We start from the raw sequence: 243,793 nt of genomic DNA on the forward strand, positions 1-243,793 counted from the left end.
CCGTTAACTTCCTGTTGAGGAGCACTGTTTACGCTACTGCTACTAGCACTACAGTCTTCAACACAATTAATTTTTTATCGTCTATAAAGTCGTTTTCTTAATCCACTATCCTATTCAAAATGGTTCAAATGGCTCTAAGCACTATGGGACTTAACATCTGAGGTCATCAGTCCCGTAGACTTAGAGAACTACTTAAACCTAACTAACCTAAGGACATCACACACATCCATACCCGAGGCAGGATTCGAACCTGCGACCGTAGTAGCAGCGCGGTTCCGGACTGAAGTGCCTAGAACCGCTCGGCCACAAAGGGCCGGCTCGCTGTGCTATTCCTGAATAAGTAGACCCGCCAGAAACGTGGCATCATCCTGTCGTATAACATCCTCCGTTGGATAGCGCCTTCTTAAGTTTGATGCCACAACATTTATAACGTTCCAAACACTAACAGTTTCGTTCATTCTTTTTTCTTTGTATGTATGACAGTATTGACACACGTGTACTAAACCTCCCCCAAGACGGCAAGCGCTGTTGAGTACAAACCAAGAGTAACACACACGCACGCCGTCGCAGACGAGGTTAGAAGTGTGAGATGGCCTAGGTTTTTTTTTTTTTTTTAAAAAAAAAGTCTTCTCACTGGTTTGATGCGGCCCGCCACGAATCACGAATTACTCTCCTGTGCTTAGCTCTTCATCTCAGAGTAGCACTTGCAACCTATGTTCTATATTATTTGCTGGATGTATTTCAAACTCTGTCTTCATCTGCTGTTTTTGCCCTCTACAGCTCCCTCTAGCATCATGGAAGTCATTCCCTCATGTCTGAACAGATGTCCTATCATCATTATCAGCGTTTTCCACATATTCCTTTCCTCTCCGTCTAGGCGCTGCAGTCTGGAACCGAACGACCGCTACGGTCGCAGGTTCGAATCCTGCCTCGGGCATGGATGTGTGCGATGTCCTTAGGTTAGTTAGGTTTATTTAGTTCTAAGTTCTAGGCGACTGATGACCTCAGCCGTTAAGTCGCATAGTGTTCAGAGCCATTTGAACCATTTTTTTCCTCTCCGATTCTGCACAGAATCTCCTCATTCCTTACCTTATCAGTCCACCTAATTTTCAACATTTGTCTGTAGCACCACATCTCAAATGCTTCGACTCTATTCTGTTCCGGTTTTCCCACAGTCCATGTTTCACTACCATACAATGCTGTACTCCAGACGTACATTCTCATAAATTTATTTCTCAAATTAAGGCTGATATTTGATATTAGTAGACTTCTCTTGGGCAGGAATGCCCTTTTTGCCATTGCTAGTCTGCTTTTGATATCCTCCTTACTCCGTCCGTGATTGGTTGTCGTACTGCCTAGGTAGCAGAACTCTTTAACTTCATCTACTTCGTGACTATCAATCCTGATGTCTAGTTTCTTGCTGTTCTCATTTCTACTACTTCTCATTACCTTCGTATTTCTTCGATTTACTCTCAATCCATACTCTGTGCTCATTAGATTGTTCATTCCGTTCAGCAGATCATATAATTCTTCTTCCCTTTCACTCTGGATAGCAATGTCATCAGCGAATCGTATCATTGATATCCTTTCACCTTGAATTTTAATTCCACTCCTGAACTTTTATTTTACTTCTATCATTGCTTCCCCAATGTACAGATTGAACAGTAGGGACGAAAGGCTACATCCTTGTCTTACACCCTTTGTAATACGAGCACTACGTTCTTGGTCGTCCACTCTTATTATTCGCTCTTAGCTGTTGTCCGTATTGTATATGGCCCGTCTCTCCCTATAGCTTACCCCTTCTTTTCTCAGAATTTCGAACATCTTGCACCATTTTACATTGTCGAACGCTTTTTCAAGGTCGACAAATCCTATGAACGTGTCTTGATTTTTCTTTAGTCTTGCTTCCGTTATTAACCGCAACGTCAGGATTGCGTCTCTGGTGCCTTTACCTTTTCTAAAGCCAAACTGATTCGTCAGCAAGTGCATCCTCAATTTTCTTTTCCATTCTTCTGTATATTGTGCTTGTAAGCAACTTGCATACGTGAGCTGTGAAGCTTATTGTGGTGTAATTCTCGCACTTGTCAGCTCTTGCTGCCTTCGGAACTGTGTGGATGATGCTTTTCCGAAAGTCAGATGGTATGTCGCCAGACTCATACATTCTACACACCAACGTGATTAGTCGTTTTGTTGCCACTTCCCTCAATGATTTTAGAAATTCTGATGGAATGTTATCTATCCCTTCTGCCTTATTTGATCTTAAGTCCTCCAAAGCTGTTTTAAATTCTGATTCTAATACTGGATCCCCTATCTCTTCTAAATCGACTCCTGTTTCTTCTTCTATCACATCAGACAGATCTTCCCCCTCATAGAGGCTTTAAATGTATTGTTTCCACCTATCCGCTCTCTCCTCTGCGTTTAGCGGTGTAATTCCCGTTACACTCTTAATGTTCTCACCCTTGCTTTTAATGTCACCGAAGGTTGTTTTGACTTTCCTGTACGCTGAGTTAGTCCCTCCGACAATTATTTCTTTTTCAGTGTCTTCACATTTTTCCTGCAGCCATTTCGTCCTAGCTTTCCTGCATTTCCTATTTATTTCATTCCTCAGCAACTTGTATTTCTCTATTCGTGAGTTTACCAGAACATTTTTGTACTCCCTCCTTTCGCCATCAATCGAAGTATTTCTTCTGTTACCCACGGTTTCTTCGCAGTTACCTTCTTTGTACCTATGTTTTCCTACCCAACTTCTGTGATGGCCCTTTTTAGAGATGTCAATTCCTCTTCAACTGTACTGCCTACTGAGCTATTCCTTATTGCTGTATCTATAGCATTAGAGAACTTCAACTCTATCTCGTCATTTCTTAGTGCTTCCATATCCCACTTCTTTGCGTATTGATTCTTCCTGACTAATGTCTTAAACTTCAACCTACTCTTCATCACTACCATATTGTGATCTGACTCTATGTCTGCTCCAGGGTACGCCTTACGATTCAGTATCTGATTTCTGAATCTCTGTCCGACCATGATGTAATCTAACTGAAATCTTCTCGTATCACCCGGCCTTTTCCAAGTATACCTCCTCCTCTTGTGATTCTTGAACAGGGCATTCGCTATTACTAGCTGAAACTTGTTACAGAACTCAATTAGTCTTTCTCCTCTCTCATTCGTTGTCCGAAACCTATACTCTACTGTAACCTTTTCTTCTTCTTCTCCTTCCCCTACGACTGCATTCCAGTCTCCCATGATTATTAGATTTTCATCTCCCTTTACATAGTGTATTACCCTTTCGGTATCCTCATATACTTTCTCTGTCTCTTCACCTTCAGCTTGCGACCTCGGCATGTATACCTGAACTATCGTGGTCGGTGTTGGTTTGCTGTCGATTCTGATAAGAACAACCCTATCACTGAACTGTTCACATTAACACTCTCTCTGCCCTACCTTCCTATTCATAACGAATCCTACTCCCGTTATACCATTTGCTGCTGCCGTTGATATTATCCTGCACTCATCTGACCAGAAATCTTTGTCTTCTTTCCACTTCACTTGACTGACCCCTACTATATCTATATTGAGCCTTTGCATTTCCCTTTTCAGATTTTCTAGTTTCCCTGCCACGTTCAAGCTTCTGACATTCCACACCCCGACTCGTAGAACGTTATCCTTCCTTTGATTATTCAGTCTTTTTCTCATGGCACCTTGGCAGTCCCCTCCCGGAGATCCGAATGGGGGACTATTCCGGAATCTTTTGCCAATGGAGAGATCATCATGACGCTTCTTCAATTACAGGCCACATGTCTGTAATGCAGTGGATTGCAATGCCTTCTGCATCCTCATGCCGTTGACCACTGCTGATTCTTCCGTCTTTAGGGGCAGTTTCCCACCTCCAGGATAAGAGAGTGACCTGACCTCTGTTCGCTCAAAAATGTTCAAAATGTTTAAATTGAAATCTTATGGGACGTAACTGCTAAGGTCATCAGTCCCTAAGCTTACACACTACTTAACCTAAATTATCCTAAGTACAAACACACACACCCATGCCCGAGGGAGGACTCGAACCTCCGCCGGGATCAGCCACTCAGTCCATGACTGCAGCGCCTTAGACCGCTCGGCTTCTGTCCGCTCCTCCGCTCTCTTTGACAAGGCCGTTTGCAGAATGAGGGGTGACTTCTTATGCCGGAAGTTCAAAAATGGCACTGAGCACTATGGGATTTAACATCTATGGTCATCAGTCCCCTAGAACTTAGAACTACTTAAACCTAACTAACCTAAGAACAGCACACAACACCCAGTCATTATGCCGGAAGTCTTCGGTCGCCAACGCTGATCGTAAATCAATGTTTAAGCAGCGGCGGGATTCGAACCCGGGACCGAATACGTTTTGATTATGAATCAAAGACGATACCCCTAGACCACGGGTCTATGTTCAAATGCTTAAACACAAATTCCTATTTGAGATGAGAAACGATCCTTGTGAGTTCGAAACTGACTGAAGTTTAGTTACGTGAATACGTGTTTCGAGAAGGTTAGTCAATTGAGGGTCTTCGTGGACGATTTCTAGTTGGTTCCTTGAGCAGCCTGACGTCCAGAAAAAAATATTCTCTAGGATTTGCTTTTAATTTATTATCTAAGATCACCATCAGCTATGCAAACCGAATACTTCATCAGATTCATACACACACACATAAAGCGCGCGCGCGCGCGCGCGCGCGCGTGCGCGCCTGTTTAGTGCAGGTAGCAAATAACCCGAAAAGTGAGCTCTAATGCGAAACGAGAGAAAGGAACACAAATTTGTATCCTAAAAATAATGATTAATTTCATTAAACAGCACTCACGCAAAACAAACAACAATCAGTCCGCAAAAATAACCACAAATTAACAAAATTTGAGGTACTTCCTGCCTGGTACAACCAACTGTGTAAAGATGCCCACGGACAGTTCACGCATACCTCACGCTGCGTCAGCATACCGGAAAACGTCTGGACCAGCATGTGCTGAAAACAAGAAAATGATAAAGCAGTGTTCATCTGCGTGTGCGATGTCTCAGTTACTAGAAGCGTGCAAGAACATTTGGTGGGACACTTTTATGTTGCATAAACTAAAAGAATAAAGAAATTCTAGCGCTCATTGGATCATATGAGCGTATCAGTCCAGTACTTTACCGAGCCTGACAGAACACCTTTCTGAAAAGAGATCGCTCGCAGTCTCACGCTAAGGTAAGGTGACGACTTGCTGCCGTTAACGCCCGACATTTACAAGCATTTTAATAGCTAGCAGCCGAAAAGTACCCGCAGGTCGCCATCTGAGACCTTTTGCTGGAATAATCCGTTACACTTTGACATTAAAATGTCAGGAAGGCTATTAGTTAGGGAGTCTATAGAGTTGCAAAGTGTATCCAGTGTTAAAAGGTTATGGAGGTCGCAGTCTGCACGTCGCCATTAACTCAATTTATAGCCGGAGAAGAAAGAAAATCCAAGCTGGACTGAAAGGAACAAAATTAAAGGGCGACTATTTTTACGCCACGTCACTCGGTACGTCAGTTATCCCAGTGTCGAAGGACTGTTGTTGAGAAAGAATATAAAATGGTGCACGTTTATTCAAATTATTTATTAGCGGCGCCATTTCATGATGCATGCAACCTTTCTTTAACAAGCCACGTGACGAAAAGCTGTAGATAGGGGAGCTCTTGCCACGCCCTAATTTAGCATGCACAAGATCCTTCTGGCGGTAAGACCGAGAAAGACACTGAAATTATCATCTCCTAAATATGTAGGCGTTCCTTTCATCACATTGTTTTGATGTGCAGAGGGTTGCGGACAAGCTGTGCTACACACTTACGTTGGTAAAAGTTTGAATACCGAACAAGAATAGTTCAAATCAATCTAAATCCCGAAGGCATATGCACAGAACCAGATAATGTAGTGGTAAGACACTGGTGTTGTATTCGGGAGGACAGCGGTTTGGGTCACAATCTGACTACTCAGATTTATGTTTTCCGTGATTTCCCTAAATCTCTTAAAGCGAATATCGGGATGGTTCCTTTGAAAGGAAACGACCGATTTCCTCCTCTACCCTTCCGCAATTCGAAATTGTACTAATGATCACGTCGTCGACTGGACATGAAACCATGATCTTCCCTCTTTCAGAGGGTATTTATTTATTTATTCTTCATAATTACAGCCTATGAACTGGGAAGCTAACGTAGGCCATACAACATAAATTTTTGTGGAGAATAAAAAACTGCAAACACCTTTCAGAGTGTATGTAAAACAGTGTACCACTAGTATGTGGGACCGAGCGAGGTGGCGCAGTGGTTAGACACTGGACTCGCATTCGGGAGGACGACGGTTCAATCCCGCGTCCGGCCATCCTGATTTAGGTTTTCCGTGATTTCCCTAAATCGCTCCAGGCAAATGCCGGGATGGTTCCTTTCAAAGGGCACGGCCGACTTCCTTCCCCGTCATTCCCTAATCCGATGAGACCGATGACCTCGCTGTCTGGTCTCCTTCCCCCAAAACCAACCAACCAACTAGTATGTGGTAAAGACTACACACAGACGGCGTACGCGTAGCTCACTCTTGTGTGACCGGATGAGTCAGTGTTATACTAAGATTAGTCATTGAAGAGCCAATAGACGAAGTCTAATCATGAAGCAAGTACCATTATGTACCGTCAAATGTAGCAGTATCAACACATGAGCGATTTCAAAGGGGCAGGTGGTGACAGGAAACTGACAGTCGGCATTGTTGAAAGGCATAGCGGACAGTACCCAGTGTAATGGTTTGAGCTAATATTGAATAGGAGGTGAGATCTTGATTCATTCCCGAGGACTTTCTGCATGTCCTATTTTAGCAGGGCAGTGCCTACTGCCTAATTATTTGTGTCCGGGGATGATAAGACTTCTCTGGAGGCCTGCACATTTGTCTGAAATATCATCTGTTGGTCGCCAACTTGTTCGTCTTCTAGGGGGAGGGGGGGGGGGGGGGTTGGGTTGTTTGGGGGAGTAGACCAGACAGCGAGTTCATCGATCCGTCCTCTAGGAACCAGGTATGATTCTTCTTAGAGGAGTCGCCTACAGATCATGTAGAGGTAGATTCCACAGGGACAAGTCTACACCATCTTCAATGCTTAGAGACGTTGTGAGGTGATGATGACTTCACTTGGCCTGTTTTCCTTTAATGATCGGCTTTCTGGACACTCCGGCTGTAGTTGAAAGGTGCCTCAACTTCGCCTTTCAGAAGCAGGGGTGGACATATTCTGCAGCGTCAGTGCTGTGAATAACTGTTCCAACTGTTCCTCTGTCCAACTTATACTTTCTTACTTCACCTCGCGTGGTCCACCCAATGACGGCATCTTCCTCTCTCTATGATGTCATTCTGTTGCACAGGCGCTTTGGATAGCTATCTCTTACGGTGCGTAGCAATCAACTCTATCTCATGACCCTGTAGTCTGTAAAATCAACAGTCCTTTCTTGTTGTCATTCTGCCCGGTCGTTGCCTACTGATCTACTTTGGTTTCCTCTCGCATTACCATGGGAAGACTTCAAAGATTCTGCACAATTCCCAAACCTTCTATTTCAGGGTGCTTCAGCTCATACAAATTGCATAATTAATATTTGGTTGTGAGGAGTCATGTCTGAATAATTTTGAAAGTCATCCCCGAAACTCCATAAATTATTTATTTCTAACTATAGATATCAGTGGTCACAAACACACGTTTAGTATTTATAGGGAGACTAGCACCACAGACATTGCAATACCTCCCAATTTTCAACATCCAGTAATCCCGTAACACATTTCTTCACATTCGGTGATACATCGCCTAGTATCCATTCCATGAATCATGATAACTTCCAAATTGAATTAAATATCTGTATACTCAAACAAATAGCATCAAACAATGGCTACACTCCTGCCTTGGTGGACTCCACAATGCATAAAAAACATAAACAAAAGGCCACCTCTGTTCTTTATCCTGTGCTCGACCGATCACCTTAAGACCTCAATAAATAGTGCACATTCCATATGTAGGAAAAGTCTCCCTGATGTAGCCAGAAAGAGCAAATCTAGGAATTTTAAAACATCATTTTATGTGCACAACACTACTGCATTCTTTTTCCCAGTATCAAAGGCAGTACTTCAGCTTTGGAAATGAGTGGAATGCTTTATAAAAGAGTGGAATATCCTAAATCACTTGTAATTGTGGAAAGTTCTATACAAGTCAGTCTGGCAGGACAATAAGAACGTACTTGAAGGAACATAACAGAAGTTGGAAACTTAGAAAATGAGAATCTACTTTGTAGACCACCCGCTTAAAGAAGGCCGCGTTACAACGTACAAAATGAAGTCTTACATCACATCTGTTAGGATGAACTACCTTGAAATAAGGGCGAGTAATAAATATGTACCCATTTGCCCAAGCTTAGCACTGAATGGTCCTGTTCCCCTACTTTTCACATCTAACTGCGATTATTACTCATAGTCCCATCTGGATCACGTTGTAAATTACTCCTCCTACTCACATGCCCCCCTTTTTCCTTTGTTTCAGTTACTGTAGTTTCACATGCCCTTTAAAAAAATTACTTTGTATAGTCAAAAGTGCTTCACTTAACTGCTTAATCTCATTTATGTATGTTAACTGTTTGTAATACTTGATCTGTTAAAGACAAGATTATCTTGTTCAGCCACTCACTCGGAACATGCCACCAAAGTATATTGTTCAGCTCATTTTTTATTAGAACAAAGGTTGTATTTTGTTGTATAGTTCAATATTTAATGTGTCATATAATTTATCTAAGTTAAATAGTTTCACATCAAATTCTCATTGAAATAATTCCTCTCGTTTTAGTACTATATCAAATATTAACAATTGTCACCTTTGGAAACAGACTGAGATACTCTGTTGATGCACTAGTTAAAATCTTTGATCCTACAAAAAGTTTCACAGCCATGCATATTTACACTACTGGCCATTAAAATTGCTACACCACGAAAATGACGTGCAACAGACACGAAATTTAATCGACAGGAAGAAGATGCTGTGATATGCAAATGATAAGCTTTTCAAAGCATTCACACAAGGTTGGCGCCGGTGGCCACACCTACAACGTGCTGACATGAGGAAAGTTTCCAACCGATTTCTCATACACAAACAGCAGTTGACCGGCGTTGCCTGGTGAAACGTTGTTGTGATGCCTCGTGTAAGGAGGAGAAATGCGTACCGTCACGTTTCCGACTTTGATAAAGATCGGATTGTAGCCCATCGCGATTGCGGTTTATCGTATCGCGACATTGCTGCTCTCGTTGGCCGAGGTCCAATGACTGTTAGCAGAATAGGGAATCGGTGGGTTCAGGAGGGTAATACGGAACGCCGTGATGTATCCCAACGGCCTCATATCACTAACAGTCGAGATGACAGGCATCTTATCCGCATGGCTGTAACGGATCGTGCAGCCACGTCTCGATCCCTCAGTCAACAGATGGGGACGTTTGCAAGACGACAACCATCTGCACGAACAGTTCGACGAAGTTTGCAGCAGCATGGACTATCAGCTCGGAGACCATGGCTGCGGTTACCCTTGACGCTGCATCACAGACAGGAGCGCCTGCGATGGTGTACTCAACGACGAACCTGGGTGCTCGAATGGCAAAACGTCATTTTTTCGGATGAATCCAGGTTCTGTTTACAGCATCATGATGGTCGCATCCGTGTTTGGCGACATCGCGGTGAACGCACATTGGAAGCGTGTATTCGTCATCGCCATACTGGCGTTATCACCCGGCGTGATGGTAGGGGCTGCCATTGGTTACACGTCTCGGTCACCTCTTCTTCGCATTGACGGAACTTTGAACAGTGGTCGTTACATGTCAGATGTGTTACGACCCGTGGCTCTATCCTTCACTCGATCCCTGCGAAACCCTACATTTCAGCAGGATAATGCACGACCGCTTGTTGCAGGTCATGTACGGGCCTTTCTGGATACAGAAAATGTTCGACTGCTGCCCTGGCCAGCACATTCTCCAAATCTCTCACCAATTGAAAACGTCTGGTCAATGGTGGCCGAGCAACTGGCTCGTCACAATACGCCAGTCACTACTCTTGATGAACTGTGGTATCGTGTTGAAGCTGCATGGGCAGCTGTACCTGTACACGCCATCTGTTTGACTCAACGCTCAGGCGTATCAAGGCCATTATTACGGCCAGAGGTAGTTGTTCTGGGTACTGATTTCTCAGGATCTATGCACCCAAATTACGTGAAAATGTAATCACATGTCAGTTCTAGTATAATATATTTGTCCAATGAATACCCGTTTATCATCTGCATTTCTTCTTGGTGCAGCAATTTTAATGGCCAGTAGTGTATTTTCGTACCTGACTATGGTGTAACAGTCGAAGACAGGTTTGTAAAATAAAATAAAAAAATATTTTAAAATATTACACCAGTTCAGTGTGTGTTTTGATTCACAAAATACAGGAAACAGTTATAAAAAGCAATCTATTTTGTCCAGCAAGTTGGACTAAGTCATTCCGTGGGTAGTGGCTCCACGTCACTTTGAAGTTAGGAGAAAAACGAAAAGAAAAAACTTTTCTCTTATCATTCTAACATTTTTTCTTCTTTAATTATTCTTGGGCGTTTCTTTAGTCTGTTATGGCACTAAAACACTCTATACCGACTTTCCAGACTTTTATCTTATTCTAAGACGTAGAGTTGACCTGATGATAGTATGATTTTGCTCTTGGCTATTTACATTTGTTATGGTGACTGCCACAATAAAGACTAAGCATATGTACTTAACATGTTGAGGATTCTCCGTGTTTTTTTCAGAACTGTGTGCCAGGCAACCTATAGCTTGCAGTCGTTGCTTGGTAAAGCAAACAGATCCATCATTTGTGTCCTATGCTGGAGATGGGACCATTCTCAGAGGGCACATATGTTTCTGAAGTCTACGCTCTGCCAGTAACTTCTCTCAATGTCACGCTACGGTTGAATTTATTACTATTTGGAGCGTGTGCCCTTTCTTCTTTCTTGAATCGAGCGATATATCTATCACGCATACCTTTTACTACAGGCATCACTTCCCTCGAAAACACCTGCAGTCTGGAAATAGGCTGCCATGTCTTTGATAACTCTTTGGGATTCTTTGGTTTCTTATATGTAAGAAAGATAGAAAGATTAAAGTACATTTTAAGAAATACAGATCTCATGCCGGTATTTTGTAATATTAACCTAACATCATCTGTCGCAACTCTATAATATAGAAACTGGCTTGGTTCAAATGGCTCTGAGTACTATGGGACTTAACTGCTGAGGTCATCAGTCTCCTAGAACTTAGAACTACTTAAACCTAACTAACCTAAGGGCATCACACACATCCATGCCCGAGGCAGGATTCGAACCTGCGACCGTAGCGGTCTCGCGGTTCCAGGCTAGCCGCTCGACTACTCCGGCCGGCAGAAGCTGGCTTATTGAAAACTTTTTTCTCCTTTATAACCAGTAACATTGTCTTTGCTTCCACGTATAAATGTCTACTCTGTTGTTGTTGTTTTTGTTGTTGTAGTAGTAATAAAATGAAAATCACGGGCAAAGGAAAAAATAGAACATTTCCCAAAGTTGTCTTTGTCACTTATAACGATGGTCCCACTAGAATGAGTTTTGATGTTCGCTGCTTCTTTATAAGGTCGATGGTACGAACTTCTATGGAAGCATCCGTAATCTAAGGTTTCCAAGCAGTGGTATGTCCTAATTACTCTCGAGACTTACCGTGAAGATTACGTTTAGAAAGGGCTAATTTTGGTTAACATCTTGATGGTCAACTTGAAGTTTTTAGATGGAGACCTTTTTAACTCGTACACTTTACGATTTTTTTATGGTGACTCTGGTAGCGTTTCTCCAAACGAATCGTAGGCGATATAAAACTTTTAAATGTATATTTCGAGATTTTAATTTTCAAAGTGTGCAAGAAATACATCTCCAATAAAGATGGTAGTGGAACAATTAATGTAGCAGAACAGTGATTGTAGCATCACATGACAGAAGAGACAGTTTATCTTTCAACTTCATATAGAGAAATGACGTGAATGTTTGATGAAACCCCAGATATCCACCGTAAGCATATTCTCTAAAACATAAATATTTATTAGTATGCACACCATTTCGTTATCTTATTACAACGAATGAAAAAACTCGATAACAATTGTGTCGAAATGTGAAATCTTATTAGTGAAAATATTTATAGCTCTGGCCACATAGATAATTATTTTACTATAAAACTTCGAGGTTTGCCGATGGCGTGGTAATTCTGCCAAAGACAGAAAAGATCTTCGGATTAATACCAGCAAAAGTAAAACAAAAGCAATGGAATGTAGTCGAATTAAATCAGATGAAGCTGAAAGAAAAGTAGCAGATGAGTTTTGCTATTGGTGGAAGTAGAGAAGATGCATTAGGAGGGAATTATCCAAGTGGGACGGAAACTGGAAGATGTGATGTACATGTAGAGAAAAAAAGTGATTACAATTTCAAAAAAAATGGATGATTATGCAGGAGAAAGAGCTTCACAAATTGAGTAATCCAGTAACGCCCACCGCTGGCTCTTATGCAAGCAGTTACTCGGCTTGGCATTCATTGATGGAGTTGTTGGATGTCCTGAGGGATATCGTACCAAATTCTATCGAGTTGTAGCGTTAGATCGTCAAAATCCCAAGATGGTTGGAGAGCCCTGCTCTGAATTGGGGATAGCCGACATAGAAACTGTCTCCATGTGCGGGCGGGCATTATCTTGTTGAAATGTGAGCCAAGGATAGCTTGCAACAAAACGAGGCGTAGAATATCGTCGACGTACTGCTGTGCTGTAAGAGGACCGCGGATGACAACCAAAGGGGGTCCTGCTATGAAGAGAAATGATACCCCAGAACATCACTCCTGGTTGTCAGGCTTTATGGCGGCGACAGTCAGATTGGCATCCCACCGCTGTCCCGAGAGTCTCCAGACACGTCCTCGCTGGTCATCATGGCTCAGTTCGAGCGAGACTCATCACTGAAGACAATTCTACTCCAGTCAATTTGATTCCAGGCCGAAGTTATGTCTGGAGACACCCCAGACAGCAATGGTATACCAACCCGACTTTCAGCCGACATACGTCCGGGCAACCAGGAGTGATGGTCTGAGGTGCCATTTCTTTTTATAGCAGGATCCCTTTGGTTATCTTTAGCGGCACCCTTACAGCACAGTGGTATATTAACAATATTCAACTCCTCTTTTTGTTTCCCTTCATGGCAAGCCATCCTGGGCTTACATTTCGGCAAGATAATGTCTACCCACACGCCGAGAGAATTTCTAGTGCTTCTCTTCGTGCTTGCCAAACTCTACCTTGGGCATCAAGGTCGCCGGATCTCTCCCCAGTTAAGATCGTTTACAACAGTATGGGCAGGGCCCTCCAACCAGCTTCGGATTTTGACTATCTAATGCACTAATTGGACATAATTTGGTACGATATCCCTCACGAGGACATTCAACAACTCCTTCAAGCCGAAAAACTGCTTGCATAACGGCCAGAGGCGGACTAACGCGTTGCTGACTTTCTCAGAGTGGGAAGCTCTTGCTTCTGAATAAATCACATGATTTTTCTGAAACTGCTTTCATTTGTTTGTCTGTACATGTACATCACTTCTACCGATTTCCGTTCTATTCGTATAATTCCTTCGTGGTGCGTCACTTTTTTGGATTTGAGTGTACATTGCAGACTAGCAGTAGCAAGAAATGTGTTTCTGAAAAAGAGGAATTTGTCTCCAATGTTAATAAGTCTTTTCTGAAGCCGGCCGGTGTGGCCGAGCGGTTCTAGGTACTTCAGTCTGGAACCGCGCGACCGCTAGGGTCGCAGGTTCGAATCCTGCCTCGGGCATGGATGTGTGTGAAGTCCTTAGGTTAGTTAGGTTTAAGTATTTCTAAGTTCTAGGGGACTGATGACCTCAGATGTTAAGTCCCATAGTGCTCAGAGCCATATTTTCTTTTCTGAAAGTCTTTGTCTGTAGTGTAACTTTGCACAGAAGTGAAACAAAGACAATAGAGAGTCCAGAAAAGAAGAAAACAGAAACTTTTGCAATGGGGTGCTAGAGAGGAATGCTAAGGATTAGATGAGTATATCAAATAATTAATGAGGAAGTACTGAATCGAAGTGGTAAGAAAAGAAATTTTTGTCAAAATGTGGCTAAAAGAAGGAGCATGTTGACAGAATACATCCATAGGCAGTAAGGAATTACCAATTTAGTAATGGAATAAATTGTTACTCGGAATACAGAGCTATTACAGATGTATCACTCTGTGATATTATTACTAATTTCAGAGATCACATGACATAATCCTAACGAGTAGATTCCCTCAGTACTTTACTGACTTGAAAAGAGTACACATCATGATTTAATTCATTTTTCGTGTGTTTTCTGGCCACTGAAGTGCATGATAATGTTTATAAACATAAATCAAACTTTTTTCAAAAATGGTTCAAATGGCTCTGAGCACTATGGGACTTAACTTCTGAGGTCATCAGTCCCCTAGAACTTAGAACTACTTAAATCTAACTAACCTAAGGACATCACACACATCCATGCCCGAGGCAGGATTCGAACCTGCGACCGTAGCGGTCACGCGGTTCCAGACCGTAGCGCCTAGAACCGCTCGGCCACTCCGGCCGGCGCAAACATTTTTCAATTACAGTTTACAACGCTATTAAATGCGGGTGTAGTACGGCGGACCGAGCGAGGTGGCGAGGGGGTTGGCACACTGGACTCGCATTCGGGAGGATGACGGTTCAAACCTTCGTCCAGCCATCCTGATTTATGGTTTCCGTGATTTCTCTAAATTGCTTCAGGTAAATACCGGGATGGTTCCTGTGAAAGGGCACAGCTGATTTCCTTCCCCATTCTTCTCCAATCCGATGGGACCGATGACCTCGCTGTTTGGTCTCCTCCCCCGAATCAATCAATCAAGTATGGCGAGTAATTATTGAGTTCAGTCATTTAACTGAATTATTTTAGAAATATATTATTAGAATTTTAGTTTATTTTAGAACTTACAGTGCCTTTTAGCATCATGGTATTCGTTAAGCAGGCTGGTCACGACATCTAAGGTGCAATCTCCCAACAAAGGGCGGAGACGATGTAGATGACATTTGTTATCAAGCAAATTTCTGGATTGTTAGGATGTTGGCAGAACTGTGAATTATTTGCAGGACACTCACCGGCACGTCCAAGTTGAAAGTAAACCGGAAATGTCTCGATAGCGCTCTGCTCCTCTATTTGATGCACCATCTTCATCATGTAACATAATATTGACATATTTCCCATAAAACTTCATAGAATAAATAGTTTAGAATGTTCTCAAGAGAAGTAGGAGTATATTAGATGTGTTGACCGCAAACTGACATCTTTCATTTCCGTAGAACAATTCATTTCAGTTGATTTATTTCAATTCATATACACTTATGAGCCAAAGAAACTGGTACACCTGCCTAATATCATGTAGGGCCCCCGCGAGCACGCAGAAGTGCCGCAACACGACGTGGTATGGACTCGACTAATGTCTGAATTAGTGCTGGAGGGAATTGACACTATGAATCCTGCTGGGCTGTCCATAAACCGTAAGAGCACGAGGGGATGGAGATCTCATCTGAACAGCACGTTGCAAGGCATCCCAGATATGCTCCATAATGTTCATGTCCGGAGAGTCTGGTGGCCAGCGGAAGCGTTTAAACTCAGAAGTGTGTTCCTGGAGCCACTCTGCAGCAATTCTGCATGTGAGGGATGTCGCATTGTCCTGCTGGCATTGTCCAAGTCTGTCGGAATAAACAACGGTCATGACTGTATGCAGGTGATCAGACAGGATGCTTACGTAGGTGTCACCTGTCAGAGTCGAATCAAGACGTATCAGGGGTCACATATCACTCCAACTGTACACGCCTCACACCATTACAGAGCCTCTACCAGCTTGAACAGTCCCCTGCTGGCACGCAGGGTCCATGGGTTCATGAGGTTGACTCAGTGCCCGTTCACATGCATCCACTCGATACAATTTGAAACGAGACTCGTCCGACGAGGTAACATGTTTCCAGTCATCAACAGTACAATGTCGGTGTTGACGGGCCCAAGCGAGGCGTAAAGATTTGTGACACTTGTTGATGGCTCAGTATTGAAATCTGCAGCAAATTTTGGAAGGTTTGCACATCTGTCACGTTGAACGATCGATTCTTTTGTCATCGTTGGTCCCGTTGTTGCAGGATATTTTTCCGGCCGCAGCGATGTCGGAGCTTTGATGTTTTACCGGAATCCTGATATTCACGGTACACTCGTGAAATGGTCGTACGAGAGAATCCCCACTTCATCGCTATCTCGGAGATGCTGTGTCCCATTGCTCGTGCGCCGACTATAACACCACGTTCAAACTAACTTAAATCTTAATAACCTGCCATTGTAGCAGCAGTAACCGATCTAACAACTGTGCCAGACATTTGTTGTCTTATATAGGCGTTTCCGACCGCAGCGCCGTATTCTGCCTGTTTACATATCTCTGTATTAGAATAGGCATGCCTATACCAGTTTCTTTGGCGCTTCAGGGGATATTCCTTGTGGATAGTAGCTTAGCGCCGCTGCTTCGCTGGCATAGGCTGTATGGTCTGCACAGATTATTTGTTTTGTTTTCCTTTAATCGATTTTTTAAGTTGTTCACAAATTGCGCAACGTCCTAAACTTTTCGCGGTAATTGCCGGCCGGAGTGGCCGAGCGGTTCTAGGCGCTACAGTCTGGAACCGTGCGACTGCCACGGTCGCAGGCTCGAATCCTGCCTTGGGTATGGGTGTGTGTGATGTCCTTAGGTTAGTTAGGTTTAAGTAGTTCTAAGTTCTAAGCGACTGATGACCTCAGAAGTTAAGTCCCATGGTGCTCAGAGCCATTTGAACCATTTTTTGAGACCTTTGGAGAAAAGAGAACCACTTGTATGAATATCAAGAGCTCAGATGGAAACCCAGTTCTAAGCACAGAAGGGAAAGCAGAAAGGTGGAAAGAGTATATAGAGGATCTACACAAGGGCGATGTACTTGAGGACAATATTATGGCAATGGAAGAGGATGCAGATGAAGATGAGATGGGAGATATGATACTGCGCAAAGAGTTTGACAGAGCGCTGAAAGACCTAAGTCGAAACAAGGCCCCGGGATTAGACAACATTCTATTAGAAATACTGATAGCCTTGGGAGAGCCAGCCATGAAAAATCTCTACCATCTGGTAAGCAAGATGTATGAGACAGGTGAAATACCCTCAGACTTCAAGATGAATATAATAATTCCAATCCCAACGAAAGCAGGTGTTGACAGGTGTGAAAATTACCGAACTATCAGTTTAATAAGTCACGCTGCAAAATACTAACACGATTTTTTACAGACGAATGGAAAATCTGGCAGAATCCGACCTCGGGGAAGATCGGTTTTAATTCCGTAGAAATGTTGGATCACGTGAGGCAATACTGACCCTACGAATTATCTTAGAATATTGATTAAGGAAAGTCAAAGCTACGTTTCTAACATTTGTAGACTTAGAGAAAGCTTTTGACAATGTTGACTGGAATATTCTCTTTCAAATTCTGAAGGTGGCAGAGGTAAAACATAGGGAGCAAAAGGCTATTTACAATTTGTACAGAAACCAGGTGGCAGTTATATGAGTCGAGGGGCATGAAAGGGAAGCAGTGGAACAGTGGTTGGGAAGGGAGAGAGACAGGGCTGTAGCCTATCCCCGATGTTGTTCAATCTGTGTATTGAGCTAGCAGTAAACGAAACAAAAGAAAAATTTGGAGTTCAATTAAAATCCATGGAAAAGAAAAAAAAATCAGTATCTCTTCTGTTACCCAAGGGTTTCTACTAGTCCTCGTCTTTTTACCTACTTGATCCTCTGCTGCCTTCACTATTTCATCTCTCAAAGGTACCCATTCTTCTTCTACTGTAGTTCTTTCCCTAATGCTCTCTCTGAAACTCTCTACAATCTCTGGTTCTTTCAGTTTATCTAAATCCCATCTCCTTATATTCCCACCTTTTTGCAGTTTATTCAGTTTTAATCTACAGTTCATAACCAATAGATTGTGGTCAGAGTCCACATCTGCTCTTGGAAATGTCTTATAATTTAAAACCTGGTTCCTAAATATCTGTCTTACCATTATATAATCTATCTGAAACCTTCCAGTGTCTCCAGGCCTCTTCCACATATACAACCCTCTTTCATGATTCTTAAAGCAAGCTATGATTAAGTTATGCTCTGTGCAAAATTCTACCAGGCGGTTTCCTCTTTCATTACTTACCCCCATTCCTTATTCACCTACTACTTTTCCTTCTCATCCTTTTCCTACTATCGATTTCCATTCCCCATGACTATTAAATTTTCGTCTTACTTCACTATCTCAATAATTTCTTTTATCTCATCATACATTTCTTCAATCTCTTCGTCATTTGCGGAGCTAGTTGGCATATAAACTTGTACTACTGTGGTAGGCGTGGGCTCACTAATTCCCACTATAGCTAACTTTAACTTATCCATTTCCCTTTTTAAATTTTCTAACCTACCTACTGGATAGAAATGGAAGTGCGCGAGGTCCGTGCCGTGGTGTTGCTGATAGGGTTGGCCGTGGCGCGATGCAGATGGCGCTAACCAACACGCGTCCCGAAATTCGTCATGCGAAAAACTGGGAACATCTGCCTAGAAACAGGATGTAAGATGTCCTTCCAATGGCACAGGACGATTTAACACTGGTGCTGCTGAAGAGGGAGAAGGCTTTACGGCTGATGCAGGCTCTACATCCATGACGGCCGTTGTAGCGAACAATGGGCGTGTCGGCTGCTGCAGTGGATATGAAGGCAGCACTGTCTACGGAGGCGTCGGAAGGCCCACGCAGCCAGGCGTTTACACCAGCATGGACTGCTCGGGGGCTGCAGGATGGATTGCAGGCAGCGTGCCACAAACACAAACAATTTACGGCAAGATCACTCTAATCATGGAAACAGGTCTGGTTTTGGCGCTGCCAGTGGGTGTAAGATGCACCGTGAATGGAAAAATGAGAACGGACAGACGTCTGAGCGACGACGCCGGCTTCGTAGTTACGAGGCTTGTTACAGGCGCGATGAAAAACTTTGTCCTGCGCGCAGAACTTCGTTGCGAAGTTAGCATCGGAAAAAGAGTGGCGAGGGTGAAAGAAATGCAGCAGAAGGCCAAGGCGGTGACCATGTAACAGTTCCTCTGGCGAATCGTCGTGAGCAAGCATAGTGCGACAGATGCTCAGAAACAACAACGACGTGTTTTTCCTCGAATGCGAATCATGAAGTTTGGAGGTCTGAGCCTTGAAAGTGCGAACAAAATGTTCGGCTTCACCGTTCCATTGAGGAGATAACGGTATCGTTCGGATATGTTGATTTTCATTTTTTCGGCAAAGACAGAGCTTTATAGTCGTAACGCTAGTAGTCGTATGTATGGGAATAACAAGAGGATAATTGCTGTATACATCGACGATAACGAGTCATCTTGTGTTCAACAAAGACCAGCAACATCAGTATGAATGCGTTGTCAAGGACCGTCAGGTCGAGGCCAATTGAAAAATTCTTGGTGCCGTGCTGCCTGATTATTCGCACATGCGCGACAAAGGGCAGTCAAATCTTCTTCTTTTTTATTTATGTACAATGTTGGCGCGGTAGCTGCTTTGTTCTAAGGATTTCCCAATCCGCTCTTTGTAACAGTTTAACACACGTTGCTGCAAAGATGGGGCAATCAGTACTCATGTTCGTTCTTTAGGAGAACAAATAAAATTCACCATTCTGGAGAGAAAACTTGTTGCGTTGTGCAGCGTATTTACGAACTACTGCATCTCAGATTGATTTCGGATTACGTCGTCAACCAGTAGGGATTGATCGTATTGACTAGCCTGGGCGATCCGCCGAGAATCAACGGGAAAAGCTTGCAGTGCTTGCGAATCAGAATGATCAATTTGAAGACAAGAAACTCCTGATGCATCGAAATCCAGATCATTTCCCATAGGTAAGCGAGACAGAGTGGATGATGGTTGGTTGGTTGTTTCGGGGAAGGAGACCCGACAGCGAGGTCATCGGTCTCATTGGATTAGGGAAGGACGGGGAAGGAAGTCGGCCGTGCCCTTTGAAAGGAACCATCCCGGCATTTGCAGAGTGGATGAGTTGCTTGCTGTGCGTAGGGCGAATTTCATATCGATAGTTGGAAAGAAGTGGTGACCAACGTTGCACCTTCTGTACAGTACGATCAGGTAAGTCATTCACCGGATGAAAAAGAGCAGTCAGTGTATTATGATCAGTCAAAAGAAAAAAATGTTCTACCATACAGAGATAGATGAAATTTTGTGACGCCGTGAATTATGGCTAACGCTTCCTTTTCCACCTGAGTGTATTTGGCTTGGGCATCGTTGAACGCCTCTGAAGCAAATGCTATAAGGCGTTCTGCGTTGCCAACCTTGTGAGATAAAATTGCCTCTGTTCCATGTGATGATACATCAGCTACAAGTACTACTGGCTTTTGCGGATCGAATTGCATGAGACATGGGCGACTAAGCAACGCGTGTTTCAATTTCTGAGAAGATTGTTCGCATTCTCCAGTCCATTTACAAGGCCATTTTTAAGTCATAGCCGATGCAGAGGAGCAGTAGTTTGCGCTGAGTTTGGAGTATTATGTTAGTCTGCCAAGGACAGCTTGGAGGTCTCGTACATTTGTAGGAGAAGGTAATCTCTGCATGGCCTCTAAATGCTTAGTCGAGGGACAAGCACATTGGGCGTACACTAGAGCTTTGGTTCAAAATGGTTCAAATGGCTCTGAGGACTATGGGACTCAACATCTTAGGTCATAAGTCCCCTAGAACTTAGAACTACTTAAACCTAACTAACCTAAGGACATCACACACACCCATGCCCGAGGCGGGATTCGAACCCGCGACCGTAGCAGTCCCGCGGCTCCGGACTGCAGCGCCAGAACCGCTAGACCACCGCGGCCGGCACTAGAGCTTTGCATCAGGTAAAACTTGAAAAGAGACTCCAAATTTTTGAGATGCTGTTCCGGTGCTTGTCCGAGGTCAATGGTGTTATTTAACTAATTTGAACAGAATGGAACATAGGATGTCACTTGTTCAAGAAAGCGTCGAAATAACGCAGGAGCAGACGCGCTTCCGAAGGGAAGACACTGGTATTGATGCAAGCTGATGTGCGTGTAAATTAGCCTAAATTTATTTATTTCCTGTCCAGGGAAAGCTGAAGATAAACACAGGCCAAATCACTTTTTGAAAAAAAAATTGTTCATCTGTTAGGCGATCCATAAGCTCGTCAATATGACGAAGCGGAAAGGACTCAGTTACTGTTTGAATGTTAACTGTGACTTTAAAGTCGGCAAAAGTCTAATCCTCCCGCTAGCTTTTCTTGTGATCACAGGTGGAGGCGCCAGCTGATTTGCAGAAACGAGTTTCAAAACTCCGATTTGTTCTAATCTGCTGAGTTCAGAACCAACTTCATTGCTAATGGCGTGCAGCACCGGACGGGCGTGGTAAATCTTGGTTTTACATTATCCTTGACCGTAATATGTGCATAAAAATTCATCGCAAGTCATCAAATGTCCATACTTTTTACACATCTGCTGAATACTAGCATGAGAAAGTAAGCCAAATAAATCAAAAGCATTCAGGCCAAAAATTTTTGGGGCTAGAACATGACTGAACTACTATGAAAGGTAAAATTGTAACCATTCTATCGTGTCAGTTTTTTACAACAACCGATTTAAAAGTGTTTCACAACAAAAACAGTCTCCGTTGCGAAATTATTTAATATCAATGACGCGTTTCGCCCGTTTGGAGCATCATCAGATTGTGTAAAAGTTTGTGTGCGCGCCAATACGGAGAGTCACGTATGCGGCTTGTACCGCGGTTTTGTAGGCGTGGCCCTATCTTGTATTGCCACGGCGGAGCCGGCTGGTGTGCTCAAGGTCCACTTCAAAGTTTAGATGTTTCATGACGGATGGATTATGTTCAAATGGCTCTGAGCACTATGGGACCTAACATCTGAGGTCATCAGTCCCCTAGAACTTAGAACTACTTAAACCTAACTAACCTAAGGACATCACACACATCCTTTCCCGAGGCAGGATTCGAGCTGTCCGCCGTCAGCGTTGCAAGAACACGCACCTTAAAGTCAAGTTGCGCGAAGTCTTTAACTTCGTGAGCTTAGATTAATTTGAGCACGTCCTTGAGATCAAGGCTGTGATGGTTTAGAATCCCAGCCCATATTCTGTTACCACCAAGATTTTGTATAATCATATCGTGAAACATTTTGTCTCGAAATGAGGCTCCACAAGAGCAGTTAAATTTACAGTTCCTAGTCATGCCCCTCAGTTCAGCGACCCGTCCTTGTAAGACTGATTATGATGACGAGGCGTATGAAAACATGTGAAGCAAACAGTAGTTACATGGCTCTCTGCTTCGAAGAAGTCGTCTAATGCTCGAATAATGTCTTCATTGGATAGGGTTTGGGGCTCACACTGAGGGAACAACTTACGATACGAGCTGAAAATATGCATACCGACCCACTAAAATAAGAAAGACCGTCGTGATTCGCCTAATATGTTGTAGGCTTGAAAATGCTCCTCTAGCTGCAGGCGGTGCTTCGTCCATTCCTCATGTTGTGCATCAAAAGAGCGACAAGGTGGAGGAGGTGGCATCTGGTCGCTGACATTCTGTGCATCAGTCGTTACCGTTTGCAAAGCCTGTTGTCCATCCATCAATCTCCAAATAGCAGAGAGCAACGAGGTAACTTGTTGATTCTGAAATTGAATAACTGCAGTGAGGGACTGCTCTCTAGAAGTTCCCACTGCATACGCTAATTAAGGCCACTTGAAATATATAAGTTTCACCCAAACTTATGAAAAATGTTACTGATAAGTTGTCGATTAGTGCCACAAAACCACCAGACTTGTCGACAGTTGTTGTCTGTGGTATCGATAGTGAAGGTGACAAATAAATCCAAGTAGACATCTACAAAAAAGTAACATATTAATACGTTAATGACGGCCACTGTGGCCGAGCGGTTCTAGGTGCTTCAGTCCGGAACCGCGCTGCTGCTACGGTCGCAGGATCGAATCCTGCCTCGGGCATGGATGTGTGTGATGTCCTTAGGTTAGTTAGGTTTAAGTAGTTCTAAGTCTAGGGGACTGATGACCTCAGATGTCCCATAGTGCTTAGAGCCATTAGATTTCAATACGTTTATGTAAACAATATGCACTTAATAACTGATTATATGTAACTTTGAATGCTGTAGAGTCTTCTGTGGTGCTGAGTTATATGTAGGATGTTTGGAAATTCCGTTGCAAACTTTTAGAACTTGAAGAGGGGAGAAAGTAAATAATATTCTGACTAGCAACCCATGTCCAGAAACGAACCGTTTCCGTTATACGATGGTTTCAATTTACACTCCTGGAAATGGAAAAAAGAACACATTGACACCGGTGTGTCAGACCCACCATACTTGCTCCGGACACTGCGAGAGGGCTGTACAAGCAATGATCACACGCACGGCACAGCGGACACACCAGGAACCGCGGTGTTGGCCGTCGAATGGCGCTAGCTGCGCAGCATTTGTGCACCGCCGCCGTCAGTGTCAGCCAGTTTGCCGTGGCATACGGAGCTCCATCGCAGTCTTTAACACTGGTAGCATGCCGCGACAGCGTGGACGTGAACCGTATGTGCAGTTGACGGACTTTGAGCGAGGGCGTATAGTGGGCATGCGGGAGGCCGGGTGGACGTACCGCCGAATTGCTCAACACGTGGGGCGTGAGGTCTCCACAGTACATCGATGTTGTCGCCAGTGGTCGGCGGAAGGTGCACGTGCCCGTCGACCTGGGACCGGACCGCAGCGACGCACGGATGCACGCCAAGACCGTAGGATCCTACGCAGTGCCGTAGGGGACCGCACCGCCACTTCCCAGCAAATTAGGGACACTGTTGCTCCTGGGGTATCGGCGAGGACCATTCGCAACCGTCTCCATGAAGCTGGGCTACGGTCCCGCACACCGTTAGGCCGTCTTCCGCTCACGCCCCAACATCGTGCAGCCCGCCTCCAGTGGTGTCGCGACAGGCGTGAATGGAGGGACGAATGGAGACGTGTCGTCAGCGATGAGAGTCGCTTCTGCCTTGGTGCCAATGATGGTCGTTTGCGTGTTTGGCGCCGTGCAGGTGAGCGCCACAATCAGGACTGCATACGACCGAGGCACACAGGGCCAACACCCGGCATCATGGTGTGGGGAGCGATCTCCTACACTGGCCGTACACCACTGGTGATCGTCGAGGGGACACTGAATAGTGCACGGTACATCCAAACCGTCATCGAACCCATCGTTCTACCATTCCTAGACCGGCAAGGGAACTTGCTGTTCCAACAGGACAATGCACGTCCGCATGTATCCTGTGCCACCCAACGTGCTCTAGAAGGTGTAAGTCAACTACCCTGGCCAGCAAGATCTCCGGATCTGTCCCCCATTGAGCATGTTTGGGAGTGGATGAAGCGTCGTCTCACGCGGTCTGCACGTCCAGCACGAACGCTGGTCCAACTGAGGCGCCAGGTGGAAATGGCATGGCAAGCCGTTCCACAGGACTACATCCAGCATCTCTACGATCGTCTCCATGGGAGAATAGCAGCCTGCATTGCTGCGAAAGGTGGATATACACTGTACTAGTGCCGACATTGTGCATGCTCTGTTGCCTGTGTCTATGTGCCTGTGGTTCTGTCAGTGTGATCATGTGATGTATCTGACCCCAGGAATGTGTCAATAAAGTTTCCCCTTCCTGGGACAATGAATTCACGGTGTTCTTATTTCAATTTCCAGGAGTGTATATGTGTAACACGTCCACGTCTGCTACGGAAAAAAAACGTCAAATACAAAACGTGTTCGACCCGTTCTCGGAACCTCTGGCACTGGTTTCAGCATGATGGTGCACCACCTCATTTCTCACGTGCGGTTAGGAGACATCTCAACAAGCGATATGGTGAAAGATGGATAGGCCGAGGTAGTCCAGCCACGTGGCCGTCGCGAACTCTGGATTTAACTCCCATGTACTACTTCGTGTGGTGTCCCGTGCAAAGTTTAATTTACGAGACTCCTATAGAGACAGAGGAAGACCTGCTGGCACGAGTTCTGGCCACTGCACTAAAAACTGGAGACACCGGTGACGTGGAGCGTGTGTTCCAGAACGGGCTCCGTAGATACAATGTATGTAACAACGTTGGTGGTCGTTACATTGAGCCGCTGTTGAAATGCAGCAGCACTGTTCTGTAAGTACAGTATGCTGGGTTCTTGTTTGTTTTGAAATAATGTAAAAATATAATGTTTAAGTGTTAAGATAAACGAATGTGCTTAAGTCATAAATGGATGTTTCGTTATATGAAGAAACAAGCAGTCCCGGTTCCGATGTCAACATTTTTTTATTGTTTCCCATTGACACGTTTCACCTTTATTTAGCCACCTTCGTATTGCCCTACGAAAGAAATACAAAACTTCATAACAGTGGCGCGACCCCATTTAGTAAGGCTGGATCTCCAAGAAAATATTAAACAACTTAGTGATAACTGGTACCGATGGGTACATGGAATACGACTCATATAACATCCCAGCAGGTAAATGTTCGTTCTCAAAGCTTTAAAAGCACTGCACGGTGTCCTATAAAATACATTACTGGCCATTAAAATTGCTACACCAAGAAGATGACGTGCTACAGACGCGAAATTTAACCGACAGGTAGAAGATGCTGTGATATGCAAATGATTAGCTTTTCAGAGCATTCACACAAGGTTGGCGCCGGTGGCCACACCTACAACGTGCTGGCATGAGGAAAGTTTCCAACCGATTTCTCATACAAAAACAGCCGTTGACCGGCGTTTCCTGGTGAAACGTTGTTGTGATGCCTCGTGTTAGGAGGAGAAATGCGTACCATCACGTTTCCGACTTTGATAAAGATCGGATTGTAGCCTATCGCGATTGCGGTTTATCGTATCGCGACATTGATGCTCGCGTTGGTGGAGATCCAATGACTGTTAGCAGAATATGGAATCAGTGGGTTCAGGAGGGTAATACGGAACGCCGTGCTGGATCCCAACGGCCTCGTATCACTAGCAGTCGAGATGACAGGCATCTTATCCGCTTGGCTGTAGCGGATCGTGCAGCCACATCTCGATCCCTGAGTCAACAGATGGGGACGTTTGCAAGACAACAACCATCTGCACGAACAGTTCGACGACGTTTGCAGCAGCATGGACTATCAGCTCGGAGACCATGGCTGCGGTTACCCTTGACGCTGCATCACAGACAGGAGCGCCTGCGATGGTGTACTCAACGACGAACCTGGGTGCACGAATGGCAAAACGTCATTTTTTCGGATGAATCGAGGTTCTGTTTACAGCATCATGATGGTCGCATCCGTGTTTGGCGACATCGCGGTGAACGCACATTGGAAGCGTGTATTCGTCATCGCCATACTGGCGTATCACCCGGCGTGATGGTATGGGGTGTCATTGGTTACACGTCTCGGTCACCTCTTGTTCGCATTGACGGAACTTTGAACAGTGGACGTTACATTTCAGATGTGTTACGACCCCTGGCTCTACCCTTCATTCGATCCCAGCGAAACCCTACATTTCAGCAGGATAATGCACGACCGCATGTTGATGGTCCTGTACAGGCCTTTCTGGATACAGAAAATGTTCGATCGCTGCCCTGGCCTGCACATTCTCCAGATCTCTCACCAATTGAAAACGTCTGGTCAATCGTGGCTGATGAACTGGTGGCCAGCACATTCTCCAGATCTCTCACCAATTGAAAACGTCTATCGAAGCTCTGTTTGACTCAATGCCCAGGCGTACCAAGGTCGTTATTATGGCCAGAGGTGGTTGTTCTGGGTACTAATTTCTCAGGATCTATGCACCCAAATTGCGTGAAAATGTAATCACATGTCAGTTCTAGTATAATATATTTGTCCAATGAATACCCGTTTATCATCTGCATTTCTTCTTGGTGTAGCAATTTTAATGGCCATTAATGTAGAATAAAACAGAAGATCACCGAAAGGTATTTTCAAATAATATATGTAACTTGCTTTGTCCCTAATGGAATGTTCCTCCCTGCAGTCGTCCACACTAATGTTCGTAAGTTGTTATATGCACTAGACCTCGGGGCGGGCTGTCCATTGCGACTGCTTACAAGGATATGCGGGCCAATCAGAGTCTGGAGAAGTGAGGCCATGTGGATTTACGTCCTCTGTTGGTGTGTACGCATGGTGCCCCTCATCGGAGACAGCGGGCGATGGAAGGGTGTCCTCGCCCGGCGGCTCCCTGGCGGAATATTTAAAACTGCTGTCTCACGTAGCTGTCAACGGAGCGCGGCCCTCCGGGTGTGGTTGAGGCAGATGGCGTCAATACCGGAAGATCTAACGAAGAGCGGCACGTTTCGTCAATGGGTCGTTCAGCCGGTGCGAGGACGTTACGGAGGTGCTCAACAAATTCCTGTGGAAGACGCTACAAGAGAGGCGTTGTGCAAAACGGAGAGGTTTACTATTTAAATTCTGAGAGAATACGTTCCGGGAAGAGTTGGGAAACATAATACTTCCTCCCACACACGTCTCGCGAAATGACCACAGCGAGAAGATCCGAGACATTAGAGCTAATAAGAAGATTTACAGACAGTCTTTCTTTCCACGCACTGTTAGCGAATTGAACGGGAAAGGGGGATCAGATAATGGTACTATAAGTACCCTCCGCCGCACATAGTAATGCAGCTTGCAGAGCACAGATGCAGATGTAGATCACAACAAGCTTGGTGGGGAGGGGGGGGGGGGGGGAGGGAGAGCAAACGGTTCCTGACAGGGATTGTTTTGGAGGGGGCTTCCACTTCGTCTCAGAAACAAGTCTTGGTAGAAATACTGGGGTGGAAACAATTTTTAATTTATTTCTGGGACGATCAGATGTATTACCGAATTTGTAAAGTGATACGTAGTATAAACCCTACATTTACGATCTCTGTGCTTTTAGATTAAGGGAGAGTCCGAAAGCGAGGAGGCGTCCTGTGACAGTGGAAGGTCTTAGCAGTCCTTCAGAAGCCAAAAATGAGTTTAATATTCTAGTCCTGTGATGCAGGACGTGACAGATAAGAAAAGATTTTTTTTACCTGATGAAAGAATACTTAGGGGGAATATAACTAATGCCATAGTCTTGTACAGGATTTGCACAACAAGTAACGATACTTCAGCGATGTGAAAACAGACAAAAATAAAATGGTGTGTGTGTGGGGTGGAGGAGGAGGGGGCTGTGTTGGGTGTGTGTGGACACAATTTAGACGGAAAACAATTTTCAATTTTCTACCTCTTGATTAATGTACGAGACGAATGATTTTTTCGCCACTCCGCAGCTAGTTAATAAAAGAAAGTTCCCACTTCCAACATATGCACAATGTATAGATACAGGATGGTGGCGACCAGTAGAATGTATAGCGCTGCTAATTTCACTTCCTCAAATGTTACAACTCTCCAAAGCATATATTAACATGGATCATCTATTCGCACCGACTGCTTGGAGCGTTTAATACCGTACTTTCTGTAAAGTGCGTAAATTTCGGCAACCGTATAATAGACGTTCATCACAAATAACTTATCTTACGTGATCTAAGTCCACATTAGCTTCCATATAAACATCATGCCTATAATTAAAACCTTCTACGCGTAAGAGTAGGCATGTTTACAGGGCAAATGGACAAAATCCAAGGTTTTTCTGTGAGAAAGGAAGAAAGTTACTTTAACTTCCGTCGATGTCGAGGTCATCAGAGAAGCACAAGCTCAAAAACGGATGAGCCTGGTGAAGTCGAGGTAGACTTGTCTTATGGACCACCCGTGAATTCACCTGAGGCTATTTAGTGAAACGGCGAGAAGTCTATATCAGTATTGCCAGACGGCTATCTGAACATCGTTCAACCTAAATTTGAGCCTATGACCTCTGCAAATGCGTCATTTTTCGGGAAGAAGGTTTCGAGAACGAGCAGGGTGCCTAACAACATAAAAGGCAATTTACTCTTGCTTCATTATCTATAGAATTAGAGTAGTTCTTTTACGTCAAAAACGTACTTATTATAACTATACTGACTGAATATTTGTGAGACCTCCGGAATGAAAACTTTTCCCCAAACAGAAAGACTAGCATCGCTGCTTAGCCAGTTTGCTGCCCCACGGCGAAAAGTCTCCTCTCCATTTCCAGAAACCCTTAAGTCACCTAATCGTAGTCGCTAGTATGCCTTTAAGAAGGGAAGGTCTATAAAAAAATTAGAAGTTGTGTGAAACTCTCATTAAAATCGACTACCCTTGTTAAATATATAAACGAACTTTCTAAAATTTAACTTATCTGCGCTCGAGTTTTCTGCGTGGTAATGTTTTCAGCTATATTAGTCAGGAATGACCGAACCACAGAATTTACAGAATTCAGTGAACTGGGACTCATTATTTGCTGGACGCTTAGGCCGCACTCAAGCACATGTTCGTTATGTTTGTCAGTACGAAATATCACGGTTGAACTGTGTTCACGAAAGCTGAAACCGGCAGATAATGACCGTGAAATTAAACTCATAAGGCTGTAACTCGATCATATACAAACCAAGCAGGCATCATAATTGGATTTGTTGCATGACTGTGGATTAATGGAAACATGCATAAAAGGGGAGCTTAATATGGACCGCGTGGCGCAGACTCTCACCTGGATGCATTCCACATCCGCAATTGCCGTTGGCATTCTGCTTCATGTTGTTGATTTTTATTGATGTCTCTTATTTCCGATCAGTGTTCTTTGATGTAAATAGTACATTTAGTTCATTACATGTTCCGTAGATAATCTGTTCGATTTCTGTCGAAATGATGTGGGACGAGTCAGTTTATATGTTATGCAGCCATGACTTGTTGGTTTGTGTGGTTGCATAGCATACTGGCAATTTAAAAATTACTAAAAAGCATCATGATTCGAATATAATAAACCATGACATGCTATTCTTTGTCACTACTCACGTTACAAATAAAATGTAACAAGAAAATAAAAATACATGCATACGATACTAGAGATTCTGAGAGTGTATAGTTAAATATTCGTCTGTGGAATAAAAGAGGGTTGGCCGGAAGAAATTACTTCTCATTAGATTTATCATTCTCTTTTGTTACCTGTCGGATAGTTTGTGTTACAGAACAAATGATTAAAGATTTAGGTGGGTGCATATTGTACTCAGGAATGGCGGTCGAAGACTTCCAGTATAAGGAGTCATCCTCATTCTGCCAACGACCTTGTCAAAGAGGGCGCAGGAGCAGAGACAGGTTGAGGACACCCTCTAGTCCTTGGGTTGGGAAACCCCTCCTTATACTGGGATAATTAGCAGTATTCAACTGCGTGAGGATGCAGAAGATAATGTAACTACCGCATTAAAGACAAGTAATGTGTAGCCACAGGTAATGTCACTTATTACCGGTCATCGACGGCAACATCAAGCCGGTCAGAAGATAAGTGGGGAAAAAAAGATTTTTTAACTCGTTTGTGAGCCACTGGCAGCTTCAGAAAAGAGTGATGTACGACATCTTTTTGTCTAATGTTGTGGGTTTGGACATCACTATTTTCAAATTGTGATGGACTCTGTGTGACAGACTTCATTTAGTGTAAGACTTTTGGGGGATTCTCGCTTATTCTTTGACTCCAACGCACGTTCTTTGTTAGTATTATACTACATGCTGTACAGAATTGAATATACGGTGTTTTAATGAAATTAAATGGAAGTCCATTTACCCTCACTAATGCTTTGGAAAACAATTTTAACAGTTTCATGGATTATATGAGAATGCAAGCTTTCTCGGCGAACCTTAATTATTAAATCTTCTCGGGTTGACAGCCGATTCAATGCGTTGTTCTCCGGCAACGTTTCAGCAAGTTTCTTACTTGACATCTTCATGCGAAGACCTGGCTGTCAACCCGAGAAGATTTTATCATAGTTTCTTAGGTTGCTGTATCTCTAACTGGATTAATTGTAACAAATGTATCATGTGCAAAAACAACTAAATCTGCTTGATGAAAATCAATCACGTATAAACAGAACACGTGTGGAGTCACAGTTGTACCCTGTGAGACTACATTCTTAATTTCTCCCGGTCACTAAGTTTTTTTCTTTCCAGTATTGTTTGAATTACTGAGGACCACTTGTTAATTCTTTTTTACGTGTTATTGAAACCAGTTGTCTGAGACAGCATGATTCTATACAACCTAAGCTTTTATAAACGAGCGTCATAACTAAGCGCATATTTGTTGTCGAGTTATTCTTGCTTATACCTGAAGCGTTAGTGGGTAAAATAATATTTTCTTATCTATAATCTTAATTAAAATTCAGTTTCATATTCACCTTGTTCCTTTGGTTGTATAACTTAATGTTCAGTTTATCTCTGTCGGTACAGAAATAAACAATGCGTAATTGCACGCTAAGAGAGCAGTTATTGTACCAGCGATCTGTGCTAGGGTTTGTTTCCTTTCTCTGCCAGCTAGAGGTCCTACTACGTTCATGTCGACTGGCTGCACGAACTCCCGTGGGTCGCACGCACTTCTCGTGGAAATAGCAAGATGTATAATTGGATATACTTCTTCTAAAATAAGATTTAGCACAAAGATAAGATATCCTCGCTTGCTAAGGCTTTGTTTAATAATCAAAATTCCAGAACACAGAATACCAAGAAAAAGTGGATGCCTCGTACAGAGTACTTTCAAAGATCTTTTGGTTCACTATTTTGCTGTTTCATAGTGTGGGCTGGGCGTATTGTTTCCTAAGGAGGTAAACAAGGTTAATGTAATTCAACGTTTTATACTTTTCGTGTTAGATTTAAATAGAAAACTTGTGCTGGTTCAAATGGCTCTGAGCACTATGGGACTTAACACCTGTGGTCATCAGTCCCCTAGAACTTAGAACTACTTAAACCTAACTAACCTAAGGACATCACACACATCCATGCCCGAGGCAGGATTCGAACCTGCGACCGTAGCAGTCGCGCGGTTCCGGACTGCGCGCCTAGAACCGCTAGACCACCGCGACCGGCACTTGTGCTGGTGTTCTTAGTTTGTGAGAAGGAACCAGACAAACTGAAACAGGATTCAGAAACCCAGGCAAAGCAATTCAGTCCGTCTCAATACCGATTTCGAACATGAATAATGGATATTATTACTTTCCTCTCTTGTACTGCCTCTGCAAAACAGCGCGGCCGTATTATAGCTGAGAGAGAGATGGCTTTCCCATTAATCATCGTTCTGCATATTAGAATTGGTGAGAGAGTTCGGAGGCTCTGGTGTTGGATAACGATCTTTTCTTCTAGTTAACTGACCCTTTACTGAAGTAATAACCGCGATTTTTGGAAAACTGTGGAATAGTTTTCACTAAACTGAAATTTTTGCGTCGATATTAAAACTCTCTATAATACAAATGCATATGGAAATAAGAGTAAATAATAAAAATGACCAGAAAATGTTTGCAAAAATGAATTTAATTATCATATCACCGCTTCTTCCATAGTAACTGTAAAACTGTTTTAGGGTTCATTACTTGGATAATATTTCTACGGGAGATTCTATCGGATTCTAAGTAAACTCTGCTCGAACAGGCGTCGTAAGGCCCAACGGTTCCGACCGAACGCTGTGCCATTCTCAGCCGATGGGCGTCACTGAATGTGAGTATGGAGTGGCCTGTGGTCAGCACATCGCTCTCCCGGCCGTTCTCAGTTTTCGTGACCGGAGCCGCTACTTCTCAGTTGAGTAGCTCAATTGAGCTCACAAGGGCTGAGTGCATCCCGTTTACCAAAACCGCTCGGCAGACCAAGTCGGTCATCCATCCAAGTGCTAGCCAAGCTCGACAGCGCTTGACTTCGGCGATCTGACAGTGACCTGTGTTTCCACTGCGGAGAGTGGTGGTAACAGGTAGCAGGATTTTCTAGGTTTACATGGTCCGTCCACAAAGTTTCGAGACTGAATTTATTCCGGGCGTATAAGCGACGTCAGCGTTGTAACTATGGTGGCAGCTTGACCTAACAACTGTAAATAAAAGATGTGTAATCGACCAGTCAGTTGGGATCAGGCGCCGGCCTGGGTGGCCGAGCGGTTCTAGGCGCTACAGTCTGGAACCGCGCGACCGCAACAGTCGCAGGTTTGAATCCTGCCTCGGGCATGGATGTGTGTGATGTTCCTAGGTTAGTTAGGTTAAAGTAGTTCTAAGTTCTAGGGGACTGATGACCGCAGAAGTTAAGTCCCATAGTGCTCAGAGCCATTTGAACCTTTTTTGGGATCAGGTAGTGTTCAGTAGTGGGCGTGTGACCATAGTGTGCCAGCGTTGTTGTCTCACAAACCGTAATCCCGCAACACCGGTAAATCAAGTGTTCAATACATTTTTCTAAATTTTTTGAAGAAGAGAAAAGTCTGTGCAAAGTTTGTCACCATGACTCCGGAGCAAAAACAACGATGGGTGGACGCCTGCCGCGATTTGATTGAAATGCGAAACGCGGGCAATTCTTTTCTGGAAATAATCGTCACGGGTGACAAGATTTGGTGTTATCAGTACGAACCCACCACAATACGACTAAGTGCAGAAATTTACATGAGGGGCCACGGATCTGCCGTAATAATCGACATTCAAGCCAATGTGACGTCAGAGTCGGACCGCACCCCAAAGGCGGAAAATGCATATGGCTGTATGAAAGTTCTGTGGGTTGAACGCAAGTGAGAGGAGACTATGAAGAACACCTGAAGCATGAAAACCACGATTTCAATTTTACTCTGTTTTGTTTTTAATCAAATCTTGAAACTTTTTCAACTGACGGAGATATGCCAATTCATATAGCAATAGGTTGAGAAAATTGACACGGAGCTGTTTGAAGTAATGCCATTATTTTTACTAGGAGTCATTTAAATTATTACTGTAAGGGCTAAAGGCATACATTCAGCAACTCATGCGCACGTCACGCTCGTACCCACCACCATATCGGGAACGCTGACTAACTGCTTCCATCAGTACATGTGGACCTCCCCGTAGAATCCCTCCACAGCAGAGTCACTGGCCGCCAGCACATGATAAACTGTCAGCAGAAAAACTATTTAAATAGCGTTGGATCGAACGAAGTGTCAGTCTTTCTCGACTCACACTGATGAGTCTCTATAAACATTGGACTCGCATTCGGGAGAACGACGGTTCAATCCCGCGTCTGGCCATCCTGATTTAGGTTTTCCGTGATTTCCCTAAATCGCTCCAGGCAAATGCCGGTATGGTTCCTTTGAAAGGGCACGGCCGACTTCCTTCCCCATCCTTCCCTAATCCGATGAGACCGATGACCTCGCTGTCTGGTCTCCTTCCCCAAAATAACCCAGAACTCTATAAACTTGTCATTATTCTGGCAATGGTGATGGCTTGTGTAGCGTTCGTGTTATTGCAACCTGTATTTGGGAATACTTACTCGGTGTTCACGTATTTCTGCTCCTCAAGGACCCAATGTCTACATTGTCTAATCACCAGTACGTGGTGTCCTCAACTGAGGATAATCTACTGTAGTGTTAAAATAAAATATCATTTATTCTTTGACGTATTGCCTATTGGCTTCTGTCTCGGGGAGGCCGAAGATCACGAAATCGAAGCTAATAGGCAATATGTCAACAAGTGTCCATGAAAGCCTCAACAGTTTTGTACATTTATTATTTATTCAGCTAAAGGCCCTAATTCGGAAAACGAAGATCTTAATTAAATAACGAGCATATATTCCCAACGTAGCCCGCATCTCGTGGTCGTGCGGTAGCGTTCTCGTTTCCCACGCCCGGGTTCCCGGGTTCGATTCCCGGCGGGGTCAGGGATTTTCTCTGCCTCGTGATGGCTGGGTGTTGTGTGATGTCCTTAGGTTAGTTAGGTTTAAGTAGTTCTAAGTTCTAGGGGACTGATGACCATAGATGTTAAGTCCCATAGTGCTCAGAGCCATTTCAGCCATTCCCAACGTAGAAACATATCAAATTCCATTTTTTTTACTTCTGCTCTTAACATTTATTAGTTATTGACCTAAACTTTTCATGAACAAGTTCCTAGTTTTGTCATAGTTTCATCTTAGTTTTGAGTATTTTTACTATTATTCATATTTCATTTTCGGTAGTAATCGTAGTTTAGAAAATCATAACCCAGTCTCAGTCTCATTATTATGCATTTTTCGGACGTTGTATTTCTTCCTTCTTCTGCTGTCTGCATCGTAACGTTAGTTAAATTAGAGAAACCGGTTTTCCTAGTCATTTTATCAGTTAGTTCGAGTCAAGTCATCTGTTCATTTTATTAGTAAAATCCAGTTTGGCACTTTGTGCAGTTTATTAGTCACTTGAAGTTTGTCAAGTAATTCTGATGGCCGATAGTAATCAGCCTAACTGTTCATGGCATGTTTTAATAATTCGCTGGTTTCCATTTATTAGCAGTCGCTATCAGAATGCTTTGGGTTTTATTCCGAAAGTAAAATAACACAGTCTTAAAATGAAATGTATATTTTTAATGGTAATAACTGAGGGCAGAAAACAAATTGACATTTCCCATTTTAAAAGTGAATAATTTTCTTCCAATGCTTCTTACAATTATTGGAAGCGTAATTTTAGAATTAAAATTCGTATTGCCAGCAAGTTTGGCGAAACATCAGACCCAAGTGTTGTAGTAGTTAAAACACCGGGCTCTCATTCGCCATGAGTGGGGTTCAAGTCCCCATTCGGCCATCCTGATCTGAAAAGCAATTAAGACGAATGCCGGGTTGGTTCCTTTGAAAAAGAGGTGGCCGACTTCTTTCCCGTCCTATCAAGCAGACACAGCGTCTCTAATGAATACGCAGTCGACGGGACGTTAAACCTTAATACTCATTCTACCTTATCGTGAAATATAGTGGCTACGGTCGGTTTTATCACAACAATGATAGGAAAAAAAACAGAAAAACAGCAATTATGACCTTACGAGGAAATTTATAAATCCGATTAGGAATACAAATAAAACTCATTTGGAAAGGTACTAGTGCTCATTTTCTCCGACGACAATACGCAACTCATATGGGTTCGTGGAGAAAGAGGAGGGAGAACATTTCATCTGTACTCAACTGAGGTCCGGTGCTCGTTCCATTCGTTGTATTTTGAGCATCTGCAACTAGAGCTATGCTGTACGAGTCCTGTGTAGCGTGGGATTGTCATTTTGCGGAATGATTTCAGATCTCTCCTCCACCGCAACATATTTTTAAACGTATAAAAGTAGCGAAGTTTCCATACAATAGACTTGTTCTGGATAGGAATGTGGTTCAGTCTACGTGTGGCCACAATGATTTGAATTTTCCGTAGCTTCCTTAAATTAACTAAGGCCAATGTAGAATTTATTTTTCCAACATGACCATCCTTGCCCAATTCCAGCGAACACTCTGCTACTAATGACATCGGTGTCAGTAAACGCTATTCACCCTTCTTTCATCGCTCAAAGCGTGTAACATGACGGTACTATGTCTCTTGATTGGTGATTCAGTCTCTTAGCCATAATGGAGAACCAAAGTGAAATATGATAGACTGTGGAAAAACGTGCGTAAACGATCCTGTCATAAGTTATAAGGCAAAATAGTTTCAGTTAACCAGCGGTAGACAGCAACACTCCTTAAGCAAGAAGTAAGGGAGCCGTCATACCTGACAACATGAACTGATATGCCACGAACGGCTGACACAAGTCAGGATAGGGACAGCGGTGATCTCGTCAATTTATTCATAAGGGTCATTAATTACGTGAAAAGGCATTTGGCAAGGTATGTAGGCAATCATCGACTTTCAGTGCCACCGATAATGCAAAAACTAAGTGTGTACCGGAGGCGTAAGTGAGTCTGCTACAATTAAACGCAGCCTCGTCTGCAGCTTCTAAAGTAGTTCGTAAACAAAACGTTACGTTACAAAAAATTATGCAAAAAGTAGGAATAGGTATTATAGCCACAGTCACATTTTGTTTTGTAATAATTTCCAAACAAAAATATTATTTTCGATTTATAAACCATAAATTTTATTCTTTTAAACGGGAATTATTTAGTTTTTTTGTATGGAGGAATAATTGCTTTCGTACTAAAAAAAATAAAAAGGAACTTTTAAGCGAATTAATTATCCTATAAAAATCGTGTTTAATTCGTTAAGCGTTGTCAAAAATGTCAGTGCCAGGAATATTGCTTTGGTGATATCACCGGATCGATGCAACGTACCAGAAACTTTAAGAGACAATAACTCTACGTGGCGAAAATGTATAATTCTAAACGTAAATATGTTATAACATGTCTTCATTAATATCACCACCATTCGTATCATTATCAGCCATCTGAAATTCGTTGTTGGATGAAGGTCTCTCCTAAACTTTTCCATGTATTACAGCCTTTAGCTCCACGCTTCCAGGTCACTCCTACACGTTTTCTAATGTGATTTATCCATGTTCCATATGGCTGTTGTCTCCGTGTTTTGTTATCTCTTGGAATTCAGTAAACAACTTTCTTGGTCCGTGCACCAGCCATTCGGCTGGCTACAAGTCCCACCTACCTCCACTTTATTCTCATTGCACTCATTCTATTCCAGTCTGTTCCCTAATGTATTTGTCTGTTTTCTGTCTACCCTAGTAATTCTCTATTTGTATGTTGCGACTGCGCACTGATCAGCCATCAGTTTTTTAATGGCTTCTGCAGTTGAGGGCCACGTCTTTTTGTTTAAGAGCAGCGTAATCGTTACCTCTACCAGCGATCGACATCGTATCTTATCTACTGGGATGTGAATATCGCTATTTCTCTAGAACTTTGTGGACGGTTGAGCTTCCCGCCAACTGTAACGATTAGAGGACGTCCTCAGCAATGTGTTCGTAACTTCGCGCGGGTTTAGTCAACGTAAAAGGAGAGTCAGCGACTGGATCTTGACGAAGGTAGATATGTATCGTATGCACGGGCCGCGACAGTGATCAGCTAGCAAAAATGATTTCCGTGGATTGTTTTAAGTTTCGACCACAGCGAAATTATTTTTAACAATTTTCAGGAATATAGGTTACTTAGTGAATATGAATTTATTACTGTAAGGACCTGGCAAAGTTAGCGTCGCAAACATTGTAAGAATAGATCTGAGAACCGTAGTTTGAACTGCATGAGTGCGAATCAGGGTTATTTCGTTGCAGTATTTTATACGCAAACTGAGGTAGGGCGACATTAAAACTGCTGTATCTTAAAACGGTAATACACGCTGTTTGGGAGCTTATTTCTCCACAAACATACTGGAAACTTTACTTTGAAAATCTTATTTGGTTTACCAAAAGCACTCGCAACCATTTCTACTCTTTTGTTTATTTATTTAAGTGCCCTCCTGGTTACTGCCTTCATTACTAAAAATGTTCATCCATTGGTTGTATGACGTTATTGTCAATTTGTTCTGTTTTCTGTTAGATATTTTGGTTACACATTATTTTAGCCTCATTGTAAGATTTTAAAGCATGCTTTCAAACTTGCTCTGTCAAGTTCTTCCATTTGTTGTTGCATATGTGCACTACAGGCAAACAGTACAGTGTCACAAGGAAAATGAAGGTTATTCAAACATGTGTCATTAAAACGTATTGTTACATGGCTTTCCTAGCTTAAGGGTCTTCCTCTATGACTTCTGTGTACAAGTTTGGACAGCACGAAACTCTTCGTCCTACTCTTCTTTCAGTTCTGATTTCCTCAGTATCCTGATAAAGTCTAATCGAAACTGAAGCATCGGTTTATATAACGTAGATAGATCCAGCGCCCTGATTCTCAAAAGGTATCAGTACAGACTTTGTTCAAAGGGGCCCAAACGCTTTCTTGTAATCTATGAATCCCAATGTAAATGGTAACTAAAACTTACTGCTCTTTACTTTGAATTCGTTTGAGACTTGCAGATACTCCATTTTACTATATTTTCTTCTAAAATCAGCTTCTTCCTTTGCTTAATTAAAATCTACGGTTTCCGTCGTGGGGTTGGTAAAAATGTCAGTAAATACCCTGTGCGTTACAGAAGGGAGATTGATAGGCCTGTAGTTTTATATTTCTTGCGTATATCCTTTCTTATGAAGGCGAATAATTGTAGCATTGTTCCAGCTTTGAGGAAATGTCTTCTTTCAAAAAATTCCATGAATAATTTTGCAAGTTCGTTCTGAGTTACCTTTTTTCCGGCTACTTTCGTTTCTCGACTTTCTCCTTCGTAGCTCTAATGGTTTTACGCATCTCACACAGTATTATTTTCCGAATGATATAATATTCATAATAAATAACCTGGGATTCTGAGACATCAAATAATCAATAAAAACACTTAAATAAATTTTGGAACCGTTGTCAAAGGTGACTCGAGCATAACTGCCCTAAATTTGATCATTGCTTTTTAGCAATGTAATTTTACGATTTATCAAAATTTCATTCTGATGAAGACACACTTAGTTTCTGTCGAAACGTAGGTAATTGTACCTAACAGTTATTTGCAACCGATTGGCTGTATAATACTATGTTGAAACTAGTATACGCTTGCTGAGTAACAGCCATATTTAAAACTGTAATGTCATTTCTAATAGAAGATAATTTGTATACGTCTAGCTGCGTACTCCTCCTAGCAAGACGCTTCTACGTAGAGTCAGTGTTTCGATGTCAAGTGGTCAGAAACATTTGTCTTGAGCCTAAGCTCTTCCAAATACCTCGCAGGCCGGTGTAGAGCGCAGTCAGATCGAGTCCTGGGGATCTCAAACTTCTCGCTAAGTTTAATGGGAAAAGTTTAATGGCCAACTGTAATGTCGTGACTGACATATTATCCTCATCCACCAGCTGGGAGCTATGATAAACGTGAAACTCCGTTACCTTGAGCATGATGACTGACACACGGCAGCTAAATGTTCTTTTTTTCTCTTCAGTGCAACAAAACTTTGCAACAGAAAAGGTTCGTCTTAACTAGTTCTCATTTAATATACGAGTAATTATATGTTTCAGACTGGAACTACGAGCAATGTGAAGCTTACGGTCAAATGCATCCTCCTTGTATCTGGTTATAAAAATTATGGAACAATATGCAACTCCTACATTTGAGCTGCAACATAAGTACTAATAGGAGTGGTTTTCCACCACAGCACTTCAACCGATACAGTACCACCTACAATCATAAGAGAGAAATCAACTGCATCGTGATCTAACACACTACAAATTTCTAAACGATGAGAGGGCTCATATTTCTATCCAGAATTACGATTTCGAATCCAGGATCCGTTTATCTGTATCTGGGGGGAGGATCATAGTTTGTTACTGTTCTGCCTCCCTTCACCACACCCCGCCCCCCTATACAAATACAACTTACATCACCTATATAGTTACGATTTTAATAATAATAACAAAATAAATAATTCGATAAAATATAATAATAATAAATTGTTTATCTGTCATAAAATATGTACAACATTTTAATGTCATAATAATTATTTATTTACATCAGTGAATAGTAGGTGTAATGATCAAGAAATTGCTGTACAGAAAAATATATACTTTGAAAGGCGTATGTCCGAAAATTTGAGAAGTACGTGTGTCACACAATTAATTTAATAACAACAGTAACAACAAATTCTCACAGTTTTGATAACGTATTAATTAACACATTATAAAATCGAACTCTGCACACACAGTCACTAATATTTCAATAAATACAACGATTGTGAAAATTGGTCTGCAAATTATAGAAATACGAATGTGTAAATGAGTAGAATGTTGTTTCTTTGCGATTTCCGCCTATGTTCGGTAAATTACTTTTTCGGTTTTTTTTTTCTTAATGAAGGTTTTTGTCCTTTCTGTCTTCTTTGCTCCACATTCTGTTGCGTGCTGGTTCTGCAAGTCTGCGGATTCACGAATCGATCCGTATTTGTCTTTTACAGCAGACAGGTCAGCATGGGAATATGAACCTTTACCTGGATGGAGTCAGCAGTTCGTAGTCTAACGGTTGCCTCTATACCCCGAGGCCCCAGATTCCATTCCCGGCCGGCTCGGGGACATTGCCCTCTCGGGACTTGATTTGTGTGTTATCCTCATCATACATCTCATCTTCATCAGAAGCGCAAGTCGCCAAAGTGGCCCCTAATGGAACCACTTGCATCTGGTGCCCGAACAACGTCATACGGGATCTCCCGGCCAATGAAGTCCTAGGATCATTTGATTTTACTGGCCTCGAATGTTACCGGTCCGGCCGCAGACCCATACACGAGAGCAGGCCCTGACATAAGCAACTGAAAATTATCCTTGTTAAATGTAGCTTGTAGGTTCTAAAATTCCTTGATATTTTGCAGATTCATAGTTCTCTTGCTTCTTAATTCTCCTAAAGTTTGTTGTGAAACTGAGAATTTTTTTAGGGAGGGAGTTCATTGCCCACACGATCCCCCTTTCCCCTTGGATCTGCACGTGCAGGATGACTGAAAAGCATTCACTGAGTTTGCATTTCCTTTCGATCCCAGCATTTAAATACCCTGTCCCATTATGCCATCGCCGGCCGCGGTGGCCGTGCGGTTCTGGCGCTGCAGTCCGGAACCGCGGGGCTGCTACGGTCGCAGGTTCGAATCCTGCCTCGGGCATGGGTGTGTGTGATGTCCTTATGTTAGTTAGGTTTAAGTAGTTCTAAGTTCTAGGGGACTTATGACCTAAGATGTTGAGTCCCATAGTGCTCAGAGCCATTTGAACCATTATGCCATCAGTAAGTATACAACAGTGTATGTAAATAACTGCAATTCCAAGTCTGTGTGCAATACCACACTCGTGGCAGCAACGTTGCCAGATCATTTGGTTGGAGACGGATCAGTCTCCCTTAATGAGTTCAGATCCAGCGGGGTAGCATAGTGGTTATGAAAGTAGGCTGGGATTCTGGAGGAGTGGGGTTCAAATTCCCACGCAGACATTCAGATTTAGGTTCCCCGTGTGTTGTGTAACAAGCAAAAGATAAAAAAGAAAAGCAACAAATACCGCGAGGGGCTGCGACCTCACAGAAACAACCGCTTTCCTGTCACTTCCCAGTGCCGTGCAGCAGCCTCCAGATGGCGCCGACAAACCCGGACCTCTTCCCGCTTCCACGCCTCTTCCTCCAGCCCCTCGTACTCATCTTCCGATGGAGTGGAGAGCAGTCAATAGGGAACGCTGTCAACCGCAGACAGCTTTGATTCCGCCTCGTACTGGCGGACATGGAAATCCTTTCGCTGAGTGGCATCAAACCACGACGCGCCACGGACACTCAGACAGTTCCGCACCAGTAATCAGACAGTTACAAACCAGCAGTTAGACAGTACAGTTCAGTGTCTGCAGCACGCTCAGTGCAGTATTCTGAAGACTAACTTCCGGCTTAGCAGTTGATTTTTACGGCGGACTACGAGCATTAACAGGATGTCAGCTAACGCAACTATTAATGATGCTTACAGTCTCAGACCGCCAAGAGATAGTAGTTATTTTTAATGGCACTGTATTAGGTTTAAGACGTCCGCCTCGATAGCTGAGTGATTGCATCTATCAAGCACGACAACCATGCAACAATGTCGAACTGCAACACCCGACAATCCACTGGACCAAGGTGTGGCGGGCTGTCCACACCGCATGCCTGTCCACGTACACTCGTTCCTTGTGGTGGTTAATGGCAAATTAGCCACACGCCAGCGCTACAGAATTTTTTTTAAAAAATGAAGATAATAAATAATAAAAGCAGGCTATAAAACGGTGACGTAAATTCTAAAATGGTGGAACTTAAAACATAAAACAAAGGGTTGGTGATGCTAATAAAATACACAGGAAGCAGACAGGTAAAATAAGACAGACAATTAAAAAATAAGACAACAGTCTGACTTCTGTTCGCAAGAGATATGAAAATCACACCCAGCGACAGCTTGATTTCTGTTCGCAACACTTTGCAGAGAAGCACAACACTGAACACACACTTGAACACTGCACTAAAAAGTTGGCACAAGTATGACACACCACAGCCGAGGGCAGATGGAGGGGAACCCGGACAGATGATGGCAAAGAAAAGGGGGGAAGGTGTGGAAAAACGAAGTGGGGGGAGGGGGGAAGGAGCCGACGGAGGACAAGGACTCATAAGAGGGGGGTGGGGCTGGGCAGATGCGAGAGGGAGTGGGGAAAGGCAGAGGAGGGGAATGCAAAAGGACTTGGGGGGGGGGGAGAAGGGAGGCAGAGAGAGGGTAGTCAGTGAAAAACCAGGATGAAAGGGGGGGGGGGAAGAGGGAGCCTGGGGAATGAACAGAGGAAAGGAGGAGGAGATGGGGACCACAGTTGTTCCATCCATCTTGCGGACGACCCTTTGTGCCTGCACTGTGTACCACTTGATATGTGTTGCGACAGGCAACTGCTGGGATTTTATACAACGTATGCTGGCGCTCCTGTTGCGACGACAGCCAGAGTCAATCACACCGGACGAACTCCTACGACCAGATACGGACTACTTTTCCTGCCGCCAGAACGAACGCCGTCAACTGTCTGAAGGGCATGGTGCTGTATTTTGAAAGCATCACCCGATTTGTGGTTCCACCTGACGACAGTTCATGAGGCGTTCCGCTGCCATGCATTGTACCAGACACGACTATCGAATCATTTAGGCACATTATTCGAGGATCCTCCTGCCCATTTTGGTGTTCCGAGTACTAGAAGGCACACTTGAAGACGACTCATGGCACACGATTGATCCCCGAGGAAATGGTTTAGAGGGAGCCTCCTCTCAATTCATTAGCGCAGAGACGACCCAGAAACTTCTGGTGGCGGTAGTAGGACAGGTTAATAAAATAAATACATAATATCTACTTATAAATAAATAAATGTGCTCAAATAAAGCACTCTTGATTCTGTAGGACCCATTTCCTTGCTTGGCTCTGGAAGAGCGGGAATGGGACATTGTGGCCAGGCCTTGGAAGGCGACCCCTGCCCTCTTTGCCCCCGACCCTCCTCTCGGGCTTAAGAAAATGAAAGAATGAGATTTCACTCTGCAGTGGAGTGTGCACTGATATGAAACTTCCTGGCAGATTAAAACTGTTTGACGGACCGAGACTCGAACTCGGGACCTTTGCCTTTCGCGGGCAAGTGCTCTACCAACTTTTTTTTTTTTTTGCATTTTGTTCGTTATTGATCGTTGTGTTTGGTCGTTGCGGACGTCGCAAGACATCCTGTTCAAGTTCGGTGGTTGATCCTTTCACTTAGTTTTTTATTACAGAGACCAACCGGCTCTCTGACCAAACACGCTGAGCTACCATGCCGGCTACCAACTGAGCTACCCAAGCACGACTCATGTCCTGTCCTCACAGCTTTACTTCTGCCAGTATCTCGTCTCCTACCTTCCAAACTATACAGAAGCTCTCCTGGAACCTTGCAGAACCAGCACTCCTGAAAGAAAGGATATTGCGGAGACATGGCTTAGCCACAGCCTAGGGGATATTTCCAGAATGAGATTTTCACTCTGCAGCGGAGTGTGCGCTGATATGAAACCTCCTGGCAGATTAAAACTGTGTGCCGGACCGAGACTCGAACTCGGGATAGGTCCCGAGTTCGAGTATCGGTCCGGCATACAGTTTTAATCTGCCAGGAAGTTTCAAAATGAAAGAAAGTTGTCAGTTTGGTGGACTGCCATGTGAGGGGAACGGGTTCGATTCCTGGCGGGGTCGGAGATTTTTTCCGCTCAGGGACTGGGTGTTGTGTTGTCTTTGTCATCACACCATTCTCATCGACACGCAAGTCGCCGAAGTGACATCAACTAAAAAGACTTGCACCAGACGACATGTCTATCCGACACGAGGCTCTAGCCACATGACATTTCATTTTTTCATGTTTAGAACATAGACTGCCACGCATAAAACTGTACCTAATTTAAGTACAATTTTGTAACACACTCTTAATAAATTTTATTTGTTATTTCGTATTGTGTTGCCACATGTTTGTCATAGTGCCATCCTATTTGGAAATTTATGGTAAGTTCCTATGGGACAAAACAGCTGAGGTGATCGGCTCTTAGGCTTACACACTACTTAATCTAACTTAAACTAGCTTACGCTAAGGACAACACACACACCCATGCCCGAGGGAGCACACGAACCTCCGATGGGGGGAGCCGCGCGAATCGTATCAAGGCGCCTCAGGTCGCACGGCTATCCCGCACGCCCGCCATCCTATCAAACAAGTGTTTATTCGCAAGCATGTAAATAAGCCACCATTAAGGAACCATAATAGGGAAAGAGTTTTTTGCTACCGAGTATGTTTGGACTGTATTAATATTGTACTAGCATTTTGCTATTACATTCACAACACAGCGGTTTCCTTACATTGCTTAAATATAATGCTGCAGTGCTACCCTGGAACAGGACATTCACAGCTTGTGCTCCATCTCTATTGAATCCTCCGACCATGGAACGTCATATCCTGCCTTTGTTATTATTATTAATATTCGTGTAACAGCAGGGTATACTGTAAGTGAGATACATGAATTATTCATGAAATTGCTTTCTCCAGTAACTTTGAGAAAAAACCATTATGTTGATAAAAATCGGCAACAGTCGGTTTCACAAAGTTCCCGCAAAGGGACTTCGGTGCAACAATACTCATACTTCCAATTTTAGAGGAAATATCCTAGTCTCAAATGTGATCACTTGACTCGTTGGTAAATATATGGAGGGTTCAGAATTAAAGTGAACCAATTCTATTTTCGGCTATTTCTCAGTAGAGACTATCATTGGATGGTAAAAATATGATACTTTCAGAGTAGTACTGAGCCAAATAGATATCAAGACTTTCATCTCCCAGACGGCAAGAGACCTCTTTCTCTCAGAAGACAGACAATTGTTTTCAGAGCTATATGTCTTCTTTATGACCCATAGAGCTTTATGGAGAAGTTTAAGAATTTGTAAATAAACACAGAAACTTGTATCTCAATTTTAAAAATTCGTTGAAATGGCAGAAGATAAACACACAGAGGTCTTTGGCACGAGACAAATGAGGAAACAGTGTACGTACTAGACGTATACGCAGAACAACATTTTGGTATTGGTATCAACCATGCACCCAACATACACTAAGTAATCAAAAGTATTCGGACACATGGCTGAAAAGGACTTACAAGTTCGTCCATTGGTAACGCTGGAATTCAATATGGTGTTGGCCCACTCTTAGCCTTGATGACAGCTTCCCCTCTCGTAGGCATACGTACAATCAGTTGCTGGAAGGTTTATTGGGGACTGGCAGCCCATTCTTCACTGTCGCCTGATAAACAAAGTAAGAGCCTACGGAATATCAGACCAGCTGTGTGTCTGGATTGAAGAGTTTTTAGCAAACAGAACACAGCATGTTGTTATCAATGGAGGGACGTCTACAGACGTTAAGGTAACCTCTGGCGTGCCACAGGGGAGTATTATGGGACCATTGCTTTTCACAATATACACTCCTGGAAATGGAAAAAAGAACACATTGACACCGGTGTGTCAGACCCATCATACTTGCTCCGTACACTGCGAGAGGGCTGTACAAGCAATGATCACACGCACGGCACAGCGGACACACCAGGAACCGCGGTGTTAGCCGTCGAATGGCGCCAGCTGCGCAGCATTTGTGCACCGCCGCCGTCAGTGTCAGCCAGTTTGCCGTGGCATACGGAGCTCCATCGCAGTCTTTAACACTGGTAGCATGCCGCGACAGCGTGGACGTGAACCGTATGTGCAGTTGACGGACTTTGAGCGAGGGCGTTTAGTGGGCATGCGGGAGGCCGGGTGGACGTACGGCCGAATTGCTCAACACGTGGGGCGTGAGGTCTCCACAGTACATCGATGTTGTCGCCAGCGGTCGGCGGAAGGTGCACGTGCCCGTCGACCTGGGACCGGACCGCAGCGACGCACGGATGCACGCCAAGACCGTAGGATCCTACGCAGTGCCGTAGGGGACCGCACCGCCACTTCCCAGCAAATTAGGGACACTGTTGCTCCTGGGGTATCGGCGAGGACCATTCGCAACCGTCTCCATGAAGCTGGGCTACGGTCCCGCACACCGTTAGGCCGTCTTCCGCTCACGCCCCAACATCGTGCAGCCCGCCTCCAGTGGTGTCGCGACAGGCGTGAATGGAGGGACGAATGGAGACGTGTCGTCTTCAGCGATGAGAGTCGCTTCTGCCTTGGTGCCAATGATGGTCGTATGCGTGTTTGGCGCCGTGCAGGTGAGCGCCACAATCAGGACTGCATACGACCGAGGCACACAGGGCCAACACCCGGCATCATGGTGTGGGGAGCGATCTCCTACACTGGCCGTACACCACTGGTGATCGTCGAGGGGACACTGAATAGTGCACGGTACATCCAAACCGTCATCGAACCCATCGTTCTACCATTCCTAGACCGGCAAGGGAACTTGCTGTTCCAACAGGACAATGCACGTCCGCATGTATCCCGTGCCACCCAACGTGCTCTAGAAGGTGTAAGTCAACTACCCTGGCCAGCAAGATCTCCGGATCTGTCCCCCATTGAGCATGTTTGGGACTGGATGAAGCGTCGTCTCACGCGGTCTGCACGTCCAGCACGAACGCTGGTCCAACTGAGGCACCAGGTGGAAATGGCATGGCAAGCCGTTCCACAGGACTACATCCAGCATCTCTACGATCGTCTCCATGGGAGAATAGCAGCCTGCATTGCTGCGAAAGGTGGATATACACTGTACTAGTGCCGACCTTGTGCATGCTCTGTTGCTTGTGTCTATGTGCCTGTGGTTCTGTCAGTGTGATCATGTGATGTATCTGACCCCAGGAATGTGTCAATAAAGTTTCCCCTTCCTGGGACAATGAATTCACGGTGTTCTTATTTCAATTTCCAGGAGTGTATATAAATGACCTAGTAGATAGTGTCGGAAGTTCCATGCGGCTTTTCGCGGATGATGCTGTAGTATACAGAGAAGTTGCAGCATTAGAAAATTGTAGCGAAATGCAGGAAGATCTGCAGCGGATGGGCACTTGGTGCAGGGAGTGGCAACTGACCCTTAACATAGATAAATGTAATGTATTGCGAATACATAGAAAGAAGGATCCTTTATTGTATGATTATATGATAGCGGAACAAACACTGGTAGCAGTTACTTCTGTAAAATATCTGGGAGTAGGCGTGCTGAACGAGTTGAAGTTGAATGGTCACATACAATTAATTGTTGGTAAGGCGGGTACCAGGTTGAGATTCATTGGGAGAGTCCTTAGAAAATGTAGTCCATCAACAAAGGAGGTGGCTTACAAAACACTCGTTCGACCTATACTTGAGTATTGCTCATTAGTGTGGGATCCGTACCAGATCGAGTTGACGAAGGAGATAGAGAAGATACAAAGAAGAGCGGCGCGTTTCGTCACAGGGTTATTTGGTAACCGTGATAGCGTTACAGAGATGTTTAGCAAACTGAAGTGGCAGACTCTGCAAGAGAGGCGCTCTGCATCGCGGTGTAGCTTGCTGTCCAGGTTTCGAGAGGGTGCGTTTCTGGATGAGATATCGAATATAATGCTTCCCCCTACTTATACCTCCCGAGGAGATCACGAATGTAAAATTAGAGAGATTCGATCGCGCACGGAGGCTTTCAGACAGTCGTTCTTCCCGCGAACCATACGCGACTGGAGCAGGAAAGGGAGGTCATGACAGTGGCACGTAAAGTGCCCTCCGCCACACACCGTTGGGTGGCTTGCGGAGTATAAACGTAGATGTAGTTGTAGTGCTGCACTGAGGAGAGATATCGATGTCGGTCGGTGAGGCCTGGCACGAAGTCGGCGTTGCAAAACATCCCAAAGGTATTCTATAGGATTCAGCCCAGGACTGTGTGCATGCCAGTCCATTACAGGAATGTTATTGTCGTAAAACCACTCAGCCACAGGCCGTGCATTATCATCAGGTGCTCGAGCGTGTTGAAAGATGCAATGGCCATCCCCGAATTGCTCTTCAAACATTGGGAAGCACGAAGGTGCTTAAAACATCAAAATAGGTCTGTGCTGTGATAGTGCCACGCAAAACAACAAGGGGTGCAAGGCCCCCCCCCCCCCAACTCCATGAAAAACACGACAACAGCTTAACACCACCGCCTCCGAATTTTACTGTTGGCACTATACATACTGGCAGATGACGTTCACCGGACATTCGCCATACCCACACCCTGCCATCGGATCGCCACATTGTGTACCATGATTCGTCACTCCACACAACATATTTCCACTGTTCAAACGTCCATTGTTTACACTTCTTACACCAAGCAGCCGGCCGATGTGGCCGAGCGGTTCTAGTCGCTACAGTCTAGCCGCTAGACCGCTACGGTCGCAGGTTCGAATCCTGCCTCGGGCATGGATGTGTGTGATGTCCTTAGGTTACTTAGGTTTAAGTAGTTCTAAGTTCTAGGGGACTGATGACCTCAGACGTTAAGTCCCATAGTGCTCAGAGCCATTTGAACCATTTACACCAAGCGAGGCGTCGTTTGGCATTTACCGGCGTGATGTGTGGCTTATGAGCAGCCGCTTGACCATGAAATCCAAGTTTTCTCACCTCCCGCCTAACTGTCATAGTACTTGCAGTGGATCCTGACGCAATTTGGAATTCCTGTGTGATGGTGTGAATAGATGTCTGCCTATCACACATTACGACCATCTTCAACTGTCGACGATCTCTGTCAGTCAACAGACGAGGTCGGCTGTACGCTTTAGTGCTGTACGTGTCCCTTCACGAAAAAATGGCTCTGAGCACTATGGGACTCAACTGCTGAGGTCATTAGTCCCCTAGAACTTAGAACTAGTTAAACCTAACTAACCTGAGAACATCACAAACATCCATGCCCGAGGCAGGATTCGAACCTGCGACCGCAGCGGTCTTGCGGTTCCAGACTGCAGCGCCTTTAACCGCACGGCCACTACGGCCGGCGTCCCTTCACGTTTCCACTTCACCAGCACATCGGAAACAGTGGACCTAGGGATGTTTACGAGTGTGGAAATCTCGCGTACAGACGTATGACACTAGGGATACCCAATCACCTGACCACGATCGAAGTCCGTGAGTTCCGCGGAGCACCCCATTCTTCAAAAAAAATGGTTCAAATGGCTCTGAGCACTATGGGACTCAACTGCTGTGGTCATAAGTTCCCTAGAACTTAGAACTACTTAAACCTAACTAACCTAAGGACATCATACACATCCATGCCCGAGGCAGGATTCGAACCTGCGACCGTAGCAGTCGCACGGTTCCGGACTGCGCGCCTAGAACCGCGAGACCACCGCGGCCGGCCCCCATTCTTCTCTCTCACTATGTGTAATGACTATTGAGGTCGCTGATATGGAGTACCTGGCGGTAGGTGACTGCACAATGCACCAAATATGAAAAACGTATGTTTTTGGTAGTGCCCGTATACTTTTGATCACATAGTGTAAGAACACGTACAGTATTCCACAGCGTACTACAGGACGTATGTATTTGTCAGGTATATTATTTTTATATGAAGATAGTAACTGTTCCCGAAAGAACAGATACCATTGATGACCGTGCAGCTTCTCTAGAATAAATGATAATTAATTGAAACCCTCAGCTGTCATCAGATATTCGGAATTCTCAGGAAAATAGGCGTAAGCAGCAGGAAAAGACGGGTAATATGCAATGCGTACAAGAACCAATAGGGAGCAGTAAAAAACCGTAAGACCATAAACGAAGATCTCGGATATCATAAGGTATAACATCACTGCTGAAGCCATCAGAAACCACATCTTTAGGAGTAACAAATACATTATTAATCTAACCTGGAAGTGAATCAACATCTAATTTCGAATTATGTGACTCACAATTACGTTGCCCCCTTCAGAGCGAGTTTCGTGCAGATCTGTGGATGGATTTTAGCGTGAGTGCGTTTGATGCTCTTCCCCCTGCAACCCGCAGGCAGTATTAAAATTTACTTTTGAGGTATTGTGTCTATAGAAATACATTTTAGTGATCTGCCTGATTTCGTCGATAGCTCCTAAAAGCTCATTTACTCTAAAAAAAATTTTTACCTAGAGTATCATAGGTTTTCTTGATATGTACGATCAAATTTATTGTATATATCGCTCTCTCTTTTCCTCAGAGGAAATGTTTTCATACCTGTATAATCTTCACTTCCCTGTGTTTCACTCAAGCAAAAAAGTAGCATTTGTAAGGTTTTCCGTACTGAATGTCAGGCTGCACGCAACTGTAGATAGGTAAAGACTTAAGTGAAGTCTGCAGCTCGTGGTCTACTGGCTAGCGTTGCTGCCTCTGGGTCCCCGGTTCGATTCCCGGCCGGGTTGGGAATTTTTCTCTGCCCGCAGACTGGGTGTTTGAGTTGTCCTCATCATTTCATCATCATCAATTGTGACAGTGGCTAGATTGGAGCGTGTAAAAATTGGGACTTTGTAAGGGCGCTGATGACCGCGTAGTTGAGTGTCCCACAAACCAAACATCATCATCATCACTAAAGTGAATATCACAATACAGATATATTTTAAACATTTTTAGTACTTTCTTAATTTCTGTCTACCGCTTGTACGTAGACTTTACTATCGTGGGACTTGATGAATTACTCTGTACGAAACAATTGGCGAACACTGTTTCCTTTAATATTATGGCACTGAGGTAAGAGTTTCACGTACCATTTGACACACAAATCTTACGGTCTGCTATTTGTGAGTCTCGTAACGCACGGAAGCAGAGAATTGCTCTCTGCTTGCCTGGAAACTTTCACCTGTTCCCCAATATCGCGCAGTCACGCGAGATAGCTAAAGGCTGGCAGAAGAATGTGGGGTGAGTGTTAACCCGTGTTCAGCGATCTTCAGCACCTTCAGCGCACGACTGCACGCTGAGGCATGTAATTCAAGCTGCTCTTGCGTGGTATGAATAGCAAGCAAGCCGGCCGGTGCGGCCGTGCGGTTCTAGGCGCTTCAGTTTGGAACCGCGTGACCGCTACGGTCGCAGGTTCGAATCCTGCCTCGGGCATGGATGTGTGTGATGTCCTTAGGCTAGTTAGGTTTAAGTAGTTCTAAGTTCTAGGGGACTGATGACCACAGATGTTAAGTCCCATAGTGCTCAGAGCCATTTGAACCATTTGAGCCAATAGCAAGCAAAACAACAGCTTGATGAGGCATTCCTTTTAAAGTACGCTGCTTTTCGGAGCCCATATATTTTGTGTAGTTATAACCACTACGTTTAATTTATGCTAAATCGTCTCAGTGATATAATTTTATTCGTTTCTTCTTCGTTGCATCGTACGTCTGTGCATTTGCAGCACCACAGCAGTTTCTCTTTAATTTTGACTGACATTTCCGCTTTTGTGAAGAGGTACTTATTCCTCAGGCTTCCTAAATTTTTTGTCACTATTGCGAGGACAAGAGTTTTTCATTCAGTTATGCAAAATATAGACGTTGGTATGAACCCTCCATTACTGACGTCAGCTGTCGTCATTTACAACAATATCAATGATGAGCCTCCATTATTTTCTGTTATGACGATCTGTTCTAAATGGTTCAAATGGCTCTGAGCACTATGGGACTTAACATCTGAGGTCATCAGTCCCCTAGAACTTAGAACTACTTAAAGCTAACTAACCTAAGGACATCACACACATCGATGCCCGAGGCAGGATTCGAACCTGCGACCGTAGTGGTCGCGCGGTTCCAGACTGAAGCGCCTAGAACCGCTCGGCCACTGTGGCTGGCACGATCTGTTCTAATTTACCCACAACATCCCCAGTTATCATGTAATCGTTACGACTAAATACCTGTTTACTACTGAAACTGTGATACGTTCTGTCAGCAATAGTGCGACCGAGCGTTGTTAAGTGATAAACTCGTAAAATTAGAGTTTCAGATATATTGCTAAAATTTTCGCTTAAAAACTTATTCAGACTTTCTGCGAAGTTATTTTAAAAATTATTCTACATTTCATAAGTAAGATATTTGATTTATTGTATCAGTGGAACATGACGCTACACAATCTAACATCGAAAGCAAACGCTTATCTCGAATTTGTGATAATGTCTCAATTTTCAACAAAATTTTTGTAGATATTTTTTAATCGCAATGAAGATGGGCGTGTGTATTCAGAGTAACGTATGCGAAATCCTGTACGGCTGTGATAAAGATATAAAAGGACTTATTGGTAATTATCACAAAGTAGTTAAGGATAATTTACTCTGACTGTAGGTAAACAACACTTAATGTTTTGTGCCAAATATGGATTTTCGAAACTGTAGAAATATAATTTTTCATAGGAAAATAGAAAAATCAAATTCTTTCTTACGTTGCTTCTCTGGGCATGCTGTAATCAAAAATTCGCCCTTAACCCAGAATTATAATCGCACAGTTACGAGACTCCAAATTAATCTCGTGGACGTCCTACTCGCTGCAACGTTTCATTATTCCTCAATGTGTAGCTTGTTCAACGTGGTGGGTTACAGAGGCGTTGTTTTAACGTACGCTACGACAGTCTTTCAACGTTTACGAACTGTTTAACAAGGCTGCCTTTATTGGGCACTAATCTCGGTCTGGTAGTGTCGTAAAATGTCCTCCATGGATTATAAAGTATACCCCTTCTGTTAACAGCACTTTTATCTTTCTTTCGTGTAATTTAAAGACTGAGATTAAATACGTCATCAGCCAACTTTCCGTGGCGAATATCTGCCCACAAACAGAAAACTATATTTTTCTGACACTTGATAATTCCCTTCATAATCAATAAAGAGGGCGGGTTTATACTTGAAATTTTAGTGATACCAACTATTTTGTGCGGAAATTTTAGTATCAAGCAGAACGCTTGTTTCTAACATTGACTACTGGAAAGGAAATGTAATTTTTGTTGTTATACAGGCTTCGTCTTCTGGCAAATTTACTCTCCGCTGATTTTCCAAATTTTGCAGCGCTAGTAACATATTACACACTTATTGTGCAAGAGAGGTTCTGACATTCAGCTGTGAACTAAACATTTGCAACCGAGAAAAGGAAAAAAATTTGACAAGAACTAATATGTCTCCAATGTTACTGGTAGCTGATGTATTACCTTTGAGGAAGCTTTGACGCCTAATTTCCTGATATACTCGGAAGCTATCTTTGCTCTAAGGTCCCGGGTCGTCACTACTTTATCGCTTTAGGTACCGAACGTAGCAAGCAGGCCTCCCCGTACGTGTAACTAATATCAGAACGGAACTTTGAGATGTCTCTAATTGTTCTTACTGTTATAAAAATTCGGGAGGACGACGGTTCAATCCCGCGTCCGGCCATCCTGATTTAGGTTTTCCGTGATTTCCCTAAATCGCTCCAGGCAAATGCCGGGATGGTTCCTCTGAAAGGGCACGGCCGACTTCCTTCCCTAATCCAATGAGACCGATGACCTCGCTGTTTGGTCTCTTCCCCCCAAAAACCAACCAACCAACCTGTTATAAAAATTGAGTGTGCGTTCCAATTTTAGTTGCTGATTTTCAAACGAATTTAATGCGTCCCAGTCCGGCAACATTCTGCAATTATCACGTATATTCTCTTGCTTACATCGATATATTACATCAACGTGATAGCATTTACAGATATTATTGCGCCACTTACGTTGTATTGTACATAATGGCGCTTCTGATACCTCTGAAACATATATCAAAAGAATAGGTGCAAAAATATAGCCTGGCTAAGCGAAGTGTGTGCCCGTAGATCATTCTGGAACTACTGGGCATGTAGTATGAAGTACAAAATGAAGATTAGGGCTAAACATGCAGAAGACGACATGGTCATTATTAACGTAGCACACGCTCGGACGAGTGAAGGAAGAGAAAAAACAGTCGGCCCTGCCATTTTCAAGTGATGGATCCCTAAAGCGATTTAGGGAAACCACAGAAAATCAGAGCCTGCATAACCGCAATGTGAAAAGAATTTCGCTCCTCCAGTATGCAGTATGCCTACAATTCCTTTACCCATTACTTTTCAAGCGCGGAGAATGAAACAAACTGTAAATAGTTGCAATTAACGTATAAAATATCCTCGGCATTTTTACTTCGTCAAAATACGCTGCAAACACGAGCTTTGGACGGTAGCCTCCATCGTTTATGTCAGGAAGACAGGTCTTATGCCTTGTCTGCCCAGTTTTCCCATTTTACGATCACCTAAGAAGATAAAGGAGATGCTGCGCCCAATTAAGGACAGTCGTCGCCTCAGGGGCCTTTGAATTTACAGGGCCCCTCGTTAGTGCTTTGTGTAACCGCTTTGCTTTTTTTGTGCATAGATCGTTATTTTCTTTTCTTATTTGAAAATGAGAGAAGAGACTAATCCTGGTCTGTAAATGGATTTTAGCAGGACTCCCACTATGCCAGAAAGAGTGCATCCCTGCGACTATGCGTCAATTCTGCTTTCACAAAAGCACAAATTACGGGCGTAGATAGACAGCCCCGCGAGATGTGGGCGAGACTTGTTCCTCCGCATCTCTCTACAGCCCTCGGCGATCCTACTTTATTATTTTTTTTTATTTACACGTCAAGTTCCGTAGGACTAAATTGAGGAGTAAATCTCCAAGGTCATGAAACGTGTCAGTACATGAAATTACGACATAAAAGTAATAACAGATAAAAATAAAATGTTTATGAACCCGAAAAAAGTCAAGCCATACGTTTAAGTAAACGAAATCAACAATACAGCAAGAATCAGCTTATTATTTCAAGGAACTCCTCGACAGAATAGAAGGAGTGACCCATGAGGAAACTCTTCAGTTTCGATTTGAAAGTGCGTGGATTACTGCTAAGGTTTTTGAATTCCAAAGGTACTTTATTGAAAATGGATGCAGCAGTATACTGCACACCTTTCTGCACAAGAGTTAAGGAAGTCCTATCCAAATGCAGGTTTGATTGCTGCCGAGTATTAACTGAGTGAAAGCTGCTTATTCTTGGGAATAAGCTAATTTTGTTAAGAAGAAATGACAGTAAGGAATATATATATTGAGAGGCGATGTCAAAATACCCAGACTCGTGAACAGGAGTCGACAAGAGGTTTGTGAGCTTACACCACTTATTGCATTAACCGCCCGTTTCTGAGCCAAAAATATCCTTTTAGAATGCGAAGAGTTACCCCAAAATATAATACCATACGTCATAAGCGAATGAAAATAAACAAAGTAGTCTAATTTTCGTGTCGAACAATCACTCACTGCAGATACCGTTCGAATAGTAAAAATGGCAGCATTAACTCTTTGATCAAGATCCTGAACGTGGACTTTCCAAGACAGTTTACTATCTATCTGAACACCTAGAAATCTGAACTGTTCAGTTTCACTACTCATATGCTCAATCTGTGAAATTAACACGTCAGGTTTTGTTAATGGTGTGTTAGAAACTGTAAAAACTGAGTCTTACTGTGATTTAGCTTTAGTTTATTTTCTACAAGCCATGAACTTATGTCATGAACTGCACTATTTCAAACCCAGCCAATGTTGCACACAACATCATTTACTACCGAGCTAGCGTCATCAGCAAACAGAAATATTTTAGAGTTACCTGTAATACTAGAGGGCATATCATTTATATAGATAAAGAACAGGAGTGGCCCCAGCACTGATCCCTTGGGCACCCCACACTTGACCGTGCCCCGCTCAGACCCCACATCACAGCCAATCCCAACACAGTAAATAATGACCCTTGCTGTCTGTTGCTAAAGTAAGAGGTGAACCAATTGTGATCTACTCCCCATATTCCGTAATGGTGCACCTTCTGGAGCAATATTTTGTGATGAACACAACCAAACGCCTTAGTTAAATAAAAAAACATGCCTAGCGTTCGAAACCTTCTGTTTAACCCATCCAGTACCTCACACAGAAAAGAGATTATAGCATTTTCAGTTGTTAAACGAATTCTAAAGCCGAAATGTCCATTTGATAGCAAATCGTGTGATATAAAATGATCAATTATCCTTACATACACAGCCTTTTCAATAACTTTAGCAAACACTGATGGCATATAAATAGATCTAAAATTTTCTCCATCATCCCTTTCTCCCTTTTTATAATGCGGCTTTACTACTGAGTTCTTCAGTCGTTCAGGAAACTGACCATTCCTTAAGGAAAAATTACAAATATGGCTAAATGCAGGGCTAACATGTACAGCACAGTACTTCAATATTCTGCTAGGCACTCCATCATGTCCAGGAGAGTCCTTAGTTTTCAGTGATTTAATTACTGACTAAATCTCACACTTGTCTGTATCACAGAGGAGTATTTCAGACATCAACCCCGGAAAGGCACTTGCCAAGAGAGTTATATGTTTCCCTGAAGAAACTAAATGCTCAGAAAATGATCGTTAAATACTGTAGACATATCTGATTTATCAGTAACAGAAGTGTTTTTGCTACAAACTGACTTTATATCGTCGACCTTGTGCTGCTGACCAGACACTTCCTTCACAACTGACCATATTGTTTTAATTTTATCCTGTGATTTAGCTATTCTATTTTCGTACCACATTCTCTTTGCCTTCCTAATAACATTTTTAAGCACCTTACAGTGCTGTTTGTAATGTAGCTTGATTGTGACTACTTCTAACATTTTGATATAATTCCCGCTTTTTTCTACATGATATCCTTATCCCACTAGTCAGTCACTCAGGCTGCCTTTTACTACTAGTACCCCATTTAGAACGTTCTAATCGAAAGCAACTCTCAAAGAGCATGGGAAATGTATTAAGGAAAGCATTATAGTTGTCATCTATGTTATAGGCACTATAAATATCCTGTCACTCTTGTTCCTTGGCGAGGTTTAAAAAACACTATTGCTGTTGGATTAACTTTCCTATATAGTTTGTAATCATATACATGACATTTGTTAAAGTACAAAAGCCTTTTAGTGTTAAAATTTGTGCATCATGGTCCGAAAGGCCATTCATCCTATTACTAACAGAATGCCCATGTAGTAATGAAGAACGAATAAAAATATTTTTATGTCTGTGCTACTGTTCCCCTGAACCCTAGTTGGAAAAAACACAGTCTGCATCAGATCGTATGAATTTAGATCTGCCAACATAGTTTTTCTTGCACCATCATATAAAAACTTAATATTAAAGTCACCACATATAACTAATTTCTGGTACTTCCTATAAAGTGAAGCCTCTCCCTTATTTTTCCTCGTGGCCGTCTGCCACGTCAAAGTGCTCGAAGTATACAACAGAAGCTGTGCCTAACGAAAACAATCGAGGTTACCATCGAAAACGTTTTTTTTTTTTTTATATAGTTTGACTCGAGTAGAATGTTGAGACTATTCTATACCAGGCTGTCGTCACGAGGAACCTTGTTCATAGTTGTAATCAGTGTCCTGTGTGTAATTAGGAGCTGACAGAGTTTGAAAGGGGCCTTGTCGTGGGTTTCCACTTGGCCCGCTGGTTTAATCGTGCAATATTCATCTTTGTGGTGCATTTGGATGTGACAGTGGCCCAGTGTTTGACAGCATGGGAGCGTGAGGGTAGGCTTACTTCTCGTCAAGTTTCCGGTCCACTATTTGTGACCACGAATGGGAGAATCGCTGTATCATGCACCAAGTACATCGTATCCCCTTCACATCTGCGACTGGCATCTGACAACAGTAATGGACTCCCTGCAACATCCTTTTTATCACGCAACATTGGTCGGCGACTAGCAGCAACTGGACTAGGAAATTGCCGTCACGTGCCTAGGCTGCCGTTAACACCACAACACAAAGTTTGCCATGACCGGGAAGAACGGACTGCTGATAAATGGCATCGCATTGTGTTCAGCGATGAACACCGTACGACCATCGTCGGCAAGCATGTCGGCGTCCCATGGAGAGTTCCCTTTCTTCCAACAATTTGGAGAGGCACAGTGGTGTTATTACTAGCGTCATGGTGTGGGAAACCATTGGGTATAGCCTCAGATTTCAGTTGGTAGTGACTGAGGGAACTCTGACTGCACAACGGTACGTCAAGGAGTTCCTGCGTCCTCAAATGTTATCTCTGATGCGACAGTGTTGTGGTGCCATTTTTTAAGACAGCAGTGCTCGTCCAAACACGGCTCATGCGTCCATGAACTTTGTCATGCTGATATACTCCCGCGGGTAGCAAGATACCCATATCTGTTCCCGTTAGAACATGTGTGGGATCAACTCGGACGTCAATTCCGTCCAAGTGCCAATGGCAGAGATGTTAATGACCAACTGCAACAGTAGTGCGCCAGCTTGCCTCAGAAGAGGGTACAACGGCTTTATGACACCCTTCCCGACCGAATCAATGCATGCATGCAGGCTAGAGGGGTGCATCGTCATACTGATAAGTGGGCTCATGCTGCCACGCTCTGTGCAAATTTGACTCGATATTGTAATCAGTGAAATAATATCTCATTCAACTTGTTTCCTCTTTCCTTTCTGGTAGCTTCACTTCTTTGTCAGGCAATGTATATCTGAAATATTAAATATATCGATAATCTATTTTCACTTGGACGAATAGCGATAAGGAGCTCATAAAATCATTAATAACGTTTTTCCTCAAGCAAGTACCGAGGTAAAGACATACACATTTTTTAAAACTGAATTACAACTTTTTGTCTTCCAGAATAATACAGGGTGTATCGAAAAGAATCATCAGATTTAAAAAATCACAACTATTACGTTATTTGAGATATGTGCGTGAAAAACATTCTGTTGGAAAGAGCAAACTCTCGAGATTTACATAGTTACCGCTAGGTAGCAGAAGTCTGCGCCCACTTCAGTTCTAGTAAAAGTGGTGTCGGGACAACAGAAAGCGTTTTGTGTTCTTAGTTTTGCGCAGTGCGGGTCAGTAATAACTGTTGAGCGTGACTTTCGCACTAGATATGGTGTGGATCCTCCTAAAGCACAGAGCATTAGACCATGGCATGAACAATTCCGAGAAAAAGGTTCTTTGTGTATCGGCAAATCTTCGGGCCGTACCCAGTGTCTACATCTACATCCATACTCCGCAAGCCACCTGACGTTGTGTGGCGGAGAGTACCTTGAGAGCCTCTATCGGTTCTCCCTTCTATTCCAGTCTCGTATTGTTCGCGGAAAGAAAGATTGTCGGTATGCCTATGTGTTGACTCTAATCGCTCTGATTTTATCCTCATGGTCTCTTCGCGAGATATACGTAGGAGGGAGCTGTATACTGCTTGACTCCTCGGTGGTGTTCTCGAAACTTCAACAAAAGCCCGTATCGAGTTACTGAGCATCTCTCTTGCAGAGTCTTCCACTGGATTTTATCTATCATCTCCGTAACGCTTTCGCGATTACTAAATGATCCTGTAACGAAGCGCGATGCTCTCCGTTGGATCTTCTCTCTCTCTTCTATCAACCCTATCTGGTACGGATCCCACACCGGTGAGCATTATTCAAGCAGTGGGCGAACAAGTGTACTGTAACCTACTTCCTTTGTTTTCGTACTGCATTTCCTTAGGATTCTTTCAATGAATATCTATCTAGCATCTGCTTGACCGACGATTAATTTTATATGGTCATTCCATTTTAAATCACTCCTAATTCCTACTCCCAGATAATTTATGTAATTAACTGCTTCCAGTTGCTGACCTGCTATATTGTAGCTAAATGATAAAGGATCTTTCTTTCTGTGTATTCGCCGATATACTACAGCATCATCCGCAAAAAGCCTCAGTGAACTTCCGATATTATCCACAAGGTCATTTATGTATATTGTGAATCGCAACGGTCCTACGACACTCCCCTGCAACACACCTGAAATCACTCTTACTTCGGAACATTTCTCTCCATTGATAATGACATGCTGCGTTCTGTTATTTAGGAATTCTTCAATCCAGTCACACAATAGGTCCGATAGTCCATATGCTCTTGCTTTGTCCATTAAACGACTGTCTGACACAGACATCGAACGCATGTGCCATAGTTTCACAAGGAGTCCGCAGAAATCCGTTCGCCGTGCAGCTCGACAGTTCAGTCTAGCGTGTGTTGGGTCGACGTTTACACATGAAACCATACAAAATTCGTCTACTGAAAGCTCTTCGTGAAGGTGACAAACAATAACGTGTGGAGTTCAATCTTACATCACTGGCCTCCAAGATCAACGGGACCTGACTGTATGTGATTATTTCTTGTGGGGGGTTTATAAAAGACTCTGTGTATGTGCGTCCATTAGCAACAACGATGAATGAATTGAGGCATCGTATAGCAACAGCTGTTAAGCTGTAACTCAAGACATGCTCGCTGCAGCGTGGGAACAATTTTAATACCTCACTGACATATGTCGTGCATCTCAAGGGGGGACATATTGAACGCCTATGAAAAAGTATGGAAAAAATCTTTTTGAGTTTCCCGTTCATCAAAAAACAAAATTCATTGTATACGTTTATTAGTTTTAGAAATATAGACGTGCCAAATCCTATGATTCTTTTTGATACACCCTGTACATGTCGCAGAGAAAAATCCACTGACACAGATATTTGTAAAACTGACAAGAAGTCACAGACTGAAAATATATGTAATAGTGACAAGTTCTAAAAAGAAATCAATTGCGTATTGTCCTTCGTATGATTTGACTGAAGAGCAGTGGGACCGCTATCTGCGCAGATTAAATTTTTTATGACATGCCATGTTCTGTAATCGTTTTAGTTGTACAATAATCACTGGAAGTTTGTACAATAATCACTGGAAGTTTGTACAATAATCACTGGAAGTGCTGAATTGGTTGCAATGAAATTAGCTTGCGTAGAATGTCAGTGAAATGTACCCAGAGCAGCAGAATTTTATATATCGCGGTTACTTGGTACATGTAATTTATGTGCACCACCTTCATGTACATTGCCGAAAGGTTTCGCGAGAAGTTTGGCTCAGAAAAAATGTATATGAAATAAAGTAGTAGCAGAATCACATGTCCTTGCAACTCTTGTAGGAATACAGTGAGAAAACGATAACCGTCAGGTCAATTTGCTCCATGTCCTTCAGAGAGGTAAATATCACATAAAAATTATTGTTAAACGATAGATATCCATAATGTCGTCTGGAGTACTATCAACGTGTTGCCAGCAAGATAACCGTTCTATGGAGAATATATTGTAAATTAATTTCGGTAAATCATCAAATGAAAGTGACCTATGTAATGAGTGAATCCTCTGAACTTGAATCAAACACATTGAAATGCAATAAAAGACTGGTCAACGATCTTTTACCTCGGAGACAAATATTTGTGTTGAGAGGAACATGAACATTCGTATGGTGACCTGTTCCAACAGCAGCAATAAATACACTACTCGCCATTATAATTGCTGCACCAAGAAGAAATGCAGATGACAAACGGGTATTGCCGGCCGAAGTGGCCGAGCGGTTAAAGGCGCTACAGTCTGGAACCGCACGACCGCTACGGTCGCAGGTTCGAATCCTGCCTCGGGCATGGATGTGTGTGATGTCCTTAGGTTAGTTAGGTTTAAGTAGTTCTAAGTTCTAGGGGACTTATGACCACAGCAGTTGAGTCCCATAGTGCTCAGAGCCATTTGAACCATTTGAAACGGGTATTCACTGGACAAATATAATACACTAGAACAGACATGTGATTACATTTTCACGCAATTTGGGTGCATAGATCCTGAGAAATCAGTACCCAGAACAACCATCTCTGGCCGTAATAACGGCCTTGATACGCCTGGGCATAGAGTCAAACAGAGTTTGGATGGCATGTACAGGTACAGCTGCCCATGCAGCTTCAACACGATACCACAGTTCATCAGTTGGCGTATTGTGACGAGCCAGTTGCTCGGCCACCATTGACCAGACGTTTTCAATTGGTGAGAGATCTGGAGAATGTGCTGGACAGGGCAGCAGTCGAACATTTTCTGTATCCAGAAAGGCCCGTACAGGACCTGCAACATGCGGTCGTGCATTATCCTGCTGAAATGTAGGGTTTCGCAGGGATCGAATGAAGGGTAGAGCCACGGGTCGTAACACATCTCAAATGTAACGTCCACTGTTCAAAGTGCCGTCAATGCGAACAAGAGGTGACCGAGACGTGTAACCAATGGCACCCTATACCATCACGCCGGGTAATACGCCAGTATGGCGATGACGAATACACGCTTCCAATGTGCGTTCACCGCGATGTCGCCAAACACGGATGCGACCATCATGATGCTGTAAACAGAACCTCGATTCATCCGAAAAAATGACGTTTTGCCATTCGTGCATCCAGGTTTGTCGTTGAGTACACCATCGCAGGCACTCCTGTCTGTGATGCAGCGTCGAGGGTAACCGCAGCCGTGGTCTCCGAGCTGATAGTCCATGCTGCTGCAAACGTCGTCGAACTGTCCGTGCAGATGGTTGTTGTCTTGCAAACGTCCCCATCTGTTGACTCAGGGATCGAGACGTGGCTGCACGATCTGTTACAGCCATGCCGATAAGATGCCTGTCATCTCGACTGCCAGTGATACGAGGCCGTTGGGATCCAGCACGGCGTTCCGTATTACCCTCCTGAACCCACCGATTCCATATTCTGCTAACAGTCATTGGATCTCCACCAACGCGAGCATCAATGTCGCGATACGATAAACCGCAATCGTGATAGGCTACAATCCGACCTTTATCAAAGTCGGAAACGTGATGGTACGCATTTCTCCTCCTTACACGAGGCATCACAACAACGTTTCACCAGACAACGCCGGTCAACTGCTGTTTGTGTATGAGAAATCGGTTGGAAACTTTCCTCATGTCAACACGTTGTAGGTGTCGCCACCGGCGCCAACCTTGTGTGAATGCTCTGAAAAGCTAATCATTTGCGTATCACAGCGTCTTCTTCCTGCAGGTTCGATTTCGCGTCTGTAGCACGTCATCTTCGTGCAATTTTAATGGCCAGTAGTGTATACAGGATATTTAAGAGAAGTCACATTTTCCTGCTGGAGACAATATTGGTCAAAACTAGAAGAAAAGATCCTGTAATGATATATCCGAAAACCAATGACTAGTCAGATACTGGCTAGTCTGTCATCCCATTCCCATCTGTTTCTTATGTAAAATTAGACATTATAGTGCTGAATATGGTTACACAGCCCTTCAGCCTCCTTCAAATACTCATCATGACTCCATTAGGATTGCGTCACAAGCCCTGGCCACATGCTCCTGAACGGATGCTCATTTTGGATGCTTGGGCACACACTAATGCCATTAATTGTCTCCATAACCATAACTCCAACAGAGAAAAAATGGTTCAAATGGCTCTGAGCACTATGGGACTTAACATCCGTGGTTATCTGTCCCATAGAACTTAGAAATACTGAAACCTAACTAACCTAAGCACATCACACACATCCATGCCCGAGGCAGGATTCGAACCTGCGACCGTAGCGGTCACGCGGTTCCAGACTGAAGCGCCTAGAACCGCACGGTCACACAGGCCGGCTAACTCCAACAGATTCAGGTCCTATGAATAAGAAAACCATTCTACTGGGCCCCTTCGTCCAATCCATCGCCCGTCCGACAAGGCGGTGAGGTACTGTCTAATGACCTGCAGAAAATAGGGTGGCGATAGGTGGAGGAGAGAGGAGTTTAATGTTTAACGTCCAGCCGAGAACTAGGTCACTAGAGACCGAGCACAAGCTCGGATAGGGAAGGATGGGGAAGGAAATCGGCCGTGCTATTTCAATGGAACCATCCCGGCATTTGCCTCGAGCGATTTAGGGAAATCACCGAAAACCTAAATCAGGAATGCCGGACGCAGATTTGTACCATCATCTTTACGAATGCGAGACCAGTGTGCTAACCACTGTGCCACCTCACTCGGTGGTGGCGACAGAAAGGGCATTTGGCTACCCTATACCACTAACATTCCCAAATCCAAAAAAATAACATTTCGACCCCGTGAATATAGGGGATAAAGGCCAGGAAAAAGATTCCCTTTGATGTGGTATGAGACACTAAATGAAGTGAAACATATTAATAAAGAAAATAAAGTCCCTAAATGACATTACGATCTGGCCGAGCGGTTCTAGGCGCTTCAGTCTGGAACCGCGCGACCGCTACGGTCGCAGGTTCGAATCCTGCCTCGGGCATGGATGTGTGTGATGTCCTTTTGTTAGTTAGGTTTAAGTAGTTCTAAGTTCTAGGGGACTGATGCCCTCAGAAGTTAAGTCCCATAGTGCTCAGAGGCATTTGAACCATTTGACATTACGATTAATATAAATTGATCTTCTTGATCAGTTAATATACAGGGTGATTCCGTGATGTTACAAACTTTGAGTAATGGTGGAGAAAGGTAAATCTATCGATCTGAGGTAAGGGCCCCTCTTCCGGAAACGAGCGAATCGAAAAAAATAAACGAATATCTTTCTGATATCACTGTCAGTGGATGAAATGTACCGGTAGTGTTGTTGCTAATATTCCAGGGTAGGCATCTTTCAGAGGTGGTAGTATGGACCAAAACAAGAAAAAATGTCTAGCAAATATGGGCTCTGAAATGCATATCTCTCCCTTAGAGCTATGAACACTTTTTCATCTTTGTACTGTGAAACACATCTTTTGTACTGCAAGCTCTTTGCTTTCCATCTTTTTGGAGCAGGAAATATGGTCCAAAACAGGAAAAATGTGTCCAGTAAACATAGGCTCTAAAATGAATACCTTAAGAACTACGAACACTTCTTCAGTGGAAGAGATGTATTACACAGTAGTGAAGATGAACAAGTGCTCATAGATCTTAAGGTACGCCTTCTAGAGCCGACGTTTACTCGACTTTGTTTCTTGTTTTGGTCCATACTACCTGCTCCCAAAATATGGAAAACAAAGAGCTTGCAGTAGAAGAGCACCTCTGTCAGAGGTTTGCGGACCAGGGACGCTTATCTCAAATTGATACATTTGCCATTCTCCATCGTTCCTAAAAGTTCATAATATCATCACGAAGTGGCCCTGTATGTACTTTCAAATGGTTCAAATGGCTCTGAGCACTATGGGACTTAAGATCTATGGTCATCAGTCCCCTAGAACTTAGAACTACTTAAACCTAACTAACCTAAGGACAGCACACAACACCCAGTCATCACGAGGCAGAGAAAATCCCTGACCCCGCCGGGAATCGAACCCGGGAAGTATGTACTTTTTTCATTTACTACTTTTCGTCTATTGCGTCGTCAGAGCTGTAATTAATATTAAAGTAACGTAATAATGAAAGGGGATATGCATACATTTGTAATCGACAAAACTGAAAAGATAAAAAATCACCCAACTTAGAAGTAAAAAAAAATTGAGTATCAGTTGTAAAAAAAACCATATCTAATTGGAGCGTCAGCTTCATACCCGACTCAAAAGTTTACAAAAACTCAAGTGCTAGACCCAACTTCATTTTTCAGGTCATATGCATATAAAATGACAGTCTTTAAACCTATAAACACTGTATGTAAACTGTAAAACACCTAGTTTTGAAGAGGTGCAGATTTACAGCTTCTAGAAATTTTTGTAATATCATGGTTTGCACACAGCTGTACTATCACATTATTAAACAACCAGTTGCGGTCAGAAACGAACCCTCCTCAGATATAATGTGATGTATAATGGCATGTTCTGAAGGTGCTTGTTAATAATTATTTATTGTCAAGCATCTCATTAATTACGTCACACCATACCAGAGGAGGGTCCGTTTATGACCGGAACTGGTTGTTTAATGAAGTAGCAATGAAGCTGTGTTCAAACCATGATCTTTCATAAATTATGAAATGTGATTTCAACGGCTACTATTTCAAATTAATATAGTTTTGGTAGATGAGAAATTATGTGTTACATGACAAAAATGTTTCAACGTCATAAACACAAATGTAACTAACTTTTCTAAGCGTATTAGGTATGTCTATTTTTAACGTAACTTTAATCTAACGCATTAAACTATCCACTTTTTAATGGTAGATGTAATAAAATAGAATCTTTCCCTGTGTAGCGGACTGTACACGTTAATGAAGCTCCAATTTAATACTGTGTGGCAGCTCGGAACTCAGGTCCAGACCATTCGTAGGTAACTATCATTTAGAGTAGAAGAGTACACCTCAAATCTTCTTTCTGCCGATACCTGTTTCCTACATTTGAGAACTTCACAGATTTGTCCTTATATACTTTGCCGACCTAGCACCCATGTAAGAACGCATATAGTGGAGAGCGGGTTAGCCACACTAAAAGCGCTGTCCCCTGAAGGAAGTTTCCACTCTACAGCGGGGCGAACACTGTAATAAAACCTCCTGATGGATTAAAGCTGTGTGCGGTAACGAGACGCGAACACGCAACGTTGGCTTCCCCTTTAATGCTTTACCAGTTGCGCAACTTCAAAATGAGCTGTCAGAAGTTACTGGCTGCATCACAAACTGTCATTTTGCGAACTTTAGGGTTCCCGCAAAATTGCCGCGTATGTTCTGACACATCGTTTATGTCGCTCTTCAATTCTTGGTAACCGCCAATATATTTTTAACAGCGCCTGAAATGTACTCACTGTATAACAGGGTGACCCAAAAGTCTGTTAACATTTGAAAATTCTCTAATTCGTGGAATAATGTAGGTAGAGAGGCAAAAATTTATACACATGCCTGAAACGACATAGAATTTTGTTGTTAACAAAAAGGAATGCAAAAATTGGCCAACAGATGACACTGGACAGCAACACGTCAATTGCGCAGCATGCGAATCGTGTATAAAATGGGCTGTAGTGAGAGAGGAAGTCAGATCATCACTAGCCTGGCTGATAAACACCCACTGAAAAGTACGACTTTTTGCAGGATGGCGCTCCACCCCGTATTGCTACATGTGTGAAAGCTCTCTTGTGCACATCGTTTGGTGCGAATCGAGAGCTGAGCCGCCACGTCCGTGTAATGCTGGGCCTTCCAGGTCCCCAGACCTCAATCCGTGTGAGTATTGGTTGACGGATTGCCTGAAGTCGCGAGTCTACCACAATTGTCCGACCTTATTATGGACGCTAAAAGACAACATCTGACTGCAATTTCACAACGTTGTTCCCCGACCACAGGTATTGTTGATGAATGACAGCATACATGTTGAGCATCTGTTATAAGGAACATCGTTTTTAGTAAAAGTCTAATGTTATACTAATTATTGCTTTTTTATCATATGAAGCGCCATATGTTGGTCACTTTGTGCACTTTCTTGTGTGAATAAAACCTCGTGTCATTTCAAGTATGTGTCAATTTTTACATCTCTATCTACATTATTCTGTGACGTATTGACTTTTCTAATGGTAACACAGTTTTGGGTCACCCTGTGTATTTTTACGACTCGATAAACAGTTTAGTTTGCAACGCCAGTATCATGGGTTCATCGTTTGGCACTGAAGGTCAACTGCTTTCACAAAGAGACAATCTGAAGTTGTATGTAATTTGCTACACTAAAAAACTACATTCTAGGACCACGCGATACCGATCGCCCGCCGAGTCACCCTCTGCCATAATGCGTCATCCGCATGCAGCCTGAAGGGGCATGGTGTCAGCACACTGCTCTCCCCACCTTCGTAATTTCCACACACTGGAGCGGCTACTTCTCATTAAGTAGCTCCTCAATTGGTATTTCGAAGCTGAATGGATTCCGTTCCAATCCTGCCACCAAGGAAAATTCCCTGGCAGTACCTGCAATTGAATCCGTGTCCTCCGCATGGCAGTGACACGCGCTGGCCACTCAACTACAGACGTGGACAATATGCTACACTGTCTAACATTTTTACTAGCTAGAGACGTCTTTTATGACCTGCAGTAGGGTACTTGGCTCGCGCCTCTTCTTTTACAACTTCCTAGCACGAGATCTTTCCTCATACTTAGAACAGCACGCAATACCGCCCTTCAGACTGCATTTTAACGTTCCCTTACGAGGGTGTAAGTATCCATGAGGCAATCGAGTGGCCCGTCTTGAGCATGTGCTTCTCCTCTTGTACTTTCGGCTTCATCCAACTTGATCAATAAGAATGTAGTGGTGACAGGTGTGGAGATCTTACTGTCCACATAAACACTCTACTACGGCAAATACATCGATTAAGGAAAAGTTTTTTCACAAGTTGTAACGGTACCACCGACCACCTTAAACGGCAATCGATGCTAGCGTTATACCTCTGCGAGAAATTTTTGAGACTTATGACAGTGAGTTAACCTAATGTAAACAGTGCGATCGAACTGGGATTCGTTTCCGAATCACTCCAGCCGAGTATAATCAATAGTAAACGGTGGGCTAGGAGTACACGTTCAAATTGTAACATGCCCGCATCTCGTGGTCGTGCGGTAGCGTTCTCGCTTCCCACGCCCGGGAGGAGGAGGAGGAGGAGATTAGTGTTTAACGTCCCGTCGACAACGAGGTCATTAGAGACGGAGCGCAAGCTCGGGTGAGGGAAGGATGGGGAAGGAAATCGGCCGTGCCCTTTCAAAGGAACCATCCCGGCACTTGCCTGAAGCGATTTAGGGAAATCACGGAAAACCTAAATCAGGATGGCCGGAGACGGGATTGAACCGTCGTCCTCCCGAATACGATTCCAGTGTGCTAACCACTGCGCCACCTCGCTCGGTCCCACGCCCGGGTTCCCGGGTTCGATTCCCGGCGGGGTCAGGGATTTTCTCTGCCTCGTGATGGCTGGGTGTTGTGTGATGTCCTTAGGTTAGTTAGGTTTAAGTAGTTCTAAGTTCTAGGGGACTGATGACCATAGATGTTAAGTCCCATAGTGCTCAGAGCCATTTGAACCATTTTTTGAAATTGTGACATTACATATTAAAACCCGTCGCCAGCCTAATTAGGCATTTTTGTGTCAAGTAAAATGATAAAGCAGAAGGCAGTGCTAAAGCTAACCTTGACACACACACTGAACTCTTTCCTTGTATCTGTTCATACTACAGCACAGTAACCTGACCTTGCAGATAAACAAATGGCCAATGAAATAGTGAACAGTAACATGTGCCTCTCAACAACACGTAACTTAAATGAAGTAGGTGTAACAGTTTATAAAACCAATTACTGACACACATGAAACTAGTAGCAATACTGCACAAGGAAAAGCTTGAAATGATTCTGAATTTAAATCAGAAGTTGTGCTAATGATCATATCTATAACTTCATTGCTTAGTACAGGGTCTCTATGCCTGTGCATTAACATACGTGCATTAGAATAGATAACACAATAAATAGTTCTTTCTTAAACTCAGTTTGAAGCAACTAAACAGAATGCAGATCTAACTACACTGGCATTGAAGGATCCTTTGCTTGGCTTCATTAACTAATTAATCTTGTACATGAGGGCCCTTAAATATTCATGGTTAGAAGAACCACGCTCATTAACAAAACTACACCAGTATGTATGAGAAATGGCAAGTATTCTTATCATTAATTATCAATTAAGTAAAGCACAATAAACTATAACTCTTTAAATAACAGATGTGCTTTCACAAGCAGTCTTTTGACCTACTCAGAATTATAACTGGCTGTGCAAATGACAACACAACATAAAATTCAAGTTCAACCGCTTTCTTATAATAAATTAGGACACTCGGAATTAAATTCACTAGGATAGGATTCCTGTCCACTTTTGTGATTTTGGGATAGCCACGGAAATAAGCTAGAGTTTTTAGCGGCACCACGATTATTATTAAAATCAACAAAATTTCACGAATACCTTGTCCATTTACAGAGTGCCAAATATAAACAATGTAGTGGAAGGCCGGTGGGACTGGTGGCGCAATTTACAGTGACCATTAACCTGGCGGTTATGCAATCATAGCAATATTGTTAGCCTCGCCATGTTACGTATCTTCTTGGCGTCGAAATTATATTTGTATAGGACCAAAAACCATGCCATGATAATGGTATCACCAAATGCAGCGTCCGAGGCCCATAAATACTGCCCTTAAGGTCTTCTGGCCTCAAAACGGCAGAATATGAGCCACAATTATCCGCTACTGCTAACGAGATGTTAGCCACAGCACTGCTCAGCCCGGACTCCTAACCTGTCACAAAAGACGAGTTGCCACTTGCGCGCCAACCACACCTTTTTCCACTCTGCGAGGCTACTTCAGTAGCTGCGGGACCTCCCCACATCTCTTACATTCAACACTACGGTCTCTAACTATGTACCAAGTCATTTACAGTACATTATATAACAATCATTTCAGTAGTTATTTAAATTGGCAAGCACATTTTAAACAACATCGTTCAAAAGTTCGCGTAACTTAAATATGTATATATAGCCAAAGAATTTTCATGATAGATAGATAGATACGACATTCTATATAAGGAACACTACAAACTGACATAGACTTATCGATACAGATACAAAATAGGTCGAAAATAGGTGTTACATGGACATGTGACGTCACCAGATGACCTATCTCGCCACACAAGCAGAAGCTGTGCTTGGGTGTGGAGACATGATTGAGCGATGCAATACTTGCACTCGAGCCAACGGTGCAAATTTTGCACACCTTTTGTAGATGTGATCAGTTCTAAACGTAGAAGTTGCAAATTTACTATCCTCGCAGTAACGAAGTAACAGCTGTTTTTTACTTTCTATTGATCTACTTTCCTCCCTTCTTTTTTTGTTGTAGACATTATGTAGCAAAGAAATCGTAGGCCGTTTACTCGTGACGACGCATTTCTGAAGCTTATACTCATTCACTTGTGACGCAACATGGTAGGTTTTTGTTGCACTGTACTTTGCAATAAACCAATGGAGACCGCAGGGCGGGTAAATAAAATAATTCATGGAAATATACTCCGTCTGTGCAACTAACTGAAGGCCATATGCGTTTCGCTTCTTTTATTTGTGAAATATCTTCAGTGCCCTTTAATAAATGTTTCTTTTTATCTATATAATAAATGTATTATGTGGTACTTACAATATGTAACTTTGGTACATTCCATCATGTTTTCATCTTGTATTTCTGGTTAGACTCTACTTTTGTAGCACAAATTTCGTGATGTGAAATTATTGTTCGGTGTTATTTACGATTTCCAGCGCTGTTAGCCTCTGTGTGTGGTCCTGGAGATGTGTTCATTAGTCTCCAGCTCCAGGTGGCCGATTTCCGGCGTTCTTCAACCCACATATATTTCAATACATCGCTTACATCACTTGCACTTTACATTTTGTGTTCGACGTATCTGTCTTTACGGTGTCTAGTGTTGCCAACTGTCGCTGTGAGTTTATCTTTCATCTTTTTTTTGTGTTCTGTGTGTGTGTGTGTTGTTCTTTGTGTGAGGGTATATACATATACATATGTGTGTGTGTGTGTGTGTGTGTGTGTGTGTGTGTGTGTGTGTGTGTGCGTGAGAGAGAGAGAGAGAGAGAGAGAGAGAGAGAGAGAGAGAAGGGACGGAGGGGAAGATTCGTTAATTATTTATTTTGGTTATGTCTCAGACCTCTGTTTGTTATTGTTTTAGTGGCTAACATGATCAGAGAATTATTGCTTGTATGGATTTGGTAATTAGGTACCTGCTTTTTCACTGTAAGGGCTCTTTGTATGGGAAAGTTTTATAGCAATTTTAGGAGCTTTTTGTTGTGATTATTCACTCTAATACCTGTTATGCCTTCTCCATGTTGGATGGTTCATGTCCATATTTTATCAGGTCTTCAGCGAAGATAGAATGGCTGTTTTCGTATTTCTAACTTCTTATGTATTCTTTATGTCTAGTTTTGAAGTTCCTACCTGTCATCCCCAGATATACTGATTCACATTATTGGCATTCTAACTGGTATAAGCCTACTCCTTGGTATTTATATGGTTTTTCTGTTGTTTGTAAATGTGACTGGAGTGTGTTTCTTGTACTGTAAGCTATATGTGATCCGTGCGCCCCTGGTAGCTGAGTGGTCAGCGCGACGGAATGTCATACCTACCGGTCCGGGTTCGATTCCTAGCTGGGTCGGAGATTTTCTCCGCTCAGGGACTGGGTGTTGTGTTGTCCTCATCATCATCATTTCATCTCCAGCGACATGCAAGTCGCCGAAGTGGCGTCAGCCTGAAAGACTTTCGCCAGGCGAACGGTCTACCCGACGGGAGGCCCTAGCCACACGGCATTTCCATTTTATGTGTAATCCCTGTTTCTTTAACATATTTGCTATCTTGTGTGTTGCTATGGGTTTGTATGTTAAAGTGTACCATTTTTTCTGTTAGTCATATCATGAGTTCTACTGTTTTGTGTTTCCGTGAGTGGTGTAGTATCTGTGGGGCTCTTTAATGTTTATGTCCTATGCTTGTTTTCATTTACCTTCAGTTGTGTTTTAATTTTTTGCTTGAGTTTTTGCACTATATTAGTGTTGTAGCCATTGTTTGTGGTTATGAGTTGTATTGTTCGTAATTCTTTTTCGTCGTTTTCTTTGCTGAGAGGGATATTATTTAATCTGTGTAACATGTGTAGTAGGACCGCTAATTTTTGATTTTGTGGATGAGTGGATGACGCACATATAATTGTGTCTGAGGCTGTTGGATTTCTGAAGATGTCAAATGCATGTTTATTGTTGTCTCTCTTTATTGTTATAGCCAGGAAACGTATTTGCTTTTGTGTTTCATTTTCCATGGTGAATTGAATATTTTTGTTTATATTGTTTATGTTTGTATGAAGTTTATAAATTTTCTCTGTTAGTTTATCTACCATACCACTAAACAGAAATCTAGTTGTAGAAACAGAAAGCATCCTGACAGAGGAAGATAAACAAGAAAATAACACTATAAATGATGGACTAACACAAGAACTAGTGAAGAAAGAAATAAACACCATAATCACCATGTCAAAGAAAGGACAACACAGGGATCTTCAAGCGGAAAACAACACCACTAAGAAATTAAGAGAAAAACTATTGTCTAACAATATCATAGTCACGAGAGCTGACATCATAGTCAAAAGAGCTGATAAAAGGAACAGCACAGTACTTATCAAAAAAGAACAACATATAGAAAAAATTAAAGATTTCATCTCCTCTAACAATATCACAAAACTGAAATTTGAGCCAACAGCATGTGACCAGATATACATAAAAAACAACCTCAGAGACATCAAACACATACTCTCATATAAACAAAAACAACACATCACACAGAAGAACCCGAAAGTGCCAATACTCAGAAGCCAACCCAAGATCCAGAAACCCCTTATTCCGTGAGACCTCTTATTAATTTCATGAATACACCATCATACCATGTGGCAAAACACACGAACAAAATCATAATGCAATATTATGAAATGAAGAACAGCAGAACACAAAAAAAAAAAAAAAAAACACAAATGAACTCATAACGCAAATAAAAGACTTCCACATCCCACAAACAGCATCACTTGTTTCTTTCAGCGCGCACACCTCAGTACCCACTGAAGACACGTTAAAACTAACTGAAGAGAATTCACTGACATACAACAAACTGTCTCCAGACAATATTAACGAAATAACTAAGCAGCTCAAAGCAATCACACCCCAAAATTACTTCCAATTTGAAAAGGAATTTTACTTACATGAAGATGGGCTTTCAATGGGATCGCCAATATGAGGAACATTGGCAAACATATTCATCAACCACATAGAAAACACAATTGTTGATACAGCATCACAAAGAAAGGATACAAAACTGTTTATTGGTACAGACATGTAGATGACATAATCTGTGTGGTAGGTGAACCAACAGAGTAAATCGATAAACTTCATACAGACTTCATACAGACCACGGGAAAAAACACAAAAGCAAATACATTTCTTAGATATATCAATAAAGAGAGACAACGATAAACATACATTTGACATCTTAAGAGAGCCTAAAGCCAAAGACGCAATTCTATATGCGTCATCCAACCATCAACAAAATCAAAAATTAGCTGCCCTGCGACATATGCTACTCAGACTAAATAATATACCTCTCAGCAAAGAAAACTATGAAAAAGAATAACAAACAATATAACTGATCGCCACAAACAATGTATACAACACCCACATAGTACAAAAATTTAAACAAAAAATTAAAACAAACTAAATATAAATAAAAACAAGAAGAGAATATAAACACCAAAGAACCCAACAGACACTACACCACACACAGAAAAACAAAGCGGTACCACTCATGACATGACTAACAGAAAAAAGTGGCACACTTTAACATACATACACAAAGCAACACACAAGATAGCAAATACATGAAAGAAACAGCGATTACACAATGCTTACATTACAAGAAGCACACTCCAGTCACATTTACAAACAACAGAAAAACCACAAAAATACCAGGGAGCAGGTTTATACCAGTTAGAATTCCAATAATGTGAATCAGTATATCTGAGGATGACATGTAGGAACTTCGAAACTATATATAAAGAACATATAAGAAGTTGGAAATACGAAAATAGCTGTTCCATCTTTGCTGAAGATGCTCTCACAAAGAACCACACACACACACACACACACACACACACACACATACCCACACACACACAAAAGACGAAAGACAAACTCGCAGCGACAATTGGCAACACTACTCACCGTAAAGACAGATACGTCGAACACAAAATGTAAAGTGCAAGTGATGTAAGTGATGTGTTGAAATAGATGTGGGTGGAAAAACGCCGGAAATGGGCCAACTGGAGCATGGAGACTAATGAACACATCTCCAGGTCCACACAAAGAGGCTAACAGTGGTGGAAATCTTAAGTAACATCGAACGATAATTTCACATCACGAAATTTGTGCTACAAAAGTAGATTCTAGCCCGAAATACAAGCGAAAAATATGACAGAATGGAACATAGTAAGTACCACATAATACATTTATTATATGTATAAAAAGAAACATGCAATACATGAAACTGAAGATGCTTCACAAATAAAGGAAGCGAAACGCGTATGGCAATAAACAAACTGCCTTCAGTTAGTAGCATAGACGGAGCGTACCTCCATGAATCTTGAAGCAACTAGGGAACGGCGGAAAACAGAGAAAATGATAAAATCATAAATCTTACTTCAAAGTTAACGTATAACGGTGTAACAAAAAAAAAAAGAAAAAGAAAATACTGCCCACCGGACGCAAGACTCGAACCCTGAGTCCCCCGCGCTAAAGTCGTGGGCCCAGAGCCACACCGACGAGAATATTTGACGTGGAGTGGGATTGTCATGTGCAACAAACCGATTGCGTCAACCACTGTACGTACAGCGAGGTACATCATGTGGTGGCGTCACATGTTAAACATTCACCATCCACTTTTGGGGTTTTTCCCGACATTTGTTACCCCATTTGTCTTACTTTAAGTTAAATGTCCCAATTTTATGAAAGTCGTTTCAGAGATTTTTAAACGTTAGTAAGAATCACCCTGTATAGAGTTCATCACGAAAGTTTTAGTGGAACCTCCAGAGATATATAGTCTTTGAATGATACTTCTGGGTCTGTACAGAATTACGCCAATAATTCTGTTGTACTCTTCGTTTAAATGAAAAATGAACATAGGAAAAAATACTAATTTCTCTCAAAACTTCGAAAATATAGAAAAGTCTCCAGTACCGAATAAGACAAGCAACGAAGTATCGATGGTATTTCAAAGCACTAGTAGCTGAATCAGTGTTGCACATTCTTGATAAGTGAAACTTAGCGGAAATTTAGGAGAAAACTTGTAAAGTCAAAAAGCAACTGGTGCTTCAGAATGTCACTGTCGCACGTACTTTGATAGTCACAACTAACAACTGAAAACGTTTAAAAGCTTTCGAGTGTCACGCATAACATAATTCGTGCGAAACCGACACTAGTAACTAACATTTGTGTAGTCTAAAAATTTTTGCCAGCTGTACCAGAAAATGTTTTCGCCAAAGTTGCGAAGTTCATTTATGTGATGTGTTTCACATTTTATCACTCTTTGTCCAGTTGTGAGTCTGAAGTATACTGAATTCTCGACGATGATACTAGTAATCCGGCTGTTCCGTCCAATTGAAGTTTTGCTTTGTTGGTTGGTTACTTCGGGGGAGGGAACCAAACAGCGAGGTCATCGACTCATCGGATTAAGGAAGGATGGGAAAGGAAGCTGGTCGTGCCCTTTCAAAGAAATCATCCCGGCATTTGCCTGAAGCGATTAAGGGCAATCACGGAAAACCTAAATCAGAATAGCCGGACACTGGTTTGAACCGCCATCCTCCCCAATGAGAATCCAGTTTGCTAACCACCGCGCCACCTCGCTCGGTAATGGAAGTTTTCTGACAATAGATACTTTTAAGAAATCACGTCGCTCTGTTGGGTGATATTACGATATATGACACAAATGTTAGTTTTCATCCGCTCCTGTTGTCCGCTTTTGAGTATGCCTGTGAATGTTTCTGCTCGACTTCGTCACTTTAGTGCTACTTGAGAAGTGTAATTTCATTTATTCTACACTCCTGGAAATGGAAAAAAGAACACATTGACACCGGTGTGTCAGACCCACCATACTTGCTCCGGACACTGCGAGAGGGCTGTACAAGCAATGATCACATGCACGGCACAGCGGACACACCAGGAACCGCGGTGTTGGCCGTCGAATGGCGCTAGCTGCGCAGCATTTGTGCACCGCCGCCGTCAGTGTCAGCCAGTTTGCCGTGGCATACGGAGCTCCATCGCAGTCTTTAACACTGGTAGCATGCCGCGACAGCGTGGACGTGAACCGTATGTGCAGTTGACGGACTTTGAGCGAGGGCGTATAGTGGGCATGCGGGAGGCCGGGTGGACGTACCGCCGAATTGCTCAACACGTGGGGCGTGAGGTCTCCACAGTACATCGATGTTGTCGCCAGTGGTCGGCGGAAGGTGCACGTGCCCGTCGACCTGGGACCGGACCGCAGCGACGCACGGATGCACGCCAAGACCGTAGGATCCTACGCAGTGCCGTAGGGGACCGCACCGCCACTTCCCAGCAAATTAGGGACACTGTTGCTCCTGGGGTATCGGCGAGGACCATTCGCAACCGTCTCCATGAAGCTGGGCTACGGTCCCGCACACAGTTAGGCCGTCTTCCGCTCACGCCCCAACATCGTGCAGCCCGCCCCCAGTGGTGTCGCGACAGGCGTGAATGGAGGGACGAATGGAGACGTGTCGTCTTCAGCGATGAGAGTCGCTTCTGCCTTGGTGCCAATAATGGTCGTATGCGTGTTTGGCGCCGTGCAGGTGAGCGCCACAATCAGGACTGCATACGACCGAGGCACACAGGGCCAACAACCGGCATCATGGTGTGGGGAGCGATCTCCTACACTGGCCGTACACCACTGGTGATCGTCGAGGGGACACTGAATAGTGCACGGTACATCCAAACCGTCATCGAACCCATCGTTCTACCATTCCTAGACCGGCAAGGGAACTTGCTGTTCCAACAGGACAATGCACGTCCGCATGTATCCCGTGCCACCCAACGTGCTCTAGAAGGTGTAAGTCAACTACCCTGGCCAGCAAGATCTCCGGATCTGTCCCCCATTGAGCATGTTTGGGACTGGATGAAGCGTCGTCTCACGCGGTCTGCACGTCCAGCACGAACGCTGGTCCAACTGAGGCGCCAGGTGGAAATGGCATGGCAAGCCGTTCCACAGGACTCCATCCAGCATCTCTACGATCGTCTCCATGGGAGAATAGCAGCCTGCATTGCTGCGAAAGGTGGATATACACTGTACTAGTGCCGACATTGTGCATGCTCTGTTGCCTGTGTCTATGTGCCTGTGGTTCTGTCAGTGTGATCATGTGATGTATCTGACCCCAGGAATGTGTCAATAAAGTTTCCCCTTCCTGGGACAATGAATTCACGGTGTTCTTATTTCAATTTCCAGGAGTGTAATTTAATGGAACTCTATTGTAAATGTTTGTTCCTGTTGCGAAATGATGTGGCCGAAATTCGTGCACATTTGAAACCAGCATTAATGCTATCGAGCAACTTGAAGTTGTAGGAATAAGGTCTACTGGTCGAACTACGTGTATGAAAGCAAACGTACCTGAGATATCCCAAGTACCTCAGGTACTACTTATCCTCCAGAAAATGCTTAGCTGGAAACTGTCCGCTCACTTTATTCTCAGTGGCAGGACGAGCTGCTCCGTACAGAGGAAATAACTCTAAGGCGCGAGGGAAGGATAGCATGTTCACCAAGAAGTACAGTGTGCTGTCCGAATCTGACAGTGGAGCTGAGCCAAAGCGACACACTTCTCTTGTTCGGGAGTCTTCAACATATCGCACCAAGTTAAACAAAATGCGGAATGAGCGAAAGCTATTAACTGAAATTTATTTGAACGCATGACAGCAAGTGATATCTCTAAAGGAAACAAAGGTAGTGAATCGAAAAGAAAGCCATGTGCACTCAGTTTATAGGCCAAGAGTGTTAATTCAAAGTATTTCAAAGGTCAACAGCAACTGAGGGCACTGGGTGCTACCGGTTGCAGATAGTGGCAAACTTAGGAACAAACTACGCTTGTCAGCTGGATTCCGAAGCCATACTTAGCGCTTCCGAAATGTTGTAGAGAAGATTAAATCAACTAGCTTACCCGTGGTGATTTAAATTAGCTCATAGTCTGCAGCATCGTTCCTAGAACGTACAGCAGATTTCTGGTTTAGAGCCGAGTAGAAAAATTGCACTAGCGACCTCTCCAGTCCTGTGACAAACTAGGTTGTGACTACCCATATGATTGAAAATTGTAGGGTCCCTCTGACAGTTCTGCAGGACATTACACATCAGAGACTGCTAGCAGCGGAACCTTATCTATCTGGAATGCACATAACGTTTGTTTATCTTGTTATTTCTAGATGAACCAAGTACAAGATAAAAACAGGTGCAGAGGACTCCTAATATTACTATCGTAGCCCTGGAAACATTCCCAACAGATGTCACTTTTGAGGTATTGGCAATGACCCTCAGAAGACTTCACAATAGTGCCAGCGCCACTTCCGAAGACTAACACAACCCACGAAACACTCAGTGTGGACAGTTAACTATAGACGAAAAATGGTAGTACCGAAATAATTTTAAGAAACTTTGGAATTTGAGTAAGAATAATTTGCAATAATGAAAAAATGTGGCGGGATCGTTCTATCGGTAATCAGGTTCGTCTCCAGATATAGCATAAACTTCAAAGGAAATGTCAGGTCACTAGTACTTATGGTAGTTAGTGTTGTTATAACAGCTCGAGGGGATTTTAACAACTCACAATAGATTGGAAAACTTAAAATTTCGCAAGTGGCAAGAGAATTAAAACTTTAACTTTCCTAAAAATTTTCTCTCAAAATTTACCGAGGATCTATCGTTGAGAAGCTTATATTTGGTGAATAAGATATTAAAATTATTGACAATGAACAAACTTGGTGGCCTGGATAATATTCACATAGTGACTATATCAAAGATCAAAATACATTGCACCAAAAATTATCAGTACAAAGGGCAAATAAATGCACTAAAGTCTACATATTTAGCAAAATACATAAGGAGGAAGTTATTTCAGACCTGTACTGCTATCATTTTACTCTGACTCTACATACGAAGAGGACGGTGGCGAGTAGCTGGTCAACTTCTTTAAAAATATGCATCTTGTAGAATTATTATGATTAGAAATTCCCCTTGGCAAAACGAACATTATTAGAAATTTTCTTAAGAATAAGCACAATGCAAAGAACAAATTCGTAGGTGGGCAGTTGTAAAGTGAAACACTGTCCGTAGGGCAAAGCATGAAGTATTGAAAAATGACGAAGAAATTACAACGTCTCTCCCAGAACCCAAATATTTTTTGGTCATGTGGTAAGCTGTCAAAGTCACAGAAATAAGTGTCGAGCGAAGAGGAATTGAAGTAGGTATGAAACTAAAACCAAAATGTTGCTTTTCATTTTCATATGTTCCTTCACGTGTGATAAACACTGCTGGGCATTAAAATTGAAACACCACGAAGATGGCATGCAGCATCAGCAATTGGCATGCTTGAAGATTCAAGCAATTAGCATTTAAGCGCAGCAGAAATATGTAGGCAAGAATAAGGTCGTATTCTCTACGTAAAGAAAATTATGCATTGTATTTCTCATTCAGAAACCACACCTGAATGTCGTTTTGTGAGAGGAGCGTTTTTCGTGTATGAAGGAAAAATCCCTACTAACATGTGTCAGAATTCGTCAACAACATGAGTGTCGCCTATCGAGACTGCAGTTTATCATTCCTATGGGTCAGGAGGCCCGTATTAAACGCCATACAGGATTTCAACGATGCCATGCGACTAGCACCCGATAGTACGACATATTGTCCACTCGAATGTGCAGGGTCATATAGCCACATCAGGAAATGGGCTCGCTTATAGAAAGACCTGAAGTGGCATTGGGGACACATGATGATCACCTCTGATTCACATAGCCGGTAATTCGGACAGCGCATGTTACATTTCTGACATGTTAATATTGGTTACTGTTCACTATCTCAGAGATCTCAATAATGCTATCTTTGGACAAGATAACGCAAGAATGAACGTTGCCCATGCTGTCCTGATCTGCCTCACAAAGTGTGTTTGACTGTTGCCCTGACCAGCAATTTCTCCGGATTTCTCACACAGTGAAAACATCTGGTAACGGATTACCGAGAGACTGGCATACCATCACTAACACCTCTACTGCGACAAATGAACTATAGCATAGAGTAGAAATACCATGGAATGACGTACTCAGATGTGTCATCCAAATTGAGTTCGACCCGGTGCCCAGCCGAGATAGAGCCATTGTTGTTGCAAGAGATGGTAGCTCTTTGTTTCATATTTCGCAGCGTGTGTACCATCAAATGTAATTAATTTCTTCCTGTTACACTACATACGCAAAATAAGTTAAATTCCGTTATTTGCTTTCCTTCCTAATGCTGAAATTTTAATGGCGTGCAGTATATAAAGGACGTCCGACAGACGTGTCAATATTCCATTTCCGCACCTGAAGTTGCGAGTGTTTGGAGGACCAGTTATCCGATTCGGATTTTAACTGGGCAGTAATTTTATACGTGTTTGAGGCTGACTCGGTTTTCATTTCCTTAGGATATGATCCCATCTGTCAACGAAGCAAGAACTGGTACCAGTCGGAGCTTGTACGAGGAAGAGATTAGTGTTTGACGTCTCGTCGGCAACGAGGCCATTAAAGACAGAGCACATGCTCAGATTAAGGAAGGGCGGAGAAGGAAATAGGCTCTGCCCTTTCAAAGGAACCATCCCGGAAACTGCCTGCAATGATTCAGGGAGATCAAGGAAAACCCAAATCTGGATGACCGGACGCGGCTTTGAACTGTCGTCCTCCCGAATGCGAGTCCAGTGACCACTGCGGTACCTCGCTCGGTCCGGAGCCTGTACGAGACATTTCCAGCGCACATGTGACAGGAAATGGGAACTGATGGGATGTTTTTCCCTTATCTTTGTTTTGTGTACTCTGGCGGAGAGGTACAGTGCACGCTGAAATTTCTGGCCTAATCCTAATAGGTTTGTTTATGGGTTCAAGACTTTAGCTTACTGTTCTTTTGACGTGAGGTAATCTGCCAGGGTAGGTAAGTAGAAAAATACATTGCGAGAAGACCTACCAGGAAGAAACACAATCCAGAGACGTGAAGAAGAGGGTAATCAATGAGGATGCCATATGTGAGCCAAAAGCCAACCAGCTGCCCTTGAGGCCTCACCGGCTGATCGGCTGATTTAAACAATTTTGGAAGTTGACTGGAGCTTGTGAAATCTGGGAGTCTGTTGGCAACGCTCATGGGTGAATGACGCGGGTTGTGGACGCTCTGTAGCAGAGGTGGCCCTCGCTGTTTTCGGTGCAGATAAACTAAAGCCCAGGTAGACAACGGAAAGAAAGTTTATTGTAATGAAAATAAAACTTTACCTCTCCTTCTTCGGAGTGTAATGACACAACACAAGTAATAGTCCACAAATTAAGTCTCTGTCTTCGAAATGAGAGAAAACATTATAATTTCGGTGGACTGTCTGCCACGGAAAACTTGAAGTTGTCGCTGTACGTGGCACACAAGTAAACAGCCAAGTGTAAACAAACGAACAAGGTTTATTTTGAATAAACAGAAACACAAGTCAACTTAATAGTGACAAATCTTGGGAATCATGAAACAAAATAAACTCCTGTGGTTAAGCACAAAGTCTTTCAACCCTTGGAAGGAAGAAACAAAGTTTTATAGTTCTGAACTATCCTTGTAACGGGAAAACCCAAAAGAAGTCTTCTGAGTAAAACGTAAAAATAACCCAACTCTCTGGTAATGAGAAAAACAAAGTACTGTATTAAGCCTTGGCTCTAAAAGATAGGAAAACAACTCTGATCATAAGTTCTTAACGCACTTCAGATGAATATTTTCGGAGTAAAGTTCTTGAGTCACTTCGAAAAGTAACTAAGTCTGTTCATAGTTCACAACACATTTTGGATAACAATGAAGTCCAATAGAAATTATAAATCTGACAACACAATCCGCTAGGGAACAGTTAGAGTCTAAGTTTCAAAGAAGAACGTTATATGTCTGGCGAGGCAACCACAAAAATATTACGAAATCAAGAATCGGTCGTCCTGTCGAAGCTGTGTATTCTGTAGAGAGACCACGCTGCAGGATGCATGACGAGGAGGTTGACTCGGAAGGTGATTGCAGCGTAGGGACGACCTGGGAGTGAGCTTCTGATTGTGGAAATGCAATAAGCATTCGGCGCCTGGGCCAGGAAGCCCGCTCGGCGGGAATTCGCTGCCAGGGCCCGTGAGCCGCGCTAAATATAGACTTCGGTGCCAGGAAACATTCAGTGTTGCTTCCTGCCGCGTGACTGGCGTAAGAAAGACGTCACTGGCGCAAGCGACCTCACCTGGCGCTTTGGTCACCTTCTGTGGTCGAGTGTGCAGCGCAGCTCCCGTATATCTTTTGCAAGGATGCAGGCTGCCTGCGTAACTGGGATGTACGAGGTTTGTTCGGAAAGAAAGGAACGATCGGTCGCGAAATGGAAACCACAGTGAAAATCAAAACTGTTTTCTTTGCCCATTTAGCTACATCTTCCAGGTACTTCTCTGGATAGTCGTCGCTCCGGCTTAGACATTTGTCGGAGCGTTATACCAAATTTCCAACACCATCGTCATAGAAGGCAGCCGCCTGTGCTTTCCGATAATTCTCTACGCTAGTCTATAGCGCGTAGCCTGCGCCCAAGTGTTGTCTTCGTATCCAGCGTTTCATGTAAACAGAGATGATACTCAGGACGAGCCAATGAGGGCTGTGTTGTGGGTGATCCAACACTTCCCATCGAAAAGGCTGCAGGAGCAGTCTTCACTGCCCCTGCAGAGTGCAGCTGAGAATTGCCATGAAGAAGGAAGTGCGTGGCAGTTGTGTTAGGTGGGCTGCATTCATTAAGGCGAAGCCTCTCAGCGGGCCCTCCTACTTGGCGGGAGACATCGTTGTTCTACGCACCTTTACTCGCTCACAGTGAGCTCACAACTGTAAAGAGGGTCTTGATGCGATCGATGGGCATACTACAGACACTGCCCAAAACGTCTGTAAAAAGCCTCGTCAGATTTTCACAGTGGTTTCCATTTCGCTACCGATCGTTCCACACTTTCCGAATAGCCTCGTAGTTCGGGTTGCATGGGATAAGCTCAAGCTCTACCTAAAGCAAAACTTAACGACAATTACTAGAGTCAATTTACTGGTTCACGAGGAACTGAATGTCTAAACACGGAACACTGCGTCAGGACAAATACTGAGGCCCAGGAAGTCCACGCTATAGGCCAAGACTCCCCGTAGCTCGAGGACGACTGCTGGCTGCTTCTCTTCGCGCCGGATATAGGCTGAAGTAGGTTGATAGGTCCCGGGATGACTCGAGGAATGCTTCTGATTGAGAAACGGCAGTAGCGGTCGCCATAATTGCGCAGACAGCTCGTCCGCGGAGAAATCGCTAATCGTAGCTGTGCTAAAATACTGTTGTGACATATTTTTGAGTACGTGATCCTACGGAAGCGAGTAGGTCCGCGCTCACTGCAGCCTCTTGTAGCGATGCCTCTGCCACCTAAATTTTGGTTTCAGTGCTTTTCGTAAATCGTTTAACACTTGAGTCCCAACAACATAAACAATATAACTTTAAAACTGCTCACAAAATTAACCTTTATTTTCATAGTAAGCAACGAATACAACGAGAAATTGTCAAAAAGTAAATAACAGACTGTTCCACTTCATGACTACTGGGACATAAAGTTGTCAACCTCCAACCATCTCCTGTGAAAACGAGCTCAGAAAAACTTCCATTGGAGATTCACGGCTTATATTTGGTCCGACATCTTCACAGAAGTCATACACAGATGCTACTTTGTACGATGGAAACCATCTTATTTCTGAGTTTATTACGACAGGCACATTTTCACTGCCATCTTCAACATTGTCCTGAACTGCATTTTCAGTGAGTAGTTAGGATCTGGGAAAGGAGTTGGGCATGGGGCTGTATGTTGTCCTTAGAGTAAGTTAGTTTAAGTAAGCTTAAGTAGTGTGTAAGCCTAGGGACCGATGATCTCAGCAGTTTGGTCCCATAAGACCTTACCACAAATTTCCAGTTTCCTGATGGAGAACATTCGCAGAAGCATCCTCAGGGTAATTTTCCAAAACACTCGGAATTTCTTCTTCTACAAGATGGACGTTTAGATCATGGGTGAAGGCTCGAAACTTCCACAAACACATAATGCCTTAAACAAATTACGGTCATAAATAAGAAGAAAAACCCTGACCTAAAATTTAATAAATTTACATCCAATTGCAAAGTTAATTATAAAATTACGTACAGCCCCAGTAATTTCCTGTCTAAGACACTCACAAAAGCTGTAGCGAAAATTCAAATTTACGTTACAGTAACTTTATATATACTTACTTTCACTGTCAGTGATCTCCTCAATATGATCATCATGCAAAAACGGTACGTCAGGTAAATTATGTAACAAAAATTTACAGACACAAACCACCTACAATGACGTAGCAAACACTCCGCGCCGACTGTTGCTTTGAAAGCTGTAAGCGACTGCTGCATTGCACTAGCTTCGTAGAAGTACCTTCGTAGAAGTACCTCAGTGTACCCCTTATAGTTTCTGTCTTGCAATAGCATCGACGGTTTCACGCGAAAGGCACTGGTAATTAAAAAAAATTAAAAAATTATTTTTTCAGACAAGAAACCACTGGGGCTCAGTGGGTTAAGGCGAATGTTGGAATGGTTCCTTTCAAAAGACATTGTCGATTCCACCCCAAAACAGAGGTTGTGTTCCGTTTCTAATGTTGTTGTCGTCAACAGGATGTTAAGCCCAAATCTTCCTTTCTTTCCTTCTTTATTAAAGTGTAGTAATGCCGAGAACGGACCCGGATCGACGATGAACGATTCCTTGAAAATCATCGAAGCAGTACAGCGCGTAATTCGTATCGCGCGCTGAAAACCACTAAAAATACGTGGATTCCGGCCGCAGAAGTGACTGAGAGTCGAAGTCAAGAAACATTTGAAGGTTGCCATGTTGATTTTATGCTTCTAAACTTTTGAAAACCTTTGGACTCTCTACAACAGTAACTCTTATTGAAGAAACAACTTTCATACGGGACATCCAACTAGATTTGTAACAGGATTGAAATGTTTTTAATTTGCAGAACGGAGATCTTTATCTTGGATGCATAAAAGGATGTTACAGGGTAGGTTGTGCTGAGAAATAACTGTTAAGAAAATAAGTCTATTCGTTGCACCTTTTCCGAGTTAATTAGGATTGAATCAATCAGGCGATTTTGCGTGCAAATTCAAGTGGCACACCAGATACGATGTGTTAGTTGTTCTCATAGCGTGGATGATAGCGCACGAGACATCGCAGCCTCTGGCTCGGGTTCGATCCCTACTACCATCCCATGATAAATTTTTGTATTGCTCTATTGTTCGGTTTTAGGAAAAGAAACGAAGCACATTTCTGGCTGGCCACTTGAATTTGTGGACCAATCGACCTGATTGGCTAACTTCAATGCTAATTAACTTGGAAACGGTGCATCATATCGAAGTTTTTCCTTAACAGTTATTTCTTAGTACAAGTTACACCTGCAACACCCTTACAGGCTTTTCAGACTGTTTCTGACCACGTTGTATATGAACTTTATAAGTATATGTATACGTACCATACCCATGAAGTAATAAACGACGCCCCGTTTCGATGATGTCATCATAACTCGCCTCTGTCTCACAGTGAAAATTATAAGGATTTCTTCTATAACTGCACAAAACTTAAGTGGTTTCCATTTACTGTTTTTATAGTAATTTGTAAGCCTGACTTGTCCTCTTTCCAAGGGGAAGGTGGGCAGTGAATAAGAAAAAGCTTTGTTTTAAAAATCGGTTTTTCATTCATATATTTCCATTTACATAAATAAAAGAACAACATTACCTATTCTTTAACATTTTTGTTATCTTCTGATTACTTTTGCCACACACAGTGTTACTATATTCAGATTTTCATGAAATTCCTTGTTAGCTTCTGATTTCACAACATGTGACACATACTCCCTTCTTGGTCATTTATCAGTAAGACTCCATCGTGATGGAGTCATCGTCTCTGGAAATCTTTGTTTAATGTCTGGGTATCTTTCCAAAAACAAATGCATCCACTTCTTGCAAGCTTTCCCAACTTTGAATGTTGTACTCAGCTTTAGCTCTGCTACTAGTCTGTGGACACCTTCTGTTAGGTGACTTCTACTACCACGAAATTCATCCTTTTGACTCTCCAATATCCGCTTATCTAAACGAGCTTCACACTCTTCACTCAGAATATAAGAAGTGCTCATCTGTCTTTGGACTGAATATTTTCCTGAATTTTTATGCAACGGAGTTGTTTTGGAAACTTTGTAGCGTTTACTAGCACTTACTATGGGCATCCCAATTCCGCTTCCAAAGCTTGAAGCATTTAACTTTCTTTGTACTTGAGGATCTTCTTTTCCTTCCGCATGTAAAGTTACAGTTGGAAAACTGAAAAATTTGTACAAAGTAGTATGCCAAGCAACCAAGGCAGTGGTGTTTGACAGAAAAAAATGGACATTCAGAGCTAAAATTATATTGTATCATTAGAAGCTGACAGTGTATGTGCCATAACCTGACAGTGGGTGTCAGCTACCGTATTTCAAATATGTAGCCCACACGTCACCATTTTTAATTGAAAAGTTTTTTCTGCATATAAAGCTAAGAATTTTTTAACTTTGTTGCTGCCATAAAAATAGAAAAACTTCGATAATGTAAAAATAGATATTATTAGGGTAATGATGGTCAGTTCACATGGTGACTGCCATCCCTGATCATTGTGACTGCCATTACCCCAAATGCATGCTGGATAAAATTAGAGTAATGACAGGCAGTTGACATGATGACTGTCACTACTCCAATCATGGTGTCTATCATTAACCTGAATGCATGGAGGGTATTACTGAGCAGTTGATGGTCAGCTGATATAGTGACTGCCCTAACTTGATCACGATGACTACAATTATCCTGAATGTATGGTTTTATTCAACAACTAAAAAAATTATATGCTGACATTTGATGTCAGCTACTGGAGCTCAAATAGTTTTCTAGCACTGGAAACTAACAGAGCATGTGCCTTTACCTGGCAGTGGATGTCATCAACTGGATCTTAAAACTGTATTGTAACACCATAAGCTGGCAGTGTATGTGTCATAACCTGATTTAAAGAAACCAGAACTCGTCCTTATTATTTATTAAAATCTAGCCCCAACGAAATTGTAACAATACGAATGTGCATGTGAAACATTTTGTACTCTAAGACAGTCATTACCCTAGCCTGAGTCACTATAATGTTTACTTATCTGTAACCAAACATAAATGACGGCATTTGGAGCAGATTTTTACAGTTTTGTTAGGACCAATTGGGTACTCAGCTTGCAGAGTTGGAGTATTGGTTGAGACCCAGTAGCTGACACTATCACATTGGGTCACATACACTGTCAGCTCTTGGTGTTAGGTTACTATTTCAATTCTAAATGCCTAGTTGTTTGTGTCAGATATCACTGACTTGCCTGCTTAGCATATTATTTTGTTCAAATTTTTCACTTTTTCAACTGACACTTGACATGGAGAAAGAAAAGGAGAAGATCTTCAAGTGCGAAAAGAAAATCACATGCCTCAAGCTTTGGAAGTTGCAAAAAATAGCATGCCCATAGCAAGTCGTAGTATACTGTACAAAGCTACCAGAACAACTCTTGACGTATAAAAGTTCTGACAGATGTCCAGTTCAAAGAAAGTTGGTCCCTTCCTGCATATTGCGTGAAGGATGCAGGGCTTGGTTAGTTGAGTCGATTTGGAGAGTCAAAGAATGGATTTCCTATTAGTAGAAGAAGGCTACTAGAAGGTGTCCACAAAGTAGTCGCAGAGCTGAAGGTAGATACTCCATTCAAAGATAGGAAACCTTGTAAAAATTGGATAGATTTCTTTTTACAAAGACATCTAGTCATTACGCAGAGAATTCCAGAGACAATTATTACATCAAGATTCAGAGTTACTGATAAAACATCAAGGAGGGAGCTCGTGTCATATGTTGTAACATCAAAAGTGAACAAGCAGTTTCACGAAAAGCTTGATGTAACGACAGCGTGTTCTGTAGAACTAAACAGAAAGTACCAAAAATGGTAAAAAATTGACAATGTACTTCTTTTATCTGAATAAATATATATCTATAAAACAAAGAAAATCATTTTTAAAACAAAGCTTGTTTTTTTTTTTTTATTCTCCTCCCACCCCGCCCTTGGAAGGAGAACTAGCCAGGCTTACAAATTACTTTATACACAGTAACTGCAACCTACATGTGTTTTTTACAGTTATGGATGAAATTTTTGTAGTTTCCACCATGTGACAGCATAGTCAGTCCTCAGCAAGTTTACCTTAATCCATAAGTTAGATCAGTAGTGCTAAGTGCGTTCATTTAGTTACAGAAGAAATCTTTACGTATGTTGAGAAATAAAAAAATTCTTTCTTCAAAGTATAATACAAAGTTCGAAGTATTCTCACCAACAATTGCATTTTATCCTAAGTTAGATCATCAGTGGTGTCCATGTGTAGTTTGTAATGTATTAGAACACAGCTGTACGTATTTTGGTAACTAAGAGACACAAGTGTGGTTTCTCGTAACTCTAAAGATAAAACTATTCTCATCGACATGTGCAGGTTAACATGTTATATCAGCAGTGCCAGTATGTGAGCCATATGTGTTTTTCTCCTTTTTTAATGTTATGGAACGATTACTTTACGACAGTAGTACCACGTGTGTTTTTTTGTTTGACATCTTCACATATTTTGATAACTAATACAGAAAATTTTATTTGGGTGCAAAGATCGAATTTTCGTCTGTAATCAGAGATCTTTATTTATGGTATACTTGCACCTTACAATAAGAGACCCCTGTGTGTTTTGTTCTGGTATAGAAGAAATCATTACGTATTTTGATAAATAATTTTATTGTGATGCAAAGACCGAATTCTTCTTTCTGTGTTGATGCTAATCCATCATTGCCTTTGACAGTGTTGTGTTGGTGACATTTGATGAATTTCAAAGCTATACTTACGTATTATAAAAATATGCAATTTAAGTGTTACGACGCATTATATATCTCATCAAAACGCACGATTTATAATATGGTTTGTTGTTCTAAAGTATCGGAAAATGTAATGTCGGTGGATAAACATGCCACCACAAGTCAGTCTCACCTCAAAAATAATAAAAAAATTATATTAACTGCATTATCTTCTTGAATTACTTTAGGACTAAAGTTAATTTCACACTGACATTCACTAGAGAGTTTTAAAGGAGTGCAATTCACACACGCAGGAAGTATCTTTCAGAACTTTCATCATCTGTATTATTGATTATTTATCATCAGTGTAGTACCCATGCCATGCTGGGTTCATGGACGAGACGGAGAAGATCTTAAGTGGACGTGTAGGATTTGTTATGGATTCGTTTACTTACTAATGTGAAAATATTTTATGAAACAACGTAAATGGTTTTTGTTTCGAAGATCCGATTTATAAAATGTTGCCACGGATCTAAAAAATTCAAGGTAACGACTGTAATGGCACAACGTGGAACGAAATACATTAGTTTCATTCCTTTCGTTTTCATGTAGGTCACGTTGAGCACATACGAACAACCGATCACATGACTGCCCGTTACAATACATTTACTGAATTTGGTTCTATTTTTATCAACTTTATCATTAAACTTTGTGGTGTAACGAATCATGATGCTACCCAGTGGAAAATAAATTCATCTATTCGTCAATGACTAGCAAACTGTTTTTCATCCTGGCTTTGCACCATGTACTAATTCGGCAAAACTTATTTTGTTTATCATTGTGCATGTGATTACTAGCGCCCTGTTTTACAGTGGGGATTACTGCACGAGAGAACATGTTGCATACAGGACCAAAAGCACTGTACTTCGAGTAATAAGCTTATTGAAATCACTGCCACAATACCCTCTATTTGCACCAGCTTAATTTCGTATTATTACCTGTAAAACATGCCAAACGAACTCAGAATTTAAATTCTGCCGATTGCCAGGCCGTTATCTGGAGCTGCCATCGGTTCTCTACAATCAACATACTGCTACCTAGTGCCCCAATCGCATTTTTTACACTTCCAATTCAGTTTCTTTACATTAATGCTGTGAACAATTCGTTCTGATATTTTCTGTCACAGCTGCAGCTTAATCATTTTAGATACACAATGAGACACTTTCTAACCATAAGTTAACTCGTTCTCTATTTTATCATAGAATTCATTGAAATTGTTATCCTTTCAGTGTAGGTACAATTAGTCGTTTAATATCCTTTCCCAATGAAGAATTTGCAGTTCTGTAGCATATATCTTAACCTTTCCTTTCTCGTACTGTACTTGCCATAGTAAGGAGAACTAGACTGACATGTTCAGTGTTCCACACACTTTTTCTGATATTAGATCGGGATTAATTTTCTGTTACTGTACGCGAACAAAATATGTGAGACTTACATTAAATGTACAGGGTGACAATTACTGAACTATACGAAATAAAATCGTCATAACTTCTGAACGGTTTGCGTTAGGACGTTAAAACTGTACAGTTAGCCGCGGGGTATGATGGGAATTAGTAAGTTGGTTTAGCGACGAAGCCCACTTTCATTTGGATGGGTTCGTCAATAAGCAAAACTGGCGCATTTGGGGGACTATGAGTCCGCATTTCACGATCGAGAAGTCTCTTCACCCTCAACGGGTGACTGTGTGGTGTGCAATGTCCAGTCACAGAACAATCGGTGCGATATTCCTTAGTGGCAAGCAGACTGCTGAATGGTACGTGAAGGATTTGGAAGATAATTTCATCCCCATTATCCAAACTGACCCTGATTTCGACAAGATGTGGTTCATATAATGTGGAGCTCGACCCCATCGAAGCAGGAGAGTGTTTGATGTCCTGGAGGAGCACTTTGGGGACCGCATTCTGGCTCTGGGGTACCCAGAGGCCACTGGCATGGGCCTCGATTGGCCACCATATTCTCCGGATCTGAAGACGTGCGACTCCTTTTTGTGGGGCTGTATTAAAGACAAGGTGTGCAACAATAACCCCAAAACCATTGCTGAGCTGAAAACAGCCATTCAGGAGGCCATCGACGGCATCCATGTTCCGACGTTTCAGCGAGTCATGCAGAACTTTGCTATTCGCCTGCGCCACATGCCAATGATGGCAGGCATATCGAACATGTCATAATATAAATCCGAATATTTGTAGTGATGTTTGCATGTTAAATAAAGTGTGTGCACACCGTAAGTTTGTAACTAACTTACGTGGTTTTTTTCATATAATTCTATAATTGTCACCCTGTAACAAGGTTTCAAAGTACCTACAGCGCTTCATTCCAATGACACACACTATGTAACTATAGTAACAAAGAGTATACTTACAGTAAATATAAAGAAAGATCTGATTGAATTCTAACTCGGAGGATTTGCATAACAGTATCCCAACGACAACGGATTAAAATTGGAGGGAGATGGAGTATGATAGACCCAGCAATGCCATACTTGCGTAATTAAAAGAGTTGCTACTAGGCGATTCTTAATCCCTGCAGATCCACCAAACCAAGAGTAAAAATGAAGCAAACGTACCAGTATGCCATTTCGACATCAAAAGACGCAGTATTGTGTTGACACCTACCTATATAGGAACCAATGAACATTCTAATAAAATAAGAGCAATCAGAGCTCGCAAGGAAAGATTTAAATTTTTTTCTGTGCGCTGTTAAAAATTGGAACGGAAGAAAAATTGTGCCAAAGTGGCTCGATGAACCTTCTGCCAGGCAGTTCAGTAGATATTGCAGAGTATTCTGGAGTTGTAGATCAGGATCTTACACTGCGACCTTTGGCGACGGCGGCGCAACGTTCGCATATGACTAAAGGAGAAGTGATGGCGTAAAATTTCTCACGACCATGCTTTGCCTCAGTGTCTGTGCTAATTTCCAATCCTACCCCTAGTGTCTGACAGTGCGCAAGCATGAGATGTTGTTGATGGGGATTTGTTCGTTGGATGAGGACGTGGGATACCTCATGTGAAATCTCTCGAACGTAATGCCTGGATTTGTGTGCACGTACCCCCGCAGCTCGGTCAAATTCATTCGGTTTCCTTCTTTGGCTTGTTCTGGCAGAGAAAGCGTTCATAATGACGTTAACACTTGAACATGTGCTTAAACGTATACCGTCGAGTGCATAGCCTGGTGTAGACCAGCACATTTGAACAACTGGTCGCCATTATGTTTGCATAGTGCAACGAATAGATGCATAGCTCTTTAATGCTTACTGTTAAACTTGTCGCAAAAAGTAGATCGTCTTCGGATATCAGCATACTCTAAAACATTTTCCTTTGTAGTATTGCTACTAGCTGATAACTTTCTGTCGATGAACGTTAAATGTAACACTTTGGTTACGCCATGTGTTATTTCATACTCTAGGGACTTTCTGACCACGGCCCCATTTCGCTCTCCTACTAATGAAGGATCTGAACGATCGTAAGGTGTTTTTTTTCTTAGAAAATTAACGGAAGTTTAGTACCACAAACATATTAATCTGTCCATCCTATAGGTGTTTTCTCGTACCGACTACATGTAAATCACAAGTAAGTCAAATTCATTTTCTACTTTTGTCCACCCAATAGGTGTATTATCATACTGACTACATGTAAGTCATACGTAATTCAAATTAATTAAAATCATTTCCTACTGCCTTATGAACAGCGATTCGATATACACTGTAATTTTCTTTATACAGAGAAGTAAGTTAGAATGTGGATACTACTGCAAATATTAGAAATATATCTGTATCTAACACAGTTTGCTAGCCGAGTTTTAAAACTTCCTTTCCCCCTCTGTTAAATTAATTTTAATTTATGTATATGTGATAGAACTGTAGCGTGACATAAATATCAGTTTTAAAATGTAATAATTCCTTTTGCAGGAAATCCATGTTTAACATCAACTTTGTAATTTTAAATGTCATATCTTCTGTATCACCTAACATCTCGTTTTCCCTCAACTTATCTTATCTGCAGCTGCGAAGTCAGCTGTCATCTGACTATGGCCTAAGAACAGTTAATGAATAAAAACAAATTGTTCCACAAATCAAGAAAGTGCTTAATTTTTGTTCTTAACCATAGCTAACACTAACCGAACCAAGAACAGGACACCCATATCACACAGACGTTTAAGTTCTGAGGTAAAATTTGCAACATAGAATATCCCAAATAAAAAATTTTTGGTAATGTATTTACCGGAATATTCAGTTATACCACTATTTTACAAAAAACTATAACTTCCCAGTACTTTCTAAAATATCTTTTGTCAAGATCTGAATTTAGAAAATGTAGGCTTGACACACGGTCTTTCTCACAGACACGCGAGTTGCTGTTAATTTTTTTTATTGATTCTCTGCATTCTCTATCGAAGCGAGGGTATATACATCTCATCTTTCGAAGTATTTTACGGCAACTGCAGCTGACTGCAACCTATGGTTTTATTTCTTTCTAGGGTGTCCTCTTCTACCCTGCGGATAGCTGCAGCTGGAAAACACACCGAGTGCACACTGGAGTCTTTTTCCCAGAGGGGCATCACTGGCCCGCCGTTCGAACAGACAACTAGCGGCCGTTTGTATCCCCTTTGCGGCCGTACAGACGCCAATGAAACACAGGCCGGTGCTCGATCATGGGGGGCGTGTTCCAGTGGTTCTGTCTCGTTATAGTGGCAGGCAACGAATTCAGCCTATTCACTACAAGAACAGGACTAGAGTATAGACAATTTACTATCGTAGTTCTGATACGCTAGACAGACTAAGATTGGTGTTTGGCCGGTTTTTCCCAGCCGTTTATAAAAATACAGCGCTGGTTCCCCTTCTCTGCCTCTGAATTACAGTACACTCTCAGTTTGTGTTGGGTTGGGGTTGTTTGCGGGAGGAGATCAGACAGCGAGGACATCGGTCTCAGCAGGCCGAAGTGGCCGAGCGGTTCTAGGCGCTACAGTCTGGAGCCACGCGACCGCTACGGTTGCAGGTTCGAATCCTGTCTAAGGCATGGATGTGTGTGATGTCCTTAGGTTAGTTAGGTTTAAGTAGTTCTAAGTTCTAGGGGACTGATGACCTCAGAAGTTAAGTTCCATAGTGCTCAGAGCCATTTGAACCATTTGAACATCGGTCTCATCGGATTAGGGAAGGACGGGGAAGGAAGTCGGCCGTGCCCTTTCAAAGGAACCATACCGGCATTTGCCTGGAGCGATTTAGGGAAATCACGGAAAACCTAAATCAGGATGGCCGGACGCGGGATTGAACGGTCGTCCTCCCGAATGAAAAATGCGCTATTCCAACGCAGATATACCAGAGATAGAAAACTGGATCACTTCCGCATAAAAGAAGAAGAAGTTTTCTGACAACACATGTATGATTTTCCCTCATCGAAGCAGTTAATTTACAAACTTCACCATGCTGGAATAGCTGTGGGTCACCAACTTCTGTTAATCAGTACAACGAGAAACCAGTCCAAAACCACAAATTTTACTTTTTTCTATTTACTCTATGACTAGTTTCGGGCTGGGACCCATTTTCAAATCATCATAACATAGTCAAAAGCGGTATTTAAAAGATGTGGAAACCATGTCAAAAATGTGCAACTAACAGTTACAGTGCAAACATGGATTAATGTTTTAAAAATGAAACTGACGATACTCTCATTCTAAATTTACGGAAAGCAAACAATCGGCCTTTTTTCCATTAACATTTGTTTGCTGCCAACGAGTTTTCGGCTTATTAGGCCACCATAAGGTAAAAAAATATGTAATATCCACAAAAGACACCAATGCGCAAAAAGCCAGACTTTGAAACCTAAAGATAATACGAACATACAAACGTCTTGCCCACGACATAAGGCAAAAAATTCAAAATCGAGTGCTCTTCACTCGTGTTATGTATCAAGTGTATTTCAATAGTTAGTGCCTCACAACTGTACGGTGGAACTGTACAAAAAAATTGAGAATGGCTTCTACATTGTCCAGTCACAGTAATGTGACCACCACCTCTGTTTGACGTCAATGCGCAAGACGATGACGATGTTTGGGTTGTGGGGCGCTCAACTGCGCGGTTATCAGCGCCCGTGCAAATTCCGACCTTCGTTCAATCCAAACTTGCCACTTTCATGAATGATGATGAAATGTTGAGAACAACACAAACACGCAGTCATCTCTAAGCAGGTTAAAACTCCTGACCCAGTCGGGAATCGAACCCGGGACCCTGTGCAAATTCCCGACCTTTGTTCAGTCCAAACTCGATACTTTCATGAATGATGATGAAATGTTGAGCACAACACAAACACCCAGTCATCTCAAAGCAGGTGAAAATCCCTGATCCCGCCGTGAATCAAACCCGGTATCCTGTGCTCGGGAAACGAGAACGCGACCGCGAGACCACGGGCTCAATGCTAAAGAACTCATAGACGGCACTAGCAGTGAAGAGGATGCGAATCATGTCGGAGCGGATGCGAAAAAACAGTACAGTTGTTGTCGTAATGCGTAAACGCAGCGATTTATCTGACGGCTAAAAGGGCATGATCATTGGTTTCTGGGCCGACGGTGGAAGAAATTCCGAAACGTCTAAGTTTATAAAACGACCGCGTGGCGCCTTGTTTAAAGTATACCGTGCATGGCAGAATGGACCCCCAAACCCGGCGCCAAGGCTACTGTGGTGCATCAAGGGCCATGTATGACGGGGGTGAACGACGGCTGTGGAGACGTGTACGGATGAGTAGACGTGCAACTGTTCAACAACTGACCGCCCAGATAAACCGAGGGGTAATCAATAGTGTCTCCTCAACGACCGTTAAGCGAACATTGCTGCACATCGGCCTCCGCAGCAGGCACCTGGTTCATGCTGACTGTTCTTCATTAGCGACGAAGGCTGGAATCTGCACGCCAGTACCGCAACTGGACGTCCACTGAGTGGCGACACGTGGCCATTTCAGAAGAATCACGTTTTATGCTCTATCGGACAGATGGACGTTGGTGTGCATGGCCCTGCAACAATTGATGAAAGGGTCCAGGCCAGAGGTGGGAGCGTTATGGTCTGGAAAATGTTTTCATGGCATTGCCTGAGTGATATCGTCATCGAGAAGGCATAATGGATCAATAGGACTATGTTCCTACACTTTTTCCTCGATGCTATGGCATCTACCAGCAGGATAAAAAAAAATGTCACACAGCTCGCAGTGTACGTGCGTGGTTTGAAGAGCACCAAGATGAGTTTACCGTACTCCCCTGGACATCAAACCCCCGGCTTTTAACCCAATAGAGAATCTGTGGGACCACCTCGATCGGCCTGTTAATGTCATGGATCCTAACCCAAGAAACATAGCGCATCTGGCGACGCCACTGGAGTCGGCGTGGCTCCACATCGATGACAGTACCTTCCAGAACGTCACTGACTCTCTTCCTGCACGTCCTCGCTGCAAAAGGTGGTTAATCAGGCTTTCGACAGGTGGGCACATTAGTGTTACTGGACCGTGTAATTGCTAATGTTAGACACAAATTGCCACAGAATTATTATTACAGCTGCACTAGAAAGACATGGGAGACTACATACTAATGAGCCAACCTCCTATCCGAATGCCGCCTTGCTGCGTTTCTTGCACGTAACGCTGTAAAGGAAGCATATAAGTGGAGGAGAGACGAATGGGGAATCATTCTAGTGACGATACGGGCCGCAAATGGGGAAATTGCCTGACATAAACGCCTGAAAATGAGCATCTCGCGAACGGCGAAGCTTGTCGGCTGTACGTGTGCTATTGTTGTCATCCTCTATGAAAAGTATTCAAGGACGGTGAAACCACGAATGGGCGACACGGTGTTGGACACCTGCACTGCTTTATAAAAAGTGGAGACTGGAGGTATGTCCTTTCTGTAAACCAGGATCTGTGACATATCTGCTGACGGCATGCAACGCTGGTGCAGGCATAAATGTTTCAGAGCACACCGTTCAGAACACACTGTTGAACATGGTGCTCCACGACAGACGCCCCTGCAGTTACCGTTGCAATCGGCAAGTGATCACTGAGATTGGACCCGATTCAATGGGAACGTGCCACCACATCGAATGAATCAAGTTTGTTGTCACAAGAGGTCGATGGTTACTTCTGAACACGCCGTCATCCGGGTAAACGGCTGCTCGAGAAATTCACCGCGCCACAGGCGCAGGCCCTAGGGAGCATTCATTTGGGCTTCTATGGGACCAATAGTAGTGAAATGAGCGAACGGCATTGTGGGCCGGGAGTCCCCCATTCGGGGAAGTTCGGCGCGCCGAGGGCAAGTACTTAATTGCATTCGACGCAACATTGGGTGACTTGCGTGTCGGAGGTGGGGATGAAATGACGATGAGGACAACACAACACCAAGTTCCTGAGCGGAGAAAATCTCCTGCCTCAGCCAGGAATCGAATCCAGGCCGCGGTCTAAGGCGCTCCAGTCATGGACTGTAAGGCTGGTCCCGGCGGAGGTTCGAGTCCTCCCTCGGGCATGGGTGTGTGTGTTTATCCTTAGGATAATTTAGGTTAAGTAGTGTGTAAGCTTAGGGACTGATGACCTTAGCAGTTAAGTCCCATAAGATTTCACACACACCTGAACTTGAACCCGGACCCCTTGGCTGACCACTCAGCTAACGAGGGCCGACACCAGTAGTAGTAATCGAAGGAAGCGTGACAGCCGTGGACTACGTGAACAGTATTGTGGGCAACCTGCGTTCCTTCATGCTTGATGTCTTCCTCGACTGCGATGGCTCTGTCTTTTCTGTGGATGCTGTAAGACGTTCTTCTGAAAACTAGGAGGAACCTGTTGTACCAACATGAAGGCTGTCCAGCTCATTGCGCACGAAGTACTACAGTGTGTCTTCACGAATTGTTCCGAATCATTGGATTGAACGCAGAGGATCTGTACCTTATCCGGCCCGTTGCTCGAATTCGACGCCAGTAGACTTTTCTCTGTGGGGAAAGCCGAAAGACGCCGTCTATAAGGATATACCAACTGTACTCGATGATATGCAACGACGTATTACTGCAGCGTGCTTGCACATCTCCGCTGAAATGCTATCGCGTGTGCAGCAGTCGGTCCATGCCAGATTGGAAGCGTATGTTGCCACGGCCGGAGATCATTTTGAACACAACCTGTGATGATCAGTTGTCTCGTTGCTGGTCGGATTTCACATGCCTAGTGTATTCACTTCTATTGTTCTTTAGTGTGTGCTACCGCTGGTATTGTACAAGTGTCAGTGTGAGAACGTTTCAAAATACGATATCTCGTAAACGTCTGGCTCTAGAATCCTGCAACAAACACCAGTGACATTCTAATTTACCCTACTTTTAGTTTGTCAGTGTGAACAGGCGTTGTTCCATCCATGTAAGAAGTTTATGTTTGCACAAAAAACACACTTTCCAAGTATTATTACAATCTGTAGATAGGCTAACAATACGAGCCCCTGACTACCAATCCATTCTGTGAAAACTATACATCAACGGCACTTTCCATTTCTGCAATATTTGCAGTCACGTTTTAGGTGATTGACCATATATATATATATATATATATATATATATATATATATATATATATATATATATATATTGCTGAAAAGTTATAAGGCAATAGTGTGAACGTTTTCAATGCCTTCTTCGCGGTAGAACGTCTGTTTCATAAACACCGGAGTATTTCTTAACCTTTCCCTTCAAAAATATTAAATGCGATTGTACATACATTTTACTGTAAATTCTGTAAGAATAGCCTTTAATCTGTATTATAGTGTAGTTATGGTCTTCAGTCGGAACGCTTGTTTGATGCAGCTCTCCACGCTAGTCCTTCTTTTGCAAGACTTTTCATCTCTTTATATTACTACAGTGAAACCTTGGTCTCCCACTTCTGTTTTTACCCCCAAACGTCTCTCCATGACCAAACTGATCATGTATAGACGCCTCAGTATGTGTCGTATCAACCGACCCATTCATTTAGTCGAGTTATAACACTAATTTATTGTTCTGCATTTGTCCTTCAGCATTCTTCTACAGCTACGTTTACGTCTACATCTATACACTGATACACTCAATACTGATCCTGATGCGAATCCCACATCGCACAGCAACACTTCAGAAGGGGGCGGACAAACCTAGTGTGGCCCGTCTCTTTAGTTGACCTGTTGCATTTTCTAAGTGTTCTGCCAATAAATCGCAGGCTTTGTTTTGCTTTCCCCACAACATTATCTATGTGATCGTTCCAGTTTACGTTATTTTTAATTGTAATCTCTAAGTATTTAGCTGAATTTACAGCCTTAGATTTGTGCGATTTATCGTATAACCGAAATTCAGCGGATTCCTTCTAGTACACATGTGGATGGCTTCACAGTTTTCATTACTTAAAGTCAACTGGCACATTTCGCACCATACACATATCTTGTCCAAATCATTTTGCAATTGGTTTTGATCATCTGATGACTTTACAAGACGGAAAATGGTAGTATCATCTGCAAACAATCTAAGAGGGCTGCTCAGATTGTATCCTAAATTGTTAATACAGATAAGAAATAGCAGAGGGCCTGTAATATTTCCTGTGGGAACGCCAGATATTACTTCTGTTTTACTCGATGATTTTCCGTCAATTACTACGAACTGTGATCTTTCTGACAGGAAATTACGAATCCAGCCGTGCAACTGAGACGATACTCTATATGCATACAGTCTGACTAGAAGTCGCTTTTGAGGAACGGTTTCAAAAGGCTTCTGGAAATCTAACAATCTGCAATCAATTTGGAATTTCCTGTTGGTAGCCTTCATAACTTCTTGGGAATAAAGAGCTAGTTCTGTTTCGCAATAACGATATTTTCTGAATCCATGTTGGTTATTTGTCAATAAATTGCTTTCTTCGAGGTAATTCATAGTGTTCGAACACAGTATATGTTCCAGAATCCTACAACAAATCGACGTTAGTAATATGGGTCTGTAATTCAGCAGATTACTTGTATTTCTTTTCTTAGGTATCGGTGTGACTTGTGCAACTTTCCAGTCTTTCGACGAGCGAGAGACTGTGTATGACTGTTAAGTACGGAGCTATTGCATCAGCGCACTCTGAAAGGAACCTGACTGGTATACAATCTGGGACGGAGGCCCAGCCTTTAATAAGTGATTCAAGATGCTTCGCTACACCGACGATGTCTACTTCTAAGTTATTTGTATTAGCAATTGTTCTTGATTCGAATTCTGGAATTTTTACATCGTCTGCTTTGATTTAGGAGTTTCGGAATGTCGTGTTTAGTAATTGTGCTTTAGTGGCACTGTCATCCAGTTCTCCAGACAGTGTTTCGTTCCATTTCATGTCCCCACTAAGTGTTACACCCAGGTATTTGTACGAGTTTACTGAATCAAACTGTGACTCAGGGGGAACTACGTTTTCTCGTTTTGGTAATTACATAGTTTTAGACTTCTGAGCTTTTAAAGCAAGGTACCATTCTTTGCACAACTTTGAAATCTTATCAAGGTCTGACTGAATATTTGTGCAGCTTCGTTCAGCAAAGTAGTTACTCTAGGTTCTGAGACTCGGCGGATAATAAATCGTCTACCATATTCACTACAAAACTGTTGCTGTGTGTCTATCCTTCGCCTTTTGTTTGTGATGTGGTGCGTATCTATGTGTACAACAAAGAAAAGACGAAGGATAACAAAGAGAGACAGTTGGCAACACTACACACTGTAAACAGACACATTAAATACACAGTGAAAGGTGGAAGTGAAATGTTGAAATAAATGTGATCGAGAAAACGCCGAAAATCGGACATCTGGAGGATGCTGACCGAGTAAATACATCTCCAGGACGACAAACATGGATTAAAATCATCGGAAACCGATAGTAACACCAAATGATAATTCAGCCTCACGAAACTTGTGCTGCAAAAAGTTGTTTCTAACCTGAAAAAGAAGAGAACAACAAAAGAAAATTTGATATAGTAACATACTTGTAACTACTACATAATTCAGTTATTAAATTCATTAAACGAACATGTATTGAAGGCCACTGAATATAATTCACAAATAAAAGAATAGAAACGCGTATGGCAAAGGACAAACTGTCTTTAATTTAGTCGCAAAGACGGAATATATCTCCATGAGTTTTAAAGCAATTAAGGAAAAAGGAAAGACGGAAATCGGAAAAAATTATGAACGGGAGCGTTACAAAGCATTTAACTGAGAAGACACCGAAAACAGAGTTCATACGATGCGTAGTCAGACGTCATAATTGTCACTCCTGTCCTAAAATTATAACGATATAGTGGCGTTATTTATGGTACAACTGCCAGGGAGAAGAAGAAATGTAAAAATAAGAGAGCAGCTTTAAGAGCTCTCTTGCAGTGAGCTCGATAAACAGAGGCAGAGGTCGTTGTTTAGATAGGGGGAGATCTGTGTAGGACAGACGGCGGCGGCAGAGCCCCAGGCAGGACAGCTAGCCTCGGGCCGCACCCGCTCAAGTGGATATCGATGTCCGACTGGGCTGCAGCTCCGGCGCTGTAGCGAGAACGTGGATTTCCCTGTAGCGGCTACCACTCGTTGCCATTTCCGGCGCCGGTCTGCAAACCCAACCGCTCCAAGACGTGTTATGGATTGCTGCTCGTACTACATCCCACGTCTGTCACTTGGATAAACGCTATTAATATCACTCGTTTCCTTTTCTAGAAGGGACGACTGTGTTCAATAACAACTCACTGTGACAGTTTCTATCGACAATAAAACAATTAAAACCGTCTGAAGCAGTGTTATCAGGGGGGTTAAAGGTGGAAAAATAATTTTGCTGTAATAATTAGAACGATGAGATTCATCGAACTACAGGGAATGTGTTTTGTAAGACTTTTGTACTCAGTTAATACTCCTATTCTCATACCCAATAGCAGAAGACTTTTCTAACCAAATTTGTTGGATTCTATATGATTTCCTAAAAATTTTACCGTTTACAAATTAGTTTTAGCCAGGAGATCTTTGAGATTATCTGGCTGCCTCTGCTTATAGGCTTTAGATATTTGTCTCGAAGCACCACGCAGAGGACACATGTGACTTAAGGATTATCTCACGGACGGATGACTGGGCAGTGGCTGCCCAACACAGAACTTTCAAATCAGCTGAAGAAAATCTAATTTCTGATCTAGACAAAAAAAAATGGTTCAAATGGCTCTGAGCACTATGGGACTCAACTGCTGAGGTCATCAGTCCCCTAGAACTTAGAACTAGTTAAACCTAACTAACCTAAGGACATCACAAACATCCATGCCCGAGGCAGGATTCGAACCTGCGACCGTAGCGGTCTTGCGGTTCCAGACTGCAGCGCCTTTAACCGCACGGCCACTTCGGCCGGCTGATCTAGACATCCTAAGCCAAAACTTCCCTAAACGGAGTCTACAGCTTAACTCAAATAAAACAGAAGTTCCATGTTTTCATCTTCTCAGTAGATTGATACACAGAACCCTTGATGTCTATGTTGAGGAAGACAAACTTCGTCATAACATGCATCCGAAATATATTGGGATCACTTTAGGCAGGACACTTTCCTTTAAAGAGCATTTGACGCGAATTTCCGCTAATCTCACAAGCAGAAGTAACATTCTACATTAGCTCTGTGGCACAAGTTGGGGATCGTCATCAGACACTCTTCGAGTATCGGCACTAGGATTGACATACTCAACAGTATGATATTGTGCGTCTGTCTACATCTACATATTTGTGTACCAGTATCACTTCCTCTTTTCCTGTTGCAGTCTCGTTGGTTCACGAGAGAAACGATTGCTGGTAAGCCTCTATGCATGAGGAAGCACTATATTGTTTGACTCTTCTAGGAATTTACGCTCTCCTAACGTTAATAGTAGACCATAGCGTGACGTATAACGCCGCTCTTGCAGCGTCTACCGCTGGAGTTGGCTGAGCATCTCCTTGAAACTTTCCCGCTTACTAAATGAACCTGTAACGAAACGTGCTGCTCTTCTTTGGATCTACTCTATTTCCTCTGTCAGTCATGTCTGCTACGAATCCCGTACTGACGAGCAGTATTCAAGTATTGGTGGAACGTCCTTCGTTGATGAACTACATTTCCTTAGGATTCTCCCGATGAATCTAAGTCAATCATCTGCCCTCATCGCGATTAATTTCATCCAGTTATTCCACTTCAAATGCCTCCATACGCGCACTCCTAAATATTTAATGTAAATGCTTCTAATGATTGTTCTGCAATTTTTCAATTATATAGTAAAGACTCTTTCTGTCTATGAATTCGCGATATCTTACATTTGTTTATGATGAGGGTAAATTGCCACTCGCTGCACCAACCGTCGATCCTGTGCAGGTTTTCCTGGATTTCGTTACAATTTTCTAGCTTCGCTACTTCTCTAAATACAAGAGCATCATCCGCGAAAATCCTCATGAAACTTACGACGTTACCTCCTACATCATTTATATACACAGTGAAAATTAAAAGTACTATAACACTCCCCTGGGGCACGCTCGATGTTGCTTTTACGTCTTAAACTCCTCTCCGTTCAGAATGACATGTCGTGTTCCGTTTGCTAGAAATTCTTCAATCCAGTCACACAGATGGCCTGATATTTCACTTGCTCGTGTTTTGTTCATTAGGTGGTGTGCGGAACTGCTTAGTATGTCTTTTGGAAGTCAAGGAACGCGGTATCTACCTGAGTGTCTGTATCAACTGCTTTTTGTGTTTTGTGGATTAACAGAAGAGAGCTGGGTTTCATACGATCCTTGTTTTTCTAACGAATGTTGGTTCCTACAAAGAAGATTTTCGATCTCCAGGAATGTCATAATACGTGAGCATAGACGTTCCTGTTAGCTTTCAGGAAGTGACTTTCAACTAGAGTTACGCGGCCTCTGTGTGGTAGGTATTAGGTAGTGGTTTCATCAGCGCTGCTTTACGCTGCCTAGGACGTATGTGCTACCACAGAGTGAAGGGACATCGGCAAGAATCCTATCGAGGTAGGTGGACTGAACGATAGCGTTAACATAAACGCAAACGATCGATCCCGCCCCGCCGCAATACCATTTAACAAACAAATAGTTTACAAAAAGATTTTTGTTTAGGCGGGATGCAGGATAAACCCACTGGTCCATTTTTCAGCTAATATCGAGCGAGGGGCATCTACTTTCGGAACGAGAACGTTTCAAATCCAAGAACAGCGATAAACTTGTAGGTTTTTGGGATATCCCTAATTTGCATCATTCAAGTTTGTGTGCCATCTCTAATGACACATCGTAGACGGTATTTTAAACCTTAGTCTATTTCTCTACTCACATTTCAGGGGTAGTAAGATTTCGGAAAGCTAAGCTACCTGTCAGACAGACAGGAACAAATAGTAACTGTGATGGTTTCAGGATTAATAGTTTAAGAAATTCAGATAAATAGCACAATATTTCAGTATTATTTAATAAACTTAATGTTAACGAAGTGTTACATTAAACCACAAGAATGTTTCATAGTGGAGGGGCATTAATGGATAACAATATTGTATGAGAATGCGTAACCAATAAAGTTAATAGCTACTACAAACTGTCTTTTTGATCACCATCAGTTTGAAAAACAGAATTTTTATCATTTCACGCCAGGCCAATGTTAACAGTTGCAGTGAAATGTATAATGTTAGTGACATCAACTCCGAAATTAACATGCACCTGAATAAAATTCTACATCTACATCTATATTTATACTCCGCAAGCCACCCAACGGTGTGTGGCGGAGGGCACTTTACGTGCCACTGTCATTACCTCCCTTTTCTGTTCCAGTCGCGTATGGTTCGCGGGAAGAACGACTGTCTGAAAGCCTCCGTGCGCGATCGAATCTCTCTAATTTTACATTCGTGATCTCCTCAGGAAGTATAAGTAGCGGGAAGCAATATATTCGATACCTCATCCAGAAACGCACCCTCTCGAAACCTGAACAACAAGCTACACCGCGATGTAGAGCGCCTCTCTTGCAGAGTCTGCAACTTGAGTTTGCTAAACACCTCCGTAACGCTATCACGGTTACCAAATAACCCTGTGACGAAACGCGCCGCTCTTCTTTGGACCTTCTCTATCTCCTCCGTCAACCCGATCTGGTACGGATCCCACACTGATGAGCAATACTCAAGTATAGGTCGAATGAGTGTTTTGTAAGCCACCTCCTTTGTTGATGGACTACATTTTCTAAGGACTCTCCCAATGAATCTCAACCTGCTACCCGCCTTACCAACAATTAATTTTATATGATCATTCCACTTCAAATCGTTCCGCACGCATACTCCCAGATATTTTACAGAAGTAACTGCTATCAGTGTTTGTTCCGATATCATATAATCATACAATAAAGTATCCTTCTTTCTATGTATTCGCAATACATTACATTTGTCTATGTTAAGGGTCAGTTGCGACTCCCTGCACCAAGTGCCTACCTGCTGCAGATCTTCCTGCATTTCGCTATAATTTTCTAATGCTGCAACTTCTCTGTATACTACAGCATCATACGCGAAAAGCCGCATGGAACTTCCGACACTATCTACTAGGTCATTTATATACATTGTGAAAAGCAATGGTCCCATAACACTCCCCTGTGGCACGCCAGAGGTTACTTTAACGTCTGTAGACGTCTCTCCATTGATAACAACATGCTGTGTTCTGTTTGCTAAAAACTCTTCAATCCAGCCACACAGCTGGTCTTATTTTCCGTAGGCTCTTACTTTGTTTATCAGGCGACAGTGCGGAACTGTATCGAACGCCTTCCGGAAGTCAAGGAAAATAGCATCTACCTGGGAGCCTGTATCTAATATTTTCTGGGTCTCATGAACAAATAAAGCGAGTTGGGTCTCACACGATCGCTGTTTCCGGAATCCATGTTGATTCCTACAGAGTAGATTCTGGGTTCAAAAAACGACATGATACTCGAGCAAAAAACAAGTTCTAAAATTCTACAACAGATCGACGTTAGAGATATAGGTCTATAGTTTTGCGCATCTGCTCGACGACCCTTCTTGAAGACTGGGACTACCTGTGCTCTTTTCCAATCATTTGGAACCTTCCGTTCCTATAGAGACTTTCGGTACACGGCTGTTAGAAGGGGGGCAAGTTCTTTCGCGTACTCTGTGTAGAATCGAATTGATATCCCGTCAGGTCCAGTGGACTTTCCTCTGTTGAGTGATTCCAGTTGCTTTTCTATTCCTTGGACACTTATTTCGATGTCAGCCATTTTTTCGGTTGTGCGAGGATTTAGAGAAGGAACTGTAGTGCGGTCTTCCTCTGTGAAACAGCTTTGGAAAAAGGTGTTTAGTATTTCAGCTTTACGCGTGTCATCCTCTGTTTCAATGCCATCATCATCCCGGAGTGTCTGGATATGCTGTTTCGAGCCACTTACTGATTTAACGTAAGACCAGAACTTCCTAGGATTTTCTGTCTAGTCGGTACATAGAATTTTACTTTCGAATTCACTGAACGCTTCACTCATAGCCCTCCTTACGCTAACTTTGACATCGTTTGGCTTGTGTTTGTCTGAGAGGTTTTGGCTGCGTTTAAACTTGCAGTGAATCTCTCTTTGCTTTCGCGGTAGTTTCCTAACTTTGTTGTTGAACCACGGTGGGTTTTTCCCGTCCCTCACAGTTTTACTCGGCACGTACCTGTCTAAAACGCATTTTACAATTGCCTTAAACTTTTTCCATAAACACTCAACATTGTCAGTGTCGGAACAGAAAGCCCGCATCTCGTGGTCGTGCGGTAGCGTTCTCGCTTCCCACGCCCGGGTTCCCGGGTTCGATTCCCGGCGGGGTCAGGGATTTTCTCTGCCTCGTGATGGCTGGGTGTTGTGTGCTGTCCTTAGGTTAGTTAGGTTTAAGTAGTTCTAAGTTCTAGGGGACTTATGACCACAGCAGTTGAGTCCCATAGTGCTCAGAGCCATTTTTGAACCGGAACAGAAATTTTTGTTTTGATCTGTTAGGTAGTCTGAAATCTGCCTTCTATTACTCTTGCTAAACAGATAAACCTTCCTCCCTTTTTTTATATTCCTATTAACTTCCATTTTCAGGGATGCTGCAACGGCCTTATGATCACTGATTCCCTGTTCTGCGAATACAGAGTCGAAAAGTTCGGGTCTGTTTGTTAAACCTCCACCCATAATATTTCACTACAGGATAAACTACTACTAATAGCGACAAACCGCCACCACCGGTTGCATGCAATCTATCCTTTCTAAACACCGTCTGTGCCTTTGTAAAAATTTCGGCTGAATTTATCTCTGGCTTCAGCCAGCTTTCTGTACCTATAACGATTTCAGCTTCGGTGCTTTCTATCAGCGCTTGAAGTTCCAGTACTTTACCAATGCGGCTTCGACGGTTTACAATTACAATACCGATTGCTGCTTGGTCCCCGTATGTCCTGACTTTGCCCCGCAACCTTTGAGGCTGTTGCCCTTTCTGTACTTGCCCGAGGACATCTAATCTAAGAAACCGCCCAGTCCACGCCACACAACCCCTGCTACCCGTGTAGCCGCATGCTGCGTGTAGTGGACTCCTGACCTATCCAGCGGAACCCGAAACCCCACCACCCTATGGCGCAAGTCGAGGAATCTGCAGTCCACATGGTCGCACAACCGTCTCAGCCTCTGATTCAGACCCTCCACTCGGCTCTGTACCAAAGGTCCGCAGTCAGTCCTGTCGACGATGCTGCAGATGGTGAGCTCTGCTTCCATCCCACTAGCGAGACTAGCAGTCTTCACCTAATCAGATAGCCGCCGGAAGCCAGAGAGGATTTCCTCCGATCCATAGCGACACACATCATTGGTGCCGACATGAGCGACCACCTGCAGATGGGTGCACCGTGTATCCTTCATCGCATCCGGCAGGACCCTTTCCACATCCGGAATGACTCTCCCCGGTATGCACACGGAGTGCACATTGGTTTTCTTCCCCTCTCTTGCTGCCATATCCTTAAGGGGCCCCATTACGCGCCTGACGTTGAGGCTCCCAACTACCAGTAAGCCCACCCTCTGTGACCGCCCAGATCTTGCAGACTGAGGGGCAACCTCTGGAACAGGACAAGCAGCCATCTCCGGCCGAAGATCAGTATCAGCCGGAGACAGGGCCTGAAACCGGTTCGTCAGACAAACTGGAGAGGCCTTCCGTTCAGCCCTCCAGAATGTCTTTCGCCCCCTGCCACACCTCGAGACGACCTCCCACTCTACCACAGGTGAGGGATCAGCCTCAATGTGGTCAGTATCCCGGGCAGCCACAGTCGTAGTCCGATCGGGGGATGCGTGGGACGAAGTGGCCGTCCCCGGCAAACCCCCATCCGGACCCCCACAGTGATGCCCATTGGCAACAGCCTTAAGCTGTGTGACCGAAGCCAACACTGCGTGAAGCTGGGAGCGAAGGGATGCCAACTCAGCCTGCATCCGAACACAGCAGTTGCAGTCCCTATCCATGCTAAAAACTGTTGTGCAAAGAACGTCTGAATTAATCTACAGAGAGCACAAACAAATCGACACAAAGTTTAAACAGATATTAAAATACAAGATTGCCTAGTAAATGCAGTAATGCTGCTACTTGCGCACTGCTGACACACTGCTCGGCGGCGGAAGGAGACTACGTGATTTTACACTATTCAGGTACTAAAACGCGATGCTACAACTCTCAAATACTATAATACCCCCAAAATTTATGAATTAAACAATGCAAGTACCAAAAACACGCAAATAAATTAAGAATTAAACTATGTAACAAATGAGTGAGCTAGGAGTATACGACTTTCTGCTGGCAGCTGCTTATCCAACGGCGGCAGGGTCATCTGTTACTCGAAGAAAACTGTGAAACGTGATCCCCATGAAGAATCTTAGATATAAAGATTTGTGAAAGTTATTCAAGAGAAAACCACTCTAGTAAATGGTTTCAACAATCAAGGACACACAAGTGCTATTATTTTGTAAACATGTTTTCCCAATTGGTACAAGTATTAACAGATCGGAGAAAGTAAATTATATTAAGTAAAATCAATTAGTCCTAGAATATATTCTGTCTGACAAAATAACTAAAGCACCAAGAAAGGGAGGAGGAAACGAAATAAAACTTAAAGGGTTGAGATGGTATGTGATGTTACTGCAGAGATTAGAAAATTTACACTGCTGGCCATTAAAATTGCTACACCACGAAGATGACGTGCTACAGACGCTAAATTTAACCGACAGGAAGAAGATGCTGTAATATGCAAATGATTAGCTTTTCAGAGCATTCACACTAGGTTGGCGCCGGTGGTAACACCTACAACGTGCTGACATGAGGAAAGTTTCCAACCGATTTCTCATACACAAACAGCAATTGAGCGGCGTTTCTTGGTGAAACGTTGTTGTGATGCCTCGTGTAAGGAGGAGAAATGCGTACCATCACGTTTCCGACTTTGATAAACGTCGGATTGTAGCATATCACGATTGCGGTTTATCGTATCGCGACGTTGCTGCTCGCGTTGGTCGAGATCGAATGACTGTTAGCAGAATATGGAATCGGTGGGTTCAGGAGGGTTATATGGAACACCGTGCTGGATCCCAACGGCCTCGTATCACTAGGAGTCGAGATGACAGACATCTTATCCGCATGGCTGTAACGGATCGTGCAGCCACGTCTCGATCCCAGACTCAACAGATGGGGACGTTTGTAAGACAACAACCATCTGCAGGAACAGTTCGACGTCGTTTGCAGCAGCATGGACTATCAGCTCGGACACCATGTCTGCGGTTACCCTTGATGCTGCATCACAGACAGGAGCGCCTGCGATGGTGTACTCAACGACGAACCTGGATGCACGAATGGCAAAACGTAATTTTTTCGAATGAAATGAGGTTCTGTTTACAGCATCATGATGGTCGCATCCGTGTTCGGCGACATCGCGGTGAAGGCACATTGGAAGCGTGTATTCGTCATCGCCATACTGACGTATCACCTGGCGTGATGGTACGGGGTGTCATTGGTTACACGTGTCGGTCACCTCTTGTTCGCATTGACGGCACTTTGAACAGTGGACGTTACATTTAAGATGTGTTACGACGCGTGGCTCTACCCTTCATTCGATCCCTGCGAAACCCTACGTTTCAGCAGGATAATGCACAACCGCATGTTGCAGGTCCTGTACAGGTCTTTCTGGATATAGAAAATGTTCGACTGCTGCCCTGTCCAGCACATTCTCCAAATCTCTCACCAATTGAAAACGTCTGGTCAATGGTGGCCGAGCAACTGGCTCGTCACAATACGCCAGTCACTACTCTTGATGAACTGTGGTATCGTGTTGAAGCTGCATGGGCAGCTGTACCTGCACACGCCATCCAAGCTCTGTTTGATTCAATGCCCAGGCGTATCAAGGCCGTTATTACGGCCAGAGGTGGTTGTTCTGGGTACTGATTTCTCAGGATCTATGACCCAAATTGCGTGAAAATGTAATCACATGTCAGTTCTAGTATAATATATTTGTCCAATGAATACCCGTTTATCATCTGCATTTCTTCTTGGTGTAGCAATTTTAATGGTCAGTAGTGTATAAAGAACTTGGCAGTACAAGTCCACTTAGCAGTACGATATTGTACCCGCAGTGACCTGGATGCATGCACTGCTTCGATTGGAAATGACGTCATAAACCCGCTGTATCGTCTCTTGAGGTAAGCTGGTGCACAGCTGTCGTAACTAGTCATTGATACCCTGGATACTGTGACTCAGGACGGAGTTGACGTCCGATCTACTTCCACACATAATCTATTGGGGACAGATATGAGAATCTGCTGGTCAGGAGTACCTCAGCATCACGCATACACTTCATACAGACATGTGTCATGCTTTGATAGGCACTATCCTGCTGAAAAATTGCACCATGTTACTGTGCCTTGAGAAGACGTAGCATTTCCGTGACGTATCGTTCTGCCGTCAGAGTTCCCTCTACCACTACCAGCTGTGACATGAAAGCATAACCGATGGCTCCCCACACGATAACGCCAGGATTTATACCACCGTACTTCTCCAAGACATTGGAAAAATGGGACGTCTCAACAGGCCGCCATACTCGGTGGCGATGGCCATACGGGTTAGTGCAGAACCAAGACTTATCGCTGAACACCATGTGATCCCATTCACCAGCAGTCCATGCGGTACCACTATAAATGCAGCCGTTTGTATTGTGGTGTTAACAACAGCCCATGCATGAGAAAATAATTACCCTAGTCCGGCTGCTGCTAGTCACTGGCCAATAGTACAAGACGATACAGAATGTTTTAGGGAGTCCATTACTTGTCCTCGGATCGCAGGTGCAGATGTGAAGGGGTTATGATATGCTTTGTGCACAATACGCGATCCTCCCTTGTGGTGATCAGAGGTGGTCGACTGGAACATTAACGAGTATGCCTGCCCTCACTTACCCATGCTGTCCAACATCGGGCCAGTCTCACATCTGAATACCCCAAAAATCTGGATAGTGCACGATTCGATCATCTTGTCAAATGGAGACCCACAATGAGCCACTCTCAAACTCTTGTCAGTTGCTGATAATGCTGTCTCACACGAATGCGCGGCATCTCCGTGTCCTTCACAATTAGCACTCATCTGAAGCTGTTTAAGTCCCTTACATAACTTATTACGCCTGGTAACAACACTGAACACGAACAACATACCGAATACCTGTACATATTATAAATTAAAAGTTCTCCGTCGCGGTTTTTTTTTCTGTATGTGAAGGCACTACTGTAGGAACTACCGTAGGGATTTTGGTACGGATTTCACAGTTAGGTAGAATGATTCGAGAGAATTTTTTGTGTATCTAATTTATTAACACTACGCCAGACAAGTCGTCTGGCTGTAGATAATTAGTGCTACCCGTGTGTAGGCGGGATGAGTCGCTAGTTCTGTGTAGTTCTTAGCGATGTGTTTCTTTATTATGCCGTATTATGCCATGCTTAGCTACAGTAATTCTGGAAAGACGTGGGCTGACGGAAGAGCATATCTTCGATTTTCATAACGAGACTTACATCACCTGCAAGCTCGTACGCTCTGTCATTACTCTTGTACACTGTCTAGTCACATTAATGTGACCACCTGTCAAAAGCCTGAATAACCGTCTTTTGCAGTGCGTACCGCTGCGAGACGCGCAGTAATAGTGTCAATGTTCTGAGAGGTACCGACAGGGATGTGGCTCCATGCCGACTCCAGTGCTGCGGCCATCTGCGCTAGGTTTCTCGGCTGAGGATCCATGGCGCGAACAGCCCAATCTGGGTGGTCACACAGATTCTCGATTGGGTTTAAATCTGGGGAGTTTGGTGATCTGGCGAGCACGGTAAACTCATCCCAACGCTGTTCGAAACACGTATGTACACTACAAGCTGTGTACACCTTGTATTGTCCTGCTGGTAGGTGTCATCGCCCCGAGGAACAACAAACTACTTGTAGGGCTGGACATGGTCCCCAAGGACAGATGAATACTTGTGTTATTGTATTGCGCCTTCCAGAATGACGATATCACGTAAGGAATGCCACGAAATATTCCCCAGACCATTGCAGGGTTTTTGCTTTCAGACGTTTCACGCCGTATACGCCATCGGCCTCTTGTCCGGTGGAGCATAAAACGTGATTCATCTGAAAAAGTCATCTGTCGCCACTCATTGGATGTCCCGTTGCGGTATGGGCTTGCAAATTCCAGTCTTCGTCAACGATGAACAGCAGTCAGCACTGATGCATGAACCAGACGCCAGCTGCTGAGGCACATACGCAGCAGCATTCGGTGACCGGTCGTAGCCCCTTGATTTATCTGGGAGGTCAGTTGCTCAACTGTCGCACGTCCATTCACTGTACACATCTCAGCATTTGTCGTTCACCCCTGTCATCTATGACCCGTGGTGTACCACAGTAGACGCTGCGCCTAGGTAGGGATTTAGCAAATTTCTTCAGATATGCCATCTCCAACTGGAACATTTCATTGATGATTAGATGCCCTAGAGCTTTCAAATTCCGGGGATGTTAATTGCTACGTATCACACGCTGCTCCAAACTGTCCCAGAGATTTTCTACGATTAAGATCGGGTGATTTTGCGGACCAGTTAAGGTGACAGGACGCCTGAGTTTGTCTGTCAAACCAGGAATGTATGCATACAGGACGGCCGGAGTGGCCGTGCGGTTCTAGGCGCTACAGTCTGGAACCGAGCGACCGCTACGGTCGCAGGTTCGAATCCTGCCTCGGGCATGAATGTGTGTGATGTCCTTAGGTTAGTTAGGTTTAATTAGTTCTAAGTTCTAGGCGACTGATGACCTCAGAAGTTAAGTCGCATAGTGCTCAGAGCCATTTGAACCATTTTTATGCATACAGCCTTGTAAACACAGCTGTTGTCATCCTGAAAGACTTTTTAATCGTGACGATGTAGAAGAAAGGGAAACATTTAAGGCACCAAGAGCGTTGAAATAAACATCCTGCATAATTTTCGTGGTAACCTGAATGAGTAGGCCGAAGTCAAACGCCACGAAAACACCATAAAATCACTTTGAGTTTGAGGTACACACTCTGCATGCTGCGTGTTGTAAGAGTGCAGATATCGATCCCGTACTTGACAGATCGAATCTACCCTTACGCTTCTTCGTTAGAGTGGAGCGGCATCGCTTACGGGACCGTCCCCTACTTGTAAAAGGGACGGGTTGCGCCCTGGAGAACGTTTGGTGCGAAGGAATGAGTCAGTCGCGCTAGAGCCATCATACGAGGAGGACGCGTATGAATGTGAGAAAAGCGATCGTTGTTAAAATAATAATTTTTAGGCGCATGATTAATTTCGTATCGAGGAAGTCGTTATTTAATTAAAAGGCGACTGTACTGTAAGGAATCAGCAATGGTAAACTCATGTAAGTTCGGGACAACTAAGTGACGTTAATTATAGTGTGAGTGCAATCAGAAAAAGTAGGAATGTGGTACTTGACATTATAGTGAAATAAATTAACTGTGTCGTGTTAAAGTGTACGCATATTGCAGCCTCTTCATTATTATTTCAGTATTTTGGAAGGGACTGAGTTATAGAACAATGTGGGAGAACAGATAGGGCATGCGTTGAGGCACACAGTCAGAACTTTGGTTACCGGCGCATGTAAGTTGGGAGTAAGTTTGCCCTCCATAACCGTTTTCCAATTTTCCAGCCAGCCAGACTATAGCAAGTAAAAATCAAGTATAAACCAACAAATCAAACGGAATGGCGCCTTACAATGTTAAAAGCCACCCTGCGCCCTCGGAGCACTCGACGTCTTGCATTACTTGAAAAGAGAAAAATGGACCAAATTACACGCCTCCATTCAGCAACTGTCCAGTTTATGTGTTGTTTAGCTCAACGAAGACGTGCAGCTTTATGTGCTGCTGTGAGAAATGGCATTTTACTGGTGCCCGGCTCCAAATGTCCATTGCATGCAGTCTCATTCGCAGTGTTCACTGGGAAACTGGTTGAGAAGGACCTGCATTCACTGACAACTTACTTGTTTGAAACCGGTTGTCATTGACAGTGCATAACACTATTATCTGGTCGTTTTCGGCTAGGGTCTTTCTACATCTATTGTTTACTTAGGTGCGAGCTGTGCGCCGTTCCTTATAGACAAATTGGGCATTTCACATCGATACATTTACAAATTGGGCATCATTGACAGTGAGGTGTTGGACACGTTCAAACACGATAACTCTTTTCTGCCATCGAGCCACGTCTCCATGTCGATCCAGCTTTCTGTCCTGTTCCACATAACTGACTGGCACATACATTGCACTTCATTGCCACGACGTACGTCAGCGGTGGAGGGTGACACGACCTACCTGGTACCAGCTCTACACTATCTACAGCGCTCCAGAGCGAACATTACGCTCTTTCAAGGGGGCGAGTGATGTTTTATCCGGTGAACCTACTTTGGAAACCTATTTTGAGGTGCCTCCAACCTACGGAAAGCGCACTGTCTGGATGTCAGCTTGTTTGTTGATTTATTTTACCTGTTACTTATTTTTTTGCGACTTTTACAGCCTGTCATTGAGTGAAAGCTGCCATCCCCATGCAGTAGCTATCGGTTTAACTATATCAATTCGAATTTGACGTGCAGGGACAGATGTGAAGCTCGAGCGTCATGGTAGAAGGTTGTGGGCATGTAGACCAGGCCTGTTTACCGATCAGCTCGTGCGAGCTGCCTCGCGCACCGATCAGCAGTGAGCAAGCGGCTGGCTCACGGCGAGTAATGGAAAAGAAAGAGGAAGAGAGGGTAGGAGGAATCGGAACAAGGTAGCTTGGCACGAAAAACAGTTTTCAACAACTCTATTCTACGGTAGGTAAGAGTTCTACGGGGATGTATCGTTTCATGGTGGATAGCTAACGCAATTCGTGCCAAATTTATGTCCTAAAACTGAGAAATGACAATGAAATGAAACTTAACATGCGACAGCTAAGTAAGAAAAATATTTGTTACGGCTGGTGCAACCTTTTGATGTATGTCGTTTTCGGACAAAGTTTAAATTGCCAACAATATGTATTTCGTGTCTGTTGTATTCAGACATTAAGCATAGAAACACTACATGTCAATGAATACTATCACTTATTTTGCTTTCCACAAAAGCGTCAGCGTCTGGTTCCATTTTCTAAGTAATGCTAATTCGATGACAAGCTTTCGACTTGAAGTCCGTCAGTGAGCTTCTATCGCGGATTTCGTTCCCTTCATTACAGAAACAAGTTTCTCGCACAAATAAGACATCGACATAATTGTAGCTCAGACTTGTGACGTTTTGGAAATTTATGAAGAAAGTCTTTATATGAGTCTACAATACTAACTTTATTGTGAAACTTATTGCTAAATTGTCTGTCACACTGCACGTCTCTAAGCACTAATTGTATCTAGGCATCCGGCATTGACGTATTGTAAATTGATGCTGATGTGTCTGATCTTCACTTTATTTTCATTCCTCTGAGGATACCGCATAGTTCGCACTTTCGCTGCGCTGCATAATGACATCTGACGGCCACATTATATCGCGAACACACACTTCTCAGGCGGCGAGCGAGACTGAGCGATCGTACTCACTTAGACGCCTCTTAAAGACTGGAAAGTTGCACAGGTCACACCAATAATGGAACCAAGCGAGGTAACGCAGTGGTTAGCACACTAAACTCGCATTCTGCAGGACCACGGTTCCAATCCGCGTCCAGCCACCCTGATTTAGGTTTTCCGTAATTTCCCTAAATCGCTTCAGTAAATGCCGTAATGGTTCCTCTGAAAGGACACGGCCGATTTCTTTCCCTAATCTGATGGGACCGATGACCTCGCTGTTTGGTCCCCTCCCCCAAATCAGCCTACCAACCAACCAATATTCAGGAAAGATAGTAGGAGTAATCCAGTGAACTACAGGCCCACATCATTAACGTCGATGTGCAGCAGAATTTTGGAACATATTTTGTGTTCGAACATTCTGAATTACCTCGAAGAGAACGGTCTACTGACACACAGTCAACACAGATTTGGAAAACATCGTTGTTGTTAAACACAACTAGCTCCTTATTCACACGAAGTGTTGAGTGCTATTGACAAGGGATTTCAAATTGATTCCGTATCTCTAGATTTACAGAAGGCTTTTGACACTGTACTACACAAGCGGCTTGTAGTGAAATTGTGTACTTGTAGAAAATCGTCGCAGTTATGTGACTGGACTCGTGATTTCCTGTCAGAGAGGGTTGTGGTAATTGATGGAAAATCATCGAGTAATACAGAAGTGATTTCTGGCGTTCCCCAGGATAGTGTTTTTATAGGCCCTTTGTTGTTCCTGATCTACACTTCTGGAAATGGAAAAAAGAACACATTGGCACCGGTGTGTCAGACCCACCATACTTGCTCCGGACACTGCGAGAGGGCTGTACAAGCAATGATCACACGCACGGCACAGCGGACACACCAGGAACCGCGGTGTTGGCCGTCGAATGACGCTAGCTGCGCAGCATTTGTGCACCGCCGCCGTCAGTGTCAGCCAGTTTGCCGTGGCATACGGAGCTCCATCGCAGTCTTTAACACTGGTAGCATGCCGCGACAGCGTGGACGTGAACCGTATGTGCAGTTGACGGACTTTGAGCGAGGGCGTATAGTGGGCATGCAGGAGGCCGGGTGGACGTACCGCCGAATTGCTCAACACGTGGGGCGTGAGGTCTCCACAGTACATCGATGTTGTCGCCAGTGGTCGGCGGAAGGTGCACGTGCCCGTCGACCTGGGACCGGACCGCAGCGACGCACGGATGCACGCCAAGACCGTAGGATCCTACGCAGTGCCGTAGGGGACCGCACCGCCACTTCCCAGCAAATTAGGGACACTGTTGCTCCTGGGGTATCGGCGAGGACCATTCGCAACCGTCTCCATGAAGCTGGGCTACGGTCCCGCACACCGTTAGGCCGTCTTCCGCTCACGCCCCAACATCGTGCAGCCCGCCTCCAGTGGTGTCGCGACAGGCGTGAATGGAGGGACGAATGGAGACGTGTCGTCTTCAGCGATGAGAGTCGCTTCTGCCTTGGTGCCACTGATGGTCGTATGCGTGTTTGGCGCCGTGCAGGTGAGCGCCACAATCAGGACTGCATACGACCGAGGCACACAGGGCCAACACCCGGCATCATGGTGTGGGGAGCCATCTCCTACACTGGCCGTACACCACTGGTGATCGTCGAGGGGACACTGAATAGTGCACGGTACATCCAAACCGTCATCGAACCCATCGTTCTACCATTCCTAGACCGGCAAGGGAACTTGCTGTTCCAACAGGACAATGCACGTCCGCATGTATCCCGTGCCACCCAACGTGCTCTAGAAGGTGTAAGTCAACTACCCTGGCCAGCAAGATCTCCGGATCTGTCCCCCATTGAGCATGTTTGGGACTGGATGAAGCGTCGTCTCACGCGGTCTGCACGTCCAGCACGAACGCTGGTCCAACTGAGGCGCCAGGTGGAAATGGCATGGCAAGCCGTTCCACAGGACTACATCCAGCATCTCTACGATCGTCTCCATGGGAGAATAGCAGCCTGCATTGCTGCGAAAGGTGGATATACACTGTACTAGTGCCGACATTGTGCATGCTCTGTTGCCTGTGTCTATGTGCCTGTGGTTCTGTCAGTGTGATCATGTGATGTATCTGACCCCAGGAATGTGTCAATAAAGTTTCCCCTTCCTGGGACAATGAATTCACGGTGTTCTTATTTCAATTTCCAGGAGTGTATATAAACGATTTAGGAAACAATGAGAGCAGCCGTCTTAGGTTGTTTACAGATAATGCTGTGGTTCATCGTCTAATAAAGTCATCAGAAGGTCAAAACGAATTACATAACGATTTAGAAAAGATATCTTATGGGACGAAAATTGTCAATTGACCCTAAGTAATGAAAAGTGTGAGGTCATCCAGATGAGCACTAAAAGGAATCCGTTAAACTTCGTTTACACGATAAATAACTCTAATTTAAGGCCGTCAATTCAACTAAATACCTTGGAATTACGATTACGAATAACTTAAATTCGAAAAAATGCTGTGAGGAAGGCAAACCAAAGATGCGTTTTATTGGAAAATATAACAGATCTACTAAAGAGACTGTCTACTCTGCGTTAGTCAGCCCTGTTTTGGAGTAGTGCTGCGCGGTGTAGGATCGTTACCAGATAGGATTAATGGAGTACATCGAGAAAGTTCTTAGAAGAACAGCACGTTGTGTATTATCGAGAAATAGGGGAGAGTGTGTCACTGACATGATACAGGATATGGGGTGGACATCACTAAAACAAAGTCGTTTTTCGTTGCGGCAGAATCTTCTCACGAAATTTCAATCACCAACTTTCTCCTCCGAATGCGAAAATATTTTGTTGACGCCGACCTACATAGGCAGAAACGATCATCATAATAAAATAAGGGATATCAGAGCTCGCGCGGAAAGTTATAGGTGTTCGTTTTTTACGCACACTGTTCGAGATTGGAATAATTGAGAATTATTGTGAAGGTGGTTCGATGAACCCTCTCCCAGGCACTTAAGAGTGTTTTGCAGAGTATCCAAGTAGATATAGATGTAGATGTAAACAAGCCTGATCTGGATGACTGTATATATAGAGCAAGAAAATAACAGCAAATAAGACCATAGATACAAGACTTGCCATTTATTGCTATTCGGGGGTACACCTGCTCAAAGGAGAAAATAACTGTCGCGGCAGAAGGTAGTGGTAAAGTCTCCCCAGGGAGTGATAAAAACGAGAATCCCACGGAGTGGTGTTAGAAGTTGCGGGACTCTGCCACTAGGGATGGCTCCGACAGGCCGACGTCCGCACGACTCCATCACCTAAACGAGAGAGCAAAGACTCCAAGCTTCACTAGAGAATCTTTCTGAACGGCTGCCTATAACGTTGTCTGATGAGTCTGGTGAATGATGTTGATTTTTTGATTTGCACTTCAAATTCTTCACTTTTTCCAATGAAAAGTAATTTTGTGGGCAGATGCTGATGAAATGTGTTTTTCTCCTTACTTCGCAATCCAGGTTTCCTTTACAGTTTTTTCGCCTGGTTCATGTGAAGGGTTTTCGAAGTATTCTCCAGATGCTTTTTTATTCTTTTCAAGTCAGTAAATAAGAATGATCCCTTCTTCATCCCAAAAAACACTGACCATAACGCCGGCCGGTGTGGCCGAACGGTTTCAGGCGTTTCAGTCTGGAACCGCGCGACCGCTGCGGTCTCAGGTTCGAATCCTGCCTCGGGCATGGATGTGTGTGATATCCTTAGGTTAGTTAGGTTTAAGCAGATCTAAGTTCTAGGGGACTGATGACTTCAGATGTTAAGTCCCATAGTGTTCAGAGCCATTTGAACCATTTTTGAACTGACCATAACATTTCCGGCAGTTGTAATTAAAATCGCATTTTTTTGTGTGACGGCCACTTATTTTCTGGCGTTATTTGGGGAACCACGTCTCATTGAGAGTAACAAATCCGCGCACCAAAGTTGTTTTGGTCTTTATAAAACTTTTCAAACATTTCCAAGTTATTCTTTTTACTAATCGGCGTCCAACAATTGCAGAATGAATGTTGAAAGATATTTGTGATAATTATTCGTGTAAAATGCAGCATGCAGTAATCTCCCGTTACCACATTATGTATGCGCCTCCTCAACATTTTTGTCTGTATGCGCATATCACGTGGAGCATCGTCAAGAGAAGTACAGCACACTTAGCTTTTGCTGTCTGTTTCTTCATCGTCAAAACAAAAGATGGAAAGTCATTATTACCATTCAAAAACATTGAATGAACATTCGTAGGCGATAAACCGTCCAAAATAATTTTATGAGAGGCTAGTATTCCATTTTATTTATTTCAACGAAACACTCCTTTAGAAAGTTGTGAATACAAAGCTACTCCGTAACGCAAGCAGCCACTCGACTTACGTTAAGGTACAACGCGTTCCAGTACAATAAATATGAAGTGTCGTTAAAATCAACGCCATCGTTGCGTCAAGTCTAAAAATTATGTCCTTGCCCGAGTACGAGGGTTGGGACTTAAATAGTGGCAACTATTTATTCACAACTGATACAAAAGAGTTGCATGTTTGCACCCGTTACTGTCCTTCAAAGTAGTCACCAGCGTTTTGTAGAACCCGTTGCCAGCGATGTGGAAGGCGTAGTATACCGTTAGCAGAGCCTGTTCTGTTGGTGCGAATGGGTGTCGGCTTCTGCCAATTTTTCCATGCGTCTGCAAAGAATTCGTGTTAGTATTATGTAACCGCGACTTATTAAAATGATAGTTTGGTAATTTTCACACCTGTCAACACCTGCTTTCTTTGGGATTGGAATTATTATATTCTTCTTGAAGTCTGAGGGTGTTTCGCCTGTCTCATACATCTTGCTCACCAGATGGAAGAGTTTTGTCATGGCTGGCTCTCCCAACGCTATCAGTAGTTTTAATGGAATGCAGTCTACTCATGGGGTCTTGTTTCGGATTAAGTCTTTCAGTGCTCTGTCAATTCTTCACGCAGTATCACATCTCCCCTTTCTTCTTCATCTATGTTCTCTTCCATTTCTATAATATTGCCCTCAAGTACATCCCCCTAGTATAGACCCTCTATAAACTCCTTCCGCCTTTCCGTTTTCCATTCTTTGCTTAGAATTAGCTTTCCGTCTGACATCTTGATATTCATACAAGCGGTTCTCTTTTCTCCAAAGGTCTCTTTAATTTTCCTGTAGGCAGTATCTGTCTTACACCTAGTGATATATGCTTCTACATTTTAACATCTGTCCTGTAGCCATCCTTGCTTAGCCACTTTGCACTTCCTGGCGATTTCAATTTTGAGACGTTTGTATTCCTTTTTGCCTACTTCATTTATTGCATTTTTATATTTTCTCCTTTCATCAATTAAGTTCAATATCTCTTGTGTTACCCAAGGATTTCCACGACCTCTCGACTTTTTACCTACTTGATCCACAGCTGCCTTCACTATTTCATCCCTCAAAGTCCCCATTCCTCTTCTACTGTATGTCTTTCCCCTGTTCTTGTCAATCGTTCCCATATGCTCTCTCTGAAACTCTCTAAACCTCCGGTTCTTTCAGTTTATCCAGCTCCCATCTCCTTAAATTCCTACCTTTTTGCAGTTTCTTCAGTTTTGATCTCCAGTTCATAACCTTTAGATTGTGGTCAGAGTCCACATATGCCCCTGGAAATTTCTTAAAATTTAAAACCTTGTTCCTAAATCTCTGTCTTACCATTATATAATCTATCTGAAGCCTTCCAGTATCTCCAGGCCTCTTCCAGGTATACAACCTTCTTTCAAGATTGTTAAATCAAGTGTTAACGATGATTAAGTTATGCTCCGTGCAAAATTCTACCCTGTAGCTTTCTCTTTCATTCCTTACCCGACTCCATATTCACCTACTACTTTTCCTTCTCTTCATTTTCCTACTATCGAAATCCAGTTCCCCAAGACTATTAAATTTTCCGTCTACCTTAACTATCTAAATAGTTTCTTTTATCGCATCATACATTTCTTCAACTTCTTCATCATCTGCGGTGCTAGTTGGCATATAAACTTGTACTACTGTGGTGGGCGTGGGCTCCGTGTCTGTCTTGGCTAACACATGCGTTCACGATGCTGTTCTTAGTAGCTTATCCACGTTCTTAGTTTTTTTATTCGTTATTAAACCTACTCCTGCTTTACCCATATTTGATTTTGTATAAGACTGTATTCACCTGACCAGAAGTCTTGTTCCTCCTGCCACCGAACTTCACTAATTCCCGCTATATCTAACTTTAACGTGTCCATTTCCCTTTTTAAATTTTCTAGCCTACCTGCCCTATTAAGGGATCTGACATTCCACGTCCGACCCGTAGAACGCCAGTTTTGTTTCTCCTGGCAACGGCGTCCTCCTGAGTAGTCACCGCCCAGAGACCCGAATGGGGAACTAGTTTACCTCCGAAATATTTCACCCAAGAGGACGCAATCATCATTGAACTTCACAGTAAAACTGCATGCCCTCGGGAAAAATTACGGCTGTACTTTCCTCTCGCTTTCAACCGTTCACTTTACCAGCACAGCAAGGCCGTTTTTGTTGATGTTACAAGGCCAGATCAGTCAGTCGTCCAGAATGTTACCCCTGCAACTGTTGAAAAGGCTGCTATCCCTCTTCAGGAACCATACGTTTGTCTGGCCTCTCAACAGATACCCCTCCGTTGTGGTTGCTCCTGCGGTACGGCTATCTGCATCGCTGAGACACGCAAGCCTCCCCACCAACGGCAAGTTCCGTGGTTCATAAAGTAAAGTCGTTAAAATATCAAGAAGTATGTATATCCTGATACAAATAATAATTCAAATGATGTGGTTAAAAGTCTGTGGGAGGAGACACGACAGTCAGTCAGCGTGCAAGATACCGTAAAAATTAAACTAAATAACAATATTTCGAGCTATAATCCACAAGCTGCGAGTACTTTTAACAGTCACTTTCTAAATTTAGCAGCAAAATTAGGATTAAATGGTTCAGCTGAAGAAGCAAGAGAGTATACAGTGTGAATCACCTAAAACTTTCGCCGCAAATATTGCGGAAATGGAAAGTGCAAGCTTCACAGAACAGATTGGTATTTCTGGACTCGTATTGTTAGCCAATCAGCAGATTGTAATAATACGTACAAAATATATTTTTTGTGAAAACATACAGTTTTGTAAATCGAAAAATTTATACCGACATTAGCAAAGTAAAAGTAGGGCAAATTAGGATACCAGTGGCGTTTCTTGCTGGATTATAGTGCGAATCGTTTTCTAAATGTCATATTTTGAAAATTTTCCACACCGACACTTGTTTGTGACATCCAACCCGCGTACTTGTCAAGTACGATGTTTTTATGTTTGCGTACAGTGTATTTGTATGTTACTTGAGTGCTTTACGACTTAGTAGTCAGTTAGCGTGTGACAGTCCATGCAGTAGATCGTGAGTGTACGATGGGATTTACCAAAATAGAAAAAGCCGACATGCTCATGGCTTATGAAGAGTGTAGGATAGTTCCTTCTTGTATGGGGTATACGGCAAGATATCCCGATAGACGTCAACCACTTTTGCAGTTATTTATCAACCTCTTCAACCAGTTGTATGAAAGTGGTAGAGTAGCAATGTAACAGAATGGAACAAATGACGACAGAAGAGGGGGAAATTAATGTTCTTGCCCCTGTTGCAGTTGATTCACACGATAGCTCCTGCGTAATCCCAAGAGGAAGTGGCATGAATCAGGCAAGAGTACTACGCATTCTCCATCGTTATAGGTTCCATTGTTACGCAGCCTCCTAACAGACTGTCTTCCACAGTTGCTAAAAGACGTTCCTCTGCAGACTAGGAGGAACCTGCGGTACCAACATTATTGCTGTCCAGCGCATAGTGGACGAAGTATTACAGCATGTCTTCAAGAATTGTTTCCAAATCGCTGTACTGGTCGTATAGGGCCTGTACCTTGGCTGGCCCTTTACCCGGAGTTGGCGCCTGTAGACTTTTTTCTATGGGGAAAGCTGAACGACGCTGTCTATACGGACATACCAACTACACCCGATGATATGCAACGACTTATTTCTGCAGCCGGCTTCCACATCTCCGCTGAAATGCTAGCACGTGTGCAGCAGTTGTTCCACATCAGAGTGTAAACGAGTATTGCCGCTGCCTGCGGTCATTTGGAACTCAGCCTGTGATGCTCAGTTGTCTCGTCACTAGTCAGAATCAACATAACTAGAGTCTGCACTTGCGTTGTTCTTTAGTTTGTTCTGCCACACGAATGTACAAGTGTCGATGTGGAAGCTTTTCAAAATACGATAGCTCGTAAACGACTCGCACTAGAATCCTGCAACACTCACCAATGACACTCCACTTTACCCTACTTTTAGTTTGTTAATGTCAATAGGCATTGTTCCATTTAAAAATGTGTGTTTGCCCAAAAAATACATTTTCTATCTATTATTACAGTCTGTTGATTGGATAAAAACATGAGTCCCTGACTACCAATCCATACTGTGGAAACCGCATGTCAACAGCACTTGCTAAACCTCTTCACAAGAAAGGTGACAAGAAATCCTTAAATAATTACCGTCCAATTTCCTTACAGACATCTTTTTCCCGAATATTCAAAAAAATAAAGTACGCGAGGTTACTCTCACATTTAAGTGGAAGTAATTTACTTAACGTACCACAATAGGATTCCAAAAGAGTTGGTCGAGTAGGAATATTACAAGCGTTAAGTAATACAGTATATCCAGCTGATTATTTTTTTGTGGCCTTTCCAATGCTTCTGATTGTGGAGATCATGTTACACTCTTAGGAAAATTCAAGTTTTGTGGAATCGATGGCTTTACATACAGCTGGTTTGAATCATACATAAAAAACAGTGTTCAAAATGTTGTGCTGGATCATTCAAGCAATGATGGGAGGGTAGAAAACTTAAGTGACGGGGGAGAAATCATAAATACAGTCCCACAGGGATCAATTTTGAGTCCACACCTATTCCTTATACGTGTGAATGACTTTCAATTTAACATTCAAGAAGCAGGATTGATACTTCTCGCAGACTATACTAGCGTTATAATAAATCCCATTAGAGAGAAAGCCACAGAAGAGATTGTTAATGATATGCAAAGTGGCTGTTTGAAAATCGGCTCTCCCTTAATTTTGAGAAAACGCACTATATTCATTTCTGTAGATCAAAAGAGCCATACCAACAATTGATGTAGCTCATGAATAGGAGTCAGTAAATAGGGCAGAATGCTTCAAATTTTTAGATGTTCATGTCGATGAAAACGTGAACTGTGACACTTGGATGCTTTGAACATACACATTGCAACGAGTTTTGATATGTTAATTTCATCATATCACCGCCAGAAATATTGACAGTGGATACAATGTTGCTGCCGAAGATATTGATGTGTCGAGGGAATGGATTATTCTCAGTTGTGATGCAGTCCTCAAAGAATTTCAGCCTACTGCACGGCTGATCCCACTCCATATCTCTCAACTGCATCTTTGTACACCGCTGGACGTTCTTTATTTCCATTATAACTTTGAAGTTTATGTCAGGTGCTAAACCAACATTAACATGCTTTGATCCATTGGCAGTCAGTTGATAAGTAGTGCTCAACAACAGCACAGTGTAGCGACTTAGCTGAGGCTCAAAGAGTGATGCAGATGTTGGATATAGCGGAAAGTCGAAGACTGGAAACAATTCCGTGTCCCGTTCTGATACATTACGCGTTGCATCAGGGAGCCTGTCTGCATGCTGAGTTGGTGGTACCAGTGATAGAGCCGGCCGCTGGTGGCCGAGCGGTTCTGGCGCTACAGTCTGGAACCGCGCGACCGCTACGGTTGCAGGTTCGAATCCTGCCTCGGGCATGGATGTGTGTGATGTCCTTAGGTTAGTTAGGTTTAAGTAGTTCTAAGTTCTAGGGGACTTATGACCTCAGCAGTTGAGTCCCATAGTGCTCAGAGCCATTTGAACCAGTGATAGATGTAGTGGAAACTCGAAGTCCGGAAACATTTATCCACGCTGACTTGAGTTTCACTCCAGCAGGTTGGGAGCTGCAACAAGGAATGTATCTGCATGCTGGGTTGTATCTGCCACTGCTGCTCAGTTGTATCAGGCAGTGTATTGCCTACACAATGTAGCTGTTAAACTGAGGAAGAAATAAGAAAAAACCGTGATAAACGCATACATGCACATACACCTATGCATAGCGAATAATAAACATTGAGAGAAATGAATGGTTTAATATTGACAAGCAAGTGAGCGAGTCGGTTGCTTCTACCTGGAAGCGGTAGATCTTCGATTACGCATGATAATGATGATGATGATGATTAACTCTTCACTAAGGAGTACAGAGCACAAGTGGTGGGTTAGCTTGATGGTAAGTAAGCTTGCACTGAGGATGACTGGTTGGGGGGGGGGGGGGGGAGAGATAGACGATTGCAGTGCAATGGGAATTGGAACAACTATTTTGGACTGCATTCATATCCCCAGGTCAGCTATCTTGGATTCTGATGCCATCAAAGACGTCGTGGATTCTGACCTTAGAACCATGCAGGTTATATAAAAATATCGTTACCCTATTCAGTGGTTTACTATTGGAATGTCAGATGAGAATAATATGTTACAAAGTCGTAGTAGAGACTTCTTTCGTGATGGATAGTAAATCTGGATACTACAAGCGATTAGTGGACAGAAATCTGCTGAAAGTCCTAGATGTCCTATGTAAAACGTAAAACACTTATAATTTATGTGAAGAATCTCTTAAAAATGCATTGCCAGTCCAGACATTAGATCAGATTCTGTTTATAGGATGGATGGTTGGAGTTAACTTTCCATCTGCATCGATATCAACATTCTATCACACCAAGCCACGTCTACAGAAAAAATCGGTGTTAGTAAGTCATACTGCCACCCATCAAAAGAATGCGTAGGTCGTTGTGGTGCAGCTGCCTGAGAATCGTACAGTTTCTTGGGATCCTACTGCAGTCTGAATTCGACATGGGGTCTACTGTCTGAATGAATTGAATGTACTACTACAAATGCTAGTATCGTACTATACCAACTGAGCCAAGCGACCCACACATCTGTATGAACTATTACAGCACATTTTCCTGTGCAAACACCATTGCAATTCATCAGAAATGAGAGGTGTGATGTGCGTTTCTGATAAGTGTTGTGTGTGGTGCTGAATACTTTGATGCTGTCTAGCTCCAGTACTCTCTTGATGGATAGTAAACCTGCATATAACTATTTGCTGAGAATATCTTGTATCACTGCTAGTCGGTCCCGTTTTCAGTTCTACTTGTGTATGGAACAATAGGAGAACGAATATGTGTCTCTGACAGGTAACTCTAAGTGTTCAGTTGTGGTGAACCTATGGAACTTTTGTTCTGCAATATATACTGATAAGGGGAGACTATCTATGGGGGAGATATCTTAACAGCTCTTCGATTATGTTGTCATAAGAAATATTACTGCAGGTTTTCCTGTACAGTGACGGTATTCAAGAACTAGGATTCAGATGTCAAAGAACTTGTTCCAGTATCCCATGTCTGGGCCAGCATACCAGAATTCTACACTGTTGTAAATAGCCTGACAAGTCTGAGCTGGATTGTGTATCATAGAGCCAGTGCCGTTGCCTGTATTCCAACTATTGGATTCTAGCAGCTAGGCAACCCCTTTTGCTATTTCATCTGCGTATGTAGAAATTCGAGAACAAATACGTGCTTCTGACAAGTAATTTTAAGCGTTCAATTGCGTTGAACCTGTGGGACTTGTACTCTGCAGTATGGATCGCTATGCACAGACTCATTGGACATATCTTAAAACTACTCTTCGGATTATGTTGACAAGTATTTGTTGGAATACAAAGTTAGCGTTCCTGACTTCTGGTTGGTGTTGAATACATGGTGTACTGCGGTCTGGTGACTGTGTTTCGTGTTGGAATGCAATTTAGTTTAGCACTGGTGACCGTTACTCGTGTTGGAATGTGATGGATAAGAAATGAACAGACTAGCACTCTCGCAAGACGTCGTTGTTTCGTCACATATGTTTACCATCGGTGACAATCATTTTATAGGGGATGATGTGAACATATCACAATTCGCAGACTATAATCGAATATAAATTTTGTAAATAGTTGCTGTTATTCACCTTCAGGAAACCTATAAATAGGTTGTGTCAGACAGAATCAATGCTGTATTTGGTGTCCAAGGCAGTCCAAGACAGTAGTTTCACACGCCTTTAAGTTTGTGACCGTAGTGTGGGGAACTTGCTCCCTGGATGTACGTTTAAGTACTGCTGCATGGCGTTAAATTGCCAGCAGCATTGTCGTATCATGTGTGCATACGTCTGATTCTCAAAAAGGGCCAAGCATTTCTGCCGATTCAAAAATTGCACAGCTCGTCAGAAATGTGAATGGAACGTTCAGCTTCCAAGATGTGGCGGTTTCGCGTCTGTAGAATAAATTAACGTGATAATTCGATGGATATTACTACTATCTGCCAGAAATACATCTGTTCTGGGAGTTCGAAGATATAGTAGAAATGTAAAATTTACTGTGCGATGTATCATCGCAATGGTGTACAAAACCAAACTTCTGTATCGCTAGTAGGCTGGAAACGTTCTATCACGCCATTTCTGAAGACCGAATAACAACATGTACTCCATCCCTTTCAAGCTATCACAAGTAGTTGATTTCACCATTGCGTAACGCAGTATCGACGCTGTCATGTATATTGATACGCTATTCAACGGACATTCCCATTTGCCCTCGTTCAGCTTGACGTGAAAAAAATTCAGTAATTTGCTGTATGTATGAAGGTCATCTAACACCATTTAGATGATGTTAAGTATTTTCATGTGGAAACTCCTTAATTTACGTGGAAAAATTAATTATTTTGTAGAGCAATTCACATTTTTCAAGAACTGACAGTAAATCTTCTATGTATTCTGACTTCTGTCAAAACGATACCATTTAGTTTGCGTTGTTTCAACGTCTGACATAAAGTACTTTGATTTCGAAAAGTAAAGTACGCATTAAAATATGGATTCTATGTTTGGCGTGACAAATTCGAAATTTGTCTGCGCCATCAGGAACATTCTCTTCTTGTGCAGCACAGAATATGCGCTGTAATGTGTGCTAACATGTAAAATTCGATCGGCTGCGGGCAGCTACCGGTATGTGATGGACTTAATGTGCGGGATAACGATGATCTGTCGCCGCAGGTTGCCGTCTGCTGACCACTAGCAGCTGATTATATGAAAAGTGGAAAACATTCTACATTCTAAGTGCCAAGTCTGGCATTTGTTCAGAAGAATGGAAAAAATGTATTCCTCTTTGTACAAAATTGGTAGGTATCCAAAAATTGAGAAGGTGTTCTGATATCGCCAGAATTATGATGCTCACCGCAGAAGTAATGAGTCAAAATATACACTACTGGGCATTAAAATTGCTACACCAAGACGAAATTCAGTTGATAAACGGATATTCATTGGACAAATATGTTATACTAGAACTGACATGTGATTACATTTTCACGCAATTTGGGTCATAGATCCTGAGAAATCAGTACCCAGAACTACCACCTCTGGCCGTAATAACGGCCTTGATACGCCTGGGCATAGAGTCAAACAGAGCTTGGATGGCGTGTGCAGGTACAGCTGCCCATGCACCTTCAACACGATGCCACAGTTCATCAAGAGTAGTGACTGGCGTATTGTGACGAGCCGGTTGCTCGTCGTTTTAGTTGGTTTTCAGTTGGTGAGAGATCTGGAGAATGTGCTGGCCAGGGCAGCAGTCGAACATTTTCTGTATCCAGAAAGACCCGTACAGGACCTGCAACATGCGGTCGTGCATTATCCTGTTGAAATGTAGGGTTTCGCTGGGATCCAATGAAGGGTAGAGCCACGGGTCGTAACACATCTGAAATGTAACGTCCACTGTTCAGAGTGCCGTCAATGTGAACAAGAGGTGACCGAGACGTGTAACCAATGGCACCCCATACCATCACGCCGGGTGATACGCCAGGTTGGCGATTACGCTTCCAATGTGCGTTCACAGCGATGTCGCCAAACACAGATGCGACCATCATGATGCTGTAAACGGAACCTGGATTTATCCGAAAAAATGACGTTTTGCCATTTGTGCACCCAGGTTCGTCGTTGAGTACACCATCGCAGGCGCTCCTGTCTGTGATGCAGCGTCAAGGGTAACCGCAGCCATGGTCTCCGAGCTGGTAGTCCATGCTGCTGCAAACGTCGTCGAACTGTTCCTGCAGATGGTTGTTGTTTTGCAAACGTCCCCATCTGTTGACTCAGGGATCGAGACGTGGCTGCACGGTCCGTTACAGCCATACGGATAAGATGTCTGTCATCTCAACTGCTAGTGATACGAGGCCGCTGAGATCCAGCACAGCGTTCCATATTACCCTACTGAACCCACCGATTCCATATTCTGCTAACAGTCATTGGATCTCCACCAACGCGAGCAGCAATGTCGCGATACGATAAACCGCAATTGCGATAGGCTACAATCCGATCTTTATCAAAGTCGGAACGTGATGATTTGCATTTCTCCTCCTTATACGAGGCATCACAACAACGTTTTACCAGGCAACGCCGGTCAACTGCTGTTTGTGTATGAGAAATCGGTTGGAAACGTTCCTCTTGTCAGCACGTTGTAAATGTCGCCACCGGTGCCAACCCTGTGTGAATACTCTGAAAAGCTAATCATTTGCATATCACAGCATCTTCTTCCTGTCGGCTAAATTTCGCGTCTCTAGCACGTCATCTTCGTGGTGTAGCAATTTTAATGGCCAGTAGTGTAAATACACTCCTGGAAATGGAAAAAAGAACACATTGACACCGGTGTGTCAGACCCACCATACTTGCTCCGGACACTGCGAGAGGGCTGTACAAGCAATGATCACGCGCACGGCACAGCGGACACACCAGGAACCGCGGTGTTGGCCGTCGAATGGCGCTAGCTGCGCAGCATTTGTGCACCGCCGCCGTCAGTGTCAGCCAGTTTGCCGTGGCATACGGAGCTCCATCGCAGTCTTTAACACTGGTAGCATGCCGCGACAGCGTGGACGTGAACCGTATGTGCAGTTGACGGACTTTGAGCGAGGGCGTATAGTGGGCATGCGGGAGGCCGAGTGGACGTACCGCCGAATTGCTCAACACGTGGGGCGTGAGGTCTCCACAGTACATCGATGTTGTCGCCAGTGGTCGGCGGAAGGTGCACGTGCCCGTCGACCTGGGACCGGACCGCAGCGACGCACGGATGCACGCCAAGACCGTAGGATCCTACGCAGTGCCGTAGGGGACCGTACCGCCACTTCCCAGCAAATTAGGGACACTGTTGCTCCTGGGGTATCGGCGAGGACCATTCGCAACCGTCTCCATGAAGCTGGACTACGGTCCCGCACACCGTTAGGCCGTCTTCCGCTCACGCCCCAACATCGTGCAGCCCGCCTCCAGTGGTGTCGCGACAGGCGTGAATGGAGGGACGAATGGAGACGTGTCGTCTTCAGCGATGAGAGTCGCTTCTGCCTTGGTGCCAATGATGGTCGTATGCGTGTTTGGCGCCGTGCAGGTGAGCGCCACAATCAGGACTGCATACGACCGAGGCACACAGGGCCAACACCCGGCATCATGGTGTGGGGAGCGATCTCCTACACTGGCCGTACACCACTGGTGATCGTCGAGGGGACACTGAATAGTGCACGGTACATCCAAACCGTCATCGAACCCATCGTTCTACCATTCCTAGACCGGCAAGGGAGCTTGCTGTTCCAACAGGACAATGCACGTCCGCATGTATCCCGTGCCACCCAACGTGCTCTAGAAGGTGTAAGTCAACTACCCTGGCCAGCAAGATCTCTGGATCTGTCCCCCATTGAGCATGTTTGGGACTGGATGAAGCGTCGTCTCACGCGGTTTGCACGTCCAGCACGAACGCTGGTCCAACTGAGGCGCCAGGTGGAAATGGCATGGCAAGCCGTTCCACAGGACTACATCCAGCATCTCTACGATCGTCTCCATGGGAGAATAGCAGCCTGCATTGCTGCGAAAGGTGGATATACACTGTACTAGTGCCGACATTGTGCATGCTCTGTTGCCTGTGTCTATGTGCCTGTGGTTCTGTCAGTGTGATCATGTGATGTATCTGACCCCAGGAATGTGTCAATAAAGTTTCCCCTTCCTGGGACAATGAATTCACGGTGTTCTTATTTCAATTTCCAGGAGTGTAGTTTGTTGAGATCGTTTTAAGTGCAGTGCTTGGAAACTTACCTGTTCTAAGCGGCAATAAGAAAGTTTTTACTAGTCAATTCTTGCAAAGAAAAAAGCAGCAACCAGCTACTGTTAATTTACACAAATTTATTTATTTATTTTTTATTTACACAAATTGCGCCGTAACTGGTAAGGGCTCTTATTCGTGTGGTTTGAGCTCGATTGTCAGGTGTAAATTAACCTTATTGGTTCTTGGTTCTTATTCACACCTCCTTTGCTCTGCTTCAGGTCTCGCTCAAACGCTTGATCTTGTGATCTTGACTACTTTTGTATGACAGCCGATAGAATTTAAGTAATTCAAATGGCATAAATGACTAAAATAAATCAATAAATTGGTTTAGCGCGAATTAATCACTACCAAATACAAAGTCACGAAAATTTGGCAAAAGCTTTGCACAAATGTATGTGACCACCTTACTTGTGTGAACGAGCTCGATATGCCGCTCGATCAGGATTTCAAAATCATAGGTACTCTCAGCCGCACACAAGGCTGACTCCCATAAAACCAATCAGCTGCGTAAGATTCAATAACCACAAAACAATACAGAAAATGCTGACACGCTGGCTTTCATTTAACACAGGGGAAGAAGTGTTCAGTAAACATAGTTACAGTGAGCTAGCTTACAACTGGACATGTGCTGTATGATGGCCACAGAATGAATGAGTTATGTGAGATTTAAAAATCGCGAAATAATTCAGGAAAAGCTGGCGTGGTGGTATTCATTTAACTCTGGGGGAAATGATCTATTCTTGAACCATAATTACATTGGTTTCGAACCGACAGATTCGTCTTCAGACGTCGGTTCACGTTCATATCACATTTGTTGTTCTCTACATCCGTTGCTGAGAAAAGCAAACAATTACTGTAAGCAACAACAATTGTAATATAAACGTGTAAAGCTATCTAAAGCTGAACCTGTTGCTTCGAAACTGGTAATGACGAAAATTTCTGTAAATAAATAGCGTTATAACCATGGCTCATTGCTATTTACTTATTTGTAAGGAACAACTTGAAAAATATCAGTTTTCGACAAAAAACCGGGAAGAAAGTTTTTTGTTCCAAGTACCATTAATACTAAGGTACTACATTTAATTTCTAGAAATACAGAAATACGCCATTAGGGTTTTAACTTGTAGATCTACTCAACAAAAATCATATCTTTTAAAATTTGGAACTCCAGAGTGAAGCTAGGCTTGACACAAAGACCAAATGGTTCAAATGGCTCTGAGCACTATTGGACTTAACATCTGAGGTCCTCAGTCCCCTAGAACGTAGAACTATTTAAACCTAACTAACCTAGGGACACCACACACATCCATGCCCGAGGCAGGATTCGAACCTGCGACCGTAGCGGTTGCGCGGTTCCAGACTGAAGCGCCTAGAACCACTCGGTCACACAGGCCAGCAACTAAGACCAAGTTCCATCTGTTACCGCTATACTTATGAGACTGTGACCATGGGTTAGCGTTTGTATCTGTTAAATCCAGGCGTATGCAATTAAGTCCCGAGAACACAATAGCACGGAATACAAGTTTTCTGAAAAACTACTACTTATAACATTTTCCATTTCCACTCTTGTTATACCTACGCACACACATACACACACACACACACACACACACACACACACACACACACACACACACACACACATACACAAACTGGTATCTTAGTATACAGGGTGTTACAAAAAGGTACGGCCAAACTTTCAGGAAACATTCCTCACACACAAATAAAGAAAAGATGTTATGTGGACGTGTGTCCACATAACATATTTTCTTTATTTGTGTGTGAGGAATGTTTCCTGAAAGTTTGGACGTACCTTTTTGTAACACCCTGTATATGTTGGTTACTTCTAAGGAAATAACTTTTGCGTTATCTGCGTCGTTGACATCCTTAATTTGTTGTACCAGGTTACTTGTATTCTTAAGTGTATATTCATTACTATACAAGGTCTCCCAGGAGGGAGGAAAGGTCAGTATTCAGGGATATGACAGCAATGATCATTCGAAGAAAAGCTGTCTAGTAAATATGAGTTTGAAAATGGATACCGTAAGAACTATGAGCACTTCTTCATCTTCGATACTGTGAAACAAATTCCTTCTACTGCAAGCGCTTTGGTTTCCATATTTTTGGAAGAGGTAGTGTTGAACAAAATGAGAAAAAATGTCTAGTAAACATAGACTCTAGCGTGCATACCTCAAGAGCTTTGTGCACTTTTTTGTCTTCACTAATGTGACACACATCTCTTCCACTGAACAAATGCTCCTAGTTCTTAAGGTATACATTTTTGAGCCCATGTTACTAGTCTTTTGCTTTGAATGGTACTTCCTTTCGTATCCCTGAATATTGACCATTCCTCACGGGGCACCTCGTATATGTAGTTTAAAGTAAAAATAATACGCAGTTTTTTATTTACACAGTATGTGGGCCACTCATACAGTATACTATTCGTTTTGTAAATAAAAACCGCCTTTATACTACCTGTCAGGATTGCTTTCTTCATGAATTTTCGGTTGGGACCGCAATTTAGGTTCCGACTCAATTTTACTTAGCAGTTTTTTGATAAGAGCTTGGTATCAATTGTCTGTGTCTTTTTCAGCGAGAATGTTGTACTTTTTCTTGGCAGATTCCAAGGTTTTTTGTGAAGTAGATCTTGCACATGACTACTACCATATTCCGTTTGTCTGCTTTGAATACTACGGCGTTGTTTCTGTCTATTTTTTTATAAATTTATTCCCAGAGCAGATATTTTATTCTGCTATTCATCCAACTTATAACTAAGTTACATTCGAACAAAACTACTTCATCCTCAACACAAGAGGCAACGTCTGAGGACAGAGCCATCACTTGGTTTTATTCCTCTGGTCATCGCACTCACAGCACTTCAAAAAAATGGTTCAGATGGCTCTGAGCACTATGGGACTTAATCTATGGTCATCAGTCACCTAGAACTTAGAACTACTTAAACCTAACTAACCTATGGACATCACACACACCCATTCACGAGGCAGGATTCGAACCTGCGACCGTAGCGGTCGCGCGGTTCCAGACTTTAGCACCTAGAACCGCTCGGCCGCTCCGACCGGTGCACTCATAGCACTTTGTAATATGAATGTTGCCTCTTGATAACTTCCCAACATTTTTTTTATTTTTATTTTTTACTGTATGTTCTTCCAGTCTCAAAGATTTCTGTGGCTCTTTCCCATATCCACATCTCTGTGCTTTCAATTTTATCATTTCATGTTTCCCCAGAGTGCTTCATAACCATAGCTTACTCCATGTAAACGTTTTGATGAAATTCGTTCTTGTTTCCACACTATAGAGCCAAAGAAACTGGTACATCTGCCTAATATCGTGTGCGGCCCCCGCGAGCACGTAGAAGTGTGGCAACGCGACGTGGCATGGATTCGACTAATGTCTAAAGTAGTGCTGGATGGAATAGACACCATGAATCCTGCAGGGCTGTCCATAATCCGTAAGAGTACGAGGGGGTGGAGATCTCTTCTGAACAGCGCGTTGCAAGGCAGCCCAGATATGCTCAATAATGTTCATGTCTCGCGAGTTTGGTGGCCAGCAGAAGTGTTTAAACTCAGAAGGGAGCCACTCTGAAGCAATTCTGGACCTGTGGGGTGTTGCATTGTCCTGCTGGAAATGCCCAAGTCCGTCGGAATGCACAATGGACATGAACAGATGCAGGTGTTCAGGCAGGACGCTTACGTACGTATCACCTGTCAGAGTCGTATGTAGACGTATCAGGTGTTCAAATGGTTCAAATGGCTCTGAGCACTATGGGACTTAACATCTGTGGTCATCAGTCCCCTAGAACTTAGAACTACTTAAACCTAACTAACCTAAGGACATTACACACATCCATGCCCGAGGCAGGATTCGAACCTGCGACCGTAGCAGCCGCGCGGTTCCGGACTGAGCGCCTAGAACCGCTAGACCACCGCGGCCGGCTCATGCAGTCATCAAGGGTACACGAGTGGGCCTCCGGCTCCTAAAGCCCATATCGATTATGTTTCGTTGAATGGTTCCCACGGTAACATTTGTTGGTGACCCAGCATTGAAATCTGCAGCAATTTGTGGAAGGGTCGCACTTCTGTCACGTTGAACGCTTCTCTTCAGTCGTCGTCGGTCCCGTTCTTGCGGGATCTTTTCCCGGCCGCAGCGATGTCGGAGATTTGATATTTTGCCGGATTCCTGATATTCACGATCGACTCGTGAAATGGTCGTAAAGGGAAAATCCCCCCTTCATCGCTAACTCGGAGATGCTGTGTCCCATCGCTCGAGCGCCTACTATAACACCACGTTCAAACTCATTTAAATCTTGATAACCTGTTATTGCAGGAGCATTATCCGATCTAACAACTGTGCCAGACACTTGTTTTCTTACACAGGCGTTGCCGATCATAGCGCTGCATTCTGCCTGTTTACATATCTCTGTATTTGAACACGCATGCCTATACCAGTTTCTTTGTCAAAATGGTTCAAATGGCTCTAAGCACTATGGTATTTAACATCTGAGGTCATCAGTCCCCTAGACGTAGAACTACTTAAACCTAACTAACCTAAGGACATCACACACATCCATGTCCGAGGCAGGATTCGAACCTGCGACCGTAGCGGTCGCGCGGTTCCAGACTGTAGCGCCTAGAACCGCTCGGCCACAGTGACCAGTGTTTCTTTGTCTCTTCAGTGTATATTAAGGTGGTTGTATATTAATAATTACTATTATTACTAAAGATTTGTTTCGTTGTTGCAATTCTTCTTTGAAAATGCATTATACTTCTGTTGCTATCTGTTATATTATTTGCAAAGTAGAAAAACTCATTTACTTACATTAGTAGTTATTTCAGTTTTTAATGTTTACCTTACTTTCAGTTGGATATATCTATCATCATTATTTTAGTCTTGTTCGCGTTTATTTTCAGTTTTTGGTTGTTCAAGGCATCACACAAACATTTTTAACGTGTAGTTCATGCCATTTTCACAGTCAGCTAAGACACCTGTTTGTGTACTCTGATGTTCGTAGAGATCTGGAATCCATCTTTTATCTCTCGAGTCTATCCTGGTTTTATTCAGTTCTCTAAACAGTATCTTCGAGTCTACCGTCTCAAACACCTTCTCTATGTCAATGAGTGCTGCGTACGTTTTTCTACTAATCTCAGTTCTTCTTTCTAAAATAATGTGTAGTAGCGTTAGAACCGCCCCGCTCCTATTTCTAATCGTAAATCCAAGTTGAGCTGCCGGCCGGTGTGGCCGTGCGGTTCTAGGCGCTTGAGTCTGGAACCGCACGACTGCTACGGTCGCAGGTTCGAATCCTGCCTCTGGCATGGATGTGTGTGATGTCCTTAGGTTAGTTAGGTTTAAGTAGTTCTAAGTTCTAGGGGACTGATGACCACATATGTTAAGTCCCATAGTGCTCAGAGCCATTTGATCCAAGTTGAGCTTCTCCTGGATGTTTGTTTATCTTAGTTCTTAATGTTTCTTTAACAATGCTGAGTAGAATTCTTGAAGCTTGACTTAACAATGCCAGACTTCTATAATTTGAATAATCATTACCTTTTATTTTCTTACGTGTAGCATCACTTTTACTTTTTATCAATACAGTTGGTAGTTTTCCTCTTCATAGCTCACTTAAATAAATTTGTGCAGTTGTTCTTTCGCCTTAGCTCCAGAATTCTTTAATAGTTCTGCAGAGACGTTATCTGTTCCAATCCCAAAACTTTGGAAATTTTTAGGTGTTCTACATAGTCTCCCACTACCTGAGTACAACATACAGGACATTCATATAACCATGTGAAATGTTGTTCAGCTTTCACGTGACATTTTCATCTTTTTCGGTCTTGACGAACCATAAGAGCTCCGTTCTGCACTTTGTCATTTGGTGGTAGGTTCGTATTGCACCAAGTCTCGTCAACCGTGATGTTCTTTTTTTTTTTCAGAAAAGAACTGCTCGCATTTTGAAATTCAGTCAGTTCGCAACAGTCGTCCAGGCTTCGTTTTTTTTGTTCGGGAATCAGAGAGTGCGGGACAAACTTTACACACAGAGTTCTCTTCTTCATAAGGTTCTGGAGGATGTTGTGAACAAATTATTTAGAGATGTTGCTCTACTACGATTTGTGACACAACAACATTGACACACTACAGCCGAGCGCCCAGTACTATTTCTTAATTTATTGACTTTTAGAACTTGCCCATAATGCCATCTCAACACTGGAAATGTATACTACAGCTTATTTTGACAGTGCAGAGTATACATTAGCTTAAGTCGTACACTGCGTCCAGTACTTAACACACACAAGTGACTGGTCGAGAGCATATCTGTTGTTTACAGTTGTTGGTTCAAACTGCTGCCGTAGTTACTGCGCTCACATCGCTTATACACTAGGAACCAAATCAGTCTCGGAAATTTTTAGATGGACAGTGTATAAATTCAGTGGACAAAAAATAATTAGATTAGGCTAGTACCTCATAATCATCATATACTAAAGGTAACGCCGTGTTGATGTTGCCATCTTTCTCCATCCCTCGCCATCTCTACCATACGGTTGTAGTTGCTGTAGTTAATTGTACTGGTAATACTTTGTAATACAGATAGAGTCGTAAAACTACCGTGGGCTACCGTAGACTATCATAAGAAAGCTTAGACTACGGTAATTTTTCTCGTATTTCTGGTCAGTTAAGGTCGTAACAGCATTACCTGTACGTTAAGTGTGTAGCATGCCTATCGAGCGTTACGTCATTTCGATAGCTTTCTTTGCATATGTGATTAGTCTCTTACTAAGTTCCCCTAGGAAACGTCAGCGGTGAACCGTCTAGAAACTGGGTGAGGATATATAAAGGATCACGTAGCCTATGGAACATTTTTGTGCCACATAGTTATCTTCCTGTCTGTTACTTAAAAATAAACAGCATTTATAGTGAAATTGAAACTAGCAATTTTTAATTCCGATTTTATTCGATATTTGTTGATTTGTAGCACGAAACAGAGGAATGTTGTAGTGAAAATAGAAGAATCAGCAATACAGATTTATGCTATAGCGACAGAAAACGTATTTTCTCCTAAAAGAAGGTAACATAAAAAAACGCAAAACAAGAGCATATCAAACATCGCTTCAGTACTTCGTCGAGTTTATATAAAACATGTTTCTGTTATTGCTAAACGACTTTCGCACTTATCAGTAATAACAGGAAACTCTTACCTTTCAAAAAATGGTTCAAATGGCTCTGAGCACTATGGGACTCAACCTCTGAGGTCATTAGTCCCCTAGAACTTAGAACTACTTAAACCTAACTAACCTAAGGACATCACACACATCCATGCCCGAGGCAGGATTCGAACCTGCGACCGTAGCAGTCGCGCGGTTCCGGGCTGAGCGCCTAGAACCGCTAGATCACCGCGGCCGGCTCTCTTACCTTTGATCATGGTGGAGAACGTTCTGTTGAATACAAAACAGCAGTGATAATTATGTAGATTCATTTATGTTTGTGCATGTAAGCTACACCTGCATCAAAATAAATTGCTTTGGTTACATAAAAGCGCTGAAGTTACTCGATCAAGTAATTCTTAGTACTCATAAAATGCAGTTTATGTTTTGTAAGAATATGAGATACTGAGTAAGCTGACACTGAACGACTCACGATTTTAATTATGTGCTATACAAATCAAACAAGCAAAAAACAAAGAGAAGTCGTCGGCTCCCAATTTCTCTCCCATATATTCATTTATGTTTCTTTCCGTACTATTGCTACCAATACTACCGGTAATCCTACCATTTACTAAGTCAGTTATGTGTTGTGCCAGAATTACTGAACCGTAGTTTTTTTTCGACTGCAACGATAAATACGGATGTTCTCAGCCTGCCTCTTAATTTTTTTCCTGGATTTTTCCTTTAAAGATCTTTTATGAAAGTGTTATGTCGAATTAGGTGTCCAGTTTCTATAACTACCTAACAAAAAGTAATTCCAAACTATTTTTTGTTGGCATGTATAATTTGTTCGACACTGATAACTATGTTATTTCTTATTGTAACGAAATGTTGGAACTGTGATTGCAGATCCTGAGCAACCGGCCGCTGAGCATCGTGAACGACGAGAACAACGGGCAGCTGGAGACGGACTGGCGCCACAGCGAATTTATCAACGAGTGCTTGCTGTGGCACAACGTGTACCGCCAGCGCCACAGTGCTCGGCCGCTCGCGCTCTGCCCGCAGGTGAGCCGGCCTACTACGCCTGCGCCCACTGCCCGCTGCCCGCTGCCCGCTGCCCGCATCGCCGTGGCCGCAATCGAACCACACCACCGTTTCCTTTGTTGGTCGCCTTTAACTTAGCCCAGACAGTTCGTGCCGTCGTAAATTTCCTACAGTTCTAGCAAGCACGTAACCGCTCCTGTGAATAATATGTGCTAGCCAGATACACGGTGGAAAAAAAGAAACAGATAATATGGCCAGAACAGGGTAGGGAACATCTAACGGAACAACATTTTTCAAATAATCATATCTTAGTTTCTCGTAGTTCGAGTTCACAACTTCTGTAAAGGCCATCATAGTGGCTCTTGAGTGTAAAAGCTACACACCTCAAAAAAGTTTTGCATGACCCCAGTTACCAGAACTCCTGAAGATAGACGTTGACTGTGGGTATTGTATATCAGACACAGTCCCTTTGACTGTTCAGAGATATCACTAAAACCGCCCAAAGATGTAAACAAACATGCATGATGTGCGCCTATTAGACGGAGGAGATCTGACAGCCGATCAGTTCCAGCCATTCCACCAGGAAGGAGGTACACGGCTCGTGTTGTCTGTAGTTCAACCATGCCTAGACGGTCAGTACTGCGGTTCGACCGCGTCCGCATTGTTACTTTGTGCCAGAAAGCGCTCTCAATAAGGGAAGAGTCCAGGCGTCTTGGAGTGAACCAAAGCGATGTTGTTCGGACATGAAGAAGATACAGAGAGACAGGAACTGTCTATGACATGCCTCGCTCAGGCCGCCCAAGGGCTACTACTGCAGTAGATGACCGCTACCTACGTGTGGTGTCACCGCCAGACACCACACTTGCTAGGTGGTAGCCTTTAAATCGGCCGCGGTCCGCTAGTATACGTCGGACCCGCGTGTCGCCACTGTCAGTGATTGCAGACCGAGCGCCACCACACGGTAGGTCTAGAGAGACGTCCTGGCACTCGCCCCAGTTGTACAGCCGACTTTGCTAGCGAAGCTACACTGACAATTACGCTCTCATTTGCCGAGACGATAGTTAGCATAGCCTTCAGCTACGTCATTTGCTACGACCTAGCAAGGCGCCATAGCATTTGATAATTCATATTGTGAAGCATGTACAGTAACGAGAGATGCTCACCAATTGTGGATTAAAGTTAAGTATTACATCAACTACGTACTTTATTTGCTAGTCTTATTTCTCTGACCTGTTCCAGACCTCACGCCAGTCTGCGTGTGATTAAACGCGTGCATTTCGGCCTCCTCTAGCAACACGGTGTTGGCTCTCCTGCCAACACTTCACTACGGATCATTGCTCGGAGGAACCCTGACAGCAACGCCACCATGTTGAATAATGCTTTTCGAGCAGCCGCAGGACGTGGTGTTACGACTCAAACTGTGCGCAATAGGCTGCATGATGGGCAACTTCAGTCCTGAGGTCCATGGTGAGATCCATCTTTGCAACCACGACACCATGCAGCGTGGTACAGATGGACCCAACAACATGCTGAATGGATCGGGCAGAATTGGCATCACGTTCTCTTCACCGATGAGTGTCGCATATGCCTTCAATAAGACAATCGTCGGAGACGTGTTTGGAGGCAACCCGATCAGGCTGAACGCCTTAGACACACTCTCCAGCGACTGCAGCAATGTGGAGGTTCCCTGATGTTTTGGGGTGGCATTATGTGGGGCCGACGTATGCCGTTGGTGGTCATGGAAGGCGCCGTAATGGCTGTACGATACGTGAATGCCATCCTACGACCGATAGTGCGACCATGTGGGCAGCATATTGGCGGGGCATGGACGACATGGACGACAATTCGCGCCCCCATCGTGTACATCTTCTGAATGACTTCTTTCAGGATAACGATATCGCTCGACTAGAGTGGCCAACATGTTCTCCAGACATGAACCACATCGAACATGCCTGGGATAGATTGAAAAGGGCTGTTTTTATGCACCTCGTGGGCCACCAACCACTCTGAGGGATCCACACCGAATCGCCGTTGACGAGTGGGACAATCTGGATCAGCAGTGCCTTGATGAACTTGTGGATAGTTTGCCACGACGAATACAGGCATCCATCAATGCAAGAGGACGTGCTACTGGGTATTAGAGCTACTGGTGTGTACAGCAATCTGGACCACCACCTCTGAAGATCTCGCTGTATGGTGGTGCAACATGCAGTGTGAGGTTCTCATGAGCAATAAAAAGGGCAGAAATGATGTTTATGTTGATCTCTATTCCTATTTTCTGTACATGTTCCGGAACTCTCTTAACCGAGGTGATGCAAAACTTTTTTTGATATGTGTGTTTATCTGCAATATTGCAGTTTCGGTCGTATAGTCAACAAGTGGCATAACGGTGCTTCAGTGCATGTCAGAATCCAAAAATATTCTGATATATACACACTTCACCGTTGTATCAACGTATTTTAACCATGGACCTTGCCGTTGGTGGGGAGGCTTGCGTGCCTCAGCGATACAGATGGCCGTACCGTAGGTGCAACCACAACGGAGGGGTATCTGTTGAGAGGCCAGACAAACATGTGTTTCCAGAAGAGGGGCAGCAGCCTTTTCAGTAGTTGCAGGGGCAACAGTCTGGATGATTAACTGATCTGGCCTTGTAACATTAACCAAAACGGCCTTGCTGTGCTGGTACTGCGAACGGCTGAAAGCAAGGGGAAACTACAGCCGTAATTTTTCCCGAGGACATGCAGCTTTACTGTATGATTAAATGATGATGGCGTCCTCTTGGGTAAAATATTCCGGAGGTAAAATAGTCCCCCATTCGGATCTCCGGGCGGGGACTACTCAAGAGGACGTCCTTATCAGGAGAAAGAAAACTGGCATTCTACGGATCGGAGCGTGGAATGTCAGATCCCTTAATCGGGCAGGAAGGTTAGAAAATTTAAAAAGGGAAATGGATAGGTTAAAGTTAGATATAGTGGGAATTAGTGAAGTTCGGTGGCAGGAGGAACAAGACTTTTGGTCAGGTGATTACAGGGTTATAAATACAAAATCAAATAGGGGTAATGCAGGAGTAGGTTTAATAATGAATAAAAAAATAGGAGTGCGGGTTAGCTACTACAAACAGCATAGTGAACGCATTATTGTGGCCAAGATAGACACAAAGCCCATGCCTACTACAGTAGTACAAGTTTATATGCCAACTAGCTCTGCAGATGATGAAGAAATTGATGAAATGTATGACGAGATAAAAGAAATTATTCAGGTAGTGAAGGGAGACGAAAATTTAATAGTGATGGGTGACTGGAATTCGTCAGTAGGAAAAGGGAGAGAAGGAAACATAGTAGGTGAATATGGATTGGGGGGAAGAAATGAAAGAGGAAGCCGCCTAGTAGAATTTTGCACAGAGCATAACTTAATCATAGCTAACACTTGGTTCAAGAATCATAAAAGAAGGTTGTATACCTGGAAGAATCCTGGAGATACTAATAGGTATCAGATAGATTATATAATGGTAAGACAGAGATTTAGGAACCAGGTTTTAAATTGTAAGACATTTCCAGGGGCAGATGTGGATTCTGACCACAATCTATTGGTTATGAACTGCAGATTGAAACTGAAGAAACTGCAAAAAGGTGGGAATTTAAGGAGATGGGACCTGGATAAACTGAAAGAACCAGAAGTTGTAGAGAGTTTCAGGGAGAGCATAAGGGAACAATTGACAGGAATGGGGGAAAGAAATACAGTAGAAGAAGAATGGGTAGCTCTGAGGGATGAAGTAGTGAAGGCAGCAGAGGATCAAGTAGGTAAAAAGACGAGGGCTAATAGAAATCCTTGGGTAACAGAAGAAATATTGAATTTAATTGATGAAAGGAGAAAATATAAAAATGCAGTAAATGAAGCAGGCAAAAGGGAATACAAACGTCTCAAAAATGAGATCGACAGGAAGTGCAAAATGGCTAAGCAGGGATGGCTAGAGGACAAATGTAAGGATGTAGAGGCTTGTCTCACTAGGGGTAAGATAGATACTGCCTACAGGAAAATTAAAGAGACCTTTGGAGAGAAGAGAACCACTTGTATGAATATCAAGAGCGCAGATGGCAACCCAGTTCTAAGCAAAGAAGGGAAGGCAGAAAGGTGGAAGGAGTATATAGAGGGTTTATACAAGGGCGATGTACTTGAGGACAATATTATGGAAATGGAAGAGGATGTAGATGAAGATGAAATGGGAGATAAGATACTGCGTGAAGAGTTTGACAGAGCACTGAAAGACCTGAGTCGAAACAAGGCCCCGGGAGTAGACAACATTCCATTAGAACTACTGATGGCCTTGGGAGAGCCAGTCATGACAAAACTCTACCATCTGGTGAGCAAGATGTATGAGACAGGCGAAATACCCTCAGACTTCAAGAAGAATATAATAATTCCAATACCAAAGAAAGCAGGTGTTGACAGATGTGAAAATTACCGAACTATCAGTTTAATAAGTCACAGCTGCAAAATACTAACGCGAATTCTTTACAGACGAATGGAAAAACTGGTAGAAGCGGACCTCGGGGAAGATCAGTTTGGATTCCGTAGAAATATTGGAACACGTGAGTCAATACTGACCCTACAACTTATCTTAGAAGCTAGATTAAGGAAAGGCAAACCTACATTTCTAGCATTTGTAGACTTAGAGAAAGCTTTTGACAACGTTAACTGGAATACTCTCTTTCAAATTCTGAAGGTGGCAGGGGTAAAATACAGGGAGCGAAAGGCTATTTACAATTTGTACAGAAACCAGATGGCAGTTATAAGAGTCGAGGGGCATGAAAGGGAAGCAGTGGTTGGGAAAGGAGTGAGACAGGGTTGTAGCCTCTCCCCGATGTTATTCAATCTGTATATTGAGCAAGCAGTAAAGGAAACAAAAGAAAAATTCGGAGTAGGTATTAAAATCCATGGAGAAGAAATAAAAACTTTGAGGTTCGCCGATGACATTGTAATTCTGTCAGAGACAGCAAAGGACTTGGAAGAGCAGTTGAACGGAATGGACAGTGTCTTGAAAGGGGGATATAAGATGAACATCAACAAAAGCAAAACGAGGATAATGGAATGTAGTCAAATTAAATCGGGTGATGCTGAGGGGATTAAACTAGGAAATGAGACACTTAAAGTAGTAAAGGAGTTTTGCTATTTAGGGAGTAAAATAACTAATGATGGTCGAAGTAGAGAGGATATAAAATGTAGACTGGCAATGGCAAGGAAAACGTTTCTCAAGAAGAGAAATTTGTTAACATCAAGTATAGATTTAAGTGTCAGGAAGTCATTTCTGAAAGTATTTGTATGGAGTGTAGCCATGTATGGAAGTGAAACATGGACGATAACTAGTTTGGACAAGAAGAGAATGGAAGCTTTCGAGATGTGGTGCTACAGAAGAATGCTGAAGATAAGATGGGTAGATCACGTAACTAATGAGGCGGTATTGAATAGGATTGGGGAGAAGAGAAGTTTGTGGCACAACTTGACTAGAAGAAGGGATCGCTTGGTAGGACATGTTTTGAGGCATCAAGGGATCACAAATTTAGCATTGGAGGGCAGCGTGGAGGGTAAAAATCGTAGAGGGAGACCAAGAGATGAATACACTAAGCAGATTCAGAAGGATGTTGGTTCCAGTAGGTACTGGGAGATGAAGAAGCTTGCACAGGATAGAGTAGCATGGAGAGCTGCATCAAACCAGTCTCAGGACTGAAGACCACAACAACAACATCAACTTTAACATGTATCGCACCAAATCGTTATCGTGTACACTTTTCACACGTAAACAGTGTATACGAATATACTTCGCTTAAAATATCACCAGACCACGACACTGTTGCACTTGGCCTCCCGAACCGTTATCATAAACGCTCGTTGATTCCCGGCCGGAACGCGAATTTTCTCGGCTCGGGGACAAAGTGTTGCGTCATAATTGACATTTTACTATTGAGATGACTGAATGGACAAGTCAAGAAAACCAATAAATTGAAAAAATAAATTAATTAAAAGATAAACACGCGGTGACATTAGAGTAAACAAGTACAGTAGTGACTAAGGGAAACGCATTCCATTATGAATGATTTCGAAGTGTCCGCATGAAATGTCACGATAAAAACTCACGATAAGCTTACAGAAGCTCCCTCACTCCCAAGCACAATAAGATTTAGGCCGACAGATTTAAGGCCAGACAGTGGTGGGATACAAACGTCAGCGTCGCTCACTATACGGCCCGACAGCCAGGACTGATGGTATAGGTTGCCACTTCATTTCATAGCAGGACTCCTTTGGTTGTCATCCGCGGCACCCTTAACAGCACAGCGGATCGCCGACGACATTATACGCCACGTTTCATTGCCCTACATGGCAAGCCATCCTGGACATACATTTCAGCAAGATAATGCCCGCCCGCATACGACGAGACTTTCTACTGCTTTTCTTCGTAATTGCCGAACGCTACCTTGGCCAGCAAGGTCGCAGGATCTCTCCCCAATTGGAAACGTTCGGAGCATTATGGGCAGGGCTCTCCAATCAGCTCGGGATTTCGACGATCTAACGCGCCAATTGAACAGAACTTGGCACGATATTCCTCAGGAGGGCATCCGACAACTCTATCAAGCATTGCCGAGCCGAATAACTGCTTTCATGAGGACCAGAGTTGGGCCACTGCGTTGTTGACTTGCTCAGTTTGTGAAGCTCTGGAAACTATTTCTCTTGAATAAATCACCCAATTTTTGTAAAATTGTAATCATTTCCTTGTCTGTACATGTTCAACACATCTACCGATTTCCGCCCTATTCGGATAATTCCTTCATGGTGAGTCAAAAACAGATAACATAAAAATTAATTTTTTTTTTTTGTCTTTAGTAAATAGAAATGGAGGATTCACCACATGAATAGGATGATAATAACTAGGAGGAAGAATTATAAAAAGTCAGTCTTCTTGAAATGACAGTCAAGGAAAGGAGTGAAAAATATTTATTTCCATGAAATACGTTAGGTGATAGACTTGGAGATTTACAGGGTAACTAAAATCTGACCATGAAACTTATTTTCCGAAATAACAAGTTTTTTCTGAGACAGTTTAGTCACGATTTTCATTTAGGGCTATTCTGTTCGAGACTTTAACTTAAATGATTTTATTATGAACATTTATTTAGTTGAGTCAATATATTCCCAACGTCAAAACTTATTTCTGAGATGTTTAACTTGTATTTATTTCAGTTTCATGTTTATAACAGTTTAAGTTCCAATTAAAACGCTTTTGAACCACAAATTACTTTTTACACATCCAAATTTCATGTCAGTTCAACCTTCTAAAAGGTTAACAGTACAAAATGTAAGGGGTAGAAAAATATAAAAGAATCAACGAACGTATTTTATTATGGCACTGAATTTTATAATTCTTTCAAGTAACTTGTCATAGTATTATTTAGTGTAAAGAATATTCCAATACAGCCTCCAGAAAAAACAATAATTTTGAAATAATTATTTGTCTGATGATATTCGACATTTCCCTAATAGTTGTAGCAGGACAGTTGATGCTAGGATACCTTTCAATTCCTATCACAGGCTGGTTTTATTAGACGCGAATTTTCTGTGATGTTTGCTGTTTAAAGCTTCAATATTAAATCAGTTACACTATAAGTACCGTAATGCCATAAAGTTGTAAAGATTATAAGCTGTGTCATCGAAACAGCACTGCTGTCAAATAGTCAACGTGTGGTACTGTTAGCTGTAATGTTGTTAATAATGAAAGCTAAAGACAACATGTTTTAGTTTTTGCTAATGTACAGAAAGTATGAATGAATTTTTATTCTAACACGTACACGATATCAGTCAGTGCAGCAGAGCACAATAACCACAGTATAACACAGCAATAGCTGATTCAGACAAAACAGCACTTCTAGACAAACTAAACATGTTCGGTACCTAACAACTTCCGCAAGCACACCACTGACTAACTACACAACGATGGATTTTCGACCTATGGTTATTTGGAAAGTTCCGCAAGCACACCACTGAGTAACTACACAACGATGGATTTTCGACCTATGGTTATTTGGAAAGTTTTGCTTTATTCCGCATCCCCTACTCTGGTCTCGACGTAACATCAGGCTACTATTGTCCTCCATATGTTTCAACACTAACCTGACTCGTGGTAAATAAAAAGGGATTAGTTTTAAGCTAAATCTCGGGACAAATGAATTTTCAAAACGGTTCAAATGGCTCTGAGCACTATGGGACTTAACAGCTGTGGTCATTAGTCCCCTAGAACTTAGAACTACTTAAACCTAAGGACATCACACACATCCATGCCCGAGACAGGATTCGAACCCGCGACCGTAGCAGTCGCGCGGTTCCGGACTGGGCGCCTAGAACCGCTCGGCCACCGCGGCCGGCTAAATGAATTTTCATTTGCTTCATTTTGTATACTGTATGAATATTTCTAGAAGGCTCTACATCACAGTACAGAAGGTTTCTCGTTGTAGTTGGAAACTGGGCCAGACTCCGTTCTGTCATATCCAGCGCATGCTGAAGGTGAGACGCCTGTGGATGGAGCCAGCCAAGGAAGTTGACATCTCCATCTATTCTTCTTAAGACTACTATATCTCGTGTGCCACTATTATTTCTCCCATTTCTGTTACCGTTCGAGAGGAGTGCAAGTGAAGAACAATTGTCACTAAGTATCCGCGTGAGCTCCAACTTCCTTTATTGAACTGTCGTGGCTATTTCACGAGATGTACACTCTTTGACATAAAACTTGACCGGCGGCCGGCCGCTTCAGAGGCTAAGTCCGCGCCGATCGCGACATGGGACAAAAAAATTGGCCAACTCGCTAATTCTCTAAGTCCGGTTATCTGCACAATCTGGCAACACTGTAGACTGCGGCACTTCCTGGAGGAAAACTTGTCCCATGATAGAGAAACTCTAGGCTGATTACGCCTGTGGTCTAGCGGTAGCGTGCGTTGTTTCTGTTCATAATGTCAGTGGATCGAGGGCAGCTGGCATAAAATATTTTTATAGCCTCTTCTGTCTGAATGCTGAAGACGTGAATGTAATGGTAGCGCAGATTCAATCTATTTCGCTTTGTGACACACCGATATCAAAATTTTATCCAGTAACGATTTTGCGGCAGATTTCCTGCAGACTGTCCTCCTCTGGACGCCGTATGCGGCAAAGCTCCGGGATCCATTTGCTGGCTACTGGCAGCGGCCGTGGCGACAGCAGCGGCGCTGCACTCCCCCGTTCTTTATCGAAAGCGCCTGCTACCGCTCATCGCTTTTGATGATTTAAAACGCTTTATTATTAAATGTTGCTCCACAGAAAATTTCTACAATTTCCATTCACGCTCAAAAGCAACGGAGACAGACGCCCTGATTAGTAGGCGGGTATTATATTACATTAATCGGCAAGAGCTGAGTATGGCCCGAAATTAATTTTATAGACTGGGACGAAATTAAACCACCTCACTACATTCGATGAATTTATAAATGCTTCATACCTCGTTTCTTTTCCTTTCAAACTCAATTATTTGTGCAACTTTTGGTCAATGTTTGGATGTTTTCGTCAAGCCAGAGTGAGCGTCTGTGGTGTAAAGTGTATTACAGTTCTTGTTTCATTCCTTATGGTAAGTCTATGCGATAAACTGTGTGAATACCTTGCAATGCATGCTCTGTAGCAGTGCAGGAACACTGCACATTTGGAGTTCCATGTATGGGTTCATGAAGTATTTATTGTTGATCGGAAGTGATAGTTAAGGTCATCAGATTTAAACCAGAAAAACTTGTCGTTTTGAAGGTTTCAGAGAACGGAAAGGAATTGCTAACGCCGGTGTTAGAAAACGTCTACAGTTAAATGCTATTGCAAAAATTTAGAAGAAGGGAACTACATTAATGAACATGTGCACTTCATAAACAACCTTCTGACATGTTAGACCTATATGACGAACAAAGCTCAAATTTATATCGTTGACAGTCGGTTTGAATCTTTTCAGAGTCTATTTTACAGTGAAATCCATGATATTAACTTAATTTACTAAGTCGAAATCGGACGAAGATTGATGTTTAAAGGCATTCTTCAGATTTCGCATAAGAAATTTTTACTAGCAGTTTGCAACTCCATTAATTAAAATGGAAAATAAAAAGTTGTAGTCAGCGGCTTCTACCGTGATTCGAACTGCTATGTCTAATAGTACAAGCACTGCAACGCACAAGGGAACCTCTGAGCTAACGACACACTGGCGGCCAGAGGCGGAATATAGTCACTGCAATGTTGCCTGAGCCTCAAAACGCAACCTTAAACACACGAACAGAGGAGGTGGAGATTACTGTTTTAACGTCCCGTCGACAACGATGTCATTAGAGACGGAGCACAAGCTCGGATTAGGGAAGGATGGGGAAGGAAATTGGCCGTGCCCTTCCTAAGGAACCATCCCGGCATTTGCCTGAAGCGATTTAGGGAAATCATTGAAAACCTAAATCAGGATGGCCGGGCGCGGGATTGCACCGTCGTCCTCCCGAATGCACACACAAACAGGTGTTACTTATGTGAAGAACGCCGTCCTTGGAGTCCAGAAATTAAATATACTTTCTAATTGTGTCATCTTGCAGTGGATTATATCGTACGAGTCTTCGATGTGGAAAACGAATGTCAAGTGAATTTAGCGAGGTAACGCCGACCTACACCCGGAAGTAAATGCACTATCAGTGTGTTGACAAATACTTGCTACGACGCTGTCATTTCTAGGCTCTCTGACGAGGCAGCTCTTCAGCGAAATGCTTGCCGTGATCCTCCGATACGGTTCTTCAGAGTGGAGACGCGCGCGCACGTTTGGTTTTTATGCGGCGTTCTCCCCTGATGGTTTCTGACGTCGCCTTGTGGGCTATGTATACATATGAGACATTCAATTATCATTAATCCAGAATGATACAAGTTTCAGCTTCCGGCGTGGAATAAGGCTGTTGACGCCGACATTATATCATTTCAACGTAGGGAAAGCAAAACGGATCATTCAATGTTTCTCATTAACATAAAGCATGTGAGATAATTTTCCGTAACGTTCATAATCATCTAAAAATACAAACGAAGTAAAAATACACCGGAAGCTTATTCGAATTGAATATAACGCTTTGCACCTCGATGTCGAATTCGTCCACTTGCAATCTTTTGCAGCATACACATAGAATGTCATGATTACCACGAGAATGAAGAAATATGTTGGTAAGGATGGAAGCAAGAAGAGACGCAGTCAACAAATATTCTGTTCCTCATGGCATTCATTTCATTTGACACGTAAGAAGAGGTAAAGCGGGAATTTACTTTCGTTAACACGAAAGATATGCCGCACATATTGATAACGAGGAAGTCTGCGTCTTCATACGTTTCCTCCTTGAAATCTGTATGCTCTATTATAAAGTAGCCCGATCATTGTTTCAGTAATGTTACCCTCTTGTTTGACCCCGTAACGATGAACAGATTTCAAATGCATGTCTCCCTTCCTGGGTTGTTTTTTGTGTTTTATTGCTTGGAATTCCTGAAGCAGACCACTGTGCCTTCCCCCCTCGTGGGTTAGGTCTCAAAACTAAACCGCTTTGTATCCAATGGCATAATTTATTCAGACAGCATCAGCATAAGACTATCAAACAAAGCCTCCCATTTACAGTTGCAGCACTCTAACCAGCACTGACCAAAGTGTAATCCACAGTCATGGTCCTAAATTACCAGCTGTCTGCTACTGTGGCAAAGTCCGTACTACACTGTCGATTCCGCAGCATCATTTTATCTGGTAACACTGTGTAGTTGCACAGTTGTGCTACCAGGTCTGTCCTCACACTGTCAACTTTATGTATCTCACTTCTCCTGTAGCGTAGATCACGAGGAGCCGAAGTAAATGAGTGTATTCTGCATGACGTAACATTCAGTATTCCCTTCTTTCATAGCCACTCTTCATGTGCATCGATACCAAATAGGAATGCGAAAACTCTTGCGAGTGAGAGAATGACAATAACAATCGTAACAAGAACAAGCAAATAATGAATGATGTTTATTCCAACGCAGAACGAGAATGGCTTTAAATATAAAAATCTGTATCTATATCTATATCCATATCTATTGATCTTTGAGTTGGCACAATGCAAATATATTCTTAGCATTTAGTTACTGCATTTAGTTCTGGATGTTTGCAGAGAAAAGGAAAAGTCGGTACTTCTCGCTAGTGTAATATAATGTGAACCAGCAACTACCCTTTCCTTAGAACACTACTCAAGCAGGTCCTCAAGTAGGTAGCAAGGCACTGCTGCATTCTGTTTCCTGACATTGCTCTGATGACGGTTAATGCAGATAGTTCCGATTATGAAATACAAAACGTATTGCAGGTTAGTTCCTAGGATAGTAACATTAAATTTGCGTTGTAGACGGCACATGAACGTGACGACTATCCATATTACTCATCAATATAAAAAGACAATATTTTGGGAATTTAGCAGGATTACTGAAAATGAATTCTGAAACTGGGTGACTGACTGCACAGGTGCTAAACGTCGTCAAGAGTATACGATGTACTAATCGCATTAGGAATATGAAGAACGTCTTCGACAGCTCGCAACTTTCACATTGCTATCTCCACCCTACTCCAGACAGCCCTCGGTGGAGTTGCACTACGTTGCCGATGTTATGGAAGGCCTTCAAACCGACAACAGACCACATATTGAAAAATACAAGCGAATTCTCTTGCAGCGTAAGCTTATTGTAACTAATCTAAAAATTATTGGAGAGGAACATTGTCCTATTCAAAAAAAAGTAAAATGTTACACACTGTTGACGTCAAACGGACATTATCTATGTCCTGTCTTGTGTCCTACTCATCTATAATATCAAGTGTACTATGAAAATGATTGTATATAATGGATGATAGGGTAATGCATTGATACCAGATGGTGGGGGTCGGCCGGTGTGGCCGTGCGGTTCTAGGCGCTTCAGTCTGGAACCGTGTGACCGCTACGGTCGCAGGTTCGAATCCTGCCTCGGGCATGGATGTGAGTGATGTCCTTAGGTTAGTTAGGTTTAAGTAGTTCTAAGTTCTAGGGGACTGATGACCTTAGAAGTTAAGTCCCATAGTGCTCAGAGCCATTTGAACCATTTGAACTATTTAACACAAAATGACATTAAAAATTAAAGTTATTCACGAGCAGCTAGTTGAGAATATGTATGAACATTAAATGACACGACGAACTGAAATAATATGACGAAGAGTTCAGCTCTCACTGGGAATAGAAAAATGGTTCAAATGGCTCTGAGCACTATGGGACTCAACTGCTGTGGTCATAAGTCCCCTAGAACTTAGAACTACTTAAACCTAAGTAACCTAAGGACAGCACACAACACCCAGCCATCACGAGGCAGAGAAAATCCCCGACCCCGCCGGGAATCGAACCCGGGAACCCGCACTGGGAATAGAGCCCCACACATATCGTTGTTGACTACACACAAAGAGACGTCAGCTACCGAATTTTTCTCCACCAGCTGCTCAGAATAGCATCTTGAACTTACAGTCATCTCGCAAATAGTTCTGTGTCTCACTGGGAGTTAAAAACGTCAGATATCGTTAGTGTTGACAAGGAATGAAAATACATTAAAAATCAAAATTATTATCCACCAGCAGATAGGTGTTCTCATGATAGAGCTTGATAATACATAATTAAATCTTTAGTGCCGGGCCAGGATTCGATCCCATTCACGCGTAATATGTGAAGGTGTTGAGGAATCTGCAGTTTTGAACAAACAACAAATTGTAGCCGAGCTGTATTGCCACGAAGGGATCAAATTCCGCGTTAAGGGCGGTCTGAGTTGCATTCCCAGTTTAGAACCAATTTTATCAACATACAGAAGCTCAAATAAAAGATGGAATAAGGGTCCTGTGACCATACATAGCGTTTGTGTCGTCACTTGAAATAAATAACTAGTATAAGAAAGGTTACTGGTGATAGAGTTTCTACATGTCGCCACTCCAGACTTTATTGTGGTTCAACCTACCGTCTACTTGGTAAAGAAGGAATATCATCTTTAATGTGAATTTTCAGACCACGCAGCCATTATATCTCCTTCACTTGGTGTAGCCAGGAGAGAATGGAATCTGTCTCTCCCTATCTAAAATCATGGACGGAAGTGGGAATCGAACCCAGACCATAGGTATAACAACCTACCATCCGTCCAACAGACCACGAAATCCTCTTCTCTGCGAGTCATTTTTCTATCGTAACGCAGTTGCGCCACACTGGATGAGAATTCTGACACACAGGCTCCCTGTAGTAATTTGCAGCATGTTCAGTAAATTCATTTACTTGGTTGACCGAATCACCATGAACTAGCTGCCTCGGCTACCCAATGCATACATTCGACTATTTTATAATCACAGAAATAAAATCACGTAACTGCCACCTACACACAACTGCCAACAGTGTAGGATGCAGAAGTTTAAATACGAAGTGTTCCTTTCCACTTGAGCTATTCTATTGCGCTATCTGTTACTAGAAAACGTCGTTCAGTCCAAAAGCAAAGCTGTAACTGTTTGTCTCTCAGAAGTCAAGACCTGGCCATATGCATAATCTCACAGTGCTGTGGAATCCAAAAGTTCTGGAGGAATAGTTGCCGAGCTCTGGAGCTGCTGTAGCTACGTGTCAGCTTCTGGCATAGATAAGATGTCGCGAGTTCGAATACATTCAGTGCTACATTTTTTAAAACGCAATTCTGCTCTCTGCTGAAGGTATCAATCTAATGGAACTTTGAACATAATTCCCTTCACTTCTCAACCCAAAGTAGTCGCATGTGGAAAAAGGGCCAACTACTGTGACATTTTGTTCTATTCAGGTTTAATAGACAGCAGGCAGCAGATGCATCTCGAAGATGTGCAGGGAGAGCGCATCGTGCCATAATATGTCAGAAAAGTATTTCCTACATTAGCCGTCGTGTGGTAGTGATATTTTATTCTTCTTCAAACTTTGTTTGACAGCTTTAACTCAGAACAAGTTTTCTACATGCATGTAATCAATAAACTGCATGTGCATTGTCAGACTGTCATAGGTAACATCTGAGAATTCGCATATATCGTTGATGATTAATTTCTCTCTCATGTTTACTATTGTTTTAACAACACTAAAGGAAACCTTACGAAAATTGTGCACTGTATTATAAGAAATGAAATAAAACTAACCATGATAACCTTACGACGAAAGTATCTGTACACAAGCATGCCTCTATCGACACGAATTAGTAAAATACTACTCACTTAGATTTTGATTGGGTCTGTGTTTAATTGGTATGCTGTGTCATACTCAAGAGGTATGCAAATGTGGCATTTCATAAATATAGTTACGTATTCCTAGAAACCCAAAATTCGCTTGTCAGCAGCGGAAAGAGGCCTTACCTGTTGTGCAGCATTGTATGTTTTTCAACATTGCACTATGAGCTGAAAGCATTTTCTTGCGATTACCTTATTGATGTTTGATCTGACTGCTTGTAGCTCTTTCACAGAAGGGATAAAAACGTTACAGTCAGTGAGACTGGAACTGAGAACCGTAACAGACGCTTTTTCACAGGTCAGCACGTTACCACAGAGCTGGCGAGGAGGTATGGGGCTTAGCTTCCTATTACGAGGCCAATAGTAACTAGAACTCGTAAACCGCTATTTGAAGGTCGAGATTAGTTGCGGTTTCCACCTGCAACGACTTTCCTGGGCTGAAAACCGTAAATTTTCAATCTTTTGTTACCCTTCAAGCGATAATAACTCAGATTATTCAATGGAAATGACACGTAAAATCAAGTGAACTTTGAGGCTTAATTCCGTGCACACCAGGAAGTAACTCGTCGATCACAGAGTTGCCAAACATACGTTGCCTTGTTGCCAAATCTCTGTTACAGTACCAGCAGGAAGAAGACGAACCGATGTGATCCTACAGCGGTCTGGGAAGTGACCATAGCTGGTGTCTCCAAGTCACAGCTGCTACGGCCTGGAATACGTAATGCGTCTGATTCGCTTTCTGTAACTAGGTTTAGGGACTGGAGCGTAGTTACTAATAATACTCAGAACTGACTGCAAACTGAGCATCATAAATCAGTAACTCTCATTGTTGTTTTTATATTTCTTTCGTAAGTGTACTCAAAACTAAGAAAGTCATTCACAGGCGTTTTCGTGCCTCGCCGATAGTCGAGCACAACATACAAATAAAAATAAAAAAGAATGTGTGTGTGTGTGTGTTTGTGTGTGTGAGAGAGAGAGAGATATAAATAAAAAGCAATGAGAGAGAGTGTAAAAAATTGTTGTAAAGAAATTGAATCATGGTATTTAAAGAAATCTTTCATTAAAATGACACGTTCCACATCATTACGAAATGTCGTATTCATGATCTATAGAACAAGAGTTAATCTAATCTAATCTAATCTAATCTAATCACATCATATTGATGATTAGCCATGAAGAGTCATGAATTACCGAAATTTTGGCGAATACCAGTAACCAAATCTAAACTTGAAAATAAAAGACGACAATTTTTGTAATAAACCGTGACTCCTATCAAGACCCTTTCATCCCTGTTATCTAACCACGAAAGATGTCTGATATACCTCCATTCTGAAGTAACAAAGTGTGCATGCATTTAAAGATGAAGTGCATGATGTGAAGTTCTGTGACGGAGATACGAACCCAACACGTAATCCGATTGTTAACTAAGAAAAATCAAATGTTACGTATCGGTTTTTCTTATGAGCCGCTAGGTGTCTGAATCTAAAATAAGGATACAAACTTTTGTGCCTAAGCGACAATCGAACTGCACACCTACCGTGCATCCACGAATATAGCTTAAGTATCAGTTGCTTACTCATGAACAGTAAGATGTGTGCGTGTTTGGCCAGAAATAACGACACCTGTTGCGATTGTTGGAAACACATGAACAGACATTGAAACTGCGCGTTAATTTTCACTAGCAGGTGGCTGTGCACTTGATAAAGCTAGAAATGAAATTATGAATATTTTTGTACTGGATCAGGTTTCAGACCCACATACTTACCTTTGGAGGAGACCTAGAGAAGATTGCAGTCTTGGGAAAAGGAACGAAATGACTGAACTATACTGTTCCGAGAGATTCAGATCCTCGAAAGAGGAGATACGAATTCGAATCACAGTCCAGCACCAAATTTTTAAACGTCTCTAGTTCAATCAAGTACAAGTAAAATAAGAGCCCTGTCCCTTTAAATGGCTATCGGTTCATCAAATAAAATAAAATTTTCTAATGTAAGTAAGCTTACTGGCGACTGTATTTCTGTTTAGCCGGCCGCTGGTGGCCGAGCGGTTCTGGCGCCACAGTCTGGAACCGCGCGACCGCTACGGTCGCAGGTTCGAATCCTGCCTCGGGCATGGATGTGTGGGTTGTCCTTAGTTTAGTTAGGTTTAAGTAGTTCTAAGTTCTAGGGGACTTATGACCTCAGCAGTTGAGTCCCATAGTACTCAGAGCCAGCCATTTCTGTTTACCATGACTTCCGCTGTGTCATTTCCCAACGTAAACCGGCTCTGCCCAGTTGGTAATGAAGGAACGTGATGTTTAATGCGGATTCTGGATTATAACGTCTTTCTCTTGAGGTTACCAGAGGTAAAATAAATCTGTTTGTGCCTCTTAAAAGTAAATGCCTGAACCCACGCATTGCACCTGTGATAGCTCGTTCCACCATACCATTGTGGCCACATTACCCAGCCCCAAGAGTGTGCTGTAACGGATGATGTGCTTAGCTTACAAAATTAGTCACGGTGGAAAAAATGCGAGTCTATTAAATGGTCAAGTAGAAGCAAGCTTCTGACGCAGAGATTATGCTATTCTCATGTCAGCAGGATGTAAAGACTCTTCTAGGCATCATAGGCTGGATGTGAAGCCATTTTGATTTTTCACAAATTCAGCAAATTTCTTAGTTCGAGAAAATCCACTGTGAAGTGTGAAGTTGCCGGATAATTCGATTATTACTGTTATTATTACTATCATTTTATTCATACCGCTGCTGGAACACAAGTGCTTGAACATCATTTAATGCCTTTTGGTCACTATAGATGTAGTTTCCCAAGAACAGGTTCTTTCCCTGTCTACGGAATCCTTTTCATGTTAATATCAAACACCAGCAATTACTCGTAGATTACTTTAAAACTAAAGTAATTGACGAAGACGTTACTTGGTAACAAAAACGCACTGCCTTTCTTCGGTTACTTTCGCCTAGAAATGGCTACCGAGTACTGACAAACCAAAAGGCAAGAGATCTTACTGCCTTCCGATATACGTTGCTGTTAGTTCTTCCACATGATTTTGTCGACATGACCTGTTTCAAGTTGTGTATGACAGACAGTGTTTTAGAAAATCTATTGTTTCCCTTTGAAATAAACAGAAGTATTTTCATTCTAAGCTGTCCAAGTACAAAATTTTCGCAATATTAGTTCAAATTTAATATTCGCTTCTATAATGTAGGAAAGTATTTCACAGTCGCACAACTCGCATCCGAAACGCTGACCTTACACTTAGTCGCTGACCATAAATTCTAGCTGAGAGTGACACCAGTTTAAATAACCTAATGTAGCGAAGACTGTTTGCCAGTGCTCTTTCTCACAGGAAAATACGCAGTTCACTCATTTGGCTCCATAAGTACACTGTAACAGTAATTTCTGTGTGAAATTTGTCAGTAAGCTTTTGCCTTCCAGCCGGCAAAATACGGCAGAGTACAGCCGGTAAACAATTCACAAACCACGATTTAGTGCCAATAAGACGATTTCTTTAAACATTGTCGAAGCTGAGGGAATTTAGTTTCTGCTTAAATCGTCTTAAGGAACGTTCACAGATATCTCAAATAGGAAAAAGCTGAATATCCAGGTACGAAGGTTGTAAAACAAACTTCCCACAGTTTGTGTCTGGTTGATCTTTTCGTCTGATAACACTGCTTAAGTATTTTGTCTAAGAGGTATCACAAGTAGTATCCCTGTAGCTGTGGGAATCATTGGTTGAAAACGAGTTTAACACCAATGGGTACAGTACTGCTAAATATTCAAAATGATTATCAACCTAAGTCTGAGTTCATCCACAAACTGAGGCGTATTTATAATATTGGAGCTAGACTGTGTATCCTTGTCTTTCTTGAGTGGTCATTGGAAGGCGTTTACACACACGTATACAATACTATGAATACTTCGAACGCTATGGTTAACGTTGCTCTCATAAACTACTTTTTTTTAAAATTCTTCTGGGTCTTCAGCGTGCAATATGTGTTGTAGATACAGTCTCAGACCAAAAAATTGACCGCCGAGTCGTTCACGTAAGGTGGACAATACAGTCGTGCTCCTCTCAGAATTCTATGTCTGGCAATATGCTCGATCTAGCAACATGAAGACTGCGGCACTTCCCAGAGGAAGTCTTGACTCCAGTCTTAGTACATTACTCTTGACTACGACCGTAGTCTTGAGGTAAAACGCGAGACCAGCTAATATGATATTGTAGATTCGCTTGAATTACACTCATACCTTCAGCACCGAGAGGAAAGGGGCGATAAATATTTTGTCGATATGTGCTTTCGGTCGCCAGACGTCATATAAGCTGGTCTCGCGTTTTACCTGGAGACTACGGTCGTGTTCCAGCAGCGCTATGAATAAAATGATAGTAATAATAACAGTAATAATCGAATTATCCGGCAACTTCACACTTCACAGTGGATTTTCTCGAACTAAGAAATTTGCTGAATTTGTGAAAAATCAAAATGGCTTCACATCCAGCCTATGATGCCTAGAAGAGTCTTTACATCCTGCTGACATGAGAATAGCATAATCTCTGCGTCAGAAGCTTGCTTCTACTTGACCATTTAATAGACTCGCATTTTTTCCACCGTGACTAATTTTGTAAGCTAAGCACATCATCCGTTACAGCACACTCTTGGGGCTGGGTAATGTGGCCACAATGGTATGGTGGAACGAGCTATCACAGGTGCAATGCGTGGGTTCAGGCATTTACTTTTAAGAGGCACAAACAGATTTATTTTACCTCTGGTAACCTCAAGATAAAGACGTTATAATCCAGAATCCGCATTAAACATCACGTTCCTTCATTACCAACTGGGCAGAGCCGGTTTACGTTGGGAAATGACACAGCGGAAGTCATGGTAAACAGAAATACAGTCACCAGTAAGCTTACTTACATTAGAAAATTTTATTTTATTTGATGAACCGATAGCCATTTAAAGGGACAGGGCTCTTATTTTACTTGTACTTGATTGAACTAGAGACGTTTAAAAATTTGGTGCTGGACTGTGATTCGAATTCGTATCTCCTCTTTCGAGGATCTGAATCTCTCGGAACAGTATAGTTCAGTCATTTCGTTCCTTTTCCCAAGACTGCAATCTTCTCTAGGTCTCCAAAGGTAAGTATGTGGGTCTGAAACCTGATCCAATACAAAAATATTCATAATTTCATTTCTAGCTTTATCAAGTGCACACCCACCTGCTAGTGAAAATTAACGCGCAATTTCAATGTCTGTTCATGTGTTTCCAACAATCGCAACAGGTGTCGTTATTTCTGGTCAAACACGCACACATCTTACTGTTCATGAGTAAGCAACTGATACTTAAGCTATATTCGTGGATGCACGGTAGGTGTGCAGTTCGATTGTCGCTTAGGCACAAAAGTTTGTATCCTTATTTTAGATTCAGACACCTAGCGGCTCATAAGAAAAACCGATACGTAACATTTGATTTTTCTTAGTTAACAATCGGATTACGTGTTGGGTTCGTATCTCCGTCACAGAACTTCACATCATGCACTTCATCTTTAAATGCATGCACACTTTGTTACTTCAGAATGGAGGTATATCAGACATCTTTCGTGGTTAGATAACAGGGATGAAAGGGTCTTGATAGGAGTCACGGTTTATTACAAAAATTGTCGTCTTTTATTTTCAAGTTTAGATTTGGTTACTGGTATTGGCCAAAATTTCGGTAATTCATGACTCTTCATGGCTAATCATCAATATGATGTGATTAGATTAGATTAGATTAGATTAGATTAACTCTTGTTCCATAGATCATGAATACGTCATTTCGTAATGATGTGGAACGTGTCATTTTAATGAAAGATTTCTTTAAATACCATGATTCAATTTCTTTACAACAATTTTTTACACTCTCTCTCATTGCTTTTTATTTCTCTCTCTCTCTCTCTCTCTCTCTCACACACACAAACACACACACACACACACATTCTTTTTTATTTTTATTTGTATGTTTTGCTCGACTATCGGCGAGGCACGAAAACGCCTGTGAATGACTTTCTTAGTTTTGAGTACACTTACGAAAGAAATATAAAAACAACAATGAGAGTTACTGATTTATGATGCTCAGTTTGCAGTCAGTTCTGAGTATTATTAGTAACTACGCTCCAGTCCCTAAACCTAGTTACAGAAAGCGAATCAGACGCATTACGTATTCCAGGCCGTAGCAGCTGTGACTTGGAGACACCAGCTATGGTCACTTCCCAGACCGCTGTAGGATCACATCGGTTCGTCTTCTTCCTGCTGGTACTGTAACAGAGATTTGGCAACAAGGCAACGTATGTTTGGCAACTCTGTGATCGACGAGTTACTTCCTGGTGTGCACGGAATTAAGCCTCAAAGTTCACTTGATTTTACGTGTCATTTCCATTGAATAATCTGAGTTATTATCGCTTGAAGGGTAACAAAAGATTGAAAATTTACGGTTTTCAGCCCAGGAAAGTCGTTGCAGGTGGAAACCGCAACTAATCTCGACCTTCAAATAGCGGTTTACGAGTTCTAGTTACTATTGGCCTCGTAATAGGAAGCTAAGCCCCATACCTCCTCGCCAGCTCTGTGGTAACGTGCTGACCTGTGAAAAAGCGTCTGTTACGGTTCTCAGTTCCAGTCTCACTGACTGTAACGTTTTTATCCCTTCTGTGAAAGAGCTACAAGCAGTCAGATCAAACATCAATAAGGTAATCGCAAGAAAATGCTTTCAGCTCATAGTGCAATGTTGAAAAACATACAATGCTGCACAACAGGTAAGGCCTCTTTCCGCTGCTGACAAGCGAATTTTGGGTTTCTAGGAATACGTAACTATATTTATGAAATGCCACATTTGCATACCTCTTGAGTATGACACAGCATACCAATTAAACACAGACCCAATCAAAATCTAAGTGAGTAGTATTTTACTAATTCGTGTCGATAGAGGCATGCTTGTGTACAGATACTTTCGTCGTAAGGTTATCATGGTTAGTTTTATTTCATTTCTTATAATACAGTGCACAATTTTCGTAAGGTTTCCTTTAGTGTTGTTAAAACAATAGTAAACATGAGAGAGAAATTAATCATCAACGATATATGCGAATTCTCAGATGTTACCTATGACAGTCTGACAATGCACATGCAGTTTATTGATTACATGCATGTAGAAAACTTGTTCTGAGTTAAAGCTGTCAAACAAAGTTTGAAGAAGAATAAAATATCACTACCACACGACGGCTAATGTAGGAAATACTTTTCTGACATATTATGGCACGATGCGCTCTCCCTGCACATCTTCGAGATGCATCTGCTGCCTGCTGTCTATTAAACCTGAATAGAACAAAATGTCACAGTAGTTGGCCCTTTTTCCACATGCGACTACTTTGGGTTGAGAAGTGAAGGGAATTATGTTCAAAGTTCCATTAGATTGATACCTTCAGCAGAGAGCAGAATTGCGTTTTAAAAAATGTAGCACTGAATGTATTCGAACTCGCGACATCTTATCTATGCCAGAAGCTGACACGTAGCTACAGCAGCTCCAGAGCTCGGCAACTATTCCTCCAGAACTTTTGGATTCCACAGCACTGTGAGATTATGCATATGGCCAGGTCTTGACTTCTGAGAGACAAACAGTTACAGCTTTGCTTTTGGACTGAACGACGTTTTCTAGTAACAGATAGCGCAATAGAATAGCTCAAGTGGAAAGGAACACTTCGTATTTAAACTTCTGCATCCTACACTGTTGGCAGTTGTGTGTAGGTGGCAGTTACGTGATTTTATTTCTGTGATTATAAAATAGTCGAATGTATGCATTGGGTAGCCGAGGCAGCTAGTTCATGGTGATTCGGTCAACCAAGTAAATGAATTTACTGAACATGCTGCAAATTACTACAGGGAGCCTGTGTGTCAGAATTCTCATCCAGTGTGGCGCAACTGCGTTACGATAGAAAAATGACTCGCAGAGAAGAGGATTTCGTGGTCTGTTGGACGGATGGTAGGTTGTTATACCTATGGTCTGGGTTCGATTCCCACTTCCGTCCATGATTTTAGATAGGGAGAGACAGATTCCATTCTCTCCTGGCTACACCAAGTGAAGGAGATATAATGGCTGCGTGGTCTGAAAATTCACATTAAAGATGATATTCCTTCTTTACCAAGTAGACGGTAGGTTGAACCACAATAAAGTCTGGAGTGGCGACATGTAGAAACTCTATCACCAGTAACCTTTCTTATACTAGTTATTTATTTCAAGTGACGACACAAACGCTATGTATGGTCACAGGACCCTTATTCCATCTTTTATTTGAGCTTCTGTATGTTGATAAAATTGGTTCTAAACTGGGAATGCAACTCAGACCGCCCTTAACGCGGAATTTGATCCCTTCGTGGCAATACAGCTCGGCTACAATTTGTTGTTTGTTCAAAACTGCAGATTCCTCAACACCTTCACATATTACGCGTGAATGGGATCGAATCCTGGCCCGGCACTAAAGATTTAATTATGTATTATCAAGCTCTATCATGAGAACACCTATCTGCTGGTGGATAATAATTTTGATTTTTAATGTATTTTCATTCCTTGTCAACACTAACGATATCTGACGTTTTTAACTCCCAGTGAGACACAGAACTATTTGCGAGATGACTGTAAGTTCAAGATGCTATTCTGAGCAGCTGGTGGAGAAAAATTCGGTAGCTGACGTCTCTTTGTGTGTAGTCAACAACGATATGTGTGGGGCTCTATTCCCAGTGCGGGTTCCCGGGTTCGATTCCCGGCGGGGTCGGGGATTTTCTCTGCCTCGTGATGGCTGGGTGTTGTGTGCTGTCCTTAGGTTACTTAGGTTTAAGTAGTTCTAAGTTCTAGGGGACTTATGACCACAGCAGTTGAGTCCCATAGTGCTCAGAGCCATTTGAACCATTTTTCTATTCCCAGTGAGAGCTGAACTCTTCGTCATATTATTTCAGTTCGTCGTGTCATTTAATGTTCATACATATTCTCAACTAGCTGCTCGTGAATAACTTTAATTTTTAATGTCATTTTGTGTTAAATAGTTCAAATGGTTCAAATGGCTCTGAGCACTATGGGACTTAACTTCTAAGGTCATCAGTCCCCTAGAACTTAGAACTACTTAAACCTAACTAACCTAAGGACATCACTCACATCCATGCCCGAGGCAGGATTCGAACCTGCGACCGTAGCGGTCACACGGTTCCAGACTGAAGCGCCTAGAACCGCACGGCCACACCGGCCGACCCCCACCATCTGGTATCAATGCATTACCCTATCATCCATTATATACAATCATTTTCATAGTACACTTGATATTATAGATGAGTAGGACACAAGACAGGACATAGATAATGTCCGTTTGACGTCAACAGTGTGTAACATTTTACTTTTTTTTGAATAGGACAATGTTCCTCTCCAATAATTTTTAGATTAGTTACAATAAGCTTACGCTGCAAGAGAATTCGCTTGTATTTTTCAATATGTGGTCTGTTGTCGGTTTGAAGGCCTTCCATAACATCGGCAACGTAGTGCAACTCCACCGAGGGCTGTCTGGAGTAGGGTGGAGATAGCAATGTGAAAGTTGCGAGCTGTCGAAGACGTTCTTCATATTCCTAATGCGATTAGTACATCGTATACTCTTGACGACGTTTAGCACCTGTGCAGTCAGTCACCCAGTTTCAGAATTCATTTTCAGTAATCCTGCTAAATTCCCAAAATATTGTCTTTTTATATTGATGAGTAATATGGATAGTCGTCACGTTCATGTGCCGTCTACAACGCAAATTTAATGTTACTATCCTAGGAACTAACCTGCAATACGTTTTGTATTTCATAATCGGAACTATCTGCATTAACCGTCATCAGAGCAATGTCAGGAAACAGAATGCAGCAGTGCCTTGCTACCTACTTGAGGACCTGCTTGAGTAGTGTTCTAAGGAAAGGGTAGTTGCTGGTTCACATTATATTACACTAGCGAGAAGTACCGACTTTTCCTTTTCTCTGCAAACATCCAGAACTAAATGCAGTAACTAAATGCTAAGAATATATTTGCATTGTGCCAACTCAAAGATCAATAGATATGGATATAGATATAGATACAGATTTTTATATTTAAAGCCATTCTCGTTCTGCGTTGGAATAAACATCATTCATTATTTGCTTGTTCTTGTTACGATTGTTATTGTCATTCTCTCACTCGCAAGAGTTTTCGCATTCCTATTTGGTATCGATGCACATGAAGAGTGGCTATGAAAGAAGGGAATACTGAATGTTACGTCATGCAGAATACACTCATTTACTTCGGCTCCTCGTGATCTACGCTACAGGAGAAGTGAGATACATAAAGTTGACAGTGTGAGGACAGACCTGGTAGCACAACTGTGCAACTACACAGTGTTACCAGATAAAATGATGCTGCGGAATCGACAGTGTAGTACGGACTTTGCCACAGTAGCAGACAGCTGGTAATTTAGGACCATGACTGTGGATTACACTTTGGTCAGTGCTGGTTAGAGTGCTGCAACTGTAAATGGGAGGCTTTGTTTGATAGTCTTATGCTGATGCTGTCTGAATAAATTATGCCATTGGATACAAAGCGGTTTAGTTTTGAGACCTAACCCACGAGGGGGGAAGGCACAGTGGTCTGCTTCAGGAATTCCAAGCAATAAAACACAAAAAACAACCCAGGAAGGGAGACATGCATTTGAAATCTGTTCATCGTTACGGGGTCAAACAAGAGGGTAACATTACTGAAACAATGATCGGGCTACTTTATAATAGAGCATACAGATTTCAAGGAGGAAACGTATGAAGACGCAGACTTCCTCGTTATCAATATGTGCGGCATATCTTTCGTGTTAACGAAAGTAAATTCCCGCTTTACCTCTTCTTACGTGTCAAATGAAATGAATGCCATGAGGAACAGAATATTTGTTGACTGCGTCTCTTCTTGCTTCCATCCTTACCAACATATTTCTTCATTCTCGTGGTAATCATGACATTCTATGTGTATGCTGCAAAAGATTGCAAGTGGACGAATTCGACATCGAGGTGCAAAGCGTTATATTCAATTCGAATAAGCTTCCGGTGTATTTTTACTTCGTTTGTATTTTTAGATGATTATGAACGTTACGGAAAATTATCTCACATGCTTTATGTTAATGAGAAACATTGAATGATCCGTTTTGCTTTCCCTACGTTGAAATGATATAATGTCGGCGTCAACAGCCTTATTCCACGCCGGAAGCTGAAACTTGTATCATTCTGGATTAATGATAATTGAATGTCTCATATGTATACATAGCCCACAAGGCGACGTCAGAAACCATCAGGGGAGAACGCCGCATAAAAACCAAACGTGCGCGCGCGTCTCCACTCTGAAGAACCGTATCGGAGGATCACGGCAAGCATTTCGCTGAAGAGCTGCCTCGTCAGAGAGCCTAGAAATGACAGCGTCGTAGCAAGTATTTGTCAACACACTGATAGTGCATTTACTTCCGGGTGTAGGTCGGCGTTACCTCGCTAAATTCACTTGACATTCGTTTTCCACATCGAAGACTCGTACGATATAATCCACTGCAAGATGACACAATTAGAAAGTATATTTAATTTCTGGACTCCAAGGACGGCGTTCTTCACATAAGTAACACCTGTTTGTGTGTGCATTCGGGAGGACGACGGTGCAATCCCGCGCCCGGCCATCCTGATTTAGGTTTTCAATGATTTCCCTAAATCGCTTCAGGCAAATGCCGGGATGGTTCCTTAGGAAGGGCACGGCCAATTTCCTTCCCCATCCTTCCCTAATCCGAGCTTGTGCTCCGTCTCTAATGACATCGTTGTCGACGGGACGTTAAAACAGTAATCTCCACCTCCTCTGTTCGTGTGTTTAAGGTTGCGTTTTGAGGCTCAGGCAACATTGCAGTGACTATATTCCGCCTCTGGCCGCCAGTGTGTCGTTAGCTCAGAGGTTCCCTTGTGCGTTGCAGTGCTTGTACTATTAGACATAGCAGTTCGAATCACGGTAGAAGCCGCTGACTACAACTTTTTATTTTCCATTTTAATTAATGGAGTTGCAAACTGCTAGTAAAAATTTCTTATGCGAAATCTGAAGAATGCCTTTAAACATCAATCTTCGTCCGATTTCGACTTAGTAAATTAAGTTAATATCATGGATTTCTGCTTTGCAAATTCCAAGGTGCTTCACTGTAAAATAGACTCTGAAAAGATTCAAACCGACTGTCAACGATATAAATTTGAGCTTTGTTCGTCATATAGGTCTAACATGTCAGAAGGTTGTTTATGAAGTGCACATGTTCATTAATGTAGTTCCCTTCTTCTAAATTTTTGCAATAGCATTTAACTGTAGACGTTTTCTAACACCGGCGTTAGCAATTCCTTTCCGTTCTCTGAAACCTTCAAAACGACAAGTTTTTCTGGTTTAAATCTGATGACCTTAACTATCACTTCCGATCAACAATAAATACTTCATGAACCCATACATGGAACTCCAAATGTGCAGTGTTCCTGCACTGCTACAGAGCATGCATTGCAAGGTATTCACACAGTTTATCGCATAGACTTACCATAAGGAATGAAACAAGAACTGTAATACACTTTACACCACAGACGCTCACTCTGGCTTGACGAAAACATCCAAACATTGACCAAAAGTTGCACAAATAATTGAGTTTGAAAGGAAAAGAAACGAGGTATGAAGCATTTATAAATTCATCGAATGTAGTGAGGTGGTTTAATTTCGTCCCAGTCTATAAAATTAATTTCGGGCCATACTCAGCTCTTGCCGATTAATGTAATATAATACCCGCCTACTAATCAGGGCGTCTGTCTCCGTTGCTTTTGAGCGTGAATGGAAATTGTAGAAATTTTCTGTGGAGCAACATTTAATAATAAAGCGTTTTAAATCATCAAAAGCGATGAGCGGTAGCAGGCGCTTTCGATAAAGAACGGGGGAGTGCAGCGCCGCTGCTGTCGCCACGGCCGCTGCCAGTAGCCAGCAAATGGATCCCGGAGCTTTGCCGCATACGGCGTCCAGAGGAGGACAGTCTGCAGGAAATCTGCCGCAAAATCGTTACTGGATAAAATTTTGATATCGGTGTGTCACAAAGCGAAATAGATTGAATCTGCGCTACCATTACATTCACGTCTTCAGCATTCAGACAGAAGAGGCTATAAAAATATTTTATGCCAGCTGCCCTCGATCCACTGACATTATGAACAGAAACAACACACGCTACCGCTAGACCACAGGCGTAATCAGCCTAGAGTTTCTCTATCATGGGACAAGTTTTCCTCCAGGAAGTGCCGCAGTCTACAGTGTTGCCAGATTGTGCAGATAACCGGACTTAGAGAATTAGCGAGTTGGCCAGTTTTTTTGTCCCATGTCGCGATCGGCGCGGACTTAGCCTCTGAAGCGGCCGGCCGCCGGTCAAGTTTTATGTCAAAGAGTGTACATCAGAGGAAGAAATTTTTGCTGACCCTTCTTGCAACAGATGCTCTTGGAATGTTATGACTAAACATCTCCGTGAAGTACAGCGTCTGTCTTCAGGCATCTGCAACTTGGTTTTGAAGAGCATTTTTGTGAATATTACACGTTTATTATACAGACCCACGACGAAACAAGCTGTGATTCTTCTGAATTCTCTAGCTCTTCTAATAATCCTTCCTGGTAAGCATTTCAGACTGAGAAAGAGTACTCAAGAATCGATCGAAAGCGGTTATGCAAGCTACTTTCTCTGTCGGGTAATTTCACTTCGTTTGAATCCTTTCAGTCAGTCTCAGTCTGGTATCTGAATTTCCTATAACTAGTTTTATGCAGTAATCCGACATAGAGTCAATCTGGACATATAATTCCAGATATTTTACAGTTGTTACTTCTTCCAATGATTGATCAATTCATTACCTTTCTTCATAGAGAACACCAACTGTCAGTCGCTACATTACACGTCGATTCTCTGCAGATCTTTCTACTATTCGCAACGATTTTCTCTGCACTGCGAATCACCAGTATACATCTTCAATGTCCGCAGTTGCAGTACGCGCATGCACGTGCTTTCCGCTTGAAGGAAGCGTATAAAAAATGGTTCAAATGGCTCTGAGCACTATGGGACTTAACATCTGAGTTCATCAGTCTCCTAGAACTTAGAACTACTTATACCTAACGAACTTAAGGACAACACACACATCCATGTCCGAGGCAGGATTCGAACCTGCGACCGTTGCGATCCCGTTGTTCCAGACTTTTTTTTCTTTTTTTCATTTTTTCCGGTATTATTCGTTGCATTTGGTCTATGCGGACGTCACAAGACATCGGTTCAAATTGATCATTGATTCCTGTACTCAGTTTTTTTTTTATTACAGAGGGCGTGTAGCCCTCTGACCGAACACGCTGAGCTACCCTGTCGTGGACTGAAGCGCCTAGAACCGCTCGGCCACACCGGCTAGCAGGAAGCGTATATCCTGCAAATTATGTTTCTCGCATGCTTATGGAGAACTTATCACTTACCACCACCATCAGCGATGACAACTCGCGACAAATCAAATAGAAATTCACTAAATAACTCGCTACTGTCACGTTTAGTGCTCGCATTAGCTGCGGGCATTCAGAGCAGAGCGCTCAGAACACTATTGAACGCTCATTGTTACGTAAGTGTGCAGAACGGGCCTAAACTCGGCGTGACTCCAACTGTAATTGAGGGGCTCAGAGCACAAATAGCATAACTCCAACTGCGGTAGTTTTGAGTAAGAGGAGCATTCATTAAGAAGTGTTCAAAATGGTTCAAATGAATCTGAGCACTATGGGACTTAACATCTGAGGTCATCAGTCCCCTAGAACTTAACCTAACTAACCTAAAGACACCACACACATCCATGCCCAAGGCAGGATTCGAACCTGCGACCGTAGCAGTCGCGCGGTTACGGACTGAAACGCCTAGAACCGCTCGGCCACCGTGGCCAGCTCATTAACAAGTGTATAAACAATTATTAATGATAGTAATATATTTGTATTGATGAATAGAGGATAATGCGCACTAAAGTCTCTCTAAATATATTAACGAAACATAATATCGTTGAGGAAATTTGTAGGAAATGACTTGTTAAACAAAAAAGAAAGGAGTTCCTTAGTTTGTGCACTGCACACTTTCATCAGTCATCCATTGTAACCTCAAGTACATTGTGTGAATACAGATTCCTCGTTTTCCTCGTCCGAAATCTGATCCCAGGAATCTGAACGTCGAGTAGACGCCTTCGTAGACAATTTCTTGAAGAAGGCATGGTACACAGGAGGAATAAATTTTAGAAGATCAAGCATATGCTTCTTCTTGTCGGTAGTCCGCCTGGTCTTGTAAAGCCTCCCTTGTGTCACTGTTGCAAGGCTCTGAAGAGATCTGCCTAACATGTGCTTACAAAAATCCACCTCATGAAATTCTTCACCTTGACGGAAACTTGATTTAAACCTCATGGAAAATGGCACTACCCGTTCAAAACGCATCCATCTGATTTGCACCCAATTTAACGGATGCCCATCAGCAGCCCTTTGCCTGATCGGTGTGCAGTCTAGTAGCTCATTTGTTGAAAAAAAGTCGGCGTTCTTCATTATGCGAACAATAAAGGGCTTTTTCTTTTTACACCCTTGGATAATATCTATCCAATCGCCAGCTGAATAAATATATTGTTTTTTGCGACTGGTTAATTCAATCAGACCAAAGTCTGCATCATTAGGCAGGTAGCTATGGCCAGGTATCATAAATTTGAGGTATATTACTTCCACTTCCATTTCTGGGTCTTGCACTAATTTCATAAATGAAACACGCACATTACAATTACGGTTCTGCCATGTACATGAATCAGAATATGCAATCATTACTTTGTACGTCTTTGCGCATTCCTTAAGGTGTTTCACAACACAGGACACAACATGTTGGAAACCTCGACCTCCTTTTGTTTCATCCCACATGTACCTATATCCGTTTCCCTCATTAAAAGACTGGCATCCCAGTTTATACATATATAACTTTCTCTTACAGTAGGCAACAGAAGTCTGCAGTTTTGGAAAGGACAGTGCCTTTTGTAAATCAAATGTAAACACGTAGTGGTCACTAGATACCGCGTTTCTATCTTGTTTCATCGACTCCCTTGCTTCTTCAGCCTGTGCTAGGCGTTCGTCCTTCTCGTTTTGCAGCGTACGTCTCTTTTGTACATCGTCCTCAGTTGCCACCTTCAACTGAGCTCATTGCACGTTTTCAAGTATCTTTGGATGGAGGCTTTAGGTGTAGATCAAATATTGAACTGAAAACATGACAGTAACATTTTGCTTTCACCCGTTCTTTGACAGTGTTCCTACACCGTTGAATATAGAGTTCATACATTTTTCTCGCTGTGAGGTCTTGGCTGAGATATCATCGATTGGGATTATCCTTTCTGGTATAATGCCTCTGGTAAGATGGAAACAACTTGATATGTTCTTGAACACTACTGTCGTCTATTTTCCTTCCAGGTGTTTTCCTTCCTTGTGAATCAGTCACAGCAAACACTTCCTTCTTTCCTACATACATTATAACCGCCCTTCATTTATTTGCAGTGTCCCTATGGACTGTCTTTTGAACACCCGTATACTATTATTTCCTGCCCTAAGAAAGTATTTGTATGTGACTGCTTTTGGAGAACGAGATCCATCCTTGAAGCGTTTTCTTTGTTCTGAGTTTGACTGAACAAGACCCCGGCTATACACATTATGTCTGGAGTAGTCCGTTAATTTACAAAAATTTTCGAATATTTCTTTCCTCTTACTTGCCTCAAGTTTTGCATTACATTCCCTCCTGAAGTTACATTCCTTGTCCTCAAATATCTTTTCTCGAACGTTCTTTCTACTACGAGATATATACCATTATCCGCTGTTCCTGTTATTCTTACAGACGTTCCGTTTGCATGCGTTAGGAGTTGCGTCCTTCACGTCCCCTGTGCACTTCCTAAGAATCTAAAAGTATGATGAAATGGCTCAAATGGCTCTGAGCACTATGGAACTTAACTTTCACAATAGATGACCACAAGCTACACGTGCACGTACACTTAGTATGCTGTATTGCTATCTCCTGCTGAGAATTTACGGTAATACGATATTGCAGTGCCTGTGTTGTTCAGAAGTACGATACAATGTTCCTTCGGACATGCATGCATAATTGAAAGTCGCTTGCCCTGTGTGGCGGATAAATACAATATTGCATGCATTTCCGAATGAACATTATATCGTACTTCTCAAAAACGCAGGCACTGCAATATCGTATTTATTTGCCGACACCGAGCAAGCGACTTCAGTTAAAAGGTCTACCCTGTAGTGGAATATACATAATTGACGTACGGGTACGGGTTGTAGACACATGGTTGACGACATATGGAATTTTGCATCTGGCCGTCAAGCGCCCAATGTTAAGTTCGCCTTCGGCGGTAGCGTTCTCGCCTCCCACGCCCGGGTTCCCGGGTTCGATTCCCGGCGGGGTCAGGGATTTTCTCTGCCTCGTGATGGCTGGGTGTTGTGTGATGTCCTTAGGTTAGTTAGGTTTAAGTAGTTCTAAGTTCTAGGGGACTGATGACCATAGATGTTAAGTCCCATAGTGCTCACAAGGGAACCTCCCCATCGCACCCCCCTCAGATTTAGTTGTAAGTTGGCACAGTGGATAGGCCTTGAAAAACTGAACACAGATCAATCGAGAAAACAGGAAGAATTGTGTGGAACTTTGAAAAAATAAGCAAAATATACAAACTGAGTAGTCCATTCGCAACATAGCCAACATCAAGGAGCATGTGAGCTCAGGAGCGCTGTGGTCCCGTGGTTAGTGAGCAGCTGCGGAACCGGAGGTCTTACGTTCAAGTCTTCCCTCAAGTGAAAATTTTAATTTTTTTTTCAGACAATTATCAAAGTTCTGGCACTTACACGTAATCAACTCCACTCTCCATAATTCCAGGACATGTTCAGATTTCCTTGGACATATGCAGGATTTGACGGTCTACACACGGAAAAATTTGAAAACATTAAAAACATATGTTTTGACAGAGCACAGGGAAAACTGTGCGACTGTGAAACTGTTGCATTAATTTGTTGCAGTTTATGTGACAAACTCTTATGTTTTCATCACTGTTTTGGGAGTGATTATCACACTCACAAGAAAACCTAAATCGGGCAACGTAGAAGAATCTTTTTACCCATTCGCCAAGTGTACAAGTGTAGGTGGGTCGACAACATATTCTTGTCATGTGACGCACATTCCGTCACCAGTGTCGTATAGAATATATCAGACGTGTTTTCCTGTGGAGGAATCGGTTGACCTATGACCTTACGATCAAATATTTTCGGTTCCCATTGGAGAGGGACGTCCTTTCGTCTACTAATCGCACGGTTTTGCGGTAGGGCCGCAAAACACAAACACTAAACTTATTACAGTGAACAGAAACGTCAATGAACGAACGGACAGATCATAACTTTGCGAAAATAAAATTTTCCCTCGATGGAAGTCTTGAACCAAGGACCTCTCGCTCCGTATCTGCTCACGCTAACCACGGGACCACGGCACTTCGGAGCTCACATTATCCTTGATGTTGCTTATGTTGCATATGAACTACTCAGTTTGTATATTTTGCTTATTTTTTTCATAGTTCCACACAACTTCTTCCTGTTTTCTCGATTGATCTGTGTTCAGTTTTTCAAGGCCTATCCACTGTGCCAACTTATAACTAAATCTGAGGGGGATGCGATGGGGAGGTTCCCTTGTCAGAGCCATTTGAACCATTTTTTCGCCTTCGGCGTTGGAGCGGTTTGGACGTGCCTAGCGCACCGACCACGCCCCGTTTAGCGCGATCTTTGTTTACATCCGTGAGGCTTCGCATAGCGGTGTATTGACTACTACAGATCACGATGGCTCTTTCCTACCGGAATGCGACTATCAAGTTCACGTTCGACGCACAATACACAAGACCAAAAGCACACGAAATCGAACGTTTCATGCGCGAAGTGGTAAAACTAGATCCCCGGGAGCTGATAGGAATTCACCTATCAATAGTGGTCAGCGTCGTATACGTAAAACTCACAGACGAAGCAGCGTGCGACAGACTTATCCGTCGATCCACCGAAGGTTACCGCTTTTGCCACGCCGACGGGAACGTGGGTGTGGTTCCTGTTGTCCATCTACATCTACATCTACATCTACATTCATACTCCGCAAGCCACCCAACGGTGTGTGGCGGAGGGCACTTTACGTGCCACTGTCATTACCTCCCTTTCCTGTTCCAGTCGCGTATGGTTCGCGGGAAGAACGACTGTCTGAAAGCCTCCGTGCGCGATCTAATCTCTCTAATTTTACATTCGTGATCTCCTCGGGAGGTATAAGTAGGGGGAAGCAATATACTCGATACCTCATCCAGAAACGCAGCCTCTCGAAACCTGGCGAGCAAGCTACACCGCGATGCAGAGCGCCTCTCTTCCAGAGTCTGCCACTTGAGTTTGCTAAACATATCCGTAACGCTATCACGGTTACCAACTAACCCTGTGACGAAACGCGCCGCTCTTCTTTGGATCTTCTCTATCTCCTCCGTCAACCCGATCTGGTACGGATCCCACACTGATGAGCAATACTCAAGTATAGGTCGAACGAGTGTTTTGTAAGCCACCTCCTTTGTTGATGGACTACATTTTCTAAGCACTCTCCCAATGAATCTCAACCTGGCACCCGCCTTACCAACAATTAATTTTATATGATCATTCCACTTCAAATCGTTCCGCACGCATACTCCCAGATATTTTACAGAAGTAACTGCTACCAGTGTTTGTTCCGATATCATATAATCATACAATAAAGGATCCTTCTTTCTATGTATTCGCCATGCCGGTCTCGGAGTGAGAACGGTACTCGTATTCGAACTTCCGTTCGAAGTTCCTGGGGACATGGTTACCGCACCACTTCGCGCTTACGGCATGGTTCTTAATCATGCTGCGGAGAAATGGACCAGCTTCTAGACGTATCCCCTACTCAACGGAGTGCGCCAAATAAGAATCGAAATCCGAAAGCACAAAAAAAAGTTCAAATGTGTGTGAAATCTTATGGGACTTAACTGCTAAGGTCATCAGTCCCTAGGCTTACACACTACTTAACCTAAATGATCCTAAGGACAAACACACACACCCATGCCCGAGGGAGGACTCGAACTTCCAGCGGGACCAGCCGCATAGTCCATGACTGCAGCGCCTTCAGACCGCTCGGCTAATCCCGCGCGGCTCCAAAAGCACATACCACCACGGCTCCCTGCCGCCGTTGGATAAGCAGCTGCCAGCAGCAAGTCGTATACTCTTAGCTGACTTATTTGTTACATAGTTTAATTCTTAATTTCTTTGCATGTTTTTGGGTACTTGCATTGTTTAATTCATAAATTTCGGGCGTATTTGAGGGTTGTAGCATCGCGCTTTGGTACCTGAATAGTGTAAAATGGCGTAGTCTCCTTCTGCTGCCGAGCAGTGTGTCAGCAGTGCGCAAGTGGCATCATTACTGCATTTACTAGGCAACCATGTACCTTAATAACCGTTTAAATTTTGTGTCGAACTGTTTGTGCTCTGTAGATTAGTTCAGACGCTCTTTGCACAACAGTTTTTAGCATGGATAGGGACTGTGACTGCTGTGTTCGGATGCAGACTGAGTTGGCATCCCTTCGCTCCCAGCTTCAGGCAGTGTTGGCTTCGGTCACGCAGCTTGAAGCTGTTGCCAATGGGCATCACTGTGGGGGTCCGGATGGGGGTTTGTCGGGGACGGCCAGCTCGTCCCACGCATCCCCCGATCAGACTATGGCTGTGGCTGCCCGTGATACTGCCCACATTGAGGCTGACCCCTCACCCGTGGTAGAGTGGGAAGTCGTCTCGAGGTGTGGCAGGGGGCGAAAGACATTCCGGAGGGCTGAACGGAAGGCCTCTCCAGTTTGTCTGACGAACCGGTTTCGGGCTCTGTCTCTGGCTGATACTGATCTTCGGCCGGTCATGGCTGCTTGTCCTATTCCAGAGGTTGCCCCTCAGTCTGCAAGATCCGGGCGGTCGCAGAGGGTGGGCTTACTGGTAGTTGGGAGCCCCAACGTCAGGCGCGTAATGGGGCCCCTTAGGGATATGGCGGCAAGAGAGTGGAAGAAAACCAATGTGCACTGCGTGTGCATACCGGGGGGAGTCATTCCTAATGTGAAAAGGGTCCTTCCGAATCCCATGAAGGGTACAGGGTGCATCCATCTGCAGGTGGTCGCTCATGTCGGCACCAATGATGTGTGTCGCTATGGATCGGAGGAAATCCTCTCTGGCTTCCGGCGGCTATCTGATTTGGTGAAGACTGCCAGTCTCGCTAGCGGGATGAAAGCAGAGCTCACCATCTGCAGCATCGTCGACAGGACTGACTGCGGACCTTTGGTACAGAGCCGAGTGGAGGGTCTGAATCAGAGGCTGAGACGGTTCTGCGACCGTGTGGGCTGCAGATTCCTCGACTTGCGCCATAGGGTGGTGGGGTTTCGGGTTCCGCTGGATAGGTCAGGAGTCAACTACACACAGCAGGTGGCTACACAGGTAGAAGGGGTTTTGTGGCGTGGACTGGGCGGTTTTTTAGGTTAGAAAGGGCAGCAGCCTCAAAGGGTGCGGGGCAAAGTCAGGACATGCGGGGACCAAGCAGCAATCGGTATTGTAATTGTAAACTGTCGAAGCTGCATCGGTAAAGTACCGGAACTTCAAGCGCTGAAAGAAAGCACCGAAGCTGAAATCGTTATAGGTACGGAAAGCTGGCTTAAGCCAGAGATAAATTCTGCCGAAATTTTTACAAAGGCACAGACAGTGTTTGGAAGGGATAGATTGCATGCAATCGGTGGTGGCGTGTTTGTCGCTGTTAGTAGTAATTTATCCTGTAGTGAATCATTATGGGTGGAGGTTGCACTCAACAATCGATCGATCTAGGTTAATAATTGGCTCCTTTTACCGACCTCCCGACTCAGCAGCATTAGTGGCAGAACAACTGAGAGAAAATCTGGAAAACATTTCACATAAATTTTCTCAGCATGTTGTAGTCATAGGTGGAGATTTCAATTTACCAGATATAGACTGGGACACTCAGATGTTTAGGACGGGTGGTAGGGAGAGAGCATCGAGTGACATTATACTGAGTGCACTATCCGAAAATTACCTCGAGCAATTAAACAGAGAAGCGACTCGTGGAGATAACATCTTGGACCTACCGATAACAAACAGACCCGAACTTTTCGACTCTGTAAGCGCAGAACAGGGAATCAGTGATCATAAGGCCGTTGCAGCATCCCTGAATATGGAAGTTAATAGGAATATAAATAAAGGGAGGAAGATTTATCTGTTTAGCAACAGTAATGGAAGGCAGATTTCAGACTACCTAACAGATCAAAACGAAAATTTCTGTTCCGACACTGACAATTTTGAGTGTTTATGGAAAAACTTCAAGGCAATCGTAAAATGCGTTTTAGACAGATACGTGCCGAGTAAAACTGTGAGGGACGGGAAAAACCCACCGTGGTTCAACAACAAAGTTAGGAAACTACTGCGAAAGCAAAAAGAGCTTCACTGCAAGTTTAAACGCAGCCAAAACCTCTCAGACAAACAGAAGCTAAACGATGTCAAAGTTAGCGTAAGGAGGGCTATGCGTGAAGCGTTCAGAGAATTCGAAAGTAAAATTCTATGTACCGACTTGACAGGAAATCCTAGGAAGTTCTGGTCTTACGTTAAATCAGTAAGTGGCTCGAAACAGCATATCCAAACACTCCGGGATGATGATGGCATTGAAACAGAGGATGACACGCGTAAAGCTGAAATACTAAACACCTTTTTCCAAAGCTGTCTCACAGAGAAAGACCGCACTGCAGTTCCTTCTCTAAATCCTCGCACAAACGAAAAAATGGCTGACATCGAAATAAGTATTCAATGAATAGAAAAGCAACTGGAATCACTCAACAGAGGAAAGTCCACTGGACCTGACGGGATACCCATTCGATTCTACACAGAGTACGCGAAAGAGCTTGCCCCTCTTCTAACAGCCGTGTACCGAAAGTCTCTAGAGGAACGGAAGGTTGCAAATGATTGGAAAAGAGCACAGGTAGTCCCCGTCTTCAAGAAGGGTCGTCGAGCAGATGCGCAAAACTATAGACCTATATCTCTGACGTCGATCTGTTGTAGAATTTTAGAACATGTTTTTTGCTCGCATATCATGTCGTTTCTGGAAACCCAGAATCTACTATGTAGGAATCAACATGGATTCCGGAAACAGCGATCGTGTGAGACCCAACTCGCTTTATTTGTTCATGAGACCCAGAAAATATTAGATACAGGCTCCCAGGTAGATGCTATTTTCCTTGACTTCCGGAAGGCGTTCGATACAGTTCCGCACTGTCGCCTGATAAACAAAATAAGAGCCTACGGAATATCAGACCAGCTGTGTGGCTGGACTGAAGAGTTTTTAGCAAACAGAACACAGCATGTTGTTCTCAATAGAGAGACGTCTACAGACGTTAAAGTAACCTCTGGCGTGCCACAGGGGAGTGTTATGGGACCATTGCTTTTCACAATATATATAAATGACCTAGTAGATAGTGTCGGAAGTTCCATGCGGTTTTTCGCGGATGATGCTGTAGTATACAGAGAAGTTGTAGCATTAGAAAATTGCAGCGAAATGCCGGAAGATCTGCAGCGGATAGGCACTTGGTGCAGGGAGTGGCAACTGACCCTTAACATAGACAAATGTAATGTATTGTGAATACATAGAAAGAAGGATCCTTTATTGTATGATTATATGATATCGGAACAAACACTGATAGCAGTTACTTCTGTAAAATATCTGGGAGTAAGCGTGAGGAACGATTTGAAGTGGAATGATCATATAAAATTAATTGTTGGTAGGGCGGGTACCAGGTTGAGATTCATTGGGAGAGTCCTTAGAAAATGTAGTCCGTCAACAAATGATGTGGCTTGCAAAACACTCGTTCGACCTAAACTTGAGTATTGCTCATCAGTGTGGGATCCGTACCAGGTCGGGTTGACGGAGGAGATAGAGAAGGTCCAAAGAAGAGCGGTGCGTTTCGTCACAGGGTTATTTGGTAAGCGTGATAGCGTTACGGAGATGTTTAGCAAACTCAAGTGGCAGACTCTGCAAGAAAGGCGCTCTGCATCGCGGTGTAGCTTGCTCGCCAGGTTTCGAGAGGGTGCGTTTCTGGATGCGGTATCGAATATATTGCTTCCCCCTACTTATACCTCCCGAGGAGATCGCGAATGTAAAATTAGAGAGATTCGAGCGCGAACGGAGGCTTTCCGGCAGTCGTTCTTCCCGCGAACCATACGCGACTGGAACAGGAAAGGGAGGTAATGACAGTGGCACGTAAAGTACCCTCCGCCACACACCGTTGGGTGGTTTTGCGGAGTATAAATGTAGATGTAGATGTAGATGTGACAATAGGTGGCTGCCGAGCCTTCGTTATATACGATGGTCAACCGAAAATCTGTTCTGGTAGCGGGCAGGAAGGCCATGTCCGAACGGACTGTCTTCAGCGACGTCTAGTACAGCTACCTCGGGACACCCAGCAACCACCACAGCAGATGACGTCGCTGCGTATTGCGTACGTGGAAGCGACGCACATGACAAGCCGTTGCCCGTAGACTCTGCGAGTATCTTCTCCGATTCCACGTCACTGACGGCGCAAATGGCATTGCCACACCAACAACCAGACGCCTTACAACAGCTGCGGAGCCATGGTCCTACCACGCTCCAGTCGAACCCATCTTCAGATGTGGAAGCGGATCCGCAAGAGGATCGCTCTGAACAGCATCCCTCAGCAGACGTGGAAGCTCCACCATGAAAACAGCGGTCGAAGAAACGATAGAAGAGACGGCTGTCCACAGAAGACGAGCAACACAACCGAAGCGACGAACAAGACAATTTGAACGATCAAAATTCGTTTCTACCGCCAGGCCAGAACGCCGTCACATCCACAGCGTCGGTGCTACAAACCGTGGAGAAGCCGCCACATCAAGGAGACGCGATGGATACAGATATGCAACAGGATGAGGTCCCACCTGCAGATGAACGCCCGTCAAGAGTGAGAGTCCTCACCAATGCATTAGGAGATTGGGCACAAGAAATGGAACAAACTGATGAGATGCAGGAGGACGACGTTCAGTCATTGGCTCTCACCGACAACGAGTCGGGAGGAAACCTTACCCATGGCGGTCAATGAGACCGTGTCGTTTGGTCCCGGTCCAGGAAGAATGCTCCGTCGACGGCCGATCAGTAGATACGTGAATTCCCAGTAGTTGACAACCGATAAGATGTCACACGTCTACCGTATTGGCACAGTTAACATCAATGATACTGGACTCGCATTCGGGAGGATGACGGCTCAGTCCCGTGTCCGGCCATCCTTATTTAGGTTTTCCGTGATTTCCCTAAATCGCTTCAGCCAAATTCCAGGATGGTTCCTTTGAAAGGGCACGGCCGATTTCCTTCCCCATCCTTCCCTCACCCGAGCTTGCGCTCCGTCTCTAATGACCTCGTTGTCGACGGGACGTTAAACACGAATCTCCTCCTCCTCCTCAATGGTACTAGCATCTCAGTAAAGGTACAAATGCTGCAAGATATGCTGCGGGCAGTGGATGTCGACATAGTTTTTCTGCAGGAGGTACGAAACGATGCCCCAGTTGAGTTTTACGGTTATGACGTCTATCGTTTAACAGGTTACGACGGTAGCGGTGGCACAGCCATATTGTTACGAGAAGGAATAGTGGCGGAAGATGTGGAATACTTACCATCGACCCGTGGTTTTGCCCTGACTGTAGGGGATGTACGTTTGATGAATATTTACGCACCGTCTGGTTCGACCAAGAGACACGAACGCACAACCTTTTACACAGAGGAGGTGTCGCCGCTGTTTCGAGGACGTCAGGAGAATTGTATTGTCGGCGGCGACTTCAACTGCGTTCTGCGGCCCGAGGACCAACGACCACACTTCGTTCCTCGCCCGGCGTTACAGACGCTGGTCCGGGATCTTGCACTGCATCACAACTGGGAAATGACGCACGTGACAGCCGCGGATACACCACGTACTTTACAAGCCACTCAGCCAGTCGACTCGACAGGGTGTATGTGTCACGTGGGGTATTCAAGGCGACGATTGACGCCGAGGTGTGGCCTGCGGCCTTTATAGACCACCAGGCTTACATCTGCACCATCGCTCTGCCACGACAGAAGACATGGCGCAGTAGCGGCCCATGGAATCTCAACGTTACCCACCTCCAGGATGAAAACTGTTTACGGGAGGTTGAAGTCACATGGCGACAATGTCTACGGCGTCAACGTTCGTACGATTCAACGCTTAAATGGTGGCTTTGCTGCGTTAAACCGGCTTTACGCAGAACGTTGACACGATATGGCCAAGGTAAATCACATTGGCAACGGGTGACTTCCGAATTTTATTTCACAGCCCTACGTGAGTTGGCGAAACAACTGCCGCCTGCCGACCGTCAGCAGGCTGTCCAACGTATCAAAGCACAACTGCTGCGTCTAACGGCAGTGAAGATGGAAGGAGTTAAAGTACGTGCGAGGATGCTCGACGGATTACGCAACGAACGGCGGCATGCCACTATATACTGAGAGAAAGAGGGCAGCGGCAACGTACACTTATACGGGATGTCGAAATGGCCGATAGATCGCGGGCCACGTTACAGAACGATACTGCACGTTCTTTCGCTCGCCACTACCGCAGTTTCTATGCAGAGGACCAGCTGGACAGAGAAGGACTGGCAGACTTGCTTCGCGAAATGCCAACGGACCAGCATCCCACTGAAGTGGGCGGCCTTATGGCTGAAATCACCGTAGATGATCTGGACGCTGCCCTAAAGTATGGTGCGTTAAACAAATCCCCTGGACTGAATGGGCTCCCTCTTGAGTTCTACCGCACCTTTGCTCCTCTGATGGAACCGACGTGGGTACAGATGTACAATGAACTCCTAACACCTACCTTACGTGTCACTACCGAGTTCTCAGAGTGTATCATGATACCCGTTCCAAAACCAAGTGGTGGTCGTAGACCACAAGACTACCGGCCTTTGACGTTATTGAATGGAGACTACAAAATCTTTGCACGTATCCTCCGTGCTCGCCTTCAAGCGACGATAAAGGACAAAATACATTTAGATCAAACGTGTCTAGGTGGGAAGAGCAATATACACACAGCGCTGGTGGCATACAGGGATGTCATAGCATTGATGTCTGTATGTCGATTACAAGGAGCCCTCGTGGGAATGGATTTCGACCATGCTTTCGACCGAGTGGACCATATGTTCCTCCGAGAGGTCATGGAACGGATGGGAATCCCCCTTCAGTTTGTGGACACGATCATGAGGTTGATTAATGGCACCAACACGAGAGTCTTGGCGAACGGTGTTAGCTCCGAACCTTTCACCATCCAGCGCTCAGTGCGGCAAGGTAGACCCCTTTCGGCCATCTTATTTGTAGTCGCTGAACCTGAACTACACGGCCTACAACGAAGACACGAAAGCGTACAACTACGGACCGCATCCTTCTAATGCGGTGCATACGCCGACGACGTCGTTCTTTTGGTCAAGTCAGGGGGCGAAATCCAGGCGACGCTGGAATGGCTCCAGCAGTATGGGGCGGTAGTGGGTAGTGTTATCAACCTACGAAAGACCCGATGTATGGAAGTGGGCAGAGGACTGCCACCAACGACAGCAATGCCCATCACCAAGGTCCCCACATTCAAGTGTTTGGGAGTGGTATTCCATGGGAACATACGACGTACAGCGGCGGATAATTATCGACGACTACTGCGACTGATTCACGCACTGGTACGTCAGTCAACATGCACTGCGCGCCATAGATATGTTCCAGCGCGCACGTTATGTCAACGTCTACTTGGTGCCGAAAATAAGTTATTTGGCAAACATACTGCCATTGCCCACCACGATCGCGTCAAGACTACAGTCGGCCTTCGGACATTTCGTAAGTGATGACCTCCTCTTCAAAATCCGCTACGATACCTTGACGCTGCCACCGAGAGGAGGAGGCATCGGACTCGTAAACGCGAAGAACTGGGCGCGTGCGCTATTTCTTAGTACGATGCAACGCCATTGGAGAACCGAGCACGTCACCTTAATGGGCGCTGTGATCAACGAAGTGGCTTCCCCCATTCACTCTGTGCACCAGTCAATGTAGGCCACATCACGGCACCGCTCGCAGACGTTCGGGATTTCTTCGTCGATTACAGTTACGTTCAGGACAGTTTGCGAGGACCAGGCTGCCCACAACGAAAGACGTATATCGAAGCTTCCTTCAGCAACAATCTCGCGATGTGGCCGAACAGAAGTACTCGGCGATACAGTGGCAGAGAATATGGAGAGCGGTCCATCTTCCCTCTCTCCCTATAAAGGTACGCGCATTGTGGTATGTAGTGGTGAACGGAAAATTCCTGAACCGTCAATGACTGCACTTTATTCATCTGGTCGACACGCCGATATGCCCCCCCCCCCCCCCCCCCCTGCGCGGTCGTCGACTCCGACGAGCACCGTTTGGTTTGTTGCACGGCAATCGACTGTTGGCTTCTAACGAGGAAAATGCTGGCCCTTTTACTGCGTACGGCGCACACGATGATCAAAGCTGACGACCTACTCTTCCCGGACAAAGTATACTTCCCACCGCCAGGACAAACGCCGTAAACTGGATAAAGGGGTTGGCGACGTATTATCTGTATCGCACCGATGACAAGAACGTCATAGACTTCTGGTACGTACTGCGAGAGCAACACGATATCTGGTGGCGACACGTGAAATATAGAACATGTTTTTCCAATTACTTGGGTTCGTTATTCACGGACCCTCCGGCTAGATGGGGGGTTCCGGGGATGAGAAGTGAAATGAGGAGATAGCTCAACGTTCAGGAACTAACGTTCAAGCCTGATGTATTCAGGGGACTATACATAGTTTTTAAGTTAACGAGAAGCCAACCTGGATACACGCCAACAGGGCCGTTGCAGGGTCCTGTTTTCTTTTCTTCCTCTTTCTAGTGAACTCTTTAAATCTAGAGGGCGTTAGGAGCCTTTTTCTTACGTTTGGATGTGTTGAACGGCACCTTTAGTTTCTGTGTATTGTGTTTAGCACCTATGAAAGACAATAAAAATCAATAGACACAAAAAACACCTCAAATAAATCCCTTTCGTACCTTGGTCCGCATTCCCAGGAAAGGGAGGGTGGAGACATGGTGGCCAGGCCTCGGGTTGCGACCCCTGCCCGCCCTGCCTCTGCCAGCCCGTGACCTGAACCCTCCAGAAAAAAAAAAAAAAATAAAATAAAAAAATATGAAAAAATGAAGTCAAAAGAAATGGTAAGGAGACAGCTCGCGATAAGCGGGAAATCCGGGTTCGGGTCCCGGTCCGACACAAATTTTCAGTTTCGTCATTCCATTATACAGCTGTTGGTTTCCGTATTCGCAGCTGCGAATACATTTCATAAAATTCCGGTAACATTATACAAACCTAATCGCCATTGTGTGTTCGTACCATTCTTCATCTGCAGGAATTGAATTTCTTGTAATGAAAATAAACTCGCAAAAGGATGAAATTATCCCACAGGCGTGGAAATACTGGAAATTTGCTTTCATAACGTTCGGTAAAAGTGTTCTTAGTGTAACGGTTTACACCTGCGACAGCAGTGATTCTCCTTGGCATAGATTTAGTAGCTTCTTGGTAGGTTTCCCTAGAGATCTTGCAGTAGATGTCTACGCACAGTCAGGCAATTCCCGAACATTACGACCCGATGGTTTGTGAGCTCGGAGTTGGCGCCCAGCAACGTCCCAGATGTGTTCCATTGAGTTCAGACCAGGCGGATGTGGTGGCTAAGACGTCAACGTGCGTTTACTGTCATACTCCTCAAACGACTGTATCACGATTCTACCCTTCTGGTACTGACAGTTATCCTGCTGGAAAATTCCTTCACCGTCGGGGAAGAGATCAAGCATGAAAGGATGCTAGTGATATGCAATAATGCTCATGTAATCCACAATTGTCGTGGTGCCTTCTATTACTACCATAGCTCGTATAGAAGCATATGTGAATGTTCTCCATATCATAACACTGCTCCCACGAGCCTAAATCCGTGGCGTAGGTTACGCTTCGAGCAGCTGTTCGCCTAGATGACGGCGTACCCGGTCAAGACCTGATGTAACAAGAAACGTTATTAGTTCGACCTGGTGGCACTTTTCTACTGATCCACCGTCCAATTTCGATGGTCCCGTGTCAATTACAATCGTAAATGATGACGTCATTGAGTCAACATGGCAACAGGTAGGGGTTTTCTGCTGCGGAGCCAATATTAAACAATGTGTGCTGAACTGTGTGCTCCGAAACGCTTGTACCTGCACAAGAATTGTACACTTTCGCCATATATGCAACAATCTCCCTTTCCTGATTTACAGGCGGGTAAGTCTCCGACATCACATTCTGTGATGAGGTTTGGACCTTATCGCATACCTGCAAGCACTTTCCATAGATGCTCGTGGTAGTATCATTCGGTCGATCAGTTTCGCCGTTTCTCATATGCTCCCAGGCGCTAGGACATAACAATTTGTCCTTTGTCAAATTCGCTCATGTGAGTGGATTTTCCAATTTGCGCCCCGTGTCGTCGCTTGAATGATTCCCCTTCACTCTCTGCTCTGCTTATACGCTTTCCAGCACGTCACATATCCACAACACCACTAGATGGCATTCAGTCTAGCGGTAGACTGTCTATATAATGTTTTGACTCGTCAGGATACGTACTGAGCAGTTACAATCACTTAACACTCGAGTGCGGTACACCTGAAACTACTTTCACAGCTGACGACGATTTCCCTCTGTTGCTTACGACTTGCTGTATCCTCTTTTCTGGGACGTCTTCAGTCAATCCACAAAATTGCCATACATTTCGCATATTCGAGGTAAGTTTACTAAACAAAGAAGCGGGTCCGCCCTCGGTACTTGAATGGTCAGCGCGACAGAATGTCCATCCTAAGGGCCAGGTTCGATTCCGGGCTGGTTCGGAGATTTTCTCCGCTCAGGGACTGGGTGTTGTGTTGTCCTAATCATCATCGTTTCATCCCTATAGACGCGCAAGTCGCGGAAGCGGCGTCGAGTCGAAAGACTTGCACCCGGCGAACGGTCTACCCGACGGGAGGCCCTAGTCACGCGACATTTATTTTTATTGTCGTGTAACCACTCCGCCACAGGCCGTGCATTATGAACAGGTGCTCGATCGTGTTGAAAGATGCAGTCGCCATCCTCGAATTGCTCTTCAACAGTGGGAAGCAGGAAGGTGCTTAAAACATCAATATAGGCCTGTGCTGTGATAGTGCCACGCAAAACAACAAGGGGTGCAAGCTCACTCCATGAAAAACATGATCACACCATAACACCACCGCCTTCAAATTTTACTGTTGGTACTACACACGCTGGCAGATGACGTTCAACGGGCATTCGCCATACCCACTCCCTGCCATCAGATCGCCACGTTGTGTACCGTGATTCGTCACTCCACACGACGTTTTTCCACTGTTCAATCGTTCAATGTTTTCGCTCCTTACAGCAAGAGAGGCGTCGTTTGGCACCTACCGGCGTAATTGTGGCTTATGAGCAGCAGATAGACCATGACATCAAAGTTTTCTCACCTCCCGCCTAACTGTCATAGTACTTGCAGTGGATCCTGATGCAGTCTGGAATTCCTGTGCGATGGTCTGGATAATGTCTGCCTATTACACATTACTACCCTCTTCAACTGTCGGTGATCTCTTGTCAGTCAACAGACGAGGTCGGCCTATACGCATTTGTGCAGTACGTGTCCCTTCACGTTTCAACTTCATTATCTCATCGGAAAGAGTGGACCATGGGATGTTTAGGAGTGTGGAAATCTCGCGCACAGACGTATGACGCAAGTGACACCCAATCACCTGACCACGTTCGAAGTCCGTGAGTTTCGCGGAGCGCCCCATTCTGCTCGCTCACGATGCCTAATGACTACTGATATCGCTGGTGTGGAGTACCTGGCAGTAGGTGGCAGCACAATGCACCTAATATCAAAAACGTATGTTTTTAGGTGTGTCCGGATACTTTCGATCACATAGTGTATCTAAGAAATCCGTTGGCATGCAAAAGAGCTTTCAGTCGTCTCGGAATGTATAAATACAGGTTCTGTATGGTTTTCAAGGGGACCTTATACAATTCTTCCTGAAAATTAATGGGAAGTCCGGGTAAGATGATGGAGGAGGATAGAGATCGCGCACCCTTCCCTCCAACGTAAACCACAAGGGCTCAATAATATTCAGATCTGATGACTGTGGTGGTCAGAGTACATGTGACAATTCAGCTTCATGGTCACGAAACCATTTCTGGGATCTGGTGACTGTCGTTGCCAGGGTAGATGCGAAAATTCAGATTCATGGTCACGAAACCAGTCCTGAACAACGCGAGTTGTGTGAACAGGGGTTCTGTCGGGTTGGAACACAACATTGAAGTCGGGAAACAAACATTGCACCATGAGTTGGACCTGATCAGCGAAAATGGTCACATGATTCCTGGCAGTAATGGACCTGGCAGAGGACTAAATGGTTCAAATGGCTCTGAGCACTATGAGACTTAACTGCTGTGGTCATCAGTCCCCTAGAACTTAGAACTACTTAAACCTAACTAACCTAAGGACATCACACACATCCATGTCCGAGGCAGGATTCGAACCTGCGACCGTAGCGATCGCGCGATTCCAGACTGTAGCGCCTAGAACCGCTCGGCCAGGGACCCTTGGAGCCCATGGAATACCCCAATATGATTACCCAAATAATCACAGTATCCCTGCCATGTTTCACGCTTGGGACGTAAATTCGGCCAGAAGTTGCGAACAGTGTGAAACAAAACTTATCCGACCAAATGACTTTCTTCCGTTGCTCCACAGTCCAGATTTTATGGTTTCGGCACCACGTTTCCTTGTTATGGGTATTTTCACCAGCGATGAGTGATTTTTGAATTCCAGCTCGAGCTGCAATTTCCTGTTTATGAAGGTCTCATCCTGCTGTTTTAATGCTAACGAGGTTCGCGAGTGCGACATTCAGTTCTGCAGTGACTTTTTCAGCTGTAATCCTTTTATCTTTCGTCACAATTCGCTTCAACAACCGTCCGTCACGATCGCTTAATACGCTCTTTCGTCCGTGATGTTTTTCCGCTTGCCAGGTATTCGGTATAAATCTACGATATGCTGCCTCTTGAGACACCAAACAGCTCGGCTCCCTTGGTTACGGAAGCACCCATAATACGGGCACCAACAATTTTCCCACGTTCGAATTCGCTTAGCCCAACATAATGTATACAAAACTAGACAGAATACTGTTTTGATCACGTTTGACACTTGCAATGTATTGAGTACATTGCACGCCCGCATCTCGTGGTCGTGCGGTAGCGTTCTCGCTTCCCACGCCCGGGTTCCCGGGTTCGATTCCCGGCGGGGTCAGGGATTTTCTCTGCCTCGTGATGGCTGGGTGTTGTGTGCTGTCCTTAGGTTAGTTAGGTTTAAGTAGTTCTAAGTTCTAGGGGACTTATGACCACAGCAGTTGAGTCCCATAGTGCTCAGAGCCATTTGAACCATTTTTTTTGAGTACATTGCAAAGATGCCGTTTGTGGTCAAATGCAACAGCACAGCCGCAGACCTGGCTAGAATCTACATTTATGTTCAAGCGTCCACTTCTCAGGGTGATCCCATATTTTTGTCTAACCCTGTATTGTGCAGTAGTGGCTGTTTTTATTAGAAGTTTCTTTACAGAGGTTGTATACCATCAAGAGTCTCTCCCGTAATGAACTGTATTATTAGGTCCATAAGCATCCAGTGCTTGGTCAACGATTCTTCTAAACTTCAATCACATTTCCTCCACATACACCTGCTCAGACCTAAATGTTTCAAGTTCCACATTGGGATATGACACTACTGCCTCTTTATGGTAGTTTGCTGAATATAAGAATTTTTGTTCTTGTTTTGGTTCACCTTTGTACTTTGTTAATCTTTTTTGTTACAACTGCCTAGAGGTGACCAATACCAGTTTCAACAAGGAGATCGTCAAAGAAGACAGATCAATTTTTGCCATTAGGTGGAGCAGATTCCATCATGAGTGGGCTTCTGAAAAATTTGTTCTAAATAGGTTTCAAAAAAAAGCATTTAGCATGTTTTCGCAGGATGTCCGGTCACGCTCACCACTTAGTGTCAGATGATTACGGCACCGTCATATACTCCACTTTCTGTATGTCCGCTATATCGCCCAACAACTGAGTCTGCGAGACTTTAGTGAACACGAATACGGCATCTGTGGTAGAACTAACTGCACTCATGCTCATAAATTAAGGATAATGTTGATACATGGTGAAACAACGCTCTGGTAAGTGGTTTGTGGGCTTAAATCACCTCGTTGTATGACCATGCGGTGCATTTGATCTGCGGTCGTCGCACGGTGGCGCTGGCAGCAGTCCACATACGCAGAGATGTGTTGGTGCATGTCAGAGTACGGTGCAGCGAGTAAATGTGCAGACGTTTTCAGACGTGCTAATGGTGACGGTGTGTTGAAAATGGCTCAAATAACACATATTGATGACGCTATGAGGGGTAGAATAATAGGGCTGGTCAAACACAGCACGTCGTAGTACGGGCCCTCCGTGTGCCACAAATCCACAGTGTACAACACCACAAGAAGACCGATATCTCACCATCAGTGCCCGCAGACGGCCACGGAGTACTGCAGGTAGCCTTGCTCGGGACCTTACCGCAGACACTGGAACAGTTGTCTCCAGACACAGTCTACAGACGACTGAACAGACATGGTTTATTCGCCCGGAGATCTGCAACGTGAAGCGTTTCGGTTTTTTGGACAATGGAATGCGTTAAGAGAAAAAACAGGTTGAAATTTCGTTGTTTTTTATCAGCTTTAAATTTGTTTGGCTAAATGATGTAATTTCCGTAGGTAATTGCACCGGATGGTGGGTTCAGTCTGGAAACTACACTGAAACTTCAAAGAAACTGATATAGGCATGCGTATCCAAATACAGATATATTTAAACAGGAAAAATACGGCGCTGCGGTCGGAAACGCCTATGTAAGACAAGTGTCTGGTGCAGTTGTTAGATCGGTTACTGCTCCTACAATGGCAGGTTATCAAGATTTAAGTGAGTTTGAACGTGGTGTTATAGTCGGCGCACGAACGATGGGACACAGCATCTTCGACGTAGCGATGAAGTAGGGATTTTCCCGTACGACCATTTCACGAGTGTACCGTGAATATCAGGAATCCAGTAAAACATCAAATCTCCGACATCGCTGCTGTCGGAAAAAGATCCTGCAGGAATGGGACCAACGACGACTCAAGAGAATCGTTCAACGTGACAGAAATGCATCCCTTCCGCAAATTGCTCCAGATTTCAATACTGGGTCATCAACAAGTGTCAGCGTTCGAACCATTCAACGAAACACCATCGATAAGCGCTTTCGGAGCCGAAGGCCCACTCGTGTACCCTTCATGACTGCACGACACAAAGCTTTACGCCTAGCCTGGGCCGATCAACACCGACATTGGACTATTGATGACTGGAAACATCTTGCCTGGTCGGACGAGTCTCGTTTCAAAATTGTATCGAGCGGATGGACGTGTACGGTTATGGAGACAACCTCATGAATCAATGGACCCTGCATGTCAGCAGGGGACTGTTCAAGCTGGTGCAGGCTCTGCAATGGTGTAGGGTGATGATGATGTTTGGTTTGTGGGGCGCTCAACTGTGCGGTCATCAGCGCCCGAATTATGTTGGGTGTATGCTGTTGGAGTGATATGGGACCCCCTGATACGTCCAGATACGACTCTGACAGGTGACACATACGTAAGCATCCTGTCTGATCACCTCATCCATTCCTGTCCATTGTGCATTCCGACGGACTTGGACAATTCCAGCTGGACAATGCGACATCCCTCACGTCCAGAAGTGCTACAGAGTGGCTCCAGGAACACTCTTCTGAGTTTAAACACTTCCGCTGGACACTAAACTCCACAGTCATGAACATTATTGAGCATATCTGGAATGCCTTGTAACGTGCTGTTCAGAAGAGATCTCCACCCCCTCGTACTCTTAGCTTTATGGACAACCCTGCAGGATTGATGGTGTCAATTCCCCCCAGCACTATTTCAGACATTAGTCGAGTCGATGCCACGTCATGTTGCGGCACTCCTGAGTGCTAGTGGGGGTCCTACACGATATTAGTCAGGTGTACCAGTTTCTTTGGCTCTTCAGTGTAGTTGTCTTGCTGAGTGATTGGTAGAAGGTAAACTGTTATGAATGGACAATATCATTATTCCAGAAGGGATGTTTCAATTTGTAGCAGGGTATGTGCTGATTTCAAACTTCTTGCAGACTATAACTCTGTTCCCGGTCGCGCTCGATCCCAGAACCTTGACTCACGCAGACAGAGCTGTTACTGACAGATCTGTCCCGGCACTTCTCAGACACCACTCTTACAGCCCCACGAAAGACAAGTTTTGCGTCTCGAATCCCAGTCTGGCACAGTGTTTCTGTCTTACAGGATGTTTCAATATTGCCCACACTTCGCTGCAGAATGAAATCATCATTCGGAGAAGAACTCCTATGCTGTTGATATTACACTACTATATCCTTCCTTTGAGTAGTGATAACCCCGAATGTTACGCAGAAGAGCTTATCTAAAGTTTGCAAAAGTAGAAGAAAGGTACTGGTAGAACTGACGACATTACACGTGCCACCGACACTGGTGGCGTGAGGATTGGCTCTGAGCACTATGGGACTTAACATCTGAGGTCATCAGTCCCCTAGAAGTTAGAACTACTTAAACCTAACAAATCTAAGGACATCACACACATCCATGCCCGAGGCAGGATTCGAACCTGCGACCGTAGCAGTCACGCGGCGTGAGGATGTACGGAGCTCCGCTCTGTGCTGTTGTCAACGTCTCGGTGTGGTAGGTCCAGGCGCTAGCATTAGATAACCCCAAGAAATGAACTCCGGAACAAGAAAGATACACCGAAATTCTGCACAATCCAAACATCATAATACTGAAACTTGGTTAGAATATTCTGTTAAGGCAACGTTTGAAGATATAATGGGAATTCATGTAACAGTAACATCCATGATCGACTCTATTAAACCAAGAAACACAGAACTCTGCAAAGGAATAGTTGAATCCAATGGCGGAACAATTTAATTTAAAGACAATGATTGGAACGTTAGTGAAGTCTCTGTTACTGACTAGCTTCGACCTCCCAAAAAGCAGAAAATGTGAACTACCATCGAAACATCCGTGGAACCGATCTCCTATGGAGTGATAATTACTAATAATTGTGAAATAGAGTATAACTTTCATACTAAGATTAGGGATGGCACTTATAGCTGAAACAACCTGATTGTTAAAACCGCTCAAAATAACCGGTTTCTGAAATAACATATTTTCGGCTTTTTTCAGCAATAAACGTGGACTTCGAACAAAGATTGAAAAACTCTCATGAAGGTAAAGGAATAAGAGATCTCGATCTATATGAGGTTGAGGCTGTGGCAGAAATCGGTCTCATTCACTCCAGCAAAGATGGTGAAGATGAAAGAGACGGGCGCGGCAATGGCAAGAACGAAAGGTCACAAGTTGATGACTTTCCTGTATGAACACCTTCGGATGGTATCAGTTTTTCACCCTGAAGCAACCACAAAATTAAGGGTTCACTTATTATCTCGAATTTATTCCACACCAATATAATTATAGGTACATCACTCAAATTTTCCTTCTCTTCCAAGGGGCATTTTGGATGCCTTCTTCTTATGTGATGTGCTAAGTCAGTTGTGCCTCTTCCGGTTTTTAATCTTTTAAAGCAAATGTAGCACTGTACATCATTGCTACCTCACTTCTTAAAATACTGTACTTATAAACCGCAACGGTCATCAAAGAAGGGGTATTCCTAAAACATACAGAAAGTCGCCCGTATAGCAAGGGCATTGTTATAATCGTCAATAAAACATTAGGGTATTATTATTTACTAACCTTCCTGAAATAGCAACAGCCACAAGAGATTGGAAAGCTTGACAACATACCTAGTTCTGTTATTTGGAAATCATCAGCAATATAGTCGCAATAGAAACTTACAAGCAAGACTAAGAAGAGACTTTGTTAACAGACATCGACAAAGAAGTGGAGCCGCGCGGGATTAGTCGAGCGGTCTGAAGGCGCTGCAGTCATGGACTGTGCGGCTGATCCCGGCAGAGGTTCGAGTCCTCCCTCGGGAATGGGTGTGTGTGTTTGTCCTTAGGATAATTTAGGTTAAGTAGTGTGTAAGCTTAGGGACTGATGACCTTAGCAGTTAAGTCCCATAAGATTTTCACACACATTTGAACAAATAAATGGAGGTCTAAGGCGCTGCAGTCACGGACTGTGCGGCTGGTCCCGGCGGAGGTTCGAGTCCTCCCTCGGGCATGGGTGTGTGTGTGTTTGTCCTTAGGATAATTTAGGTTAAGTAGTGTGTAAGCCTATGGACTGATGACCTTAGCAGTTAAGTCCCATAAGATTTCACACACATTTGAACATTTTTTGAAAGAAGTGGAAGACATGATTGAACAAACTCCCAACAGTAAACCCTCAGGATCAGACGGAATTCCCTTACAATTTTACCAGATTTTCTCCCCAAAAATGAAGAACGAACCTTTAGATTTATACGTAGTATTCGAGGAGAAATGATCAATATTCAGCCCTATGGCACGAATGACCGTTTGAAGCAAAAATCATCATATGGACATATAATATGGAACAACAGGAGACATGGCATGCAAAAGTAGTTTGGAAATTCAAAGTTTCGCAACTGAATACAAGATCAGGGTGTAAAAGGTATAAGTATAGAAATTTCTATTGACGACTGAGGACGGACTACTGAACAACATAACGTCAGTATTTACGTCATTTTCAGACTAATAATTACAGCTATTAGAAGTCATCTATTTTCAGGTTGAGTAGTATCTTCAAGTACATGTGGCAAGAGCAAGCCATTAGTGCTTATTTTCCCCTCCTGGGTAGTAAGTCAGATGTTGAAGCGTGGACATGTGGACGTAAAACTGTTAGTCTATACTGACAGGCATAGTCAACTTAGTGGTGCAGCTATGACGATGCAGAACACATCAAGTAGTAAATTATATAAAGTGTTTGTGCGAAGGCTGTTCGATGTAGAGAAAAAACAATCAGCACACTTTCATGTGTACATATTAAGGTACGACATCTACAAATATCCGCTCTTATACCCACTACACCCTGTATTGTAGGATATTATGCAAGTGTCATGTGTTCTGCATTCACAATAGAATTTCGTTTCAGATGCCTGAAGAAGCTTTATCTGCCTGAAATAAAAATAATCGAAGATTATGCGAAAATTAAAAGAGATAGAGCCAAAATAATTTTTCTAATGAGGCAACAACTAGAAGGATACAACGTAAGAGCACAAACGCAGAATTTAATACAAGGAAAAGCAATATCAGTGTACCACAATATACGTGTGATCAAAAAAGAAAACAGAAAAACTCTAACGGAGCCTGAAAAAGACCATGGAACGACAATAACAAAACGAAAAATAATTAAGGTTCAAATGGTTCAAATGGCTCTGAGCACTATGGGACTTAACATCTGTGGTCATCAGTCCCCTAGAACTTAGAACTACTTAAACCTAACTAACCTAAGGACATCACACACATCCATGCCCGAGGCAGGATTCGAACCTGCGACCGTAGCAGTCGCGCGGTTCCGGACTGCGCGCCTAGAACCGCTAGACCACCGCGGCCGGCAATAATTAAGGAAGCGATATACACCGATCAATCAGAACATTACGACCACCGACCTACTATCGATATAATCCCATCCATATGATAGCAGCGTTACCCAGCAAGGAATGACTGCTACCCAGACACACACACGGAGCATGTGGTATCAGTGAGTATGCTGTCTTTGTGTAAAATTGAAAAGGCTTGCGGTCTGCCTAAGTTCGACCGAGGACAGTTTGTGATAGTCCAGAGGCTCGGAACGAGCAGATCGTAAATACACGACTTGGCGGGTGTTCGAGAAGTACTGCGGTGAGTGTCTTCAACACATGGTGAAACCAAGGTGAAAGCACGTCCAGGCGTCCTGGGGTTGGTCGTCCACCCCCCATTACAGATGTCGAACGACGTAGGCTGGGCAGACATGTAAAACAGGACAGGTGGCGAACTGTTCAGGACTAATATCAGACTTTAATGGTGGGCAGAGTACAAGTGTGTTTGAACATACTGTGCACCGAACACTCGTAACAATGGGCCTCTGCAGTCGACGACGCAATCATGTGCCAATGTAAACACCAAGTCATGGGCAACTAGAGCTCACACAGAATACTATGGCCATAGTTGCGCAGTCAGCAGGGCATGTGTGGGGAGAGCAGTAGTGGTGGGGGATACAAGCAGGAACTGTAGGGGAGATGCCGAGCACTGGAGGGGAAGTGCTTACACTCACATTTTTTGTAAATATTACGTGTAACGCCTCCATGCCCACATGTGCATGGTGATTATTCAGAACAATCTGTCACCTCTGCTTTGGTTAGTACCTAAAAAAAAATCTGCTGAAAATGCAGGGATTTATTTTCGCTTTGCTTGTTAATGATTTGTAACTGTCCGAGAAGTGTCATGAGTGTCATGAGAGGCGAATTTTGAGTGAAACCTACTCATTTCTCTTGATGCTAAGTTAAAATTTGCTTCTTTTGCCAAAACGCAGCGAAGGTTACACAATGTCACCTCACTAACTTGTTGTGGAGACATAACCGGGAGAGAATTCTGAAACAGTGATTTATTAAGTTTATTAAGTGAGGAACTGAGGAAAAGTAAGGTCAGTAGCTTGTGAAAAAGCACATCCTCTGTAGATAATATATGTGTAATGTCTTCACTTACGTTGTTCCAGAACCCATACCATTTCTCATTTCACCAGCTATCGATGGTCTCTAAAAATTACATTATTTCATCTGTAGGTAGTGGTATAGCGCAGTAGATAATAAAGTTTTTCATAATAACCATATGGCAAAATATTCTCCTCTTTGTGTGCTATCATTTGCCAAAATTTCATTTCTATATTTGAAAACGTTTATGAAATATGAGGAATGTTGTGGATTTTTCACTCTGCTTTATCGTTGGCGCGGCACGATCGCAAATACGTGTGCTGCATCAGATCAATTTTTTCGAGGTTGGTGACAGGTAGAGACCTCCACCCAAGTGTAAAAACGAAAATTGGATATGTTAGCTAAATTTCATATGCTTTAACATATTATGTAACATACATCAAATGCAAAATCATAGCGGCCTCTATTCTTCATTGCAAACTTTTTCGAATTTCGCGCAGTGTGTTACTTCCAGGGAAATATGACAATAATTATGACCATTAAGGAAATGATAGGCACATCATCATGAACCTCATATACAAATGAAATTTTTTTACCGAATAGTTCCTGTAAAATTGTTTGAGAAAGATTGCAGAGCATTCGCCTCGATTCTGTCATTGCCGACCGGCCGAAAGGTGGCAAACACAGTCGGCCTTCCCTTTCGAACAAACGAATGAACTCGCCCAGCGCTTTGGACGAAAAAAGGGTCACTGCGCATCGGTCACATTATCCTGCGCGGACTCGACGACTGGCACTGGACGTAGGCGCAGTGGGAGACCATTGCATCATCTGATGAATCCCGATACCTTCTCCATCATGGCGATGGGAGAACGCGAACCCGTCGTCTGCCTGTACTGCGGGCTGGAGTACTGGCGGCGGCTTCGTTAAGCTCTGGAGAACCTTCACGTGGGCATCCATTGGTCCAGTGGAGCTGGAGCAAGGCATCATGACGGCCGAAGTGTATCGTACACAGGTCGCAGACCACATACACCCATTCATGGCGATGATGTTTGCCAACAGCAGTGGCATTCTTAACAAGATAATGCGCCATGTCACAAGGTCAGGGGTGTGATGGAGTGGTTCGAGGAACACAGTGGCGAGTTCCAGTTGATGTGTTGGCCCCGCAACTCGCCAGTTATGAGCCAGATCGAACACATCTGGGATGTGATTGAATGTGACGTCAGAGCTCATCGTTCCTCTCCGCGTAGTTTACGGGAATTAGGTGACTTGTGTATCCAGATGTAATGCCAACTCCCTCCAGCGACCTAGCAAGGCCTCATTGCTTCCATGCCACCAAGCGTCGCCGCTGTTAACCGTGACAAACGTGGACATATCGGCTATTAGGTAAGTGGTCATAATGTTCTGGCTGATCAGTGTATAATTACGTAGGGCTTTCAAAAGGTAAGTTACCCACAGAGTCCCACGCTAAGACTGTGAAAACAAGAGAGGCGCACTATCAGAAAAGAGTACATGTACCGGGTTTCCTGCAGAGACAGTTTTGCTGTGGTACGGATAATAGGTACATCACAGTGTACTATTTAAATGACGTGGGAACTGGTAACATGCTCCAAAGTTGAAGTGTACAGGACAGTACAATTCTTGCGGGCAAAACGTCTAAATTGCATACAGGTTCACCGTGAAACTCTGGTGGTATATGGGACAGATGCAATAAGGTGTCCAGGCATAGCGAAATGGTGCCAAAATGTGACCAAGGCCGCACAGACGTGAGTCATGTTGATCGGGAAGCCCACATCAACCTGAAAGGACATGTCGAGGAAAGCTTTTCCAACGAAGAGGACAGTCACATAGCACTTTTCAGACGGCTCTGTGACAAATGAACGGATTTCTGTCGTCTATGAATTGAACGATTACCGTCCGGTGTTTTCGGAAACTTGGTGGCTGTTTTGACAAATCGTGTCGTGTATCTGTGTCGCCTTGAATGTAGTGCAGTATGAAATAAAAGCTACTTGACCTGCCATAATAATGTGTAATTTAGCTTTTGAAGTCCCGTTGTATATTGAACAGTTTATCTAGTTATGAAAATGCGAAGCGAGAAATAACAAGAAACATACAAGGGAGACTCAGAACAGACCAAAAAGAGAACTTAATAACAGGCATCGACGAAGGAGAACTGGAAGACACGATCGAACAGACCTCGACAGTGAATCCCCAGGGTCAGACGGAATTCCCTTACAATTTTACCAGATTTTCTTCCCATAAACCCATAAACGAAGAACAAACTTCTAAAATTTATACAGGGTGTCCCAGGAGGAATGGTCAATACTCGGATATATGGCACGAACGATCGTCTGAAGCAAAAATCTTCGTATGAACATATACCGCTGCTCCGAATGATTTCCAAGACAGAAAACATTTAATATACATGGTTATTTATTTTATCTGTTATTTAACATATTATCAGGTTTACACTTGTACACATGTAGAAATGTTAGTAAACATTGAACTATGAGTTTTGTAAAGTATCAGTTAAAAAATACGTATTTTAACACATTCACCTATAAGCATTATCGTACACGTCACGTTGCAACTGTTGTGCAGCTCGCAGTAAATGTTCGGATATCCCACCGCCAACTTCACTGTATTTCCGCACTCTTGGGAGAACATGCTGTGTTGCTTGTCTGAGTGCCTCCGCAAGTTCCCTAATGAGAGCAGCAGTGTGCGTGATGTGATCAAGCGCATTATCTCACATATTTTCCTTTCGGTTTTACACCTCACATTTCGCCCAACTCCATAAACAAAACTCTAGCTCTGGCGATATTGGTGGCCAGTTAATTGTACTACCACGTCGAATCCAGCGATTATGGTAAGTGCGATTGATTGTTTCCTCACACGTCTGGTAAAATGTGGAAGAGATCGGTCATTTCCAGAAAATTCAAGTATTCCGGCCATTTGCTCTTCTAAAATGACTTACCTATCAAGGAAATTGATCTCCACTGTAGCGTGTCAGCTTTCCTGCGACCATCGATGATTATTACTTGTGTTGACTTCATTCCGTGCAAACTTGCCTTCGCCAGTGAAGAGTATTGATGGAAGAAAGGGACAAGAAATGTGCTGAGACACTCTGGTAAACACTCTACAAAAAGGAATTCGACTTGTCGGAAAGTGCCGACGGTATTCATCGACATCAGCAGGGGCACTACCATCGCAACAGCCGTAAACATACACCATATATGCATAGTCTTCATTCTTGTAGATGTGCAGCATTTTACGAGTCGTTAGCGCGGGTACAAACACAGTTAACAGATTCCTTTCCCTGATTCACTCTCAATCGCTCACACTATTTCACTCTCAACACACCACTGCTCGTTCAACGGGCTAGTTTAATGGCAGACGTACATCCCGAGCAGAGAGGTTGAAAGCAACAAGGTACGTTGGGCTAGAATGAGTGGGTACGATACATGCGTGCCCACCGCTAGCCCAAAAACAAATGTACATTAAATGTGTTTTGTCTCGAAAGCCATTCGGAATAGGACATATGTCTATATGAAGTTTTTCCCTCAAACGAGCGTTCCAGTCATATCCCTGAATATCGACCATTCCTCCTGAGACCCCCTGTATAATCAATTAAGAGACCTGAATAGTAATTTACCAAATGAATTTTTAGAAGTGATAATGATATTATTTCACAAAAACTGAGGAAATAAAGCGACTGGAACCTAAGATCGATTATCTTATTGAACCTACTGTAAAATAATGGCGCGTACCCTCGAACAAATGCTAAGAATATTAATGGACATAGGGCAGTATTAAACTAGTTTCAGCAATGTAAAACGTAAGCTAATATACACTTACAAGATGATTCTTACTAACGTTTAACCCCGGAAGCGACGTAGATGACGCTGAGACAACTAATTTAATATGAGACACGTGGGGTCGCAAATGTCGGGAAGTACCCGAAAAATGCATGAGGAATGTTGAACATGTGGCGCCACCAGCTGACGCACCTCACCGCATGTGCAGTGCTTGGGCTTGGAGGGATGTTTGAGCGATGCAATACTTACATTCGAGCAAACGGTGAAAATTTAAAACACCATTTGTAAATCTGGTCTGTTGTAAATGCAGAAGACACGAAACTATCAACCACGCTGTAGCCTAGTAAAATTTGTTCTTATTTTGTGTTTCTTTCCTTTCGTCCCTTCTGGTGGTGGTGGTGGTTAGTGTTTAACGTCCCGTCGACAACGGGGTCATTAGAGACGGAGCGCAAGCTCGGGTTAGGGAAGGAGTGGGAAGGAAATCGGCCGTGCCCTTTCAAAGGAACCGTCCCGGCATTGGCCTGAAACGATTTAGGGAAATCACGGAAAACCTAAATCAGGATGGCTGGAGACGGGATTGAACCGTCGTCCTCCCGAATGCGAGTCCAGTGTGCTAACTACTGCGCCACCTCGCTCGGTCGTCCCTTCTGGTTTTGTTTGCAGACACTATTTAGTAAAGAAAAGATAGGTCATTTACTGGTAATGGCGCAATTCGGAACTTTATACTCATTTACATGTGACGCAATACGATAGGGTTTTGTTGTACCTTACTTTGCAATAAACCAGCGGAGACTGTGAGGCCGGGAAATAAAATAATAAATCTTACCAGAATCTAAACACATGATTGGCTGACGCAATAAAAAACATACTGCCTGCCAGACGCAAGACTGGAACCCCGAGCTCCACGTGCTTAAATTGCGCACGTGGGCCCAGAGCCACTGCGGCGTCAATACTTGACTTGGGTTGGGATGATTGGGCTCGATAGACCGATAATCTCAACCGCTGTTCGTGCGGCTAGGTGCGTCATGTGGTGGCGTCTCATGTTCAACAGTTGTCATCCATTTTTGGAGTATTTCCCGATATTTGCGGCCCCATGTGTCTTGTATTAAATTACTTGTCTCAGTATCATCTACCTCACTTCGGAGGTTTTTAAGTTAATAAGAATCACCCTGTTTAATACCACAGCTGAATGCTGTAAAATTAAATGTGCAATAAGGTAAACCAATACTTCTTATATACTCCGTCAGTTTATTTAAAAAAATAAGCCCACGGGGCAAAGTATTAGTCACGTCCTCAAAAGAGCACACCCACCGCTTTTGAGCGTTGTAGATAGTACAGAACTGATACCAGGCGGTCATGTGTAAGTCATAGAAATGAAGGAGGAGGAGATTAGTGCGTAACGTCCCGTCGACATCGAGGTCATTAGAGACTTAGCAAAAGCTCGGATTAGGGAAAGATGGGGAAGGAAATCGGCCGTGCCCTTTCAAAGGAACCATCCCGGCATTTGCCTCAAGCGACTTAGGAAAATCACGGAAAACCTAATTCAGGAAGGCCGGACACGGGTTTGAACAGCCATCCTCCCGAATGCGATTCCAGTGTGTTAACCACTGCGCCACCTCTCTCGGTCGTAGAAGTAAAGTCGCAGGTTCGATTCCTGGCTCGGGCATGGATGTGTGTGATGTCCTTAGGTTAGTTAGGTTTAAGTAGTTCTAAGTTCTAGGGGACTGATGACCTCAGAAGTTAAGTCCCATAGGGCTCAGAGCCATTTTCTTTAACAGATATGGTGATTACTTCTGAAATAATAAACAGTTTAGTTACTTTTTTCCATCTTTCTCGTTTTCATGTGACTGCTCCATATAATATCTAAAATAAATTACGTGGCACTTGTCCTGTCGTAGCCCCAACAATTGCAAAAGAACCATATCTGCGCTTAGGTATTTCGTGATCCAAGTGACTCGACGTCTCTTACACAAAATCTTATACGATACGCTAACGTTTGGAGGACTAAACCTTATTGGCGTAAGTACTAAATCCAAAATTGTATACGTGTGCAATAAGTATAGACAATGGCAAATTACAGAAAATACTCTAATGGCACACTTGTTATATGTAATAGTTCCACATCGTTTTCACCATCCAATAAATTTCCTGCACTTACCTAACGATGCTTCCCATCTGAAACACGTCCTTAGCTCATAATTACGGAAAATAAAGTGACCAGTGTCAAAGAAGTATACAAAAAATTAATGTAATTCTCACATAACGACTTACCAGCAGTCTGGACAGATATCCATAATTCCATAATTGAGAGGCCCCATCAACAAAAAAATGGTTCAAATGGCTCTGAGCACTATGGGACTCAACTGCTGTGGTCATAAGTCCCCTAGAACTTAGAACTACTTAAACCTAACTAATCTAAGGACATCACACACATCCATGCCCGAGGCAGGATTCGAACCTGTGACCGTAGTGGTCGTGCGGTTCCAGACTGTAGCGCCTGTAACCGCTCGGCCACTCCGGCCGGCCCCCATCAACAATCAGACCGCCACTATACAGAAGTCAACAGAAAAAGGAAGACGTCCCATCGTCGACGAGGTCGTTAGAAATGGAGCGCTATTTTGGATTGGGGAATTAAATCTGTCGTTCACTTTCAAAAGAACCAATTCGGCATTCGCCTGAAGCAGTTCGAGAAAACCAAGAATAACTTTAAAAAATTGCCATTTGAACTGAACCGACGTCTCCCCTCCCCCCTCCGAATACGAGTCCAGAATGTTGTCTTGCCACTGCGCTACCTCGCTCCTTCTCTCTGTCGCATGGCGATCTGCCCGGACAAAGCGACAATTGTTCCATGGAATTTCGGGAGAATTCCAGGATGTCGATAACTTTTTGCCACGGAATTTCAGCGCAGAGTCTTCCGGCTATCCTCAGACGTACACTGGCGAAAGTACACTGCCCGTGCTGGCGTGGTGTACTTCTAAGCTGCGCAAGAGTTACAGTACTTTAGTGTATGTGGCTCGACTGTAAGTGTCCGTTGTTACGAAAGCTCTGCGGTGCTAGCTGCCTTCTGCATGAACAATTGAACTGAAAGGAATGGGACAGAATCTGGAGGGGAAAGACGTAGGAAGGAAACTATGATTTCCGGCCGCACAGAGCATAGCGGGAATGAAACAGCGAGAGCTGAAAATTTGTGCCGGACCAGGACACTAACGCTGGTGCTCCATTTTTCTAGGGCGGTTGGCTTAACCGCCTCGGCCATATGGACACGCTTTCCGTCAGACCCAAAATCCCAGCTTCCGAAGCGACTCTCGCCCATTAACCTGCTAGACGTAGATTTCTGTCGCACCTGTCCGGCAGAACAGACACCACTAACGATGAAGCAGCTTGGGCACATACACTCTAAGACAAAAATAGCGACGCACCACGAAAGAATTATCCGAACTGGACGTAAATCATATGTGATATACATGTATAAACAAACAAATGATTTCAGCTTCAGAAAAATTGGATGATTCATTCAAGAGAAAGAGCTTCTCAATTCAGCAAGTGACTAACGCACTGGTCCATCTCTGGCCCTTATGCAAGCAGCTATTCGGCTTGGCGCTGATTGATGGAGTTGTAATTGTCCTCCTGAGGGATATCGTACCAAATTCTGTCCAACTGGCGAGTTAGATTGTCAAAATCCCGAGCAGGCTGGAAGGTCCTGCCCATAATGTTCCACACGTTCTCAATTGGTGAGAGATCCGGCGACCTTGCCGGCCAAGGTAGAGTTTGGCAAACCCAAAGCCAGGCAGCAGAAATTCTAAGCATATGCGGGCGGGCATTATTTTGCTGAAATGTAACCCTTGGATGGCTTTCCGTGAAGGGCAACAAAACAAGGCGTAGAATATCGTCGACGTACCACTGTGCTATAAGGATTCCGCGGATGACAACCGAAGGTGTCCTGCAATGAAATGAAATTGCACCCCACACCGTCACTCCTAGTTGTTGGGACGTATAGCGGGCGAAAGTCAGGTTGGTGTCCCACTGTTGACCGGGGCGTCTCCAGAGACGTCTTCAATGGTCAGTGGGGTTCAGATCGAAGCGGGATTCATCACTGAAGACAATTCTACTCCAGTGGATGAGATTCCAGACCGCAGACATGTCCAAAAGAACTGACACCACTCATATGTATAATTCTATGTGCGCGACAGCTGTTTCATGAAAAAGTTTGATGCGGATGCACAACTGAATTCGGAATTCCTACTGTAATCAGAAATATGCGTGTAGGGATTAATGGCCGAGGACCGTTGCGGTGCAGCGAGCGGGAAGCGTGTCCAGGTGGCCGAGGCAGTTAAGGCAACCGTTCTAGAGAAACACAGCATCCAGGTTCGAGTCCCTGCCCGACAGCCGGCCGGTGTGGCCCTGCGGTTCTAGGCGCTTCAGTCTGGAACCACGTAACCGCTACGGTCGCAGGTTCGAATCCTGCTTCGGGCATGGATGTGTGTGATGACCTTAGGTTAGTTAGGTTTAAGTAGTTCTAAGTTCTAGGGGACTGATGACCACAGAAATTAAGTCCCATAGTGCTCAGAGCCATTTGAACCATTTGAACCCTGTCCGACACAGTTTCAACTCCCGCCTTTGCATTCCCACGGCGCCCTCTGTCGCTGGAAGTCATTATTTCCTTCTTATCTCTTTCCTGTCCGTTTCCTTTCCATTTCTTACACCCCAGTTATTCATGCATATGTCCCAGCTGCTTCATCGCAAGTGGTGTCCCGACAGAAGAGACACCACTCCATGTGCGACAGAACAGGCACTTCTAATGTCTAGATAGCTTCCTTATCTATATTACATCGATCATCTTCATGTCTTAGTAAGATAGCGGTTACGCATAGTAAGAAATTTACCAATGACAACAGTCTATGCGGTATTCAAATGGAATCAATCGTCTCGACTGATCTAGTTCTCAGAGTGTCGTATTTCTACTGATTCCTTGATGATAACATCCCAGAAGTATGAAGTATGAGTCACAATTTACATTACAGTCCATGGAATGACCGGCATAAATACACACTAATTTTACGAGTTAAATGCTTCATTGGGTCGTCGATGCAATTTTCGCCTTCCAGTGTTTGAAAAGAGGCCAAATTTACAACTGTTCGGACTACATTAGAAGCCTCCAGTCTGTTACTGTCCAGTTTCTGTGTCGTTTGGTGCACTGAAGACGTGTAGCTTTATAAGTTGAAACTTCCTGGTAGATTAAAACTGTGTGCCGGGTCGAGACTCGAACTCGGGACCTTTGCCTTTCGCTGGCAAGTGCTCTACCAACTGAGCTACCCAAGCACGACTCACGCCCCGTCCTCACAGCTTTACTTCTGCCAGTACCTCGTCTCCTACCTTCCAAACTTTGCAGAAGCTCTCCTGCGAACCCTGCAGAACTAGCACTCCTGGAAGAAAGGATATTGCGTAGACATGGCTTAGCCACAGCGTGGGGGATGTTTCCAGAATGAGATTTTCACTCTGCAGTGGAGTGTGCGCTGTTATGAAACTTCCTGGCAGATTAAAACTGTGTGCACTTGCTCGCACTTGCCCGCGAAAGGCAAAGGTCCCGAGTTCGAGTCTCGGCCCGGCACACAGTTTTAATCTGCCAGGAAGTTTCGTAACAGCGCACACTCCGCTGCAGAGTGAAAATCTCATTCCAGCTTTATAAGTTTCTGTGAGTAATGGCCTTTTGTAAGGCATCTCACTCCAAATGTCCATTGTATGCTGTTCTCTGCACAATGTTCGCCCATAAATTGGTTGAGATGGAACTGCATTCACTGACAGCAGAAATTCCTGTCGGGTTTGAATCCGACTTTCTTGGCAAGGTGTGATTCTCGTCTCCAGTCCCTGTCCGTTAGGATGTTTCTCCGCCTAATCTTCTTACGCGGTATAACATTGCTGTGAGTGATACACCGTCCCTCATACACACATCAGATGATCGGGCAACTTGTGGCTTTGTCATGGGCACGTCCAAATACTATTAACTCCTTTCTGTCATTCTGTCACGTCTCCGCGTTGATCCATTATACTGCGCTGATTCCATAGAACCGAGTGGCAAACACAAACCGCTTCATTCCTATGAATTACATCAGCGGTGGAGGGTCACATAACGACCTGATATCAGTTCTACGCCATGTCCAGCGCTACAAACCGTGGTTTTTCAGGGGCATAACTGATATTTTGTCCGGTGAGCTTAGATATACAGGTGGACAATGTTCTCTAAGCAAAACAACCATTCTAAGTGCAGCTAGAAACCGCAGAGACATTATGTCTTTCCTATCTTCCAGGACCGATTTCTTATACGGAAATGTTGACGTGAGCCCAATGGTCCTTTAATTCAACCATAGATTTGACGTGCGTATTACGCTATACTATGACAGCAACCTATGGAAGTCAATTAAATATTGTTGAAAGACTGAGAGCGGTTATTCGAGATTGTATCTAAATTATAAACTTTATTTGTAACTTGTGTTGCAAGCGATAACGGTGTTTTTCTTTCCACAGCTTTGCAGTTACGCCCAGGCCTGGGCAAACCACTTGGCACACGTGAACACATTCTACTACCGGACAGACCGCGACATCGGCCAAAACCTGTTTTGCCGGCCTACTACGACCCTTCAGGCAGATGTCACAGGTGCGTAATGTACGTTAACGCTAAGTTATCAACTGTCGGTTTCTCTTTCATTGCTTCCCCTTCTTCAAGATGAGGATGCTAACGCTGGTGATCTGTGTGCCAGGTGAAAGTTTCAGCACGGACGCTGCCTCAGTGCATTTGGAGAGATGTAGGTATCTGGTGTCACGGGGTTTCATCCAGCAGTTCTATCATTTCTAACATCAAACCACAAAGTGTATACGACTCAGTGCATACTTTTATCAGGCACACAGTAAAAACTTTATTTTTTTTCCTCTAAAATTAGAAGCATAAGTTCCCCTGTCCTAAAAATTTCTCTGCACGTTTGATGCAAAACTGTTTAGGTCTAGGTAAAAATGATACCGGTAGATGTAACTAGAACATACATGATTTTGAAATTGGCAGTAAAAGGAATTTTTGTCCTTAAGAAGCAGTAAACCCTGAGCATCGTTATCGAGTGAGATGAAGAATATTAACTTGCTACAATAATAACTTGTTAATCAGAATCAAATTATGATCCTCTGTAGGGATAATAAACCTAATAAGAAACAGAAGTAACTGTTTGTTTCTTCAGCGGGCTACCGAAAAATGTTTCTACAGTTGTATTTCAATGTGGCTAGCAGTACTCTTCGTATTTGATGAGTTTTGTTCTATGACATTAATTAGGGCATGGCCCAAGGCATATTTCTCTGTCTAATGCTTCGTCTTCCAATACTCGAGATATCATCAGATGCTATAATAACTCAGAAACCAGTTACAAACTCAAACAGGTTCAGCAAGCCAGACTATTAATACTTATCCACGCAAGGGCTGGTTCGTGACGTCGTCAGACTACTGCTTAAGATGGCGGAGTTGTAGCGACGTGTGTTTTGGAGCCCGCGACGTGTTAGTGTTTCAGGTGACCAATAAAGACAATAAGACACCTACATAATATAACACATTAATAAGTTTATTTACAATATGTACACTTAATATTGCCCGCATCTCGTGGTCGTGCGGTAGCGTTCTCGCTTCCCACGCCCGGGTTCCCGGGTTCGATTCCCGGCGGGGTCAGGGATTTTCTCTGCCTCGTGATGGCTGGGTGTTGTGTGCTGTCCTTAGGTTAGTTAGGTTTAAGTAGTTCTAAGTTATAGGGGACTTATGACTACAGCAGTTGAGTCCCATAGTGCTCAGAGCCATTTGAACCATTTTGAACACTTAATATTTGAGTGTACATAACTTTGAAGTATTGTTGGGGCCTTCTGTGGTGCCGAGTTATATGCAATGAGAGAAATGTTCTTGCCGGCCGGAGTGGCCAAGCGGTTGTAGGCGCTTCAGTCTGGAGCTGCGCGACCGCTGCGGTCGCAGGTTCGAATCCTGCCTCGGGCATGGATGTGTGTGATGTCCTTAGGTTAGTTAGGTTTCAGTAGTTCTAAGTTCTAGGGGACTGATGACCTCAGATGTTAAGTCCCATAGTGCTCAGAACCATTTGAACCATTTTTTAGTAATGTTCTTTATAGAAACAAATAGTTTCGTGTTGATACAGTCAGATAAGTCACTAGTAAGTAATAATGCTTAGTAGCTTTGCAATCTTCCGTACTAAGGCTGATTAGTCTGTAGATTCACAGAGCATTGTGATGAAGCTCTGACAAGGAACCCCTTGAGTGCGAGGTCGCTAAAGGCCAACGTTTATGGCATTCGACACCATGCAACCACAATATTGGCTGCTAGTGACAACAGGGGGCGAGACTGGAGATGTCCAGTGGTGAGTACAGAATGAGGCTACGGAGTGTAGTTGAACAGCTTAGTCGAGAAGTACCTCACAACAGTGCTACAGTCCTAATGTTGTTGAAACAAATCATGGCAATGGCAACCATAAACAAAGCAAACTTTGTGTTATATCTACAGCAACAGATTCGGAAGTTGACATCTCGTCACAATGGAACCCAAGTAATTTCGCAGAGTGAGAGAAAAGTGGCAGTTGAAATATCAGCATTACTGCAGGGTGGGTCAGTGGAATGTGTGGTGTCGTATACGCTCGACTGTGCGAGCAATGTACATAGGAGCACAATGATGACGATACGTGCTTAACAAGCGAGAGTGATACTGAAAGAGGTGTCGAGCCATGTAGTTCTTGATCCTTGTCGGACAGGGAGCTAAAAATCCTGTCTCCAGTGAAACGTAGTAAAGGATAATCGTTGTCTAAGAATCGGGTGCCAAACATAATTATCTGCGTAGAAGATCATCCGCAGCTTGGTAAAAAAACAATTCTGGACAGATTTCTATTAAGTTCGCAGCAATACGACCGTGTAGTGCCATATTCCAGGATGACAAGGCGCACTTCTTACAAAAACCGGTGTTTGCGTGTTTTAAGGATGCTCGATACAGTTTACAGGATGTGCGTGACAGTGACCTACTACGTTATGCACATCAAATTGCGCGCGACATAGATTACAGATTTAAGGGGAGCAGTGGATGGTTGCGTAACTTCAAATAGTACTACAGAACTGGAAGATGTAAGATAGAGAAATTTCAAACATAGCGTCATCGTGACGATGCTCAGCAAACAGCAGAATTCGCCCGAAAAATTATAGATGAGTTAAACAAACGTTTCCCATCGTTCAATAAGGAATTTGTTTTCAGCTCCAACCTATTGAGATTTGAAGTGCAAATGCGTATGAAAGGAACCCTGGAAATTAGATGCACCAAGAGAGTTGTATCAAGGTCAACTAACATCAGTGACTTACGCATTCGTATACAATTATGCCGACTGTTAATCTGGATGGTAAATTGGCGGAAAGTTATTTATTGTGCTGCGAGAAGCTGGAGGATATGCCCCCTACGATTCTTTCTCGTACGTGACGTCACAGCAAGCAAAAGTGGGAAAATGGGCGTAAGAGACCTACAACTGTCGTATGAGCACTGCTTTTGGCCAATAGCTGGTCAAAATAATTTGCTTTTGCTTGATTCCTGATCTCCGTATAAAAATAATACTCCTTTGGAGCAATCTATCGCTCCTGAAAAGTGTGTGACATTGAAAATAACTACCTGGCAGCACTGGACAAATTCAACCTTTGGATGTTTGTTTTTTTTCCACTGCCTATAAAACATTATCGCACTATCTCCAGCTACGCCTTAAAGGATAGCCATTTTCACGATAAGCTCCACGACTGACTGTTTCGCATTCGGTTGCATGCCATTGCATTCCATCAGTTCTCATCACCCAGTTTCACCAATATTATTCTAAACTGAAGATCCAAAGAAACTGGTACACCTGCCTAATATCGTGTGGGGTCCGCGCGAGCACGCAGAAATGCCGCAATACGACGTGGCACGGACACGACTAATGTCTGATGGAGTTCTAAAGGGAACTGACACCACGAATCCTGTTGGGCTTTCCATAAAACCGTAAGGATACGAAGGGGTGGATATCTCTTCTGAACAGAACGTTTCGAGGCATTCCAGATATGATCAATAATGTTCGTGTCTGGGTAGTTTGGTAGCCAGCGGAAGTGTTTAAACTCGGAAGAGTGTCCCTTGAGCCACTCTGTAGCAATTCTGGATGTGTGGCTTGTTGCACTGTCCTGCAGGAATTGTCCAAGTCCGTCGGAATGCACAATGGACATGAATGGATGCAGGTGATCAGACAGGATGCTTACGTTCGTGTCACCTGTCAGAGTCGTATCCAGACGTGTCAGGGGTACCGCATCACTCCAACTACACACGCCCCACACTATTACAGAGCCTCTATCAGCTTGAACAGTCCCATGCTTACATGCAGGATCCATGGGTTCATGAGGTTGTCTCCAAACCCGTGCACGGCCCTCCGCTTGATTCTATTTGAAACTAGCCTCGTCAGACCAGGCAACATGTTTCCAGACATCAACAGTTCAATGTCGGTACTGACGGGCATACGTGACGCATAAAGCTTTGTGTTGTGCAGTCATCAAGGGTACACAAGTGGGCCTTCGGCTCCGAAAACCCCTATCGATGATGTTCCGTTGAATGGTTCGCACGCTGACACTTGTTGATGGTCCAGCAGTGAAATCTTAGCAATTTGCGGAAGGGTTGCACTTCTGTCACGTTGAACGATTCTCTTCAGACGTCATTGGTCCAGTTCTTGCAGGATCTTTTTCCTGCTGCAGCAATGTCTGATGATTTACCAGATTCCTGATATTCGCGGTAGACTCGTGAAATGGTCGTACGGGAAAATCCCCACTTCATCGCTACGTCAGAGATGCTGAGTCCCATCGCTCGTGCACCGACTATAACACCACACTAAGACTCTTTTAAATCTAGATAACCCGCCATTGCAGCAGCAGTATCGGATCTAACAACTGCGCCAGACATTTGTTGTCTTATATAGGCGTTGCCGACAACAGCGCCGTATTCCTCCTGTTTACATATCCCTGTGTTTGAATACGCGTGCCTGGGCTCGACGAAGATGCCGTCGATACCGCAGCTTGTAGAGGATATGTATAGACATTAGACGTGCTAAGCTTGTTTGAGATTATAACTGATTTTTTTATTTTTTATTTATTTATTTATTGTTCCGTGGGACCAAATTAAGGAGAAATCTCCATGGTCATGGAACGAGTCAATACATGAAATTATAACACGATATTAGAAACAGATAAAATGAAATATAGAAAAAAAAAACATATTCAGGTGACAAGTCATAAGTTTAAATGAAGATAATCAACAATGTAACACTGGAATTTGCTTAATTTTTTAGCTCTTCCAGGAGCTCCTCGACAGAATAGAAGGAGTGAGCCATGAGGAAACTCTTCAGTTTAGACTTAAAAGAGTTTGGGCTACTGCTAAGATTTTTGAGTTCTTGTGGTAGCTTATTGAAAATGGATGCAGCAGAATACTGCACTCCTTTCTGCACAAGAGTCAAGGAACTGCATTCTACATGCAGATTTGACTTCTGCCTAGTATTAACTGAGTGAAAGCTGCTAACTCTTGGGAATAGGCTAATATTGCTAACAACAAACGACATTAAAGAAAATATATACTGTGAGGGCAATGTCAGAATTCCCAGATTTTTGAATAGGAGTCGACAAGAGGTTCTCGAACTTACACCACATATAGCTCGAACAGCCCGTTTTTGAGCCAAAAATACCCTTTTTGAATCAGAAGAATTACCCCAAAAAATAGTACCATACGACATAAGCGTATGAAAATATGCGAAGTAGACTACTTTTCGTGTTGAAGAGTCACTTATTTCAGATACTGTTCTAATGGTAAATAAAGCAGCATTTAGTTTCTGAACAAGATCCTGAACATGGGCTTTCCACAACAGCTTACTATCTATCCGTACGCCTAGGAACTTGAACTGTTCCGTCTCGCTTATAACATGCCCATTCTGTCTGATTAAAATGTCAGTTCTTGTTGAATTGTGAGTTAGAAACTGTAAAAACTGAATCTTACTGTGATTTAGCATCAAATTATTTTCCACAAGCCACGAACTTATTTCATGAACTAAATTATTTGTTACTGTTTCAATATTACACACAAGATCCTTCACTATCAAGCTGGTGTCATCAGCAAACAGAAATATTTTTGAATCACCTGTAATACTAGAAGGCATATCATTTATATAAATAAGAAACAGCAGTGGCCCCAGCACCGACCCTTGGGGAACGCCCCACTTAACAGTGCCCCATTGGGACTGAACATCACTACCACTCTCAATATTGCGGATAATTACCCTCTGCTTTCTGTTCTTAAAGTAAGAGGCGAACCAATTGTAAGCTACTCCCCTTACTCCATAATGGTCCAACTTCTGCAGTAATATTTTGTGGTCAACACAGTCAAAAGCCTTCGTTAAATCAAAGAAAACACCTAGCGTTCGCAACCTTTTATTTAATCCGTCGAAAACCTCACAGAGAAAAGAGAATATAGCATTTTCAGTTGTTAAACCATTTCTAAAACCAAACTGAACATTTGACAGCAAATTATGTGAATTTAAATGCTCCAGTAACCTTGTATATACAACCTTCTCGATAACTTTAGCAAACACCGATGGCATAGAAATAGGTCTAAAATTGTCAACATTATCAATGTCTCCCTTTTTATAAAGTGGCTTCACTACCGAGTATTTTAATCGATCAGGAAACCGACCACTCCTAAAGGAAAAGTTACAGATATGGCTAAGTACTGGGCTAACATACATAGAACAATACTTCAGTATTCTGCTAGATACCCCGTCATATCCATGAGAGTTCTTGGTCTTTAGTGATTTAATTATTAACTCAATCTCCCTCTTGTCAGTATCATGGAGGAGCATTTCAGGTAACAGTCTCGGAACACTTTTTTCTAAGAGCGCTATATGATTCCCTGTTGGAATTAGGTTTCTATTTAGTTCACCTGCTATATTCAGAAAGTGATTATTAAATACTGTACATATATGCGACTTATCAGTAACACGGACATTCCCACTACGCACTGATTCTATATCCTCGACCTGTCTCTGCAGACCAGCCACTTCCTTTACGACTGACCATATGGTTTTAATTTTATCCTGAGACTTAGCTATTCTATCTGCATACCACATACTTTTTGCCTTCCTAATAACATTTTTAAGCACCTTACAATACTGTTTGTAATGGGCTGCTGCATTTAGATTTTGACTGTTTCTAACGTTTTGATATAATTGCCACTTTGTTCTACAAGATATTCTTATCCCTCTAGTCAGCCACCCAGGCTGCCTGTTTGTGCTAGTACCCTGTTTTAAACGTTGTAACGGAAAGCAACTTTCAAAGAGCATGAGAAAGGTCTTTAGAAAAGCATTATATTTATCGTTTACTGTCTCAGCGCTATAAACATCTTGCCACTCTTGTTCCTTTATAAGGTTTACAAAGGTCTCTACAGCAACCGGATCAGCTTTCCTGAACAGCTGATGACTATATTTAACACGAGCTGCAGCATAAAAATCTTTTAAAGTTAAAATTTGCGCAGCATGATCTGAAAGGCCATTCACCTTTTTTCTAACAGAATGCCCTTCTAGTAATGAGGAATGAACAAAAATGTTGTCTATGGTTGTTCTACTGTTCCCTTGCACTCTCGTTGGAAAGAATACGGTTTGCATAAGATTATATGAATTAAAGAGGTCTACCAGCATCCTCTTCCTTGCACAATCACTTATACAATTAATATTGAAGTCACCACATATAACTAACTTTTTGTATTTCCTATAAAGTGAACCAAGAACCTCCTCTAGCTTTAGCAAAAATGCTGTGAAATCGGAGTCTGGGGATCTATAAATAACAACAGTTACAAGTTTAACTCCGTTAAATTTAACCACACCTGCACAACATTCAAACACCTTTTCAGTGCAGTACTTTGAAACATCAATTGACTCAAATGCGATGCCGTTTTTCACATACATGGCTACTCCCCCACACCGCAAAGAGCTCCTCGAAAAGCAGCCAGCCAACCTGTATCCTGGTAAAGGAAGCCTCTGAATTATCTCCTTATTTAAGAAGTGTTCAGATATACCAATAATTTCAGAGTCAACATCTATAAGCAGTTCACTAATTTTATCCCTAATACCTTGTATATTTTGATGAAATATACTAATTCCCTCATTACTCGGATACCTAAGCTTTGTCAAAAGTGATTCCCTTGTTAGAGAGACTTCCCTTAAGCTGGAATACCTATCAGCTGACTTCAATCTAAAAAAGGTGCAGCTCTAACACACACTACTGCAGGAATTTTCCCATGAGTGATCCCACCAACCCCACCTATGCTGTCACCTATAAGCTTTGCCAACCTCCCCTTCCCATACCTGTTGAGGTGCAGGCCGTGTCTAGTGAAACCCGTCCTGCTGATAGACTCCACCGACACCACTGAAATGTGACCCATGCTTTCTGTCATCAGCGCACCCCCAAGTCTCATGTTATTACGCCTGACGGCTGTATTAAGATGAGGCCGATCGTGACGCTGAAACAGTTCCACGAAATGCACATTCGTGTTGCCAGTCTGAGTGGCTATCTTTTCCAGGTCACCATCTATGTTATACTCCCCATCCCTACCAATACTATTACCAGCCCCACCCACAATCACTACCTGATCCTCTTTAGTAAAATCCCTACATAACCCCCCTATGTTAACAGTCACCTGAGCCAACCCTGCATTAGGCTTCGCAATGCTGGTGACCTGGTACTCACTTCCCAGCACTTCCTGCAACTGCTGGCCTACACCTCTGCCATGTGAACTACCTAACAGCAGAACCTTCTTCTTCCTCTTCGACTTTGCAACTGTTCTAGGCACAGTAACTACTGAGGTCTGCTGCATACTTCCTACATCTACAGCTACTAGAGATTCCTCTCCACTAGACTCTGACAGTTGGTCATATCTATTGTAAACACCAATAGTAAAACTATCTGAAAATCTTCTTCTCCTAGCAGATCTCTTGCCAACAGCCAGCTCCCATTCCCCAACCCCCTTCTCCCTCCTCATCCTATCTAGCTCCTCCTGTGCGTTTTTCAACTGCACCTGAAGGGCACAGATCTTACGCTCCTGCTCCTCTATCAGTTTACTCTTGCTACATAACCTGCAGTTCCAGGAGAGGATCTCACCAGAATGCCCACTGGCTTCCCCACTGCATTCCCCCCAGTGAAAATACTTCGAACAAGTGTCACACCGCAATCCACTACTCACGAACCTACGGCAAAGCCCACACTTCTCACTCATGGTAAAATTTTACTTTTTCTAAGTTCCGCTACTACAATAAGAAGATGCTAAAAACCTGACTACAATAATCACAAACTTACTCTACAAGGGAAGTAACTACTATTATTAACAGTATTAATAAACAACAAATGTGAATATAACAAAAGACTAATACAGAAAGAGAATCAAACGTCTAATCACACAGTAACGAGCTGTAAACAGTTCCCAAAAGGTTCTTCTGAAATTATTTCACCAGAAAACACCACGAACACCGGTTGAAGACTACTAAAGTTCCTAAATAAATCACTATGCACAACCAATTAATTAGTACTTAGCTTTCGATGCGCCGCTACAGCTGCAACTGGTCAGCGCGGAATGTAAACACAGGCAAGAGGTTAAGTTGCTCGATACGAAACACTCACAAATATCACGTCACAACAGAAGAAAGGCAGAGCTGAATGAAGAAACCACTAATACGTCACTTATATAGTAAATATTATCACAAAAACCGTTAAAATATGTATCTGGAACCTAAAAAATATGAAAACTTAGAGAGCGATCTCACACGCAGTCACTCGCTTCTGAGTTGCTAGAGCCTCTGATGGTGTCTCCAGCTAGAAGACAGCCAATGGGCAGAGAAATATGCCTCGGACCACTGCCTCATGCACATAAAAAACAAACGAAGGCCTCAAAATTTACAGATAACTTTGGCTTCATGAGAGAACCTTGAAAGAGATACTCCCAGACTGCAAACATTTAAATCAGGATGAGCAACGTCTTTTGTAATACGGAAGATTTCGCTCAGTCTACAGACTTAAACTATAGGTTACGTTGACGAGTCTCAAACAGACCATTGGAGAAGCAGCTATTTTTGCACTGAAAAAAACTTTGCGACATTCGTTTCAAAATAGACGAAATGCAAAAAATCGGAACATAACTAAGAACGGACGATTGGAAAGGTAGGTGGGTGTATTAAGATTTAGATGAAAGATGTAATGGTCTGAGCTACGTTGCTCTTTTTATGTTACAGCAAGTAGCCTTAAGAAGTCAACGCTCAGATAATACATCTGGGATAATTTGCTATTTACACAGCAAACTTCAGCTCAGATAACTATATAACCAAATTAATACCTTCAAGTAAGAAATTCGTGATGTGTGTCTACCTTATATTACTATCCTCAGGGAACAATTGGAATAAAAAATCAATACATATTTTAATTAACTAAGAACTGACACAGAAGGAGCAAAGTATATTTTACGCATTAGACTTATTTTCGGAATATGACGAAGGGTGTAGACCAGAACGAACGAAACAGCTGCTCTGTGCAGATGCTCGCAATACTGATTACCTTGCTCCAGAAAAAGAGTTCAGTTTCTTATTCTGTCATTAAACTTTCGAACGGTGTAGTACGGACTTTCTATCCTGTTCAGTTCTTTTTTCTACGAATATTTAATACTATGAATGCCATTAGTAAACCGTACTTCATATTTGTGTCTTTGGTTCCTCCTAAAACATTTACATACCGCTGTTCATTTTATTATTAAATTAACTCTCGTTGGGTATTTGAAGGCAAATTGCACCATCCTATCTTCTTCTAGTAAGATTTTTCTGTTAAGTTCTCAGCTCACTTCTTCTGTTTAAAGTTTCGTATTTTATTTGTCGACTTGTTTTGTAACATGCTTACTAACACGACATTTCAAATTTTGCCAGACCCTTTGCCTGTGTGTCCCCCTTTTCCCCAGAATGCTGTGTGTTGCGGGTTACTTCTACTTCGCATCCTTTTCTCATCTGCGCTGCTTTCCTTTGACACTTCCCCTCTTTCTAGTTCCCGCCATTTGTGTAATTTTGTTTCCTAAACAGCGAAATGCTTACACGTTTTAATATTTTGCTCTGGGTTTGATATCTATTATGTCGGTACTTTATTTACTTCCACAAGACCTGGCGGACACATCTGTACCGACCGACCGCATTGTCATAAACATCTACATGCGTGCTCTGCAAACCACCGTACGGTGCGTGGCAGAGGGCACGTTGTACCACTATTAGTCATTTCCTTCCTTCTTCTACTCGCAAATAGAGCAAGCAAAAATCGACTGCCTATATTCCTCCATATGAGCACTTACTTCTTGTATCTTGTATTCGTGATCCTTACGCGAAATGTACGTTGGCGGCTGTAGAAACGTTTTGCTGTCAGCTTCACACACCTGTTCTCTATATTTCCTCAACAGCGTTCCTAGAAAAGAACGTCGCCTTCCCTCCATGGATCCCCATTTGAGTTCCCGAAGCATCTTCGTAATGCTCATCATCTGGCAGTGGCGTCATTGGATGCGGTATGGAGTCGCATGGGGTCAACACACTGCTCTCACGACCGTAATCAATTATCCTACCACTCGATCAAATAACTTCTCAGTTCGCATCACGAAGCTAAGTGCACCTCATTCCAGTCCTCTCACAAAGGAAGAACCCGTGGCAGTACCGGGAATCAAACACGGGTCTTCCGTATGGCCGGCCGCGGTGGTCTAGCGGTTCTAGGCGCTCAGTCCGGAACCGTGCGACTGCTACGGTCGCAGGTTCGAATCCTGCCTCGGGCATGGATGTGTGTGATGTTCTTAGGTTAGTTAGGTTTAAGTAGTTCTAAGTTCTAGGGGACTGATGACCACAGATGTTAAGTCCCATAGTGCTCAGAGCCATTTTTTTGAACCGTATGGCAGTCAGCAACGCTGACCACTCAGCTACGGAGGTGGACTTTTATTTACCCCGCTCCACATTATTCTCGTCTTTCTTCTCTTTCCTTTTATGTCCTTAAGTCAAAATCTTTGCTAGGCATCTTGCCGATACCATTCAATAGCTACCTTTTGTCAATCTTATTACAAGCAACAAAGACCATCACATTTATCACTTCCCATTCAATATATTCGATGAAAAATGTAAACGGAATGACCAACGAACTCCATCCGACTTCATTTCTATCTAGTGATTACTTTTCGCTTTTGGTTTTCCACGTTTTCGCATGAATCATATGCTTACGGCCTCTGACTCTCATTCAGAAATATAATTTGAGTGCTGTAAAGAACTAATCCATTTCTGGAGTAAATAAGTTGTTCTTCAGAAAAAGATCTTTCTCTATATCTGTTTTAGATATCAGCTGACATCTATGTTTATGACGATTTGTGTTTGCAGGTCAGGAAGTAGTAACCTACTGGTATAGTGCGGTACGCCAGTACAACTACCTCAAGGAGCCTGACATCCTGCATGCCAACGTCAATGCAGGTAAGCAGCCAGCTTAACACTACAGATTTATTCTTTCGTAGGAGTATATTTCAGTTGTTCTCTACTTTTGCAGAGCCTAGAGCTGGAGTAGAAAGACAGGACTGTAGTATATTACATATTATCGTTATCTTGCATAGTAAGTCCATAAGAACAACCATGTATCCCAAGCAGTAAAGTACTAAAACAAACTTTGGAAGTTTAACGAGAGCGTCTGCTTCACTAGAATAATATTACCGATCGAGGTGATGCAATAGTTAGTCCCTTCGAACAGCTGCCGAACACAGGCCCTGGGGCCTATCCAAACTTAACACTTTTCATTTCTGATCTACTCTGGTCAAAGCAATCAGGAATCGCTCGAAGTACCCTGATAAACACTGCGGAGTACAACTACGCGGTATTGCTACGCGAAGAATAAAAATTCCTTTCGATTCTCTTAGACATGCCGACTGGACATCGAGTCAATAACTGAGGCTTTGCTCAAGATTGAAGCTAAAGGAGTCGATGTCGATGCCCATGTTTACGAATAAAGCATGTGCGCCTCGACAGCGAGATTTACTGAAGCTTGTAGTTGGTGAGCCATTGTTAAGACAAAAGCTGGCCAGTCACAGTGAAAGCTATCAAATTCCTTCGTAAATCACTAAATTGTAATGTACATGCTCTCAAACAACGAAAGATATTCGAAGGCAATTAGAGTATCACGTTCAACAAGCAACCACCCTCGTATGCGTATGTGCAGAGCTTTCGAGGTCTACGAGAAAGCATTGGCTCTAATCGATACTGAGAGGAATAAACTGTTGTGGAACAGCATGCGTCTGTGCGGTATTCTGGGTGTCCGGAAATTACCGTTACAAGCTTCTAGGACTTGTAGAGGAGAGTGTGTGCATAATATTCTGCTTTCCGGAGCGGGAAGGAGCGCCTGGTCCCCGGCACGAATCTGCCCGGCGGACTTGTGTCGAGGTACGGCGAGCCGGCCAGTCTGTGGATTGTTTTTAGGCGGTTTTCCATCTGCCTCGGCGAATGCGGGCTGGTTCCCCTTATTCCGCCTCTGCTACACTATGTCGGCGATTGCTGCGCAAACAAGTTCTCCACGTACACGTACACCACCAGTACTCTACCACGCAAACATAGGGGCTAAACTCGTCTAGTGTGAGACGTTCCCTGGGGCGTCCACCGGGGTCCGAACCGCGCAATAGCCCTGGGTTCGGTGTGAGGCGGCGGATGGGTGATGTGGACTGCGGTAGTCGTCGTGGGGTTGTGGACCACTGCGGCTGCGGCGGGGACGGAACCTCTCCGTCGTTTCTAGGTCCCCGGTTAACATACTACATACTACTACTACTACTACTACTACTGCCGGCCCGGGTGGCCAAGCGGTTCTAGGCGCTACAGTCTGGAACTGTGCGACCACTACGGTCGCAGGTTCGAATCCTGCCTCGGGCATGGATGTGTGTGATGTCCTTAGGTTAGTTAGGTTTAAGTAGTTCTAAGTTCTAGGGGACTTATGACCTCAGAAGTTTAGTCCCATAGTGCTCAGAGCCATTTGAGCCAACTACTACTACTCCTACATAATATTTTGAATAGGGCCCATGCCCGGAAACGTACAATTTCCGTTCTACGACGGTTTCAATTCGGATGTGTAACACGTCCACGTCTGCTGAGGGATATATAGATAGGCCAAGGTTGTCTAACCGCATGGCCGCTACAGTCGCCGGATTTAACTCCTGTGGACTACTTCTTGTGGGATCATTTGTAAAGTTTAATTTAAGAAGCTCCTGTAGAGACAGAGGAAGATCTTCTGATCTAACTGTGCCAGCTGCACTAGAAACTGAAGAGAAACCAGATGGGATGGAGGGTGCGTACCAGAACATGCTCTTTAGGTACAATGTCTGTAACGACGTTGCTGGTCGCCACATCAAGCCGCTGTTATAATGCATCAGTGCTGTTCTTTACGTACAGTATTCTGAGTTCTTTTTTATTTTGGAGTAATGTAAACAAGTATTGCTTAAGTTGGAATAGAAACAAATGAGTGATAAATGAATGGAACTTCCTGGCTCATTAAAACTGTGTACCGGACCGAGACTCGAACTCGGGACTTTTGCCTTTCGCGGGAAAGTTCCTACTAACTGAGCTACCCAACCACGACTCACAACCCCGCCTCATGGCTCTTACTTTTCGAACTTCACAGCAAAATGTTTGGGCAGCACTTCTGGAAGAAAGGATATTGCGGAGACATGGCTTAGGCACAGCTTGAGGGATGTTTTCAGAGGGAAATTTTCAGACTATAGCGGAGTGTGCGCTTAGATGAAACTTCTTGGCAGATTAAAACTGTGTGCCGGACCGAGACTGGAACTCGAAGCCTTTGCCTTTCGCGAGCACGTGGGAGAGCATTTGCCCTCGAAAGGCAAAGACTCCAAGTTCGAGTCTCGGTCTGATGATGTTTGGTTTGTGGGGCGCACAACTGCGCGGTCATCAGCGCCCGTACAAAGTCCCAATTGTTATACAGTCCAAGTTTTTTTTATTCGCTCTAAACCAGTCACTGCCGCGAATGATTACGATGCTGTAATGAGGAGGACAATACAAACACCTAGTTCCCGGGCAGAGATAATCCCCAACCCGGGCTGGAATCGAACCCGCGACCTTGTGATACAGAGACAGCAACGCTAGACGCTAGACCACGAGTTGCGAACGAGTGTCTGTCCGGCACACAGTGTTAATCTGCCAGGAAGTTTCACATCAGCGCACATTCCGCTGAAGAGTGAAAATTTCATTCTGGATAAATGTTTCGTTATGTTTCCTTTCGAATTCTTGACTAATAATTGTACTGCGTCACACCTATTCAATTCCTCAAGTAGAAGCGGATCAGTTAAACGTCTGAATTGAAATCGTCGTAGAACGGAAACGGTACGTTTCCGTACATTGGTTCCTATCCAAAATATTATGTATTCATTCCCCTGTACAGGTCCTAGAAGTTTGTAACTGGAACTTCCGAACACCGTGTACACTGCCCGTCCAAAAAGTTCCAAGACTAATTTTATTCCTGGGGTATAAGTGATGTCGGCACAGTAACTACGGCGACAGCTTGAACTAACAGCTGTAAACAACAGATGTGTATTCGACCAGTCCATGTGAGGGATCAACGCTTTGACGACATAACACATTGAAGTCAACGTGAAGCACGAGTTGGACAACATCCCAAAGAAGGACTTTTCTGACAGTTTCTGTCAATGTTCAAATGGTTCAAATGGCTCTGAGCACTATGGGACTTAACTGCTGTGGTCATCAGTCCCCTAGAACTTAGAACTACTTAAACCTAACTAACATAAGGACAACACACACATCCATGCCCGAGGCAGGATTCGAACCTGCGACCGTAGCGGCTGCGCGGCTCCAGACTGTAGCGCCTAGAACCGCTCGTCCACTCCGGCCGGCTTTGTCAATGTTGTTGTATCACAAATCGCAACGGGGAAAAAATCTTTAAATCGAATGTCCAAGACAATCTCCAGAATTTGTGAAGAAGAGAACCGTGTTGCAAAGTTTCTCCCGCGCACCCTTACTCCCGAACAAAAACAACGATGCGTATACTCCTGCCACGACTTGATTGAAATGGAGAAGGTGGACAATGCTTTTCTGGAAAAAATCGTGTATGGTGACGAGACTTGGTGTTATTAGTATTAACCTACCACAAAACGACAAAGTACAGAAATCCATGTGAGGGGTCAACGCTTTGACGACATAACACATTGAAGCCAACGTGACGCGCGAGCTGGACAATATCCCAAAGAAGGACTTTTCTGACAGTTCCACATGGTTATACGAACGTCTGTGCGTTGCACTCAAGTGTGGGAGGTGAGACTATGTAGAACACCTGAAAAATTAAAACCGCCATCACAACTTTTCTCTATTTTTTTTATCGATCCAGTCTCGAATGTTTTGGACTGACAGGGTACATGGTAAGCCAGTGTGGAGGCACTTAGTGTGTCTGCCACAGTCCTTGAGTACAGAGATCTTGGGTATAGTGGCTCTGAACCACCCAGATAGCCGTGCACATTAAAGAGCTTGAATTCGGGACGGTGAGGCGCACTGGACCCGGTTCCAAACCGATAGGGAGATTAACGAAGAGGGCCAATGTGCCAGCCTGACAAGGTATGGCTTTTAGGTAGTTTCCCACATCCCATTAGGTGAATACCGGGCCGGTGACCACGTCCCGCCTCAGACACATGCTAAGCAAATATTTAAAAAACTTTCTCACACTTGCAAATAGAATTTACTGTAGACGCAGGTAAATGGGGTGCACTGATTCCGTCCTGGAGGGTGAATAGTAAATTAATGACCTTAAATGTTTAGTCGTAATCAGCAACAGCATCAGTGGTTCTGACCCCATTTCCAGCAGATGAAGACGTTACCACAAATCGTAATCAACAACCTGATCCGTAGTACATCGAGCCGTTGTGCCAACTGTATCACCACACTATGGCGTCATGGTCCGTATGACATTATTGGAGGGTCTCTACACGTGACAAATGTCTCGTATCAGTGAGTCACGTTTCAAAATACTTTCATAACGTCTTTTAGCCTATACATTATCACTGCTCCACATGTTGTTCCTTTAAATTATAGACCTGAAATTTATAATGAGAGATGATCATTACATTTTACACACAGCTCATCGAAATAGGTAGTGCTACGGTCGCAGGTTCGAATCCTGCGTCAGGCATGGATGTGTGTGCTGTCCTTAGGTTAGTTAGGTTTAAGTAGTTCTAAGTTCTAGGGGACTGATGACCTCAGAAGTTAAGTCCCATTGTGCTCAGAGCCATTTGAACCATTTTGAAATAGGTAGCAGAACTTAAGTTCACTGCAGCGTGCATTGCCTACGGTCTATATGACACGAAATGCCCACAAAAAATGCGTAGTCATCTTCGCAAATGTCACGTCCACACACGCCAATCCATAATGTGTTTCTTATTAACAGCGGGTTAGAAGGATGTTGGGGATGGGAGTACATGTAATGTGATAAGTTACTTGGTTTTTTATGTCAAGCAATACTACCTATCCGTTTATATCTAGCGTAAAAGAAGGAAGGAAAATTAGAGTTTAGCGCCACGTGGGCGAACTCGAAAATTGCCTTAAACGATTTAGGGAAACCACGAAAAACCTACAGCTGGAGTAGGGTTCAAGTCCGCGTCCGGCCTTCCAGGTTTAGGTTTTTCGTGATTTCCCTAAATAGCTCCAAGAAAATACCATGATGGTTTCATTGAAAGTGCACGGCTGATTTCCTTCCCCATCATTGAAACAATCCGATCTTATGCTCCGTCCCTAATGACCTCGATGTTGACGGGACGTTAAACGCTCACATTCGTTCCTAAAGCTGGATTGCTGGAAATGATTTAAATTGCCGTCCTCCCGAATTCGATTCCAGTACCTTACCACTGCACCACCTCGCTCGATAATCACAAATGACTCAGAAAATAATGCACTGTCTCAAAAGGATATTCCAGTTAACATAAGGAACATTTTAGTTCACTGCAGCTTAAAGTAACAGGTAATACATCATGATAGCATTATATAACGACAAAGCCAGAGCAAATAAAGCAGATTTTCATAATACGGAGCAGTGAAACAGTCTCATCAGTAGACGGTGCACTCGCACTCCTCCTTGTCGGGAACATAAGGTTGAATTCTTACATGCTAACGATCACGTAGTAGCGACTTTAACCTGCAATAAAATTTCAGAAGCATATTGCATATTTTGATGTAACTTCCACAATAATTGTGGACTAATCAGTTATATCCTTCATCAGGTGTTTCAATGGCGGAGAGATCTGGATATCTTCCTGCTCGGAGCAAATATTGTACACCATTTAGGGCCTTGAACTTTTGCCCTTAACCGTGACGAAACAGCAAATCGCTTTCCTATCAAAAACAGCAGATTAATGGCTTAAGGACTGCTCTTTTCTGCCGTGAACGCGAAAGGCAAACGAAAGTACACTACTGGCCATTAAAATTGCTACACCAAGAAGAAATGCAGATGATAAACGGGTATTCATTGGACAAATATATTATACTAGAACTGACATGTGATTACGTTTTCACGCAATTTTGGTGCATAGATCCTGAGAAATTAGTACCCAGAACAACCTCTGGCCGTAATAACGGCCTTGATACGCCTGGGCATTGAGTCAAACAGAGCTTGGATGGCGAGTACAGGTACAGCTGCCCATGCACCTTCAACACGATACCACAGTTCATCAAGAGTAGTGACTGGCGTATTGTGACGAGCCAGTTGCTCGGCCGCCATTGACCAGACGTTCTCAATTGGTGAGAGATCTGGAGAATGTGCTGGCCAGGGCAGCAGTCGAACATTTTCTGTATCCAGAAAGGCCCGTACACGATCTGCAACATGCGGTCGTGCATTATCCTGCTGAAATGTAGGGTTTCGCAGGGATCGAATGAAGGGTAGAGCCACGGGTCGTAACACATCTGAAATGTAACGTCCACTGTTCAAAGTGCCGTCAATGCGAACAAGAGCTGACCGAGATGTGTAAAAAATGGCACCCCATACCATCACGCCGCGTGATACGCCAGTATGGCGATGACGAATACACGCTTCCAATGTGCGTTCACCGCGATGTCGCCAAACACGGATGCGACCATCATGATGCTGTAAACAGAACCTGGATTCATCCGAAAAAAATGACGTTTTGCCATTCGTGCATCCAGGTTTGTCGTTGAGTACACCATCGCAGGCGCTCCTGTCTGTGATGCAGCGTCAAGGGTAACCGCAGCCATGGTCTCCGAGCTGATAGTCCATGCTGCTGCAAACGTCGTCGAACTGTTCGTGCAGATGATTGTTCTCTTGCAAACGGATCTGTTGACTCAGGGATCGAGATGTGGCTGCACGATCCGTTACAGCCAAGCGGATAAGATGCCTGTCATCTCGACTGCTAGTGATACGAGGCCGTTGGGATCCAGCATGGCGTTCCGTATGACCCTCCTGAACCCACTGATTCTATATTCTGCTAACAGTCATTGGATCTCGACCAACGCGAGCAGCAATGTCGCGATACGATAAACCGCAATCGCTACAGGCTACAAGCCGACCTTTATCAAAGAAAACGTGATGCTACGCATTTCTCCTCCTTACACGAGGCATCACAACAACGTTTCACCAGGCAACGCCGGTCAACTGCTGTTTGTGTATGAGAAATCGGTAGGAAACTTTCCTCATGTCGCCACCGGCGCCAACCTTGTGTGAATGCTCTGAAAAGCTAATCATTTGTATATCACAGCATCTTCTTCCTGTAGGTTAATTTTCGCGTCTGTAGCACGTCCTCTTCGTGGTGTAGCAATTTTAATGGCCAGTAGAGTAGTAATTCATAGTCCCCTCCAGAAGATGTTGCCATGTCTCTGGCCTTTATGTCATAGGCAGTTTTACTCTGAAGATGATTCACATCGTGTAAAATAGCTACACGAACACGATCATTAACTGAATACTGGCATTCAGTCTTCACTGAATACGACCACCACCATTCCACTCACCAGTCAATCCTTTCACGCTACCAGAGGTGATAAGCACGGGGATGGTGTGGTGTACGAGGTGGCCTGGCTGGAGGAACATGCAACTGGAGTCTAGCTGCGAGCAACTGGACTTGCACCTGGGAGGACGGCGGCGGTTCGAATCCATGTCAGACCATCCTAATTTAGATAGTTTCTAAAAGTAGCGCCATTTATCTTTTGTGTATAAAGAAACACTACGCAGAGGGTTTCTGATTCAGAAATCTTATTTTAACATTGGTTGCTTGTGCTAAGATCTCGTTTCGGAATTCGATAAAGGCAGGAACCTGACTGCGTGCTATCGTTCCACGGTATTGCTGCTCACGTTGGTCGAGATCCTATGCCCGTCATATGAATATTGAATCGATCGGTTCAGTAAGGCCATACTTAACACCACCAAGATCTGAACCACCCACACTGGACTCGCATTCGGGAGGACGACGGTTCAATCCCGCGTCCGGCCATCCTGATTTAGGTTTTCCGTGATTTCCCTAAATCACTCCAGGCAATTGCCGGGATGGTTCCTCTGAAAGGGCACGGCCGACTTCCTTCCCCATCCTTCCCTAATCCGATGAGACCGATGACCACGCTGTCTGGTCTCCTTCCCCAAAAACCAACCAACCAACCAACCACCCCACGCGATTATCGCCTGAGAGGACAAATGGCTCTGAGCACTATGGGACTCAACTGCTGAGGTCATTAGTCCCCTAGAACTTAGAACTAGTTAAACCTAACTAACCTAAGGACATCACAAACATCCATGCCCGAGGCAGGATTCGAACCTGCGACCGTAGCGGTCTTGCGGTTCCAGACTGCAGCGCCTTTAACCGCACGGCCACTTCGGCCGGCGCCTGAGAGGACAGACATATTGTTCGCTGTCCAGTGCAGGTTCGAACGTCCACTACACTTACCTAGAGTCATGAAATGGGCTTGTTGGTAGTATGACACATATCCACATAGTGCGACGACGTTTTGAGCATCACGGACTCGCAGCAAAGCGACCACTGTGGCGGATTCTCTTGGCGTGGCAGCATACAAAGGTGCGCCGGCAGCAGTGCGTCCAGCGATAACACTGGAGCCAGGTCGTCTTCTCAAACAAGCCCCAGTTCTGCGGACAGAATCACGATGGACGTATCTGTATGTGGAGGCCCCGAGGAGAACGAACGTTGCCAGACTTCATTCGTCTTCGTCATACGGGCCAAGCACCTAGCATGACGGTATGGAATGCCGTTGGGTACGCAACACTATCACATCTGGTTCGCATAACCGGCTATTTGGACAGCAACCGTTACATATCTAGCGTGTAAAGGATGGTATGCCCCACTTCGAGGTCTCCTTGATGTTATCTTTGAACAAGATTATGCAAGACCACATGTTGCCCGTCCCAGCATACCAATATACAGAGGATGTTCGGCTGTTGCCATGGCCAGCCGATTGTCCAGATATCGCACTCACTGAAAACATCTGGCCATCTGTAGACGAAAGACTAGCATGCTACACCAATCGCCAGCCACTACGATTGGTGAACTTTGGCAAGAAGTTGAAGCAGCATGGAATAAAGTACTCTCATTTCTCATCCTAGCCAAGTTCTATCCACTGTTGCTGCCAAAGGTGGAGCTCTATGTACTAAATTTCACACCATGTATAACCCAAAATGAGCTAAAATTTTTATCTTATATACTTTATCCATACTGCGTACCCTAAAGAAGCAAAATTTCGTTACAGTAAACCCTAACTAGTTCGGGCTTCAGTGTTCCGGAAATCAGCGATAATTATGATTGGTTTTTTAAAGCGAAGTGTAATGTCGTCTTACTGACTATATAAAGATGAAGAAGATTCTAGAAACCAGTTGATGACTGAGGATGTAAAAAAGAACATGCACCAGAAGTTTCCAGAGAAGAAAATGACGTCAGTGATATAAGAGAATGTAGTGTAACAGAGCAAAGTTAAAACTACTAAAGGTAAGGGAAAATTTCGACAGGTTAATCAACTTTATTGACATCAATCCGGATTGCCAAAAGTATTACATTCCGTTAAAAGATATGCGACAATATGTAATGAAAGAACAGTGTACAAAAGAGTCTCAACTAAAAGTAAGTTTCTTCTTTGAGCCATTATAAACAGATATGGGAGTTGAATATATTGTTATGGAACCAACATCAAGTAGTTTTGCTCATTTGACTGCTGTGAACCATATTACTGTAGACCGAGAAGACAGCAGTAAATAAATCGTGAAGTACATACCATTCCACAGTAAACGTTGCACATAAATTTCCAGTAGAATGCAGACATTCATTTTTGACTACATACAGCACTATATAGTGCAGTAGTGTATACAGGATATTTTACTATTATAGGTATCAACGAAACGGATGAGAAGAGGACGACGATACAAGCAGATAATCCTAACAAACATAGGTCGGGGAACAAATGGTTTTCCAGATGCGGCAAACATACAAGTGCAGTCGTGTCAGTGTTACATCACTGCAGATGTCTGAGGCTAGGTTTATTTCGAAACACCGCAAGTGAGAAGTAAATTACAAAGCGATAAACTGCTCTTGTTTCATTTTATAGTCATTACTGATACCTAAGTACTGCTAAACTGCGTTTCAACAAATGTCTCAATCATGGGTCGCCAGTATTATGCCTTCCCACGTCGGATTCTTTTGCGTGGCGGCATTTAAAAGCTTTGGTGTTTTCCAGCATTGTTGATAGTGTTGACGAACTCCGGGGACGCTTTATCGATGACTGTCAATGCATTCGAATCACGGCTGGGGTTTTTAAACGTGTACGGGCTTCGATGAGGTGAGGAGACGTGCTGATGCCTACCTTCACAGGAATCGTGGGCGTGTGGTACACTTTTTGTATTGTGTTTGTCCTAGCTGCGGTTTGGATACTCTGGATCTCTGTTATAAGGTGTTCATGCACTCAGTCGTGATAAGTCTTATTGGGGAATACCATTTTTTTGCGGACCTATGTTTATTAGGATTTTATGTACCGGGTGGTTATAGTTAAACTTTCCCTATTTAACACGTTATAACACGGAAACTAATTACAGTACGAGTACCAAACTTGATAGCGTTAATATCAAGGACATGGGGAAGATAAATAATGCAGAATCAGTTCAAATGAAAGACTTTCAACGTGATGCTACGGTGCATCATACCATTACATATACCATTACTGCTACAAAAGCGGCTCAATAGGAGGCTCATCAGTCTCCTTAAGAGTCTGAAAGTGCAGGATTGCATTCTGCACAGCAGAACGAAGCATTTCTGTAGGTATGCTGGCTACCTCTCTTAATATGCCATGCTTAAGATCAGCGCATGTGCGAATGTTCCCCTGGTAAACCCCGTCCTTCAGGTGCCCCACAACCAGAAATCACAGGGAGTGAGATCAGGTGATCGCACCGGCCAAGCATTTGGAATCGACCGGTTAATAATTCGATCGTTTGCAAATGTATTTCGGAGAAGCAAGTGAAATTCGCGATCGATGTGCGGTGGGGCCTCATCTTGCATGAAAACTGTTGATTTCAATGCGTCTCTTTCATGTAGGGCTGGTATGACATGCCGGAGAAGAATATCGCAGTAACGCTGGCCTGCTACACTGCACGTCTTTGGTCCTTGAGCACCAACCTGTTCAAAAAAGAATGGGCCAATAATGAACGTAGCCGTTAAGCCACACCATACGGTGACACGTTCACCATACAGAGGAACTTCATGCACAGTGACTGGAGCAAAGATCCCTACAGTCGGCAATTCTGTGTGTTCACCTCACTCGTTGGAGAAAAATGAGCTTCGTCTGTCCATAGGATGGTCCCTCGTCAACTTCAGTCCTTGCGAGAAAGTGGAGAGCGAAGTCAATACGTCGTTGTGCGTCCAGCAGTACAAGCTGCTGTACGATATGCATCTTGTACGGATACCATTTGAGAATGTTTCGAAGCACCTTCCGTACAGTAGACCACAGGATGTTCAACTGTCATGACACAACACCTGCACTGCCTGACGATCGGGAATTGCGTGCAGCGTTTTCTGCCATTGCAACAGCGGTTTCATCAACCACCTGTGGCGCAACCGATCGTCTGCCTCTTCCGGGAGCGACGCCCAGTTTTCCAGTTGATTAGAACTACATCATGCTCCTCACAGCAGGTGGAGAAAGAGGACCCTTTCATAATCCTTTCAGCTGGTGATATTCTCGAAGTGCAGCTGCAGTATTACTGTTGGTTTGATAATAGGGCTTCACCAATAATGTCCAGCTCCTTTTGTCCAAGCTCATGTTGACACGTCAACAAGTTCACTGCGACTGGTCAGATGTGTGAGACCATGAATCACGATGACTGATCTTGGGACCTGGTGGCCATAGTTGGAACTAGACGGTGGCGCTGTGACGCATGGAAATCCTGCATCCCATACTCTGGACATTACTGCTACCAAGTTTGGTACTCGTATGGTAATTAGTTTCCTTGTTATAATGTATTAAATAGGGAAAGTTTAATTATAACCACCCGGTATATAGACTGAAGCGGCGAGTGAAAATTGTCACTCACCGCTTCAGTCTATGTGCATAAAATCATATCTGTATGAGCCAGGTAAAGTCCCTGTAACTGCGTCATTTCTTTTATTAGGATTATCTGCTTGTTTATTGTCCTCTATTCGTTCCTTTCCTTTGTACCAATAATAGTCAAACACACTGACAATCACACTCGTTTAATGTAACATTTGCATATGTACTGTAGTTTGTTTAATCCTATTTTTCATTGTTTGGTAACGATTACCTTCGTTATTTTTAAATTAAACATACCGAACAGTACGTCACATAATACTACAATTGATCTAGATTTTCTTTAACCAGTACATATACTGCATGCTTCATTCCTAATTGTAGCTTCAGGTAATTACATTAGAGCCGGCCGCGGTTCCAGGCGCTCAGTCCTGAACCGCGCGACTGCTACGGTCGCAGGTTCGAATCCTGCCTCGGGCATGGATGTGTGTGATGTCCTTAGGTTAGTTAGGTTTAAGTAGTTCTAAGTTCTAGGGGACTGATGACCACAGATGTTAAGTCCCATAGTGCTCAGAGCCATTTGAACCATTTGAATTACATTACAAAACATTTATATACGGCTGGTCCCGGCGGACGCTCGAGTCCTTCCTCGGGCACGGGTATGTGTGTTTCAAAAAATGGCTCTGAGCACTATGGGACTCAACTGCTGTGGTTATCAGTCCCCTAGAACTTAGAACTACTTAAACCTAACTAACCTAAGGACATCACACACATCCATGCCCGAGGCAGGATTCGAACCTGCGATCGTAGCAGTCCCACGGTTCCGGACTGCGCGCCTAGAACCGCGAGACCACCGCGGCCGGCTATGTGTGTTTGTCCTTAGGATAATTTAGGTTAAGTAGTGTGTAAGCTTATGGACTGATGACCTTGGCAGTTAAGTCCCATAAGATTTCACACACATTTGAAAATCTGAACATTTATATAATTTGGACTTTCAATAACTCGGACTGGGATACGCACCAATTAGTCCAAAGTAGTGTGTCTGCATTTTAGACTTATCTGATCACAAGTACCTGGACACCTATTAAAACTAAACTAAACTCCTCCCGAACAGGCCATGAAGGCCCAACGGTACTGACCGGCCGACGTGTCATTCTCAGCTTATAGGCGCCACTGGACGCGGATATCGGGGGGCATGTAGTCAGCACACCGCTCTCCCGACCGTATGTCAGTTTCCGAGACCAGAGTCGCTACTCCAACAGCGCTCGGCAGACTGGATGGTCACCCATCCAAGTACTAGCCCAGCCCGACAGCGCTTAACTTCGGTGATCTGACGGGAACCGGTGTTACCACTGCGGCAAGGCCGTTGGCCTGGACACCTATTAGCGGACAATAATGAAGGATATGTCCAACCTCCGTCTTTATGACGGCTTGAACGCTACTGTGTACACTTTCAAGGAGGTATCTGAATGTCTGTGGAGGACTGTCAGCCCATTCTTCGTCAAGAGCCGAAAGCAGAAAAGGTAAGTGATGTCGGACGCTGGGATCTGGAGCAAAGTCGACGTTTTAACTCATCCCAAAGGTGTTCCACTTGATTCAGGTTGGGACTCTGGTCAGGCTAGAACATTTTAGGAATGTTATTGACCACAAACCATTGTCTCACAGATGCCTCACAGGCTGCAATGTCATGCAGATACAATCATCGTCTCCAAACTGTTTCTCTGCTGTACGCAAAACACAGTGCTGTAGTATGAGTTTATATCCTTATGCATTTAGTTTTTTCTTACGCGCACAAGGGGACCATGTCCTCAAAAATGTTCAAATGTGTGTGAATTCCTAAGGGACCAAACTGCTTAGGTCATCGTTCCCTAGACTTACATATTACTTAAACTAACTTATGCTAAGAACAACACAAACACCCATGCCCGAGGGAGGACTCGAACCTCCGGCGGGAGGGGCCTCGCAGTCCGTGACGGACCATGTCCCAACCCCAAAAAACAAACTATTTCGAATGGATGTGAATGTCGTGTGACTAGGGACTCCCGTAGGTTAGACCGTTCGCCGGGTGCAAGTCTTTCGATTTGACGCCACTTCGGCGACTTGCGCGTCGATGGGGATGAAATAATGATGATTAGGGCAACACAACACCCAGTCGATGAGCGGAGAAAATCTCCGATACAGCCGGGAATCGAACCCGGGCCCCTTCAGATTGACATTCTATCGCGCTGACCACTCAGCTACGGGGGGGCGGACACCTGTACTGTAACACCTCCGTACTTCACTGTTGGCACCACATATGACGGCAGGTAACGTTCTCCAGGTATTTGCAAACGTGATTAATTACTGCAAATCACTCGTTTCCAGTTATCTACTGCCCAGTGCTGTCGCTCTTTACATCACCTCAAGCGTCGCTTAGCGTTGACTACAGGAATGTTTGACTTATGGGGAACTGTACCCCATTCGTTTTATCTCGGTATGCACAGTCATTGTGCCATCTAGACTGCTGGTAACAATCGGAATTCACGTGTGATTCCTTCCGCTGATTTCATACGATTTTTTACAATCACCCTGCGCAATGCTCGATGGTCCCTGTCCGTCAGTGCACGAGGTCTGTCTGGTCTTAGTTTAGCTGTGATGGTGACTTCACAGTCACATCACCAGGAGTGTAGACGTGGGCAGCTTTAGAGGGGTTGAAATGTCCCTGGTGCATATGTTACTCAGCTGACATCCAATGATTAGTTCATGTTCGAAGTCACTGAGCTCTCCTGACCGATCTACGGTGTGTGAGAAAATTAATGAGATTGATTTTTTTATCCACCAAGGTTTTTTTAACGAAAATGATGTCCTCTTCCCAGTCTTGGTAGCAGCGCTGAAAGGCTCCAACTGGTAAGACCTTTAACACGTCAATCACGTTCTTTTGAATGTTCTCCGAAGTCCCAAAATAACGTCCTTTTAAGACATTTTTCGCCGCGCGGGGTAGCCGCGAGGTCTAGGCCTCTTGTCGCGGTTCGCGCGGCTCCCCCTGTCGGAGGTTCGAGTCCTCCCTCGGGCATGGGTGTGTGTGTTGTCCTTAGCGTAAGATAGTTTAAGTTAGATTAAGCAGTGTGCTAGCTTAGGGACCGATGACCTCAGCAGTTTGGTCCCATAATATCTTAACACAAATTTCCGAAATAAGACATTTTTCAATTTAGAGGAAAGAAAAACGTCACAAGGACTCAGGTCAGGTGAATAGGAGGCTGTGGAACAACAGGAATGCCTTTTGAGGTCAAAAATTCCATGACTGAAGTGAGTGTGTGACATAGTGCGTTGTCATGATGCACATCTTCGTAAAACACTTGGTTCACAGTTTGTCTTGGAGAAACAATTTTTTTGTGCACGACACCCCTATTATCAAAAAAGTAAATCAGAATTGTTTTGATCTTTTATTTGCTATTTCGAGCTTTCTCGGGACAGGAAATGTCTCAGTGCGCCACTCCCGACATTGCCGCTTTGTCTCAGTACCGCACTAAAAAAATCCGGGATTCATCTCCTGTACACACGACTGAACCATTCGTGGTCATTGGCAATCCTCTCAAGAAGACCAATGCACACGTTTTTTTCAATTTTCCTTTTGCTCATTTCTGAGGTTTTTCGGTACCATTTTGGCACAAACCGTTCGCATGTGCAAATTTTCGGTCAAAATTTGACATACGCTGAAAGTGTTTAAGTTTGACAGGTAACTCATCGTCATTATTGTTTAACGTCGGACTGATCTCACAAGAGCAAGCACACGTTTGACATTCTCGTCGGTTTCTGAACTTGAAGATCTCTCTGAGCGAGATTCATCTTCAAAGTATTCTCTGCCATCCAAAAATGACTTGTGCCAGCGGAAAAATTGTACTTTTGATAGGGAATGTTCCCCATAGGCCTGTATCAACTCTTCAAAGGTCACCGAGCGAGGTGGCGCAGTGGTTAGACACTGGACTCACATTCGGGAGGACGACGGTTCAATCCCGCGTCCGGCCATCCTGATTTAGGTTTTCCGTGATTTCCCTAAATCGCTCCAGGCAAATGCCGAGATGGTTCCTTCCAAAGGGCACGGCCGACTTCCTTCCCCATACTTCCCTAATCCGATGAGACCGATGACCTCGCTGTCTGGTCTCCTTCCCCAAACCAACCAACCAATCTTCAAAGGTCATACTCGCGGATTCCCATGTTTAACACAAAACCTGATAACATTGCTCTAAATTCCGCTGTTCTATATTCGTAACAGACAACAAAAACGTAACTTCACTTATCGCGCCCTGAAAACTCACGTGATGGCTGTATGGAGCTGAAACTCGGACTGAGCATCTGGGTGGGATGAAGACACCACTCTGCACAAGTCGGATAACATAGCGCTACTAGATCGCTCGCAATGTTATCAGTCTCATTACTTTTCTCACACAGCTCGTGTTCTGCTGTTACTGTTTTCTGCTGACAACACGATACTTCCCGCTTCGTTTTATACAGGGTGTTAGAAAAAGGTACTTCCAAACTTTCAGGAAACATTCCTCACACACAAATAAAGAAAAGATGTTATGGCCGGCCGCGGTGGTCTAGCGGTTCTAAGCGCGCAGTCCGGAACCGCGCGACTGCTACGGTCGCAGGTTCGAATCCTGCCTCGGGCATGGATGTGTGTGATGTCCTTAGGTTAGTTAGGTTTAAGTAGTTCTAAGTTCTAGGGGACTGATGACCACAGATGTTAAGTCCCATAGTGCTCAGAACCAACCAAAAGATGTCCGGAAACGCTTAATTTCCATGTTAGAGCTCATTCTACTTTCGTCAGTATGTACTGTACTTCCTCGATTCACCGCCAGTTGGCCCAATTGAAGGAAGGTAATGTTGAAAAAATGGCTCTGAGCACTTACATCAATGGTCATCAGTCCCCTAGAACTACTTAAACCTAACTAACCTAAGGACATCACACAACACCCAGTAATCACGAGGCAGAGAAAATCCCTGACCCTGCCGGGAATCGAACCCGGGAACCCGGGCGTGAGAAGCGAGAACGCTACCGCACGACCACGAGCTGCGTACCAAAGGTAATGTTGACTTCGGTACATGTGTTGACATGCGACTCATTGCTCTACAGTACTAGCATCAAGCGCATCAGTACGTAGCATCAACAGGTTAGTGTTCATCACGAACGTGGTTTTGCAGTCAGTGCAATATTTACAAATGCGGAGTTGGCAGATGCCCATTTGATGTATGGATTAGCACGGGGCAATAGCCGTGGCGTGGTACGTTTGTATCGAGACAGATTTCCAGAACGAAGGTGTCCCGATAGGAAGACGTTCGAAGAAATTGATCGGCGTCTTAGGGAGCACGGAACATTCCAGCCTATGACTCGCGACTGGGGAAGACCTAGAACGACGAGAACACCTGCAATGGACGAGGCAATTCTTCGTGCAAATGACGATAACCCTAATGTCAGCGTCAGAGAAGTTGCTGTTGTACAAGGTAACGTTGACCACGTCACTGTATGGAGAGTGCTACGGGAGAACCAGTTGTTTCCGTACCATGTACAGCATGTGAAGGCACTATCAGCAGCTGATTGGCCTCCACGGGTACACTTCTGCGAATGGTTCATCTAACAATGTGTCAATCCTCATTTCAGTGCAAATGTTCTCTTTACGGATGAGGCTTCATTCCAACGTGATCAAATTGTAAATTTTCACAATCAACATGTGTGGGCTGACGAGAATCCGCACGCAATTGTGCAATCACGTCATCAACACAGATTTTCTGTAAACGTTTGGGCAGGCATTGTTGGTTATGTCTTGATTGGGCCCCATGTTCTTCCACCTACGCTCAGTGGAGCACGTTATCATGATTTCATACGGGATACTCTACCTGTGCTGCTAGAACATGTGCCTTTACAAGTACGACACAACATGTGGTTCATGCACGAGGGAGCTCCTGCACATTTCAGTCGAAGTGTTTGTACGCTTCTCAACAACAGATTCGGTGACCGATGTATTGGTAGAGGCGGACCAATTCCATGGTCTCCACGCTCTCCTGACCTCAACCCTCTTGACTTTCATTTATGGGGGCATTTGAAAGCTCTTGTCTACGCAACCCCGGTACCAAATGTAGAGACTCTTCGTGCTCGTATTGTGGAAGGCTGTGATACAATACGCCATTCTCGAAGGCTGCATCAGCGCATCAGGGATTCCATGCGACGGAGGGTGGATGCATGTATCCTCGCTAACGGAGGACATTTTGAACATTTCCTGTAACAAAGTGTTTGACGTCACGCTGGTACGTTCTGTTGCTGTGTGTTTCCATTCCATGATTAATGTGATTTGAAGAGAAGTAATAAAATGAGCTGTAACATGGAAAGTAAGCGTTTCCGGACGCCTGTCCACATAACATATTGTCTTTCTTTGTGTGTGAGGAATATTTCCTGATAGTTTGGACGTACCTTTTTGTAACAACCTGCATTGGTAGGTCCACCTCTCGTGACATCTAGTGGTTAACTCTGTGTTATACACTGAAGGGCCAATGAAACTGGTACGCCGCACGGAGTGGCCGCGCGGTTTGAGGCGCCATTCACGGATTGCCCTGCCCCTCCCGCCGGAGGTTCGAGTCCTCCCCCTGGTATGGGTGTGTGTGTTGTTCTTAGCATAAGTTAGTTTAAGTAGTGTGTAAGTCTACGGACCTAATACCTCAGCAGTTTGGTGCCTTAGGAAATCACACACATTTTTGAAACTGATAACTCTACCTAATACCGTATGGGGCCCCAGTGAGTACGCAGAAGTGCCGCGACACGACGTGGCATGGACTCGACTAACGTCTGAAGTAGTGCTGGAAGGAATTGACTTAATTAATCGTGCAGGGCTGTCCACAAATCCGTAAGAGTACGACGGGGTGGAGGTCTCTTCTGGATAGCACGTTGCGAGGCATCCCATAATGTTCATGTCTGGGGAGCTTGATAGCCAGCGGAAGTGTTTAAGCTCAGAAGCGTGTTCCTGGAGCCACTCTGTAGCAATTCTGGATGTGTGGGGTGTCGCATTGTCCTGCTGGAATTGCCCAAGCCCGTCGGAATGCATGATGGACATGAATGGATGCAGGTGGTCAGAATGGATGCTTACGTACGTGTCATCTGTCAGAGTCGTATCTAGACGTATCAGGGTCCCATATCACTCCAACTGCATACGGCCCACACCATTGTAGACCCTCCACCAGCTTGAACAGTTCCCTACTGACATACAGGGTCCATGGATTCAAGAGGTTGTCTCCATACCCGTACACGTTCATCCGTTCGATACAATTTGAAACGAGACTCGTCCGACCAGGGAACATGTTTGCAGTCATCAACAGTCCAATGTCGATGTTGTCGGGCCCAGCCGAGGCGCAACGCTTTGCGTCGTGCAGCCATCAAGGGTACACGAGTGGGCCTTCAGCGCCGAAAGCAAATATCGAAGATGTTTCGTTGAATGTTACGCACCGTGGCACCTGTTGGTGACCCAGCATTGAAATATCCAGCAATTTGCGGAAGGGTGCACTTCTGTCACGTTGAACGCTTCTCTTCAGTCGTCGTTGGTCCCGTATTTGCATGATCTTTTTCCGGCCGCAGTGATGTCGAAGGTTTGATGTTTTACCGGATTCCTGATATTCACAGTACACTCGTGAAATCCTCGTACGGGAAAATCCCCACTTCATCGCTACCTCGAAAATGCTGTATCCCATCGCTCGTGTGCCGACTGTAGCACCACGTTCAAACTTTCTTAAATCTTGATAACTTGCCATTGTAGCAGAAGTAACCGATCTAACAACTGCGGCAGGCACTTGTTGTCTTTTATATGGGCGTTGCCGACCGCAGCGCCGTATTCTGCCTGTTTACGTATCTCTGTATTTAAATATGCACGACTATACGAGTTTCTTAGGCTCTTCAGTGTATATTGATGTCCCGACACTTTTGATCAGATAGTATATTTGCTATCCTTGCCAGTGTTAAAATTTTAATTGCCATCGGTGTATTTATTGACGTGTTGCAGGGCACTTCACGCAGCTGGTGTGGGCGTCGACGACGCACGTGGGGCTGGGCAAGGCGCGGTCGCGCTCGGGCAAGGTGCTGGTGGTGGCGCACTACCGGCCGGTGGGCAACGTGTCGGGCCTGTTCCAGCAGAACGTGTTCCCGCCGCTGGCTCTGCCGCAGCCGCAGGCGCCGCCGCCGCAGACGCCCGCCGAGGCGCGCCGGCGCACGCGCAGCCGCCGGCGCGACGACTCGGACAGCGAGTCCGGCTCGGCGAGCGAGTCGAGCGCGTCGGCCAACGCCTCGTAGCGGCTGCTGGGGGCCGTGCGCGGCACGCCCCTAGTCGCCGCCCTGCGAGCAGCGGGTGCGTACCTGCGCGCTGCCTCTGCCCATTCCGACTACTTTTATACCACTATTCAATAGCACCGTGTAAGTAGAGATCTCCTGCACCATTACCGACTGCTTCACTTCTGCTCGCTTCCTTAGATTTACGTACACAAACACAATGCTAGTTTTTAGGTATACATCGCTACAGCGACTTCTCTACTGTGCATGTGCCGCTATTGTACGAAATCTGGGTGGCTCTTGCTGCACAACCTGGACCCGAGGCAACGGCTTCTTCGAGACTTACGAGAATCTGGACTCGATACACTGACGATGCGAATGCATCCATAAGCTACAGGTGAAGGATATTGCAGTGCCTCTGTTATTCCGAATTACAATGCAATGTTCTTTTGGACATGCATGCATGTCCAAAAGAACAGAAAATAGTTCAAATGGCTCTAAGCACTATGGGACTTAACATGTGAGGTCATCAGTCCCCTAGACTTAGAACTACTTAAACCTAACTAACCTAAACACATCACACACATCCATGACCGAGGCAGGATTTGAACCTGCAACCGTAGCAGCACCGCGGTTCCGGACTGAAGCGCCTAGAACCGCTCGGCCACCGCGGCCGGCAAAGGGACAGACACTGCGGCGACTACAGCCGTTATGAAATACATCAAATGTATTCGCAATTCGAATGTGAACAACCGTCAGCTGTATAATGGAATGACGACAATGAAACTGTGTGCCGGACCGGGAGTCGAACCCGCATCTCCCGCTTATCGCGAGCGGTCGCCTTACCATTAGGCTACCCGAGCACGACTCACGACCAGACCCAAACAATGCGTAGAAACATTGCGTCGTAATTCGGAATAATACAGTCACTATAATATAGTATTTATCCGCCGACGCCGGCCGGTGTGGTCGAGCGGTTCTAGGCGCTACAGTCCAGAACCGCGCGACCGCTACGATCGCAGGTTCGAATCCTGCTTCGGGCATGGATGTGAGTGATGTCCTTAAGTTAGTTAGGTTTAAGTAGTTCCAAGTTCTAGGGGACTGATGACCTCAGAAGTCAAGTCCCATAGTGCTCAGAGCCATTTTTTTATCCGCCGACACAGGCAAGCGTGCGGTAGCGCTCTCGCTTCCCACGCCCGGGTTCCCGCGTTCGATTCCCGGCGGGGTCAGGGATTTTCTCTGCCTCGTGATGACTGGGTGTTGCGTCATGTCCTTAGGTTAGTTAGGTTTAAGTAGTCTAAGTTCAAGGGGACTGATGACCATATATGTTAAGTTTCATAGTGCTCAAAGCCATTTGAACCTTTTTTTTTACACAGGGCAAGCGACTTTCACGTAAAATATCTCATCTGTACGAGAGTATATATCATGTATGTACGAGTACAGGCTATAGACACATGATTGATGACATATGGAATATTGGGTCTAGCCGTGATTCTAGGCGCGCAGTCAGGAACCGTGCGATTGCTACGGTCGCAGGTTCGAATCCTGCCTCGGGCATGGATGTGTGTGATGTCCTTAGGTTAGTTAGGTTTAAGTAGTTCTAAGTTCTAGGGGACTGATGACCACAGCAGTTGAGTCCCATAGTGCTCAGAGCCATTTTTTCTAGCCGTGAGTCGTGCTCGGACAGCCTAATGGTAAGGCGACCGCTCGCGATAAGCGAGATGATTTCAAATGGCTCTGAGCACTATGGGACTCAACTGCTAAGGTCATTAGTCCCATAGAACTTAGAACTACTGAAACCTAACTAACCTAAGGACAACACACACATCCATGCTCGAGGCAGGATTCGAACCTACGACAGTAGCGGTTGCGCGGTGCCAGACTGCAGCGCCTAGAACCGCTCGGCCACCCTGGCCGGATGCGATAAGCGAGATATCCGATTCCGAGTCTTGGTCCGGAACAAATTATCATTGTCATCATTCCATTATACAGCTGATGATTGTCCATATTAGTAACTACGAATACATCTCGTGTACTTCGTAACGGCTGTAATCGCCGCAGTGCTTCTTCCTGTGGACACACATGCATGTCAAAAAATGGCTCTGAGCACTATGGGACTTAACTTCTGTGGTCATCAGTCCCCTAGAACTTAGAACTACTTAAAACCTAACTGACCTAAAGACATCACACACATCCATGACGAGGCAGGATTCGAACCTGCGACCGTAGCGGTCGCGCGGTTCCAGACTGTAGCGCCTAGAACCGCTACGTCACTCCGGCCGGCTATGCATGCCCAAAGAAGCATTGCATCGTAATTCGGAGTAACAAAGGCACTGTAATATCGCATTTATCCGCTGACACCAGGCAGGGAATTTCACGTGAAATGTCTCGCCTGTACGAGAATATACATAATCGATGTACGAGTACAGGTTGTAGACACATGGTTGACGAAATAGGGAAGTTTGGGTCTGGCCGTGAGTCGGATAGCCTAATAGTTGCCGGCGCGGTAGCGCAGCGTCTACGGTCATTGAGCTGGTTGGTCTCCGTAATAAGAAAACTGAGTGAAGGGATCAAAAACGAACTTCAACGTA

At 43.7% G+C, this 243,793-nt stretch overlaps 1 protein-coding gene and 1 pseudogene across 1 annotated transcript; one reads left to right on the forward strand and one right to left on the reverse strand.

Annotated features, from left to right (window-relative positions):
- The first annotated feature begins 116,753 nt into the window (after nt 1–116,753).
- On the forward strand, nt 116,754–241,226 carry LOC126249347 (Golgi-associated plant pathogenesis-related protein 1-like). Its single transcript, XM_049951001.1, has 6 exons — nt 116,754–116,885; nt 142,013–142,168; nt 208,815–208,944; nt 220,781–220,870; nt 240,940–241,108; nt 241,178–241,226. Exons 1-6 carry the CDS (start codon nt 116,754–116,756, stop codon nt 241,224–241,226), a joined length of 726 nt encoding a protein of 241 aa, XP_049806958.1.
- Nucleotides 234,172–234,289, reverse strand: LOC126250042 (5S ribosomal RNA; annotated as a pseudogene).
- Nucleotides 241,227–243,793: the final 2,567 nt, after the last annotated feature.

The sequence above is a fragment of the Schistocerca nitens genome, chromosome 3, assembly GCF_023898315.1.
Source record: "Schistocerca nitens isolate TAMUIC-IGC-003100 chromosome 3, iqSchNite1.1, whole genome shotgun sequence".
NCBI classification, from domain to species: Eukaryota; Metazoa; Arthropoda; class Insecta; order Orthoptera; family Acrididae; genus Schistocerca; species Schistocerca nitens.

What these genes read in the sequence shown, in the direction of transcription:
- LOC126249347 (XM_049951001.1), top strand. Translation starts at nt 116,754, where the DNA reads ATGGTAGAAGGTTGTGGGCATGTAGACCAGGCCTGTTTACCGATCAGC. An exon ending in CGCTCGCGCTCTGCCCGCAG is followed by an intron (nt 142,169 to 208,814) that starts GTGAGCCGGCCT and finishes TTCTTTCCACAG; the next exon opens with CTTTGCAGTTACGCCCAGGC. An exon ending in GCATGCCAACGTCAATGCAG is followed by an intron (nt 220,871 to 240,939) that starts GTAAGCAGCCAG and finishes GACGTGTTGCAG; the next exon opens with GGCACTTCACGCAGCTGGTG.